The 277,542-nt window shown below is 42.3% G+C and overlaps 14 protein-coding genes, 1 long non-coding RNA gene and 2 pseudogenes across 20 annotated transcripts; 9 read left to right on the top strand and 8 right to left on the bottom strand.

Annotated features, from left to right (window-relative positions):
- The first annotated feature begins 15,764 nt into the window (after positions 1–15,764).
- On the top strand, positions 15,765–33,537 carry LOC309605064 (olfactory receptor OR51C1-like; annotated as a pseudogene). The gene has a single exon. The product of its transcript is annotated as an olfactory receptor OR51C1-like (transcript).
- Positions 33,538–39,993: 6,456 nt separating this feature from the next.
- LOC309605088 (hemoglobin subunit beta) lies at positions 39,994–41,382 on the bottom strand. The gene is made up of 3 exons (XM_082340426.1): positions 41,217–41,382; positions 40,865–41,087; positions 39,994–40,249 (listed from the first exon to the last, which is right to left on the bottom strand). The coding sequence occupies exons 1-3, from the start codon at positions 41,306–41,308 to the stop codon at positions 40,121–40,123; spliced, it is 444 nt and encodes a 147-aa protein (XP_082196552.1). The 5' UTR covers positions 41,309–41,382; the 3' UTR covers positions 39,994–40,120.
- Positions 41,383–47,948: 6,566 nt separating this feature from the next.
- LOC309605089 (hemoglobin subunit beta) lies at positions 47,949–49,337 on the bottom strand. The gene is made up of 3 exons (XM_082340427.1): positions 49,172–49,337; positions 48,820–49,042; positions 47,949–48,204 (listed from the first exon to the last, which is right to left on the bottom strand). Exons 1-3 carry the CDS (start codon positions 49,261–49,263, stop codon positions 48,076–48,078), a joined length of 444 nt encoding a protein of 147 aa, XP_082196553.1. The 5' UTR covers positions 49,264–49,337; the 3' UTR covers positions 47,949–48,075.
- A 2,984-nt stretch (positions 49,338–52,321) lies between these two features.
- LOC309605093 (hemoglobin subunit epsilon-2-like) lies at positions 52,322–54,606 on the bottom strand. Its single transcript, XM_082340430.1, is given in 5 exon segments — positions 52,322–53,186; positions 53,190–53,239; positions 53,242–53,263; positions 54,107–54,323; positions 54,448–54,606. Coding segments are annotated over 5 exon segments (432 nt in total). The 5' UTR covers positions 54,540–54,606; the 3' UTR covers positions 52,322–53,135.
- Positions 54,607–54,726: 120 nt separating this feature from the next.
- LOC309605090 (hemoglobin subunit epsilon-1) lies at positions 54,727–63,544 on the bottom strand. Its single transcript, XM_082340428.1, has 3 exons — positions 62,317–63,544; positions 61,978–62,200; positions 54,727–61,119 (listed from the first exon to the last, which is right to left on the bottom strand). The coding sequence occupies exons 1-3, from the start codon at positions 62,406–62,408 to the stop codon at positions 60,991–60,993; spliced, it is 444 nt and encodes a 147-aa protein (XP_082196554.1). The 5' UTR covers positions 62,409–63,544; the 3' UTR covers positions 54,727–60,990.
- A 35,534-nt stretch (positions 63,545–99,078) lies between these two features.
- On the bottom strand, positions 99,079–103,028 carry LOC309605087 (olfactory receptor 51I1-like). The gene has a single exon (XM_082340425.1). The coding sequence runs from the start codon at positions 100,674–100,676 to the stop codon at positions 100,212–100,214; it is 465 nt and encodes a 154-aa protein (XP_082196551.1). The 5' UTR covers positions 100,677–103,028; the 3' UTR covers positions 99,079–100,211.
- Positions 103,029–112,310: 9,282 nt separating this feature from the next.
- LOC309605047 (ubiquilin-1-like) lies at positions 112,311–123,342 on the bottom strand (annotated as a pseudogene). Its single transcript has one exon. The product of its transcript is annotated as a ubiquilin-1-like (transcript).
- On the bottom strand, positions 123,339–126,834 carry UBQLN3 (ubiquilin 3). The gene has a single exon (XM_082340330.1). It carries the CDS (start codon positions 126,766–126,768, stop codon positions 124,786–124,788), a length of 1,983 nt encoding a protein of 660 aa, XP_082196456.1. The 5' UTR covers positions 126,769–126,834; the 3' UTR covers positions 123,339–124,785.
- Positions 126,835–134,367: 7,533 nt separating this feature from the next.
- Positions 134,368–141,555, top strand: OR52B6 (olfactory receptor family 52 subfamily B member 6; the record flags this gene model as incomplete). Its single annotated transcript, XM_082340409.1, has 1 exon — positions 134,368–141,555. The coding sequence occupies one exon, from the start codon at positions 134,368–134,370 to the stop codon at positions 135,115–135,117; it is 750 nt and encodes a 249-aa protein (XP_082196535.1). The 3' UTR covers positions 135,118–141,555.
- Positions 141,556–146,317: 4,762 nt separating this feature from the next.
- Positions 146,318–165,053, top strand: LOC309605048 (tripartite motif-containing protein 6-like). 2 transcript variants are annotated; one of them, XM_082340339.1, is made up of 8 exons: positions 146,318–148,128; positions 156,039–156,528; positions 157,022–157,117; positions 157,787–158,017; positions 160,850–160,872; positions 162,579–162,679; positions 162,965–162,991; positions 163,205–165,053. In XM_082340339.1, the coding sequence occupies exons 2-8, from the start codon at positions 156,106–156,108 to the stop codon at positions 163,765–163,767; spliced, it is 1,464 nt and encodes a 487-aa protein (XP_082196465.1). In that variant the 5' UTR covers positions 146,318–148,128; positions 156,039–156,105; the 3' UTR covers positions 163,768–165,053. The 2 variants fall into 2 exon arrangements, with proteins under 2 accessions (XP_082196465.1, XP_082196466.1); XM_082340340.1 differs by having other exon boundaries at positions 147,890–148,054.
- A 679-nt stretch (positions 165,054–165,732) lies between these two features.
- Positions 165,733–176,167, top strand: OR52E5 (olfactory receptor family 52 subfamily E member 5; the record flags this gene model as incomplete). Its single annotated transcript, XM_082342182.1, is given in 4 exon segments — positions 165,733–165,745; positions 166,688–167,217; positions 167,221–167,254; positions 167,257–176,167. Coding segments are annotated over 4 exon segments (624 nt in total). The 3' UTR covers positions 167,304–176,167.
- Positions 176,168–179,907: 3,740 nt separating this feature from the next.
- LOC309605036 (FHF complex subunit HOOK-interacting protein 1B-like) lies at positions 179,908–229,505 on the bottom strand. The gene is given in 17 exon segments (XM_082340306.1): positions 179,908–186,765; positions 186,767–187,160; positions 187,163–187,223; positions 187,225–187,361; positions 207,843–207,929; positions 208,302–208,490; positions 211,017–211,179; positions 211,339–211,517; positions 213,992–214,771; positions 215,202–215,365; positions 215,576–215,655; positions 219,577–219,777; positions 219,984–220,070; positions 220,264–220,422; positions 220,791–221,429; positions 221,559–221,887; positions 229,371–229,505. Coding segments are annotated over 16 exon segments (3,843 nt in total). The 5' UTR covers positions 221,697–221,887; positions 229,371–229,505; the 3' UTR covers positions 179,908–186,380.
- OR52W1 (olfactory receptor family 52 subfamily W member 1) lies at positions 196,613–201,954 on the top strand. The gene is given in 2 exon segments (XM_082340373.1): positions 196,613–197,554; positions 197,556–201,954. Coding segments are annotated over 2 exon segments (963 nt in total). The 5' UTR covers positions 196,613–196,981; the 3' UTR covers positions 197,946–201,954.
- On the top strand, positions 202,026–207,766 carry LOC309605092 (uncharacterized protein C11orf42). The gene is made up of 3 exons (XM_082340429.1): positions 202,026–203,013; positions 206,450–207,248; positions 207,514–207,766. The coding sequence occupies exons 1-3, from the start codon at positions 202,942–202,944 to the stop codon at positions 207,642–207,644; spliced, it is 1,002 nt and encodes a 333-aa protein (XP_082196555.1). The 5' UTR covers positions 202,026–202,941; the 3' UTR covers positions 207,645–207,766.
- Positions 211,525–213,798, top strand: LOC309605096. The gene is made up of 2 exons (XR_014231226.1): positions 211,525–213,160; positions 213,195–213,798. It is a non-coding gene; the product is annotated as an uncharacterized lncRNA (long non-coding RNA).
- A 458-nt stretch (positions 229,506–229,963) lies between the features above and the next one.
- CNGA4 (cyclic nucleotide gated channel subunit alpha 4) lies at positions 229,964–247,244 on the top strand. Of its 2 annotated transcripts, none has more exons than XM_082340334.1 (6): positions 229,964–233,576; positions 233,712–233,813; positions 234,014–234,120; positions 234,422–235,067; positions 235,844–236,040; positions 238,295–247,244. In XM_082340334.1, exons 1-6 carry the CDS (start codon positions 233,515–233,517, stop codon positions 238,753–238,755), a joined length of 1,575 nt encoding a protein of 524 aa, XP_082196460.1. In that variant the 5' UTR covers positions 229,964–233,514; the 3' UTR covers positions 238,756–247,244. The 2 variants fall into 2 exon arrangements, with proteins under 2 accessions (XP_082196460.1, XP_082196459.1); XM_082340333.1 differs by having other exon boundaries at positions 229,969–233,576; positions 235,844–236,193.
- A 5,613-nt stretch (positions 247,245–252,857) lies between these two features.
- Positions 252,858–263,907, top strand: CCKBR (cholecystokinin B receptor). Of its 2 annotated transcripts, none has more exons than XM_082340346.1 (5): positions 252,858–253,077; positions 261,506–261,757; positions 261,912–262,161; positions 262,469–262,641; positions 263,062–263,907. In XM_082340346.1, the coding sequence occupies exons 1-5, from the start codon at positions 252,927–252,929 to the stop codon at positions 263,358–263,360; spliced, it is 1,125 nt and encodes a 374-aa protein (XP_082196472.1). In that variant the 5' UTR covers positions 252,858–252,926; the 3' UTR covers positions 263,361–263,907. The 2 variants fall into 2 exon arrangements, with proteins under 2 accessions (XP_082196472.1, XP_082196471.1); XM_082340345.1 differs by having other exon boundaries at positions 262,822–263,907.
- The last annotated feature ends 13,635 nt before the right edge of the window (positions 263,908–277,542 follow it).

Raw genomic sequence — 277,542 nt, 5'->3', positions numbered from 1 at the left:
AAATTCCTTTCCTTTGTTAGCATCTTATTTAGTACCACTGACTCCTTTTCTGCAGTCTACAATACTCAAGTTTTACCCCAGTCTATCAATGAAAGCTTCCCACACATTTATATCAATGTTGTCAACACATTCGATGCAACCAAGACATATTGAACATCTTTCATAATTGGCCACTGTGCTTAGCTAGTGAGAGAAATAAGACATAAACCCTGTTTCTCTCTCAATTTCCTGCCATATCTTTTATAATAACAAAATTGTTCTTTGAAGGACAGTCTGCTTTTGTTTATTATTTCTTCACCTTCAGTAACAATCTGGATTCTTTCCCTAATGACTCTCAGAAATTTCTCCAACTGATGTCACCAATGACATTCTAAATACCAAGTGCAAAGGTTTATTTTCACATTTGTTTTCCTCTCCTTTATCTCAAATTGTCTCCGTGTTGACTACCTCCACTTTGAAACTTTCTCCTTTGTTAGCTTCGATGGTAGTGATTCTGTGAGATTTCCCCCCCTGTTTATCAAATAATATTTTTGTTCTCTGTCTTGTAATTCTGCTGTTCTTTAGGAGTCTGTTTTTCTTCCAAGGAGTTCCTTTTCTTTCTTGCTCTCCATGTATTCTCCTTGGGATATAGTAGTTATTCCCATGGCTTTAAATAGCACTTATATCCAGATGACTTGCAAACCTTAAATCTAATTATGGCCTCTCCTGAGTTCTGTATTTCAAAAGTTAATAGAATCTTTGAAGCTGTGGCAAGATTTCTAGGCTTAAACTTGAAGGCAGTAATGAATCATGGAACTAGAGTGAGGAGATCAAATTGATGATTTAGAAAAAGAACTGGCAGCAGTTTGGAGAACAAATCAAAGCTCACTGCTTAGTGCCAGTGGATAAAATGTGAATAAACTATTTTATCTATACATGAGGGATATCTCTACTCATACATCCTCAGACACCTCAACCTCAGTAAGAGCCACAAAGACCTCACTCCCCGTCCCATTCCAAACATGGCTCTCTCTCCAATACTTCATTTATCAGTAAAAGACATCAAATTCTAGCAAGTCATCTGCTTAGAATTGTCTCCCTCATGCACACACACCACACACTCTTCTCCCTCTCTCTCTCATCCTCAACGTACAAATTGACGTTAAATTTGTATTGATTCTACTTCGGAAATGTCAAAAACTGGAGCCTCAGGAGGTCTATATATGAAGGCTAAGTAATACCAGTCTGGTTGGTAGTGGGACCTCGAAGCTGTATTTCATTGCAATTGTCTTAAATTGAGAACACAAAACTGTTCATATCAACAAATAAAGGAGGACTAATGGATATTATTAGGAGGAAGCACAAAAGTTCCCCCAAGTTACTCTTTTTTGCAGCCATCACAATCGAATCTGTTCAATCCCTGCACATCATCCCCATGCATTCTCTCCAATCGCTGCACAGCCTTCATTTTCTCTTGTGAGAAATGAGCTATAGTCTCTCCACTAATTTTCCTGTCCACTTAGATCACAATGATGCTCTTTCATTGCACTGTCATGAGCTGTAGCTTGTGGCTACTTCTTTAACTGCTGAATTAGACCATTATCAGTATTGTCCAAGTCATTGCCAATGGCATGGCTATTGTGTGACTGATCTGAGTTTAGATCCTTGCTCAAACACCAACTAGTTTTGAGATCTTGTATGGCGGCAATAACAAAAAATATTATAACAACAGCTACCATTTAGTAACTTGTTCTGTGAATGTTACTTTGCCAAGCACTCTATAACATTTTATCTTTTCATTCTTACTACAACACCATGTGGCAAGTATTATTAAATTCACTTTTCTGATAACGAAACTAAGTATCAGAGAAGTTATGAAACATATACAGGATCACATACAACTAGTGAATAGCAGAGCTGGGATTCTAGACCTATTTCTTTTTCATTCCAATGCTCATGCACTGAAACCTACAAGTAATGTAAACTTTCTTTGATTCAGTTTCCTTATCTATGAGATAAAATAGGCACTGTGTCTAGTACAGTACCTGGCATGCAGTAGATGTTCAAAATGGGTATTTTTCCATTTTTAATAAGAATCACTGGGCTTAGAAATGAGGTTTTCAGCCCCTGAAGACCTCTTCGGTTTTCTTGAGCACCAAACCACTGACCGGGATAAATATATTAGCAACTGATTAAGTCATTTGACTAATGAGCAACAGGGTATCCCACCCACACCTGGCAGAACAAAATGCCCCTTCTCTATAGATTCCCTGAAAATAAATAATTCTACAAATTCTACCATCTGCCTCAGCCCACCATCCCATTATCTAATCTAATTCTGCACAGGGTGAGGAAACTCTTCTCTGTGGGTAAGAAAGTTTGGTTTGTCTAGAGTTGAGCTTTTTCATTGAACAAAACGATTTTACTTACAGGACCTGTGCAGCAATTTTTCTGTCCCTCTCAGGCTGACCCAGAACGCTGAGGAGGCTTTCGATCCAGGGGAGGGCCAAGTTTATGTGAAAACTTCTCGCCCGCCTGATTGGAGACAGTCACAGAGCTGAGAGGCCAGTTTCCGGCAGTGGTGTCATTCACTGTGTCTCCAGGGTACAGAGGTTCCCACAAGACTTATTTTGCCTCATACAGTATTTTTGTATCTTCCATTATGCAATTGCTTTCTGTGGCTGTGTGCTTTATAAGCTGATGTAATTTTTTGTCCTGAGCCCTTTCATTGAAAGATTTTTTATAAGAACAGTTTGGAGATAGAAGACACACACCATAAATTCCCCCATTTAAACTGTACTTTTTTTTTTTTTAAGATTCCATATTTATGTATTAGCATACAGTATTTATTTTTCTCTTTCTGACTCACTTCACTCTGTATGACAGTCTCTAGGTCCACCCACCTCACTACAAATAACTCAATTTCCTTTCTTTTTATGGCTGAGTAATATTCCATTGTATATATGTGCTTGAGGACACTGGGAGGGGGAAGGGTAAGCTGGGACGAAGTGAGAGAGTGGCATGGACTTATATATACTACCAAATGTAAAATAGATAGCTAGTGGGAAGCAGCTGCATAGCACAGGGAGATCAGCTCTGTGCTTTGTGACCACCTAGAGGGGTGGGAGGGAGATGCAAGAGGGAGGAGATATGGGGATATATGTATATGTATAGCTGATTCACTTTGTTATAAAGCAGAAACTAACACACCATTGTAAGGCAATTATACTCCAATAAAGATGTTAAAAAAAAATAAAGTGTACTATTTAATAGGTTCTAGTAAATTCACAGAGTTGTGCAACAACAATAATCACAGTCTAATTTTAGAAAATTTCATCACCCCAGAAAGAAACCCCATGCCCATTTGCAATCACCATGAAGAGGATTTTTTAAAATGAAATTTTATAGCTGATTGCTAAAAGGCCTCTGCTATTGGGAGTGTAAATCATACTCCACCCCATAACCCTAGTATCTATCATTAACAGCAGTCCTGTTTCATTAACCTATCTGTGTTTTTAGCAGCCTCTTCTTTCAACTAAGAAAAAATTATTTATTTATCTATACATTTCATAAAAGTGTCCTGTATTCCAAACATCATGCAAAGTGCTGGAGGTAAAAAAAAAATAATACAACAATAGTTCTTACTGTCCAGCATCTCCTAGTTTACTGTAGAAAACAGACAGGTTAACCAATAATTACCAATACCAATAACAAATGATAAGTTTTTCTCAGAGACTGAACCAAGTGTTGGTAAATGTAGTAGATAATCTCAGTTCATCACTTAAGTGTGCAGAAAATAAAGTTTATTTACCTTTTCATAATTCAGCCTGTATTCTGTTTTGAAGTCCCAGTCCACTAGATGGAAGAAAAGTAATCACAATAATTTGGAGTTCTCCCTACTTGTGTTCAAATTTGGAGGATTTTTTTTATTGGAGTATAGTTGCTTTACAATGTTGTGCTAGTTTCTGCTGTACAACGAAGTGAATCAGCTATATGTATACATATATCCCTTCCCTCTTGGACCTCCCTCCCACCCCCACCCATCCCACCCATCCCACCCATCTAGGTCATCACAGAGCACCAAGCTGAGCTCCCTGTGCTATATAGCAGGTTCCCACTAGCTATCTATTTTACACATGGTAGTGTATATATGTCAATTCTTATCTCCCAATTCGTCCCTCCCTCCCTTTTCCCACCATGTCCACATGTCCATTCTCTACATCTGTGTCTCTATTCCGGCCCTGCAAATAGGTTCATCTGTACCATTTTTACACATCTGAGTACATCTGATGTGAGGTGAATACTGTCTTCTTTAGTCTTTAGTAAATAGTACCCACAGATTTCTATGGGCTATCCATCTTGTCTACTTATGGTACCTTTAGATCTTCAGATATTTCCACCATTTCTGGACCACTGTTGGGTAGAAGGGTCTTAGAGTCATCCTTGATTTCTACCTCTTACACTCTGTATACAAACCATTGGCAAATCATGCCAATAACTTTGAAAATATAACCAGAATTTAATCACTCTCCATCACCTCCAAAAATGTCTTCCTTATCCAGGTCACAATTATCTCTCACTTGGATAATTTCAGTAGTTTCCTAACCATTCTCCCTGCTTCCATCCCCACCACCAAGTCTGTTTCACCACAGAAAATGTCTTGTCCTGAAGTATTTTATTTTTTATAATGTAGCAAAACAAAAACAGCAATATTTGATTATGCATTCTTTGTCCAAGATATAATGCCAAATGTTTGTGGTAGGCAAAATAAGGCCCCCAAAGATGACTGTGTCCTAATGCCTGGAACTTGTGAATATGTTACCTTTACATGACAGAAGGGACTTTGCAGATGTGATGAAAGCTGAATCCCTGGAGATGGGAGATTATCCTGGGTTATCTGGGTAGGTCCAGTCTAATCATATGAGTCCTGAAAAGTGGAGATAGAGAGATGGCAGCATGAGAAGGACTTGACCCACTGTTGCTGGCTTTGAAGGTGGCAGAGGGATACAGTAAGCTAACGAAGGTGGGCAGCTTCTAGAAGGAGAAAAGGCAAGGGTATTGATTCTCCCCTAGACCTCTCTTAGACCCTCTAGAAAAGAATACAGCCTTGATGATGCCTTGATTTTATCTCAGTGAGACATGTCAGACTTTTGACCTACACAACTATAAGATAATAAATTTGGTAGAAGGATCCATTATTACTTTGATTTATGCAGTTAGTAAGGATTATAGGGTTTAAGTAACATACTTAGGTCTCTCAGTTAATAAGTGGCACAACCAGTATTCAAAGCCTGGGCTATTGGAGACCCTTTCAGGTTTCAAACACATTCCCTAGAGAATTTTCACATGACCATTCATTCACCACTGATTCCAATTCAAGATGTTCTAAACCCACAGCAGGCATGAATGCTTGTGTGCCAGGCTGGATGTTAACACGTCACTTGTGTAAGCTTATATTATGCATATGAAGTTTTGTTGTGTTGTGTCGCCTCACAGTGAACTCCTTGGGACCTTTGAAAACATTTTCTCTACCAGGCTGGGCAAATTCTAGGGCAGTGACTGCTTTCCCACTGGTCTCAGGAACTACCTGACAATGAACACAGTTACTTTTCCCCTGGACAAAAGAATGTTACTTTTCTCTCAAGGTAGTAGAGTTACCATAGTAGTATCATGTGCATTCTGTGCCAGAGTTTGGCACATGCGCATGGAATTGGTGTGTGTACTGGTGAAGCATTGATCCACATACAGGTGCACATACTTTCAAAATATGGCCCTTCTCACTGCCCTGCTCTCACACCAGCCTAGCAGAAGAGCAGCTGGTAATTGTATCCAACCTGAAAAACCTGAGCAAAATGTCTCTCAAGAAAATCAATTGCAACAGGAATATTCTGTTATTGATACATCAATATCAATAACATTGGACCTGAGAAACATACCACAGTCTGTGATGTCATTGGATTCCACACTAATGTTCCTCAAACTTGTTAATCCAAACAGAAAAAGTAGAATTAAAAACAAGAAAACTATGCCTTAGGTACTTGCAATAAATATTACTTTTGAGTATCAACATTTTACTACAGTAAACAGTAAAATATTCTTACCTATCAAATCAGCAAATTTTTTTAAACATAATACACAGTGTTGTGTTGCTGTGTTAGGGCATACTAAGCACTATTTTACAATATTTGTATAAACTTTATGGAAGTGAATCTTCCAGCACATCATTGTTTTAAAATGTCAAAAAAAAAATGTTCATAATATTCCATCTCTGGAAATTTATTCAAAGGAAAAGTATCAGATGCCAGCCACATTATATGTAGGGGAACATTTATTGCAGCATTATTCACTAGTAAAAAATGTAGGCAATTCTCAATGCTGCAGAAATAAAGTATTTATATCCAGTCATAGGATGTTATAGAACCTTTAAAATTCATGCATGTAGCAGCTGTTGTGGATGGTCATCCTGAATCAGGAAATGGAAAAGCAGGAATCAGGGCTGTGGGTTTTATAAGTCGGTAAACAGTACAGGTTCTGAAAGAAACAGAAAGTCTGAGACAGAAGCAAGAGGCCAGAGGCAAACCAGGTAATCTAGAGTTAATGTATCCAAATTGTAGAAATAAACTTAAAAACAAGCAAACAATAATAACAGCAGCAAAACCTGGTTGCTACCTCAATGATTGTTCTGTTTGGGCCACTGTTCACAAAAAATATTAAGGTCCTACAATGCCTACTGGCCCTACATGGTCTGGTGAAAATCCGATTCTCCTCTTCCCCTCGATTCAAGCCTGTCGAATTAGTAGCAGTTCTCCTCCCTTGATGACTTGGCCAACATTAACCATTCGATTTTAGTGGATAAAGAAATGTATCAATAGCTCTTCCTAGTTTCTCTTTTTTAAAATTAATTTTTATTGGAGTATAGTTGCTTTACAATGTTGTGTTAGCTTCTACTGAACAGCAAAATGAATCAGCCAGACATATACATATATCCCCTCCATTTAGGACACTACTATTCCTGTTATTCCTATTTATTTCATTCCTCTCTGCTCCCACCATGCCTTGTACGTGTTTCCTTCAACATTCTTTATTCATTCATCTTTAGAAAAATATTGTATGCACAATATGTCTGTTATTGAACAAGATCTGATTGTTAACATTGTCCCAGATATTATAGACTCTAGTGGAAGATATAATTTAAGAATGTGGGAAATTACGATATCATGTTATAATTACTCTAAAAGGGGAAATAATAGAGATCTTTGCTACTAAAAAACTAACAGTGAGACAGGCTGGGATCTGGGACTTGGGACCCTTTGCTGCAGAGCTTTCACCTGGACAAATTTCTCCTCAAGCAACAGAACACAAAGAAACTATAAGGGACTAAAAATAACTGCATGCACAGGCGGGGTCAATTATGAACAATAAGATACAAAAAGGCCACAAACCAACTGTCACTTTCTGAGGTGCCAGGAGTAAAAGCACGGCACTGCCCATGATCCCTGCACACAGTACCACCATGGGGGTGGGCAAACCACCTAAGCACCCCCTCTGGCCCAACTCACTCATCCACCCCTACCCTCGCCCCATTTAAGCAACCAGCTCACTGCTCCCTCCTCGGGGAGTGAGCAAAGGAACCTGTTACTTGTTTTTGCTCCCTCCTGCTGCAGCATGAGTCCCAGTAAAGCCTTGCCTGAATTTCCCATCTGGCCTCTTATCAGTTTCTATTGATTAAGGAGTCCAAGAACCCTGGCTGGTAACAATAGTATTGGCATCACCTGGAAGCTTGTTAGAAATGCAGAGTATCAGCTGAATCAAAATCTGCATTTTTGCAAGATACTTAAGAGAGTCATGTGACACTCACATTTAAGAAGCACTGATGTAGATCACATAGGTGTTGGCACAACCTAGCCCCATGTGATCAAGGGAGGCTAACCAAATATAATTGTTAAAACAAGATTTTAGGAAATGAGGATTTTCCCCAAGGGAGTTAGGGGTGAGAGCAGGAGAGTAGGGGGTAGAGAGAGGTGAGGAGAGGAGATGATAGAAGGTTGAAGAAATGTTGCAGACATAGGCAACAGCTGTGGTGTTTTATCCCATAGGCAGGCTGAGCACAATATTAGGGCACCGCGAAGCAGGAGAGCTAAGAAACAAACCCCAAACAAAACCAAATCAAAGCAAAATTTTTTAAAAACCCACAATATTCAGCCTCCATTAATTTATCTTCAAGTTTGAAATCAGAGCATCTAGGAAAAAAAGCTATTTTAACACAAATGTAAATTTTATGTTGGCGAGTCGAGGTCAAGATGGCAGAATAGAAGGACCTGGGGTTCACCTCTCCCCACAAGTACCTCAAGAATACATCTACAAGTGGATCAATTCGCACAGAGCACCTGCTGAGCACTAGCAGAGGACCTCGGACACCTAAAAGGACAAGAAAAGATCTCAGTGTAACCAGGTAGGATGAAGGAGAGAAAGGGAAGAAAAAGAAAAGAGGAAATAGGATGGGACCCACACCCCTGGCGAGGAGCTGAAGGAGAGGAGAGCTTACCGCACCTGGGAAGGCCCCCTCACTGGTGGTGAGATATGCTGAAATAGAAGGCGGGGGCTTCAGGGACTAGTGGAAGAAAATGAAGCAGCTGGCTGTGGCAGGCAGGACAGAGCTAGATTTGCACGAACGGTCTGTGCCACAGCCCTGGGTGCCCCAGCCTGAGATGGGTGTTCACCAATGCTGGTGTGCGCTGGGTGCTGAAGTGTGGGGTTAGGAGAGCGGACCCGGGGAAAGGACTGATGTTGACTGCATGGAGAGGACTGAAGGGATGGGAGTGAGGAGCTCAACTGTGCAGAGACAGCCTGAGGGGGTGGGAGTGAGGAGCTCCACAGCTGGTAATGCTCCTGGAAGAGGGGCAGTTTGCCTTGGAAGTGAGGCACCATTGTTGAGTGGTGCACAAGGAGCAGGGCCACCATTGCGGACTCTCTGCCACACGCCAGCCCCTGCCTCCATGGGCATTGGGAGGGGCTCCCACCAGAGCGAGCACACCCGTCTGTCGCAGCCTCCTGCCAGCCCCTGCCTCTGCAGGCACTAGAGGGGGATCCCATCGGGGCAAGCGCATATACCTCAGTCATGGCCCCCTTATCCCTCTCCCGCCTGACCAAGCACACACATCCCATTCGGTTGCTGCCTCTTGCTGCTCCCACCTAAGTGAGCAAATGTGCCCCAGTCAGTCGATGCCTTCATCCCATCTTGCCTGGGCAGGGAACAGAAGCCTGAGGGTGGCCCACATGCACTGATGAGGCCAAAAAAAGCTGACCCCCAAGGGCTGTGCGACTAAGGAAAAGGAACTGAAATCTCTCTGTGCAGCTGCACAAGCCGTGGACTAATCCCCTGTGATCGGCTTGGTAAACCCAGCTTCTGTGGAATATCTGAATGCACAAGAAGTGCTTCAACTGAGACCAGTCTAGCTTTAACAGCTATGGACTTTGGGGGCACGTACACGTGGGAGTTGGGCCAGGTCAGAGTCTGAGCTGCCCCCACAGTGGGTCCAGAGACCTACCTAGAGGTCTTGGAGGGCTTCCTGGGGAGGCGGAGTTTGGCTGTGCCTCACCATGGGGGCAAGGACACTTGGAACATGATAAAGAAAAAAGAAGGAAGAGAAATGGGGACAGTCTCAGAGACCTCTGGGACAACATTAAACTTACCAACATTCAAATTATAGGGGTCCCAGAAGAAGAAGAGAAAGAGAAAGAGTCAGAAAATATTTGAAGAGATTATAGTTGAAAACTTCCCTAACATGGGACAGGAAGTCACCCAAGCCCAGGAAGCGTGGAGAGTCCCATACAGGATAAACTCAAGGAGAAATGCACCGAGACTCATATTAATCAAACTAACAAAAATTAAATAGAAAGAAAAAATATTAAAAGCAGCAAGGGAAAAACAACAAATAACATACAAGGGAATCCCCATAACGTTATCGGCTGATTTTTCAGCAGAAACTCAGCAGGCCAGAAGGGAGTGGCATGATATATTTAAAAGAATGAAAGGGAAAAACCTACAACCAAGATTACCCAGCAAGGATCTCATTCAGATTTGACAGAGAAATCAAAAGCTTTACAGACAAGCAAAAGCTAAGAGAATAAAGCACCACCAAACCAGCTTTACAACAAATGCTGAAGGAACTTCTCTAGGCAGGAAACACAAGACAAGAAAAAGACCTACAAAAGCAAGCCCCAAACAATTAAGAAAATGGCAATAGGAACATACATATTGATAATTACCTTAAATGTAAATGGATTAAATGCTCCAACCAAAAGACACAGGCTGGTTGAATGGATACAAAAACAAGACCCGTATATATGCTGTCTACAGGAGACCGACTTCAGACCTAGGGATTCATACAGACTGAAAGTGACAGGATGGAAAAAGATATTCCATGCAAATGGAAATCAAAAGAAAGCTAGAGTAGCAATACTCATATCAGACAAAAGAGACTTTAAAATAAAGACTATTACAAGAGACAAGGAAAGACACTACATAATGATCAAGGGATCAATCCAAGAAGAAGACATAACAATTGTAAATATATATGCATCCAACATAGGAGCACCTGAATACATAAGGCAAATGCTAACAGCCATAAAAGGGGAAATCAAGAGTAACACAATAATAGTGGGGGACTTTAACACCCCACTTACGTCAGTGGATAGATATCCAGACAGAAAATTAATAAGGAAACACAAGCCTTAAATGACACATTAGATCAGATAGACTTAATTGATATTTATAGGACATTCCATTTGAAAGCATCAGAATACACTTTCTTCTCAAGTATATATGGAACATTCTCCAGGATAGATCACATCTTTGGTCACAAATCAAGCCTCGGTAAATTTAAGAAAACTGAAATCATATCAAGCATCATTTCTGACCACCATGCTATGAGATTAGAAATCAATTACAGGAAAAAAATTGTAAAAAACACAAACACATGGAAGCTAAACAATATGTTACTAAATAAACAATGTATCACTGAAGAAACAAAAGAGGAAATAAAAAAAACCTAGAGACAAATGACAATGAAAACTGTAAAATCCAAAAGCTATGGGATGCGGCAAAAGCAGTTCTAAAAGAGAAGTTTATACAATCCTACCTTAAGAAACAAGAAAAATCTCAAATAAACAACCTATCCTTACACCTAAAGCAACTAGAGAAAGAAGAACAAGCAAAACTGTTAGATTTTAGTTTTTGGCTATTGTTTCCTTTTCTAAAAATAGAGCTACTGTATGACCCAGCAATTCCACTCCTAGGCATATATCCAGAGAAAACCATAATTCGAAAGGATGCATGCACCCCGATGTTCACTGCAACACTATTTACAATAGCCAGGACATGGAAGCAACCTAAATGTCCATCAACAGAGGAGTGGATAAAAAGATGTGGTACATATATATAATGGAATATTACTTAGCTATAAAAAGGAACAAATTAGTGCCATTTACAGAGACATGGATAGACCTAGACCTTGTCATACAGACTGAAGTAAGTCAGAAAGAGAAAAACAAATATTGTATAATATTGCTTATATGTGGAATCTAGAAAAATGGTACAGATGAACTTATTTGCAAAGCAAAGGTAGAGTCACAGATATAGAGAACAAACTTATGGTTACCAAGGCAGAAGGGGAGGTGGGATGAATTGGGAGATTGGGATTGACATATATACACTACTATGTATAAAATAGATAACTAATGAGAACTGACTGTATAGCACAGGGAACTCCACTCAGTGCTCTGTGGTCACCTAAATGGAAAGGATATCTAAAAAAGAGTGGATATATGTATATGTATAACTGATTTGCTTTGCTGTAGAGCAGAAAGTAACACAATATTGTAAAGCAACCATACTCCAATAAAAATAAATTAAAAAAAGAAAAAAATAGTAACTTCAGAAAGTGCTTCTTTTAATATTCAATAATACCTTTTTCATGTGACTAAACTTACAGTTAATTTTCAAATTAAAAGGAAATCTGAATATCAAGTAAATAAATAAGTAAATAAATAAATTTTGTGTCAATACAAAATAAAATCTCTTTTGAGTTGCATTTGAGGCAGAATTTTGGTACAAGTAAACGCCTTAATACTGCCTTGCAGGACAGAATGAGACAAGGCTCAGAGGAGAACGAGAAAAGCATGTCATATTCAGGGAATTGAAGATGTGTTCAGTAGAGTTGAAGCAGAAAGAGTAGAAAGACAGTGCTTTCAGGATAGAACTCTAAATGGGTAGGTGAGTGCAGAGAAGTTATTCAAAGTATTCAAGCCCTGGGACAGGTCAATTAGAAAAGACACTCTCCCCGTCAGAAGGGACACTGGTCATTTTACCCTTTGTGTATCCACTGATTATTAGACCTGGGCTGATGAATAATTTAAATCCCTTGGGTTTGTGCTCAAGAAGAGCCTGAGGTTCTGCTAACTGTGTACCATCTCCTGCAGCCCTGCTCATGGACCAGCACTCTTCAGATTGGAATCCTTAGCATGGCCAGCAGGATTTTCCCATTTATATCCCTATAACAGCCTGGCCATCTCCTTTTGCTTCTATACCTTGGAAGCTTCTCAAACATTTCCTGGCAAACTTATCCAGGGCTGTGAAAATGTCTCCCCCATCTGCTGAAGCGCTTTCTGGAGGAAAACAATGCTTCTATTAGTCCAGAAGATATCCAAAATAACAGCATATTTTATCAGGTTCTTGATGAATTCCTGAAAAGAAACGTGTCTTTCCAGACTTTCCTGGGGATCTAGAATCTTGTGACAAAGGGAAAAACATTAAACAGTATAAGTAAGGTCTCTGCTCTGCAGTAACTCTAATGGAAATAGTTACCTCATCCTCTTCTTCCATATAGCAGACGTCTTTGCAAGGTAATGTCCACTTGGCATACCCTTTTATGCCAAGAAGCGTGTTTGATTAATTAGTGTTCTTAAAACTTACCAACCCTCTCAGTTCATCACAAATTGTCGAAAACTGTATTAAGTGGACAAAGGCTGAAAGCCACTTATGTGTTTTCACAGTTTTGATAGAGGCTGTCTGTCAAACATGGTTAATATCTCCACCACAAAGATAACTACACTGGTGTCAGTTTCAGGCCAGTTATCAGAACAGCCTAGTGCCTTTGTAAGCTAGCAAGGGACACACAAGGGACTCAAAGTTTTGTAGTCCTCTTTAGTTTTCTTCTTTAAAAAAATAGGCTTTATTCTTTAGAAAATTTTAGGTTCACAGCAAATTGAGAGGAAGGTACAGAGATTTCCCATATATTTCTTGCCCCTACACATGTGTATCCTCTTCATTATCACCCACCCCCCAACAGAGTCCTTCATTTGTTCCAACTGATGAATCTACATTGATACATCATTATCACCCGAAGTCCATAGTTTACATTGGGGTTCACTCGGTGTTTTGTAGTCTATGGTTATGGACAAATGTATAATGACATGTATCCAACATTATAGTATCATACAGAGTATTTTCACTGTCCTAAAAATCCTCAATGCTCCACCTATTAATTCCTTTCTATCCCCAAACCCTGGTAATCACTGATCTTTTTATTATCTCCAATAGTTCAGCTTTTCCAGAATGTCATATAGTTGGAATCATACAGTTAGAGTAATTTATCCTCCCCTCCCCTCTCCCCTCTGACTGACTTCTTTCACTAAGTAAATATGCATTTAGGTTTTCTTCATGTTTTTTCATGGCTTAGCAGCTAATTTCTTTTTAGCACTGAAAATATTCCATTGTTTCCATATATCAGTTTATTTATCCATTCACCTACTGAAGGGCCTCTTGGTTGTTTCCAAGTTTTGGCAATTATGAATAAAGCTGCTTTAAACATCCATGTGTAATCTTTGTGTAGACATAGGTTTTCAACTCTTTTGGGTTCCTACTAAGGAGTACAACTGCTGGATTGTGTGGTATGAGTATGTTTACTTTTGTAAGAAACCACCAAACTGTCTTCTAAAGTGGCTGTACCAATTTGCATTCCCACCAACAATGAATGGGAGTTCCTGTTGCTCCAAATCCTCACCAGGATTTGATGTCAGTGTCAAGGATTTTGGTGTTTCTGACAGGTGTGTAGTGATATCTCATTGTCTTAATTTCATTTCCCTGATGACATATGATATGGAGCACGTTTTCATATGCTTTTTTTGCTGAGTTGCTGTCTTGTAAGTTGTACAGGGGTAAAATTGCTCTTAAATGAGAACTATAATCATAATCAATCTCCAGGATTCTCTTTTGGGGAAAGAAGAGAAGTTAGACTGAAAAGAAATTGCCCTCCATAATCAGTGGTCTGGAGCATAAATGGTTAGCAGGACACGGCTGTATGGAGTTCTCTCCTAGGAATTGGTTGTTTTTCTGCTGGGTAAATGGCTCTCACCAGGCAGCTCCTGGGCTCCTTATAAAGTCTTTCTTTCTCAAATCTGAGTGTTCTCTCATTCCTGAAAACTGCCAGTGACTTCTCCTGACAAATGAGAACTGCTTTGGAGATGGTTTAAAGGGGCAAGACTGATCAGGGACTGTTTCCCCAGTCTTAGAACAGAAGACATTTCTGCCTGTAATTTTATGAGATTGAGATAATTCTCTCTCTCTATCTCTTTAAAAGACTCTCTGCTGCTGCCTGGGATGACTTTCAAAGGGTCAAATGACCTCCCTTTCCAGACTCAAGAAGTCTTCTTTGCATGAGGTCAGTGTTTTAGTGCATTGAAGTATTTTCTGAATACATCAGGGACTGTATAATCTTCAGATAGTTTATAAAACTAACAGTTCAGAGGAAATTTGTGAACTTAGTAGTACATATTCAAGAGATTTGTATATTATAGATATACATGAGTATATCTATATATTCATGAATATGTGTTCATTCCACATTTTTCTTTAAAATTAAGTTCTTTTAAGAATAAGAAGTGAAGAGAGCAGGGGGAAGTCAGAGAGAACAAAATTCAATTATTAGATTTGCCATGTGGATAAATGTGAGAAAGTAACATGATTCTTCTGAGCCTTGGTTTTCTAATCTTAGCCTCAAAGTTCTCATCTGTAAAAAGGAGCTAATAATACCCAATGCATGTTGTGATAGTGATGCATGTGAACCTTTGTAATGGGGGCAATATTTACATGTTCTTGGTGGCCTGGTTACAAGGATGTTTTAAGTCATAGCCCTCGTCTTAAAGAATTCTCCATGGGGAAGAGATATTTAAATATATCTTTCCAAGAATAGTTATTTACTATTAGCTCATTAGATTTAGTGCAAGAATGCCCAAGGGTAGTTTAAGAATCACAGAATTTAAAAAAAGGAAAACTATTCCTGCCCACAAGTTTTACTAATAGAGTTCCATGAATTAGAATAGCCCTACTATGTTTCCCTTTGATTATATCAGTTGAAAAAAGATACCATAAGAAGCTTGCAGAACAGTGGAAAGAATGATTAGGAAAAAGAGATAAAATGGCGTAAATTGTTTGGCCCACAGGAGACACTGAAATATTATCACTCTCATTAAGGAGAAGGTTAGTTTGGACACTTGGATAATCCATTGAGGTCTCTTAATTTATTTACTATAATAAAAAGAGCATTAACTTGAGAGCCTGCTTCTGCTGCGGAACCAAACTTGGGTCTGCTTGCCCATGTGCAGTAAAGCCCATCTACTGACATTGTGAAGGAAAATGCAGCATTTAGTGCAGGGCACCAAGCAAAAAGTTCAGGACAGCTAGTGCTCAAAACACACGAACTCCCAGGTCTGATGGGTTTCAGGAAAGCATTTTTAAAAGCAAGGTGAGGGATGGGCATCCCAGGGTCTGTGATCAGCTTGGGCACAATTCTCTGATTGGTTGATGGTGAGGGACCAGGGCAGTGTCACAGGTGTTAACATTATCAATCCTCAGGCTCCAGTAGGTCCGGGGGCTATGCGCTCATGGTCATCAAGTAGTTAAGTTCTTCCATTTGGTGGGGGTTTTAGCATCTGTAAAAAAACAAAAAACAAAAAAACTCAGGACATGTGCATTCGATACTGTTATCTGGGTATTTCAGAGAGGAGCTAAAGCAGAGGATATGCGGGAGTGGTCTGTCCTGGGAAGGCCCCATATGATCCTGCTCGGTTCCACTTCCTCAACTTAAAAATAAAGAGGATATGATTTAAGGGTCCTTACAACTTCATCCAGAAAAATTTGTTTTTATCACCAGATCTAAATTTGAGCAAAGTCCTAGTACCCAAGATAAACACCAGATTAACAAGAAAATTGTCAGCTTATCTCCTATATTAATATATACCAGTATGTTTACATGAACTTTACTTCTAATTCGAAGGGGCTATATATCAGGAACCACAATATAGGCCTGATATTGTGTCTAGGGTCTGTCACTATTATCAGATGCAATTCAGTTCATTTATTCAACAGATACTCTTAAACACTATTGTGCCAGGCATTTTTCCTGGCTCTGAGATCAAATGTCTGAGAAAAACTGATGAGGTCCTTGCTTTTTCCTGGGGTTCATTTGCACCTCAGTGGCCGTGCCTCTGCAGTTTCACTAGTAGGTTCTACTCTGTCTTTTCCCTAAATACTGCTGTTCCCCAGGTCCTTTTTTTCAGGCCTCCTTCCCCTTAGATTTTATTACTCTAAGATATTTTTCACCACTCCTGTGACTTCAACCCAGGCATCAGTTTAACTCTCAAAGGGCAGGAGTCACTTTGTTGGGAATGCAGAGGTAAGTACATATTCTAATTCCTGTGAGTCAAAAGTGAAAAAAATGAGGCCTCTTTTCCGACTGAGGTCCAAGGGCCGAATCAAAACCCATGGAGTTTAGTTTTTTCTGCATTCCCTCTTAATTCAAATTTTCCAGCCATTATTTATTTATTTATTTTTAGTTAAGTCCTTAAGAGGCTGCCTATATTGAACGTTTTTCTCAAACACCCTCTTCATCACAAGTCCTGTAACCAGTTATTCCCACTCAAGTTGAAGCTACTCCCTGTTCATTCAGGGGCTGGAATGAAACTCATCAAATTAACTTACACTCAGAGTTTTTTTTCCCCAAGTCATGTATAGACCATCTTGGAGTACTAGGTCTAATTCTAATTCTGTTCATTGCACACTGGCATTTTGTCAGTTATTTACATATTTCTTGAAAGAATGCATGCATGAGTGAGAGAAAGAGGATACACACATACTATAAAAACCAAACATTCTTTCTACAGATAAAAATAGGGCATCAGAAAACTTAGGACAAGAACCAATATGGAGGAACTTTTTTGATCCTAGAGATTTCTTGATCTGGGTTGAGTGTATGCTCATATCCTCAAACAGAGAAGATGGTTCAGAAGATGGTCCCTTCACCATCTGAATGGAGATGCACCCAGCCTTAATGAGGCTTTCTGAGGGACTACACCCCCACCTCCAAACCCCTCATTTCATTTTCAATGTCCTTTTGTTATGATGGAATATTAAGAACCTTACTTAGATCATTCTGCTCCAATTATTATCTGCTAGTTTGCAATGAATTTTTGTTCTTATTAAGGTTAACTTGAGCCCTGTTTCTTCAAGGGGAATTTCCCTTAAACGATACCAGCTTCACAGGTATTACTTGAATAAACGCTTTACCAACCATCACACACTGTAGTCTCTTTGCACAGATTGAATTGCTTCTTTCCTGGAATTTCATTTTTATCAATAGTTCTTGCATATTTATTTAAACAGGAGTATCCTTCTGTAAAATATTAATAGTATCTTAACTATACTGTTTTCATTGGGTATGCAAAGACTTTTAACTCTTAATGGATCTCTTAAGGGTTTTTGCCTTGGAAAGTGAGAAGTGAAGAAGCAGGATGAATTGCCTTTTGTGTTGCCCTAGATATGTATAGAAATGCCCTATCTGCCCATGACCATAGAATCATAGAAGTGGAAAATATCTTACCATTATCTAATCTAATCTTTTTTATATGTGTATATGGATATATACTGAAGCCTAGAGATAACAAGTGGGCCCTGTTTTTGCAGGACATGTTCCTTTTCCCCAGGGAAATCTGCTTCCTTCACTCATCATGCCATCCTTCAACCAGAGCATTTTCCACTCTGCAGTCTTCTTCCTTACTGGCATCCCTGGTTTTGAAACTTACCATGCCTGGATCTCCATCCTATTCTGTTGTCTCTTTGCCATTGCCATCTCAGGGAATGGCATGATCTTGTTTGTCATCAGCACTGAGTTGAGCCTCCATGAACCCATGTACTATTTCCTCTCCATGCTGTCCTTCACGGACCTAGGGCTGTGCCTTTCCACGTTGGTCACCATGGTGGGTATTTTCTGGTTCAATGCTCGAGAAATCAGCTTTGATGTCTGCATTGGCCATATGTTTTTTATCCATGGTTTCACATTAATGGAGTCCTTGTTACTCCTGGCAATGGCCTTTGACCGTTACACTGCCATCTGTAACCCACTGAGATATGGCACAATCTTAACCAATTCAAGAATCATCAAAGTGGGCTTTGCAATTGTTATTAGGGTGACAACGGTTGTAGTGCCTTTACTCCTGCTCCTTAAGCGTCTGTCCTTTTGTGGAAGTCATGTTTTCACCATCCATATTGTTTCCACCCTGATGTGATGAAGCTTTCATGCACAGACACTGAGATCATCAGTGCATTTGGTCTGGCCATTGTCATCTCTACTGGTGCCTTGGACTCTGTCTTGATCCTTCTCTCCTATGTCCTGATCATCCATTCCATGCTCAGCATTGCCTCCCCAGAGGAGTGGAAAAAGGCCTTTGGTACCTGTGTATCACACATAAGTGCTGTTGCCATCTTCTACATCCCCATGATGAGCTTGTCACTGGTGCCTAGGTTTGGGAAGCATGCCCCTCCCCTTCTGCATACTCTCATTGCCAATATTTGTCTGATCATCCCTCCTGTAATGAATCCCATAATCTACAGTGTGAAGACAATGCAAATTTGCAAGGCCATGCTCAAACTATTTCTTTCTAAGCTAATTTAGGACATTTTTCAGTGTATTCTTTCTTTACATTGTCTTCTCTGGCAGATGTTTGATTGTTCACTAATGTGAGTTACCACCATATACTGATAAATGTTTACACATGCTTTCATTCTTCTGATAATCCAATAACTTACGATTTACAGAGTTCTAGATTGAATTCTTTGAGAACAGGGATTATGTCTTATGTATCTGTAACCCTATACTGCACCTGGCACAGAATAGGACCATGGTTAAAATATGTCTGCAAAATGGACAAATTAAGTCATAAATTGGAGTCCAAAAAGTCTCACCACCTCTAGGGTATGTAACTATCAAGGCATGTCTGATATAATTTAGATCAGTAGAAAAGTCTAGGTTTTAGTAATTCTTAGTTATTGGTAATGATTATTATTCTCCCAAATAGATTATTCATGGCTGAGGACCATGAATAAGTACAATAAACAGAAAGAAATATGAATTAAAAGGATACTTTCCTAATTCTTAAAAGAGTTCTTCAGAGCTTTTGGTAAATGTATTGATATTTTAAGTATCTAATGTCTGGTGATTCGTCTTCTAAATATGTGTCTAATGGGGGAAAATGGGTAAGAATGCAGTGATGTGTTGTGATATTCAACACATCATTATATATTGCAATGATAATTTAGAAACTACTTAAACATTTACTTCAGATTATTGGTAAAATAAAATGTGAACTGTCATGCAACAAGATAAATATTGATATAGATATAAAGTGATATATTAAGAGAAAAGATAGATTACTATACAGTGTACTTATTGTTGTGTGTATATTTCATGTGAATATACACACAAGTGTACACGTACATGCAAATAAAACATTTGTTATAAAGGTATGGAAAGACATCTTCCAAATGTCAAAATTACTTATGTTTTGATAGCTGAATATTGGTTTATGTATACTTTTTTTTTACTTTCCTGTACTTTAAAAATGCTCAATAATGAGGTTTTTGTTGTTGCTGTGTTTTAACTTCAGATAAGAGAATAATTTCTGCTTAACAACTACCTAAAAACACAACTTGTTTGTTCTTCATCTTCCATAGGCTCTTCATTCCCATGGGTCCTCACAATCTGTCTTCATACTACCCACTGGATACATTTATAATATGACTTCCACTTTCCTTTTGCATCCTTCACTGTTCTCGGTGTGGTCCAGCACCGGGGCATCAAAACCACTTGAAATTCTTTTATAAAGTGCAGATTCCTCAACTCCACCCAAGAACTACTTAGGCACTCTTCAGATGGAGCACAAGAATTTGCATTTTCACAAGCTACCTAGAGGTTATCATGCATATTAGAGTAACACTCTTATAAGACGTTTTCACTTCTGAATAACGCCATGAATAACCCTAACCCTTGTCCATAGTCTTCAATCATTTTTGCTCTCTCCTACTGAAATATCCACCTGCTTTCATTTATATTTGAACTTTTAAAAATATTTTTTTATTTTATTATTTTTTGCTGGTATTGCTTTTTTTTCCCTTCTTCCAGGTGCCATTAAGACTCCTTTTTGTTATAGGTAGTCAGGCCTTTCTTCCCTGACTGATTTGAAATTATTTTATTTTTCTCCCAGTTTTACTGGGAGATAGTTGACACACAGCACTGTGTAAGTTTAATGGTTACATCACAATAATCACACACATCATGAAAGGATGACCACAATAAGCTTAGTGAACAACATCATCTCATATAGATACAGCATTAAAGAAATAGAAAAAAAATGTTTCCCTTGTGATGAGAACTCAGAATTTACTCTTAACAACTTTCATAGATAACATATTTATCATGATGTATATTACAACCCTAGTACTTATTTATCTTATAACTAGAAGTTTATACTTTTGACTATCTTCATCCAATTCCCCCTCTCCCCATCCCCACATCTGGTAACCACAAATATGATTTCTTTTCCTATGAGAGTGTTTGTTTTTGAAGTAGAATTGACCTATAACACTATGTTAGTTCCTGTTACACAGCATAGTGATTTGATATTTCCATAGATTTCAAAGTAATCACTATGATAAGTCTAGTTACCATCTGTCACCATACTAAGATATTACATAATTATTGACTATATTCCTTGCACTATATATTTCACAGATGTGACTCATTTATTTTATACCTGAAATCTCCCTCATCTATTTCTCTCCTCCCCTCAGCCCTCAAACAGCTTTCCTCTGGCAACCACCTGTTTGTTCTGTATCTATGAGTCTGTTTCTGTTTCATTACGTTTGTTCATTTGCTTTGTTTCTTAGATCCACATGTAAATGAAATCATACTGTATTTGTCTTTCTCTATCTGACTTATTTTACTTAGCATAATATTCTCTGGGTCCATCCGTGTGTGGCAAATGGTAAGATTTTATTCTTTTTTATGGCTGAATAACATTCAATTATATATATTACATCTTTATCCCCTCAAACATTGATGGACATTTAAGTTGCTTCCACATCTTGGCTATTATTAATAATGCTGCAATGAATATAGGAGTGCATGTATCTTTTCAAATTAGTGTTTTGTTTTCTTTGTATAAATACCCAGGAGTGGAATTGCTAGATCATATGTTGGTTCTATTTTTAATTTTTAAAAATGAATCTCTATATGTTTTTCCATAGTGGCTGCACCGATTCACATTCCAACAACAAGGCATGAGGGTTCCTTTTTTCCACATCCTCTCCAACACTTGTTATTTGTTGTCTTTTTGATAATAGTCATTTTGACAAGTTTGAGGTGATATCTCACTGTGGTTTTTATTTGAATTTCCCTGATGATTAGACATGTTGAGCATCTTTTCATTTGACTGTTCGTCTGTATGTCTTCTTTGGAAAAATGTCTATACAGGACCTCAGCCCATTTTTTTAATTGGGTTGTTTGTTTTTTTGATGGTGAGTTGTATAAATTATATATTTTTTTGGATATTAAACCCTTGTTGAATATGTGTGCAAATATCTTCTACCATTCAGTAGGAGGTTTTTCTGTATTGGTAGTTTTTTTTTCACCGTGCAAAAACCTTTATTTTGATGTGGTACCAATTGTTTATTTTGTCCTTATATTTCTATTGCCTGAGGAGCCTTATCCAAAAGAATATTGCTAAGACCGACACCAAAGAGTATACTACCTATGATTTGTGTAGAAATTTAATGGCTTCAGGTCTTCCATTTAAGTCTTTAATTCATTGTGAATTTGTTTTTGTATAGGGTGTGAGAAAGTAGTCCAGTTTGTTTCTTTTGCATGTAGCTGTCCAGTTTTCTCAGCACCACTTATTGAAAATACTGTCTTTTCCCCATTGTGTATTCTTGCCTCCTTTGTCATAGATTAATTACCCACATAAGTGTGGGTTCATTTCTGAGCTCTCTATTCTGTTCCATTGATCTATGTGTCTGTTTTGTGCCACTACCATGCCATTTTGATTACTGTAGATTTGTAGTGTAGTTTGAAATCAGGGAGCATGATACTTCCAGTTTTGTCCTTCTTTCTCAAGCTGGAGTTGGTGTCCGTCATCTGGTGGGTGGGGCTGGGACTCAGGGCATCCTGGGGCTGGTGTCCACCGACTGGTGGATGATGCTGGGTCCTGGCGATAGTGTCAGCCTACTGGTGAGTGGAACCAGGTCCAGGGGTCTCAGGCTGTGGGGCTTAGGGTTCCTGGAGCTGGTGTCTTTCCACTGGTGAGTGGGCTGGATACACAGCTGGCTGCAGATCCTTGGTAATCTTGAGGTTGCTGTCTACCTGCTAGTGGGTGGGGCTGTGGACCAGGTGGTCCCAGGGCTGGTGTCTGCCTACTGGTGGGTGAGGCTGGGTCTCAGGGCTACTGCTGGCTCACTGCTGAGTGTAGCTGGGTCTCAGTGTCTTGGGAAGCAGGGCCCTGGAGGTCCTGGAGTTGGTGTTGGCCTGCAGTGGGCAGGGTAGAGGCCCAGATGGTCCTGGGGCTGGTGCCTGCATCCTGGTGGGTGAGGTGGGATCTGATGGCTGGCTATGGGGCCCAGGGATCCTGGGGCTAGTGCTGGCCCACTGGTCTGTGGGGCTGGGTCCTGTGGTGGCTGGGGGTTCTGGGGGCCTGCTGGTTGTTGAGGCTGTTTCCCTCCCAGCTAGCTGCTTGACCTGAGGTGTCCCAGGTCTAGTGGCCAGGGCTGGGTCCCAGTATTAACAAGCTAAGATGGAGGATTCCAAAATGGCTCTTGCCAAAACCAGTGTCCTCATGGTGGGATGAGCTCCCCAAAATGGCTGCTGCCAGGGTCTATGTCCCCAGGGTGAGTCCCAATTGCCTCCTGTCTCTCTGGGAGATTCTCCAAGAGGATCTGACTTAGGCTCCCTTCAAATCACTGCTTCTACCCTGGCCCTTGGAACTTGTGAGGTTTTGTGTGTGCCCTTTAAGAGTGGAGTCTCTATTTCCCACAGCCCTCTGGAACTCCAAGTAAGTCCCACTGGCCTTCAAAGCTAAACATTTTGGGGGCTCATCTTCCCAGTGTAAGACCCTTGGCCTGGGGAGCCTGATGTGGGGCTCAGACCCCTTGCTCCTTGGGGAGAATCTCTGCAATTGTAATTCTCCTCCTGTTTGTGGGTCACCTACCTAGGGGTATGGGTCCTGACTATACCACATCTCCACCCCTCCTATACTCCTATGGTTCCTTCTTTATATCTTTAGTTGTAGAAGATCTTTTCTGCTAGTCTTCGGGTAGTTCTCATTGATAATTACTTTGTAAATTTTTGTGATTTTGGCGTGGGTGGGAGGGGGTGTTGGGGGGATAGGAGGTGAGCTCAAGGTCTTCCTATTCCTCCATCTTGGCTATACCTGGTTTGAAACTTTTTGAAAACAGGCATTATACTTTATACTTTGGGGACTGATACATCTTGCACAGACCCAAACTCAATGCTTTATTAATAATAGCTAACTTAATATATGCTTATTAAATTTATTTTTGTATAACTTTGTATATATTCTTCTAACATATTTTGAACATCTTCATTTTGGCAAAACTGTGGGAAGCACTGGGGTGAAACAGTGAACAACAAAGACATTGTCTCCATTCTTAAGGAGTAACTATCTGACTATACATATCTAAATTGAAATGATATTTTAACTAGTTGTTTCTTATTCATGATACTGTGTATACATCATTGTACCAGATATTAAGAGGAGTCATAGTTGGTGGTCTCTTTCTATAGGAAGAGCATGAAATAAAGGGAATATCATCAACCCAGGAAACTCTTAGCCCAATGAGAAAAATTAGCTCCTAGAAATATACTGTTTAACAGAAGAGACAGAATGCACATTCAAATCTAAGCAATAAAAGCACAAATATCATGATTCAAATTTCATGGATGCTCAGTAAAAGTTTTGAAAATGGAGAATTTAAAGGTAGGACAACCATATCTCTTCTTGTGTTTTAAAATAAATGTGTTAGAGAATGTTCTCAAGAAAGCTACACCAGTAATGTACACTGTAATAACAAAGGTGACTGAAGAAGTGTGAGTTACATATAATTTTGTATAGTATAGTCATGCATACATTAGCACAATCCATTTTAAAGTATATTACTTTTCTTTCTCTATAATGTAATACAATTCACAGAAGACTACCTAAGTATACTCTCTTTTCTTTATTCTTACAGGCAATACTTTTCACTTTTCTATTAGCTATGTTTTCCTGTGAACTCACTGTCATCAAATAGAGAGAGGTCTACACTTTTTACAGCTTTTGTTTTTATTTATAGACCTTATGAAACAATGCTTGTTCAAGATTGTCTGAGTCATGCTGAAAATAATTGCCTGGTTAATCTGATGCAGAATTTGGAAGAGTAAGTGACGAAGTGTTCTGCTGAGACCCTATGAGTCACTGAGGTTCTGTTTGAGAATGTTTCCTAAACTGATATTTCTATATAACTGATAGATTGTGGCCTAGAGGAAAAACGTTATTTTCTTATCATTCAGGTTGATACTTCACCAAGCAGGGAACTGCTGTATATTATGGAGCCTCAAATAAGGTGCCTGAATTCTTCAGTTGCTTCGCAAGGATCTGTAGAAATGTGCTTTTCTAGGAAAGGAGAAAGATTCAATTTCATACTGAGCAGTTTCTGTTACATTATTTAAATTCAAATGCTTTAGAATGCCTGTAAGGTTTTTTGCAACATGCATCCTGCCTGCATGTTCAGTTTCAGTTGCCACTTGCTGTCCCACTTGCACCCAGAGCTCCAGGCATGCTGAATATGGTATTAGTCACTTCTGTTTTTCCCATACTCTGTTCTCCCTTGTCTCCTGACAAACTTGGTGCTGACCTTCCTGCAGGATAAATATATGCCCTTTGATGCTCTCATCATAAATATGTCCTGTTGTAATCATCAAGTTTTATGTCTGTTTCTTCAATGGGCTTTGAGCATTTAGAGGGACGTGACTCAGTTCTATTCTGTACATTACCAGTGCAAAACCCTGGAATGTGATAGATAAAGTGCTTTAAGAAAGAATTAATGACATTTTAAAAAAAGAAACGGAAACTTTTCTTAGAAATGTAAAAAATTCATGCAAGTGTTATTGGAGGCTGATATATTTGTCAGCTGGGTGTGGGGTAGTATGGGGATTAGGAGTGAGCCTGTGCATAGAGCAGGTGGTTTGTTTTGGGTTTTTTACTGACAAATTTACTTTTAACAAACTTTTACCTAGATACAAAGTCAAGGAAGTACCATTCCAATCCCTGCATAGAAATGACAAAAATAACTGTAATGAAGTACGAGGGGAAGGCGGCCCTGAGGTAGAACGAACCCTTGAGAAGCTTCATACTCTGGGGGCCACAGAAAGTCCACCAGGAGTTTTCTGATTAAGATATTTCACACAATCTGCATCATAACTCCTTATATATGCTGCCAATCCCTGAGTAGTAAACCTCCCCAGCTCCTGAGGCCCCTTTCTGGCAAATAGGGCAGGAACGAACACACCTCCATACTGTGTAATAAAACTGCTACATTCAGAGAAAAATATCAGATTTTACCCACACTGGTTTCTTTAAAAGTGAGGAAGATTTTTGTTAACTGCAAAAAGCTCTCATGGTGCCTAAGGAAATTTGTATTTCTGGGGACATAATATTCTAACTGGTGTGGTTCCATTGGTCTATGGGCCATATGTCATGCTGTTTAGAATGATTTGTAAGTATGTTCTTGCAATTGTGAGTTTTCTGGTTAGTTGTACCACATTTCAAAACCATCTCCGAGGCCAGCTGGTGCTACTACTACCACTCACCACCATCCTCATCCTCATCCTCATTTACCATTATTAAATGTCTCCCAAGTACTAGTTATCAGATTAAATGCTTTACAAATGTTATGTTATTTAATCCTTACAATTTAATGCTATTGATATGCTACCAATTTCACGGGAGAAGAATCTAATGTAAAATGCTCACTTGGGGCACCTCATCTAGTTGTTGCTAGTGCCAGCAATTGACCCTAGGTTTGCCTGACCCAACAACCGTATCAGTAACTTTCTGTAATTCGAGGAGAGAGAGGAGTCAAGGTATTCCAGCCCAGAACCTGCAGCATGCTCTTACAGTGAGGCTGGAATATTATCTTCATATAAGGCAAGAATTGCTATCAACAAATGGAAGGAGGTACATAAAAGTTTACTCTACAGTACTAGGAGAGAGTCTTCCATCAAAAAACCCAATGTGCACACACACACACACACATACACACACACACACAGAGACACTTGTTTTGTGGGAATGAAAGAGAGTTCAGTGAGATCCCTTTGTCAGTTTACAACTCTTGGATTTAATTTATATCAAGAAGCATATATTTTCTTCCTGCACTGCAAAATATGGTACAAAGTACTGGGAATATAATGATGAATAAGCAATAATCCACCTGCCAGTAGCTAATTTCTGTCAGAGAGACATTTTCAAATAAGTCACAATGGAATAACCACTGTTCTAGATGTTAAAATTAAAAAGGATGTGACTCTAGAGGAAGTACTTTCTTCTGACTTGACTTGGAGAAGGTGATGCCACCAAATGTTTTCTAATGTAACTATTTAACGTTTAAATGTAAATAAATGAGATGTTGAATTTATAAATGGTTCAATGGAGCAAATGATGAGTCTAAAGAATGTAAGCTAATTCAGAGAAGAGTGGGAGGTACATGAATTAAGCAAAGCATATCCATGTGAAAGAACTTGCTGTATTTGGTAGTTGGGTGAATTAGAAAAAGCCCAGGTTGACTATATCAAAAGGTTCCTGGGGTAGCGAAGAGGATTGGTGGCAGTTAAAGTAGGTTGAGGAGATCTCAGCTGCCGTAATAAAGAGATAGAGTTTTGACTTCATGCTGAAGGCAATGAAGAGCTCTGTATGAAGGGTCATGTGGAGATGTATTTTTGAGAGATCACTTTGGCATCAATATGGAGAAAGTTTGGAAACACTTGAAACTCAGGGCAGGGAAATTACTTATGAGAATATTGCTAAGTTCCTGCAAAACTAATGAGAGTGTTATGTAAAGTATTGGTGGTGGAACTGGAGGATAAGGATAGTCAATCAAAGAATAATGTGGAAGTTGCACCTATGAAAGTTTGGAAATTAGATGGCCTAGAGAGTTATGGAAGGCAGAATTCTAAAAGGACTCTCAAGATTCCTGCCTCTTATGCACTTGTTCAGTATAAAACCCATCCTTTGAGTCTGAGTGGAGCTATGAATGTGATGGGATATCACTTATTATACTACATTATATGGCAAAGGGAGTTTACAGAAATTAATAAGGTCCATGATTACTTTACTTTGAGTTAATCAAAAGCAAGATTAGGGACTTCCCTGGTGGCACAGTGGTTAAGAATCCACCTGCCAATGCAGGGGACATGGGTTTGAGCCCTGGTCCGGGAAGATCTCACATGTCACGGAGCAACTAAACCCGTGCACCACAACTACTGAGCCTGCACTCTAGAGCCCACGAGCCACAACTACTGAGCCCATATGCCACAACTACTGAAGTTCGTGTACATAGAGCCTGTGCTCTGCAACAAGAGAAGCCTGCACATCGCAACGAAGAGTAGCCGCTGCTCGCCACATCTAGAGAAAGCCCATGCGTAGCAACAAAGACCCAACGCAGCCAAATATTAATTAATCAATCAATCAATTAATTAATTTAAATAAATAAATAAATAAAGATTATGCTGGGTGGGCCTAACTTAATCATGTATGCCTTTAGAAGAGAATGCAGCAGAGATATTCTTCTGCTGGATTAGAAGAAGCAAGATGTGATGTTGTGAGAAGTCCACCTGGCTGAAACAGAGTAGTCTCTGGGAGTTAAGAGCAATCCCAGACCCCAGCCAGCAAGAAAATGGAGACCGGAACCCTACACCACAAGCAACTCACTTCTGCCAACAACCTGAATGAGTCTGGAAGAGGACCCTGAGCTCCAGATGAGAAGACAGGGCTGGCTGAAACCTCAAAAAGAAACCAGACTTCTGCTGTAAGTGTGAACCATTAAAGTGGTGTAAACCCTTAAAGAGAAATGTGAGGACAGACAAACATTCAATAAGTGGTTCGTGAGGAGAAGAAGCATGCAACAGGGAGGCAGAGTTAATAAGAAAAGGTTTCTTTTTCTTTCGTTTTTTCTTCTTTCCTTTCTTCCTTCCTTCATTCCTTCCTTCATTCCTCCCTCTTGTTTTTCAACAAATTGTTTAGGTTGAGGAAGAAACTGGAATATTTACAGACTGTGGTAATGTTACAAATGAAACAGAATACAAATTTCAAAAAGAAAGAAGGAAAATTATTGGGATTATTTCATAGTACAAAAAGAGTTCTATATATTCATTTCTTTTCTTAGTGTTTAGAAAAAAATCCACATTCCTTACCCCCTTGATGGTGATAAGATAATTCCATACTGGATCACTGTTATCTTTAAATACTACCCTTTCACATATTATAGCTCACAGTTCAGTGGCATTTTGAAAATATCTGAAACTACATACTTTGGGACATGCTTAGAATTTTTTTCATGTTGATTTTTACCTATTAACTCCTACACAAGTAATCTTCCTGTTCTCTAGGAATTTTTTTTTTTACCATTACCCACACAACTTTCTAATATATAGGTGAGACATAATACTTCTATCTCTTCTGTCAGGTATCAGATAATAAGATAAGTGTATATATATATATATATATATATATTGTTATTCAGATTCTTTTCCATTATACGTTATTACAAGATATTGAATACAGTTCCTTGTTCTACAAAGTAGGTCCTTGTTTTTTAGTTTTTTATTTTTTAATATCTTTATTGGAGTATAATTGCTTTACATTGCTGTGTTAGTTTCTGCTTTATAACAAAGTGAATCAAAAATACATATACATATATCCCCATATCCCCTCCCTCCTACATCTCCCTCCCACCCTCCCTATCCCACCCATCTAGGGGGTCACAGAGCACCGAGGTGATCTCCCTGTGCTATGTGGCTGCTTCCCGCTAGTTATCTATTTTACATTTGGTAGTGTATATATGTCCATGACACTCTCTCACTTCGTTCCAGCTTACACTTCCCCATCTCCATGTCCTCAAGTCCATTCTCTACGTCTGTGTCTTTATTCCTGTCCTGCCACTAGGTTCTTCAGAACCTTTTTTTTTTTTTTTAGGTACCATATATATGTGTTAGCATACGGTATTTGTTTTTCTCTTTCTGACTTACTTCACTCTAATTACCTCACTACAAATAACTCAGTTTTGTTTCTTTTTATGGCTGAGTAATATTCCATTTTATATATGTACCACATATTCTTTATACATTCATCTGGCGATGGACACTTAGGTTGCTTCCATGCCCTGGCTATTGTAAATAGTGCTGCAGTGAACATTGTGGTACATGACTCTTCTTGAATTATGGTTTTCTCAGGGTATGTGCCCAGTAGTGGGATTGCTGGGTCATATGGTAGTTCTAAAAAGTTTTTTAAGGAACCTCCATACAGTTCTCCATAGTGACTGTATCAATTTACATTCCCACCAACAGTGCAAGAGGGTTCCCTTTTCTCCACACCCTCTCCAGCATTTATTGTTTCTAGATTTTTTGATGATGGCCATTCTGACTGGTGTGAGGTGATACCTCATTGTGGTTTTGATTTTCATTTTTCTAATGATTAATGATGTTGAGCATCCTTTCATGTGTTTTTTGGCAATCTGTATATCTTCTTTGGAGAAATGTCTATCTCAGTCTTCTGCCCATTTTTGGATTGGGTTGTTTGTTTTTTTGATATTGAGCTGCATGAGCTGCTTATATATTTTGCAGATTAATCCTTCGTCAGTTGCTTCATTGGCAAATATTTTCTCCCATTCTGACAGTTGTCTTTTATTCTTGTTTATGGCTTCCTTTGCTGTGCAAAAGCTTTTAAATTTCATTAGGTCCCATTTGTTTATTTTTGTTTTATTTCCATTTCTCTAGGAGGTGGATCAAAAGGATCTTGCTGTGATTTATGTCATAGAGTGTTCTGCCTATGTTTTCCTCTAAGAGTTTGATAGTGTCTGGCCTTACATTTAGGTCTTTAATCCATTTTGAGTTTATTTTTGTGTATGGTGTTAGGGAGTGTTCTAATTTCATTCTTTTACATGTAGCTGTCCAGTTTTCCCAGCACCACTTATTGAAGAGGCTTTCTTTTCTCCATTGTATATTCTTGCCTCCTTTGTCAAAGATAAGGTGACCATAAGTGTGTGGGTTTATCTCTGGGCTTCCTATCCTGTTCCATTGATCTATAGTTCTGTTTTTGTGCCAGTACCATACTGTCTTGATGACTGTAGCTTTGTAGTATAGTCTGAAGTCCAGGAGCCTGATTCCTCCAGCTTTGTTTTTCTTTCTCAAGATTGCTTTGACTATTAGGGGTCTTTTGTGTTTCCATACAAATTGTGAAATTTTTTGTTCTAGTTCTGTGAAAAATGCCAGTGGTAGTTTGATAGGGATTGCACTGAATCTGTAGATTGCTTTGGGTAGTATAATCATTTTCACAATGTTGATTCTTCCAATCCAAGAACATGGTATATCTCTCCATCTGTTTGTATCATCTTTAATTTCTTTCATTAGTGTCTTCTAGTTTTCTGCATACAGGTTTTTTGTCTCCTTAGGTAGGTTTATTCCTAGGTATTTTATTCTTTTTGTTGCAGTGGTAAATGGGAGTGTTTCCTTAATTTCACTTTCAGATTTTTTATCATTAGTGTTTAGGAATGCAAGAGATTTCTTTTTTTGGGGGGGGCTCAATATAAGAAAGGATATTTTTATTAAGAGTTATCCAATCAAAGCTAGTTGATTTGATTGATCCAATCAAAGCTAGTTGATGAAGTTCCTCATCCCTAAAGAATTTCACCACAATCTGGTGAATGTTTGTTAGGGATATTGTAGAAGGGCTATTAGTCTAAGTGGAAGATCAGATTAGGAGGAACTCAAGAGGCCTTCCAAGCCCATGTTCAGGTTCTAGTAATGATGATCACGTACTTTCTTTGCAATCGTGCCCAGAATTAATCAAATTTACAGAGTTAGAATTAAGCCAGCTCATCTATATCTGTTGTTTAAAGCTGATCTGTTATATTATGGGAAATGCCCAAACACTTTCACATTGTGGAGTCATCCTATACTTGTTTATGCATTATTATTTTCAAGAGGAATATCATTTTTAGAAAATAGTGCAATACTAGATGTATATATTTTCAATGTTTTGTCTAATGACACATACTTATTGAAGGTCAATATACCATCATTGTGATGTCAGATTACAAACACAATGTGAACCTTTATATAAAAAAATAATAGAACACTGGGTATAACACAAGATTATTTCCACTGTAACTTATTTTCCAATTAATTGCATAATTAAATTTCTAACCCTAAGAGAAAACATTCTGATTCAAGCTGCTTTTCGTTATATCAACTGACATGATGAGCAAAGTAGAAATTATCATTAAATAGGCCACAGAGTGTACATAAATATTTTCACAATGCATAGTCTTATCACTCATAAATCTATGTACCTAAATTAAAATCTTTAGTCAAATATCATAATATTAAAATAGTGTAGAAGTTCAGTGTATAATAGTTTAAAGAGACCCAGACAGAAGACAGATTTATTAATTACAAAAAGTTAATATCACTTCCTTAAGCAACTTACAAACATGCGGATACAGCCAACTGTTACAGTCACTATTGCTTATTTCTATATACTGAAATACATCCCTTGTATGTTTTTTTTTTCACACACACACACTGTATTTTATTTTTACAAGAGATAAATAGACTGACACCAAGCATTGTACATGGATGACCACAGCAAAAGCAACAATGATTGCAATTACCAAACATGAAACACACTCATACTATGTCATAATATTGACATTCAGTCCAGTAATCCTCCACTGTAACAGCTCCTTTACTTTGCAGTGAAAATTGATTTGTATATTCTTTGCCTCTGAGTCCTTGTTGGATTTTTTTTTTTTTAATTCAGACAGAAAGTCACAAAAATTATACTCATCCTCATCAGTTCACTCAGTCCCATGTAATTAATTTTTTCTTCATCTTGATCTTTTGTTAGCACTTTTATGAGTTCATCAGTTTTTCATTAGAGTGCTGAAAATGCTTATTCATTCAGTTCATCAGTACAGTCAGTTACCAGAAATCTGTACTTGTCAGAGTCTTTTCCATGAATTTCTTAAAGATGAAACCCTTTTATAGGAACATATTTGCAAAAGCATCAGAGTACACACAGAACTGTCTGTAAATGACAAAAGACTTAAAAATGACCACAGTTAAAAATTTGATGAAAGTTCATAATAATAGGAATGCAAGAGATTTCTGTGCATTAATTTTGTATCCTGCTACTTTACCAAATTCATTGATTAGTTCTAGTAGTTTTCTGGTAGCATCTTTAGGATTCTCTATGTATAGTATCATGTCATCTTCAAACAGTGACAGCTTTACTTCTTCTTTTCTGATTTGGATTCCTTTTATTTCTTTTTCTTGTCTGATTGCTGTGGCTAAAACTTCCAAAACAATTCAACTGAATTTTCATGTAATATATTGAGTGAAACAAGCAAAAATGTATTTTATAGGAAAATGCAATTTGTATAAATTACATAAAATCATTGTGCATTTTACAAGAATACACGAACAGTTTCTAATTACATTAGAAGTGATAACAGTGTAAGGATGAAGGATATATAGAAAAAATAAAATTAAACCTTTTACAGAGTGGTGTTGAAAACCTGCTATAAAGTAAGACTCTGCTTGAATTTCAAAATTATCATCTTTATGCTCGTCACTGAAACAAAAACAGAACAGTGGAAGTAATGTATACAATCTTTCTGTTGGATATGGGAGTACAGAATACATACTCCTTTTGTTTTCCCAGCATCTGAACAAGTTGAAAAATATATCAAATTTATACAGAGGAGAAATTGTTAATCCAAACAATGATAAAGTCTGCCCTACTTCTTTTACTAATTTCATAATCCTCTAAGCACTGCTTTATCATTTGCTAGTCCTAATTGCATTTTTCTCACATATTGCCCTATGTACTCTAAGTGACACAAGCACTCAGTGTAGGCCCGGGGTGGGGGTGGGGGGTCAGTTATCATTTGTGTCTTGATTCTTAATCCACTCTTAATTGCCCATTCTGTGATGATGGCTGTAGACTCTGATAGAAGCGCTCCTTTTCAAGTTGGCACACTGTTAAGTTTTGTCAGTAAGGTGTTCTGGAGAGGCACTGGAGGAGGAAGGGGACTCTCTTCCTAGTTCTGCTGTGATTCTCTAGGCAGGATCCTGCAACCATCTCTGTCTCTACAGCTCCAGGCTTCGGCAAGGTGCTCAGCTTCTCCAGGGCCAGCTTCCAGCAACACACATGGCATTGCAGCGGTGGACTGCCAAGGCAGGATCTCTGGTGAATGACTCCCTCTGACACCCCAGGAGTAACTTTGTAATCCAGTGTTGCTTTTCTGGAATTTTCTCATGAATCATTTCTCCCGTTATACCCCCAGGCAGTTTCATAGGAACATCTGAGGTGCAGTTCCTCCATATGGGTGGCCGCCCCGGCACCCCAGGGAATAGATTTTCAATAAATGCTGCTGACATGGCACTTCCCAATGGATGGATGCCTATGTACCTCACTTCAGGTAGCTTTGAAGCCTCAAATTTTTTTTCAACCATGCATTGAGCCTTGGGCATGCTCTCTCTCAAGAGGTCCGGGGAAAAGACCTCTCTCACATTGTTCCTTACTTGAATGCTCTATCTCAGCACTAGGAACAGTGCCTGCTTCCTATATCTTCTATTCTTAGCGATTTAGAGTCCTCTTTACTCCTCAGTAATCAGTCTTCCAGTTCTCCAATCTCTTGTTATAATTAACAATGTTGTTTCTTTCTCCCAGCTGGACCCCAACTGGTACATTCAGCTGTGGCTATTCAGGAATGAACAAATCACACACATCCCTGAATGTAAGAGGTTGGGGAGTGGGGCATAGCTTGTACCAGACAAGAAATAATATTTCTAGTCTTCCCTGGTGGTGCAGTGGTTAAGAATCCACCTGCCAGTGCAGGGGACACGGGCTCGAGCCCTGGTCCGGGAGGATCCCACATGCCCGGGAGCAACAAAGCCCGTGCGCCACAACTACTGAGCCTGCACTCTAGAGCCCACAAGCCACAACTACTGAAGCCCATGCACCTAGAGCCCGTGCTCCACAACAAGAGAAGCCACCAGAGTGAGAAGCCCGTGCACCACAATGAAGAGTAGCCCCCGCTCGCTGCAACTAGAGAAAGCCCGTGTGCAGCAACGAAGACCCAACGCAGCCAAAAATAAATAAACAAATATTAAAAAAAATAATATTTCTGGTTATGTTTTTTCTCTTTAATGAGACAATTCTTTCAGGCATCATCATTGATATCAATGATGCCACTTCTACCCATATTATTCATAATAATTATAACAAAAATACTATTTAGTTTACATTTGCTGAGCTGTGTGTCAGGCAATGTGAAGTGCCAGATGTTGCAATGAACATTTTTGTGCACTTTATCTCATTTAATCCTTACAATCACACCATAAGAATGATATCATTTTGAGTATTTTACAGGTAAGAAAAATGAAGTTCAGCAAAATTAGCTAATTTTTCACAAGGTCAGAGCTAACAAGTAGTAGAGATTTTTTTCAATCCAGGCTGTCTGATTTCAAAATTATGTTCTGAACTGTTATACTATCTTACTTTACTTGTCAATTAGCAGTGCAAGCATCTCATGAATAATGAGACTGTATCCTCTTGTTGGTGAATTTTTTTTTTAATTAATTAATTAATTTATTTATTTATGGCTGTGTTGGGTCTTCGTTTCTGTGCGAGGGCTTTCTCTAGTTGTGGCAAGCGGAGGCCACTCTTCATCGCGGTGCACGGGCCTCTCGCTATCACGGCCTCTCTTGTTGCGGAGCACAGGCTCCAGACGCGCAGGCTCAGTATCTGTGGCTCACGGGCCCAGTTGCTCCACGGCATGTGGGATCTTCCCAGACCAGGGCTCGAACCCGTGTCCCCTGCATTGGCAGGCGGATTCTCAACCACTGCGTCACCAGGGAAGCCCTTGTTGGTGAATTTTTAATTTTAAATATATCCCCCACAGCGTTCACCAAAATTCATATACTCTTATATTCAAATTCATATTCATAGTCTATTCTATTCTATTCTATTCTATTCTATTCTATTCCATTCCAGGCAGTTTTGCTTCAATTCTCTTTCCTATTTACTTGAAATTCTCAGAATACACAAACACATTATTCATCGATGATTTGGCATATGTTATCCTCCCTTTCTATTCTGATTTTTTTCCTCTTCTCCTTCGGACAAGTATCTACTTATCTTTATCACCCATTTCATACCAAGAGCTTCACCCTCTGATCTCATAAAGCCTTGTACACACTCATTTATAGTCACGTGTTAGATGCATTACCTTCAGAATCTTCCCAACTAGATTCAGAATTGGGATGCAGCAGGGGACAAGGATTACTTGAAATTCATATATTATTTCCAGAATCAAACATCCACATAAGTGGGTATTGAATAATAAAATTAAATTGGCATGTGTTGCTGCTGGTAACACTATGTTAATAACTACAAAGGCAGAGAAACCATCAGAGACAGGATAAGGAAGAGAGCAGACCTCCAATCACTTCCTGGATGTAGATGTTAAACCATCCTGAGGACAATGGAATTCCATTTGGTGTAAGCCCATGAAAGAATTACAAGACAGCAGTGAATATCAAGCCACAAAAGCCCCTTTTTACATTGTCTTCAGTCCTATATTTATCACAGTATTACAATACAAGGGAAGAGGTAGCAAATCTACCCCCCCCTGGTTTCTGTCCTTCATGCGGATCTTTATAAGACGACAGAGGAAACTAGGATAAGAGCGGTCAAAGGAGGAGGAGCAATAAGGGCAGTAAAATACATAAGGAAAATCTTAGAAGAACAGTGGTGTCTTTAGGCAGAAGAACTTAGTGGAATTATGGCTGTTAGGTTCTGGACAATTAAAGAGAGAGAAGACATTTACAAGGAAGGCTAAATAAAATAATTGATTTAAATAAAACATAGCAATGATCTAACTCCCAAATCAAACTGCAACTTGAATTCTTTAAGGGAAAGTAAGAACAAGCAGCAGAGTCTGTTTTCCACTTATATTAGCTGTTTACAACAACTCCAGTCATGGAGTCCAAGATACAGATATATTTTCCCGAGGTCTCAACTAGCCCCTTATTTCTTTATGACTTAAATGCCTGCCCTCCCATGTGAGAGACATCTGAGTGAGAGACGTGAAATAATTTAAATACACCAGTGCAATGAAAAGAAATGTTTTTATTAGGCAGAGGCCAGATGCTCAAAACTCTTCTTTATTTTTCTATATCCAGGTTTGGGGCTCTGAGGACAAAAAGGTCTTTCCTGGAAATCAGGAAAGGGGGCTCAGTGGTATTTGTGGGACAGGGCGTTGGCCACACCAGGCGCCACCTTCTGATAGGCAGCCTGCAACGCCGGGGTGAATTCATTTTTAAGGTTCTCAGCCAGCTCAACCACCAGTACATTGCCCAGGATCTGTGTGGAAGAGTCGAGAAACAAGGGCATGGTTATAGAGGCACCCAGCTTGGACTCAGCATATTTCACTCTCATCCCAAACTGTGCCCCTAGAATATAATATAATCATGACATTCATCCAGAGATGTGTGGTATTATCATCTGTTTCAAAAATTACTTTTCAGTTAGAACTCTTTTGTACATGCTCTAGTGTTCAATTTTAATTCCCCGAGTAGACCATTTCAGCAATCTAATCTATATTTTTCTGGGTAAAGCAGTTATTATTTACTCTTCTCTCCCAGATACACAATATCTTAGTTACCACAGTTTTGGCATTCTTCCAAAAATAATAAAGTAAAATAAAATATAACAAAATAAATTAAAACTAAATTAAATAAATACAATTAAATAAAGCAAAAATGCTCCATGAAGAGCAGAACTCCTAAAAACAGAGGTCATACACACAGAATAGTTTAAGAATAGTATGGTTTAACTCATTTAAAAAGAAAAAAAGTCATATTTCTGTCTATAAAACAATAAATTCAGTATAACCATAACTTTGATAAAGGAATTATATTCTAATTATTACAGAACAGGTAATGTCTCAGTTAATAACTTCCTTATTAATATTTCCTCTATTGGGCTCAGATTTTCATTCAGAATTAGCTTTGTTTACCTCATAAGTGGGCTATGGTACTGACATATCAAGAGCAAAGGGACACTTTCCCAAGTTAAATTTGGAACTGTACATCTTTAGAGGCAGAATCTTGGCTTCAGTCTGGAAACCGTTTACAAATATGTAAGGCATTAAATCCTAAAGCTAAACCTTCAGGGCCCTTCTCTGAGGCTCAAGAGATGGATAATCTAGAATATTATGCTGAATTCCCTTGACATTAAATTAGTTTATTTTAAAATGATTATGGAACATAATGCACAGTATTAGTTACTTCCCTTTCTCTCTCATCTCCTTTCTTCTCCCCTCCCTTTCCCTCTCTCCCTGACTCTCTGTCTCTGTCTCTCTCTCCTTGCCTCCTCTCTCTTTCCATCTCTCTTTCTTCCACACACATACCCCATCTTCATTAACACGTACTGAACATAGGCTATAAAGCAACATGGTAGCAGAAAATAGAAATAACCATTGGGTAAATTATCAAATAAAATTGAAATCAAATATTAAGGAACTAATTTTACTTTTAGACTTTTACGGAAGCTCCACTTTAACACGGAATGAAAGCATATAAGAAGCTGCCAAAGTCTCCTTCCATCCCTTGACCTCCTCACTCCCGATGTGGAGACACCAACACCTAGTATATAGTAATAGTTTGAGCTTGATCCAAGTCTTATCCCAGTGATGTTCTCTTGAATTCTCCAGTATTGGAGATTTTCAGGCCCAACTTCTTGTCTAGATTCATTGGCCAGTTTCAGAGGTGAAGGAACAAAAGGGAGTGTAGTAAGTCTTTATATATATATATATTTTTTATGACCATTTAGAGGGAAGAATGGTACTTTGTTTCCTCATTTCCAGATTGTGAAACCAACAGCCTCTCTTACCCTCTTTCTAATCCTGTGAAAATCTCTTTGTCTCCTAATGTCTGATTCTTATGATGACTTTTCTGTGCTCAGGAGTGTGAAAGGAAACTTCCTAAAATTTTCCTGAGGCTCCTCTGCTTCTGGGATGTGACCAGGTGGTTCTTAAACATACTGTTGGGATGTAAAGCGTTCTCAGTGCCTACTGTGTACAATGACCTGAGAAGGAACAAATAGTACTTAAAAAATCTTCTGCCTTCAGTTAATTCACAATATAGTGGTGAAACAGTAAACTGTAATGCATTGTCTATAAGCTGGTAGTAAAACAGAATTATTATAAAAACACTTTTTATAGACGGAAGCAACATGTTCTGTTTCAGGTAGTCAAGTAAACCTAAAATTAATCAACAGGAACATGATATAGATTTAAAGACATGCATATGAATTAGAAGGTTCTCGAAATCCTTCTAATGTTACATTTGACAAAAATAATGCTCAAAGATATTTTACTACCTATGATGACGCAGCAAATGTCTGATCAGTGGTTTATTTTCGTATATACTTCCTCAGTGGTTGACTTTCTTTGTGCATTAACACAAAGAAACTCTACGCAATGGTCTATTGTTTGGATTGTCCTCTACTCCCAGGAATTCTAAGACAAGAAATAATTATTCATTCATTGATTATTTCATTTAATAAATATACATTTGCTGTCTATGGAGGACCTACTATAAAAGGCACGGTAGTCACGTAGGATAGTACAAAATACGCAGAAACGCTTATACAGCATGCAGAGTGAGTGTGCTTGATAGGAAGAAATGTGAAAAGTGGGTGAAGGTGGGGGTTGTATGGAAAGATTTTCTTAGGCAATAGTGGAGAGTTCATTGAGACGACGGTCAAAAGATATGTGAGCAGGTGGTATGTGAGCACTGAACTTTACCTCAAAAGGGAGGGTAGGGTTAATTTTGAGGTCTTTTGGGGCAAGTGAGAGAGGGAGGTTAGGCCTTAGAATGGGAACATCTGATATAGTATAGCATTGCTGCCTACAGCATGCAAGCAACGGAAGTAGGAAAAAAGGAGACATAACAGTACTTTGAGCAATCATTATGTCTCTGACTGAGCACATTATTTTCTGAGTAATTACTGGAAATGGATCAGAGCATTAACCTGAAGTTTCTGTCTTAGGTTTGAGGTCTCCCATACAGCCCCTCTCATGCCGGTATCCTCTCTATATTTCAAACCTTCTTGACAGTTTTTACACTTTAAGATAGAAGTTTCGTCCATTGCTGACTGTGTATGGCCCCCTTCCTTTTCTCTTTTCTCTTGACCTCTTTGTATAAGACACAAAGGCATCCTTTCTGTAGACCCTCAGGGACTTTCCCATATCCTTAGGGGAAAAAATGAGTAAAAGGAATCAGGAAATTGTGCTGAAAGTTCTTTATTAGGCAGAAGCCATACCTTTGAGGGTAGACATTATTTCCCCAAGTTCAGAAAATAGAATCTAGGGAAATATGGTCTTCCAATGGTCACCAAGAAATAGGCCAGGATCTCAATGGTACTTGTGGGCCAAGGCATTAGCCACACCAGCCACGACCTTCTGGTAGGCAGCCTGAAGCTCCGGGGTGAACTCCTTGCCAAAGTGGCGAGCCAGCACAATCACCAGCACGTTGCCTAGGAGCTGTGTGGAAGAGATAAAAAGCAAGAGCATGGTTAGTAGAGGGACCCAGCTTAGAGAAAAGTCTCATCCCAAACTGTGCCCCTAGGGTATAAGCAGAAAGGTAGCTGAAGTGTAGGTGTTACTACTGATGTGAATCCATCCATATCAGCCTGAATTTATATTTAGAAATGTTTCTCTCTTTCTGCCTTAATCCAGAACGTGTTTTCATTTTTATTCTTTAGAACCATTTCAAGAAGCAATACAACATTTTATCCTCCCTGCTTCGAAAGGAAGAGATAAGGGGAAATTATTAGGTAACATTTTTTTAAGTGGATAAAAAAAGAAAGTTTGTTTTTAAATTAGACATTCAAAATAAAGTTTGATTAAAAACAGAGAGGGCATTGCAGAGAACAAACAGGAGAGAACAAGAATGAATAAGAGGAGATGGTGGCTGTGAGCAAACAGGGTAAAATAAACTAAAATAAACTAAATGGTCCCGAGGAGTCCATAGTGCTGTAACCAGAATACCTCTTCTCCATTCTAAACTGCATCCTGCCATTGAGCTCTCTCCCCATGACGCGAGCTTGACCATAGAAAAGAAGAAGAAGGAGAACATTGAGGGTCCCATAGACTCACCCTGAAGTTCTCAGGATCCACGTGCAGCTTGTCACAGTGCAGCTCGCTCAGCGTAGCAAACGTGCCCTTGAGGTCGTCGAGATGCTTCAGGCCGTCACTAAAGGAGGCTAGCACCTTCTTGCCATGGGCCTTCACCTTAGGGTTTTTCATAACAGCATCAGCGGTGGACAGGTCCCCAAAGGCCTCAAAGAACCTCTGAGTCCAGGGGTAGACAACCAGCAGCCTAAGGGGTGAAAACAGCAAAAGGACAGAGGGAGTCAGCACCTGTCAGAATCTCAGGGGATTGCTCTGTCCCCACGTGCCCAGCTGCCATTCACTCTCCTTAAGTCTGCCTTGTAAGCTGGATACCTACCTGCCCAGGGCCTCACCACCAACTTCCTCCACGTTCACCTTGGCCCATAGGGCAGTGACGGCAGACTTCTCCTCAGCAGTCAGATGCACCATGGTGTCTGTTCGTGTAGTTGCTAGTGAACACGGTTGTGTCAGAAGCAAGTGTAAGCAGCCACTGGCCTTGCTCTTCCTTTTATGCCCAACCCTGCCTCCTGCCCTCCCTGCTTCTGTGACCAGATTGGCCCAGGCTGGGGTGTGGTTCCACAGGGTGAGGCTTGAATGATGACAGCCATACCTCTCCTTGGCATTCCTGGCACTGACTCCAGGCCTTCAGTCCTCTCTCTGGGTATCTCCAGGTCCCACTCATTCCAGCAATACAAATTGCTACTAAAATCATCATCCTTGGCAAGTTTACTTGTACAATTTTTAGAATCACAATGTAGTAATCTCTTAGAGACTGCCTCCTCTATTTTCTTAGTACACAAATGAAGAATCTGAGGTCCAGAATGTGGAAGGGATTTGCCCACTGTGATTCAACTTAAGACTCTATGGATGGATCATATCCTGTGCCTTCAGAATATGCAAAATTATTACAAGGACAGCATGGATAAAACCTCTGCCCTAGTTCTAAGTATGTATCTCTTTTCTTCTCTTGATTGGGATTAAATCCTTCTGGTAAGAAAACAAATATTCATTCATTCATTCATCTACTCATTCATTTTTTTCTTATTTATGACCAAATAAATAATGATAGAAAAATAGAAATATGAATCGAGAGGTCCTGTGAGATAGTTCCTCTATTAGGGTTTGGGAATCCATAGATGAAAACAGAGATCACTCAGTGTAGTAAGAAACACAAATAAGTAAAAAATTGATCACAACTCCAAGGTTTTAGTAACCCTGAGGGAAGCAATGTTTTCAAAGACTAAAGAGAGGCATATAACTTGTTTCTTCCTGGACTGACGTGGGAAAGGGTTTGGGAGAACAGAGAAGCTTCTCCGTGATTTAAAAGGAGGGGTAAAAATGTGGAAAGGCATTCTAACCTTGGCTCAGATTATTTGTTTTCCTCCCCTAGGCCACTAAGAATGCTGTGTTTATAAAAATTTCTCTTATTTAAATTCATCACCCATTATTCTATTTTCTCTATATATTTTTGTTTGTTTGCTCCTTCTTTTACTAAAATTTATTCCTCTATATGTACAGCTCTTCCAATATTCCTTCTTCCTCTTTTTTCTCCATGTAATAAATCCTGTTAACTTCTTAGGCAGGAAAAACTTCTCTATAAGTATAGAGTTTTGCTTCTTACTATTAAAAAATTCAATGAAAAAAGCAAAAGCAGCAAGCATTTCTGAGCTCAGCATATGATCTCAAGTGCCTATTAGTTATTTTCCCTACTTTTCCTCATCTCTACCTTCTGCATCTTACCCGCTTCCTGAATTCTCATTTCCTTTCAGTAAGGAAAGGGCCATACAATTTTTACTCACCATGTTTCTCCTACCTTAGAATCTCCTGATTCGGGTACCTTGATGTCTACAATCACCTTTCTCTCTCCTTTGTCATCATTGGCAACACATATTTAACAAAAATCTCTCATCCTTTCAGCTCTAAGGCTCTGAAACTCCAACTAAAATAATTTTAAGTGAACTAGAAGAAAAGGACGTCTCTATTTCTAATTGTTCCAAAGAAATACATAAAATTCCCACTTTCATTGCTCCATTTTCCAAAATATTTTCTCCATCATTTCTAGATAAATAAAGATTCCTCAACCCTTCGACCTGTCCCAAGACCCATCAAGCACTTGTGAACAAATTCACTCTGATTATTCTCAGACATGTAAGAAAATCTTGGTTCTTGTTTTGCTATCTGGAGGTTAGGGCAGAATTATATGCCCAAAAAAAAAGATTATAGGGGTAAAAAAGATAGAATTTCAACATTTTCAATTTATATTCATTCTTTTCTAAAACCTTGAAGCAAAGAGGATCTTACTATTGTTCTATCCTTGGAAAAAAAATTTTACATGTTGACTTCTGGGGAAAGATGTCTTTCAAATGTCTTAAATGTTAAAAAAAAAAACAACCATAAAAACCAACCCCACATTTGGTTTGACCTTTAGGTTTTGAGTTTCATTTTATTCAACTGAAACCTCTGTTAGCTTTATCATTGTTTTACATTTGTACTCTTTTCAAGACCCTATTTCAGACTTCTGATATCAGAGGTCAGGCATATGTACGTGAAAGGACCACTTCTGGGGAAGTTTGGACATATCTTTTCAGGAAACCTGTGTCATGGAAAACTCATGGAACTTACTAAATAAGAGTATAGAATATGCCTATATTTTCCTGTAAAGAGCCAAATTGTCAAGGCTACAATTTTGCCATCTTGACTGACAGAAATAGCACCTACTTAAAGACTTCCCCTACCATTTCCTGTTCTCAGAGGTGGTTTCCTTAAATTCTTTTGATTCTAATTTTAACTTAATTAATTAATTTTAATTGAAGTATAGTTGATCTACACTATTATATTAGTTTCAGGTGTACAGCATAGTGATTTATTTAGTGCTTTTATAGATTATACTCCATTAAAAGCTATTACAAGATAATGGCTATAATTCCAGTGCTATACAATATATCATTGTTGCTTATCTATTTTATACATGGTAGTTTGTACCTCTTAATTCCCTACCCCTTTCCTGACCCTCCCCTCTCCTCTCTTCCCACTGCTAACCAATAGTTTGCTCTTTATATCTGTGAGTCTCTTTTTCTTTTTTTATATTAATTTGTTTGTTTTGTTTTTCAGATTCCACATAAAAGTGACAACATACAGTATTTGCCTCTCTCTGTCTGACTTATTTAACCAAACATAATACCCTCCAAGTCAATCCATGTTGTTCTTATGGCTGGGTAATATTCCATTGTATTCATATACACCTAAATTCTTCAATTGTGTCTTCTTTTTCTTTTTTTTTTTAACATCTTTATTGGAGTCGTGTCTTCTTTCTTACACCGTCCTCTGCCATGGATGGCCTATGAGCCACTCTTTTGTATGGACAGCTGTGGCATCCACCACCATCCAAGTCTCAGGGCAAGAGTTGCTGCTTTGTTTCACCGTTGCTGCTTGGTATGATTAAAGAGTGAAACAGGTTTCTCCTTCTATTACCATAACCCTGCAGGGATAAGGCTTCAAGTTGTAATAAGGCTTCAAAAGCTCAGACATACCAGGCAAATATAAGGAAGAGTGAATAGTGTGATAAATGGTGTATGTGCAGAGCCTCAAGCTCAAATCCAGGTCAGCACTCAAAGGTTCTGGAACACTTCTTAGGCCCACTGACGCCTTCATCACTGTGAGCTAATTTGTACTCTGTGAAGGGATCCACAGCATGTTTTCTCTACTTTGATTCCAGCCGCAGTGAGCACTAAACACACACATGCATGCCCCTCCACACACACACACACACATGCTACAAGTCCCCAAGAGAGAGTTTTTTTTTTCTTTTTCCTTTACTCCAGTCGATCAAGTTTAACTAATTCCAAATGTTCTATACCAGGATGGGCCTAGTCTGAATACAATTAAGAGGATGATTATTAACTTTCTTCAAGAGGATCATGACATTCATCCAGAGATATGTGGTTTTATCATTTGTTTCAAAAAATACTTTTCAGTTAGAACTCTTTTGTACATGCTCTAGTGTTCAATTTTAATTCCCCGAGTAGACCATTTCAGCAATCTAATCTATATTTTTCTGGGTAAAGCAGTTATTATTTACTCTTCTCTCCCAGATACACAATATCTTAGTTACCACAGTTTTGGCATTCTTCCAAAAATAATAAAGTAAAATAAAATATAACAAAATAAATTAAAACTAAATTAAATAAATACAATTAAATAAAACAAAAATGCTCCATGAAGAGCAGAACTCATAGAAACAGAGGTCATACACACAGAATAGTTTAAGAATAGTATGGTTTAACTCATTTAAAAAGAAAAAAAAGTCATATTTCTTTCTATAAAACAATAAATTCAGTATAACCATAACTTTGATAAAGGAATTATACTCTAACTATTACAGAACAGGTAATGTCTCAGTTAATAACTTCCTTATTAATATTTCCTCTATTGGGCTCAGATTTTCATTCAGAATTAGCTTTGTTTACCTCATAAGTGGGCTATGGTACTGACATATCAAGAGCAAAGGGACACTTTCCCAAGTTAAATTTGGAACTGTACATCTTTAGAGGCAGAATCTTGGCTTCAGTCTGGAAACCGCTTACAAATATGTAAGGCATTAAATCCTAAAGCTAAACCTTCAGGGCCCTTCTCTGAGGCTCAAGAGATGGATAATCTAGAATATTATGCTGAATTCCCTTGACATTAAATTAGTTTATTTTAAAATGATTATGGAACATAATGCACAGTATTAGTTACTTCCCTTTCTCTCTCATCTCCTTTCTTCTCCCCTCCTTTTCCCTCTCTCCCTGACTCTCTGTCTCTGTCTCTCTCTCCTTGCCTCCTCTCTCTTTCCATCTCTCTTTCTTCCACACACATACCCCATCTTCATTAACACGTACTGAACGTAGGCTATAAAACAACATGGTAGCAGAAAATAGAAATAACCGTTGGGTAAATTATCAAATAAAATTGAAATCAAATATTAAGGAACTAATTTTACTCCTAGACTTTTACGGAAGCTCCACTTTAACAAGGAATGAAAGCATATAAGAAGCTGCCAAAGTCTCCTTCCATCCCTTGACCTCCTCACTCCCGATGTGGAGACACCAACACCTAGTATATAGTAATAGTTTGAGCTTGATCCAAGTCTTATCCCAGTGATGTTCTCTTGAATTCTCCAGTATTGGAGATTTTCAGGCCCAACTTCTTGTCTAGATTCATTGGCCAGTTTCACAGGTGAAGGAACAAAAGAGAGTAGTAAGTTTTTATATATTTTTTATTTTTTATGACCATTTAGAGGGAAGAAAGGTACTTTGTTTCCTCATTTCCAGATTGTGAAACCCACAGCCTCTCTTACCCTCTTTCTTTTCTTTTTTATTTATTTATTTATTTATTTATTTATTTATTTATTTTTGGCTGTGTTGGGTCTTCGTTTCTGTGCGAGGGCTTTCTCCAGCTGCGGCTGTGCGCGGGCCTATCACTGTCGCAGCCTCTCCCTCTGCGGAGCACAGGCTCCAGACGCGCAGGCTCAGTAGTTGTGGCTCGCGGGCCCTAGAGCGCAGGCTCAGTAGTTGCGGCGCACGGGCTTAGTTGCTCCGCGGCATGTGGGATCTTCCCAGACCAGGGCTCGAACTCGTGTCCCCTGCATTGGCAGGCGGATTCTTAACCACTGCGCCACCAGGGAAGCCCACCCTCTTTCTAATCCTTTGAAAATCTCTTTGTCTCCTAATGTCTGATTCTTATGATGACTTTTCTGTGCTCAGGAGTGTGAAAGGAAACTTCCTAAAATTTTCCTGAGGCTCCTCTGCTTCTGGGATGTGACCAGGTGGTTCTTAAATATACTGTTGGGATGTAAAGCGTTCTCAGTGCCTACTGTGTACAATGACCTGAGAAGGAATAAATAGTACTTAAAAAATCTTCTGCCTTCAGTTAATTCACAATATAGTGGTGAAACAGTAAACTGTAATGCATTGTCTATAACCTGGTAGTAAAACAGAATTATTATAAAAACACTTTTTATAGACGAAAGCAACATATTCTGTTTCAGGTAGTCAAGTAAGCCTAAAATTAATCAACAGGAAATGATATAGATTTAAAGAAATACATATGAATTAGAAGGTTCTCGAAATCCTTCTAATGTTACATTTGACAAAAATAATGCTCAAAGATATTTCACTACCTATGATGACACAGCAAATGTCTGATCAGTGGTTTATTTTCCTATATGCTTCCTCAGTGGTTGACTTTCTTTGTGCATTAACACAAAGAAACTCTACGCAATGGTCTATTGTTTGGATTGTCCTCTACTCCCAGGAATTCTAAGACAAGAAATAATTATTCATTCATTGATTATTTCATTTAATAAATATACATTTGCTGTCTATGGAGGACCTACTATAAAAGGCACAGTAGTCACGTAGGATAGTACAAAACACGCAGAAATGCTTACACAGCATGGAGGGTGGATGTGCTTGATAGGAAGAAATGTGAAAAGTGGGTGAAGGTGGGGGTTGTATGGAAAGATTTTCTTAGGCAATACTGGAGAGTTCATTGAGACTACGGTCAAAAGATATATGAGCAGGTGGTATGTGAGCACTGAACTTTACCTCAAAAGGGAGGGTAGGGTTAATTTTGAGGTCTTTTGGGGCAAGTGAGAGAGGGAGGTTATGCCTTAGAACGGGAACATCTGATATAGTATAGCATTGCTGCCTACAGCATGCAAGCAACGGAAGTAGGAAAAAAGGAGACATAACAGTACTTTGAGCAATCATTATGTCTCTGACTGAGCACATTATTTTCTGAGTAATTACTGGAAATGGATCAGAGCATTAACCTGAAGTTTCTGTCTTAGGTTTGAGGTCTCCCATACAGCCCCTGTCGTGCCGGTACCCTCTCTATATTTCAAACCTTCTTGACAGTTTTTACACTTTAAGATAGAAGTTTCATCCATTACTGACTGTGTACGGCCCCCTTTTTTTTCTCATTTCCCTTGACCTCTTTGTATAAGACACAAAGGTACCCTCTCTGTAGACCCTCAGGGACTTTCCCATATCCTTAGGGAAAAAAATGAGTAAAAGGAATCAGGAAATTGTGCTGAAAGTTCTTTATTAGGCAGAAGCCATACCTTTGAGGGTAGACATTATTTCCCCAAGTTCAGAAAATAGAATCTAGGGAAATATGGTCTTCCAATGGTCACCAAGAAATAGGCCAGGATCTCAATGGTACTTGTGGGCCAAGGCATTAGCCACACCAGCCACGACCTTCTGGTAGGCAGCCTGAAGCTCCGGGGTGAACTCCTTGCCAAAGTGGCGAGCCAGCACAATCACCAGCACGTTGCCTAGGAGCTGTGTGGAAGAGATAAAAAGCAAGAGCATGGTTAGTAGAGGGACCCAGCTTAGAGAAAAGTCTCATCCCAAACTGTGCCCCTAGGGTATAAGCAGAAAGGTAGCTGAAGTGTAGGTGTTACTACTGATGTGAATCCATCCATATCAGCCTGAATTTATATTTAGAAATGTTTCTCTCTTTCTGCCTTAATCCAGAACGTGTTTTCATTTTTATTCTTTAGAACCATTTCAAGAAGCAATACAACATTTTATCCTCCTTGCTTCGAAAGGAAGAGATAACGGGAAAATATTAGGTAACATTTTTTTAAGTGGATAAAAAAAGAAAGTTTATTTTTAAATTAGACACTCAAAATAAAGTTTGATTAAAAAAGGAGAAGGCATTGCAGAGAACAAACAGGAGAGAACAAGAATGAATAAGAGGAGATGATGGCTGTGAGCAAACAGGGTAAAATAAACTAAAATAAACTAAATGGTCCCGAGGAGTCCATAGTGCTGTAACCAGAATACCTCTTCTCCATTCTAAACTGCATCCTGCCATTGAGCTCTCTCCCCATGACGCGAGCTTGACCATAGAAAAGAAGAAGAAGGAGAACATTGAGGGTCCCATAGACTCACCCTGAAGTTCTCAGGATCCACGTGCAGCTTGTCACAGTGCAGCTCGCTCAGCGTAGCAAACGTGCCCTTGAGGTCGTCGAGATGCTTCAGGCCGTCACTAAAGGAGGCTAGCACCTTCTTGCCATGGGCCTTCACCTTAGGGTTTTTCATAACAGCATCAGCGGTGGACAGGTCCCCAAAGGCCTCAAAGAACCTCTGAGTCCAGGGGTAGACAACCAGCAGCCTAAGGGGTGAAAACAGCAAAAGGACAGAGGGAGTCAGCACCTGTCAGAATCTCAGGGGATTGCTCTGTCCCCACGTGCCCAGCTGCCATTCACTCTCCTTAAGCCTGCCTTGTCAGCTGGATACCTACCTGCCCAGGGCCTCACCACCAACTTCCTCCACGTTCACCTTGGCCCATAGGGCAGTGACGGCAGACTTCTCCTCAGCAGTCAGATGCACCATGGTGTCTGTTCGTGTAGTTGCTAGTGAACACGGTTGTGTCAGAAGCAAGTGTAAGCAGCAGCTAGCCCTGCTCTTCCTTGTAAGCCCCACCCAGCTTCCTGCCCTCCTTGCTTCTGAGAGCAGATTGGCCCAGGGCACAACACAAGTTCATTGGTTTGGGGGAAAGTGAGATGCACTCTTGTTCCTCAGTTCCCTTCATCTGTGATTGGCTGATCCAGTGTGTCAGGACTCAGAAACCCTGCTCTCCCTGTACTTACCTCCCAGCTTCATTTTCTTCATCAGTAGCTTCTACAAATATACTGCCAGTCTCATTTATGATAAATGTTTTAGTCAACATTGTGGAATGTATCTTACAGTTTAACCCATCCAACTCTTTCAATTCATACATAAGAAAACTAAGACCTAGAAAGCAAAAATTTTATCAAGTTGACTCTATATGGAGCTTCACTTTGTTTCTAGATATGTTTATAAGTGGTTGGAATGGATAAATATTTTGCCATAGATTTAACTTTCTTTCTCCTTTGTATAATACTTTGGGTCACAAAATTCTTTTTTTTCCCATCCCTTCATTGAAATAAATGTCCATTAAGTGAAAGAAAAATAATAAATATTGTCTCTCTACCACCTACTGAAATAGGTTTGGCGAGCATGGATTATAATGGGAACAATTTAATGAGAAATAAAGAAAAATATCTGATACCTATTGCATAAGTATTTAAATGTATGATGTGACTAAAGAGAGAATGCAAAGGAATTACAAACAAGATTTATCTTATTCAGCCTGCTAAAGTCTGAGAGGGTTTCTGGGAAAACGCCAAGTGCAGAAATTTCCACAGCTGGGTCCTCAAGAAAAAAAGTGGAGTTGGACCCAGGAATGAAGATTCAAAGCGAATTTCACTCTTTTCTCAATTCAAAATAATACTACAATGATATACAAATATATACCCACGAGCATAGCTGGAAGGAAGGAAGGAAGGAAGGGAAGGAAGAAGGAAGGAAGGAAGGAAGGAAGGAGGGAGGGAGGGAGGGAGGCAAAAAGGAAGGAGGGAAGAAGGGAGGGAATGGAAGGGAAGGAGGAGGGAAAAGAATATAAAGAAGAGGAGAGATTGACAATTCCAAAATTTCACAAGGCTCTAGATAAAGAAAATTTTTATACTTTGCTAACGATAGTGTAAAAACAGTATAATTGCTTTTGAAAATATTTGGTGGTGTCTACTGAAGCAGAATATATGCAGCACCTATGACCTGGCAATTATACTTTTAGATATACAGAAATGCTTGTTTGTGTGCATCCAAAGACATGTATAGGAATGCTTGTAACATCAATATGCCTCAGAATCTCAATTCAGTAGCAACTTAATTGTTCCTCATTTAGTGGAATAGATAAATTATGATATGGTAAAAGAATGAAATATCATACAACAATGAAAAGAATCTGTATCACATGCTGTAATACAGATTAATTGCACAACATAATGTTGATTAAAAATTACCAGGGACAATAATTCAAATTATATGATTTATATATAGAAAGATGGACAGTGTGACTGTGATTCAGATGACAAGGGGGGAATGTTATATGATAGGAAGTTGCTATGAACGATCTTTACCCTATGTGACAGTTTCTTTTTCTTTAACCTGAAAGTCAAATAAAACTATTGAAAAATTCAAGGACTGGCGTGGCATGATTTGATTTGTATTATTTTGGCTTCAGTGGACATGGGGGTAAAATAAATGAGAGACAAATAGGATGATATTGTATTAGGGAGGGAAGTAAAAGCATCTCTATTTTCAGGCTTGAGCAATTGATGATGTGATAGTCATTAAGAAGGGGAACACAAAAAGAAGCCTCAGTTAGCAGGAGTAAATTCAGAAAAGATCAGGAGTTCAGTCTTGGACATACTGTATTTGTTGTAGTTTTGAGCAATCCAAAATGAGATATTAAGCAAATAGTTAGATATCTAGTTCTGAAGCTCAGAAATAATGCAATCAGTTCAAGAATATACAATGAAACAGGGCACAGAGGAACAGATCATAATGCATCATGTAAACCACTACCACTACCTTTTCAAAAATGACAGACAATGCACTTTACAAATATCTCCTTGAAACCTTGGAATGTATTTGTGGGGTAGGGATAATTATCCCATTTACAAACAAGGAAATTAATTCTGAAAAATGTTAACTAAATGTTTCAAGCCATTGGGGCAATAATTTGACCTTGTCTGTTAATCCCAAAGCCCTGGCTTTTCACCTTATGCCAGGGACTTCAGTACAGAAATTTGAAGTGATTTTTACAAAGGTGGCTATGCCCGTTGCCAGCTCTAAGTAAGAGACATCTAGGTTTTTTCTTCTTCTGTCAATAGATTTCCTCTTTTCATTCACTAGACAGGGAACCTGGCTATCATCCATGACTTCTCCACTCTCTATTTCACTATGTTTCAAGTCCTGCAGCATCTTGGCCACAGTGGTCCTTTATTTGATTTTTTTCTTAGTTCCACTGCTCCTGTCAAGTTTAGTCTTTTACCTATCACTTCATTACACTCACAGCAAATTCCTATGCCCAGATTCAGGGTAGATTCTGCCTTGTCAAGTCTATGCCCACACATGGATCAATTTCCCTAAAATACCCTATTCATTATTTCACTCTGCTGTGCAAGAAACCTCACTGGTAATTTTGTTTGCAACAATAGCTTCTTTTCTTGCTTTTTCTGGTCTCTCTAGCAGATTCTCTAATTTTATACCACCCCACTGCTTTTTTTTTTTTTTAATTTTTTATTTATTTATTTATGGCTGTGTTGGGTCTTCGTTTCTGTGCGAGGGCTTTCTGTAGTTGTGGCAAGCGGGGGCCACTCTTCATCGCGGTGTGCAGGCCTCTCACTATCGCGGCCTCTCTTGTTGCAGAGCACAGGCTCCAGACGCACAGGCTCAGTAATTGTGGCTCACGGGCCCAGTTGCTCCGCGGCATGTGGGATCTTCCCAGACCAGGGCTCGAACCCGTGTTCCCTGCATTGGCAGGCAGATTCTCAACCACTGCGCCACCAGGGAAGCCCCACCCCACTGCTTTTAATGGGCCAGTTTCTCCTCTGTCAATTAGACCTGGCATGCTTATTCTTGAATTTGTTATTTTCCCTCATAAATGGTCTTTATCTCTACCAAAGGCTTAATAGAATTAGAAATGTGTTTCAGGTCACAGAGCTACCAGGTGATGACAGATTCAAACCAAAGCTGTCAGTTCATATGCTTTAGGGATGTTGCCTTCATTAGTACCATTGAAGATGCTAGGAAAAAGTTGAGAGCAGAGTCCTTAACTGGGTCTCTAAAAAGTACCATTTTCACTGTATTATAGCTGCTAAAAATATGTTTCTTATATTAAATAGAAGTGAGCTATAGTCCAAAAAGAACTCTATCTTGAGTTTATACAAATAACAGCCTATACAGGTCCCCTACTTTGTGTCCTAACAACTCACCATCAATAATCATTTTGCATCTCTCAAGAGTAGTTCCATTTCCTTCCTTTTTCTAAAGACCTTGTCCAACTCAAGAGTCTAGTTTCCCATCCTAAGAGTAATTACCCATTGAAGCCACTCTTATCCTGTAGAATCTTATAAGGGTCCCTTCTCTTTCATCCCCAAACTCTCAATCTCCAATATTCTCATTCCAATAGGAGTGCTTTCTTTTAGCCGAATCAACTTATAAAAGATAAAGACAGAGAGAAAATACAAGGATATTCCTTATAGAGCATGACTTTTATTTTATTTGTATTATATAGGAGTTAAGTCTGGAGGCAGGGATCTCTCCCTCCACCTTCAGGAGATGGACTGTTGGGACCCAGGGCCCTCAGGTAGGAACCAACATGGCTGGCCAGGCAACTACTGGTACTTTTTGGCCACAGCATTAGCCACAGCTTCTGCCAGCTTCTGTCAGGCAGCCTGCATCTTTCGGGTAAATTCCTCGCTGAAGTGGGTTGCAAGACAATCAATATCATGTTGCCTAGGAGGTGGGGATAAAAAGAAGATAGTGCATAGTGAACAGAATGTCTCAAGCTGCCCTTACAGCAAATAGATACAACATCCATTTCCTTCTTGATAAGAGGTTGAGCAACTTTCATTGTCATGCTCCCACAAAAGTGCATCATTATATGCTTGACATTGGCTTCAGTGACTCCCAGCCCTGAACCCCCATTGTGTTCTATCCTTCTCTCATTTTCCCTGCCAACTTCCGACCCCAGAGCATTGCTATGGATTGCTTCTCTACTTTTTTCGAAGTAGGATTATAGTGCTGGGGCTTGATACGCATAGTCTAAGTCTTCAGATATTGCATACATTCAAATTGTTTGGACACCCATTTGACAAAGAATCCAGTGCTTTGTATACAAGAGCATTTCATCATTGCTGGAGTTGAGAGGAGAAGGGGCAAACCGTGAAAATGTCGCTCTTACTTTGCCCTGCTTACTCCTGGTTCAAAGCTCAAGAACCACGCAGGAATGTGTTCATCGATTTTTATAGAAAATTTCAGTTATCAAAGGCAAGGTGTTCTTCTCCCTGGCTCAATTTGTATTCTCCAGGCCAAACTATTTAGCTCACTTTTGGCCAGTATTCTTCACGATATTTTTTTTTAAGAAATATCAGATGGCCAGTGGCCTCCACTGGTCATAGCGTAATTAATTACTCTACTTGGTCTTACCTTTGACCTTAGGAACAACCTAACTACCAAAATCAAGCTTTTTCCTGAAATATTACCTCCCAAAAATACCTCTATAGGATAAGACTGTGTTCCCTACTGTAACCACAGCACAGATACCTGGATGAAAGAACAAAGCACAAGCATGCCCAGAACTCACCCTGAAGTTCTCAGAATCCACATGCAGCTTGTCAAAGTGCAGCTCACTTAAATGTGCAAAGGTGCCCTTGAGGTCGTCCATGTGTTTAATGGCATTTCCAAAGGAGGTCAGCACCTTCCTGCCATGGGCCTTGACCTTAGGGTTGCCCATTATCGCAGACTCAAAGTTAGCAAAATTGTAAAAGAACCTCTGGGTCCATGGGTAGACAACTGGGAACCTATGGGATGATCATAGTCACAGAGCAGATGGGAAGTCAGAGTATGTAAGAAACCTGACCAATCCGTCTTTCTGGAACAATTTCTGCCTTTCTGCCCCCTGTCCTACCTGTGTCCAGCGCTTACCTTCCCAAGCTCTCACCTCCAGCCACCTCTACATTCATCTTGGCCCACAGGCTAGCAACCACCTCCTTCTCCTCAGCAGTAAAATGCACCATGGTATCTGGGAGCTTACTGGTGATCACTAACGGGCCAGAAGCAAGTCTGTGCTGCTGCTTCTCTGCATGGCCTTTTATTCCTCATCTCTTGTCCCCAGGCCCTTACTTCTCCCAATAAAATGAGACTATTGTTCAAAGGTGGGTTGTCACCACCAGGGATGGGACTTGGGCAAGGGAAGGTCAGCTAGATGGACATTTGTGTCTCTGATAGTGTTGGGTGGCTCTATCAGGGGGATTCTGCTGTCCTCTCTCCTACCATGTACCGTGCAATTCATATCTCAAGCTCCCTGCTACCCTCCCTGCATTGACCATAAGGCATAAATAGAATTAGGAAGAGTAACAGTTAGAACTCTGTTGAGCATTGCATCAGGTGTTTACAAGACATTGTTCTTCTCTTCAGCCAGGGTATAGAAGAAGTCACAGCTCTTCTTGGTTACCAGTGCTTCTAAAGCTTATATGGGGCTCATAATTTTATAGGTCTTGTAACCAAGAAAAAAGACCCCAATCCAGAATCTGTTTAGAAAAAAGATAGGTAAGAACCGGGTAATTTAGAGAAAAATTGAGCATCACCCCATTGTTATTGAGTCCTACCAATAATATATGCACTTGCCTGAATAATTTTTTTTCACTCTGATTATATGGACAAGTGTCTCTGGCCAATGCATGTATCTATGTATTTGTATCAGAGAATACACAATTGGCTGTTGGGGAAACAGGTGTTCCTGAGTTCAGTGAAGAGAGTATTAGAATTCTCCTTGGCAATGGCTATGGAAGAATGGAGTTGTCTCTTGTGTGCTGAATCCACACTCTCTGGCTGTGTGTAACTTTTCTTCATATCTAATCAGGCAGAGGCAATCTTCACTGACAGTACTCCACATGCCACTGCCACTGTGATCTAAGGTACTTTGGTCTCATGCATCCAAATAAGCATTTACAGGACTAGAAAAGGCACACTTGTAGTGGGAGAGGGAATGGTTCATTTTGTTTCTTTATTTCAAAATTTGTTTTCCTACATTTTGACCTCCAGAAAGCTGGTTTGTTTGTTTCTCCCTGAGATCAATCTTACAAATATATATACATATAATAATAATAATAAATAATCTCCATGTGTATTTACAGAGGTACTCTAAAATTTAAAGAGTTCAACCCAATATATTCAGTATATTATAGGTGAATTTCTACTACTAGAAAATAAATCCTTTCTGTCTATTTGATATAGCAAGAGGCTTTTATCTTTTCAGCTTGGAAAACACTTAAATGTAAAATGTGGATAAGAATTACTAAGTTTCTGGAAGCTGGTTTACCATGACAGACATGATTATCTGTGAGCTCTCCATCCCAAGCTGTGTTAATGTGAGCACTTTGCTACAGAGATATGAAGAAAAGAGTTTGAATTAATGCTGAAAGAATTTGCTTCAAAATAAGAGGTCAATGAAATAAAATGAAGAAGAGGAACCTATGACTACAGCTAGGAATCCCAGCCACACTCAGGTGTGGGTTTGGCCTGCCGGGGTGGATCCAGGTACTTGCTGTTTGGTGGCCCTGACCCCCGTCTTCAGCAGAGTACGTGCACCCTGCAAGCCCCCAGACGCAGGGGCATCTGCAGCTCTGAATGTCACGGAATAACCACCCATCTTTCCAGCAAACCAGGCAACAATTCTGGAAGTTACCTCTAACTCCTGTTTTTCTCTCACCCTTTTGAGACAATCGCTGTCTCTGAGCAGTTTACAATGATCTCTCTTCATAAATGCTGTAGCCAATCTGCACACGTTCCTCTCCTGATAACAGCAATCAATTTAACATTCTTAGGCAGCTTTCATCACTTTAACCAGACAGTTCTTCAGTAAATCCCACAACCAGTTCTTTGGAGTTGACTTTAAAAAGAGTTATCCCTTGCTCTGACGTCCAACCCCTCCCATCCCTAGTCTATCCTCACGAGGTCTGTGACAAACCAGCTGCTTTTAGAAGATGTGTTCTTATCATTAGAATGGAATGACAATCCTTGCCTGGACTTTGCCATCTTAAGACCTGGCTTAATTTTCCTCTAAAGAATCTCCACTTTGGTACTCTACCTCCATCCAGATCCTTTTCCTTCACAGAAGTCTTCTCTCAGACCCACTTAATCATCTGGTCCTGAGGAGTTCTTGTCTCATGACACACTTCCCCTCTCACCAGAACTCTCCCATATCTTTAACTTTAACTGGAAAAACTCACAAGTGTATGATTCTGCCAAGTGTATATCCCAAGCATATCCTTTTATTGCTCTGTTTTTTATTTTCTTGTTAAAATCTCTACTTCATACAAAAATTTCATGGGGAGCTCACACACATACACACACACACACACACACCCACACACCTCAACATATAATCCCTAAGGTTTTCACATATTTAAAAGCACATGCGAAAAGCAGAACTGAAGACAATTACAGAAGAAATCTTAGCAGAGCATTGCTACTACTACTACTACTACTGTTATTATTATTATTTGAAAAATAAAGCTATTACTTGGTGATGCTACACTATTGGGCGGGGCCCTCCGTGATACATGTGGGCCAGAGAGTTCGCCAGTCCAGTCACCGTCTTCCTCCAGGCGGCCTGCACCTGGGGGGTGAATCCCATGTAAAAATGGTTTGCCAAGCCGATCACTAGCATGCGTTCCAGGAGCTGAGGAAGTGGAGAGAGACAACAGGTGCGCACAGTGAGCGGAGAGCTCCAGGCTGGCGTCTCAACTTCCACTTAGAACCCAGTGATGTCAACTTTTCGCAAAGCCTGGGGCCTTGCCTAGTCACTAAACACAGCTAGTTTGTTCTCCTTGATAGACTAGTACTTGACCATGATTTCACTCTTTCTACATTCTTAGCACCACCAACTTCATATTTAGTGGGCTTAAAAATAAAAACTCCTAGCTTTCTACTCCAGCCCACATGTACCAGCTGTATCCCTCCCTCAGAGACACTTCGCCCCACTTCTGGATTTATAGGACATAAGTTTGAAATGGGTCTCTAGAAGCAATTCTGTACAAATGTCCAGCCAATGTATGAATAGCCTTAGCAATGTATTTGTGAACCGTAGGTTCCTCCCTTATACAGAGCCAGCATATGCTTGCATAGACATTTCTCCTTGGCTATTTTTTTCTGCCTCCAGGAGGGGAAAAAGTGAAAAATAACAAGTAAAGGCAAAGTTCCTTTCATACAATTATGCTTTCCAATAGACACTTTCCTCATCTCTATACAAGCCTCTTCTAAAAGCCAATAGAGTCCAAACAGGTCCCTCTAGACTTCTAAGAGCACTCTTTAGGCCCAAATACATTACCTCTTTGTCTTAGTCCGGTCCTCTGGAGTTTCTTTCCTTTCAGCATCAATATTTCCAAGTGTTTCACCTCCCATAGCTATCCTTGATTGCTTTCCAAATTTGATTATATCACCCCTCTGTTTTCAAAAGACTCATCTATTCTCTTTCATGCAGACCTGTCATGCTGATTCCCCAAATTCAGGCTTTGAATTTGCCATTTTCTCACAAACTAACCTTTTATTTCCACCAAAGGTCAATCGGTTTCAATAATGATAACTATCTTTATAGCTAAATTTTAAAAAAGCATTATCATTCAGAACAAAAGATCACATGTATTTATGAATACATATACGTATATAATGTAGATAGGTAGAGTTTATAGAGGACATAAATGCTACCACTAAAAGATAGAAATTATACGGGAAGTTAATTATCTTTTTTTAGAGAAAGAGATAAAGAGAGCTTATGTTCCAAGTAGTGAACTAAAGATGTGAGATCTATTAATTTATTTAATTCTCATAAAACAGTCTTCGATAAACACGATCAGCGAATGAGGGTTTAATGTATTTAGTAATGTATCTCAGGTCATAGAGTTAGCAGGATGCTCAGATTTAAACCAAGGCAGTGAGTTCTTAGGTCTTAGGCATGGCTCTCCATTAGTATAATTGACAATACTGGGGAAAGGCCAGGCAAGGGTCCTTGACTTGTGCTCTGAGAAACACATTTCATCTCAGTACAGCTGACCAAAAACTATGTTTCTTACATTAAATAAAATTAACTATAATGTTTTGTCAAACATTCATTCCCATGGGTTCTCAAATGTTCATTCAGTAACTATTTGTTGAATGACTGTGATCATAATTGTTCTATGTACTGGAGATTTAAGATAGACAAAGAAGAAGAAAACTTTCCTCTTAAGATTTATAATTTGGGGGTGGAAGATACAGAAAATGAATAAGGAAACCAGTCAACAAAATAATTCCCCTTATTATCATTTGCTATGAAGAAAATTAATATCTGGAATTAATGAGAGAGGAACACAATTACGTCAGGGATAGTCTCTCTAAGGAGGTAGTAGTTGAGCTGGGGTCAGAATGGAAAGAAGGAATTTGCCATGGGAAAGTATTGGGTTAGAGATTCTGAAAGATGGAATAGTGAATCCAAATCTCTGAGGAAGCAAACCTTTGGTATGCTAGAGATAGGAAAAATGGGCTAGTGTGGCTCTTATGTAAATAGTAAAAATGAGAATGGTAAAAAATATTGTTGCAGAGAAAGCATAAACCTAATAACTTAGAACTTCTCTTCAGTGGTAGAGAGTAAGAAGACACTGTGGGATTTTAATCCTGGTAATGACATACTCTGTAAACCCTATGACTCTTAGCTAAATTAACATTCCAAGCATATTCTGTTTATCACATTGTTTTGCTCAGGTGGCTTTTATTGCCTAACAACAATAATTAGACATCCTTTCTGAACATCTACTGTATGCATATGTGTACGCATGTGTGTGTGTTAATTATGAATTTGTTTTCCATTAAGCTGTCTTGAACTGACAAAATCTAGATCTAAATTTATATCCCTAAGGGATAAAGAATGAATCTTCTGCTCACCATTACGTCATCACCATCCCTGACCCTTTGACATTCATAGTCAGAATAATAGTTGAGGGGCAAGAAAGACGGAAAGAAACTGATTGATTAAAAATGTATATCGCTCTCATTTGTTGACTGACTGACTGGTTGGGTTAAATGGTTTAGTGCCATGAAGAGCCTCTGTTTACTCTGTTTAGGGGAAAAATGAGAGTCTATGGGACCCAGAGAGACCAGTGCTATTGACAACCTGCAACAATATAATCACTGGTCTCTCATCCCCATTGTGGAGACAAAAGGCCAAATTAGAAGGTAATTCACAGAACATGTTGTGATCAATGTGTGGGAGCAATGAAATGCCTAATAGAGTTAAATTTGCCAAGAAATGATACTCTAACTTGTAAAGTGTGAAGATCTTAACCTTCGATAGGACAGTTTGACTCAAAGCCTGAAGGTCATGATTCCCTGACCAACCTGGCAATAACTCCCTCAAGAATGATTCAGTTAATGCCATTCTTACATGAAAGTCCCCAAGTCATTGCAGGCCTTTTCTCGATAGATCCAGGCTGAGAGCTTTCAATCATCTCCCATCACTTCCTTCCTCCTCATCCACCCCAGCCAATCAGAAAACATGTCCTCCTCACTCTCCCCTTGTTCATCTTTCACTTTTTGCGGACCTCCCTGCTGTTCTTGGGTGGAGGTCATTAAGTCTGTTCTCCTCAATTAACATCCATGTCTAGTCTCTGCAATTCTTAATTCATTTTGTGTGCATTAAGCAGATTACTCTCCCCCTAAATCCTATCCCTTGGGTCATTTAAAGTTCTAAGAATATTTATTGTTTACTCTTGCCACTATCATAGTAATAGCTTTTATTTTAATATTCAAGGCCTTGCATTATCTAGTCTTTCCTAACCCTCTACCTACATCTTCCTCTCTCCTTTACTTCCAGAGAGTCACTTTGATGCATGTTGCCAAGCCCAGGCTTGCTAGTCTTAGACTATGCACCTTTGTTAGTATCTTATCTTATCTCCTACACTAAGTCTTGGTCATCACCCGCCCCCCATTCACATACTATCCTAATTCTAGCTTTATTTTAGTGCATGTTACATTCAATCAGAATATGATGCACAATGACTTCAAGTGTCTTAGCCTTGGCTTTTCTCAGGCACTGCTTACTACCTCCTTTCTTCCCCCTACAATAAGTTTTGCCACACTGCCCTGTAAGTCCCTGCCCACTTAACTAACCATTTCCCACCCCAGAAAACTCCTTTCTGCATCTTGGCATCCTCTCAATCATCCTGAATCCTCCCAGGACATCTATCTTCTGTTGATGAGTCCACACACACTTCTCAAAGGGCTCTTCTTCCTATGTCTCCCCCCACCCCTCAGCCAATGAACCTTTTCTCCTTTAACACAAGAGTAAATGATGGAGAAGATACAATATTAATTTTTGATCACTGAATAGAATGTACTTTATTAAACAGAAGCTGGGCTCTCAAGGCCAAACCCCAGTCCCCATGTGCAGAAGGAAGGCATTGGGGACAAAAAATGGTGAACTGAAAAGAGAATTCAGTGGTACTTGTGGGCCAGAGCAGTGGCAACCCCAGCCACCAGCTTCTGCCAAGCAGCCTGCAACTCAGGGGTGAATTCTCTGCCAAAGTGAGAAGCCAGAATAATCACCATCACATTGCCCAGGAGCTGTTAGGTGAGAGACAAAATGACAATTAGATATGTTGAGAAGAATTTTCCTAAAAGAGTTGCAGAAAATAATGGCTTAATACCTACACCCACTCCCAACTCCACATCATAAACTGCTCCATGGTTTGTATCTGTGCAATAAACTCTGATAAGCTAGTTCTTAAAATTTTATTTAAATTCTATGAGCCCTCCATTCAACATTCTGTCTACCTATATCCCCTCACTCTCTCCCATTTCACCATTTTTATTTGCCTCTCTCCCTCCCTCTCACATTTACCTATTGTCTAATCCTTGTCATCATAGGATTTCAGGGCTGCATAAGTTCTTAGAGTGAGTTTAGTAAAGTCTCCAATCAAGGCAGGAATAAGCCTCCACTTAGTCCCAATACTGATGGGTAATTTAATATATTTAGAGAATTGATTGATATTTCTTTGAGACAATCTGCCTAAAAATTATTCTCCCAAATATCTTCCTAAACTTCAATCATCAGGAGCCACATAAAACAAGACATTTCTCTTTCCTTGAGACAGGTTTTCATCTACCAGAAACCAGATTCCATTCCTCCTTGAACAAGTCTGTTATTCTTTGATATTCTCTAGGGTAAACAAATCCAGTTCTAACAAAAGTCCCTGAAAAGTTTTAAGCAAACTCAGGCTTAAAAGGGCTAGTAGCCCTTTACTGTCACGAGTCCTGAATCAAGGTGCTCTTGGTATGTCCACTGGAATTCTGCCCTCTTAACACCAACTTTGATCTATGATTTCTGAGATCTTTGCTAGTCTTTGCAACCAAAGACTCAACTTCCATTATTATTCCAAAGTAAAAAGCATAAAAAGAACACGTGAACATTTCTGAACTCACCCTGAAGTTCTCAGGATCCACGTGCAGTTTGTCACAGTGCAGCTCACTCAGCTTAGCAAAGGCGCCCTTGAGGTTGTCCATGTTCTTAACAGCATCTCCGAAGGATGTCAGCACCTTCTTGCCATGGGCCTTGACCTTGGGGTTCCCCATTATGGCAGAGGGAGAGGACAGGTTGCCAAAGCTGTCAAAGAACCTCTGGGTCCAGGGGTAGACAACCAGGAGCCTATGAGATGAGACCATAGCAGATGGAAAATCAGTGACTCGAAAAGTTTGAAGAATTTCCTGGTCAATTTGCCAGGCTCATATTCACCATCCTCCCCCATGAAGTCCAGTTGCTACCTGCCCAGAGCCTCGCCTCCAGCCTCTTCCACATTCACTTTGCCCCACAGGCTAGTGATAGCAGCCTTCTCCTCAGCAGTAAAATGCACCATGATGTCAGGTCTTGGAGCTTACTGGTGATCACAGAAGTGTCAGAAGCAAGTCTGTGCTGCTGTTGGAAGGTGTGGCCTTTTATTCTTTACTGCTGAACTTCTGGCCCTTTGTTCCCCCTAATCCTTTAAAGTCATTGGTCAAGGCTGAGCTGTGTCCCTCAGGGGTGGAGTCAGGTCAGGAAATGGTCAGCAAGGAAGATGTATGTTGAGTCTGTGATAATGTGTTGGTTCCTGAAACATCCTTCTTTTGTTGGCTCCTCCTCCATCCTCAACACAATTTTTCATTCATTCTCTCTTCACCCTCTTCCCTCCCCATGTCATCCTCCACGATGACATCCATCTCTCCCATTCTCCTTATCCCAGAAACACCCATAGAGTGCAGCTAAGCCCAAGATAAAGAAAGAGTTCCAGTCAAACCAGGTTTAATATTTGGGATAAGGATGGTGAGATGGTGACAGGGACAAAAACACAGTCAAGAAAAAAAAAATACAATTGTTGACACAGAACCTCAGCCAGTTCTAACTCTCTTGAGGAGTGGATTATAGCCAAGCTCTGGATTTTAGTTTTCTAAGGGAGACAAAATACATACATGGTTACTTCAGAAAGCTGAACGGAGATGCAAGGGATCTACAATAGAACTAAGACCTCAATCCCAAAGTAAAATAACCAAAGATTATTTCATAGAGAGAACAGGTAGAATAAGCTTACATCCTGTGCTTCCAGGGAACTCTCTCTCTGTCCATTTCTCTATGACAACAAGGGAAACTGTCTACTCTGGAGACATTGCCCTGAGTGCTCTTCTTGATTTTCTGTACTTATTTATAGCAGTGAGGCTGCTAAGGAGTCTGAAATTATTTAAAACCAGGACTTGTGATCAAACTGAGGAATAGATGAATTGAAATGATAGGCTAGCAGTTGGAGTATGTTTAATGTTTGTTGAAGCCATCAGTGCAGGAGACTTTAAGTTTCTCTAGTGTCCTTATTTTTGGTTTTCTTTTGTGTTTTGATGTCCCTGTTGGCTCTGGGCTTCCCTAAGAACACATCATCATGAAATAGATTATGTACCTTGCAACTTTTCCAGCTGCAATCCTCTGTTATTATACTGGAGTCCTGTTGATATAGTGGTAAGGAATGGTGGAGGAGAAGCCATCTATAATTGTATAATTAAAAACCAGCCTTGGGGCTTCCCTGGTGGCGCAGTGGTTAGGAATCTGCCTGCTAATGCAGGGGACATGGGTTCGAGCCCTGGTTCAGGAAGATCCCACATGCTGCAGACCAGCTAGGCCCGTGAGCCACAACTACTGAGCCTGCACTCTAGAGCCCGCACACCTAGAGCCGGTGCTCCAAGACGAGAGAGGCCACCACAATGAGAGGCCCACGCTCGGCAATGAAGAGTAGCCCCTGCTCACCGCAACTAAAAATAAAGCCCACACACAGCAAAGAAGACCCAATGCAGCCAAAAATAAATAAATTAAAACAAAAATCAGCCTTCAGTGGACCAGTTTTCCTGGGTTGTGACCTTCACAAGGGTTTCTTAGCTTATTCCCCCCTTAAGAAAGATAGGAAAGACTCCCTGGGCTAGACTATATAACCTAGGATGACAGAATTCTAGGATGAGAGAGAAGACATTTGATCACTGAAGTAGAGGACCAATGAAAGGACAAGAAGTATCTGGCTACTCAGTGAAGAATAGCCCTTGTATGAATAAGAGTTTTATTTATTTATTTATTTATTTATTTATTTATTTTTAAGTATAGTTGATTTACAATGTTGTGTTAGTTTCAGGTGTACAGCAGAGTGATTCAGTTTTATATATATATATTTTTTCAGATTCTTTTCCCTTATAGGCTATTATAAAATATTGAGTATTGTTCCCTGTGCTATATGGTAGGTCCTTGTTGTTTATCTATTTGACATATAGTAGTGTGTTTATGTTAATCCCAAACTCTTGTAACCATAAGTTTGTTTTCCATGTCTGTAGGTCTATTTCTGTTTTGTATATAAGTTCATTTGTATCATTTTTTTTTAGATTCCACATATAAGCGATGTCATATGATATTTGTCTTTCTCTGTCTGGCTTACTTCACTTAATATGATAATCTTTAAGTGCATCCACGTTGCTGCAAATGGCATTATTTCATTCTATTTTATGGCTGAGTAATATTCCATTGTATGTAAGTACCACATCTCTTTATCCATTCATCTGTCAATGGGCATGAAGGTTGCTTCCATGTCTTGGCTGTTGTACATAGTGCTGCTACAAACATAGGGGTGCATGTGTCTTTTTAAATTATGGATGATTTTTTAATCAGTAGAGATAGGGCTCTAGGTTTCCAAGGCAAATTTCTATGGATCCTCAGTGTGAGTACAGTGAGCCTTCCCTTAGACCTTGGGTATGAGGATCAGACATTGTCAAAGCCCAGGGAATAAGGACCAGGCTGCACAAGACCAAGAGTTTGGGAAACAAGCCTCACCTGAAGCAGACAGTATGAGCATGTTCCATTCTCCTTCCAATTCAGAGTGTGGACACCAGGCTTCTCTTAAATTCAGAGTGTGGGGTTGATCTCCCTTCTCCTCCCTTATACCCATTTCAGGGCTCATATATATCCTTCTCTAGTAACAGCCTTTGGGAAAAGAACTGGCTTGCCTCCAAGGATCTGGCCCATTCCTTGCTTTCTTATTACTAAAGGTTGTGGAAAAAGGTTTCAAGAAATGTTACAGGGTTGAAAGGCAGCATGTCTGTAGCTCAGTTCAAGGCTTATGGATTCTGATTCTGAAGTCACTTAAGCTGAATATAGTTTCATTTTTGCTTAGGTGCTTGTTGATTCAAGCTCAATTATCTCAGCTGCTCATTTTGAAGTATTTTATTTATTTCTCCTGTGCAATAACATGATTATTGTCTCTTTTTCCTAGATGAAAAACCCAAAGTTTAGAGAGATAAATGACATGATTATCCATGATACATCAGAAAGATTAAATGGTCAGAAAAAAAAAAAAACTAAGACCATTTATTGCCTATAAATTAAAATTAATAAAATAAAAATGTTATATCTTAAGGTATTTAATTGAAAAGTTTTAAAAGAAACTTAAAAATTTGTTAAAGATTAACTCCTACCTCTTAGGGTATCCTGTGGCATTTGTACTTTGGTAAACTCTGCACAGGATTTTAAGAAAGATGTAAGATGCCTCTTTTTAGCAAGGAAAAATAAAATAGTTTCTTAAATCTTGCTAGCTAATTTATGACATATATACTAATCCTGTGAGTCAAATACTGTATTATCTTTAGGTGCTATTAGTATGGAGGATTGTATAAATTACATTGTTAATAGATAAAATAGGTCTTTGATCCCACTACATTTTTTCATAATATTAGCTGAGAAAAAATACTTCAAAAGTTATTCTTTACCACAAATGAGTTTTTTTCTATTTTTAATTTTAAAATTGGAAAATTATGCACTGGGTTTATAAACCACTGAAGGTACAAAATAAGCTGCTTAGGATTCTTGATTAGTGAAGCTATAAGTTAGTCTGCTTTCATTATGCATCTCAATTTATCTTCTTTTTTATTTATTTATTTATTTAATTTTTGGCTGTGTTGGGTCTTCGTTTCTGTGCGAGGGCTTTCTCTAGTTGCAGCGAGCGGGGGCCACTCTTCATCGCAGTGCGCGGGCCTCTCACTATCGCGGCCTCTCTTGTTGCGGAGCACAGGCTCCAGACGCGCAGGCTCAGTAGTTGTGGTTCACGGGCCCAGCTGCTCCGCGGCATGTGGGATCTTCCCAGACCAGGGCTCGAACCCGTGTCCCCTGAATTGGCAGGCAGATTCTCAACCACTGCGCCACCAGGGAAGCCTCAATTTATCTTCTTATAGCAGAAATAGATGGGATAAAAGTCCTATTAAGTGTTGCATTAGTCTAGAATAAATTGGGTACCACGAGTAGCAGGAAATTCTAATGGCTGTCATGCAGGGAGCCAATGAATATCTTCTGTTATGATTGCAAAGAATGTGAGAATAGACCACGACCACTGGTCAAGCAACACTACTGCTTTGTAATCACTGGGCCTCTGCATCATGTCTCACAAAGGTTGCAGGTGACTGTGAACCCAAGCTGGGTCTCATTCTCAGAGGGATTTCTTTTGTTGGAGGCTTATAGCACAGACATCGATGGTTTGACTGACCTCTGGGACCACTGTGACTAAGGCATAGCCAGAGGTGCATGTGAGTGTTAATTAAGCAAGAGGAATCTTCACTGGGAAGAGGGAATGGAAAGGCAGAACCAGCCAGTTATTGTACACTAGTCTACACGATGAACCTTGAAGGTTAAAGCTGGAATCTGGCAACTTAGAAAAGTCAGAAACTTCCCATATTCCCATTTTATAACTTCACTTTCTTGGCTTCCTTGATGCTTTTTGACCTTAAGCAAAGTTGTCTTCATTTATTTTTATGATTAAATTTTTGAGAAACTCCTGGTTTTTTAGGTTCAGTTTAAATAGTATTGCCTAGTGTATTCTATGAACTAAGACAGCTCTGAATAGTTAGAAGGAATGACACTATCATTAGAGCCAGTGCTTGCTAATCTTCCTTCCCTCTACCGCACTACTATAGCTCATTGGTCCATATCTCATGGATCTTACTCAAGACTTTAGTCAAGTAGTAATTTACAAACTTTGTTCATATGTAGTAGCTCTGAAGCACACATAAACTCAATATTTAAATTTCTACCTACGATTGATTCAAATGAGATTCTTCTAGGTATAGGGCTTAGAATTCTCTGTCCCAAGATTGGGAAGTCCTTGACTTGATGACTTTGAATTTCAAAAGTTAATGACTATTTTTTTTTTTTTTTTTTTTGCCTAGTCACGTTATCTTCAGTACTTTGGATACTCAATACTGAAGCTATAGCATAGCATGTTTCTTGAATAAAAAATCTGCATCTATCAAACAGTATAAATTTGAGGTTTGGTAACTATGCAGGCCTTAAATGGAAGCAGTATGGTTAGATCCCACCCATTAACAAGATCATCTACCATGAGGAATTATGAGAAACTAGGATCCTTTGACCTAGTGAGGGCAGTTAATGATCACTCCTCTCCCAAACCCCTTTCAGCCTTTGCTAATTCTAGCCCCAGAAGGGCTCCATCTGAAACCAAATTTTCACAACCCCTATCTTACTGAGTCTGAGGCATCTCTGAGGGAAAGGAAAACCTCTTAGATTACTAGACCAACAAGCTACTGTAGCCCTTCTCTCGACTGCAGCCCCATTTAGGCATTAATGTCACCAGTTATTTCCTGCACCTGTTTTGTTTTTTGTTTGTTTGTTTGTTTTTCTTTCCCTTCCCTTTCCCCTTCCTCTTCTTCTTCTTCCTCCTCCTGTTCTCCTTCTCCTTCTCCTCCTTCTTCTTCTCCTTCTCCTCCTCCTCTTCCTTCCCCTCCCTCTCCCTTCCCCCCCTCCCCCTCCTCCTCTTCCCTCTTCTTCTTCTTCTTCTGTGTATTCATCTGTTTTCTGGGGGTTGGGGGGGCATTTATTTTATTTTGGTTTCTCTTTAATTAACAGAGGTAGACAGATCCAGTGTTTTTCTCCTTCTGGGGACTTGGGCTGGTGATAGCTGGGTGGGGTCAGAAACTGTGAGCTTAGATAGGGGCTCAGGACTACACAGAGCTGTGGCAAAGAAGAGGACTAGCTAAAGAAGTGAAAGCCAAAGTGCTTCTCTTACTGGCTTCAAAGACTCTGTTCTTGGTTTTTATACAAGTAGACAAGTGAAAGAGATTTTGGGTTAGTGTTTGGGGGTCTTGCATGGTTAACTGTTTAGAAACGCCTGATAAATATCTCTGTGTAAAATATATTTGAGTGCGTGTGTGTGCGTGTTTACAAATATGTGAGTATTATCAAAATATGAAGGCAACAGTGACTAGATAATATGCAAGACCTCAAAAGACAGGGGATCAAATCTCACCCTAATTTCAATTGCGATTAAAAATAAATTTAGTGATAAAAAAGAGAGACTCAAAGTCACCTGAAAGAAACAGAATGACTCCCAGGCCAGAAGCTCTTAACTATAATCTATGGAATGTTCTGATGTATAAAGAGAAGTGTATTAATCAATAGAGAGTTGGCCAACAAGGAAAGTATAGGAAAAGGAATGTTGCTCTGTTGGCTCAGAATCTAGAGATGTTTTGAACCTCACATAACATTTATGTCCAGGCCAAACTTATCCTTCCCATGAAGATGGATGAACAAGCCATGTCTGACCCTAGTGGCAAGATGCTTACTTAGCATGATTGCATCCAGCTGCTTGCTTTGGAACAGTTTGTTTCCTCTACTTTTACTTGATTGATATAAGGAAAGAATGTATTGCTCACAAAGACATGAGTATTCAAGTTATAAATCTCAATGTAAATGGATAAATAAGTACACAGGTTTCTATTTTTAGGTGCCTTTCATTTTAACAAGAATAAGACTTCAAGAGTCAATCTCAGCCCACAGAATAAATGGGCCACATCCTGGAACTAAGTAATTTGATCAAGGTCCTGGTTGCTGAGGTCTAAATAGATCTAGTTGGCATTACCTCTTTTGGCATTACTACACTGTATATCTTGGTATGTGTGTAGCGGTGGGTGTATGTGTATATGTCTTTGTAATGATAGATGTATGTGTTTGGCTCTTCAGTTGTTCATTCAATACTGCAAAAGTTCTAAGAATACAGAAGCAAAACAAAACAAAGCATTTTCATGGAGTTGATAGTAAGAGAAGTGAAACAATAAGTAAATAAACAAATAAAATATATGGTATATGCCAAATGATGTTAAGTGCTATGGAGGAAAAGAACACTGGAATGGAGGATAGAGTTTGATGGGGACAAGGGTGGAAGGGTATTACTACTTTAAAATGTGTGGTAGGGATTTCTTCACTATAAGGGGACACTTGAGAAGACACCGACAGGTGATAAATAGCCACTGCATATGGATTAAATGTTTAAGACATAGGGAATTACAAATATAAGTATCTAAAGTGGGAGGATGCTTAGAATTTTCAGGGATTGAAAATAAGGCCAATATAGGAGCAGACTGAGAGGGAGAGTAGAAGTGCTGGTTGTGGAGGTGCTAATCTATAAAATTTGTGACAATAATAATACCTGTATCATAGAGTTGTAAGAAAAAGCATATATATATATATTTATAAACATATGTATATGTATTATATCTGCACATATGTTATATATATATATACACACATATACACCTATATTTACAGATACACATATATACATGCACATATATACACACACATACATGTGTGTATGTGCCAACAAACATTGGCAACGGTTGTTATTGTACAAAATTGTTATGGTAGGAAATTTGGCTTTATTATGATTGATGCAGGAAACTATCAGAGACCTTTGGACAAAGAGGTTACCATACATGATTTACACTTTTACAAGTGCGCTTTGGCTTCAGTGTTGGGAAGACACTGTCCGGTGGCAGTTGTAGAAGTAAACAGATCAATTAGGAGCCTGCAGTAAGAGTTCAGGTAGAGATTATAGTGCCTTACACCAGGGTGGTAGCAATGCAGGTGGTAGCAAGGGGTCAGCCTGTAAATAAATGTTTAAAGTAACACCAAATGGATTTTCTAACAGGATGTGGAATTTGGGAGGTGCTTTTGTGTGTGTGTGCACACGTGTATGCCCATGCTCTTGTACATGCTAATTTCTGAATGTGAGTATATGTCAGTGTGAGGATTTGGAAGCTGAACAAGGAGAGTCTTTATGTTGAGTTTTGTCAGTTCCTTTGTTCAGCACACTAACTGCCTCAGAATTCTTGCTTTAAAATGAAGATGGTGGAAGGGTAAGTAGGAAAAGCAGAAAATATCTCACACATCAGAACTTTACCCAAAGTGCCGTGAAGACTGCGAGCATCTCTTGGGTGCTGAGCAGAGGCTTATGAGGTAAGACATTTTCCCATGACCGTGGTAGCACCAAGACTGGCCTGAGATGCTTCCTTAGGTTGAGGGTTCTCAAGTGGCATCCCTAGTCATGACCAGCATGTGAGCGTGGGCTAAGAGCACAGAGCCTTTGTCAGCAGATGCCTGGGGGTGCCCCAAAATGCTGAACAATGTTTTCCTTTTCCTCTGTTTCATGCCTCCCTCTTTCATCCTCATATCTCAGTCCTTACCTACAGGACACTGCAAAGTAGGTGTGCAGTATCTGGAATCTTAAAAAGGTGAGACCTGGAAAAATTATTTAGTCATCCAGCTCTGCCGCATCTTTATATACACGAGGAAACTGTATATAAAGGTTCTGTCCTGAGTTATACGGTGCATAAGAAAGGGTCAGCGATCTCACAAGCAAAGGTCTTATGCTTCTAATTACTCTGATCGCATTTGATTAATGACTCTATGTTTTGTGAATTAAAAATCCATACACATGTACTTATAAGGGTTTTTTTTTTTTCCTGCTTCTTGGTGTGAGAGACTACCTGCAAGATGATTATTAGATGAACAACAACTGATCATTCTATGGCATTTATGGGACGGCCAGAAATACACTTTTAAATCCAAAAGGAATATATTCCAGGACGTGTCACATTCTGCCTCGGCATCCCTCTCTCTTCATTATGCTAGTTGGAGTTAAAGTCAGGCAGTCAACTTCTCCTTTCTTGTCATCTGTCCTGTAAGCCTCCTGCTGGGGACCCAGATAGCAGTCATCACGCAGGGCTGAGAACATCTGGCCATACACCCTAAGCCTCAGCATGACTCGGCATGACTCAGCATGGTTGTGTTGGGGCCAGATCCTGGCCTATAAGGCTATGCAGACCAAGAAGATAGGGAGCAGGGCATTGACTCAGAACGGGGCCCGGGCATAAATGTCTATGCTTAGACTATGGGAAGGCAGCAGCGGAGGCTTAGACAAAAATGAAATATGAATTAAGGGGAAATTGGAGCTTATTTAATTGGAGATAATGTGGCTGAAGGGGATAGAGGGGCCTGGGCTTGTAGGCAAGACAGTCATCTAGTAAATGTTTTTGGAGTTGCTGCTATGTGCTAGACACTGATTTAAGTGTTTGAATCATAAATAAGAATAAGACATGTATCTCGCCTTCCAGGAGTCCTAATCAAAAACAATAGTTAATTATATACAATATTACAATATTTTCTATACTTAATAGAGATATATGCGGGAGGGGAAACTTATGACTCTCTTAAGTCTGGGATCTTTTTAGGGAGTAAATAATGTACCAAAAGGTCTTACAGGATTAAAGAAATGTAAGCTGGGTCTTGAGAGATGAATGGATTTTTCATAATGGAGACTACCTGTTCTCCAATGCTCTTTAGACAAGGTGTATAGAACTAGCTAGAATACAGTGAGACAAAGTGATTTAGCCTCAGAGAGGAGCCCCCCTTGTGCATGGTCACAGAAAGAGACTTCATCACTCACCACAATAAACTCTCCCTTCCTCCTCTCTTCTACATCAGAGGTTTCATAAGTCTATTGATGTCAGGAAAATCACAGAAAGGAATAGGGTGTCAGGGTCTTCAATGAATACAAGCCCATTCCTGATCAAATAGGGCTGACAATGCTTTAGCCAATTGTTGCCATGAGGAATTGGGAGAGGCTCAGTGATCCCAACACCACCTACTTCTTATGTAACTTTGGGCAAGTTTCTTAATGTCTCCATGTCTCTGAAATATATGATGGTAACATGACTTAGCTCATAGGATAAATCATGACAATTAATTTAGTTTATTGCATAAAGAGATAGAGATACAATATATGCTCACTATGTATTATCTGTTGTTATAGTATTATAATAAGTATTTACATACAACTATTAGAGTCACATCGTATGTCCAAAGGATGATTGGAAATACAGATATTTTGAATCATTTCTTTTTTATTTTTTTCTTTTTTAAATAAAAGTCATACATGTGTAAAGTGTATAACATGATGATTTGAAATACATATACATAGCAAAGTGATTACGATAACCAAGTTAATTATCTGTCTTCTATTCTCCTTGTAGAGGAGAAAGACAGCATGAAACCCAAACTGATCTTGGAGAAGTTAACTTATAAAGCAGGGTCCTGCACTGGTAACATTTGCGAGGACTCTCATTGTCAAGCTCTGCAAAGGGAGGTGCAGGGAACTTGCAGACCTTCTTCTCATTTTTTATATTCTTAACTCATCACCACAGCACTGCCTGTGGCATGGTTTAGTGTCCTCAGTGCTTGGCACTAATTAAGATGTCACACAGACCTAAATAAACAGATACGCATATGTTTTAGGTGCAGTGAGTTTCTAAACCAGTGCAGGGTAAAGAGAGAAGCAGGGGGTTAGGTCTGAAGAATAACTAAAGAATATAATACTCTCTCTTCCTTAACCAAACTTGCGGCTTGGCCAAGGGTCAAGAGGTCATTTGGGCCCCTATAGACCTCCAGTGTTCTCGGGGACCTATACATAACCTACAATCCAACAATCTCTGTAGTCCAAGCCAGAGCCTCTTTTTATTCTGAACTTGTTTCCAATTTTTTTCTTTAATTCATTCTCTTTCAAACTTTCTTATGGAGACACACCCATGTTGAGGATGTATGGTCTGCAATTACGACTTGAACCCTAATCTCCAATATCCAAGGTATAAAAGTGGGGAATAGGGGCAGTTTAATCTGCTTCTATTTCTTGGGTCCACAGTAGATGTCCGCGTTGGTGTTTTGTTGTAGGAAGAGCACAGTCTTTAGCAGCAGCAGAACTGGGCCTACATCTTAACCTCACTACTTACTAGCTCTATGAGCTTGGACAGGTTATTTCATCTCTTTGACCCTCAAGTCCCCCACACTTAAAAAGACAGTGTAATGTAGACAATAGGAGAACCTGGACCACCTGGGTTTAGATTACAAATTGGCTACTTATTCAAGAAATTGTCTTACATTTTCTGCACCTTGGTTTCCTCATCATTTGAGAAACATTAATGGACTTCTGAATATTGGTATGAGGATAAACTAATTCATATAATGAACTTAAATTATATCTTAGTATATACTAAATACTCAAGAAACATCACTTATCATTAGCATGAATTACAACATGTTTCATGACATATACTTCATAGAATTACCATATTAAATGAGACTATTTAAATACCCTAGAATGGTACCTGACATATAGAAAGATTTCAGTAAGTATTAATTCCCATCCTCTTTTAATTTTTCTCTAGTCTAAATCTCCTCTGTTTTTTCAAATATTTTTCTTGTAGTCTCTAGTCCCTTAATCATCTTGTTTCCTGTTCAATTTCTGGTCAGGTTCTTAATGGATCTCTTACGCTTCAGAATCTAGGGTTGTACGTGCTCTATGTGAAGTGAGGTTTTCTTAAAGTGCAAACTTGCTGTCAGCTGCCTTCATCTGCACCTGTGGCTTCAGGTGTTTCAGCCTTAAAGCTAAGCTCTGGACTTTGACCACAGTACCTGGGAAGATAGCCCTCCTGAGGGAGGGGAAGGCTCCTCTCACATGACGTCTCAGGCCATTGTTAAATGATATATTGGGCTTTGAGAGTCTCTACATATTTAAGAGTGATTGGTGTTATTTTCTAGAACTTACCTGCTGCTTTGAGACATCTGGTCCCTAGGGAACCCATAGCTCTGGCCTGAATTGCTGTTACTGGTCCAGACAGTGTGTATCTCTTTTGATCCTTCATAACCCCATAAGATAGATGAAATTATTACTCTTATTTTACAGATGTCAGGACTAAGTTCTTTGCCCCTAGTTGAGGGGATGGGGAGTCTCACTTGGTGGTAAAATGTAAATTGCTGCTATGCTGTGCCTCCCTCCACTTTCCCGTGCTCGCTTCTGTACTCAGTCTATCTGCCCCGAGACTCAGGACTCCACCCGGAGCCGCCAACCTGCCCTAACCACCTATCTGAGCCCACAGACCTGTAGCCCTTCTGGACTCTGATAGCTGACAGCTAGCCTTGGCCCTGCCCTCTCTGTGACCTCTGATAGACACATCTTGCACCCCAGCTCCCAGTGTCCCCATGAGGACCTCGGGTTTGCTGAGTCAAAGTTCGCTGAAGTTCAAGGCCTAAGAAACTCCTGCTCCCAAAGTTATAGTCACGGACTTCTCCATGCCTGCTTCCTTCAACCAGAGCCCTGTTCCCTGCTTTCCTAGGCCTATCCATCTAATGCTCCTCAACAGTGCAGCAAAGGGCTTGTGAGCAGTAGATCCAGTGTCTGACTTTGGGTCCAAGAACTAGCATTGTCTCTTACATGTCTGACCTTAGGCAAATTCTTTGATTCCTCTGAGCTTAGTCTTGTCATCTAAAACCAGGGATAATAATTGTATCCATCTTATGGAGTTAGTATGAGGTTGGAAAGAAATACGACACACTGTCTGTGAAGCAGTAGCTTATTTAATTAGACTTCAGAAAAGTTCTTAATAAATAGTAGTAGATTTTATCATCCATTAATCCTGTCCAGCTTCTCCCACACTCTCCTATTCACTCTCTCTCTCCTTATTCCCCCATATTCCTCTTCATTCTCTCTTACTTATAATGATGTTGGATATTTAGAATGGGATTTGGGGATAAGCCGTTAACAAGTGAAATATTTCTTGAAGGAGCCGTACTCATCCAATGGATCATCTCAGCAGGGTTCAGGGGGAGGAGGGAGGATCAAGGTCAACAGCAGGAGCCAAGGAAGGAACCCTGGGCAACTGGATTCGGGAAACTGAGAGTAAGAAGCTGAGGACCAGTCTCTGGATGCTGGGAGGGTCTCCTCATGGGAAACTCCTTCAACTAAGAGGGGCACAGACTGGGAAAAACAGTTTCTGGATGGAGGTGAGGACATTCTGATAGGACAGATTGAAGAGAAGGGGTCTGGAGGTTTGGAGCAGGGGGCTCCCTGTCACATGAAGGAAACCAGCTCCATGTGGGCACTGGGTCTCTTTCCTATGCATGTCCTATGGGGTTCCTGATTTTCAGCCAGGCTTCACAAAGCCCTAATTTCCCATCTGCTGGAGCCCTGAAGGGGGAGAGAATGTTGTGGTTTTCACTTCACTTGGAACTCTTTCTAACTCTGGTTCCCAATTTGCCTCAAGACATCCCCTTGATAGTTTGATTCATCCAATCAAGAAGTGTGGGGAGGACTTCCCTGGTGACTCAGTGGTTAAGAATCCGCCTGCCAATACAGGGGACACAGGTTCCAGCCCTGGTCCGGGAAGATCCCACATGCTGCGGAGCAACTAAGCCCATGTGCCACAACTACTAAGCCTGTGCTCTGGAGCCCACGAGCCACAGCTACTGAAGCCTGTGTGCCACAACTACTGAAGCTCGTGCACCTAGAGCCTGTGCTCCGCAACAAGAGAAGCCACCGCAATGAGAAGCCCGCGCACCGCCAAAAAGAGTAACCCCTGCTCTCAGCAACTAAAGAAAACCCATGTGCAGCAGCAAAGACCCAATGCAGCCAAAAATTAAATAAATGAATAAATAAATAAATTTATGAAAAAAAAAAGAAGTGTGGGGAGAGCCTTTTCTCATGTGCATCCATCATCGTGTATATGATGGGGAAACAGAGAATAAAATGTAATGGCATAGGCCTTCACAGAGCTATGTGGGTCTAGGCATTCATCAAGAACTACCTTCTGCTTAGGGCAGGAATCCCCTCTGAAACAACCCTGTTTCATACTATCATGGGTGAAGCACTTTCTAACACAAGGAGGCACTCATGGCTTTTCCACTGAGCCCCTGTTTTTGTTAGACATCATAATATTTACAAAGTTCTTATGCAAATGAAAATCCTTTAACCCTTTGTCACATAGTATAACTCAAATCCCTGTTTCAGAAGATAACCTTTCCATATTGGAGTATTCATACATTTGTTAAACCCAAATTGCACGCTTTACAACATGTGCTGGTGACATAACAGTGAACCAGAGAGTCACGTCCTTGACTTCACAAAGCCAACTACTTAAACGAAGACAATAATCATAATCACCACCCTTTCTCTACTTGGTATACTCTTCCCTGACCTCAGAGAAATATGTTAAATGATATAAGTTATGCAAAGTCCTTACTGCAATGTCTGGCACATTAGTAAGCCTTCAATGAATGTCAGTTATTTTACTATTACTGTTATAAATGAACTGATGTAAAGTGCAGAATAAAATAGTGGTCTGCGGTAGCACGTTTGACACAATAAAAATAGCAAAGGTCTCTAAGAGTACTTAGCATATATAAGCCACAACTTTGCATATATTAACTCTCTCAATGTCAGAACAATCTTATGAGGATGTTAAAACCCCATTTTACAGGTGAGAGAACTGAGTCATATAGATACAAAGAGCTGCTGAGTTCAGCCACTCAGGCCGTCTGGCTCCACAGTCTGTTCTCTTAACCACTGCTCTCTACCGCCTAAGACTTCCCTCCAGTAAAAGGTTGAATCTCTGAAATGAGAGTGGTGATGGTTAAGTGGGAATGGTGTCAAGTTCTTTCCTAAAGGTATGAGAAGAGAGGGAAGAAGGGCATTCTCTCTTCTCCACATGCACAAGTGAGCCAGCACACACACAGCTAGTACCCAGTGGGCCTGGTTAAAGAAGAATGAGAGGACCTGAGGATGTCTTGCTAGTATTGGGTTCAAAGAAGTCCTGGTTTAAGAGTTGAGGGAACTTCTGAATTTAATCAACAGAAATTCTCTCCTGGCAGAAGGACCATTTACTCTAGCCTGTCGTTTATAAAAGAGAAATTTGAAGCACAGAGAAGGATGGGGACTTTCTCAGTATGATATAATTTGTCATAGAAATGCCCAGGCTAGGACTCGAAGCCCCTGACTTGCTCTCCAATGCACTTTCCCTGAGCCCCTTTGCCTTGAACTGTGGTCTTTCTGAGAGAAGGAACAGATGGAATCTAAAATATCTTAGGTAGTTTCCATGCCACAGCCAGGTTGGGTGGGCTCCTGGTTAGCTCCTTAAAATTAAATACGGCATTTGAATACAGAAATAAGCAAACCCTGCTCAGGGGCTGGGAGGGAGAAGCTGCCCTGTCCTGGGTCCTGGCCCTACAGATAGTGTTATCGGAGACCTCATAGAGCCCCTCCTGTGCCTGGGCCTTGAAGTGAGTCAGCCTAGCACAGGGGCAGGACAAGCCGTATCATTCTGACCTGGATGCTAAGTGGGAGAGAGGAGAAAGGGCTCATAGTCCACAAACTCAGGCTATGACTCTTCTCCCCTAAGAAAAGGAATGACACTCAGAGGTCTGTATATACCTTGCATCCCTTTTTGTGTGCATTAGCCCTTCAAGAGCTCTCTGCTCTCAAAGTGATGGTGAGGTTTTTGCACTATATGCCATACCATACAAACCCTTGTCTCACCCCACACCCGACATGGACCATACCTTTCCTCCCAGGTCCACATGCTTGTCTTTACATGATAGTAAAGGAATCACTGAAAAATTTACTATTTCAATTTTTTCTTGTTTCTCTTGCTTCAGTGACTTAGTGGGGAAAGTGCATAATTTTTTCCCCATAAATTGACAATAGATTTAATTTCACAACAACTTTGTTGTGTTTGTGTAAATTCACAATAGCTTTTAATTGTTAGTGTCTGGGAAAGTTACATTATGGTGAATAAAAGAGAAAGCCGTACAAGTTCAGAAAATAAAAGCTATCATCACTAGGCCTTAGTTTTTTTATCAATAATATAAATATTATAAAATGAACACAGTTATGTGATAATGTATATATAGCACCTAATCCAGTGCCTGGCACATGGTAAAAAATCAAGGAAAGACATTGCAGAGTTTTCCAGTGACAATCTCTTGACCCTGACTATAGGATAGTAAACAGTAGACAATACATAGTTAATGTTCCAAAAAAAGTGACTAGAGCAGGGTCGGGATGGAGGTCAGAATTTAATTGTTAATAATCAAAAAGAGCTTAAATCAAAAACAGGAGCTTGGGTCTTTCTAACAGTGAGGACTGGATGGAATGAGTAGTCTGAGGTCCTGTAGTTCCTGTTTAGCCATCCTCAGGTAGGAATCTCTGTAAAGAATTAGTGGTCCCCAAAAAACCACTGCCTGGAGGTAATATTTTTTCTCATACAAAAAGTGCAAACAAGTCCTTTTCCTGTCCTTTAAAGTCAGCAGAGAGTGACCCTGGCCCACCTTCAGGGTGAGGAAAGACTTGAAGAGTTTAGGACTATGACTTTGGGGGTTGACATACTGTTCTTTGTCTACCAGGTTCAACTCTCCTGTCTACTTCCGCGGCTGACACAGTAGGAGAGAGACTGAAAGTGTTGAGAACCTGGGATCTCAGATTCAGGGAAAGAAGAGTCGTTAGAATTCATGCCCTATTTTTTTCTTTTTTTTTTTTTATTGAACCGTAGTTGATTTCTAAGATTATATTAGTTTCAGATGTACAGCATAGTGATTCAGTATTTTTGTGGATTATACTACATTCAAAGTTATTACAAGATAATGGGTGTAATTCCCTCTGCTGTTCTGTATGTCCTTGTTGCTTATCTATTTCATACATAGTAGTTTGTATCTCTTAATCCTGTATTCCTAATTTGTGCCCCCTTCCCTCTTCCCTTTGGTAACCTCTGGTTTGTTTTCTATATCTGTGAGTCTCTTTTTGTTTTGCATATACACTCATTTGAATTATTTTTTTAGATTCCACATACAAGTGATCTCATACCATTCGTTACCTATTAAATGCTCCTGAAACTTTTTAGTTCAATCATCTATGAAGCATGAGTTGTCGGTCAGAAATTGTTTTTTTTTTCCAAATCTTTTGATTTTCTTTGACATCAGAATTTAACCTAGGCACTGATGAATTAAATAAGGCCGGTATCTCAGATCTGAGACCTGGGGCTTTCCTCCTGTCCTGCCCCCATTAGCACAAATTATGCAGTCGAGTTTCCCACATTTGGGGAAATTGCAGGGGTCAGCACATCCAGAGTGCAATGGATAAGACTTGCCCTCGGAAAACCACCTTTGTGATCATGGTATCTCCCTTGCCAGGTAAGTGTGAGACCTGGGCTTTTTAAACAGGGTAAGGAGACAATCAGGAAGGGAAGCATTTACTTCATCTACCCATTCATCTATTCATCTATCTATCATCTATCATATTCATTCATTCATAAATGTAAGCAAAAAGCTTAGCATGTAGAACAGTATGTAAGTGCTCAGGTCTCTGTGTGTGTGTGTGTGTGTTTGTGTGTTGATATGTGTGTTCAGGGTTGAACTAAAGTGGAAGTACAACTCTGTTGCCCCCCTGTGGTCCCCAGACTACCTTGCAAATCTCTGTTAATGGCTTAGCTTAATTTTGAGATGCTTTGGGGGGAGTAAACCCTGCCTTCTTTGTGTTTTAATATCCTCATAATAACCACAGAATAATAATTTTCAAAATATCAGAAGAGTGTAATGTGTAGGAGGGCATTATCCAAAATTAGACAAACTGCAGTTTGAGTTCAGTCTTTGAAACATACATATGACATTGAGAAATTTAATTAACTTGTATGAGTCCAGAGATCTTCAGCATGAAACTGGTATAATAGTGTCTCCCATCTAGTGTTTAAATTAGACCTTAATTATCTAATGCATCGACATACTTATTATAGTGACTAGCATAAAGTAAGAACCTTATAAATATTACCTTTTAATATATATATTTTAAGCACCTTCAGCATATCATTTACTGATCTGAACTTTACATGCAATATCTCACTGAGTCATTAATAAACTATGCAGCAAGCATTTATCCCCCTTTTCCAAGTGAGTAAAGTATAACTCAGAATATGCAATAAAATATTTAAGCATTGTATAGCTAGAAAATAATTTCATTTATAGAATACTCTAGCAATACAAATGCATAAAAATTAAAAATTGAAAGTTCTTATGCAACCCTACCTTGCTAATCTCATTCCTCTCCCTAAAGGAAACCAGCCTTAGCAGTCTGGTGTGAATCTTTGCAGAATATACTTCTGATATATGGGGTGAGGGAAGCTTTGGTGGAGAGGGAGAGAGGGAAAGAGGAACAGAGGGGTGAGGAAAGAGATTCAATATTTGTGTACCTCTTGAAAAAGCTCTTTCCATTACGTTAAACTGAAGGTAATATTGTCCTTTCTGAAATCCTGGAATAAATAAAGACAGATTAATATCTAAAATCATTTTGAAGGTCTGTGACATTTTGAAAATGCAAGGTGATGTTTTACTATCCCTTGCTTTACTATTAGCCATTATCTCAGGGGACATTACCGGGGAAAAGGGAAGCTGGGAGAGGTACCCAGATACCTTCTCTCTGCAAGGTGGGGGCACCCACCTTCAATCAAGAGACCCCCTTCAACACTCCCCCCATATGGAGGCTCCACCCATCTTAGTCTAGTAACTCCATCGGTATTTCCTTCCTTCCTTCCTACTGCCCAGCTGGGGAATTTGGGGAGGAGGCAAGTTGAGGGGGGGGGTGAGGGAGGGGGAGGGCACCTGGCTAGCCAGCTGCCAAAAATAAACAATCTGGAAGTAATAGTATGCCTATAACAGAGAAATCGATTTTTAAATGTAATATGTACATACAACAGAATATTATTCAGCCGTAAAAGGAATGAAGTTATGATACATGCTTCAACACGGAGGAAACTTGGAAAGGTCATGCTAAGCGAAGTAAGTCAGACACAAGAGAATATTGTATGATCCCATTCATATGAAATATATAGAATAGGCCAATTCATAGAGACACAAAACAGATTAGAGGTAACCAGGGCTTGGGAGGAGGGTAGAATGGGGAGTTGTGGATTAATGGATACAGAGTTTCTGCTTGGGATAATGAAAACGTTTTGGAAATAGGAGCAATGGTTGAACAGCATCGTGAATGTAATTAGGTTCATGGAATTGTACACTCAAAAACTGTTAAAATGGCAAATTTTATATAATCTGCATATATATCATAATATATAAACTACATATAAATCAAACTAAAAAAAAACCACAATAAAAATAATTCAGTACATTCATTCTACTTCATTAAATTTATTGTGAAACTTAAGAAAGTTTTGAGATCAGAAATTATTCATAGGAGAAAACATTGATAGATTTATCATTGTTTCATATGTGTGCACACACACACACACACACACACAAATACACATGAGCAGAGCAGTATAAAGTCTCTTAGATCTTAGAGATGATTTGTTGATTTTGTTTTTATAAATTGAAAAGGGTAATTCATTCAACAATTTCACTTGAGGGAGAGAATCAAATATAGGCTTTTTTTTTCAGTTCTATGTGTTTCTTCTCAGAGATCTATGTCTGAGTATCTATGAAGATATGCCTTAAATCCATATAGTAATTTAAGTAAGCCATTATGAAAGAATTTCATTTTCCAATATATTATTGTTATTTGCTCAGAGAGTAACGCAGGTTTTAGTTCCCCATTGCATCCTCATTTGTGTATTTGTATTAGATCCTCTGTCTCTAACCCATTGCATCATATCATAATTTATGTATTACTTCATATCTGGCAGTATTTTTTAGACTGCTGATTTAGAACTGGCTCCACTCGGGTGAAAGTTAACCAAGAAAAACCTTGATCTATCACGCTTTCTCCCTGGTTAAGAACCCAAACACACTTTTGTTCTATGAGCTTCTTTTGGTGTCATCAGCTTCAGTTTGTTTCTATTATCCTGCACTGCTAAAGTTTCAGCATATTCTGAAACATGCCTTGCTTTTACTATGATTCTTACAATCAGGCAAAATGAACTGAATACTGCAATATTGCACATAGTTTCAGTGAATGACTATTTAATTAATACACTAATGTTTTGTTTTTAAAAGCCCAGTCTTACAGCCTGGAATAGTTCCTTTGGTCACTTTATTAAATCACAACTTTATCATTTAGACTCAAAGTCCCAGAATTTAAATATATATATATATTTTTTTTCTTCTTATTTATAAATTAATACATAACCAATAATTGCTTTTCAGTTGGTACTGTCATTCTTCAAATATTGTAAAACAGAAACTTAGGGTTATCTTTGCTTCCTTTCCAACCTTTCACCCCTCTGTTTTTCTAAAAATAAACCTGTAAATCTTATTAAATTTAGACCCAAAATATGTCTCATATCAGTCCATTACCTCCCGTCTCCACTTTCTTAAACTGGGCTACTATTATCTCTTTTTCAAACTACTTCAACATCTTCTGACTGTTTCTTCTGTTTGTCTCCAGCTCTGTCAAATTTATTTTATCAATAATGCTGAAACGATGATTTTAAAACCTCAGTGAAGTCATATTACTTTCTTCAATAGCTTTCCATGAATCTTTGGGTATTCAACCCTTTACCGTGGCCAGCAGGGTGCTTTGTGATCTGACCTCCTCTTCTGTCTTCAGCTTCTCCTCAAAGTAATGCCTCTCCCCAAGCAGCCATTCTGTATACATGGGTGGTTCCACAATCCATTGCAATGGAGGTCTACACATATACTAATCATCTTCTTAGAATATCCTTACTCCTATTTCCACCAGTTAGTTTGTAATCTTTTTTTTCAGATCTCAGCTAATGGGATACTTTCTTAGGGAAACTTACCTTTACCTCAAGCCAGAATGTGGTCTCTTTTGAGACCAGCAATCTCAAAGCAGTTTCTTCTTCCTGTTTTATTATTAATCACAGGATTGAACTTAAATTTGAATTGATTTAAACTTTTGAGTCTCCAATTATTTAAAAATTCCAGGAGGGAATGGTTTTTGCCTGTTTGTTGCTATCACATCATTTTTTGCTTAGCGAAGTGCCTGCCCCATACTGCTCCTTAATAATTGATTGACTCTTACTGTTACTTCCTTGAAAACAGGCACATGAGGGCTGATTTAAATCCCTTATCCTCCTCCAAACACAAATCTATTATAAAACAGGATATATGAAAATAGATTATGCAAGAGTATAAGAAAATATACAAATAAATCTGAAAACAGAAAGGCCTTTGTCAGTGTGGCCCCAATATTTCAATAGATAAAGTAAATAATAAAATTATTTGTACACCAACTTTTAAAGTACATATATAGAAAGGCAAACAGACCTTTAGTCATGTGTCTCAATCAGAGACACATGACTAAATTGCCTGTGACATCATCTACATCCAGTAGTAGATACTGGGGACTATGACATTGATTCTATGGTTTAATCACTTGGATATTTACATGCCATTAAAAAATGGAGTCTTGGGCTTCCCTGGTGGCGCAGTGGTTGAGAATCTGCCTGCCAATGCAGGGGACACGGGTTCGAGCCCTGGTCTGGGAAGATCCCACATGCCGCGGAGCAACTACGTCCGTGAGCCACAATTACTGAGCCTGCGCGTCTGGAGCCTGTGCTCTGCAACAAGAGAGGCCGCGATAGTGAGAGGCCCGCGCATCGCGATGAAGATTGGCCCCCGCTTGCCGCAACTAGAGAAAGCCCTCGCACAGAAACGAAGACCCAACACAGCCAAAAATAAATAAATAAATAAATGATTAAAAACTTAAAAAAAAAAAAAAAGATCGAGTCTATTTCTCAAACAGTTCACTGTTCAATAGGGAAAGATGGTCCAAAATACAAATAATTAAAGTAAGTGTGATTGATTATGGCAGAGGTAATAATAGCTGACATTGATTAACTCCTTATTACATATTGAGTACCTTGCTAAGTGATTTGTATCTAAACCTCACAACAACTTTATGCAATGGTAATTATCATTACATGTATTCCAGCGATAAGGAAGGCAAGGTACAATGAGGTTAAATAACTTGTCCAAAGGGCACAACAAAAGCCACAGTCATAATGTAAACAAGGTACTCAAGTTCCAACATTAATGCTCTTAGTCACATGTATACTGTGTTTCCATTTCTCTGTGGGAAGATAGTAAGACCCCTAGCATCCAGACAATTAGCATTATGATTTCTGTCCTCCATATCTTACTTATGACTTGTCTGAAAATGACATCCATCCTTCCCTGTCTCCTTATAGAGAACATGGGTATGAAGGACATAGTCAGAGGGATACGAGAAACTAGAGACTGGAAAGGGGAGCTCCCTTCCATGAGACAGGACTCTGGTTTCCCATTGGCTGCAGCCAGACATCAAAACTAAGGGAGAGAGGATGGGATGGGGGAACTCTTTTACTTCACCAAAACAAATATACTGCTCTCCTGTAATTTGTATGCATTCCTCACTTTAAGGGCAGGGTATGGGAATTCTCACAGACAGCTGGGGGAACGTGCTCCCTTAAGAACTCTGTTTCATTCCAGATCCATAACTGGTCTACTTCCCCGCCTCCCATATTATAATAGATATAAATAACTAATCACCCTCCTAGCAACAGGACTTAAGTAAAAGCTAAGACAGAGACCTTGGGGACTGCTGTTCAAAGCCCCAGATCTCCAAAGTTGAGTGTGCAAATAAGGATGAAGAAGATGGAAGGAGAGAAACATAAAAGGGAAGGAGGGAGAGAAGGGGGACAGAGAGGGAGGGACAATGAGTGGCCTAAATCAGGAATGCACCCTGGAGAGGAGCTTCTAAAATAAATGTTCCCACCAGCCAGGGTTTTGTGAAGATGATGAAAAGAATGGTGTTTTGACTAAATCCTTGATTTCGGGGTGAATGAATAATACAGATGTATACCCACCAGACAGAGACCAAGGAGTCTCTTCTCAGTAATAATAATAAAACTTCAAAAGTGAAGAATAACTTAACCCTTGCAAAACACATTCCTCACAGCCTGTGTAAAAAGCATGGCTGGGCAATGCAAAAATTACTCACACCATTTAAATATAATGAAACCAAAGCCCAAGATCAAGTAACTTCCCCAATATTATTGTTGCAAAGTAGCAGAGCTGGCATTTCAACCGAATTCTTCTGAAGATGAAAGCCCAGTAATCTTGCAGACATTTTTGTCATGGGCAAAACTAGTCCTGACAATCAGGCATTAAATTCATACCAAGATGTAATTTTCAAAGCATGTGAGATGTACAGTCCACGCCAACCATAATAGAAAGTGGCCTCATCTTTCTCTGGCTGATGCCACCAATTCACAGTTTTTATACTCCCAGAGATTGGTTGCCTGTACCAGATGATACCTTAAAAATTTGAATGTTACAGAGCGTTCTCACTTTTGTTAAATTTCATCATACTCCACAGCTTTTAAAAAATATTCTCCTGAACTTACCTAAATAACTAATTTTTATCTTTGTGTCTCCAAATAGGTGATATGCCAATAATAATGTCTCATTCTGTTAACAACTAGTGCTCTTAAATGCTTATCATAAAATCCACGTTTTATAGCTAGTTTTTGTATCATATGATAAAATTTTGGATTCTTTGAGACACAGCACATCAGTAACTAAGGCATTATGATGCTAGGCAACATGGGTTTTGACATCTATGTGTTTTGGAGATAAATGCATACAATTAACTCATCATTTTTGCAGCTTCCCCAAAGTCTCTAGTGCTTCATCAACTGAATTTTCCCTCCAGATATATTATTAGTCATTCCCTCAAATCAGCTAAGTCTATTTTATTCTATTTAATTGCTTGTTTATTTATTTATATTTGTTGGCTTGTTTTGCCATAGGATGTTCACACTTGATCTCCCAACAGTGCTTAGAACCAATTTTCTACTGATCTCTTAGATTTCATACATTCTGGGAAACCTTTATATCTACCCTCAATATCACCAATCAAGATAAGGAGCACCATGAAAAACACCCTGGAAGTTCCAATGCTGTCATGGCACTATTCAGATATATTAATATCTTTGTTGATTTTGTTCACAGTCTAGGCATAAGGAAAGGGGGTTCACAGTTCTATGACCAGCTGAAGAGCCAGGACCTATGACTCAGATGACAGGTTTTAAAGTGAACCAAAAATATAATCTTACGAACGGAAGATAGAGGATGAAACGATAGAATTACGCAAGGGCACTGGAGGAGTGGAAGTGACCACCAGTTACTGGCGAGCTGGAGCTGGGCAATCAGAGGCCCCTCACCCTCTTCCCTGTGTGTGGAATGTGCATTCCACCTGCCTTCCCTGCGCTAGAAGCTGCCTCAGGGACACAGCCTTGAGATAATGATGTGTTCTTGAGACCATCTAGACAGTATATGTGGCTGAACCCAGTTAAGACCTCTATATAAACTCTTAAGGTTCTGGCAAATGGGTGCAGAGATCTACCCATCTTGCAGTCACGCAAGAGAAGCCTCCTATGGAAGTTCCCTTGTTTATTAAACCGCCACCTACCAATCTGTAGTGGTTTGCCTTGTCTTCTGTCTCTCCATGTGTGAGGGCCAGTCTTAGAGTTTACCTGGGAAGCTCCTGAGGTTGTGAACCAACAATGGGGCCACCCGGTGACTAGCCACTTCATTCTCATAGATGGACCCTGTCTCTGGGTTTTGTTATACTGGCATTCAAAGTGGTCTCTGACTCCTTCACCTACTCTTGGTCACAGAAAGATATTTCCCAGAACTTCTGGGATTTATGAGTAACATGGAGAAAACAAACATGAAACAAAATCTTTAGCAGCTTCCAGGCTAGTAAATGATCTTAATCAGATCAGTTCAAGGGACTATTTGTTTGTTTGTTCACTTATTCATTTATTTATTTACCTTTACTCAACTCAGCTGTATGTCTGTCTGTAATTATGTGTGACATTTGTGTTTCTTCTTTCATAGCTGTGGACTGTGTACTTCAGGAGAATAATGATAATATAGGTCTTATTCCCTACTGTATTATGGAAACTACCACATGGATAATCTTTAATAAAATATAGTTTTGATTAAAATGAATGAAACTTAAAGTGACCCATGTCTGTCTTGTGTGTCTGATGGTTTTTCTGTCTCTTTATGTGTCTGAATATACATGACTCCTGAATGTCTTCTTATTATGCCCTACAATGCCTTCAAATATTTAGACATCCTAAGTTGTATTCTCATCTAATGCCCTTGAAAATATAAGATCACAAATCTTTAAGTATGAGTTCATTCCTTCCTCATGTTCTTGGGAATGAATTCAGGGAGATGTAAGCTAAATAAAAGGAACTCTTCCTTGATTTTATCTCTATGTAATGTGTCATGTTCTGTCAGGCCCATGAGATTGGCATGTCTTTCTGTTTAGACATACCTGTCACACTTGAAATTCCCCCCTCCATATTTATCAGTTCCCTTCCCCTGCTGGACTAGAAAACCCACTCTAAGCACAATGCTTTGAATAGAGTAGGAGCTTAATAAAATGTTCTTTATTAAATAAAATAATAAACTAAGAGTGATTTTGTTCCTGTGTCTTTCTATCCGTCTTGTTTCTGCATCTCCATGTACATCTCTGGATGCCCCTGTCACTCTGGGAGGTCCCTTTAAGCTGCTTGCCCATTCATTATGTGACAGGAGACGCCCCAGAGTGAATAACCAAAGCCCCTTGTGTATGGGGTCTGCCAGTTCTTTCCTGAGCGTGTCTTCTGAGTATACTGAAGCCAAGCTCATAGGACAAATTTTTCAGCTTTCTTAAGTTTCCACTGGTGAATTTTCATTTTAATGTGGTTGTATGAAAGGTTGATTTTTAGTGAACGATTTTCAATCATTGTAGTCTCCACATTTTCCCAAGAGCTGCTGGATACCCACGGAGAGAAAAAAAGAAAAACAAAAAAGAGATACAGAACAGTAGACTACAGGGGATAGCTCATGCTACTACCGCTACTTCTCCTCTTTGCCACTTGTTTGACTCAGCAGGGGGCAAATAAGAGATCCCCCGTAAAACCAAGAATGTCTTTAATAATGCTGGCAATAACCTTGAACCCAAGTGATGGTTTATTGCAGCTGCCAAAGAACAGTTCTTTTTTTGTCTGGTGAGGTATTCTATAGACATTTAGACCACTACGCCATGAACTGGGCCAGATCTTATAATAAGGTCTTTATTACATCATGAGTCTATGAAAGTATTTGGTGAGCCTGAGGGACCAGAGGTCACTCAGTAACAGGTTCAGGGCCTTGAGAGCAGTGTGATTAGAATATCATTACTGTTTGCCAGCTATGGAAACCACGGGATTAGAGCATACAGTGATGGCAAAGACAAAACAATGCTAGGCTAGTTCCAGCCTGGCAATGAGTCATCAAAGTTACTTATCCCTCCTCCCCTGGGGTAAACATGTGCTAGAAAATACTGTGAAGAGATGCATTTAGATAGAGTAGAATAACAGCCAGTCAGCAACCATCTTTTCCTCTAATCACAGGAGTGGATATTGTTTTACTACCCTAAAGCAGTCCTTCCATAAAGCATATTCATGAATTAACACATTAGTGAGATACACATGTCATCTTGTTGCCCTGACAGGGCTCTGGGTGTGACTCTGACTACTAGCTTCACATAATTCCAGGTGCACTGAGGCCCTGGTGAGACTTAACATTGCAATAAAGCACACCTGATTTTATTTAGTACAAACTGATACATTTAAATTATACGGCATTTTAAAAAATTCTTTACCAATAACCTTTGAGGGCAGGGGCTATGGTCCAGGCATCACCTCCACTTAAATCAACATTCTCTAGCACAACATAGATGCTCGATATATGCTGGCTTGAAGACAGGATGAAGTTTATGTCCCTGACCATTCACAGAGGACCTCTGCCTGCCTTTCTGGGGGATCTGAGGTGTCTGATTGTGGCCACAGAGGCATGAATGCAGGCTGGAGAGGGGAGGCCCAGCACCATCACCTGCTCTGGGAAACATACAAGTTGAAGCACTGCTAGGAGATAGTTAGAGGGGGGCTTAGAATCAGTCAACCACCCTGTGAAGCATGTTTGTGGGCCAGTTGATAACACGAGAGCTCCTAAGGGGCATGCGTTGCTTGTCCAGCTTTTGTGCTGGTGCTAAAGATTAGGTGCCTTAGAGATGAGCCCAAGTGGGCAAGATAAACAGTTGAGTGAAGAGGACAGAGCAAGCCTTAGGTGGGCAGTGAAAGGTCAGTGGAATAAAGGGAAAGGAAAATGAGTGAAAAGATTATAGAAGACAAAGGAGAAAGGGCCAGAAAATTGAAGTGAGGATCAGAAAAGGGAAGGTCTTTCTGTGGGTAGGATGTTAAAAGAAGACAGGAAATCAGGGTGTTCCTCTGGGTCCCAAAAAAATTCAGGAAAATAATTCTTCACCAAGAACTAACCCCTATCCAGGCCCAAGCAGGAGTTCCTGTGCATGCAGGTTTGGGAGGGTTAAGGTGGGGCTGTTATCTGAGCCCAGAGACACAGGCCCAAACTTTTAGCCCCTTCTAGGACTTGGAGGCTTATCGCTCAGCCACAGACCTTATGGTCTCTAACCACTCCCCTCCCAAGCTTTGCAAATACAGCCCCCCCCCCCCCCCGCAACAGTGGATGAACTAGAAGAAAGGCTCTAGGAAAGGGGCAGAAAACAGTCTCTAATGTCTCAATGTGGTTCAGATGGAAAAGAACTGAACACAGGCACGTGAACTTGCAAAGCCCTTTAACCACTGGGTTTTAGTCATTTTTTTGTTAACTGGAATAAAGCCATTTTTAACAGAGGTTTTTGAAGTTAAGAAGAAAAATGATGTTTCTGATGTGCTGACTTGTCACAACAGAGACACTGGCACAATGTATGCATTCAAATGTATCTTCTTCCTTAAGCATTCCCCCTGTATCTATTCTCATTATCTCATGCCTCACAACCAAATCTTGACCAAGATGAAACATTTCCCGGTCCTTACTCAGCAGTGAGTAAGGACTCAGACAGTCTTCAAAGTTTTACTTCTACCAAGCAAAACTACCCCTCTTACAATTGCACCTCACAAGTAACCCCAGCTTCACTTGGCTCTTTGCTTCTGTGGAGCTGCCAGCTCACTCAGATTTGTTGCACCTTCAACCACTTAATTATGGCTCAGCAGGGGTAGTCCAGTTACGACCTCTCTGGATTTCTAAAAACTCACTGTTTCATGCTTCTCTATACATAAACTAGTGCAGTAGTTTTGGAATCAAACGGTCTGGTTTAGAATGTCAGTTTCCGCCTACTGGCTGTATACTCTGGCAAATCTTTCTGTGCTTTGGTCTGTTTGGTGTGTTGGATTGTTCTTTTGTTGTTTTTTTTTTTAATTTTTTTTAAAGCTTTTAAGTTTTTATTTATTTATTTATTTATTTATTTATTTATGGCTGCGTTGGGTCTTCATTGCTGTGCGTGGGCTTTCTCTAGTTGTGGTGAGCAGGGGCTACTCTTTCGTTGCGGTGCACAGGCTTCTCATTGCAGTGGTTTCTCTTGTTGTGGAGCACGTTCTCTAGGCGCACAGGCTCAGTAGTTGTGGCGCATGGGCTTAGTTGCTCCACGGCATGTGGGATCTTCCCAGACCAGGGCTCGAACCTGTGTCCCCTGCATTGGCAGGCGGATTCTTAACCACTGTGCCGCCAGGGAAGCCCTGTTGGATTGTTTTAATGATGAAATGCATTAATACATGTAATGCACCTAATCGTTCCTGGCCCATAGTAAATATTATAGATGTTTTAGTTGTTATTATTACTATTATTGTTATTATTAGGCATTTTGTGAAAATGGGATTATTGGATATTCAGGATGAGTAGAGACCTGGTCTGACCTGCCACAGAAAGCAAGGACTTTGTAAAACTTTGCTTACAAGCACAGTGCTCGATAGTATGTAAGATATTCTAATGGAAAGACTTGTATTCTATTCTTACAAGGACCCTGTGAGAAAAACAGGACCTGGTGGACGTTTTAGTCCTATTTATCACAAGATTTTTGAGGTTCCCAGAGACTGAGTGACTTAAGGTGTTATGCTTAGAAACAGGAAGAACCAAACTTACAGAGCTAGTGGCGGTTTTCCTCTGTAGGTCAAAGTGTTCTTGGGAGTAGCATGTTGAATTTGCACATTCTCATGAGGATTCAGGGGAACTCTTTTCTGAGGATGTTAGAAGCATCTACTCAGAAACTTTTGCCTTCCTTGTGGCCCTCACAAATCTAGTATAGACCTGTAAGAAGCCTACATCATGGGTCAGTCATGTGAACCAGATTAGACAGACGTTCATTTACCAACATTTGTTAAGTGCCTTTGAAGTAGAATCTGTGCTAGAGTGCTTGGGATATCAAAATATATATGGCTATATGACCAGGATCTAGGATTAGACATTTAGGGAGGATGAAGTTTTTAAAGGTAGGTATTCATTCATTCACAAATATAAGCTAAGCACGTGCTTTTTATCTAGCACTGCATGAGGCCAACATGATAGAAGATGATACGTATGTGCATGCATGTGGGGTGGTAGGCACAAAATGATAATTAATAGTTAGTAGAAATCCATTAGCAGTGGTATTTTAGCAGCCACTGTGAGCCTCATGCAACACTATTAGGAGATTTACATTCATTATTCCTCAATAAAACTCTATGAAACAGATTTTTTACATCTTATTTTTACTAATAAAAAAATAAAATATGATAATTTGAGAAAATCTTTTAAGATCATGTAACCAGTAAATAATTGAGTCTTTTAAAATTTCCATGAAGACTTTAAATAGTTTCATGATACAAATATAACATAATAGATATACTTCATACATATTAAATACAAAGTGAAAGACCCCTCACCATTACCTTCGTACCTTCCTTAGAGAGAATCCCTATTTATAATCCCTCTGCCCTTTTTTCAACACACTTACATACACATGTATGAAAATACTCAAGCATACAGTCTTGTTTTTGGAGCCAGGAGCTGTGTGGGGCTGTTTCCATCATCCTACACTAAGAGCATTGTTGGCTTGTGTGCATTCTTGGGTTAACGTGAATACAGACTAAGACTCCAAAGAAGCCAATGTTTTTTTAAGAGTGATGACCTTGTTGTCTTTGCTGTCAACAATGGAAAGAAAAGGGACTTTTTTTTAGCATTTCCCCTCGGGAAAAAGAAGTGGGGAAAGACACCTTGGTTTCCCGTCTCCAACCCTCCTTGTAAGGGGTCTACAAGTTCTTCCCTCAGAGTGCCCCCTGGATGGCCCCAGCTGAGTCAGCAGTTCCATAAACCACTCCTGCCATCTTGTGGCTTGTACAGCATCTACAGGCGGCTCCTGGAGAAAAATGGAGAAAATAAGAAGAAAATGCTACAGGCTACTAATAGTGACTTAAAAGCAATCATGACAATAATCATGAAGATAGTTATTATGTATTATTCCTATCATTGACAGTCTCAGTGTTTTATAGTGAACCCTAAATTTCAGAGTTTGGATTATTAATGCTATGAGACATCAGATAGGTGAAGAACATACCTACCTCTTATACTGACTGGCCAAGACTGGAACTGCTACAGAAAAGTGAGACAGAAATACATATATTATCTATGTAGACTACACTAAAGTGGCCAGATCATCAGGTCAGAGTCATTTATAGAAAAAATTAAACTCAAATCCCTAGAGGAGCACTTTTCTTGATATGTTACTGTTCTATCACCGGACATTGAGTTTTAATGATAGAAAACATCTATTCTGCTTTATTTAGTTAGTTAATGAAAATTATTTATTTAATCATTCATTTATTTAACGGAAAGTCCCTAAATTTTAGTGAGTACTAGTTACCAAGGATCTACCACTGCATATATTCTTTGCCTCTATGATCCTTCTATTTTAAGAGGGAAGACAAATAAAGAAATTTTAAATGCAACAATGAATAATTACAACTTTATGTAACTGCTATGAAAGAAATGAAAGGTTGATGCAATAGAGAATAACAAAGAAAGAAGTACATCGCTGATACAACAACTGAGGGCTCTCAGAGGAGGTACTAGAGTGTGATGGGAGAGACATGGGGGTGGAGAAAGCTTTGCCTTACCACCATTGGTCCTGGAGCTCCAGCCAATGACCACGGAGCAGGAAAAGAGCCAAATGACCAAAAGTGGCTACCCAGGGGGCTGCCTTTTTCAGAGGCACTTAGTGATCAGAATAATGATTGAACCCTCCCTTTTGCTGGCCCTAGCTATAGACCACCATGGATATTGAAGTAAGAACCTTGTTCTGGATTTATTTCCCCACATTTCTAGTATATACAGGGCACTAGCACATGACTGTGACATGCACACCACATTCTGATGTTCTGATGTTTATTCCTCAGTTCTCATAGGCTTTTCCCAGGAACCAGGGTCTTTTATATTCATGGGTTTTTTTTAAATAAAATACAAACATTCAAAAGAAAATGTGAATATAGGATTTTAATATTTTAGTAGGGAAACTGACCAAACTGTAAAAACCTGAGTTATAGCCTAGAGGTATAAAATTCCATCGTAAAGAATTAACAGAGTGACCAGAGGCAGAGGTACCTCAGTAGGTAGTAATAACAGTACCTAAAGATGCTGACGTTATAAATTGAGGGAAAAATAATAACTCACTATTTCCAACGGGTGACTTTAGTGTTAATAACGGAAATACCACAGGAGATCATGAACAATTAGAGAATCCAAATTTAATTTGTTTTAGATAAAAACCTTAAAGTTCATGAATCAGTCAACTTGTTCAGAAGATAACGTGTTCAGGAATCTATTAAATGTTTTTATTTTCATTTTTCTTTACAATTCATGCAGGATTGAAGCCACATTAGCCATACCCTTTAGGTCACTGTGATATTGTGATTTATAATCAGAAATATATATTTGGTCTTTATTTCCATTTCTGGCACAGGGCTAAAACCCTGGGAATTTGCTAAGAGAGCATATGGTGTCTTTTGTTGATAATGAGATGACTTTTGGACCCCATCTAAGGATGGAGGGCTGGTTGCCAGAAGAATCAAGCATGTGGTTAGAGGGTTGGAATTTTCAGTGTCATCCCCCTGACCTCCAAGGAACGGACAGGGGCTGGAGGTTGAATTAATCACAAATAGCCAATGATTTGATCGGTCATGCCTGTGTAATGAAGACGTCATAAAAAAAACACAAAGGGAGGGAGTTCAGAGAGCTTCCAGGTTGGTGAACACGTGGAGGTGCTGAGAGAGTGGCGAGCGAGCTCAGGGAGAGCATGGAAGCTCCACTTCCTGTCCTCACACCACGCTCTATATTTCTTTCATCTGGCTGTTCCTGAATTATATTATTGTATAATAAATGGGTGATATAGTAAGTAAAATGTTTCTCTGAGTTCTCATCTGGCAAATGGATTGAACCCAAAGAGGGGGTTGAGGGAACCTCTGATTTGTAGCCAGTCAGTCAGAAGTACAAGTAACCACCTGGACTTTTAATTGGCATCCTGAGATGAAGGGGTTGTTGGAACCTCCAATCTGTAGCCGGTTGGTTAGAAGCATGGGTGGTAACCTGGGCTTGCAGTTGGAAGTGGAGGGTGGTCTCATGGGACTGAGACTTAAAACTGTGGGATCTGACGCTATCTCCAGGAGGATTGTGTCAGAATCGAGTTGAATTCTAGGACACTCAGCTGGTGTCCAAGAATTTCTCCCCACAAAGTGGAATTGGGTCCCAGAACCCAAAATAAGTCTGAATGCTTTAGAACAAAACTTGAGAAAAAGCCTACAATAATGCTTTATTGGAGGACATAATCTGAAGGTAATGAAAATGAAGGATAGGAAAGAAAAAACATGGAAAAAGGGAAGGCAAACACAAGGAGGTATATTACCAGGCTAGCAACAACTTTGCATAAAAATAAAACTTGTTGCTTGGTAATGAGGGATTTAATTGTTATTAAATAATTCATTCAGTATAATGCAAAATCATTTAGGCCAACTACAGAACTGAACGATTTTTTTACACTGTTTGGTCCCTTCTTAGCTAGTTCTTTTTCATGTTAGATCTGTGTTTCTAACATGTTAAGATCTGTACGATATATGGTTAAGCCTTGAACAATGTGGGATTTAAGGGCATCAACCACCATGCAGTTGAAAATCCATGTACAACTTTCCAGTCAGCTCTACATATCCTTGGTTCCCCATCCATGGATTCAACCGCCCTGGATTGTGTAGTACTATTGTATGTATTTATTGAAAAGCATTCATGTATAAGTAGATCCATGCAATTCAAACCTGAGATGTTCAAGGGTCAACTGCATATATTGTACAGGAGCAGAATTTGCCACCTCATAATACTTCTCTTTGGCGTACTATTTTCTAAGGCATAGCAGACATGGGAGAAATTCTGAAAACCAAGTAGGAGTTACCCTTTTGTAAGAAACATTTACATTTATAAGGGAAATCTCCATTTGTAACAGTGTCTCCCTAGCTGTACCAGGAAGAGGGGGATGACCAAATCTCTAGAAACTATTATCAATGCAGAGGCAATGACTTAAATCCCCATAGCAACTACAACCACACCCTTGTTAACTGTGTTTTTCCTGGTAACCTCCCATATTTGACTCTCCCAACCCTCAAAGTCCTCTTTTGTCTTTAGCGGAGGATGGTATTTAAGGTGAGGGTTTTGGCCACTTCAAAGGGTAGCTTAGTTTTCCTGGTCTCTCCCATACATGTTATTAAATTTTCAGGGGATTTTTTTTTTTTTCCTGTTAATCTGTCTCATATCAATTTAATTTTTAGACCAACCAGAAGAACCTAGAAGGGTAGAGGAAAATTTCTTCCTCCTTGATAATTGTAATGAGTCTTTCTACCCAGAGAGAGCAGAAGATGATGAAGCCAAAGCTAAATGGTGCATATTTCTTTGTTCAGTTCACAGAAATAACTCTTCCTGTTTAGCCTCACTTCCTATCTCATCTATTCTGTATTCTATGACCATGTACCTCACCTGTCTCTGCTTGCCAGTGCCTTCAGCTTTCTGTAGAACTTCTCACCCTGCTGAGTAGAAGGATTCGTATAGGCTCCTACAGGTCCTCAGGGAAGGATGTATCGTCTTTGTTTACAGGATCCCAAGGGACAGAAGCAAGGAAGATTTGTGTGGCATGTACTGCTCTGGACCACATGTAGATAAGGGACAAAAAGAAGTGCACAGAGATTCCAAGCTGACTTTCCAAAGAAAACCTGAGCAAAATCAAACCAAAAACAAAACAAAACCAACGAACTTAACAAACAAAAAGCTTTGTGCAAATGGTTTCTCTAGAGATGCTTTTGACAGAGAATTTCTGGAATTCTTTTGAAAGGGAAAAATTATTGGGAGCAAATTCTCTTTATGAAGTATTCATCATATAAAACACTGAACCAGGAACTTTCCAGCAATATTCTCTATCATATACTGAGTCTTTTTTTTTTTTTTTTTTTTTTTTACCACTAATTGTAACTTCAAATAAACTTAGAGTTAGGGAAGTATAATGACAAAAGGTAACTCAGTTTACTTACTCTATAATAAAACAATACTAGTGTTTTTCTTTACAGAAGAGTTTAAAAAAAATTTTATATCCTTCTCCCCAGTATAATCAGCAATCCTTTTTTTTAAGAAAGCACAAATATTGCATTTTTCTCCCTCAGGGGTTGTGAGTTAGGCAAATTTGGATTCAAAATATAATTTGAAAATTTACTAACTGTGTGATTTGGGACAGGTCACTTAAACTTTCTTTGCCTTAATTTTATTTTCAGTATGTCAACGACAATTATTATGCTTAGAAAGTGCTTAGGACACTTCCTGAGACATATCATGGCTTAAGTATTCATTAGCTGCTCTTATACTAATTGTTGCTATATTATTATAATTATCCAAATTTTCAAACATTCAGTTACTTTATTTATAAACATTCAGTTTATTCTTTTTTCCAAATCTTTAGGTAATGTGTCAGGATCCTTAATAACTCTGCTCAATATTCTGTAATAACCTGAATGGGAAAAAAATTTGAAAAAGAATAGATACACATATAGGTATAACTGAATCACTTTGCTGTACACCTGAAACTAACACAACACTGTTAATCAACTATACTCCAATATAAAATAAAAACTTAAAAAATTTAGAGACTTAGAAATAGTTTGGAGGCTCTCATGTTTGTTCTCAGAAATTTCAGCAAGCATATATCACTTAGTCATTTAATTCCAGGGGTAATGTTATATCTTAAGAATACATAAGCCAAAATGACACATCCTTGCCTTCAATCTAAAAAGGTCAGGCAAATAACATAAGGCATAAGGGGGAACAAAAAGAAATGTGTCATCAATATACATAGGCAGAGGGAACAGAGTTAGATGATATCTATATTTCTAATGACATTTCAAATTTATAGTATTTTTTGAAATATAGGCATATGTCAGAGAAATATTGGGGGTTTTGTTCCAGACCACTGCATAAAAGCAAATATCACAGTAAAGCTACCCACACAAATATTTTGGTTTCCCAGAGTATCTAAGTTATGTTAATAGACTATACTATAGTCTATTAAGTGTGTAATACCATTATGCCTTTTAAAATGTACATACTTTAATTAAAAAATACTTTATGCCAAAAAATGCTAAGGACTTTTTGAGCTGTCCATGAATCAATGTTTTTGCTGGTGTGGGTCTTTTTGTTTTTAATTTTTATTGGAGTACAATTGATTTACAATGTTGTGTTAGTTTCAGGTGTACAGCAAAGTGAATCAGTTATACATATACATATATCCACTCTTTTTTAGATTCTTTTCCCGTATAGGTCATTACAGAGTATTGAGTAGAGTTCCCTGTGCTATGCAGTAAGTCCTTATTAGTTATCTGTCTTATTGAATATATAGAGTAATGTGTATAAGTCAATCCCAATTTCCCAATTTATCCCTCTACCACCCCTGACGCCCAGGTAACTGTAAGTTTCTTTTCTACATCTGTGACTCTATTTCCATTGTGTAAGTAAGTTCATTTGTACCATTTTTAGATTCCACATATAAGTGATATATGATATTTGTCTTTCTCTGACTTATTTCACTTAGTATGACAATCTCTAGGTTCATTCACATTGCTACAAATGGCATTATTTCATTCTTTTTGATGGCTGAGTAATATTCCATTGTATATATGTACCACATCTTCTTTACCCAGTCCTCTGTTGATGGACATTTAAGTTGCTTCCATGTCCTGGCTATGGTAAATAGTGCTGCAATGAACATTGGGGTACATTTATCTTTTCGAATTATGGTTTTCTCTGGATATATGCTCAGGAGTGGGATTGCTGGGTCATATGGTAGCTCTATTTTCAGTTTTTTAAGGAACCTCCATATTGTTCTCCATAGTGGCTCTACCAGTTTACATGCCCACCTACAGTGTAGGATGGTTCCCTTTTTTCCACACCCTCTCCAGCGTTTATTTTTTCTAGATTTTTTGATGATGACCATTCTGACCAGTGTGAGGTGATACCTCATTGTGGTTTTGATTTGATTTTAATCACAGTTTCAATTTCATTGCTTGTGATTGGTCTGCTCATATTTTCTATTTCTTCCTGGTTCAGTCTTAGAAGGTTGTACCTTTCCAAGAATTTGTCCATGTCTTCTAAGTTGTCCGTTTTATTGGCTTATAGTTGCTTGTAGTACTCTTTTATGATCCTTTGTATTTCTGTGGTGTTCGTTGTAACATCTCCTTTTTCATTTCTAATTTTATTGATTTCAGTCCTCTCCCTGTTTTTCTTGATGAGTGTGGCTAAAGGTTTATCAATTTTGTTTATCTTCCCAAAGAACCAGCCTTTAGCTTCATTGATCTTTGCTATTGTTTTCTTTGTCTCATTTATTTCTGCTCTGATATTTATGATTTCTTTCCTTCTACTAACTTTGGGTTTTGTTTGTTTTCTTTCTCTAGTTGCTTTAGGGTAAGGTTAGGTTGTTTATTTGAGATTTTTCTTGTTTCCTGAGGTAAGATTGTATTGCTATAAACTTCCCTCTTAGAACTCCTTTTTCTGTATCCCTTAGATTTTGGGTCATTGTGTTTCATTGTCATTTGTCTCTAGATATTTTTTGATTTCCTCTCTGATTTCTTAGTTATTTAGTAGCATATTGTTTAGTCTCCATGTGCTTGTGTTTTTTACAGTATTTTTTTTCCTGTAATTGATTTCTGATCTCATAACAATGTGGTTGGAAAAGATGCTTGATACGATTTCAATTTTCTTAAATATACCAAGGCTTGATTTCTGACCCAAGATGTGATCTATCCTGGAGAATGTTCCATATATACTTGAGAAGAAAGTATATTCTGATGCTTTCAAATGGAATGTCCTATAAATATCAATTAAGTCTATCTGATCTAATGTGTCATTTAAGGCTTGTGTTTCCTTATTAATTTTCTGTCTGGATGATCTATCCATTGGCATAAGTGGAGTGTTAAAGTCCCCCACTATCGATTAAAGTCGATTTCCCCTTTTATGGCTGCTAGCATTTGCCTTATGAGATGCTCCTATGTTGGATGCGTATATATTTATAATTGTTATATCTTCTTCTTGGATTGATCCTTTGATCATTATATAGTGCCCTTCCTTATCTCTTGCAACAATTTTTATTTTAAAGTCCATTTGGTCTGATATGAGAATTGCTACTCCAGCTTTCTTTTGATTTCCATTTGCATGGAATATCTTTTTCCATCCCCTCACTTTCAGTCTGTATGTGTCTCTAGGTCTGAAGTGGGTCTCTTGTAGACAGCATATATATGGGTCTTTTTTTTGTATCCATTCAGCCAGTCTATGTCTTTTGTTTGGAGCATTTAATCCATTTACATTTAAGGTAATTATTTATATATATGTTCCTATTGCCATTTTCTTAATTGTTTTGGGTTTGTTTTTGTAAGTCTTTTTTCTTCCCTTCCTCTTTTGTTCTCTTCTCTTGTGGTTTGATGACCAGCTTTTGTGTTTGGGTTGCTTTTTCCTTTTTGTGTGTGTATCTGTTGTAAGTTTTTGGTTTGCATTTCCCATGAGGTTTTGATAAAGCAGTCTCTATATATACAAGGTGTTTTAAGTTGCTGGTCTCTTAGAAGATGAGCACAGCACACATGTGTGACACACACATGCTGAGTGTCTTTAACCATTCCTGCCGGGATACAATGGTGAGTACAGAGCACAGTATGAGCACATAGGAGAGGAGAATGAGTGCAGAGTCCAGGCCAAAGGTAGAAATGACAATGAAGAGACCAAAAATATTATTGAGGGTAATGTCACTACAGGGAAGGAGGATCAGATCTGGATGCAGACAGTAGGCATGGGACAGTACATTGGCCTTGCAGAAGGGCAACCTCTTTAGAAGGAAAGGCAGTGGGAAAACCATGCAGAAGCTGCGGATGATGACAGGCAAGCCCATGCATACAACACGGGTATCTGTGAGCATGATGGCATAGCATGGTGGGTTACAGATGGCCACATAGCAGTCAAAGCTCATAATCAGCAGGACCCCAGACTCCATGAAAGAGAAGACGTGGATAAAAAACATTTGAGCCATGCAAGAACCAAAGCTGATCTTCCTTAAGTGAAAGCAAAATGTGGCTAACACAGTGGGCAGTGTGGAGAAAGACACACCTAGATCATTAACTGAGACAGGGACAGGAAGTAGTACATAGGCTAATGCAAGCTATGCTCTTCCTTGACAATGAAAAGGATAAGGGCATTGACCACAATGGAAACAATGTAGAGGGTACCAAAGAGCAAAAACATCCAGTGTTGGAAGGTCTCCAGCCCTGGGAGCCCTGTCAGGGTGAAAGTTGGCAACTCTGAGCTGTTGTGGGGATTATGTCTCATGCTGGGACAAATGCTTAGATTGTAGGACCACTATCCTGTAGAGAAGACAGACAGAGAGTTAATTCATGACATAGGCCTAATATTTTAAGACTCTCCTATGCCATCCAGCCCTTCACTTTATAGCATTAATCAATTTGGCTCACCAAATCACCCATCCTTGCCTCTTATTGTCCCCATGATTTCTGGAATTGTCTGAGATTTTTCAGTTTATCCAGCTGGCTAAACAGGTCACACTGCCTTCCTCTGTACCTGTGCCTGTCGCCATGGTGCTCTTTCTCACATTCACAGCTATGAACTTGTTATCAATCTACAGGCATCACTTTGTTCAAGATCTAAGACAAAATTCTATTGATGACCACTTCCTTGACTATTCTGCCCTCTTCCTGAGCATTCCACTTGTTTGTCAAGCCATAAAATTTTCCTCTTTCCACTCTCTTGCTCTACTGAACATTGACTACCTTATCATGACTCCCTGGCTTTCTTACTCCTATATAGTCTCCCAGTTCTTCCTCCCATTCATCCAGACAGAAAGATATCCATCCACAGAGATAACCTTCCAGTCATTCACCAAGATGCACTAGACCCCCATATTTCCACCCATCTTTTCATTCTTCTATCCATTTATCTTGTGGCATTACTTTTCTCCATGAATAACTTAATTTACTGAAAGTCTTTTCTAAATAATTTCCTTCAGAACTGAATAGCACCTAGCTCCTGAAAGCCACAGGATTAATAATCAGTTCTCTATACCGTGGAATTGGCTCTTATCTGTGTTCTCCATGTCTTTGAATAATACTATCATTATGCCTGAGATTGAGACTCAAAATCCAAACATCGCATTGACTCTTTCTTTCCTTTTCCTACTACATTAACGGGGCAACAACCAGTGTAAATACTGACTCCTAAGTGACTCTGCCTGCAGCTTTTTCCATTTCCTTCCACTTACAGTCTCACATTCAGATCCAAGAAGTCTCAGTTTTATACCATAATAATGCCCTCCTCATGAATCCTATACCTCTATTTCATTTTCTAACCTGGAATAGGACTGATATTTTCAAAGGGCAAATCTGAAAATGGCACTGTTCTGATTAGAAACCTTGAATGCCCCCTCATTACCAAAGCGTCAAATCCAAACTCATGAGCCTAGAGTTAAAGGCCCTCTGTGGTCAGTACTAAATTGATATTTCTGGTCTCAATTCTCAAAATTTCCTTACTTGTACCTCACATACCCAGATTGGTTTATTTGCTGTTATTCAAACATGAACTACAGCTCCCCAGCTCCCAGAGTTGCCCAGAACATGTGAACACATCCATTCAGTCCATCTTCCGGGGCCCAGGATCAATGATGCCCTCTCTCCTCCATGAAAATTTGGTCATTGCCAGTGGAGGTAACTTCTCTTCTCCCCCACCACTCTCATAGCTATAGGTTCGCATCTCCTTTCGTGCCCGTTTCTCTTCCTGTTCTGCATTATAGCTTCCTATTATGCAGCTATAATAATTCCTACTAAATCATGAATCTTATCTTCCCTCCTGACTCACCAGCTCCAAGAACTCAGCTCTGACTCTTATTCGTTGTTTTAGTCCCTTCTGTGCTCAGTGCAAGGCCTAGCACAGGAGATGCACTCAATAAGTCACTGATCCCCTTCTGGGTTTTGATTCTCTCTGTTGTAAATTGGAGAGGCTAAGGAACTTTGCTAATGAGGTTGTAAAGATACAAATGTAAGTTCTTATGAAAACTCTTAGGACCAAATACTTTGCAACTCTGAGTTCTAAACCTGCTTTAAACCCTCACCTCCGGCCTTTCATCTGCCTTTGTTCCTCCATCTGCATTAGGACTCCTCTATCTTTTCTTCTCAGGATGCATTTTTTTCTCCATTCCAGATTCATACAATCTCTTTGTTTTCCCTATCTGCAAGCTGTTTCTAAATGTTTCTGTTTGCCTCTGTATGCAATATACAAACACCGTTGATTTGGAGGGGTTTTTTGGTAAAACTTGGGTCTTTCCAAGTGGCTTCCAAAGCAGCCAGTGTTTTTTTACAGACCACTTCCATACCAGTTTATTCTGAGAAAAGTTGGGGGGGGGGGTGCTTATTTATACCAAGATATCTACAGTCAGACTGAAGCCTGATGAGTATCCCTGCTGAGAAAGTAATGTCTGAAGCAGAAAACATGGTAGCATTTCAGAGAATAAGAGCAACAAATAGAAAATATAGAACCAGGCAGGTGATAAATGTGAAAACACGTAGGGAAAAAAAAAACTGACTCCAATTAGGGACAGCCTTTCCTTCTTCAGTTTGTCATATTATAACACTCAGGATTTCTAAGCTGGGTCAGAGTGCCTTGGGGTCGGAGTTTGGAGTGTCTGATACTCCACTCTACCCACCTGAGAGAGCTCTGTGCAAGGAAGGTGTAGAGAGAGCAAGAGCAGTATGGGGGCCCCAGCATGCCCTGCCCATAGCCCCCAGTTACCTCTGCCAACTCCCTAGGCTTAGCAATATAAGGTTGCATCCGGGAAGCCCCTTGAGTATTTATCAGCTCAGGAGCTCACGGAGTGCTGGGAATATGGGGGCATTTACAGTGTTCTGCCCTCTCTGACCTAGTAGTTCATTGCCCATGGAGATATGTAGGAGTAGAAATGATCAGAACTGGAAGGGACATGCGAGGATATTGTATCTAGCCCCTCGTTTTATAGAAGAGGTCATTAGAGCCTGGAAAGGAAAAGAGACATCTCAATTTTATACAGCTTGTTAGTGGCAGAATATCTAAACCTAGGTCTTCTAGCTTAGTTTATGCCCTTTCCACTATATAACTATGATCAATATCGACAAGAAATGCTGTGTCCTATAAAGAGTGCTTATGACCCATATAAATTAAGCATTTGGATTTACTAGAACATGTGAGATTCTCACCTGGATTATCCTTGAAATTGATCCCAGCACGATAAGCACTGATACACTGTGGCTGACCACACACACAGCATAATTATAGGTCAAATTATAAAAGTATTTGCCCTGATTAAGAAAGTGTTAGTGTACACTGGTGCCTTCTTCACAAATGTTTATTGGACACCTACTAGGGAGACAACATAGGTAATAAGGATTAGCTGATAAGCTTTTGAGCTTGATGAACCTGAGCTTGAGTCCACTTGCCTTGAGAAAGTTTCTAACCCACATACAGCCTCATTTCTTTACCTTTAAAATAGGTTATAATTATACTTAAATCATAGAATGATTGGGATGACTAAGCAATAGAAGTCAGGCAAAGGCATTTAACCTGTTTGTTGCCATATAGCACTTAATTGATGGATATGTTTAAATCCCAAACATTAGGTCCTGAAAGTAAAACAATGGGGAGTGGATATTAACCTAAGTGTACAACACAATAAGAATAAATTCTTGAATAGCTTAAACAACTCAGTTCTAGGAAAATACTAGCAGATATAGCTGGAAGGAATAGTGATTAGTAGCAGGAGATACATACTTGAACCAGATCAGGGAGGGCAGTAAAGAAGTTGGGGTTAGAAAGAATCTCTCAGATACCTAATATTTGTCTGAGACTAACCCGGCTGAAAATGCAGTAGCTTTTCAAAAATCCCACTCATGCATAAATCAGACCAAAGGACTTAGTGCATCACCTAATATACTCCTAGATCTTCTCATAGTCACACTAATTGTCATGGGAAAAGGTCAGGAAGTCACCCAAGCCCTGATCAACAAGCATGGATTTATCTGAATTCTCTGTCTATTGTTCCTTTTTTATAAGTCTATTTTTTAAATTTTCTCAAATGAAAAAAGATACTATCTTTTCATTTATGACAAGGTCACAATCCCTACCTTAAACATCTATGGTGTAAGGTGTATGTTTACAAAAGTAACTATAAATCAAGTCATTTATTCAGCATTAAACACAAATGTATCCATGGGAATGTATAGATGAATAAGAATAACAATCCATCGTCTAGTTTGGGAGACTCCTAAGGAGACACTTATAATAGCTCAGTGAATGCAATGATAATAGATACAAGGAGGATTTAGGGCAGAACAAAGGAAGGGAATTTGCAACATTCTAGAGCAGTCAGAGGAGACGTTCTGGTGCATGTAATATCTCTCCTGATTCTCAAAGAATGAGCAAATATTATTAAAATGAACGCAGTAGGAAGAATGCTCCTCCCAAAGATGTCCATGTTTGGAACTTATGTACATGTGCATTTCATGGCAAGAGGGACTTTGAAGATTATTATTAGAATTATGAGCCTTAAAGATTTTTTTTTTTTCTTTTTGGATTATCCAGGTGGACTCAGTTTACTCACATGCGCCCTTAAAAGCACAGAACTTTCTCAGGCTGGAATCAGAAATATGCGGCAGAAGGAGAAGTCAGAGAGAGACTCAGAGCATGAGAAACACTCAACCCACAATTAGTGGAGGGAACTAAATGAAAATGATAGGAAATAATGTGGACAGCCTTTAGGAGCAAATACTAGTCCCCGGCTATTAGTCGGCAAGGAAAATGAAACTTCAGTCTTAAATTCACAAGGAACTGAATTCAACCAACAACTTAAATGAGCTTCGAAACAGATTCTTTCCCAGAGCCTTCAGTAAGAAACACAGCCTTGCAGTGACCTTGATTTCAGCTTTCAGAGACCTTAAACATTTAGGGTTTCAGGATTTCTGACCTACAGAAATATGAGATAAGAGATTTTTGTTGTTTTAAGCTGCTAAATTTGTGATAGTTTGTTAGAGGAGCAATAGAAAAGAATACAGTGAGCCTCAGGCAGAAGGGAGTGGACGGGGAGAGAACAAAGAAGGGTTATTTCTGGCAGATGTGAAAACATGAACACAGGTATGAGCGCTTAAAAGGAAACACTGAAGGAGGAGAATGGGTGCAGAACATGTGTAGAATTGTGTAGCTATGTATTCAAAAGGGCAAAATGTCAAATAACCCCACCCAGGACCCAGATCCAATCCAGTAATACCTCCTACGCCCTATACTCCAATCTTGTGGGTCCAGGAGGCTCTCCACATACTAGCACCGATGTGGAAAATGTCTTCTCTTTCTGTTGCATAAAGTAAATATTCTGGCATTTGCTTCCAGCAGCTCAGACAGACACACAGACTAGATGGACCCTGGACCCAATTCCAACTCATAAAAGATGGGTGACCCTAATCTTGCTTAACGAGACTAGGTGTAATTCATCTTATAGTTCTAAAAGAATGGAATATTAAACCAATAAGGCTACATGAACAGTGGAAGTTGAATCACAGGAAGATGTTAAAGAAGCCAAGAGCTCAGATCAGATGTATCTGATGACCTGGATAACCAGAGCCCTGTGATCGTGAGAGTATTGCTGTAATTACGGTTCTCGTCAGTGAACTAGGGACAGAGTCTGAGCTTTTTCTCCATATTGGCAAGTTACAGATCCAGGCAGAGCCATGAACTTCCTATTTAATGGGCTGAATAGAAGAAGACTGTTGCCAGCAATCATCTGCTGATCCTCTTTCAGACTGGGCAGATTTCTAAGGTCAAGGGAAGGATACGGAGTATCTTAATTTATAGAATGTGATGTGGAAAATATTAGCCCAGAATTTTCCAGACAGCTTTTCACAGGTACATAAATGAGCCAAATTGTTGCTTCCAAGTCCTTCAGATTTAAAGAAGCAAGAAAAAATACTGGCACTGAAAGCGTATTGTCCACTTATTATGGCAGTAACTTCACTGTAAGTCATATTTGTAACAGAGCCAAAATCATTAAACAGCAACATTCTTTCAAAAAATATTTATTTAAGCACCTATTAAAGGTCAGGCACAGTATGAGCACTCTATTTAAATTGATATGGGTATTTAAAGTCTGAGCAATATAAAAATGTAAGGTACATTTATAGCATGTTTGAAAATTTCAAGTACAATTTATTTTTTATTTACTCTGGTCAGATCTATAATGCATACTGTATTTAGATAATAAACAATATACAATCTTCATGCAAAATTATTCTTTAATAAAATTATGATCTATTTTAGAGTAAAACATTTTAGTATGTGTTAATTCACTGAAGTATAGAGATGGTTGAGATGCAAATATATGCAAATATAATCATTTATTAACTCATTCCTCAACTACTTTGCATGTCTTGTATATTTCAAGCCCTATGTTAGAGACTGAAGGATACAAAGATAAATAAGCCAGGGTCCCTGCTCATGAGTTGCTTACAATCTAGTTAAGGAGACAAACTCCCCAAACTAACTGATATGATTAAAGTACATTCCAAGTACAGTGGAGACAGAAAGCAGGCATGGAACAGTTCTACTCAGGGCTCAAGAAAATCTTAGACAAACTATTTCTATAGACTATGGCTGATGCACATGATTTTTTTATTATTATTTTGGCTGCTCTGGGTCTTCGTTGTGGTGTGCGGGTTTCTTTAGTTGCGGTGCATGGGCTCTCTAGTTGCAGCTACGTGGTATTTTGAAGCAAAACATTAAATTTTACGTTGGTTCTTGCTGAATAAAAATAGTAAGTAAATAAGCTGTGTGTATTATCATAAAATTTTTAGAACAGTTCATTTTATGTGCTCCTTAAAATAAACATATGAGGTAGATGAATGAGAGATGCCATTTTACAGATGAGGAAATTAAGACTGAGTTTAGTCCGCTTACTCAAGAAGTCACCTCTTTGGATGGGTTAAGTAACCTTACTGTGGTAAAGATTTCACAATATATATGTGTAGCAAATCATCACATTGTACACTTTGAACTTATACAATGTTATAAGTCAATTATATCTCAATAAACCTGGGAGAATAAAAGAATATGGGAAAAAATATGTCACCTTTAATTTGCATTTCTCTCTATAGAGGAAATTATGGAGCACAGAGGGGGAGGAAATGTTTCCTGATATGAGATTCTGATTTAAGGAAATTCATTATTAGTTCATATATTCATCTATTAATTTGTTCACTCATGATTGCCTTCTCTTATTCATTCATTATTATTTATTCATTCATTTTTTCATTTATTCTTTCATACTGCTCTCACATCATTAGACACTATCTGAATGAAGGGCCTATATTAGGTCCCAGATCCAGGGCTTGCTTTACCTGTAGTGTCATATAAATAAATAGGTCCCAGGCAGTTGAACTTTTAAATTTCAATGATTACACAAGTCTATGATTTATTTTTTAAATTTTGTTATTAATATATAATCCACATACCACAAAATTCAGTTTTAAGTGTTCAATTCAGTGCTTTTTAGTATATTTGAAAAGTTGTGCAACTGTCACCAATATCTAATTCCAGAACATTTTTATCACACTCAAATGAAATTCCATTACCATTAGCAGTCACTCTCCATTCTCATTTACCCCAGCCCCTGGCAAGAACTAATTTACTTTCTGTTTTTGTGGACTTGCCTATGCTAAAAATTTCATTTAAATGTAATAATAAAATATGTGGCTTTTTAGTGTCTGGCTTATTTCACTTAGCATAATGTTTTCAAAGTTCATTATATATCAGTACTTCTTTCCTGATACAATAGTCCATTGTATGTATATACCTTATTTTGTTTGTTTATTAACCAGTTGATGGCTATTTGTACTGTTCTCATTTTTTGACTATTAGAAATAATGCTTCTTTAAATATTTTTATACAAGCTTTTGTGTGAAAATTGGTTTTTAGTTCTTACAGTATATACCTACTAGTAAAATTTCTGAGTCGCTGGTAACTCTATGTATAACTGTTTGAAGAAAAGCCAAACTGTTGTCCAAAGTGGTTTTACCAGTTTACATTTCCACCAGCAATGTATGAAGAATCCAATTTCTCCACATCTTTGTTAACACTTGTTATTTTCTGTTTTTGTTTTTTACTGTGTTTTTGTTTATAGCCCTCCTAATGCGTGGAGTGATATCTCATAATGGTTTTGGTTTGTATTTCCCAAATGACTAATGAAGTTGAACACCTTTTTTTGTGCTTATTCGCTATTTGTATATCTCTTTTTGCAGAAATTTCTGTTCAAATCATTTATCCATTTTTAATTGATTTGTCTTTTTGTTGTTGAGTTGTAAGAGTTCTTCATATATTTTGCATATAAAATTCTTATCAGATACATGATTTGCAAAAATTTTCTCCCATTCTGTGGGTTGTCTTTTCACTTTCTTGACACTGCCCTTAGAAGTGCAAAAAGTTTATTTTTTGTAAAGTCCAATTTACCTATTTTCTTCCTTGGTCACTTGTGCTTTTGGTGTGTCATATCATAAAACCATTGTAATACAGGCACACAAAGATTTACACCTAAGTTTTTTTCTAAAGATGTTGTAGATTTGTCTTACATTTAGATGTTTGATCAATTTTGAGTTAATTTTTGTATATAGTTTGAGACAAGGGTCCAATTTCAGTCTTTTGCATGTGGGTATCCAATTATCCCTGCTTCTATCAAATCCCTAGGGCAAACCCCTTGGGTTTTCATACCTGAGAGTCACAGAGAGTTAACAAATAACTGCACTTACCAAGCCCATTGACCTAAGGAGGCTTGAACCCAGAGCTAAGATGAAGAGGCTCACTGAGCACATAAAATTGAGACCAGATCAGACATTTCAGATGATACACTCAGACCCCATCATCCTCTAAATCACACACACACACAATCTGCACGAAATAACAACTTTCATATCTCTAAAAAAAAAAAAACTTATATTCAGGTACAAGGCACCTGCACAAACCTCCACACACTCTCCCACGTAGCCTCACACTCATATAGGACACCCGTCACAGAGCTCCAGCCTCAGCGTGCTCCACTTGTGAATGCATGTCAATCGCACAGCTTTGTCCTCGAAATTGAAAATACTGTGTTCAGAGAAAGAACTCAGAGTTCAATGATTGAAGTCTAGGTCTTAGAGGGAGACCTCAAAAACTTAGCCACTGTAGTGATCCAGAAACAAACCTGAGTGAGACAAATTTGGGATTATTCCCCCATCCCACCCAGAGTGGTGCCCCAGCACAATGTCTCTTTTTCTATGACTTTACCTGGAAAGCAATCTTGCTTACACTTATCTTTGTGGTTCTCACATCCATAGATGCTCACAGAGTAGCAGCTTCCTTACAATAACCATTTGAAATCTTCCTTTGTGGGCAAGAATAGGCGGGGTAAAGAGAGGAAGAGAAGATGTAGTGACTCTAGCTCTCTTGTGTGGTACACAAGCTTCTTTCCTTTAGTGGCTGGGGCCATCTGTGAAAGTTTCCAAGCAAATAAGAGGGGCTTTCCACTTTTATCTGTCTCTTTGGCGTCCAAATAATGAGTAATTATTGCAGCAATAGATATTAGGGTGCCTTGAAAGAAAAAGATGGGAATTAAAGAATTGGCTATATAAATGGACAGTTCAGTGAGGGAAAAACACCAAACTTTGAATCAGGAGATCTGAGACCTAATTTCAGTTCTGACAGTAACATGCTTTGTGATCTGGGTTACATCAGTTCATTTCTCTGAACTTGGATTTCATTTTGCTAAGGCAGATGTACAACAATTACTGTACTCCACATCACTCCAATATATGGCTATGGGACCAAGAGCTTGTAAAAATGGGGAGAACATTATTTTTGATGTCCAAGCTTATTACTACCGTATACTTTACTCTTTCTCACCCACAAAATAGTAAGCCAGGTGTTTCCATTTCCAATTTATAAATAAGAAAATTGAGTCTCAAAAAGGTTGTGGGACTTACTCAATGCTAAATAGTGAATAGGTAGAAAAGCTGAAACAAGGATTCCAGAATTGCTGCTTTTTATAAATTGAGACTTGCCAGAGAAGGGAAAGGATTTTCTCAAGGTCATGTAACACTCTTGTGACAGACTCAGAACTAAAGTTCAAAATTCTAGGCATCCTACAAAGGATTATTTTAGGTATAAAATGTTACTGAGGGAAGATGTATATAATACTAGCATTCTACAACAGAAATGTATTCACTCTTCCAGGATGTCTACTGTTGGTGAACTCTAAGACTCTCTACTCCCTCCCTCAATCTGCCTCTATCAGCACTTGACATTCTGATCTGGCCATTCCGTGCAACCATTATACTGGTGGGAATGTAGGATTTTGAGCTGGCTTTGCCATAGTTAGGAGTGCTGTCTCCCCAGCTAGCATGTCTACTGCATCTCTTGCTTTCTTCCATTGTACCCACATGTGTACTCAAAATACTGGAGATATTCAGTTACGGGGTATTTGAGTATACTCAGACTACCTAGCCTCTTTATAGGCACTTCAGGTTAAACATAAAAATAAGCCATTTGGTGTATATTTGGGCAGTTACCGTACAAACACAGATTAAGTAAACAAAACATTATGGCATTAAAGCAAGAAGTCAATGCTACGTTACTAAGAGTTATCAGGATTGAGTCTTATGGTGAATATTGATCAAACTGTCTACTTACAGACACATGTTGTGTGGAGGTTGCAATTGGATAAAGACAGTCTCAGCTCAATAGGATTTTGGAAAATAGTGGATGAATGAAAAATAAAGATGACTAAAGAACTAGGTTAGAGAGGAAAGGCCTCTGGAAGGCAGAGACATTTGCCCAGATGTTTAGAAACTAGAGAGAAAGAAAATAAAGGGAAAAAAGCTCCTTCGGCAAAGGGAATACTATAAAATTTTAAAAAGAGGCACAAACTTTCCCTAGATGTACATGGACAAAAGACAAGTAAATGATGTGCAGAATGTGGTGGGAAAGAAGTCTAGAAGGGTTAGACAGGGCAAATGCTTAAATTCTGAGCTTGGTGTTTGGGATATGGAACTCAAAACATGATTGATGAGTATAGGAATTAGCTGATGGAAAATGGATTATATGTGATCGAACGTTTTAAGATTCTTAAACAAGTTAATAACACTAAATATTTTTCTTAGCCTAAAAAAGACGATTTGACAGAAAGGTCATCATTTTATGTGAATGAACCAGATCTCACATGTTACAGGACAGGTGTACCATCATCCCTTGGACAGAACCCTTTATTTGCCAAGCAGAATGCCAGCTTCCAACACCAATGATGACAGTCTCCCAGCCACTCTCTTCCTGACAGGGATCCCAGGGCTGTAGTGTGCCCACATCTGGATCGCCATCTCCTTTCATACCTTGTATCTGGTAGCACTGGCTAGGAATGTCGCCCTCATCCTAGTCATAGTGACAGACAGTGCCCTTCACGCACCCATGTAGCTCTTCCTTTGCCTCCTCTCACTCACTGACCTGGCTCTCAGCTCCACCACTGTGCCCAAGACGCTGGCCATTTTGTGGTTCTAAGCTGGTGAGATTTCCTTTGGTGGTTGCCTGGCCCAGATGTTTTGTGTCCATTCTATCTATACTGAGGCAGAGTTTCCTCTGGGACACCCGACCAAAAGTCTAGCAGATTATGGAAAGTACAAATAGACTCAGAGATTTAGGAACCACAAGCACAGAAGTAAGAGCCGGAGCCAAGAAAATGGCCAAACTCTTTGAAGGATGAATAGAGAAAGAATCGGCATAACATAGTCTTAGGAAGCACCACTTTATAAGAGAATGGATAAGAAAATATATTAAAAGAGGCAACTTAAAGAAGGTGAGTATATCAAATTCTGTAGAAAAATGTGGGAAGATTAGGAAGGAGCAGCAGTTCTGAGAAAGCCTCTGCTCTGTACTGGGGACAAGTCTCTGACTGCACAGGATTGTTAAACATGACCCCTGGAAAGGGAGACACTGAAGACATTCAGAGACAAAAGGAAAGATGAGATTCTGTACCTGATAAGGCAGCAGAATCAAACGTTTTGCAATATAAAGGAAAGAAGCCTGCATAGGCGGAGAGGATGGAGTTTCAGAAGCAGTGGAGGTTGACCTCCTAAGAGGAGGATCCTGGCATAGGCAGGTAGCAAAGGAGAAACCCTAACTGAAAGGGAAGTTAAACACCCTTTCTGCAACATCAAGAGATTGGACCTCAAGCCACAGAAACAGGGTCAAAAAGTGGGTGGCTTTCAGAGCCCATGAAGAAATTCATGCGTTCCCGGGGGAGCAAAAGCCAGGATCCCTTCAGTCACCCTGGAGTTGTAATAGGGTGGCTTGTGGTGATGTTAGTAATGTTGGTGGGGAACTGGGTTGTGCACTGAGCAGAAGTAGAGATAGTGAAAAAAATTCAGGATTTCCCCACCTCATGTTCAAATTTGGAAAACAGTCTGAGACTAGCGTTATGAGAACAGGTGAAGCCCAGACCCAAGACCATATAATATGATCAATCCCTCCCCCCAAACAACAATTTGGGCCCACCTGCCCCCAAATTGACAGCACACATAAGATCCAAGCAATCTTTTTAAATGTAAAACAGGTTTGGGCAGTGAGGGGAGGCTCTACAAGTGTGCGCGTGATCTGAACAGGAGGAATTCCCAAAATAAGCTCCTCCCCTCCCTCCCCTTCTCTTTCCTATGCCTCCCTCCTCTCCATGGGGTGGTGCATTGTGGGCATCTGCTGGAGGGACCTAGGCCTCCGGTACTCCCAGCAGCCTCTCCATGGCAGCATGGATATCTCCACCCATGGCCACGAGGGCCTGAAGATTGGCATCGTGATCAGCAAAACCCATGGCTTTCAGATGCTCCAGTTCCTGCTGGTAGCGGCCTTCAGTGAGGGGGCATGAGGACATTGAGGACTGGGTAGACCGGGCGCAGGCATTGGCCAGAGCGTGGAGGAGCTGAAGAATGGCCCAGGTGGGTTGCACAGGGTCTGCTCTGTGACCCTGTCCTCCAGCCCTAGTTTCAGAAGCTCCTTTAGCCTCATGTGGTCTGCCTGGATCCCATAAACAAGGTCCCAATGCAGGCACCTCCCTGGACAATATCTGCAGGCCCTTTTCTATCTGTATTAATGCCTGCAGTGCTCGTGGGTTGGCGAGTATGGGAAGGAGGGGCATATGATGTCGCAGGGGGCTGCCTGTTGCCAGCTGGTGGAGCAGAGCTGGATTCTGCTGCAGGACGTGTAAGGCTTTACGCAAGGCAGAGGGTGACGGTCTCAGCCGACCGACCGGCTGGAGCGGCTTTCCCTATGGGCTGCTGGCTCTCCTGAGAGGAAAGACCCTGGCCTGAGTGTAAGTCTGACAGTCCAGTCCTGCACCCTGAATTAGCCTGGTTTGAAACCATGCGCCGGGACTGGACAACTACGGCTGCACTGACTTCCTGTGCCAACGGCCTGGCAGGTGCAAAGGCTGCGGGGACTGTGGTGGTGGTGTTAGTACTGTGGTGGGGATTGGCGCCCCCTCTGCAAGGCTCTGAACCTGGGCTGTGGCCTTTGGAGGCAACCCAAGGGGCCAGAGTGGAGAGCCTGAGGTGCTGGATATCAGAGCAGACCGGACGTGTAGCATCGGCACCACCTGGCACTGCCTCAAGCCTTCCAGCTCCCGCTTGTCCGCGTGCAGTGGCTCCTGTTACTGGGCCGGGTTCTGCAAGTTTTCCAGAGCCTTAAGAGCTGGCTCGGGTTTCTGTACTGGTCTTGAGGATTCAGGAACATGGCTGGCATTGGCTGATTTCTCACTTGCCTTGAACCACAGGGTCTTCCAAGAACCGGCCCCTCCCCCCACCCCCCACGGACTCGGGGGCAGCCAACAGGAGTTGAGTCAGCTGGCCAAGGAAGTCAGCTAGTTCAGGAGAGCGCTGGGCCAGCCGGTCCAGCCTGGCTAGCATCCTAGCACTCTCCGAGGTGGATGGTTCCGAACGATGGGTGCAGTGGCCGGCAGGGCCTGGCAGAGCGCTGGGACCGGGCAGAGTTCCTTTCACACGGGTCCTCACCACCCGGTGGACCGTAGTGCCATCAAGGATGCCTCGCCGGCTCAGTATGTCTTGATCCCGAAGGATCTTTCTGGAGAAGATGAGCACCAGTCCGTCAGTGTCACAGTGAAGGCGTTTGGAGATCTGTTTCTTAAAGTGGCGGATGCTGCTATTTTCTGCCAGCATAAATTCCTGGCCGTCTTGTGGTGTCTTGACAGACACTCTGATGATGTGTGATTGTGGCTCCCGACCAGACACCAGCCAGCTGTCCCCTGCTTCTTCCCTAGCCCGTGCCATGTTTCCTCAAGAGCAGAATTCAGGGCCCCCTGAGGATCTGAAGAAGCCTAGATGTAGCACTGAGCACACCTGAGTGCAGGGACCAGTAGGTGTCCCGTGATGTCCTCTCACCCAAGTCCTGTGGAGCCCACCTCCCAGTGTAGCCCTGAAGCCACCTGTCTCCTGTGGGGTGGCAGCTGCCCTTCTCCAGAGCCAGCCTTCGGGGGATGTCAGTGATGAGGTCACAGTTGAGAGGTAGACATGAATGGGGGAAGGGCAGTGGTCTCTACCACCTGCCTTAAGTTGGCTTTCTTTACCATTTGATTTAAGTAACAGTAGAAAAAAAATTAAATGTTCCTGTCTAAAAACACGTTTCGCACCAACTTATTTCCCTGTTGAAAATCGTACCACTTGAGTTTGATAGGTGAATATAGCTCAGCAGAAAACGTACTAGCCTAAGAACTAGCTTAGGAAGTGCTAATTCTAGTCACCTATCTTCTACTAAATTACTGTGTACCATCCATGGCCCAGTCAGGCCTCAAGTTGCTATTTCTATATGAATGGAATCAAGACATGTATAATTAGTCCACCAGCCTCACTGGGGTCTTGAGGCAGCTTGCATCTCAGGCTCACCAGGCTGGGTAACCCAGCTACATGGTTCTAAGAAAGACAGCATCATGGTCTCTGAGAATTTGGAAACAAAGTTGCTCCTAGAGAGATAAACTATGATCTCAACTCCCAGAGGGTCAGACCTAAGACAAGAGAAATTAATGAGAAAGTAAGGTTTGACTTTAGGTCTTTTTGACTTAACAATTATTTGATTTGAGGTATATTTGAGGAGGAGAATTGTCACTTGGGAGGGGACACATTTCAGCTGTAAAAGCAGATAATAGTGACTCTCTAAGGCACTGTTTTGACTCCACCAAGCAAGTGAGCCCCAAGAGTAATGTCTAATCCCTGAAACAATTATATTTTTAACTGTGAAGATGGATACATCAGGCTGTCTTAGGCTTTTTCCATTATATACTTGACCATTTTTTCTGATTCTAGAATTTCAAAGGACTACAAAGGTAGGATTTGGTTGCTTAGAATGCCAGGAGATTCTGTTAGATGTGGGCAACGTGAACACCTAGATCCTTCTACAACTACATTGTTTATGATATATTAATATGTATTCTTAAACTTCAGTTAGTTTGAATGAGTGTTCTCCATGTCCAACCCATATCAAGACCCTGATAAGTTGTCATTTCTGAGTTCAAAAGACTTTTTCAGTCCCAGTAAATTTCACAGAGTGATCCTCACGGCTGGCTGGCAGCCAGCAGCCTAGTGGGCCTCTCCTGGTAAACTCCAGGCCTCAGGACAACTTCTGTTATACCAAACCCAATTCCCATTGGGGATTCCATTTGGATTGCCCTCAGCAGAATCAGATATTCAAATTAATGTTTCTGGCTTTTCCTTAGCTAGTATAGCTATTACATTAATGTGTAGCAGAGGTTGAAGAACATTCCAGGTAACAATTGTCTGGAATCACCTTTGCACATCTCATAGTTCCAGGAAGTTTTTTTCCCTCACAGTCTTTGAGGTGAACCATCCTTCATCTTCTCTCCTACAGGCTCTATTGTCAGTGTCTAAATGTCTCCTGCCCAAGTTGATGTCCTTTCCCAGTCCATTTACAGGCTTGTGTCTCAAGTAGGGGTCCTGGCCACACAGCCCATTGAGTTCTTCGTCATAAGAACCACACTTTATTCTTCCTGAGGAGCTGGCATCATTTGACTATTTTTATATGGTACATACATTTCTTTTTTTTTTTCATATTTTGTACTTTATTTTTTTAATTGGAGTATAGTTGCTTTACAATGTTGTGTTAGTTTCTGCTGTACAGCAAAGTGAATCAGATATACGTATACATCTATCCCCTCTTTTTTGGATTTCCTTCCCATTTAGGTCACCAGAGATCACTGAGAAGAGTTCCCTGTGCTATACAGCAGGTTCTCATTAGTTATCTATTTTATACATAGTACTGTATATATGTCAATCCCAATCTCCCAATTTGTCCCACCCCCTCCTTCCCCCCTTGGTAACCATAAGTTTGTTCTCTACATCTGTGACTCTATTTCTGCTTTGCAAAATAAGTTCATCTGTACCATTTTTCTAGATTCCATATATAAGTGATATTATACAATATTTGTTTTTCTCTTTCTGACTTACTTCACTCTGTGTGACACTCTCTAGGTCCATCCACATCTCTGCAAATGGCACTATTTCGTTCCTTTTATGGCTGAGTAATATTCCATAGCATATCTGTAGCACATCTTCTTTATCCATTCCTCTGTTGATGGTGTACATATATTTCTTTTAAATTTATAAAATAAAATAATACACTCAACTTACTATTTATTTAATCAATTTAAAATTTACTATTAAGAAAAAAAGGGAGCTTGGAGTCTCTAGGGCCAAATAGCCCTGGTTTAAATCCCACAGTCACAATTTCATGACCTTTGACAAGTCTTTTACCCTTTTTAAGCCTACTTTTTATCATATATAATATGGTCGTTTTCCACAGACTTGTTTTCAAGATTCAAGGAGATAATGTTTATAAAGTGCAACCCACAGTACTTGGCACAGAGCAGATACTTGTTAAATACTGAGTATTATGTCTTTTGGTTTGGGATTTCAAAGGGGAGGAAGGCAATTCACATGGAGATGGAAAGGCAAATGTTTGGTAAATAAATGTTTTCTTGGCAGTACTGAGACAATGGGACACAGGGTTTTGATCAAATAGGACTTGCTAAGCTTCCCCCAGTTTACCACACCTAGTTCATATTATAATTTAGTTATTTATGCTGATAGTTCTTCTTCCTGGAACTGGCCCTTTATCTAAATTATTTTGGGCAATTGAGGAGGAGATAACAAGAAAAACGTCCTGAGTCTTATGTCTCTTAAAAATAATCAGCCTAAATTAATCCTCATGTTAAAGAGACACATTTTAGGGTGGCAAATTTTGTTCTTTTATAGGACAAACCTGGAGCTGGCATATATTAGAACCCTTTGCTGCCATGATAAGGGGAATAATACATAGCAATGAACGGACTCTTGACTTTCCACAAACCTGATTCTCTCAGTCTCCCCCACATCAACTAACTTTACACCCAAGACAGTTAATGTCAGAACAGAATCTCAGACTTGCCATTTCCTCGAGTTCTCTGCTCTTCTAATAAAATGATCATTCATCCAAACACAGGAACCACCCTCAATTCCTCTCTTTTCACATCTAAGTTATCAGCAAGTACTAGGGGCTTTCTCTTCAAAGTATATCCTGAATCTGATCACCTCCATACTTTCAATACTGCAATTGCCTCCTCGCTGGTTTCCCCACTTCCTTTCTTGGTCCACTTTTGACTAATTTCCACAGTGTGTTTTGTGCTGGTCTCAGTCTATCCATCACCAACGTTGTGGATGGACCTGGCCTTGTGATTTTTATTATGATTGCAAGACGCCCTCAGTGATAACCATCAGGGAACTTTGAAAGAGACAAGGCTTCTTACTTACAGGTCCTGGAAGTTACATGGCACTCCCTCAGTGATAACTATCAGGGAACTTTGAAAGAGACAAGGTTTCTTTCTTACAGGTCCTGAAAGTTACATAGCACACTTGGGGCCACATGGCAATGTCGTGGGTAGAGGGAGAACAAAAGGGTCTGGGGTTCTTCTTTTATTAGGGTCAAGGGTGGGCACCTAGGATTTTATGGGTTCACTCTTTATTGGTGGATTTAAAACTTAAGAACAAGAATTTAAATTGTGGGAAGAGAAAAAAATAAGTGGCTCAAATAGTTATGGAAATCCATAACCTCTAAAGCAAAGGAAATATCAGAGGGGGGTGCACCCTGACTCTTTATGTAGTCCTGTGGCTAGCAATGTCTTTTTGGGGAGATAGCCATCTTTCAAGCGGATGTCTCTTTGATTTGGATGCCTGGGCAACCAAAGCCCCAGTTAGGCTCTTGCAGTACAAAAAAAGAAAAAGAAAAAACCTGTCCGGGCTGACACTACAAGTAGCCAATGTGATCTTTTAAAAATATATTATAGATCAATTAACCTCAACTCTTTACCCAAAACCACCAAAGATTTTCCTATTACATTTGAATTAAATCTAAATGCCTTCCCAAGACTAAAATGCCCTAATAATTTGGCCCGTGTCTGACTCCATGACCCCACCCCTTGAGCACCCTGCTTCAGTCACGACAGCCTTCTTGTATTCCTGCTTCCTGCCTGCTTTTTAATTGATGTCCCTATTGCCTGGGAACTCTTGCTTTGGCTAACTCACATCTCTGCTTAAATGCTCTCTTGAGTGATGGTCTCCCTGATAAGACTCCAAAACAGTTCACTGTCGATTTTCCTCTTTAGCCTGTGTTTTTTCTTAGCTTCTCCTATTGCTTGAAATTATATTGATTACTTGGTGACTGTCCCCTCTCTGTTGGCTTCGTGAAGGCAAGGCTTTGTGATCTAGAACACCTCCTATCTCTGGGACATAGGACAGGACCTGGCATAGAGAGGGTGTTCAATTAATATTAGCTGAATAAATAAATGGATCTCTCATTCCTCCCTTTTCTTAAGCTTGCACACCCCATCTTATCAGAAAGTTTTATCAATTCAGTCTCCAAAACATGTTTTCAGTTGTCCACTTCTTGTCATCTGCCCCAGTGGAGAAGCCTAGTCTAAGCCAACACAGTCTCTCACCTGAATGAGTGCAGGGGTCTTTGCCTGACTCAGCTGTCACCACAGCTACCCTCTCATTCACGCTCCACACAGATGAGACTAAAATCCACACTCACAGCGAAACCCTGTGCGATTTTGCACTCACGTCTCTTTCCCACCTCACCTTGAAGCACTCTCCTTCTCATTCTCTCTACTCTGGACACACTGACGTTCTTTCCTTTCCCTTCAAATGTATCGAGCTCTAACCAAACTCAGGGAACTCTTTTATACTTTCTCCTCTGCCTGAAACTTTCTTCCCCCAGCTCTCTGAATGTCTGGCTTCCTCTTATCCTTCGAGTCTCTGCATAAATACTCCCTTCAGAGAGATACGCTCTGACCCTTCTAAAATTATATCCCTCCTTCCCTTATATACACTAGCAAAATGCCTTGTTTATTCCCTGCATGAAGTTAATTTGAATTGTAGTTCAATAATTATTTATATAATAGAAAGTTATATAGAATAGAGATAAAAGGTGTTGTCTCTAGAAGCACTGGCCCAAATCCCAGCTCTTTCATTTTTTAGCTGTGCAACCTTGGACTAGACCCACATAGCTATTCCTTGCTTTACTCATCTGTTAAATAGGTTAATAATAATACCTACCTTATAGGGTTGTAAGAATTTAATGAGTTAATAGGCATAGAGTCTATAGAACAGGCCTAGTTCTCAGTGAGTGCTCTGTTTTAGCTACTCTTTTCTTTTTTTTTTGGAGGTCTGTTATCTCTACAATATTGTAAGCTTCTTCAAGCAGGAACCATATCTATCTTGTTCACCATTGTATTCCTACTACCAAGCACATTTTCTGGCATATAAGAAGGGTTTAGGAATTATTTATTAAACTAATGAGTTCCAAAAGGCTACTTAATAACTTGGAAAGTTTCATGGTGTATTGTCATGTTGAAAAGGCAGGTTGTAAAAGTCTATATACAATATAATCACAGTTTTGTAAAATATGTGGAAAGACAACCATCGTGTTATTAGCAGTGCTATCTGGGTAGTGGAATTATTGATGTTTTTTACATTCTTATTTTAATTATTTACATTATCTAATATATATATTATGCATAATATATATTATCATATATATATAGCTCAAACTGTGAAAATAAGTCAACTTACGTTTCTAGAAAGGAGGTCTAATTAACTATTAGAAGAGTGGAAGTTTTATTTTTCAAGGATGCACATGTTTGCTTGCATGAGAATCAAAAAAACTGTCTAAAATAATAATTCATAGTGTAACTGGTGACAGCATAGTTTCACCACAGCAATATCCATTCTGAAAATACAATGCAAAAATTTTCACTCAAAATAACCAAAAAAAAAATGTAGTGCTTAAACCCGAGTAAGACTTATGTGAAGAAACGACAGTTCTTTCTACAGACACAAGTGAAACTTGAATGGAAACATTCTCTGTTTTAAAAGGAAAGACTGTCTCTTGCAAATCCCTCAATTCTCCTCTAATTTATGAATGTAATAGAAAGCCATTCAAGATCTCCTTTGGTCTTTTATGAAATTTGACATCGACTATAAAGTATATTTAGAAAAATAACCAAAATTGGACAACGGCATTTGGCAAAGGAATAATGAGTCAAGCATTGAGGGTTTTGTCGTTAAAAATTTCAAAGTTAAAATTGAAGTAGTAGATTAAATTAAAAAACATCAAAAATACATACACATGTACACATATGCAGGATACGGTAAAGAAAATATTTCAATCCAGTGTAGATACTTGCAGCAGTCAGAGGTGCAAAAATTCTAATGAAATACCACAAATCGTACCCCTCTTCACTTTCTAGAGGTAAGGATTAAAGCATTAATTAACTTGATTCAGTGCAGCAATTAAGAGTGTAGACTCTGGAAGTACACTAATTTCAAATCCTGGCTCTATTATGCAGGAGCTGTAAAACTTTAAGCAAAGTACTTCCTCTCTCTTTATGCCTCAGTTTTCCTCATCTGAAGTTAGGAATAATAATACTTACTTGCATTAAAGGACAATTGCGTGGATTCAGATGTAAAGAGCTTGGAATAGGGCCTGGCTAGGGGAAAGCCTCAATAATGTTAACTGTTATTTAAAATTAAGTGTAAGTAGTGAAACCCTAAAATATCTAGAAAAAATGTACCCATGTATTTATGACAGAGATATTAGGGGAACATCCTTAAAAAATAAAGAACACAGTTGCATAAAAGCACTTTCTGGTTTTTGGATAATACCTTTCTCTTAAATTGCTATCCAACTACCGGGCTGGCTATTTGTGATGCAAATCAGCTTTGCAAGCTTCACTGCTCTTTGGCTTTCTAAAAAGTCTCTTGGTCTGAGGAAAGGGTACATTTTGTTTGGGAAGAGCAAGGTCACACTAGGCCCAATATGACCAAAACTATGACTCTCCTTCTCTTCCATCCACACAACCCCCTAGTGTGGGGTCCTTTCAAGGCCCAGATATGTGACTGAGACCACTGCTGATGTTGTGTGAGAGTCAGAGCAGGGTCTGTAAATGGGAGTCCTGCCACTTCAGTAACATCAGCCTGCAGGCATCTCCTCCCCAAACGCCAACAGTCTTTATTTTCCCAAGCAGAAACCCTGGTCCTCTGAGATTGTTTATTTGATTCATATCTACCTAACCTCTTCAACCACTTTCTCATTTGGTCACTCATTTCTTCATTCATCATTCAACATTCATTTATTCAATCATTTATTGAATGTTTCCCATGTGCCAGGTCCTACATCAGCTGCTAGGTGGGGGACAGTGACCTTCCCCACCCCAGCAACCTCCTTCCTTTGGACACCACCACAGAGCTGAACATGGAGCTGTTGGGTTCAGTCTCCAATGAGGCCAGAGCAAAGATTCCAAACACACAATCAACAGTTGAGGGCTCTCCATAGGAGAGGACCAGAAAACAATCCAATAAATGAGTGATCTCCTCTCTCCCCAGGACTTTTAGACCCAGATTCCCACCTACTGTCTGCCCTGGTGAGCTGGAATTTACGTCACATGAATCCTCAGGCTTTTCGTGGCCCATATGAAAGGGAAATAAAAGCAACATTTCTTTCCCTGAATTTTTTCTCAGACCTACCTGGCCTTTCCAAGGGTTGAAATTAGAGATTACAGTGTACAACTTCAGCGGTCAGAAGCAGTGCCAGAGACTTCTTAGTTGCAGGAAATGAAGAGGCAAGACTTTCGTCTGCCTTTCCCCTAGCCCCACCAGAAACAACAGTTCATTTGATCTGGACAAGCACTCCCTCACTAATGGGGAGTGAAGAAGGGATAGAAAGGAGGTTTGAAGCCTTGTGCTTTACCTAGAGATTAAAACAGAAAACAATGGGAGAAAGTTGCCCCCAAAGCTCATTTCATCTCTAAGCCATGTGCTGGTAGCTAAAAGGTAAAGACAGGTTGGTCCAAGCATCCTAGGTTCCAGGCAGAACCTGTTTCTCCCTAAAAGGACCCCCAACACTGAGTCTCTGACTTTTAAACACACACCATGGCCACTTTTACTATAGTGGTATCCTCTTTCAAAGACCCTTTTCGTTCCTTGACAAGAATATAGCACTAGATTTTTGCTTGTTTGTTTATACCCCCATCGGTGATAAAACTCTAACAGACTGTGTTTTGTGTGTATGCTCCTACGCGGGCACAAAAGTGTGCCCGTGTGAAGGTGTATTAAAGGGTGAATATGCATTTTGTGTCAGTGTATTACTCCATAGCGTGTTTACCTGTGTGAGCCCACTGGCACATTTATTTGCTGGAAGGCATGGTTCACTCACTTGACTCATCGATTGTAACACTTTTGCCCCAGAAGCGCATGGGTATTGGGAAGCATCCCTGAGGGCAAATGAGAATTGAGTCTGAGATGCTGAGAGCACTTCCTGTGTGCTATGCACACCCTGCCTCGGCGCCTTTGTACATAATGGTTCTTCTGCGGGAATACTTTTCCCTCCCCTCTCGAATCTTTACCTACTTCATTCTGACCACTTTTCAGATTTTAGATGGGAGTACCTGCTCACAGAACCCTTCCCTCTCTCCCTAGACTAGACCAAGTCTCTGTTACGCTATTTCACAGTTCCCCGTCTTTTATAGCACTTATCATCGTTTGTGGTTATATAAAATTAGTACTGTTTGAACAGTTCCAGCTACCGTCATACACTCATGAGGGCAGGACCATGCCTCTTTTACTCACGTTGAATTCCTAATCCCTAGCAGAATGCTGAGCACAGGGTAGGTCCTCAATTTCTGAGCTAGATATTGCAAGAAAGACAAAATCCAGAACAAGCTGGGTCCATGGCAGTGGAATCAACTATAAACCTGGCTACCAGGGACAGTGACTTTGTAAACTTGGTGCGATCAGGGAATCTTAGAACTCAGCCTGATTCCTGCTCTATTGCTATCCACTCAGAGATCAGAATCAAATCCCAAAAGTGAGAGCCGCCTGTAGGATAGTGTTCAGAGGCAATAAAAATAAGAAGCTGTGCCCACTTTTCAGTCTGGCTGATGGTAGAGAGCCCCAAAGAACACAGAGTGCATGGTGGCAGCTCCTACAGGACACCAAATCTGGGGGGGACCTTTGGAAGGACACCAGGAAAGCTGCAGTCTTCAGCTCACCCTCCTCTGTTCCCCGTGCCTCTGAATCTTCTAACTTGAAACCTTTTGGTTTCCCATCCAAGCCCTCCCATCCATGCAGAGACGGCTCTTAACCACCACCTCTTCTCCTATACACCCCCCCCTTTTCTCATAGCCCACAAAAAATCAGACTCAGGCAGCAGATGACACTGGAGATTGGATGTAATTGCATCTCAAGATAGGCATTAGCAGAGCTCAGACTGGGGTCCCACGATGGTACGGTGGCAGGGATGGCTGGGTCACTCACAGCACCCCTACCCCGTTCTGGCTCTCATTCTTCCCAGTGACTCTGGAACAACATTGTCTCCACAGTAAAGGGCATCATAGTAAATTTGGTTCACAGTGCAGCTGCATTCAAGAATGGGGCAGTTAGGGTAGGGCATATGGGGGAAAAGGCACAGAGGAAAAGATACGGTCTGAACCACTAGGGCTCCTTCAGCTGCCTCAGCTTCTTCACAGCAGCATCTACGTCACCTCCGGTGGCAATGAGGGCCTGCAGATTGGCTTCAGGATTCAGAAAGCCCATGGCCCGCAATTGCTCTAGCTGCACCCGGAAGTGAGTCTCGGGCTGCAGCTGCTGGGGATTGGCGCCAGCTAGGGCTTGCAACATCTGGAGGAAGGGCATGGAGCGGGGGCCCAGCTCCGCAGAGCCTCGTGCTGAGGGAACCTCAGGAGCTGGGGCTAGGGGAGCATCCGCAGGCATAAGGGCACCCTCTCGAGGCTCTGTGCTTCCTGCCATACTTCCCAGCCCTGCTAGGCAAGGCATGAACAAGAGGAGGAGGCGAGGGGCTTCAGTAGCCAGGATCTGCAGACCCTGCTCAATCTGCAGCAAGGCGTGCATGGCACGAGGGTTTGCCGCGGCTGCCTGAAGGTGCAGCAGCAGTGGCGGCGGCCAGCGCATCTCGTCCTGCAACTGTGGGGCCTGATTCATTCCGGCTGGCCTCAGAGATCTTGGATAAGCTGGTGGCGGCAGCCAGACATGCTCAGGGGTTCCAGCGGTAGCTGCCGTGGGTGAAGGTGGGGAAGGAACAAATGGGACCTTGTTGGCAGCACGCTCCAGCCTGGAGACAAGATCAGGCTTGTTGGTGCTGTGGGCAGTGGAGCCATTCCCTGCACCATCTTGGCTTCCATCTCTTCTAGCACTGCTCTCCGTGGGATATCTCAGGAATGAGGGGCAGGAGGGCTTCCCCTTGATTGCTACTGACTCCCTGGGGAGAGGCTGGCCTGACTCAAGTTCCTGGGATGAGGGTGAAGTTGGGGGAACTTGGCTTCCTGGTGGTGGTGGTGGTGGTTCTTGGCTTGGGCTGAGGGTAGATGCAATCCCCTGCAGATAGGTTCCCAGGGACAGGGGGCTCTCATGTAATTGCTGGAGATAGTCATAGAGCCTTATATTACCTAGAATATTGGAAACCCTGTTTCTAAGTTCGGATACATCCTGGTGCCCAGGCCTCCTGCCTCTCCTACCAGCTGAGCCTGCAAATGTGGAAGCCCAGGGGTTGGGGAGAGGGTCACAGTTCTCCATCCTTGAAGGTTTGCTGCTGCTGGTGGTAGCATTAGCAGTAGTGGTGGTAGCAAAGGGATTGCCAGCAAACTGCTCCTGCACTGCATTAAGCATTGGGTGCATGATATCTGTATACATGGTACGGAGCACATTGTAGCCACCAGGGATGCTCTCCAGGTTGCTGAGGGCCCGGTCCTGGCTACGCATCATCTCTTGCATCATGGCAGGGTTGCATAGAAACTCCATCGTCTGCCGCATGATTTCAGGGTTGTTGAGAATGTGCCCAATCTCAGGGTTGTGCTGGATCAGCTGCTGCATGTGGGGGTTGTCAAGAACCAGCTGGCGCACCAGGCCTGTGTTGGACAGCAGACCCTGGATGAAGGGGTCATCAATGATCTGAGACACAAACTCAGGCACAGACACATGCTGCCACATCAGTGAGCTTGGCTGGTCGGGGAAACTACCAGAGGTCAGGCCTAGCCCATTGAGGCCTGTGAGGACACCTAAGCTAGAGGTGGGTAGCCTGTCTGCTGGGCAAATGGAGCTTGGCTGAGGGAGCGATCCAGGGCTTGGGGCTGCGGTAGGGACTGAAGCAGCTGGGCACGCAGTGCCCACAGGACGGCGCTGCATCTTGATGACCAGGTGGACAGAGAGGCCGTCTCGGAGCCCACACTGTGCCAGTGAGTCAGGGTCCTTGAGGATTTTGCCAGCAAAGATGAGGATCAGCTGATCAGGGTGGGCCTTAAAGCGCTGGGATATCTGTTCCTTCAGCTGCTGGATGGTGCAAGTGTCTGTAACTGAGAAATCCTCCTTGTCCTTGGGCGTCTTCACGGTCACCTTGATGAGGGGAGGACCCTGGACCAGCACTGGGCTGCCCTGTGGCAGGGCCTCTCCACTTTTGGCCATGGTGGGCAGCAGGAGGCCCAGGTCTGTGGGAACACGGCTAGGGGGATGGGGATGGGAGACAGAGATCAGCCTTTTGGGCAGTGGTGAAAGTAGGAAAGGTGAGCAGGAAGAGGATCTGGGATCTCAGGGTGGGGAAACGGGAAGGTCCACATGGAAGGGGTTATGAGGTCCCTGGGATAGGATGCTTTGGGAAGATGTTGGGTTTGAGAGATGTCGGGGACCATGGGAGGGAAACCTGAGGCCCTGGGAAAGAGGTCTATAGTTGATGAGTGAAGGGGCAAGGGCAGCATGAAGGGCCCAGTTTGGGGAAACATACCAGTCAGCTGTGGCCCCGTCCTTCCTCTTATACAAGGCTCGAAACTGCCCTCATCTTGCTGAACAGCCACCACTGAAGCCTTCTAAGCCAGAACTCACTCCATCAGGTCTCCTCTGTGACCTCAGCACCGACATCACCGCCTCATACAATGGATTTTTGAGACTTCTCCAAGGTGCTCTGAATCCCTGTGGGCTTCATCTCCCCCCACCCTTCAACTCTTCTATTTCCTTTGTCTCAATTGCCTTCTTCATAGTGAGGGGCCTGGGCTGACACTTCCTTCTCAAGCCAAGAGTTCAGCTTTCACACAGCTCGTATGTGGTATGTGGAGACTCAGACTGGGATTGGACAATTAAGGAAAGGTCCTTAATCCCTTGTGTGCCCATGAAAACCCAAATTCAGCTACTTGCCAGTTGAGCCTCTTCCTGGCATCATATGTTCCTGTTTCCTCTCTGATTCAACATTAGCCATGAATTCTTTTTTTATATTTCAACATATTGACTTTCTAATGGGTAGGATCTGGAGTATGAAAGAGAGGTTCAGGATGAAATAAACTTTTTATTTTTTTTCCCATTATTATTATCCCCCAGAAAAATTCAAAGAATGGATTGGCTATTTGTTGAGGTAAAAAAGACCAGGAAATAAGGTTGTTAAATGGAAAATTGAGTTCAGTTTTACATATATTTAAGATGTCTATTTCACATCCAAATGAAAGTGTAGGAAGGTAGTTCAACATTGTGAGTCTAGAGTTCATCAGCAACAACAGAGCATTTAGAATTGTGCAATTAGTGAGCATAGTAAAAGGATAGAGGTGAGAAAAAACTGAGTCATGGATAGTACAATATTTAGAAGTCTGGAAGGTTAGATGAATTCAACAAAGGAAATTGAGAAGAAATAAAACATTAAGTCAGAAAAAGAAGTTAGAGAGAGAAAGAAGCCAAATGAAGAAGGAGAAGAGTTTCAAAAAAAGGAGAGAGTAACCAACTGTGTCAAATGATCCTGGTACGTCAAAAAGATGAGGACGGAGAATTGATCACTGGATTTGAACAAGAGAGACAGGTTAGATTGGGGGCCACGATGAGGCCAATTTGGAAGAGTGGTGGGGACAGAAAACCTGATTGGTGTGGGTTTAAATGTAAATGCATAGGAAAGAAAGTGAATCCAATAAGAGTACTGTAAATGAGAAAAGACAGACGGCTGCATAGAAATGGGGAAATAAAGGCTTTGTTGTTGTTGTTGTTTTTTCTTAAGATGAGATGATTACAACATGCTTTTTTTAAAAATTAATTAATTAATTAATTTTTGGCTGCGTTGGGTCTTCGTTACTGCACGCGGGCTTTCTTTAGTTGCGGCGAGTGGGGGCTACTCTTCATTGTGGTGTGTAGGCTTCTCATTGTGGTGGCTTCTTTTGTTGTGGAGCACGGGCTCTAGGAGAGTGGGCTTCAGTAGTTGTGGTGCGCGGGCTTCAGTAGTTGTGGCTCCCAAGCTCTAGAGCACAGGCTCAGTAGTTGTGGTGCACAGGTTTATTTGCTCTGTGGCATGTGGGATCTTCCCAGACCAGGGCTTGAACCCATGTCCCCTGCATTGGCAGGCGGATTCTCAATCACTGCACCACCAGGGAAGCCCAAGGTGAAAAATAAACAAGGATTTGAAAACAGACACTAGGAAGGTTATGAATGAAAGAAGCCTAAGAGGAAATGCTTTAGGAAGGACAATGAGAAGAGAGAAAGAGAGGAGGAGTAGCACTGAAAGCGTGAAAGGGATCTAGTATTGGAATGGGAAATGCAAAAGCAAGTTCAGTGAAACATTCAGGCTAAGAGACTCAGAGTTGGTGCTGACCACCCCCACTTAGATGCTCAGAGTGTCTAACAATAGCTCTCTTCTATCTGGCTCTGTGCCAAACAATATCCCTATGTGCCTTAGATCCTTGTGTTGAACAGAGGCATATTGGCCTGAATGGTAGAGGATGAAGTTGGAGCTGAGGAAGGGAAGGACACAAAGGGAGGAGAATCTCTGCTCCCGAAGGAGAGGAGGGAATAAACACCATATGAGGCAAGGTGTGAGATTCAATTCTATATATCAAGGAAGCCTAAGCTGTGTATGAAATACTGAATTGAGAAACTGTAAGTCTGAGAAGGTTGCAATGGAGAGGTAAGTCTGGGTCAGATATTTCTGGAAGGAGAGAAGGTTATTAATATGGCCAGATGGATGGAGAATAGGAACCAGGTAATAGGAAAGTTCTGTGGCAATGTTCAAGGAGGAATGGAAGGCTGTTGGAAAAAATTGTCTAGGGTAGCTGGAATGAATTGTGTTTTCCTGGGAAGTCAGATGGGAGAAGGGCAGTTTGGAGGGTCACTTTCCAAGTGAGGATGAGGAGATTGATGAGTAAGTGATCCTTGGCTCCTAAGGAGGATGCAGGGATCATAAGTGATACAGAGGTTCTGTCCTCAAACATTGACAAACAGTTAGTAGTTATTCTACTGCATTTGGGGGACCACTTAAAAAGAACAATGTTCCTAGACAGAGCAGTCAGGTAAAGGATTCAAAAACAAGTGGAAAAAGGAATTCATTGAAATATAAGGGATACTTTTTCTGGTAATTTTTCCAAAGAGGACAGAAGCAGGAATCAGTGGGCAAGGAAACTGGCCATTTAAAAAGTGGAAGTTCTGGACTTCCCTGGTGGCTCAGTGGTTAAGAAGCCATCTGCCAATGCAGGGGACGTGGGTTCGATCCCCGGTTTGGGAACATCCCACATGCCGTGGAGCAACTAAGCCCGTGCAGCACAACTACTGAGCCTGCGCTCTAGAGCCTGTGTGCTACAACTACTGAGCCTTTGTGCCACACCTACTGAAGCCCACATGCCTAGAGCCCATGGTCTGCAACAAGAGAAGCCACCACAATGAGAAGCACGTGCAATGCAATGAAGAGTAGCCCCCGCTCGCCGCAACTAGAGAAAGCCCATGTGCAGCAACAAAGCCCCAATGCAGCCAAAAAAATAAATAAATAAAATAAATAAATTTATTTTAAAAATTTAAAAAATAAAAAGTGGAAGTTCTGAAAAAAGAGGCTGCCAGAGAGACAAACTTTAAGCAGAGTGCCTGAGGTTGCTCCCTGGTTTGAGGGTGTGGCAACATCAATGGGTACATGAATTGGAGGAAAACAGAAGTCACATAAATGAATGATGGAGAGATAATGTAAACAGAGTCTGTCTGGGAAGCTGATAATTTAGAAAAAGAACTGAAATCAGAGAAGAAAAGTTTATGCAGGTGCTGATGTGACTGACAAAGGTGGGAGCATGCAGTAGAGGATGAACACGTTGAACAATGCTGCAGAAAGAATGAGCACAATGAATGACAGACTACAGACAAGAGAAGAATGTGAGGACAGAATATCTATGATTATAAATCCATGATTTTTATGATATTTGTATGTGTCCTTCACAGTGTGAACTCACATGGCTGAATGGGTGGGAACTTACCTATTTTGATCATTTTTTTTAACATACACTACATGTCAACTCTATCCCAGACACCAGTGAATAAGACACAGCCTGACCTTTAGGGAGCTCATAATATATTGGGGCTGAAAATATTTCAGTGTGATAAATCCTAGAGAGAGAAGTAGATAACTGCAGGGGAATATAGGAGTACAGAGGAAGTACATAACCCAGCCTTGGGAAATGAGGAAAGTCTTCCTGAATGAGAAATATGAACTGGCTAGATTAAAGGGGAGGTTGGGGATAGAGGAAGTGGAATTTATAAAAGAGCCAGTTCAGAGACATGCATCTGAACCAGTATCAGTGGAGAAAGCATAGTATGTGTGTATGAATCTATTAGGCAATGGGAAATTATTATCTGTGATCGAGTAAGTAGTGTGCTCAAAATTACCTTTTGGAAACGCAATTTATATATGGAGGCTGGTTTAGAGACTGGAAGGACTACAGGCTAGAAGACCAGTTGGGAGGTCTTTGGATAAGTAGATCTGGAGCCTGAAAAGCATTATAAATGGCAACTATAGATTTGGAATGTCTCAGCACAAGCATGCTAAATGAAACCAAAGCAGGTGACAAGATGGGCCGGGTAGAGTGAAGAGTGAGGGGAGCATAGAGACCCCAATAGAAAATACCAAAAGTAAACCTTCTTTCAGGGACAGATGAACCCTTTATGAGGCCTAAAAAGGAAGGTCAGGGACAAGAGAAGAACCAGTGGATGGTAAAGAAATCAAAGCCAAAAGAAGTATCTAATGAAAGGTGTGATTTTGAAGGAAGAAGTGAGACAGGCTAGGTGAATAGGATATTTGTATTGTAGTTGTTAATTTTTTTGTTTGTTTTTTATTTTATTTATTTTTTTTATTTTTGGCTGTGTTCGGTCTTCGCTGCTGTGCGCGGGCTTTTCTCTAGTTGTGGCGAGAGGGGGCTACTCTTTGTTGCGGTGTGCAGGCTTCTCATTGCAGTGGCTTCTCCTGTTGCAGAGCGCGGGCTCAGTAGTTGTGGCACACGGGCTCAGTAGTTGTGGCGCATGGGCTTAGTTCCTCCACGACACGTGGGATCTTCCTGGACCAGGGTTTGAACCCGTGTGCCTGCACTGGCAGGCAGATTCTTAACCACTGCGCCACCAGGGAAGCCCTTTGATTGCTTTTAAGATTAAAAATATTTGAATTTTCATAAGTAAAGATTCAGGAAATTAGGAGTAACTGCTGGTAAATAAGAGGGGGGATAATTGATGGAACAAAGTCCCTGATGAGGTAGGAAAGAAAGTAAATTCAGAGAATAAGTGGTAAAATTATTCTTGAAAATATACATACATACGTATGTATATACATGTGCATGTTCATAAACATATGCATGCATGCAAGTATCTATATATGTACATTTGTGGAGTTTTTGTGTTTTTTTGTGCATGTGTGTCTGTATATCCAGGTTGTTTTAAAAATAATTTAAGTCCACAAAAATAAAATGACAACTGTGTGAGGTAAAGGAAGTGTTAATTAACCTGATTGTGGTAATCATTTCACAATGTATACATGTATTATCATGTTGTGCACTTAATTATATACAGTTTTTATTTGTCAATTATACCTCAATAAAGCTGGAAAAATTAAACTTTAAAACTACATATTTATTTTGAGAAAATTGATATTTTAACAATCCATCAGGACTTCTGATCTGTGTACATGGTGTACTTCTCCATTTATTTACATTAAAAAAAAATCTCTTCTGGCAATATTTTGTAATTCTTTGTGTAGAGGCTTTGACAATTTGAGTTAAATATAAAAAGAAAATGTTCAATTTAATTTTATGGTTGTTTGCTGCTAGCATAAAAAATATAATTGATTTATATTGTCTTTGTACTCTCTAAATAAATAAACAAATAAACAAATACATAAACTACTTTAGGGGGCTTTCTCGTGCCTAGGTAAAGTAAAATATATTACAGCCCTAAGGTAGGAAACATCGAAATGCAGGAGAGACATCAACACTACTTCCTCTGAGAGTGAAGGACAAGAGAAGAGGTTGCTTTCAGAGATAAGATCAATTTACAGGAGTGGAATAAAAAGACGAGGCGTTGCCTCCTGACAGTCTCGAAATCTCAGGTAAGTAGGAGGGAACGTAGGGAGGAACAAGAACCTGGGCAGTGGTAAAAGCTGTATGGTCGTTGTGAGAATAATTTAATAGGACTGAGGAGGGGTAAAGTAGCCTAACATGTAATAAAGGCTATTGGTATGATTATGTCATTTTCTTCACATCCTGACTATGCGAGCTGAGGAAAGCACTGGTTAGATTTAGCTGAAACCTGAGCATTTTCACAGAGAATGCAGCAGAAACTAATTGGGACTGAGAAGTTATCGGTCCTGTGAGATAGACATCTAGACCAGATAGGGAAGAAAGTAAAGACGTTCTTACATCAGTGGTTCACAAACTTTCACATGAATCAGAATCACCTGGTGATCTCGCTTAACTAGAGATTTTTGCTCTGACCTCAGAGTTTCTGTTTCATTAGGCGTGTGGTAGCGTCCCAGAACTTGCAAGTTCCCTGGTGACGCTGTTGATGGTGGTCTGGGGACCGCACTTTGAAAAGCATTGTTCCACACCTTGCTTCGTGTTCTGGGTGATAGCATCACACTTCAGCGCCACATAGGTGACTCAGGAAGCACCACACAATTTAATAAGGCTTCCACAGACAAAATTTAATTTAACACACCGATAGAAAAACAATTATGTTATTTTCAAGATCAGAAAATTGCTTCTCAGAAGAGAAAGACAAATACCATATGATATCACTTACATGTGAAATCTAAAATATGACACAAATGAACTTCTCTACAAAACAGAAACAGATTCACAAACATAGAGAACAGACTTGTGGTTGCCAAGGGGGAGGGGGGTGGACAGGGAGTTTGGTGTTAGGAGATGCAAATTATTACATATAGAATGGATAAACAACAAGGTCCTACTGTATAGCACAGGGAGCTATATTCAATATCCTGAGATAAACCATAATGGAAAAGAATATGAAAAATAACTTACATATATGTATAACTGAATCACTTTGCTGTACAGCAGAAATTAACACAACATTGTAAATCAACTATACTTCAATTAAAAAATAAATTTTAAAAATCTTTTTAAAAATCAAAAAAAAGAAAATTGTATCTCAGAAAAGACAGCGACTTGTCCAAAATCACAGAGTCTAATTGACAGAGATCTCTGAACTAGAGTTATTCACACCCTGTCCAGTGTTCTTTGTAAATGCCAGAGCAGCCTTCACTGCTTTGGTAGTTGTCAGAGCGTCTGTGACTGGGGGAAAAGAGACATAGGGTCTGCAGTGCCCACTGCCCTCAACCCTACTTTTCCACATAGTCCACCAGGCAGAGGCAATTGCTCTTTGGTGTGAGACTGTGGCCCTTTGTGGGAGAACCTGAGGCTTTTGCAGAGCTCAGTACAGTTCACATACCCATAGAGACTGTTTGATTTTCTAGCTATTCCTGCTCTTTTCCAAACTGGTGGTACTCTACAGAGTCTGGCAATGTTTTTGAGACCTGCAGGTGCCTGAAAGTCTTATAACTGTATGGGGGGGCCTCTGAATAAGGACACAGAGCCTGTCTGTGGGGGTCTAGAGCTCTGTACTTTGTGCAGATGTTGGGTGTGATTCCCTATAGAGAATATGCCTGTGTGCAGAGCCCAACATGGTTGTAGGATCTGTGAGTGAGTGCAGACCTTGTGGCTGATGGCAAGCCTTTATGTGCACTCTGCTAATATATACGAAGTCTGAAGCTATTTTTCCCTTATGGCACAGGTGAGGTTTCTGCAGAAAATCATGGCCGTTCTATCTGCTAACAACACAGCTGCTGTGAACAACTCTGATACTTGCCTGGTGGGCTGCTTCCTTATTGGCATCCCTGGGCTGGAGCACCTACACATCTGGCTCTCCATCCTCTTCCGCACCATGTATGTAGATGCTCTGGCAGGCAATGGCATTTTAATTTGTGTCATCCTCTCCCAGCCAAGCCTGCAGGAGCCCAGGTACATATTCCTGTCCATGTTGGTCAGTGCTGATATCTTGCTCTCCACTTCCACCATGCCCAAAGCACTGGCTAACTTCTGGCTAGGGAGCCACATTTCCTTTGATGGCTGCCTCACCCAGTTGTTCTTCATCCACTTCCTTTTCGTGGCTGACTCTGCAGTCCTCCTGGCCATGGCCTTTGACCGCTACATGGCCATCTCTTCCCCTTTGAGATACGCCACAATCTTCACCAGCACAGTCATTGGGAAGATCGTCGCTGCCACGCTGGCCCACAGCTTCATCATCATGTTTCCACCCATCTTTCTCCTCAAGCGCCTGCACAACTGCCAGATCAACATCATTACACATACATTTTGTGAGCACGTGGGCATCGCCCGTATGTCCTATTCTGAGATCTCCATCAACGTCTGGTTTGGGTTGGCAGCTGCTCTACTCTCCACAGACCTGGACATCATCCTTATCACTGTTTCCTGCATTTACATCCTCCGAGCTGTCTTCCACCTCCTTTCTTGAGATGCCCGTTCCAAAGCCCTGATTACTTGTAGCTCCCACGTCTGTGTCATCCTACTCTTCTACATCCCTGCCCTCTTTTCTGTCTTTGCCTATAGGTTTGGTGGAAGCCGCATCCCACACTATGTCCATATCCTCCTGGCCAACCTCTATGTGGTCATCCCACCTATGCACAATCCCATTATTTATGGAGTGAGGACCAAGCAGATTTTGGAAGGGGCTAAATAGATGTTTTCAAATCTTGCCAAGAAATATAAATAAATGCTCCCAGCTTGACCTCAAATTAATCCCTTTCTATACCTATTAATTGTTCTATATTCACCCCTCCTCATCTCTACATCTTCCATTTATCCCTGTGTTATTCTCACCCATGTTCCAATTAATTAAATACATGTTCTACTCGAATCTACCTTTGATTAAGTTTCTTTAAAATGTATAGTAATACCCACCCCACTTTCTTCCATCTATTATTCAAATAACTTCTGATCCCCCCACTATCTCAAGAAAAACTAACTAGGGGAAATGTGATAACTTATCTGGCATCTATTACCTAAATAGTACTTTTCTCAGCATCCACTTTCGTTTTCTCCTAAATGTGATACCTGATCACTCATATAATTTTGACATTTAGATTTGCCAGTTCAATATCTTCCTCACAATGGAAACCCCTGAGAACTGTCATGTCTAGAAACTCATAGTTCCCTGGGATGACACTTATTTTTATTACCAGCTACACGTGTCCATAATTACACATATTTAAATACCCAAGTTCAGAGACACTAACACACAGTAGCATACACAGTAGGTGGACACATCCATTTATCACCAGCTAAATGTGAACATACCATTTCAAAAACTTTTATCAAATAAGCCTGGGCCACTGTTACCTGTTCCAGACAGAGCTTTCCTCAAAATAAAGATAATAGTATAGAGATAGAGTACTCTTTTCTAACCAAATATGTTTTGTATTTAAAAATTGTAGTCATCACTAAAATGAAAAGTCAAATACCTACTCTTATCTAATAGACATAGACTTACATATTCTTTAATAACTTGTTAAAGAAATATAAACATTTACATGTAACTTAGTTGCTTGCCCACTAATCATTACTTATTGACACAAGAGATTAGTCTAGCCTTATGTCCTCGAAGATTGAGAAGAGCAATTCAGCCTGAAATTTATCCCAAGTCCAATTCATCCTCAAAAACCTAGCTCACATCTCAACGCTGCCCACTTCCATACTCAGCCCACAGTGAAAGAGCCATCTTTCAAGATTCTCCACCTCTTTTCATCTAAATCACTATTTTGTTGGGTCCTGAGACTATTTCTTCTTGTTTTATTAAAGATCTTTTTCATGTGGGTACCTTTTTGCCCTGTCTAGAATGTATTCCTTGAGGAAAGAGGTTATTTTGAAAGGCTTTTTATTTCTATTGCTCCAAAGCATAAGAACCTGCTCATAGCAAATATGCAATATGTGTGTATGTGCATAAAATTCTTATTTTAAAGATTTTTTAATATCACTTTTATGCTCACATTTATTCTTCTTTGAGTGAGCTCTTCTCAGCCCTGGGATTCAGTGTCAAGTAGAGGAGAGAACTGTGTTAGGTGTGAGGCCAGGCTTTGACTTAAAGCCTGGATCTACTACTTACTTATTCGATGAGTTTAGAGGTTGCATAATCCCAATGAACTTCCTTTTCTACTCATCCGTAAATAAGATGAGAATGATGTAACATCATTTATCTATTACATATTAAGCATTCAATGATTGTTCAGTTCATTTTGCTCTTTCTTCTTTCCACATAGCTTTCTGCATAACTTTCTTTATCCTAGAGATAGTATAATGAGAATTAGAGAGAAGTTATTAACATTTATTATGTGGAGGAGAAAACAGGAGTAGCGGTTAAGTTTTGGGGTTCTGGATTTTTGTTGGAATTCTGACTCTTCTGTATACTATGTGACTTTGGGCAAGTTACTTCACCTCTCTAGGTTTCAACTTTCTCACAGTTAAAAGGGAAATACTAATAGTACCTTTCTCTTAATGATTTGATGAGAAATATACATATATAAGATATGCATATATATGTATATATTCACATATATATCATATAATAGTGCTTGGCATATAATAAATGCTTTACAAATAATAGCTTTACTTGTATTGTTGTTTTAATTATTAATAGCTCATCCAACTCAATAGCTCATCACCTCATAATTAATAAAAAGTTGTCTTGAGACCTAAGCCTATTGCATGGATTATACTCCAATTTTGTTTCTCTATCAAGAAATAGGAAGAAAACAGGAATCAAAAGAAAAGTATTTTAATCCAGTGTTTACAGTAACTGAATTGAACCAAATATAATTTTGAAATATCAAAATTAAATGCATTTACAAATCTTTGTAGACATTGCTTTAAATACAATTATGCCACTCAAGTCACACAGGCCTTCTGGTTGTTTTGCAGATACAGCAAGTTCATTTCCTCTTCAGGGCTTGGTACTTGTTAATCTTATTCTCTGAAATGCTCACTTCCTATATCTTTAAATGACACACTCCCTCCTTTTACTCAGTGTTCTGTTTATATGTCTCTTTCACTGAGACATCTCTATAATTATAATCTTGAAGTAAAACAAACAAACAAACAAAAACCATGCCTTCCTTTTTTTCCACAGGAAAAAAACCCCACCATAAACAAAGTCAAAAGTCAATGGCAAACTGGGGAGAAATATTTTCAAATTATATTATAGATAGAAGGTTAATTTTTTCTTAAAATGTAGGGAAAAAATTATCAAAAGTTTGATGAAAAAGAGGACAAAACATAATTAGAGTAAGCTTAGCTGTTAACAAGAGAAAATATAATGAAGACTACACCAAAACACCATTTCTTGTCAGATTGGCAAAAATTAAAAGGATTGGTAGCAATGTGAGAAAACAGGCCCTTTCATACATTGCTCCTGAATAAACAATGTGATAGAGTTTCTGTGGAATTAGGAAATATCTTAACAAAATTCTTATGCATTTTTCTTTTGAATCACAATTATAGGAAATTACCTTTCAAATGTACCTTCATAGGTATAAAACAACATACACACAAGGTTAGTCATTATGGCAAAGTTTTTGTAGTACTAAAATATTCGAAACAACTTCACTGGAGTCTGAATTCCTGGATTCCAAATCCACACCCTTATGTTTACTGGTAGTGTAACTGTCCCCAAGCTACACAAAGGCTTTAGAGTCACTCAGACTTGGGTCAGAATTGCACTCACCATATTCAGTACATACTAGCTATTTGTCACTGGGAAATATATTTAACCTCTTAAAGCCTTGGCTTCCTTCCCTTTAATAAAAAAGATAATAACACCTACTTCAGAGTAGTTTTGATTATTAGTGAGATTACCTACATATAACAAAATAAATAACTGGAGTTTTAATGGACATTTTGTTGCTCTCACTGTTTCACTATTATAAAAGAGGTGGAATATATTCACGTGCACCTCTGGGAGGACTGTATTTCTATAGGTTAAATGTCTAAAAGTGGAACATTTAGGTCATAGATAATGCATTCTTGAAATTTTGATAAATTATTATTTTTTTCTTTTTTTTGAGACAATTTTCTTCTATATCTTCTTTATATTTTTATTATTTTTATTTATATTTATTTATTTATTCTTGGTGGCACAGCTTGTGGGATCTTAGTTCCCGGACCAGGGATCGAACCCGGGCCCTCAGCAGTGAAAGCGCTGAGTTCTAACCACTGGACCACCAGAGAATTCCCTATATTTTTAATTACAAAATTAACATGTGCTATTAGTAAAGAATTAAATTTGAAAAGCGGAACACAAAGCTTCCCTAATGTTAGTTCCACAAAAGTAACATGTTCTTGTCCAGAATCAAAGGGAGAATCTTCCCTTTTTCATGTAAGGAACACCACAAGGGAGCCTTTCCTTGTGGATTGAGGGTTAAGAATCTGAGAGGGAGATTGAATGAAGGAGGTGTAATCGAGCAGGTATGACATAGTTTATATAAAAAAGTATCCAGGGGTTTGAGATATTTCTTCTCATGGAGTCCCTATCACTCTTTCAAGTCTCCATCTCAACCCTCCCATATCATTATCTAAAGAGTTATTCTCAAGTATCTCTGAGAATGCCCAAATGAAGGATGGCTTTACCTTTCAATTTGACAGATTTCCAAAGAACTGAAATTGAAAGAACAGTAAGAAGAAAAAGCTAGAACAGTTCCTTCCCCATCCCACTTGCACTTTTCAAAGCCTCACAGCCCTCAATCTCATTAATTGAAACTTTAGCCCTAGAACAAACATCAAAAGACTTCAGATAATACTTTTCTGTGTGTGAGTTTCCAGGTGTCACAGCCTACTGATGGTCACCATCCTTTATTTATGCTAGTTTTATTAATAAGAACGTTTATTAAAAAATGTATTTGCCTATCTATGTCCATATCAATTAGGATTTGAATTAAACAAACCTAAGGTGTCTGTTCCATTTTAGCAAATTTTAGTAACTGCTTCTACCTCACCTCATATTCTTCCCTTTGGTCCTTAACCCTTCGGTCTGAATAGCCTTGAATAAGTTGAGAGACTTAAAGGGAAGCAAGTCCATGGGAGTGAGAGACTGGGGAAGGATGACAATGAAAGACACGCTCATTTTTGGAGAAGTCGTGAATAGAACTGAAGTTCAGAATAAGCAAGGATCATCTACATCAGTATTGAAGTCATCAAGGATTGTGATAAGAGAATAATTATGGAGAGGAGAGGAAAGGAGAGGAGAGAAGAGGAGGGGAGGGGAGAGAGAAGAGAGATAAAGACAAAGATTCAGAAGCAGAAGCAGATGCCACCTGGGAAAGAAGGAAAAAACAGGAATTAGTAGGTAACAGGAATATGGACAATTAGTGAGAAGTGTAGTATGATAAAGTGACATAAAGATGCTAGGGTTTTATATTTTAATAGAAGGGAGGGAATTAGTGATAAGGTGCAGGGATGACCTCCAGGCCAGGAGATCTGAGAAGTGTGGGAGAGAATGAACAAGTGTACTATGGAGAGACAGGTTTAGGTTAGCCAAGAAAGTAAAGAGAACGTTCCAAGGAGAAGTTGATAATACAGGGAATTTTGCTGATGGCTGACTATGAGTCACAGGTTACTCAGTAAAGGATTTCAAAAGTTGGAGACGGATGATATATGGAATCAAAACTAGGGATATCCGGAGCCTTATGGAGATGAGGATCTGAGTGATGACCTTGAATCATGAGCTTCTTGCATCTGACAAAACAGGGATAAGATACATAATAGCATAGTTCCCAGTGGTCTCAAAGCAGTGAGTGGTGGGGAGTATTATGAGGAGGGACGTGTGAGAATGGAGATGTGGAGGCTGGGGGAGGGGCTGGTCTTCTCTGGAGCAGGGGAGCACTCTCTTGATTCCTGGGGCATCACCCCAACATTCCATTCCCCTTTTGGACAAGATGGACTTTACCTATTCTCCACAAGGCAGTCAAGTTTTCCCAGGCTCTTTTATGCCTTCAGTACACAATGTTAGACTCCATAACTTTTAAAGTGCTTATAAACATATTTGGATCCTAAAAACAATATGGACCTAATAACTCCTTAATATAGGGGGGAGAGTAAGCTACAAAACCAAAATTATCAATGCTTAACTCACTATTAACCACACTTCAATAATGCTTCAATTCAACTCTCCTAATTACTTTTAATAGGTGGGATGTAGGCATGTTTTCTTTGTTTTAAATTGTGATGGAAAAGCAAAGATCACTGAGGCTGAGACCTCTATACCGCTATCTATTGGCCTCTGGTATTATTAAAGCCTGTTGTACCTGCTGTTCTTTAAAATCCTGACACAGTTCTTTCTTGCTTAGGGCACACATTTCTTCCTCTTCCCACTTTCTGATTGGTGCTGCAGAGTTCTAGACTTGGAATGACTGAATGTATTTGAATTGGCTCTATAGGAGGCTTTTCTGGCTGCTCCTGTTGCTTCAAGACACTTCCCCACCCCCAGAAGCTTTCCTTACTTTCTGTCCTCTTCTGCACGTGCAAGTATAGGTGAGTGAAGTCAGGCAGCCTTCATCTTCCCTTCAGAGGGTTTCACCTCACCCACCAGACTTCAGCAGTTGGCTGGGGTTGGGTAGAGAAATGTAGGGAATTTTGCAGGTTTAAAGTGTAATCCAAGCTTGGGGAGAAACATAGAAAAGCTGATTTCGGGCCATGAAGTGGCTGTGTAAAGGCCATTGTCCAGCAGACCCTGACCCAGAAAGCTGAATGAGATGGGAGGGGTAGCCCTGAAGCCTTGGATAAAGGGATTAATCCCTTGGATAAAGGAATTCAGCCATGAGATAAGAGGAGATTGAGAGGCCAGCAGCCCACATTTCTTTCTGCTACAGGAAGTAAGTCCAGTTTCTTTTCTTCCTTTTTTTAATTTTAATTAGAAAAATTTAATTAATTAATTAGAAAATTTTTTAAATTTAATTGTACTCTATTGAAATACAATTTATATACCATATAATTCACCTATTTCAAGTGTATGGTTCAATATTTTTGTTATTATATTCATAGATCTGTGCCACTATCACCCCAATTCATTTTAGAACATTACCATTACTCCCCTGCCCCCAACAAAGTGTATCCCCTTAGCAATCATTCACATTTTTCTCCCATCCCACCCCCAGCCCTAGGCAACCACTAATCTACTTTCTCTCTTTATAGATTTACCAGTTCTGGACATTTGAAATAAATGGAATCATACAGTGTGTGATTTTTGTGACTGATTTCTTTCATTTTTCATGTTTTCAAGGTTCATGCATGTTGCTGCATGTATCAGTACTTCATTCATTTTGATAGCTGAATAATATGCCACTGTAAGGATATACCACATCTTGTTTATCCATTAATAAGTAGAAGGCCATTTGAATTATTTCTACTTTGCGGCTGTTATAAATAATGTTGCTATGAACGTTCATGTGCAAGTATTTGTAGAATTATGTTTTAATTTCTCTTGGGTTTATACCTAGGAGTAGAAATGCTGAGTCATATGGTAACTACGTTTACCTGTCTGAGGAACATGCCAGGCTGTTTTCCAAAGTGACTATACCAAATTACATTTCTACTTGCATGCATGAAACTCCCAATTTCTTCATATACTCTATAACATTTGTTGTTATTAATATTTTTTTTTAATTCTAGCCCTCTTAGTGGGTGTGAAATGGCATCTTATTGTGGTTTTGATTTGTATTTCCCTATGGCTAATGATGGTAAGTACAGTTTCCTGCCATGTCCCAATTAGCCCTCATTTATACCCCTGGGAATGGGACTAGAAATCTAATGTTAGAAAGATTAATTAATGAATAAAAATATGTTAAAGTAAATCCAATTCATTTAGAATGGTGGATGCCTCATATCTAGACTTCTGTTTTATTTTTCTTGGAGCTCATGCTTCAGCTATCATCTCTTAAAGAAGATGATAATCTCTGCCCATTTTATTTTCCTGGGTTGTCATGAAAATTGAATAATGGCTTGAAAGTCTTTGGTGAAATTAAATATACTATACAAGCATGAAGAAAGAAAAATGGTAGAGAGTTTGTTCACAGAAATGGGCTTTCCAGCTACCTACCAAACTGGGCATTTGCACAGCAAAAAGCAGTGTCTCTGGGCTTGTTCAATGAAGTGCAGACCTGAAATTGCCATTTCCCTGTGCTTGTTCCAAGTACGTTTCCTGGCTTTTACTGGAGATATTGGGGGACTACAAGAGAGAATGTGGTTGACTGCCTAAGAGAGAAGGTAGCTCCTGATCCCAGCCTCTTTCCTACCTAAAAAGAGATATCCCTTTGTCCACTATCTTGTAGGTCTGACTCAGGAGATAATTGATATATTATAAAAACACACTATTATATCAGATGTCAGTCTGTCCTAGCTTTACTTCTTGAAGTCTTTGGATATAATAAGTGCAGAACATCTTGCTGAAGTGTAGTACAACTCTCAGTACCTAGAGTTCAATTTGTCTTGAGTCTTTCCTACAGTTCAAAGGAACAGACTCTTTGCCTCCTCAACTAAAGCCAAGGCTTCATAGAGGACATGAAGGTGAGTATAGAAAGAACTAAAAGAAGTCAGAAAAAAAAAAAAAAAAAACAAAACAAACAAACAAAAAAAGAAGTCAGAGAAGGACAATCTAACCTGACATCAACCCCACAGGAGAGGCTTTTGAGTGACTAAGTATGGAAAAACTCTAGAAATTCCATGATCTAGGGTATGGGTATTATATGGCCTGAGGGCAAGACTTGAGTTCTTCATTCTACAGTGATGGAAAGCATGCGTCATAATGCTACAACTCCCAGAATTGATTCAGAATTTGAAGAGGCAAGTGAGTCAAAACACTCTCAGTGATGAGATCGACAGGCAGAATATGGCTCAGACTGAAATTTCTGTAGCACAATAAACAAGTTTTCAGTAATAAAAGTAATGTGAGGACACAGGAAGAGAATCACCAACCCTGAGACTCTTTTTACTCCACATCCCCCACTGACTTTGAGAACTTGCCAAACTCTCTTACCGTAGACACTTGCCCATTCCTGCTGGTCACGAATCCTTAATACCCAGATCAGTGACCCATATCTGCTAACTGCTCAATATCCCATCTTCCCTACCCTATGATTCCCACAAGGGCTCATACCACAGTTCACAAGACAAAGTGACTGACACTCCCCACCCCACTCCCATCCATATATTCTTTTCTGGGACACTTTTCCCCTCCTGTGGGAGAAAAGAAAAACAGGTTCAGTCCAGAAGTCATAAAACACTGCCCCCTTTCAGAAAGGCTTAGTACTGCCATCATAAAAACAAGATCAGGGTCCAGGCAGATTATTCTAGTGAACTAACTGGGGGTCATGAGAAGATACAAAAATAAGAACTCCAGGGTCTACAGCCAGAGAGACTTGCTGGATATAAAGAGGAGTCTATAGTACTTTCTTTTGGTGATCTGATCCCTGAAAAGGAAGTCATGTACTTTCTTCCTTTCTTCCTTCCACAAGCCAATTCTGAATAATTAGTACATTCTGTGTATTGTTCTACACTCTAGATATACACATATGAATACAGAAATGATCCCTGGTCTTAAAGAGTTCAGAGTGTTATTCTCCAGCCTCTTGTTTCCTATCATTCCATATATACTCCTTAGGGTTATAATTGTATCCCGTGGCTTTAACCCTCACATAGTGTGTTGACTCACAAATCTAGAGTAAAATATAGTGGCTACAGCTTACTTGGAATCCAGAATTTATTAATCTCATATGAATGATATCCAGAAAATTCTAACTTGGTTTAAAAAACAACAACAACAAATGTGCATTTTTTTCCCCCCCAGCAAATTGCTTTATCTCCATAATTCCCCACCTTGGTGAAGAGCCTCACCATCTTTCCAATAGCTTAACGCAAAAATCAATCTTAGAAGTTTGGGATTAAAATATACACACTACTCTATATAAAGTAGATAACCAACAAGAATTTACTGTATAGCACAGGGAACTATACTCAATATCTTGTAATAATGTATAATGGAATAGAATATAAAAAAAGAATATATATATGTATTATATATAATATATATATTATATATAATACACATATATATATGGTTGAATCGGTTTACTGTACACCTGAAACTAACACATTGTAAATCAACTATATTTCAATAAAAATTTTTTAAAAAGAAAAAGAATCAATCTTAGATTCCTCCTTCTTCCTTCCTCCAATATGCTGCTGTCACAGCCTAATCATTCCGTCTTAGCAACTTGTTTCATCAGTTCCTTCATATTCTCACTCTACTGCCTTAGTTTATTTAGTTTCATCTGGACTGTTTCAATAGTCATTGAATGGATCTCCCTGATTTCAGCATTGTGCACTTCCAAGCCTCCAACTACCCAGTCACCCAACAGATCTACCCAAAATACAAATTACTGCATTTTCCATTGCCTGTAAAAGAATAAAATCGAACGTCATGGAATAGCTGTTGATTGATGGAAAGTAGATGAGCAGATACATTACAGAACAACAGCTATTCAGTACCTGATCTGCCAGTTAATTTTAGGCAAACAAATGTAAATTGAGTTTCTCAGAGTTTCTTTGTAAAGACCATGTTCCATCTTTCACAAACTTCTCTGTGATAAGCTGAATTTTAAGTGCAAAAATTGAATCTGTAAAAGCAAATGAAGATACCTTTAAGGGGTGAGGGAGGGTGGATCGGGCTTGAATAAAGTAGGGGTTCAAAAGTGTGTGGTGGGGTGAAGGAAATAAGAAAGATCAAGGAAAACTTGTTAGGAGAACTTGAAAGATAAAAAGATATTCTAAAAACAGCAGTGTAACTTTTGACTTGGAATTTTGGAGTAGCTGGTCTCTTAAGAGAAATACAAATCAGAAAAGAAATGCAAGTTGTATTGAATGGAATTGATTACCAACTCTTTGATTATTCATCCTCATGTTTAAAAAACCTTTTGATGAAATGAATTTTGAGCTAATTCTTGTGCTAGATACCAACCTTCTTTTGAATCTTTTCCTTCCCAGACCTAGATACTGGTCTTCTTTAATACCAAGGCTCCCTTGAGCTTTTGCCTTGGCTTTTTGCTCTGTTCCTTCAAGGAACTTTCCCTAGAGATAAGTTTCTTCAGTGTGCTCCCTTGAACATCAGCTCACATTTCTTTTTATTTATTTTTTTTTGTATTTATTTTTTATTTTTATTTTTTTAAGATTATTTTATTAATTTTTATTGGAGTACAGTTGCTTTGCTCAGCTCATTTCTCTTCTTACTTGTATTCTTCATCTCTTAACTTACATACGTTTTCTTCTTAATGTCCTTCATTGAGATGTGAGAGTAAGAGACCTGGTTGTGCATCTAGAGTTACTTATCCTTAATCCCCACCTACACATTGTCACCAATCTCATGAAGAGAAAACCAATTATTAACAAATTAATTCTCTTCTATCTATATTCAGTAGCATCTAGTTAAGCAACTTTGCCTCCATACTAAAAGCAATAACTAGCCATTTACTCGTCCTGGATTTAGGCATTTTTTGTCAGCTCCAGACCTCTTCAACTTGCTCAGGGCTGCCAGGTGACCTTTTCTCACTTAACATTTAGACATTCAAAACATGTCATTCCTCATCTGCCCCCTACCATCTCTCTCTCTGTTTCACACACACACACACACAATTCCTTAATGATGGTTTCCTGACAATGTCAAGACAATTCAATGAGGAAAGAATATGGTCCTGAGACAAAAGAATATCCACATGCAAAAGAATAAAATTGAAAGAATAAAATTGAACCTCTATCTCACACAGTAAAAATGAACTTAAAATAGATCCTAGATCTAAGTGTAAGAGCTAAATTATAAAACTTTTAGAAAAAAATATAGGAGTAAATCCTTATGACTTTGGATCAGGCAAGGCCTTCATAGATATGACATCAAAAGTACAAGTGACAAAAAGATTGGATTTCATCACAATTAAAAACTTGTTCCTCAAAGGATGCAATCAAGAAAATGAAAAGACAACCCTTAGAATGGGAGAAGATATTTTCAAATCACAGAATTCATAAAGGACTTGTATCTAGAATATAGAAAGATCTCAGAAAAAGACAAATAACGCAATTAAAAAATGGATAAAGGATCCAAATAGACCTTTCTCAAAAAAGATATGCAAATGGATAGTAAAGTGTATGAAAAGATGATAAACACCATTGGTCCTTAGGCAAATGCAAATTAAAATAACGATGAGCTATCACTTCACAACCAGTAAGATGACTATAATAGAAAACACATATAATAACAAGTATTGGCAAAGATATGGAGACATTGGAACCCTTCTTATACTGCTGGTGGGAATGCAAAACAGTACAATCACTTTGGAAAATAGTCTGGAAGATCCTCAAAAAAGTAAATACATGATCCAGCAATTCTATGCTTAGGTATACACCCAAGAGAAATAAAAAGCCTATGTTTAGAAAAAAACTTGTACAAGAAAATTCATAGCCACATTATTCACAATAGCCAAAAAGTAAAAACAATCCAAATGTCTAAAATACTGATGAATGGATAAACAAAATGTGGAAAATCCATGCAATGGAGTATTATCAGCCATCAAAGGAACAAAGTACTCATACAAGATACAACATAGATGAACTCTGAAAATATTACGTTAGGTCCCCCAGCCCTCTGTCCTGACTTTTATCTGGACACCCTTGGAGGTCCAGGCCCTCCTCCCACAGCTCACCTTCCCAGACCAGGTCAATTTCCTTGAGGCAGGAAATTTAGCCTTCCTTTTCTTCTCAGAGTTGCTGTGCTATTGAAACCCTATAGTTATAGTTCCCAGGGCTTTATAAGCTTTGCCTGTATGCATAAGGACCTAAGGACAAACATGTACAGTCTCTCAGTTATATAGATTAAAATCACAGATATAAACTTATATCTATAATGTAATTTTAAATTATATTCGTAATTTTAAATTGATAACTTTTAATGATCTTTTTGCAAAACATGCCATTATAATGCCAAGTGGTTATTTTTCCTTACTCATATAACTTTAGATGTTTTTTATTCAGACATTTTCATTGATATTTTAATATGGGGTACAGGTGTATTCTCAGTGTTATTAACACTGACATGAGGTCGGAAAGCTAAAGTGAAGACAATTTACAATGCCACCCCTGGCCTTCAGGTGTTCTCCAAGGCCTCAGAATTTTCAGCTCATCAGGTAAGCGGCACAGCTCTCTTGCCCCTGGACGGGGCCCTGGAGTGCAGGTCCTAACGCCGCGCTGGACAAATCAGCAGCATCTCCTCCCCCCTCGCCCCGCCCCTTTCCCCCTGCGCCTTTCTGCTTTGGTGGAAGCTGCGGCAGCTGTAAATCCTCGGCTCTGATCCAAGATACAGATTCCAGGTTGGTGAGCAAATCCGTTTTCTGGCCAGCCACCGCTGTCCCCACTAGTACTCAGAGGTTGACGCGCCCTACAGGTTGGTTGGGAGGTTCGCGGGTGGAGGCAGGGTGAGGGAGACCTCTGCAGTTTTGAGTTGACTCAAGTTCAGGAAGAGAGTACGGAAGAGGCACCTTTGGAGCTGGGAGTAGCCTGTGTAAAGATAGTGATAATGAAACCCAGATTCTGGAAGCTGAAGGATGTAGGGGAGGCAGCTCTGAAAGTTTTGATAGGGAATGATGGCAGACCCGGCGGCTGGTGTGGATCCAGAGGTCAGCAACCCTTCCCCCCATCTCCAGCCTTTCTGCTCCAGGAAGTGAGCACCGCTTATCCTACCGCCCCCCCCCCATCCCCACCCCGCCCCAGGAGGCCCTGACTCCTCCCAGAGGGAGCTGGGAGATGAGCCTTCCGCATTCAGTCTGTGCAAAGGCCGGGCTGGCCCGAGAGCCCTGCGTTTCACCTTAGGTAGCAGGGCCGTGCGCGGTTGAGTTCAAGAAAAAAGACCAAAGGAGTGAGCGCTCTCAGTTGCTCAGAATCTATGTGAAACTCCTTGGTTTGCTCAGAGGAGCTTTGACCACATGATGGAGCCTTACATCTGGAGCCTCCATGTGCCGGTCACCTGGAGATGTATGCCATCTGTGGCTGGGCCACTTACTGTCACTTGAAGTGACAGGGCGGTAAAAGAAATGGGGTCCCTTCCCTTTAGGAGCTCATGATACAGATAATTTCTCTTTTCATCCTCACTGCGAATGAGCTCAGCGAGATCAGGAACAACATTTAATCTGTCAATCAATGAAGACAGAGATGTGTGGTTAGGAGCGTGGGTGCTGCGAACAGAGTGCCTGGGTTCCAACTCTGCCTCTGACACTTAGACGCTGGCTGCGTAGCCCGCACCTGTTGTTTGAGCTCTTTGAGCTTCAGTTTCTTCCATCTATAAAATGGACAGAGTGATATTTATATTATAGAGTTTTGGTGAGGCTTAAGTAAGGCAGAAGTTTAAACACACAGGAGAGTGCCTGAAAAAATAGTAAATACTCAAATTATTAAGTCATTATTATGGACAAACTCAATGCCTACCTTAAAAAATGCAAAATCAAAACAATTTTTGAAACAATAGAGTAGGGAATAAAATACATAAAAATGCACTATGATAAAGGAGACTATGACTCCTTCTGACATCTCAACAAGTTAAAATACAGCAGGGTTTAAACGATTAGGAATTACAAGTGGAATATCACAAATGCAGAAAAAAATGATTAGAATTTTATTATCTAACCTAAAAAAAGACACTCGGTTAATGGATTATCTAACACTCAGGGAGAAGAAAACCTGTGCAGGACAATATTTTAAGAATTTGGAAAGTTATTAAATCATTATAAGTTTTGAATGCATGAGGTAGTGATTTTTTGAAGTTTAAAAAAAATGTAAATTATGTTCCAAATCAAATATTTATCGAGTGCTTCCTGCAAAAGGGTAAAAAAAAATTATTTCCTCAGCACAATCTCAACTCATTTATGAGTGTAGTTGCCACGTGCTTAGATTTTTACCCTGTTTTCACTAGAACTCCCAGCTCGGGGGCAGTCCCACCCATTTTATTTCTAACTTTCAGTCTGAGCCCCAGCCTGGACTAGTGTTATTCTGAAAGCCCTTTCAATATCTAATTGTGAGCTTTCATTCTAAAAGATGCTTCAGATCTACATATCAGTCCATTCTTTGGCCTTCCCCACCCACCCTCCCCCTTTTCTATTTTGCACCCTAAATTGCATTTACGTGGGAAGAAGGCTCCTGTATTTAAGGCAATGCTTCTGAGGCCTTAATGTGCATACGAATTACCTGAGATCTTATTAAAGCGCAGATACTGAATTGGTCTCGGTGAGGCCTAGAGATTCTGCATAAAGAGCTCCACTGGATGCCATTGAGGCTAGTTAGCAGACCACACGGCCTTTTTCTGGCATCTGCTTCTGATTTAACTGGCACTAGTGGTGAATCTGGCCTCTTTCATTTGCTAATTTGATCTTCAAGCTTCTTCCCCTTAAGGTCTGGTATCTGCACTCCTCACACAGCCAGACTTATCTTTCTGCCACCCACACTGCTCTTGAGATGTGGCCTTAGTCAGGGACTCTGTTGGCTTTTCTTGTGTCCTCTAGGCTGCGATCAGGAGTAGCTAGTGGTCAAGCCCCTGCTGGCATGTGGGCAGGGCTACGCAAACCCTCTCTAACTGAATGTTAACTGACTCTGTTCCCCGCCTTCCTTTTCCCAGCCTTAACTTTATACTCTTTAACAAGAGACATCAACTCTTACATAATCTTTTCTGTTCAAGATTCTTTCTCTGCCTTGAATATCTCAAGCAGAGCATTAGATGGAAAAGTAATAGAGAAATATAATAGAGCCACATATATAATTTAAATTTTTCTATTGGCCTTATTAAAATGTTAGAAGAAACAGATGAAATTGATTTTAATATATTTAACTCCATGCTTCCAAAATATATTTAGAACATGTAATCAATGTAAAAAATCCATTAATGAAATGTTTTAGATTATTTTTTCTTACCAAATCTTTGAAATCCAGTGTGTGTTTTATACTTAAAACATCTCATTTCCAACTAGCCACATTTCAAGTGCTCAGTAGCCACCTGTGGCTACCATATTTGACAACACAGTTATTACTTGTGCTTAGAAGATCAAAAAACCAAGCCTCAGTTATTCTCATTGCATTTCTTCTATTTTGTTTTTGTTAGCTCTAATGAGTTATCATTTACATTTAATAAGTTAGCAATTTTAAGCATGCAATTCCGTGAGTTTTGACTTGTATATAGTTGTCCAAACAGCACTATCATGATATATATAGGGGATTTCTGTCACCCCCCAAATTTTTTTGTGTCCCTTTGCAATTCATCCCCTTCTCTCCCTGGGCCCTGGTATCCACTAATCTGATCTCAAATAGTAGTGTTTTGTCTTTTTTAGTATTTCGTATAAATGGAATCATACAGCAACTTATCCTTGCTGTCTAGCTTCTTTCACTTTGCATAGTGCTTTTGAAATTTATTTTGTTGTATATATCAGTACATCCATTTTCTTGATTGGTAATATTCATTGAGATCATGTTTTCAGCTCACTCGATCCCCAGCAATGCCCTGTACTCACCCTGCTCATCTATGCTGTATCTCACAGACTGTTTTCTTAGTCTGGGACACTTTCTCAGGCCCTTTCTCCTGTAAGGGCTTCTTGTTACTGGGAGGCAATTTGATATTTTTTATCCTACCACGCACTCAGGAGGGGAAAATTGGTGACAGTTACAGGACCTGTTACTAGACTCAATGGTCCGTCACTCGGGGTGCATAGCCAATGGACACACCAAGTACTTTTGATTAAAGTAGAAGCATTTCTTACTTGTGACCAGTAAGGAGACAGGGAGATAGCTCTCAAAGTACTGTTTTTCTGAACAGCTGGATCAGGGAAGTTTTATGTCTGGGGTACATGCGTGTTCATTCAGGGGCAGGCATGATCTTCCATGTAGTACGGGTTTCTCTAGGTTGCCAAAAACTGCAAGCAAGCAGGTGCTTGGTTGTTTGCTTATACTGTGATAGCTTGTTGATTGGAATGCACTGTAACCTTTTTGAAACATCTGGTGTTTGGAACTTTATGCAACTTAATGGTTAGTTTCTGCAAAACAAAGCACACCTTCGTTTAACCCCATCCCTTCCCTACTGCTGCCTAGCTGACAGACCTTGTGTTCTTTAATTATGCCCACACTGACCAAGCTGTACATCAGTGTACATCTGCCTTTGCAAGGGGGCCAAAGAAACACTATGGAATTATATCTGCTCTCAGTCACCCTGTGGCCCATCCTGTACACAAGGGTCACAGCTGGGATCAGGGGTAGTGAGCCTCCAACTAGGCAGTGCATTTGTCAACTGGCTCTTCTTTGGTGGCCCAAACTAGACTCCAGCTAGGCAAACGGAGCATATGGCTTCCAATGAGTAATTCAATTCTGGAATAGTAAAAATAAATAAATAAGTAATCTTAAATGTCTTTACAAAATTATGTGATTTAAGATTGACATATATACACTAATATGTATAAAATAGATAACTAATAAGAACCTGCTGTATAAAAAGTAAATAAATAAAATAAAATTCAGAAAAAAAATTATGTGATTTAAGACAACAGTAATATAATTTAATGACTGAAAACTTTCAAGAATGAGAATAAGATGTTTTTCAGTGGGGACATACATATTAATTCAGCCCAGACAAAAAATAAAGTTAGGGTTAGTTCCAGCATCTTTAGTTGTCTTGTCAGAGAAGCTACTAGCTTTCTTAACTGACCCTTATTTATGCCAGGCACACAGAAACTACTGGGTGAGGTCCAGCGTTCTCACATTGTCCTTAAATGCCATCTTATTAAATCTTGTGACGAATTGAGGTAGTGGATTTTTCTCCTAGGTCCAAAACAAGGAAGAAGATATGAAAGGGGGTGAGAAAGTGATGCCTTCATTCTTATACAGATATTTATATAGAGCTATTCATCCCCCAGACTCTGCTGTATCCCTATTTCTGGTAAAAAATACTGAAGAGGCTCTTCTCCTCATGGTAAGAGGGCAGAGCACTGAAGGACTGAAGCACAATGACAGTATAAATGTAGTGACAACTAGTTTTTATTGAGACTTTTCTACACATTGGCTCAGATAATTTATCACAAGCGTGCTATAAGGGAGGACTTGTTATCGGCAATACACAAAACATTAAACCACATCTCAGATCAGGAATTACCCCAGTGTTCCAGAACTAGAGACAGATAAATTCAGGATTCAGACCTGTGTCTGTGTTACGCCAGTGTCAGTGCCTTCTCTTCTCACCTCACCCTGCCAGGGCAAGGGAAGCAGCCTGAGTCCTGGGGATGTGCCACCAGGAATGAAGCAGAACAGGGCTGGAGAAGGAGCCTACACATAGCTTAGGAAGAGCTGTAGGATGCCTTCAAATGCTAGGAAGAAGGGGACGATCATGCTGAATCAGTGCAGCCCAAAAAATGAGACGAGCACCAGTCAGGAGGTGGGTAGAAAGAAGCTGAGCCACTCTGTGACCTGAGCACCCTTGCAGGTGGTGTGGGGGGCATAAAGGAAACATTCTCTTCCTTTAAGGACCAGACAACAACCTGAGGTTTGGATTTGCATAAAACTAGATTATAACCTTTACTTTGTCACTTATTCATTCTGAGACCTTTGGTAATTGAATACCTTTTTAAGAAGTTCACTTTTCACATTTGTAAAATAGGTGTTATTAAACGTATCTGATAGAGTTATTGTGGGATTGGATTATATCAATATACTACCTGTAAAGAGTTCAGCCATTACCTCACATAAAAAGCGATCAGAAGATGGTCTCTGATTATTTTCTACCTTCCACTGTTCCTTGAAACAAATACCTGCATGCATATATACTTGCTTGCATTAATGATGATTGTCTTTGCTATGTGTTCAAAAATGGATGTGTTTCTTGCTCAAAGTCTGAATGGTACACCTCCTCGTAGAGTATATATTTCATTCACCGTTATCTCCCCATACCAGCTATACACTGTGCTTGACTCTTAGATCCTCTCCCACAGCATGCCTTGTGTAAAAGCTGTGGAGTTGGGACAGCTCTGAACCAGAAGTCACAAGATAGCCTCTCCCTCTTATTTTCCTCTCATAAATTTTTTTTTAATTGAGATATAGTTCACAGACCATAAAATTCATCCTTTAAAGGTATACAATTCGTTTTTTTGGAAAAATCCAAAGTTTTTCAACTAGCACCACTATCTAATTCCAGAATATTTTCATCACCCCCAAAGGAGACCCCAGACTCATTAGCAGTTATTTCCCATTCCCTCTCCCACCAACTCTTGACAACCTACTTTCCATGTCTATAGGTTTGCCTACTCTAGATATTTCCTGTAAATGGAGTTATACAGTGTATAATCTTTTGTATCTGACTTCACTCACTTAGCATAATGTTTTCAAGGCTCACTCTTGTTATAACATGCATTGATACTTCATTCCTCTTTTTCCTCCATTTTTATACTTTTCTCCTATTAGCGATTCTGAAATACTTTCCCCAAATGCTATAAGACCTCTTTGTCCCAACCATTCCACCTGCATACCCCTGCCTCAGGTCTTTTTTCTGTGAACTCTCGCTAGAACATATGTGGCCTTGACTCTCCCACCTGTCCCCTCTCTCCCCCACACACGGGCACCTTAAGACTCCTGTCAGGGTTTTGGACAGGCCTGGTGAAATCTCTTCTCCCAAAGCACCAGGTCTGTGCCTGACTTTGACCACCTTCACCACTGTCTTTGGTTAAAGTTATGAGGCTTGAGGACAGAGCTTTGAACTAGGACTCTGGACATGATAGGTTTTGCCAACTCTACGTTTATTTATTTATTTTTTTCTGGTTTAAACTAGTTTAATGAAACAATAATGTCAATAAACATTTATTGAGCATATACTACATTCGGAGGATTGTCCTGCGTCCTCCAGGAGATACAGTGATAACAAATACATAGTCCAGATACATAGTTCTCAGGGGCTCTCAATCCGAGGGTAGATACACATGAAAACATCTAACCATAATACCAGACAGAATGAATCAGGTGCGGGAGCTGAGGGACAACTAGTAGACATAGTAAACATCCATTGTTTCACCTGCCCCACTGTCCCTTCTCTTCTCACAAGTCTCTTGGTTTTCTTTGGGCCACCCCTTTCACTCTCAGTTCACAGGAGAGCTGATTCAACCTCCATGTCCAGGTTTCTTTACCTGTAAAATGGGTATACTGACCCTACCTCGAAGCATAATTTTTTTTGAATTTTATTTTATTTATTTTTTTATACAGCAAGTTCTTATTAGAACACATCTACGATTTTATAAGATGTGTGATTTTATAAAGTCACTTACTGTCTCTCTTTATCAAGAGGCTAAAAATACTCTTATTTATTCAGAGTTTTCCTATGAGAGATAAAGAAAACAGGGGAATATGATTTCTAAATCACAACTGGTTACACAAGTGTTAATTGTAAAGATATAACATCACCTTATTGTGGTCATTTTTGTGTCTTTGGGTCTTTCTGGGAAGGTGACCATGAGAGATGAAAGGGCTCTGTAAAGAGCTGTTAGAAGGTAGTCGTGTCGTCACAATAAATGATACTTTTGATCTTGGAGATTAGATCCTGGAGAGCAATGCCAGCACCATGTGAAAGAGAGGCGAAGGAGCTCATGAGAAAGGTCTTATCATCTATGGAGGGATGAGGAGGTTCTAGAGTTTTCTTCATCAAAAGTTGAGGACCTGTGTGTTGGACACTGAGCTAGTTCAATAATGAACAAAAGCAGTCTCTGATCTCATGGAGCTTATATTCCAGTGGGAGGATTCAGGCAATTAAAGATCCATATTAGGTGGTGATTGATAAGAAGGAAAATCAAGCAGGTAAGTATATTGAGAGTGATGGTGTGGGTGGCCATGCCTTAGCTAGGCTTGACAGAGCAAACTCTTCTGATAAAACATGTAAGGAGAGAGTTGAAGTCAGAGAGTCATGCAGATACCAGGGTGAAGGGGCTTCCTTGCAGCAGGAACAGCAAGTGCAAGAATCCTGAGGCAGCAGCATGTTCTGGTGCTTTGAACATTGAGGTTGTGTTTTGGTGGGCTGAGAAAAGGTTAAACAGACAGTGGCCTATCCAAGGCCACTTCTCTCCAGCACATCATTATCCCTTCATCCAGTAGGAGTAAAAGGAAACTGTGAGCATTGCTCTAATGAGAGTGCAAATTGCTGTCTAATGTGAGCAGGGGCAAAGAACATGTTTGAAGTTAGAATGAGAAGCTCTTGTTACCCCAGGTGCCTGACCTGTTTATCCAGAACAGTCAGCCTGCCTTTGTCTGCCTCATTTCTTACCCTGAACCCTTTCTTTTTGGCCATCTACCCAGGATTCTATACACAAGAAACACCTTAGAAGCCAGGACTGGGCAGGCAGGAGCCAGGAGAGTGGCTACAATGACTTCAGCAGTCCTGGTGGACATCCAGGATGAAGTGACCTGCCCCATCTGCCTGGAGCTCCTGACAGAACCCCTGAGCATAGACTGTGGACACAGCTTCTGCCAAGCCTGCATCACGGGGAATAGCAAGGAGTTGGGTATTGGCCAAGAAGAAGAGAGCAGCTGTCCTGTGTGCCAGACCAGCTACCAGCCTGGGAACCTGCGGCCCAATCGGCACCTGGCCAACATAGCGGAGAGGCTCAGGGAGGTGGTGTTGGGCTTGGGGAAGCAGCTGAAGGTGATTCTTTGTGTGCACCATGGAGAGAAACTCCAGCTCTTCTGTAAGGAGGATGGGAAGCTCATTTGCTGGCTGTGCGAGAGGTCCCAGGAGCACCGTGGTCACCACACGTTCCTCATGGAGGAGGTTGCCAAGGAGTACCAGGTGGGAGCCCAGATGGAGGGAAGGCAGGTGGGAACAGACTCCTTGGTAGATTATTAACTTTTCTTTGTGCTCTAATCTAATTTCTTTGTAGTCCGCCTATTTATGTAGAGGATGAACCTAGAAAAAGCCCCTCTGGCCAAGAGCAGAGACTTTAGCTCTTTCTCGCTGCTCATGATTGGCTCTGCATGAGTAGAGGACGCTGCTCGGGGCCAGTAGGGGGCGGAGCAGATTGAGTTCAGGGGATATGTTGGCAGTGAGAGTGAAGGACTTAAAGTGGTTCATGGTCAGGTTCTCTCTGGAGAAAAGAGAATCAGCCTATTCCCAGTGGTTTCTATCCCCTGTTCATAAAAGATAACTTTGACCTTCTCAGTGTTTCATTCCAGGACAGGCATCTCCTGAGGTCAGCGTAATAATCTCTCCCCCGTTCATTCCATGTCTCCGCACTGAAACGATTTGACACTTGATCCTGCTTGACTTGATGTGTTTCTTCCAGGAGAAGTTCCAGGAGTCTCTGAAGAAGCTGAGGCAAGAGCAGCAGGAAGCTGAGAAACTAACAGCTGTTATCAGAGAGAAGAGGGCATCCTGGAAGGTAAGAGAGATTCCTCTGAAGGTGTCCTGGGACGGCGATCAGGGCAGGGCATGGGAGCCGAGGGCAAAGGGGACCTAGTTCTGTCTGTTCCCTGATGTAGCTAGAAGCTTCCCTTTGCCTCGTCCTTCACTGCAACCCTTCCAAACAAGGGCATTGTTCTTGGTGCAGAGCCAGGGAGAGAGAAGGGGAAGTTAGAAAATGAACATATCAAAGGGAATCTAGGTTTTTGAAGACAATCATGGGAGAGGAACCATGGCCATTGGCAGCCCTTAATTCCTGATTCTGGACCTTGTTCTATAGTTTCGAGCTCTGAAAGTTGGAAAAATAGGTCAGGCACAGGCCGATCTCAATATTGAAAACTGGAAGGGGAGGCTGATGGTGAGTCCTGAGAGGCCAGAGAGGCTGCTTGGAATCTAAATCTCACCTAGGAGTCAAAGTCTCTATCTCAGAAGCCTAGATAAGACAGCCTGGGGCCAATGGTCTGGGAAGAGCTGAAGGGAGAATAGGAGAAAAGGGCAGGTTCTGCAGGACTTACTCCCCCATTTGCTCATCCCCCCCCCCACTGAGACCCACCAGGAAAGCAGTGCAGAGCCTGCCTCCCCAACCCCTTATACAGGAGACCCTCAGCTCTGCAGACTAGCAGCCTCTTTCTCTTCCATGTTCCTGAAGAGTCAGATGGAACCTGAGAGACACAAGATCCAGAAGCAGTTTGATCAGTTGAGGAGCATCCTGGACAGAGAGGAGAAGCGGCAGCTGAAGAAGCTGGAGGAGGAGGAGAGGAAGGGGCTGAACATCATAGCAGAAGCCGAGGGCGAGCTGATGCAGCAGAGCCAGTCCCTGAGAGAGCTCATCTCAGACCTGGAGCACCGGTGTCAGGGGTCAACAACGGAGCTGCTGCAGGTAGGAATCGCAAAGGAGCCCGAGGTCTGACAGTCAAGGCAAAGAGAGACTAACTTTCCTTCCCTTCTGAGGTGGGACTCCTTATCTTGGTGGGGGAAAGAAAAAAATTTCCTTTGACCCTGTAGTGCCTCTTCCCTATTAAACAGTTCAAAGTTCATGGATAAAGCGTAGGATAATTAAAAGTACAAATGCTAAAGGAATGTCTCATTTTTATTTCTTATGTATAAAGGATAGTCCAAAAGTTCATTTGATACAATGTAAAAGATCGAGTGATGTTTTACTGCAGCATTTCTCAATCTTGGTACTATTGACCTTTTGGGCTAGAAAATTCTTTGCTGTGAGGGGCTGCCCGGTGCATTGTAGGATGTTTAGCAGCACCCCTGGCCTCTACCCTCTAGATGCCAGTAGCCTCCCACTAGCTGTGACAACAGAAAAACCCTCCAGGCATTGCCAAGTGACCCTGGGGAGAACTTATCCTCCCGCCCCCTGTTGAGAATCACTGGCCATTAGGTACCTGTTGTCTCTGATGCCGTGTTGGGATTGGTCAGGTTCTTTTCACTCAGCTTAGTCACAGGCAAACACATACCAAACTCAAGTACTTAGAGATTTTTTATGTAATTACCAGCCCTTCTTTGCTTCACTTTCTCCTCTAGAAATCAGAGGATTTCTAGAGGATCAGAATCATTGAACATGTTGTAATAGAAGTTTGAACAGGACTTTTTTTTTTTTTTTTTTTTTTAATTTTTATTTATTTATGGCTGTGTTGGGTCTTAGTTTCTGTGCGAGGGCTCTCTCCAGCTGCGGCAAGTGGGGGCCACTCTTCATCGCGATGCGCGGGCCTCTCACTGTCGCGGCCTCTCCTGTTGCGGAGCACAGGCTCCAGACGCGCAGGCTCAGCAGTTGTGGCTCACGGGCCCAGTTGCTCCGCGGCATGTGGGATCCTCCCAGACCAGGGCTCAAACCCGTGTCCCCTGCACTGGCAGGCAGATTCTCAACCACTGCGCCACCAGGGAAGCCCCTGAACAGGACTTTTGAGGCACAAACAATGAGCTCTGGTCTGTGTGTGTATGTGGATTGGGAGGGTGCAAGCTGTCAAATCCAAAGAGATTTGATGGAGAGATTTGAACTGAGGTTGAAATCTGAGCAGCTGTTGGCTTCATAGAGTGAATAGTGTGACTATTAAGTTGAAGCAGGATGTACCTTGTGACATTCTGGAACCTTCAGGCTCTCCCTTATTTTCTGTTTGCTTTCTTGCTTTCCTCTTGCTCCCTTTCCTGGTGGAATAATAATTTCTTTACTTATACTTGGGCCCTAGTACTGGGGTCATGGGGTAGTTATTTTCCACCTGTTGGAGCTTTTCCTCATTCACTACTTCTGGTTTCACGTCTTCAGTTTATTCTTCTTGCTTTTTTCTTCATCTTTGATGTTGGGTTGCCCTAATGCTTGCTCCTTCCCCCACTTGTTCTAGCCCCTTTACAAGTCTCTTCAAACTGGAAAAATTGCTTCATAGGTGCAAATAGATCATCAATTTATATAATACCTAGTCCAGGCACCTGTCTAGACTCTTCTACCCACTAGTTAGTATGACTGCCCAATGGTCATTTTAACTAGAGTGTTACCTCACAGTCAATTTTTCCAGAACTTGCCCATCACAGACACTTCCTCCTTCTCTTTTCCATATCTGTTTGACATTGTTACCCATTAAGATTTGACAGCTGGATACAAGCCTGCAGCTTTCAAGTTTCAAAATGTGAACCCTGAAAATAAAGCTAAGAGGAAGAGGCATGAAGTGTCACCCTGATTTGATCATTTGAGTTCCTTATTACAAGTAGGCCTTAAGATTGCTACAATCCTGGATCCACCTCTACCACTTTACATATGCAAGCCAGTTTGAGTTGTGTTTTTGTCAAATACAACCAAAAATAGCTCCAATACCATGAAAATAGTTATTCCTGTGTTACATAGATCAAACCATTGGCCTTTTCTTCTGCTGCATTGAGGTGTATAGAGCAGAAGTTAGGAAGACCAATTCGGAGGCCATGAGATAATTCTACTCAACTGAGGCGGGCAGTGGCAGTGATGATGGTAAAGAACAGTAAGGGTGTGAAATGCACTGGCTTGGTCTAAGATGGGATGGCAGGTAGTTCTTAGGACAGTACTTTGTCTACATTTGGTGACTGGATGGTGGGATCATTGAGGAAGATGGAAGATAACAGAAGAGACCTCATGGTTGCAGGAAAGGGAAGTTTTCTTTCAGATATCTTGAATTTGTGGTGCCCGTGGCTTATGTGCTGGGGTATATAAAAGAGATGTAAGCAGAAGTACAGATTTAGGAATCATCAACACATGTGTGTGTTGAAATCAAGAAAAATACGCAAAGTCAGCAAAGGTAGCATAGAGGGTTAGGGGAGGTGGAATTTGAGAAACAACCACATTTATGGCCCTTGTGTCCTCAGCAACCAGAATGTGAGCATCTCGAGGACAGAAATTAGGACTTAGTCATATGAGAGCATCTAGAAGCAGGCACAGTGCCTGGCAAATAAAAGATGAGGTACATATATAACACCACACACACACACACACACACGCACACACACTCTGTTGTAAAAATAAAGGTACTAATGAATGAAGTGAATCATTTCCTGACATCCCTACATAGGGTCTCAGGGAGAGTCTGCTTTGAGTTCTTATCTCTACTTTGTGGCCTCCATATTGGATCATCTCTAGCTCTATCATCATGGGGTGGTGGGAATGGGATGAGGGACATGGATGAGGCTGTAGTAGAGGACAAGGCCTATTACCCTTGACTTAACCTGTCTCTTTCTTTCCTAGGATGTGAGTGATGTCGCAAAAAGGTATGTGTAGAACATGACGTGGTTCCCTTGGGTTGACAAAAGATTCCTGTACCCATAGAGTTATCTTGTGGTCAGTGGGAAAGGAAAACAAAAATCACAAAGCAGGGAAGATTTAGGACTGTGGTGTCTTGAGTTGCTTTTCATGAGAATTTGGGGTCCCCCAAAGTAAAGGGAATGACTTGGTTTCTATGGTAGGAGAATTTGAGCGGCAGAAGGTCACAAATTGGGACAGTAGTGTTCTTAAGAATCAAGGATTACCATATCACTGACTCCCCACGTACCTCGTGAGGGAACTCCTTTTCCACAAACCTCTGTACCTGCTTTCCAGTCTTGATTCTAGTAGTTCATAGCTACCTCAAAATACACAGGGATTTTCTTTGCCCACATACTTTATCAGAGGGAAATTTCCCATTTGCTTTTTTTTCCAAGGTCCAGAAATCAGCTCTTGGGACAGCTGCTTAAATTTCCCTTTCCCCCTTGGCTTTGGAACAGACCATGCCTTGCTACCTAGTTCTCCTCAGACTTCCATTTTTCTTAATTCCAGTAAAAACATAGACCTGAGGTCTTGAAAAGAGTGGCTTTGGCCCTGGAACAAAAACATGTTCTCTTCTCTATCACCTACTCTAGAATTTCATTCATCAAGGTGACCCCTAAAGTAGACCACGTATCTGGTACCTTGAAGCGCCTCACGAACACATGACCTATGGAGCCTCTTGTCCCTTTGGAAGTCTTTATTCTCAGTTTGGAGGTGAGGACGTTTCCTTTCTCCAACTGGTGTAACATTCCCAGAGACCGAGAATCCTAAGAGGCTGTTCTGAAGGTCTTTCTCCCTAGGCCTCTGCAAGACCTTGAGACCTAAATCACAGACTCTTCTAAGGGAGCCCTTCACCTGATACTCTGAAAGCCCTAGCAGCAGGTCCTGATGTCCTGCCTGTCAACACAGATACCTGTAGACCCTCTAAGAGGGCGCTGACATTTTAAGTATTTTGTATCTTTTTTAGAGGTAGCAAAGGATTTCCCAGCCATTATTTTATTTAATATTATACAGTCTCTAGGATGCAGAGAAAGAAGGGAAAATTATTGTATTTTACAAAACAACAACAAACCAAACAAAGAAACAAAAATGAGGCTTTGAGAGATAAATCCTATTAACTTTTTTTTAAATTGATGTATATATAGTTGATTTGCAAGAGTATATTAGTTTCAGGTGTACAACATAGTGATTCAATACTTTTATAGATTATACTCCATTTAAAGTTATTATAAAATATTGGCTATATTCCCTGTTCTGTACAAAAGATATATTCACCCCAGTATTCATCGCAGCACTATTTATGATAGCCAAGATGTGGAAGTGACCTAAGTGTCCCTCAACAGATGAACAGATAAAGAAGATGTGGCATATATATATATATATATATATATATATATATATATATATATATATATATACAGAGAGAGAGAGAGATACTACACGGCCAATAAAAATAGAATGAAAATCTTATCAGTGTGTACACAGATGGTGAGAAGCTAGTTTTTAGTCCAGTTCTTCTGGCTCCTATGCCAGAGGTCTTTGCAGAATGATGCTAATTTTCTTCAAGAAAGAGTGTTGAAGTTCACCAGTGGGCCTGGGAGATGAAGGAGACAGGTGCTAGAGACACCCAAGGTTAGCAGTGTTGAAGATTCATAGTGTCTGTTCTCTCTAGGAGTGAGTTCTGGACCCTGAAGAAGCCAGAAGCTCTCCCCACCAAGCTGCAGAGTATGTTTCGAGCCCCAGATCTGAAAAAGATGCTGCGAGTGTTTAGAGGTGAGGAGTTTCAGGGAACAGCGTTTGGATGAGGGATCATGGTAGTATAGGAAATAAAAAGAATGAAGGGTATGGTTGGTATTTGGGAATAGTGTCAGAGAGAGAGATCAGAGAGGGAGGGACACAATGTGCTGAAGAAGATGCAGGTCATACTGAAGGGGGAATGAAATGGCCAGTTCACATCCTTATAGAATACCCTGCCACACCTCTCAGCCAGGTAAGGGAGAGACAGCAGACCTGAGACTGATGGTTCTATATAATGTGATTGACTCTTTATCATTACAGAGCTGACAGATGTCCAGAGCTACTGGGGTGAGTAGAAACTGTGGCCTCTTTGAGCTGACATGTTCTTATCCTTGCCAGACATACCCACACACACTCTCAGGTATGAGGTATTGCTGTTTCCCCTCAGCCCCCCACCACCTGCTCCAATTCCTCCCACCCATATCCTGCGCTTCCTCTTCTCAGAGCCATAAGACCCACATACCCATTCTCATCTGCTGATGCTGTACCTTTCTCCCACAGTGGACGTGACTCTGAATCCACACACAGCTAATTTAAATCTTGTCCTGTCCAAGAACCGGAGGCAGGTGAGATTTGTGGGCACTCAGCTGTCTGGGTCTCATCTGGAAGAGCATTATGGCTGTGGTGTCCTGGGCTCTCGGCACTTCTCCTCAGGAAAGCATTACTGGGAGGTGGACGTGGCCAAGAAGACTGACTGGATCCTGGGGGTGTGCAGTGATTCAATGGGACCTACGTTATCTTTCAACCAGTTTGCGAACAATCGGAACGTTTACTCCCGATACCAGCCTCAAAGTGGATACTGGGTGATTGGGTTACATCATAAGCACGAATACAGAGCCTACGAGGAATCGTCCACCTCCTTGCTCCTCTCCATGATGGTGCCCCCTCGCCGAATTGGGGTGTTCTTAGACTATGAGGCCGGCACGGTCTCCTTTTACAATGTCACCAACCACGGCTTCCCCATCTACACCTTCTCTAAGTATTACTTTCCTACCACCCTTTGTCCGTATTTTAATCCTTGCAACTGTGCAGTCCCGATGACCCTGCGTCGCCCAAGCTCTTGAACTTCCTGCTGTTCCCACCATCTGAGCCATACCCTCTACTCCAAGGCTCTTCTGCATCTCAGTTTCTCCTTTCTTACCTCCTATTTTCCTGTGTTCTCACTCCTTTCCTGTTGAACATTTACTCAGTGCTAGAGTTGAGTGACCCAGTGGTGACTGAACATCCTTGACAGATTAATTACAGATCTTGAGATGGGTGAGGGGTAGCTGTCAACATTTTTCCTTTTTTATTTTTTTTAAAGAAAGAATTGGAAAATTTTATTCGAGCCAAATTTGAGGATTATAACCTGGGAAGAGCATCTCAGAAAGCTCAGAACTGTTCCCTCAACATTTTACCATTAAGCATGGTATTTGGTGGAGATTTTTCTTTGTTGATATATGGAATCAAATTTAGGAAATTCTCTTTTATTAATTTGATGTCAGTTTTTGTACTGAGTGGAAAGTTGAATTTCAACATATATGATCGCTGTAATTATTAAGATAATCACACGTCATTTTTATTCTGTTCTTGGAATACATTGATTTATTTCCATTTTTAAATCTAACACAGATTTCTGGAATAAACCACTATTATTCTTCATATGCAATACTGGATTTGTTTTTGCTTATACGTTGTTTAGGTTTTGTTTTTATCTCTGTTTATGAAAGAAATTGACCTGTAATTTTACATTCTTGTAACATCGTTGTCAGGTTTTGTAAAATGCAATACGTGGGCAAAGAAATTGCTGTTTTTTTTGTGTAAGTATATATAGGATTGAGTGCTAAAATCCATTATAATGTTAATTTGGGTGGCTTTAAATTCAATTTTAAAAAAAGATTCTAACTTCAATTTTTACTACAAACTTCATGGATCTTAAAAATCTAAGGTAGTGATTGAAAAAAATTAAACACACTGAAGTAAAAACAGGGGAGAAGAGGAAAGTGCTCAACCCAATACAGATTTTTCTGTCAGAATGGGAGGAAAATGTAAAAAGAAAATAATCAATATGAAGCACTTTTAGGAAGAGAATGATTTCTTCTAGTTTCTCCATACCTCCTTCTCTTTATGATCAAACATGAACAGCTTGTGCGTGAGCGCTTTGCCTTTGGGAGAGGGATGCTATATGCTTTTTGAGCTAACTGTAAAAGAAATTATGATGAGGGGGCTGTAAGGATGGAATGAATATCAAGGAGTTGAATATCAAGATCTGGCTGTCCACTATGATAGCCAAGGGGTTCTGGTGGCTGTTGAACACTTCAGACATGCCTAGTCTGAATTGAGATGTGCCGTACATATAAAATACACACCAAATTTTGAAGAATTAGTTCAAAATATAATGTAAAATATCTTATTAATAATTTTCATATTATAGATTGCAGTGATGATACCTTGATATATTAGATTAACTAAAATATATATTTACCTGTTGCATTTGACTTTTTTGATGTAGATACTAGAAATTTAAAATTTAAATTTAAAATTACGTATGTGGCTCACATTACATTTCTATTGGACAGTTCTTCCTGTAATGCAGTTTTTATCCCCAAGGGGGCCCTAGTGTAAGGCAGATGTGTTTCTTCAGGGACTCGTGACCCCTCCGAGGCATATTTATAGCAGAAGGTAGTGGCAGAGAGAATTGGATCTCAACCTACCTAGAAATTTACAATTTGGAAGATTGTAGGAAGGGTTCATAGCCAGAGAATATGCCATACTGCCTAGTCTGGTCCCTGTTTTTGGCCCTCGGTCGGTTGGACACTTGACATTCATGGTTTGAGTTCATCCTTGGGGCTCAGCTCTGGTGTCTGTGGTGAGATTAAGTAAAGGATATAGTAAAAGCCCAGTACTGGTTTGGTCTAGGATAGGGTTTCATTTGGGAGATTAGAGGCCAGATGCATACTCTTCACCTTGATTTGCATTTCAATTGGGAGAAATATGAAAGGAGATAGAACAGGCAAACCCGGGTTCATGCAGCTGGTGGATTTGGGGGGATGAGAGATGATGGTAAAAGAGAATCTGTCTGAGTAATTGCTCCCTTCCCACTTATTTTCTCATATAATAAATCCCAGGCAAAAGCAGTTAGCCCAGCTGTCCCCTATCTGTGGAAGTGTCCAGTGAATGACCTTAGACAACAGGAAAGCCAAAGTACCTGCTAGTATTCTGTAGGTGGTATCTGGGGAAGGTTGTTCAATCGTAGATTTGACGAGAATTATTAGGATCCTTGGAATGAGTTTGCAGCCCTGACTGTCTCCTGAGGGATTAGGGGATCTGGGCAGAGGCCTATTGGCGTTGATACTTTTGGTATGATGCAGTAGGCTAAACTGCTATGAAAAAATAAATTCAAAAACATAATGCATCAAATATTAAAGAAATTTATTTTTTCATATAAAAATCTATGATGAGTGTAACTAGTGGGTGAGTGGCACTGTTCCATGTGAGATTCAGGGACCAAACTTTCTTCCATCTGTGGCTCTGCCATCCCCTAGGACAGTACTGTTCTCAGCATCAAGCCAGCAGAAGGGTAAAGAAAACTGGAGGCAATTTACTTCTTAAATCCTTAGTTCATATATGGGATTCACAATTTCTGCTCACTTTCTGTTGCTGAGAATAGCCATGAGGTCACATCTAACTGCAAGGAAGACTGTAAAAATGTCTGCCATACACAGTCATGTACAATCAAATTTCAAAGGAAGGAAAACGCAAATTTTGGTGGAGATCTAGTGTCTATTACATAGATTCCAGGAGTACCTAGAACCTTAAAGAACTCCTTTTTTCTTATCACAGAAGACCCACTTTTTTTTTTCTGGGGCTATGTTTATTCTATCCTGTAGCCTAAATTCATAAAGAGTAGTACTGTCACCAGGCAAGTGGTATAGTTATCCTAACATTTCCCAACAAGTCTGTGCTTGCTAGAGCTGGCATTTTACATTTGACTCTAACTTAAAGGGAATTTTGCCATCTGCGACCTCCTGAGATACAGCACGATCCTCACCAATAAGATGACAGCCGTCCCGGGCATAGTCATCATAGTCCGGACTTTGGTGTCTGTGACTCCTTTTAGAGCCCTTATCCTGAGCCTTCCTTTCTGTGATGTCCAGATCACCCCCCACACCTATGGTGAACCCCTGGGTTTGGCAAAGTTGGCTTGTGCCAGTATTAAGGTCAGTGTTATCTACGGCTTGATTGCTTTTTCCATGGGATATATTGACCTTTCTGTGACTGGATTTTCCTATGTCCAAATCCTCAGAGCAGTCTTCTACCTCCCGTCTTGGGATGCCCGCCTCAAGGCACTCAGGACATTTGGCTCCCATGTCTGCTTAATGTTGGCCTTCTACCTGCCAGCACTCTTCTCCTTCATGACACACTGCTTTGGCCACAACATCCCTCATTATATCCACATACTTCTGGCCAATCTATATGTGGTTTTTCCCCCTGCCCTTAACCCTGTAATCTATGGGGTCTGGACAAAGCAGATATGAAAGCGGGCACTTAGGATGCTTAACCCTAAAAGCTATTGATATTTAACCCCAAGAGGATCTTCCACGATCATTCAGTGGAATGATAAGATCAAAACAGAAGTAAACACTGGAATATTTTTGCTAAAATCCTCTACGTGTAATCCTCTACTACATTTTCCTCATTAGTCATAATGTACACCACATTAGAAGGCAGAGCTCAAAGATTCCAAAATAATCACTCTATTTTTTGCCACAGGAAAAGTACAACAAAAAATTCTCACATTTAAACCCCACTGATACTACAAAATTCCTAAGGTGAGAAAAAGGTTTGAAAAAGTGCCCCCAGTAACTAACTACCTTAAATACTTTTCTTTCTCATGGGGATTCTCTTCATTCACATGTCAGAAGCTGAAGTTCATGACTATAAAAATGACGAATTTCATGAAAACCAAGCAGGATATAGTGGGAAGAGAAATGCACAATGAGTCATGAGATACAGGTTTAAATTCAGGCTCTGGCCTTGACTGGAAGATGTACGTGAGAATGTCACTTAGAGCTCTTTGAGCTTCGGTATCCTTACCAATAAAATAACTTAAAAAAAAAAAAAACTGTTGTGAAAATCTTTGCACCTTCTGAAACGTAAAAAGGTTTGACAACAAATAAACACATGTATTTCTAGTGTGGTTGTTACTTCTGGTGCATGTAGATTTAACTTACTAAATCCAATCCTACTATACCGTCACTGGTATGAAGTGAGGTCTCCAGCTCCAGATGACCCCATTGCTTGGGGGTCTTTAGGGACTCAGCCCTTACCTTGGTCAGAGCATTTCATTTAGAAAACTATAAAGCCTGAAGAGTTAAGAGGGCTTTCTCTGGGCTTGAGGACTCAGTGAAACCTCATGCCCTGCGGTTCTGGTTAGGGTGAGCTTCAGGGCAGAATGAAATAGAATGACTGCTGACACAATATAAAGTCATTCTCATTTGAGTATGGAAGCTAGATAGGATAATTGATTTCTTTGGGTATTCTAGGAGCTGCAAAAACATGAAGTTGGCTTCTAATTGGAAATGGGACCCTGGCTGAAATTTAAGGTAGAATGAGGAAGGAATACACAGAGAATAAGGCTAAAGTAATAGTAATGTAAACTAAGAGAGGAAGTGAATTAAAAAAATGATACTTTGTATAAATTTATAAAGAAAAATGACCGAATCATCAGTTTCTAAATAGAAATTACAATATTGACACAAACAAGATTTAGAAAAAAACTAAACAGATCAAAATATGAAGGAAGATGACCAAAAAAGTCATTGCAGATTTTCTCCCAAGTAAGGTGGTAGACCATGATAACTTTTCATATGTTTCTTATACTATATTAACTGTTTTGCAATATTAAAAAATTTGCAAAGCTTTGAAAATTATTTAGAAAATTAACATTATCCTGATGACAAAATCAGAAAAGAGAGAAAATACAGATTCTCTAAATCAATGCAAATGGCAACACAATTATGAGAAGTTTGACTCAAAGTGGGTATACACAGGGATAGATACTACCAATTTGTTGTAGGGATTTGTAGAAGATGTAGGGACCGATACAGCAGTTGTCATTCCTCACAATAACTAGCACAATTTTGGCACATGAAGGGGCTCAGTAAACATTCCTTTACTTATGATATTGGAGTGCCTAAGTGCAGAGTTGACAAATAGTGTCTACAATGGATCTCTAGTTCCATAGAAGTCAAGCCCTAACTATAAGTAGCAGACAAGCTACATACTTAAGGGTGGCTCTCTGCTCTGGTTCTAAGGAGAGAGGTTAAAGAGGACCACAAGTTCTCACAGAATTGTCAAGCCCAGTGCAGGTGGTTCAAGGAACTGGACACAATAGACCTAAGACAGGCTTTGGGGTGAGTCTACATACAGATAAAGGAGGTGGGGGGCAGGATTACTCAAAGAGCCAGATCTTAAAGGGCAGATTCAACTCTGCCATGAAGTTCCAACAGTATTAAAAAATGTCCTATTAGCACAGTCTTGGTTGGCTAGATTTAGTATTAATTAATGCATTTTAAATTAGTAGACTGTAGATGTTTTGTCAATTTAACTGAGAAAATCTGTTAAGAGTCACTTTGCTATTATAGTCCGACTATGGTCCAATTGTACTGGAAGAAGGTGTATTAAGAACAAGAGAAGGGGAAGGTGGGACCTACCACCTCACTCCCTGGTTTGTAGGTTTGTTGTATTTGCATGAGAAATTTGCATGAGCAACACAGATTCTTTTGAGAAAAAAGATCTGAAACCATTGAACAGTATTCAGGAACAGAGCAAATTTAAATCAAGACCCAGTAGCAAGAGAGAGCAACAGGTTACCTGGGAATTAAATATCTAGAGGAAAAAGAAATCTATCCTGGTGACCAATGCTCAAAACAAAGACCTAAATATTGTTGAGGAAATAAAACTGTGTATTCCACATATCATAAAGTAGAGTTTGGGAGCCTCTTGGTACATAGTCATCTGATATGCTTCAGATATATTCTAAGCATATGGGTGTTAACGATGGGAGCTGCGACCTCAGAGGCCTAGTGTGGGACATCAAGACTGGCAGTCAGGGAGTCTAAACAGCAGGGCATTACTGCCAGGAGTAAATAAATGCTTCATTGTTGACAACTCAACAGTGCCTCCTCGTGGCTATTAACCAGAATAGCAATACTGAAGTGATTCCAGTTAACTTTTGCTTGGTGTTTGAAAGGAAACTGACAACTTTCAAATCAGAAAACTCCTGGGATCTCCAACGCTAGGGGAAGGTCAGGGGATAGCTTAAAGAAGAAAATAGTGTACTTCATGATCATAAGGCACGTGGGGATTTTAATGATTAATTTAAAAAATAAAAGGTATATAACAGTTTATACTCTGATTTTCTTTTCTCCATTGACATTGAAGAGTCAATATCAAATCAATAACATGAGTCAAGTATTCATAAGGATAGAGTATATCTCAGTATTTTATAAGATGTTACATTAGCAATGTTTGACTAAGGACTATATATAATAGTAACATTTCTTCATTTCTTCATTTTTCAACCAAAAATTAGTTATCGAGTGCTTTATGTGTGATTAGCATGGTAGTGGTTAGCATAGGTAGTTACCAAGAAGTAAACTACTTTCAGAGAGATTATGTTCAAAATAGCGCATGAATTATCATTATTCCCAATCTTGCAGATTAGGCAATTGAGCAAAAAGATAAATTACTAATGATCATTTAATTAATAGTGACCAGAGTCAAACATTAGGCACATTTGCTACATAAATCTATTTTTCCTATTACATAGGAGTGAGCTGCATAGTTAGACTTCAACTGGATGGTTTTGTCGTTTTCTGAAGTTTTTCAGGCTCCAGATTGTAAATAACAAAGGCAGAGCCCTACACAACCCAGCATGTGTTGAATTAGTCAATGCAAGTAAAGTTAGTTTCTACCACAAAGATATCACAGTAACAATGTAATAAAAGTTTACTTCTCATCCACATACCATTCCAATGAATGTGGGCTTTGTTTCACATCAGCATTTAGAGACCCATGTTTCTTTCATTAGTTGGATCCTTCATGTTCCTGTTCCTTACAGACTGCCACTGTTTCTTCTGAATCTGTCAGGCAGGTGAAGGGAGAGAACATGCAAGATTTTGTAGGAGGTTGTAGGGACTCAGTCTGGGAGAGATTTACATCATTTTCTCTATCATTCCATTGGCCAGAAACTTCACATAAATCTAGGTGGAGAGACCAGGTGACTAAATATTTATTTCTTAAGAGAAATTATATGAGAGAGCCTCACATGTAAAACATACGTAACCTCTTCCCAAATGAGACTAAGCGAACCCTCATCTAGTCACTATATGTAGCATAGAGTCCAAGATCTCCAGGAGTGTGTGGTCATCTCCATCAGGTCCTGATGTGCTTTCTCTTGGACCAGTCATCTTCCTCCTACTACCACACGTTTAATGGTGGAGCAGAAACTGAATACCAGTGAAAAAGATTCCCAGTTGAAGTGAAACATGGAATACATTTAGCAAGAACTTGTCAGTGGTAATTCTGGAATACTTTGGGGGCAGGCTTTGCAATACTTTTATCTCCTGACAGTAGAATACGTTTCCTGACTAGGTCCTGGATATGACTCTGGGAGAATCTCTCCTGGCCATTGTTTTCTATGTCCCTTTTTCTGCATATGTGGGATTGTGTTTTCTTCAATGTCCCCCGCTGCCTTATATGAAGCAGACATTGGAGAATGTGACTTCTTTTGCAGATACTACATATGGAGACTGCGTCATGTCTGTAAAATATTAAAAATTGTTTTAATTTTTAATCAAAAGCTTTTTTAAAAGCCTAGCTCATCTTTCTTTGGCAACGAACCCTCTCGAAACTTAACAAGGATTTTCTTAGGTAAAATTTAATTTTTTTTCCTTTTTTGAATGTCTTTTTGCTTTCCCCATGCTGCTGCTTTTCTACATAATTGTGTCTACCTAAGGCTATCAGACTTTAGTAGGACAGCTATCCACATAATGTAGTCTCTTCTCAGGGCTGCTTTCTATGAGTCTTTGTTACTTAAAGGCATTCTAAATCTTTCTCTAAACCTTTGATTTCCCAAGTACTAGGAAAATTCTTCAAGGCTTTATATTTATGACCTTTATGTATTATGATTCATTTCTGCTTGAAAACCAACTAACTTTCTGCTAACCTCATTTATTTCTCATAATAACTTGTCAAGTGAAATCAACAATCGCAAACACACACTATTACTTTGAATTCTTTCAACCTTTTCCCTAGAATTGCCATTTAGTAGACATGTCAACTTGTTAGGTGATCTTTCTAGCACCGGATGTCAATTTTCTCATTGTCTGCAGCCTTAGTTAGAATAACCTTCCAGCTATCAAAGAATCAATTCCAATTTTTCAGTGGTTTAACACAAAACAATTTTATACTTTTTCATAACATCCAGTCCAATGCAATGTGGAAGGGGAAAGCTCTCTTCCATGCAGTCATTCAGGGTCCTAGCCTCCTCCACTGTGTGGTTCCACCATTTTCCATGGGTTCATGTCTTCCAGTGGATTATCTGCAACTAGCCAGAGGAGGAGGAGAGAGCGCAGAGGGCATCAAGGAGGTTGTAAAAGCCATTCCTGGAAGAGGTGCATGCCATTCCCTTGGACAGGCTTAGTCTTATAGCCCCACACAACTCCAGGTATGTCTGAAAATGTAAATTTATTTGTGTTTACGAGGAAAAAGAATTCTGTTTGGAAAAATTAGCCTCGACTCTATCATATATATACATTGATTGTCAAGCTACAATCCAACTTGTGGAGTGAGAATGGTGAGAAGTGGTAGGAGAACTTCTGGAGGTTTCTGTGGTTCTCCTGGTCTCTCTGAGACACTGTCTGCCCTAGAGCCTGATCTACATCTTGTTTGCCTCTTACAGATGTTTTATTAAATAATTCACCGTCTTTTATTTTAGACTCATAAGAGAGAGAGGCAAAGGGACGCTTTTAGATCCCTTCCATGTTTTCCAGTCATCCCCCATCACCTGTGGTAGGAAGGAAGAGAAGGCAGTGGGTGGAACGTCGGTAAGCTGCATCTCAGGGATAGAAGTTCAATGGATGGGGTGCAGGGATTTGAATCCTTCCCCAGACCCAGTCCCCAGCCCAGGACCATCTAAATGTATTCCTGAGACCTGCCTTGCCATTCTGCCATGGTGACATCAGGAGTCCTGTGTATGATTCAAACAAGCAATGATTTTCTACTCAGCCTTTGAGTTTATGCAGTTTGTTGTCTGTCAGGAGACACTGTTGTTGGGACATAATTGGGAAGGGGGACTAGAGGAGTCAATATTCTAGGGACGAACAGACCTTGATGGATTTCCTCAACAAAGGCACTGAATCTATTACATTTACTTGGACATTTATAATAGAATTAAGAACTGTGTCCTGCTTGAGAAATAGGCTGAGAGTTTCCTAAGACCTATGCTTACTCCTGTAAAAGTAAATATTGATTTGTCTGTAGATTGAGCCGAAAGGGGGATATTTATGGGTCCATGTGTCTTGCTTCCTCACGGCTGAGGTGAGAGCAGTCTCCTTGACTCCCCAGGTACACTACTGACTTAAAAGGAGTCTGAGGAGTTCTGTACTACGTTTATCCAGCCAACTAGTATCAGCAAGAAGATATTTCTGAGATGTTTTTTTCCTGTTGTGGGAAAATACTACCTTGCTTAGTATCATCACTTCACTTTCCTTTTGCACCAAAGTCTTTTTTTCCTAGCCAGACGGATTGCTTAATTCACCAAATAGTAAACATGTGATAATGATCGCCATGCCTCATTCTTCCTACTCTCCACTGAGTGACAGATTGATCAATATGCCATATACTCTTCAGAGAGAGCCTCCTGCCACTCACTTTCAGTGTAAAGAGACTTGGATTTTAAGTGTGGAAGCCAGTTTCAGTGTCCTGGCTGAGTTATTGCCAGCTGTTATTGACCCACCTTATTGACCCACCTCCTAGAGAAATGGAAATAAAAACAAAAGTAAACAAATGGGACCTAATGAAACTTAAAAGATTTTGCACAGCAAAGGAAAACATAAAGAAGATGAAAAGACAACCCTCAGAATGGGCGAAAATATTTGCAAATGAAGCAACTGACAAAGGATTAATCTCCAAAATTTACAAGCAGCTCATGCAGCTCAATATCAAAAAAACAACCCAATCCAAAAATGGGCAGAAGACCTAAATAAACATTTCTCCAAGGAAGATATACAGATTGCCAACAAACACATGAAAGAATGCTCAACACCATTAATCATTAGAGAAATGCAAATCAAAACTACAATGAGGTATCACCTCACACCAGTCAGAATGGCCATCATCAAAAAATCTACAAACAATAAATGCTGGAGAGGGTGTGGAGAAAAGGGAACCCTCTTGCACTGTTGGTGGGAATGTAAATTGATACAGTCACTATGGAGAACAGTATGGAGGGTCCTTAAAAAACTAAAAATAGAACTACCATACAACCCAGCAATCCCACTACTGGGCATATACCCTGAGAAAGCCATAATTCAAGAAGAGTCATGTATCAAAATGTTCATTGCAGTTCTATTTACAATAGCCAGGACATGGAAGCAACGTAAGTGTCCACTGACAGATTAATGGATAAAGGAGATGTGGCACATATATACAATGGAATATTTTACTCAGCCATCAAAAGAAACGAAACTGAGTTATTTGTAGTGAGGTGGATGGACCTAGAGTCTGTCACACAGAGTGAAGTAAGTCAGAAAGAGAAAAACAAATACTGTATGCTACCACATATATATGGAATCTAAAGAAAAGAAGAGGGGAAGGTTACCCTTGTAGGCGATGCTAAGAGAAGAAAGATCTGCCTAGGTGGATGTTCAGTAATGATTAATGATGTGGTTTTAGGGACTGGTAGACCCTAAGCTCTTTGGGGGAAGGAGGTAGGAGAGCAGAGTATCAGGAGACAAGGTTTAAAGGCATACAGGAGCATATGCGGCCATAAAAGGTCCACCTGGCAGTAAGCACTGCCATGTGCACTGCTGTGAGGAATCACAAAAATCTGACACAGGGAAATGATGTGCTATGGATGGGACAAAGGAGAATCACACAGCAGCCTTTTAGAGAGTTCTGAATAGGCCAAAGGAAAAGTGATCAAGATCTGAACATAGGCATGCAGGTGGAGAAGGATGTATATGAGGGGTGGGGAGGACACCTGGATTTAGCGTAAGAAAGGCAGCAGACACAGAGAGACTGGAGTCAAGAATATCACCAAGAGTCTTTTAAATGACACAGGGAAGAAATGTCCCTTTCAGACCTCCTATAACACTGATATATTGTAGCAGTATACTTTCAACTCTGTCTTATAGTCCCTTTTAAGTTCCTTATAGCTGGGACCATTTTTTCTCTATATACATACTCTCCTCAATGAAATCATTGGCCATCTGGGGCATTGCTTTGATCTTCAATACCGCAATTCCATTAGTTTATACTCACAGACTGATATTTACAAAGGGATGGTTGCAGTAGTTCTTTGTTCCAAGCGCTAATGAACAAAACATGATCTCTGACCATGAGATACTGAGAATCTGGAAAGGTCAGACAAGTCTTAAATTACCAAAATTATAACAGAAGATCTAAGCCTAGCTATGATTGCCTAGAAACAGGAGTGATCATCTTGGCTCATAGATGGATTTAGACAAGAGCAGAAAGGAAGATCCTGACCCAGCCAGACACACAGTCTTGGCCTCCTAGCCATGATATGGGTGGGGGGCTTTGAACCTGCAGTTGCTCAGGGCCCACAAAACTTGTATGGCCCCAGGATCTAAGCATCTTGGCAGGTCGACATCTACACCAGGCCCTATGGAAAGAGTTCCATCTCCTTTCCATTCCAGGCTCCTGGATTCACCTCCTCTCCTCATTGTCTCCTTCCTCACAATTTTCCTGGTCCCAACTTGAGACTTACAAGCTTCAGAAGTTCGCACTGCTGCTGTTTTTGGCTGTTGAAAAAAAACACCATAACTGGCCCCTCCAAAGGCTCTAAAGGCTGATTTTATAGACTCTGGCTCCACTATGCCCCTCCATCTCCATTGCTCACAGAGATTGGTGCCCTTGTTAGACACCTGGACCCTGAGGCCCTATGGTCTATTTCCCAGGAGAGAATATTATAAAAGGCTTAATTCAGCATTGTGAACAGAGTGAAGACAGAGAGATCAAAGGCTCTTGGGGAGTCTAAATAAAGAAAAAGAAACCCCGAGAAAAGAAGGGTAAGAAAACTGAGTGATGAGAATCTTCTCAGGAAAAACTTCTATGGATGTACCTGTGGAGAAGGAAATGAATAAATTATCCTAAGAACTATAAGTCTGAGGAGGGAAGTGACCAGAGGAACATCCCCAGCAATCAAAGGATCAGGGACCTCAAAGGAGCATGGACCACAGACAACTGTGGGGGCCAGGAAGCACTTTCCATGTGGTCCCATCTCATGCAATGGGAGGATCGGTGGTCTGGACCCAAGCAAATACCTGGTAGTGACCCTGTTTACACAGTGGTCTCCTGTCCAGGGTTTTACCTTCATGGCTGTTCTTTGTCTAAACTGTCACCTAAGCATGGTTGTAGGAAATTCTACTGTTAACAATACATGTCTTATACAGAGCAACACTTAGCATTGCTTTCTTGGGAAAACAAATGGGATTGTCACTAGTATAGCCACCACTCTGAATTGAAGAAAATAGGACCTAAAAAATTAGCCTCTCCTGTGAAGGTCTTTAAATGCTTCTGAGGATAGGGACACTCAGGCTAAATGTAGACTCTTTGGAGCTTTGTGCACAGGAATCACGGAGAGGGGAGGGCAGGTGGAGTCGGGTTCTACAGCTCACACTTTCCTACCCACAACTGCTGGAGAAGGAGATATCGGGGCAGAAAAAAGGAGCAGAGAAAAAGAAGGAAGGAAGGAAGAAAAAAGGGAAGGGAGAGAGGGAAAGAAGAAGACTGGAGATAAATAAGGAAAAAGAACAAATCTATTGAATGATTGTAGTTAATGTTGTGTACAAATGAATTTAAAAATCACACAGTTAAAAAATTGCTCTTGTCCATGTTTGTGAGAAATTGAAACTAAAATATAGAGGGTTTAAATAATCTGCCTAATTCATATAGCTAACAACAGCCTAGCCATGATACTAAATGTGACTTCCAAATATTAAAATCCAAGTCTCTTTAGCAAAAAGTGAGTGTCAGGAGGCTCTTTCTGAAGAGTATATGGCATATTGATCAATCCGTCACTCAGTGGAGAGTAGGAAGAATGAGGCATGGCGATCATTATCACATGTTTACTATTTGGTGAACTAAGCAATCCGTCTGGCTAGGAAAAAAAGACTTTGGTGCAAAAGGAAAGTGAAGTGATGATACTAAGCAAGGTAGTATTTTCCCACAACAGGAAAAAAACATCTCAGAAATATCTTCTTGCTGATACTAGTTGGCTGGATAAACGTAGTACAGAACTCCTCAGACTCCTTTTAAGTCAGTAGTGTACCTGGGGAGTCAAGGAGACTGCTCTCACCTCAGCCGTGAGGAAGCAAGACACATGGACCCATAAATATCCCCCTTTCGGCTCAATCTACAGACAAATCAATATTTACTTTTACAGGAGTAAGCATAGGTCTTAGGAAACTCTCAGCCTATTTCTCAAGCAGGACACTGTTCTTAATTCTATTATAAATGTCCAAGTAAATGTAATAGATTCAGTGCCTTTGTTGAGGAAATCCACCAAGGTCTGTTCGTCCCTAGAATATTGACTCCTCTAGTCCCCCTTCCCAATTATGTCGCAACAACAGTGTCTCCTGACAGACAACAAACTGCATAAACTCAAAGGCTGAGTAGAAAATCATTGCTTGTTTGAATCATACACGGGACTCCTGATGTCACCATGGCAGAATGGCAAGGCAGGTCTCAGGAATACATTTAGATGGTCCTGGGCTGGGGACTGGGTCTGGGGAAGGATTCAAATCCCTGCACCCCATCCATTGAACTTCTATCCCTGAGATGCAGCTTACCGACGTTCCACCCACTGCCTTCTCTTCCTTCCTACCACAGGTGATGGGGGATGACTGGAAAACATGGAAGGGATCTAAAAGCGTCCCTTTGCCTCTCTCTCTTATGAGTCTAAAATAAAAGACGGTGAATTATTTAATAAAACATCTGTAAGAGGCAAACAAGATGTAGATCAGGCTCTAGGGCAGACAGTGTCTCAGAGAGACCAGGAGAACCACAGAAACCTCCAGAGGTTCTCCTACCACTTCTTACCATTCTCACTCCACAAATTGGATTTTAGCTTGGTAATCAATGTATATAAATGACAGAGACAAGTCTAGTTTTTCCAAACAGAGTTTGGAAAAACTCTAACACAATAAATTAACACAAGTAAATTTTCCTCCTCCTAAACACAGAGAAATTTACATTTTCCAGGCAAACCTGCAGTTGTGTGGGGCTATAAGACTGAGCCCGTCCAAGGGAATGGCATGTACCTCTTCCAGGAATGGCTTTACAACCTCCTTGATGCCCTCTGCGCTCTATCCTCCTCCTCTGGTTAGTTGCAGATAATCCACTGGAAGACATGAACCCATGGAAAATGGTGGAACCACACAGTGGAGGAGGCTAGGACCCTGAATGACTGCATGGAAGAGAGCTTTCCCTTTCTATGTGCATTGGGTTGGATGTCATCAAAAAATAAAATTGTATTGTGTTAAACCACTGACAATTTGGAATTGTTTGCTTTGACAGCTGCCAAGTTATCCTGAATAAGGCTGAAGACAATGAGAGAATTGGCATCCAATGCTAGAAAGATCACATAACAAGGAAAGCTGACATGTCTACGAAATGGTAATTCTAGGGGAAATGGTTGGAAGAATTCAGAATAACAGTGTGTGTTTGCAGTTGTTGATTTCATTTGACAAGTTATTATGAGAAATAGATGAGCTTAGCAGAAAGTTAAGCTGGTTTTCAAGCAGAAATTAATCATAATAGAGAAAGTCCATAAATATACAGTCTTGCTTGGGATGTCAAAGGTTAAGAGAAAGATTTAGAATGTCTTTAAGTAGCAAAGACTCATGGTAACCAGCCCTGAGAAGAGACTAGATTATACGGATAGCTATCCTACTCAAGACTGATAGCCTTAAATAGACACCATTATGTAGAAAAGGAGTGGCACGGGGAAAGGGGATGCCTAAATTATGCCTAAGAACATTCCTCGGGTGTGTGTTTTGTGTGGGTGTCGGTCTATGGATAGTGATGCTATTGGCTAGAAACGCCTGGGGGCACTCACCTGGGCTCCTCCTCCTTGCAGGGAGCTCCCACAGACATTTTCCCACCCAGAGCAATGCTGGACCAGCCCTTAGAGTTCTTATTATGATTACAAGACACACCTCAGCCACAACCATTAGGAAACTTTGGAAAAACAAGGTTTGTTATTCACAAGTCCTGTGGGGTAAACAGCATACCTGAGCCACACAACAAGGTCAGGGGTACAGAAGAGGGAGGGAGAATGGACCTGAGGTTCTGCCTTTACTGGGGTCAAGGGTGAGGTCCCCAGATTTTCACAGTTTCACTCTTTATTGGTGAATTTAAAACATAAGAGCAGGAATTAAAGTTCAAGAAGGGAAAACCAGGGGCATTCAAAAGGTCATTCATCTAGTGAACCAGAGCTTTCTAAAAAGGGGAAGTTCACGGACCAGGTATCCTGATTCTTTACCTAGTTGTGTCATTGGTAATGTGTTTATTTGAGATGAATGTCTTTATTTTTTAATTAATTTTTATTGGAATATAGTTGATTTACAATGTTGTGTTAGCTTCTGCTGTACAGCAAAGTGACTCAGTTATCCACATACATATATCCACTTTTTTTTCAGATTCGTTTCCCATGTAGGTCATTACAGAGTATTGAGAAAAGTTCCCTGTGGTATACAGTAGGTCCTTATTTGTTATCTATTTTATATATAGTAGTGTGCACATGTCAATCGCAATCTCCCAATTTATTCCTCCCCCTCTTTCCCCCTTGGTAACCATAAGTTTGTTTTCTAAATCTGTGACTCTATTTCTGTTTTGAAAATAAGCTCATTTGTACCATTTTTTGATTCCACATATAAGCAATATCATATGATATTTGTCTTTCTCTGTCTGACTTACTTCACTCAATATGACAATCTCTAGGTCCATACGTGTGGCTGCAAATGGCATTATTTTGTTCTTTTTTATGGCTGAGTAATATTCCATTGTATATATGTACCACATTTCTTTATCCATTCACCCATCGATGGACATTTAGGTGGCTTCCATGTCCTGGCTATTGTAAATAGTGCTGCAATGAACACTGGGGTGCATGTACCTTTTCAAATTATGGTTTTCTCCAGATATATGCCCAGGAGTGGGATTACTGGGTCATATGGTAGTTCTATATTTAGTTTTTTAAGGAACCTCCTTCCTGTTCTCCACAGTGGCTGTATCAATTTACATTCCCACCAACAATGTAGGAGGGTCCCCTTTTCTCCACACCCTCTCCAGCATTTATTGTTTGTAAATTTTTTGATGATGGCCATTCTGACGACTGTGAGGTGATACTTCATTGTAGGTTTGATTTGCAGGAGATGAATGTCTTTAAAATGGATGCCTCAGCAATCCAAAGCTTAACATTAGGCACTTACATTACAATCAAAAAAGCTAATTGTTGGGTGCTTACACTACACTGTGATTCTAGCACATGGAATTGACCTAATACTAATATATCAGAAACCTGTTAGGTATTTGAGGGGGTTCATTGCCAAAGAAACATGAGCTTGGCTGTTAAAGAAAGCTTTTGGTAAAGAATTAAAATAGTTACTGATTCTAATATTTTATAAGCAGGAAACAGGCTGCAAATATGGTACCTGCAAAAAAAGAAGTCACATGCTCCAATGCCTGCTTCATTTAATGTCATTGGGGACATTGAAGAAGGCACAACCGCCTAAAAGCAGAACAAGGGGATATAGAAAACAATGGCCAGGAGACATTGTCCCAGAGAACATAACCAGTGTCTAGTCAGGGATCTTCCCCAACTGTCAGGCGATTAAAATGTTGCGATGCCTGCCCCCAAAGTATTCCAGCATTACTATTGAAAATTTCCTGCTAAATGTATTCCATGCCTCACTTTCAACTGGGAATCTTAATGGCTGGTACCCAGTTTCTGCTCCACCATTAAATATGTAGTGGGAGAAGGAGGATGATTGGTCCAAGAGGAACCACATCAGGATGGAGATGACCACACACTCCTGGAGATCTTGGACTCTGTGCTGTATACAGTGACTAGATGAGAGTTTGGGTAGTCTCACTTGGGAAGAGGTTACAAACGTTTTACATGTGAGAGTCTCTCTTACGTCATTTCTCTTAAGAAATAAATATTTAGTCACCTGGCCTCTCCTCTAGGCAGCTAGATTTATGTGAGGATTCTGGTCAATGGAATGATAGAGAAAATGATGTAAATCTCTCCCAGGTTGGCCCCAGAAACATCCCGCAAGATCCTGCACTTTCTCTCCCTTCGCTGTGTGACAGCCAGATTCAAAAGGACCTGTGGAGGTCTCGAAGGGTAATGTGGAATACCCACATGTGATAGAAGCATGGGTCCCTAAATGTTGACATGAAGCAAAGCTCCCATGCATTGAAATCAGGATGTGGATGAGAAGTAAACTTATACTGTGCTAAGTTCCTGTGGTATCTTTATTGTAGTAACTAACTTTACGTGTATGTACTAATTCAATATATGACGGGTTTTGATGTGCACTGCCTTTGCTATTTATAATCTGGAACATGAAAAAGTTCAGAAAACTACAAATCTATCTAATTGAAGTCAAAAAGTGTAGCTCAATCCCTAGACAATATAATAGGAAAAGTAGATTTAGTAGCAAATATGCCTAATTTATCTCTCTTCATCCTTTTTCCTGTTAGTTGAATGACCATTAGAATTTTATCTTTTTACTCAGTTGCCTAGCCTGCAAAATTGGGAATAATGATAATTCATGGGCTATTTTGACCATAATCTCTCTGAAAGTAGTTTACCTCTTGGTAACATCTATGCTAATCACTACTGTGCTAATCACACTTAAAGCACTCAATAACTAAATTTTGGTTGCACAGATGAAGAAATAAATAAATGTTGTTATTACCTACAGTCCTTAGCAAAATACTGCTAATATAACATCTTATTAAATATAATTATACAATATACCCTTATGAATACCTGATTCACGCTATTGATTTGACATTGTTTATAAATGTCACTGAAAAAAAGGAAACCAGAAAAAATAAGAAAAAAGGAAACCAGAGAATAAATTATATCCCTTTTATTTTTAAAATTAATCATTCAGCTCCCCACATTCTTATGAGCAGGAAGTACAGTATTTTCTTCTTGAAGCTACTCACTACCACTCCCCCTGAGTGTTGGAACGCCAGTTTTTCAGAGTTGTCAGTCCCCTTTCAGAAACAAGCAGAGGTTGAGAACTAAAGTATTGCTATTCCTACTTATAGCCACAGGGCGGCACTATTGACATGTCAGCAACGAAGCGTTTCTCTACTCCTTGCAGTAATGCCATCCTATTTAGGCTCCCTGGCTGCACAGCCTTGACGTTCCACAGTCCGCCTCTGAGGTCACAGCTCTCATCCTTAACACCCGTATGCTTAGAATATATCCCGAAGCACAGTAGAGTATCAGATGACTATGTACTAAGAGGCCCCCAAACTCCACTGTGGAAAACGTAGTTTTGTTCCCTCAGCAATATTTCGGTCTTTGTTATGGGCATTGGTCACCAGCATAGACTCCCTTTTTCCTCCAGATAATTTAATTCCAGGGAACTTGTTGCTCTCTCTTACCACTGCGTCTTGATTTAAATCTGCTCTGATCCTGAATAGCAGTGTTCAGTGGTATCAGATCTTCTTTCTCAAAAGGCTCTGTGTTCCTCATGCAAATGTGACTAACCTGCAAACCGGGGAGTAAAGTAAGTGGCCTTGGTAGGTCACTTCTCCCCGCCTCTCATGTTCTTAGTACACCCCTTCCAGGACAGTTGGACCACAGTCAGCCTATTGTAGCACCGTGATTCTTCACAGATCTCAGTTAAACTGAAAAAACATCTGTATCCCACCATTTTATTTATTTTATTTTATTTTTCAGTTTTATTGAGATATGATTGACCTACAGCACTTAAAAGTTTAAGTTATACATATGTTGTGAAATGACTGCCACAAGAGTTTCGTTAATATCCAACATCTTATATAGGTACCAAAAAGAAGAAAAAGAAAAATGCTTTTTTCCTGTGATGAGAACTTTTAGGATCTACTCTCTTAGCAACTTTCAAATATATCTTACAGCAGCGTTAACTATAGTCATCATGCTGGACATTGCATCTTTGATACTTATTTATAACTGGAAGTTTGTATATTTATACCCCACCAACTTAAAATGCCTTCAGTTTATGCTACTTCATTCTATCCACTCAAGACAGTGTTCAAAGATCTCTACTAAGTACATTTTTTAATGCTATGGGAACTTCACAGCAGAGTTGTGTCTGACCTTCAAGGCTGGGCTCTTTGAGTTATCCTGTTCCTCCATCCTCTTTATCTACATGCAGAGTCACTCCAAAGCCTATCTTAGGACCACTGTGTCCCGTTCCTTGAACCACCTGCCCTGGGCTTGACAATTCTGTGAGAACCTGTGGTCCTCTTAACTTCTCTCCTTAGAACCAGAGCAGAGAGCCACCCTTATGTACATGGCATATCTGTTTGTGCCCTGCTTCAATGAAACTAGATATGCACTGTAGACACTGTCAACTCTTGACTTAGTCACTTCAGTCTCGTAAGTAAGGGAATGTTCACTGAGCCCCTGGATGTGCAAGAATTGTGCTAGTTACTGTGAGGAATGACAACTGGCGTGTTGGTCCCTACATCCTTACAAATCCCTACAACAAGTTGGTAGTATCTATCCCCGTGTGCTCCCAGTTTGAGTCAAGCTTCTCATAATTATGTCAGCTGTTTGCATTGATCTAGAGAAGCCTAGCTGAGGAATTAAGACCTGAATTTCGTCCAACTAACAGACTCTTATTTGAGTTCCTTCTGGGTTTGCAGCTGGGAAAGCATAACAAAGGTAGAGAAAGCACTCCTACAGACCAATAGAGTAGACCAGATGTTTGAAAATATTCCTTGACAATACATACCGTATTCCTATGAATTATATTCTTTCTGTTAGATCTTTTTTTAAAACTCATTTTTATAATCATCCACAGAAGGCTTTTATGAAAATTAAATGTTATCATGCACAAACACTGGTATATTGCAAGTGTTCAAAATATTTGAGCTTTTAATTTCATGACTATTACTATAATTATTATCAATATATAAGGACATTGAGATTATTAGCATCATTAGGCAAGTGGTGTTAAAGTTGGCCCTTCTGTCCTCTGAGGGACAGTAGGAGATGGTGGTGCATAAATTTCTTCTGGCAACCATGAGATGGAGAGAATTGCTATTAAAGAATTCCTTTTTAAAAAAATGATAAATACTGAATCATACCTGTGGCTCTGCCTTGAGTAAATGAGAAGCGTGTCTGAGGGCATTAAGAGCCCCTTCTTGTAGGGAAATGGATGTCATTTTTCTTTCCCACTGTTATTGAGTGTGGCTTTAGGAGAATCTGCCCCTGGAACCCACATCAGCGTTGAGTTGCAGTTACTTTAATCCCCACAGGGTGGGGCAGTTGATCTCCATTCCTGTTGCCGGCTTAATGCCAAATTCCTTCCTAACTATGAAAGCTGCCCCTATAGCATTATGTCACATCTCTTTTTTTGTCTGCACCGGAGGACTTGATTCTGTCTCTGTCTCACTGGGAGGCATGCTGTACTGCAGGGTTCTGCTATAGCTGTCCTTCATGTGGTACTAAGTTTTCAGACTCAAGCAATTGGAGCTGTGCCAATAATTAACTCTTGTCTCTCAGCCCTAGACCCTCCCATCCAAACATCTTGTGATGCTGGGGCTTAGACTATAGGACCCTTGGTCAGCCGGCTCCCTCTTAGTTTCCACCTACAGAGAGCAACAGAGAAAGACTGGAAGGTTGAAGCAGGGGCGGGGATATTTGGTCCCTCCTGTCTCTTCCTCTCGTCGGATTCCCTCAGCAATGACTCTTCCTCCTGGCAGTGGAATTGGTTTTAGCCTCCAGGATTGGTTGGTTGGTTGGTTGGTTGGGTTTTGGATTTTGTTTGGGTTTGCTTTTTGTTTGGGTTTTAGAACTCCCAGGATCAAATCAGCCTCACTGAACTCCCTAAGAGATACCAGCAGCAGGATAGAGTCCTTCCTCAGGGGTCTCAGTCCAGGCTGTAAGGGCACATTCTTGGATTTCCTGTGACGCTAGTAGCATTCAGAGGCAGCCCCCCTCCTCAGAGTTGTGAAAGTAGTTCAACGAGCCCACCGCCAACCTGCTGTCTCCTAATGACCCAATGCTTCCCAAGTATAAGGTTCTTTTTTTTTTAAATGACCAGTGTTTTTTGTTTTTTGTTTTTGGCCACACCACGCAGCATGCGGGATCTTAGTTCCCCGACCAGGGATCAAACCTGTGACCCCTGCAGTGGAAGTTCGGAGTCCTAACCACTGGACCACCAAGGAATTCCAAGTATAAGGTTCTTCCTGCAGATACTATCTCTGTGTTACCTCAGCATCCCCCCCCCCCTTTTTTTTTTTTTTTGGTTTTCAAGTTTCCAATACTTATTTAATCAAGTGCTTACCTTAAATTCTCTAAAAATACCAGCGGGATTTATTTTCTCCTGACTGGACCCACTGTTACCCAGAAACCTGACACTGTGCTGTGTCTTCCCATCTTCAACTAGAGCTCTTGGGAAGAGTCAACAAATAAGACTTGACTTTCAGTTCACTGCATGTGCAGCTTAAACACGTGGAGAAGTGGTCAACACACTGACCTGATTTCCCAATTTTTACCCCGTTGGTATCCCCCCTCCATACCCCTCTCTCAACCTGTATCCTCATTCTCTAGACTCCCTGAAGGTTGTGAGGCTGTGTGTAGGACATAGTAGGAGGCTGGCATTGCTTTATATTATTATGAGTGCTCTTTCCCTGTGGTCCTGCAGATGCTTTGTCAGATAGGACTCTGCCTTCTCTGAGAACCCCCTGGCTCTCAAAATAGTAGGTACAGGCAGGAAATACCTATGGACATCCAGAAGGACAAAACACAGGCGAAGGAGAGTAGGGTAGAGGCCTGGTCTCCAGCTTCAATTGCACAAGAAGGGGCATTCCTCTAGAAAGACACCAGGCTGTAGAGCCTAGATTTTAATCTCTGCTCTATCACTTCCCAGATATATGATCTCCAGCAGTTTGTTCTCTTAAAATTATATTTTTTCTGCTATGTAAAATGGAAGTAATAGTACCTACAAGAATGTTGTGAAGATTAACGTACTTCACTATAATTGCCCAGGCTCAAAGCAATTACTCAAGAAAAATGAGTTTCTTCCTCTTGCCTACCCCATGCTGAACCAGGCAAGAATAAAGGAAGAAACCTGGGTCAGGCTTTTCTCTAGCTCATGTCTGGGCAAAATCACTGAGAAGGAAGGGGAGAGAGAATTAGAAATCTATTTTACATATTCACATCCCTCTCTGCAGCAATTCCTTGTTTTATCTCTTTGGTTTGAACCCCATATACAATAGGGTTCAAGGCAAGGGATATGAGGTGGTGAAGAACATTGAGCAGGATCAGGATGTCCATGGGGACGCTCTTTCTGGCCACATTTGTCAACATCACAACCAGCAGGATGGTGCTGAAGAAGAGGATGAGGATGAAGTGGGAGCCACACGCGCTCAGAGCCTTGACTGCAGCCCCCTCAGCCTTGAACTTGAGCACAGCTCTTAGGATGAAGATGTAGGAGATGAAGATGAGGATGAAATCTGAGCCTAGTAAGGTCCAACCAGCAACAGATTGGTAGATTCTGTTCAGGGTGAAATTGTCACAGGAGAGCTGGACACAGGTTGGCACAGATGCAGTTCTCAATGACATTTTTCCCACAGTAGAGGAGCTGAGCAGAGAGAATGGGAATGGGTACAGTGAGAAAGGCATTTCGTATGACAACGAAGACACTAGCCTTGGCCACAAAGTGGTTAGTGATGATGGATGGGCACCTCAGTGGATGGCAGATGGCCATGTAGCAGTCATAGGCTATGACCATGAATGTGCAGGACTCCATGGCGAGGAAACTATTCATGATGAACATCTGGAGGAAACAGGCAGAGAAGCTGATGGACCTGAGGTCAAACCAGAAGATGGCCAGGACCTTGGGGATGACAATGAGACAGAACACCATATCCAGGGGGGAGAGGAGGCTGAGCAGGTAGTACATGGGCTCCTGCAGAGAGGCCTCAGCTGGATGGTGATCAGGAGGGTGGCACTGGCCCCCATGGCCAGAAGGAAGAGGAGGCTGAGGGGGTAGGGACAGCCAGTGCTGCCAACTCTGATAGTTAGGGAAGCAGATGAGGAGGAATTCAGAGACTGGAGCAGTGGAGTAGTTGCTGGGTGATGCCATCCAATGAATCTTGAGCTGAGAATTCTTTTCTTGACTATTTTCTTGGGCAGATACAAGAGGTAATTTTGTTTAATTGACTTCAAGAATAACAATAGGTAGTAACATTACAATATTAAAAATGTGCAACAAATTAATTCAGTATGGTACCAGTGTAAGAAAAGCAAAACAATAGCATAACATAGAAGTTGCTTTCTCAATGAAAATTTTAAGGAGCACAGGACCAACTTGTCAGCTAAGCAGAAGTTTAATAACATGAGAATATGAATGGCCATTAAATTTTTTTTAAAGGGTATCGTTAGTGATCTGAACATGACTAATTCATTGGACTAGAAACCAGAATGAAAGGAGTTGAAGATTTTGTAAGTGAGGAAGTGTAAATAGGGAGGGCTGACTATGTAGCTAAAAGGTTCGTTTCAAGCTTGTCAGTAAAGAAAAGAGCAAGACAGAAATGAAACATACTGTAGCATACCTATTTGTCTGGGGAAAGATTATGAATTCAGAAGGAAAGTAAGATAAATGAAGTAGTTAGTTCATTGAGAATGCAACTTCTATTATTATAGTTTCTTTGTAGTCCTTTACACATAGATTTTGTCCCCCTCTGTCTCCCTCCACCCCACTCAAATATCTGAGGACAAATAACATGCACTTTTCATTTATGCACACCAACATTCTCTAACACCTCATAGATTCTTAGCAAAAGCCTGTTGAAAAAGGTTTTTTAGTTCCTGGACCTTGGTGTTTACACTGATGGAAAATTTCAAGGAAGGAAAGTGAAAGTAGAGAATTAACCAGAGTTGCAGTGCCGAAGGGAACCCTGAGGAAGGGAAAGGAGAAGCTCTGATCAATACTACGAATGGTGGCTATATTTAAAATGGATAACCAACAAGGATCTACTGTATAGCACAGGGAACTCTGCTCAATATTATGTAACAACCTGAATGGGAAAAGAATTTGAAAAAGAATAGATACATGTATATGCATTACTGAATCACTTTGTTGTACACCTGAAACTATCACAACATTGTTAATCAACTATACTCCAATATAAAATAAAAACTTTTTTTAATTTAAAATTTTTTAAACAAATATTTTTTAAAAATACTACAAATAGTGGTCACTGAGGGTCTGTGTGGTGGACTTCAGAGGATGGACTGAGCATGACACAAAATGCATGTTGGAACTTGGAGGCTTATTCATGCCACTGTCTGCAGATGCTCCTCGAGAGCCTGCCCCTTGGTAAGTGGTAAAACCCTGGGCTAGGTCTCTGACTTAATAAATCTTTTGCCCTTGCCCTAAAACAAACACAGAACCACTCTATTGCTCCTAATATGTTAGTAAGAATTTTCTTGAATTTCCTTCTGTTTAAATTATTACCAACTTTATCCATACAAAATCTCATCTCCCTGCACCGATCTTTCCTCTCCTTCTTGACTTTATTCTCCCCATATTCTATTTTCTCATCCCTGATGAGTGCCCTTCTTAGCGCTGTGTCCTTTTCTAGCATTGTTTGACATAATATTCACACCTGTTCATGCTTCTCCTCAAAGACCACTCACTGATCAGTTCTCCTATTTATCTGTTTCCGTTCATCACATGTTCGCCACTTACTTGTGGAAAGACTCTATTGCCCAAAACTCATCAAGCCCAAGGTACTTTCCTTTAGCCACCCCGTGTTATCACTTAAACTCTAAGTCTATTAAAGTCTAATTTCCTCACTATTTAACATTGGATAACAGGTGAGTGAAGGGGGGAGAAAATCTGGAATGGGAAAGAAGGAAAAGGCAACAGATTCCTAGATGTTCTAACAGGTGGAAGTGCATATGTGAACATAGTCAATAATGTGGTACACAGTGTAAAACTTAATTTAAGGGCTCTAAAGCTGGACTGACAATGTTAGCTGGTATACATCAAGCATCCAGTATGTACCAGGCATTCTTCTAAGAGTATTATATGAATTTATTTCATAGAAGCACAGTGTCAAGAACAAAGTGGTTGAGAATCTTTCTCAACTCTGTTCTGATTACCCCACCTGGAGTACCCTATCCAGTTCAGGGCACTATGTATTAAGAAATTCCTTGTCAAACTGAGACAAAGTCACAGAGAGTTAAAAGATGGTAAAAGGCATCTTTTGTGGGGAGGGGAAGTCATTGTTACAAAATAACAATGTTACATTTGTAACATTGTTACAAAATATAGATGTGTGGTCTGAAAAAAAACAAGGACGTCAGTGATAACTTCAAAGTATATGAATGGCTATCTTGGGGGAAAAGGCAAAACAAGGACCATCAGATAAAAATCACAGAGAAACTGAGTTTGGTTAAATATGAAAGATTTCTGTCAGTCGAAAGAAAGTAATCTATAGCCAGTTTAAACTACTCTACTGGGACAGAGTTGGGGGGAAGCTTCTTCATCAGTATTTTTCCTGAATCCCTATGCCAGGTGTCCAGTGATGTACTAACTCAGCATCCCTATAGCCTTTTTATCACATTGTATGATTTATAGACCTCCTTTCTCTTCTAGTCAGGCAAGATGAAGCCCAATTCTGCACTAAGTCTCCTAACCAAGAAAGGAAAAGTGACCCTCTTCTAGGAAGGCAGAGGGAAGAAAGAAAACTAGGAGACTCCTTACAGATGTGCTTAGGGTTTCTAGATGCTAATGCAGCCAGAGTTGCCATACCTCCCACCTCCTTATTGCCTTTTTCTTCCTACTTATTGGAGGCTGCCTATTAGAAAATGATCCTTGCCTGCCTTGTCATTCTTCCTATCTAGATCCAATACAGCCTGTGCTATCCGCCCTTGGCTCTGGGACTTACAGAAGATGTAAAGGGATGAGTCCTTCATGATGTATCATCTGTAGTAGTCACCATGCAGGAAATTTGCTAAATAAATCTTGAGCGTTTTATGAGCCCCTATTCCTCTCCTACCCTCCTTCTTAGACCCAGATGGGAAAAGGTAGCTTGGGAAACAGAGACTCTATGGATAAAAAGCTGAGTCCTTTGGGAACTGTGTTGTATCATGTTCCTGCAGGTAGGGAGTGAGGATATGAAAGATGGAGTGGTTGAAACTGAGGTAGGAACTTGCCGAGGAGCCAGAAGCCTGGGATCTGGTGCATAAGCCTGACTCACAGACATGGTTGAAGATGTAGGAAAGAGACAATAGAGTCTTTATTACAATAAGAACTCCAATGTTCTGAGTGCTTTCTGAGCAACCTAAACTGCTTAAGTTCTTTATCTAATTTTTCTCATTGAATCGTCTCTCTTAGATATGAAAGAGCAACTCTTTGGAGTAGAAACTATTAACCCTACTGTGTGTAGGGGATAGATAGAGAGATGGGGCCTTGCCCAAAGTCACACAGTTAGTCTCTATTCATAGCCACATCGATCTGACTCCAATGTCTGTGTTCTAAATGACTCATCCCCACTGTCGCCACTATTCTGATGACTGTGACTATAGCTATTGAAATCCTAAACAAAATCCTAGCGCACAGAGTTCAGAAAACTGTTAAGATTTGTTTAATTGATAAATATATTTATCCCCTAAAAAATGCAGAGAGAGTTCAACATAAGGAAATCTGACAATCTAACTTAACACATCAAGGTTGTAGATAAGATATGGGAACAAAATCATTCAAATCACAAGCAGATTTGAATCCTAGCTCTGACATTTGCTATTTGTGTGACCCATCCATCAAACAAATACTAACTACCTACTACGCTCCACAAACTGTATTAGACACTGTATACAATGGTAAATAAGGCAAACATGGTCCCTGCCTTCACCAAGAGTTCATTCCAATTATGTGGTTGTTAAAAGAAAATAGGCATCTCTAAATGTACTTCTTTGAATAATTTCTGAGATATGTTGTTTAGCAAAGAAGCAAGTGACAAAAACAGTACATAGAATGCTACACAAAATAACTTTGTAATGCTATACCAAGAATGCAATATGAAAAAGTGTATGTATATATACACTTCCTTATATGTTCTTAGATATAATCAAATTACCTCTGGAAGGATACACAAGAAACCTGTAAGAGTAATTACTTCTGAGAAAGACAAATGTGTCAAACTTGGCAGACAGGAGTAAAAATGGTATGTTAGAGATCGCTGGTTGTTTCCCCAATGCCCCAATTCTTCCTTAGTAACAAAAAACATTATTTTATTTGGGTACTCATGTATACTGACAAAGTACTATACCTCTCAGATTCCAAATGTTAGTAGATGTCATTTGACAAAGTTTCCAAGAAAACTCTTTAATATGAACTAACTCAGCTGAGACATGAAGGTCATTTACCCTCCCTCCTTCCACATGGAACAGGCACAGGATTGATGCCTGAATTTCTAGCAGCCATCTTAAACTATTATATGCAGTCAGAAATAATACTGATATAGAGAAAGAATTACTTTTACTGAATACCTTTTTTAATTTTTAAAACTTTGAACTACATGAATATAGTTTCTATTTCTTAATTAAATACGTTTTAATTTTATTCTTTTGATCATACAAGTTAAAATGCAGAAAGCTTTGGTAATTTTACAAAAGAAAATATACAAAATCCTGTCATATGCCATCATAGAGCATTATTGTGGAAGCATTACTTTAGATAAGTGGGATCAAAAAGGCCTTAAGGAATAGAGATATGAATGGGAAGAAAAACAAGAGTAGAGGCAGAGAAGCCAGTCAGAAGACTATTACTTGGTCCAGGCAAGAGGTGGTGGCCTGGACCAGATTGGTGGCAGAGGAAATAAATTTGAGTGGAAAAATTTTGGAAGAATAGTCAGGTAAATATACAGATGAATTAGAAATGAGGTATTCAATGTAGAAATCAAATATAATTCTTAGGATTCTCTGATAACCTGATGGATATGGACCCATTTACTGTAATGGCATCACATAGTAAGATTTCTGGGTATTGTTGAGTTTACATTTGAAGTTTGTGATGATAAATTTAATGTGAAGTCAACAAGTTTATTTATGGGATTTTTTTCTAGAAAGCTTCAACCTTCCACAGAGGAGACATATATTTAGATTTAATCAGTTTCTGTTATTTCAAGCAACTACAATGGAGGGAGAGAACAAAGGAGGTTAGATTATTTCCAAGAGCGTAATTGAATGATGGGCCATAGAATCTAAGCTTGACAGGAGTAAAGTCAAGAAAAGAGAGTGATATATAATAGAATGAAGGGGATTCTTTCAGTGGCTTGGTAATCTTTAGGTCCAACAATTGTGACTGTACTAAGGATAGTTAAAATTTTTAGCCTGCAATTAGAAGGTGACAGTCAGGTAGTAGGATGTTTTGAATCTAAGTTTTAGAGGTGGGTCAACCACGAAAATGAGGTAAGTCAAAAACTGGGAGTTTAAACAAGAAAGGTTAAGTTTTGAGTAAAAGCTGAACTGAGTATTCAAGCATTTCCAGTTTTCCCAGCCATGGGATGCCCACTGCATGCAAATGACATTCTCATGAAAAATAAATGCATATAAGTGAAGTAATTAATAATTATAGGAGGGATACATATAGTATAATTTCTTAAATTAAGGATAAATCTGAGAAAAGTTTGGGAGAAGTTTAGACTTCAGACAAAGAATATGTTCAACAGAGAAATGATTTGAGATATGAATTTTTAGTCTGTAGCCTCCCACTGACTTTAGACAAATAATTTAATTAGGCAATAAGTAATTCATTTCCTTCTTGTCTCATCTGATGCACCTATAGACACAACTGCCTGGGAGGTACCTTGCATTAGAAAATGGACAGAAACTTATTCTGGTGCCCTTTATAAATTTGTCTGGGATTGGTGTAATTGTAGCAGTCTGCTGCTTGTATGGCACTTCCTGATGGTTTATATAGCACCGGAGGATTGAGTTCATCGGTAATAGATAGAAATGAGGAGAACAAATAGATAACAACTCTGGGCAAGCAGGGCAGGAGCTGTTTCTGCTGGGAACTTAGCACAGCTCTATTGTCTTGTGCTGGGAGGTGTGTACCTGGAACACAATAGGGCTGTGCAGAGATAGCACCAGAACAGACTAATGGCCAAACTAAAATTTCAAAAGGGATGCTACAATCAAGCCCATAAAAAGTGAAACGACTGCTTTGTAGTTCCCTCTCCTCCCATCCTTATTTTTACTGTTTCCCATGAGTTCCTAACTGATGACCTTTAAATGTGTCCCTCAGGTGGGGGGTGGGGGTGGCTGGGGGGGGGAGGTGGTGGTGGGATGAATTGGGAGATTGGGATTGACATGTATACACTGATGTGTATAAAATGAATAACTAATAAGAACCTGCTGTATAAAAGATAAAAAAATAAAATTTTAAAAAGAAAAAATATAAGGGAAAAATTTTTTAAGTTTTAAAAATAAACGTAGAACTGCAAACTAATGTAAGTGCAATGAAGGAAAGAAATTCAGTCTTTACAGAATAAAGGTAGCTAACTTTGGAACTTATTTATCAGATACATTATCATTTTAAAAAATGTGCATTTTTTTTTTAAATGAGGATTTTTGCACTTATGTTCATCAGGGATATTGACCTGTAATTCTTTTTTTTTTTTTTAATATCTTTGTCTGGTTTTGATATCAGGGTGATGCTGGCTTCATAGAATGAGTTCAGAAGCATTCATTACCTTGCAATATTTTGGAATAGTTTGAGAATAGTTTGAATTTGATTTGCCGTATTTCACTGAGAATTTTTGCATCTATATTTATCAGAGATATTGGCCTGTAGTTTTCTTTTTTAGCAGTGTCCTTTTCTGGTTTTGTTATCAGGAGAATACTGGCCTTGTAAAATGAGTTTGGGAGTGTTCCCTCCTCTTCAATTTTTTTCAAAGAAACTCAAACTCTTTGAGTTTCAAAGAAACTCAAATTCAAGCTCTTTTTTCAAAGAGCTTGAGAAGGCTGGGGGTTAACTCTTTAAATGTTTGGTAAAATTTTACCAGTGAAGCCATCTGGTACTGGACTTTTCTTCATTGGGAGAATTTGATTACTGATTCAATCTCCTTACTAGTCATTGGTCTATTCAGATTTTCTACTTTTTTCTGATTCAGTCTTGAACTGCAAATTGTATGTTTCTAAGAATTTTTCCATTTCTTCTAGGTTGTACAGTTAGTTGGTGTATAGTTATTCACAGTAGCACCTTATGATCCTTCGAATTTCTGTGATATCCATTCTAATGTCTCCTTTTTATTTATAATTTTGTTGATTTGGTCTCTTTCTCTTTTTTCCTTGGTTAGTCTAGCTAAGGATTTATTAATTTTGTTTATCTTTTTAAAGAATCAACTCTTAGTTTGGTTAATATTTTCTATCATTTTCCTGTTCTCTATTTCATTTATTTCTGCTCTAATCTTTATTATTTCCTTTCTTCTGCTAATTTTGGGCTCAGTTTCTTCTTCTTTTTCTACATTCCTTAAGGCGTAGAGTGAGGTTGTTTATTTGGGAATCTTTCTTGCTTCTTAATGTAGGCATTTATTGCTATAACATTCCCCCTTAGAACTGCTTTTACTCATCCCACAGGTTATATTCTAACCACTTAACATGTGTAAAATGGTACTACCATTTTTATTAGGTTCCCATCCTTTTTTAAATGTGTCACTGATGGGGCTTCCCTGGTGGCGCAGTGGTTGAGAATCTGCCTGCCAATGCAGGGGACACGGGTTCGAGCCCTGGTCTGGGAAGATCCCACATGCCGCGGAGCAACTGGGCCCGTGAGCCACAACTACTGAGCCTGCGCGTCTGGAGCCTGTGCTCCGCAACAAGAGAGGCCACGACAGTGAGAGGCCCGCACACCACGATGAAGAGTGGCCCCCGCTCGCCGCAACTAGAGAATGCCCTCGCACAGAAACGAAGACCCAACACACCCAAAAATCAATCAATCAATAAATAAATCTATAAAAAAAAAAATGTGTCACTGATGAAGTTGTTAATGTTGTGCCCCTACTCCCATTTTTCCCATAGGCCCTGTGGTTTCATTATATTATCTTACATAGTGCAGTGATTTTTAGAATATGTCTCATTATAGCAGAAAGAATTTTACTCAGTGGACGTGTGGAAGATGGTGAATAACTCTTTCATTTCCATGGATACTGAAGGCTTCTGAAACCGTAGGAGCCCCTGTTAGCAAATGCTGTTTGCGTGGCTGTTTGGGCCAGCAATTTTGTCCCACAATTAAGAGCAATAAATATTTATTTATAGACAACAAACTACCAGGCATTGTGATAAGCAGTGGTAATATTGAGGCTAATAAGCACTGCCTGTAACTCTTTCAGTCTAGTGGGGGAGAGAGACACAAGTAATTACAACAGAGGGGAACTGATGCTATTAAAGAATAAAGAAAGCAAGGTCTTCTCTCCAGACTTCAGGAAGTCAGCAAAGACCTCCCAGAGGAAGTGTTCCTCTAACCCAGATCTTTCCACTGCCAAAAGTCAGTCTCTTTCCTTGTTGCCCCCATCTCTGCCTCCTTACTCTACTTCCTGAGTTACCCAGGCTAGCAGAGGCAGAACAGGGAAGAGTTAATGTGGCCCAGGTGGGAGGGGTAAGGGTCCTGAGGGAAGTGGGTAGAAAGGGCCCCACAGGCATTGGTCAAGGTGAAGAGAAGCTGCAAACACACGGTGCTTAGGCTCTTTCCCCAGTCAAGTCTTCTGCTGGTGCTTTCTTCCTCCTTCATTTATCCATCCAACCTTTATTAAGTTTCTGCCATGGGCTAGATTCTGGGAGGAATCGGTTCTACTCATCTTGCCTCCTCCAACGCCAGAGATGCTTCTTCCTCTTCTGGCTGCTACTCTGGGTTGAGTGCCATTTCCTCCCCTTCTGTCACCTGTTCTGCCTCTGGCGCCCCAGGAATGAAACTCGAGGGTAACCCCCTTCTGGTTTGTGAAGAAAGAAAGAAGACAGAGAAGTTCCTTTTTCTGCTGCCATCTCTTTCTCCATTGCTTCCCAGGCCCAGCATCAATTCTCCAGCCCATGTTCAAGTTCACTACTTCAGCATCAAGTTAAGAATAAAATAAGCATCCCACACCCCAAAAACCCACCAGGTTTTCTCCTGTCACATCAGCCTTCACTCCAGGTCCCATCTGCCTCCTCCTCCTGTTTCTGCCTTTCTCTCTACTCTCCTTCTTTCTTCTTGTGGGGTTGGTGCCCAGAATGTTAAAGCTGGGCAACACTTAAGATCATTGTGCTCACTCCCACTGGAGAGCTGAGGAAGCTGAGGCCCAGGAGTTCTGCTTAAGGATACACAGTCAGGGACAAAACCAGCCTGAGGCCTGATCCCCACCCAGCACTGGCTTTCTCCCCACCTACTTGGACCCTTAGGAAGACAAACATTCATCTCCAATCCACGCTCAGCTGAGCTCCAAATGGAGGGCTCCAGTTATACTAGCCACTGCAGCAGTGACACCACTGTCACTACCACTGTCTCCCATTACTCCCCCTGCAATACTCATGGACTTTCAGGCACAAGGATTCTCCCATCCTAGCTAGGGTTGTGACCTGGATTATCCATCCAAAACCCCAATCAAAGGTTGTAACACTGCAATCCTCCCAGCCCTGCACCACTCCTACACATATCTGGATGGATCTGTGCCACTGCGACACCCCCCCAAATCTCTCCCTTTGTCCTTCCCCTATCAGGAGTGATGCCCCCATGAGCCCTAAAGCTTTGACCCCACAGGATGGCAGAAGCTCCACAGTCCAACTCCACCTTCTCACGCCCAACCTTCTTCATACTGACTGGCATTCCAGAGTTAGGGGTTGCCCAGGCCTGGCTGACACTGGTCTTTGGGCCCATGTATCTGCTTTCCCTGCTGGGCAACGGAGCACTGCTGGCAGTGGTGGAGATAGACTCCACACTGCACAAGCCCATGTTTCTGCTCCTGGCCACCCTGGCAGCCACAGACCTGGGTTTAGCCACATCTATTGCTCCAGGGCGGTTGGCTGTGCTGTGGCTTGGGCCCCAGCCTGTGCCATACGTTGCCTGCCTGGTCCAGATGTTCTTTGTTCATGCACTGATGGCCATGGAATCTGGTGTACTGTTGGCCATGGCCTGTGATCGTGCTGTGGCAGTAGGGCGTCCACTGCACTACCCCGTCCTAGTCACCAAAGCCCACGTGGGCTATGCAGCCCTGGCGCTGGCACTGAAAGCTGTGGCAGTTGTCGTGCCTTTCCCTCTGCTGGTTGCACGATTTGGGCACTTCCGAGCCAAGACCATAGACCACGCCTACTGTGCACACATGGCAGTGGTGGACACTGGTCGGGGGTAACACTCGGGCCAGCAACTCGTATGGGCTGGCGCTTTCATTGGCCGTGTCAGGTGTAGATATTCTAGGCATCTCGGGCTCTTATGGGCTCGTTGCCCACGCTGTGCTGCGGCTGCCTACCCAGGAAGCCCGTGCCAAGGCCTTTGGTACATGGAGTTCCCACATCTGTGTCATTCTGGCCTTCCACATGCCTGGTCTCTTCTCATACCTCACACGCCTCTTTGGTCGTCACACCATCCCAAAGCCCATGCACATCCTTCTTTCTAACAACTATTTGCTGCTACCATCTGCCCTCAACCCGCTCATCTACGGGACCCGCACCAAGCAGATCAGCGACCAGCTCCTAGAAACCTTCGCATTCAGAAAAAGCCAGTTCTAATAGGCAGTGAAAACAACGGAGGCTGGGGGTGGAAGTGGGGGGACATTCAGAGGAGTCTGGGGTCTGGAGGTATGGATTATGTCATCTTTGTCCCATGGTCTGCCTATGACTGTGATAATCACTCAACAGATACTTGCTGTGAAGGCTCTACTGTGTGCACCACTGGCATATGTAGATTGGCCTAGCCATGCATTCTGCTTGGGAGGAGGCAGGAGACAGGCTACCACATGTTACCATGCAGAGAAAATAAGAAGCGGGACCAGGGAATTATCATGGGATCACAGTACACACGATTTAACTTAAAGACTACCCTCCTCCTCCTCCGCCTACTCTGCCCCATCATTTTAACCTAAGTCTGCCCCTGTCCCCACACAAAAGCTCCTCTACAGATCCTGGACCCGGGAGCCTGGGAAGACTGACACTGCCTCTGGAGGCAAGTGCTTGGGTACCTGTCTGGGATCACAGCCCTCTATGCCTGGAGCCAGATGCTGTTTTCAGTCTGTCCTTAGGGAAGGAGCTAAACAGGCTTATTCCCCACCTTCTGAGAATCCGGATAATGTGCCCCGGAGTCCCAAATTTGTCTAAGACCCTGATCCTTAAGACATATTCAGTTCAGAGAATCTTCTTGGTCTCATGTGTAATCACTATTCCCCCTACCCTCACTGCGCTGCCAAAGTCTCGGGAGTTAATGGCTACAACGTCTCTCCCTGGGCCTGCAGCTTCAGGGGCCAGGGTTCCAACTGAAAGCAATTTTGATATCCCAGAAAATCGTTGTATTTAATATTTCACCTGATTGCCTGAGGTCGAGTCATTATGGTCTCTTACCAGTCTGCCCTTCTGTGCATCCTGAGCCAGAATGTAGAATTCTCAAATAAAATCCTCATCAAATAGAACCCCCATTTGTTCTGGCCAACATCACGAGTAGCACACGATGCTGGTGCAATATGATGAAACAGGAATATTTCACACTGCTGTGGCTTCCAGAGAACAGAGATATTAAACAGGAAGTGTCGTGGTATTGCCCAACATGGGATTCACTTTCTGCTAAAAGACTCCACACTGCAAGGACATTGCACAAAACAATCTTTCATGCCAGCATAAAATCCAGAATGAGAATATTCTCAGACAAAAGGCAGGGAGCCACTGTTATGAGGTCAGAGAAAGCTATGGGCTGCACAGGCAGACCCAAGCTCTCTGGGAAAACGATCATAACCGTGGGTATTAGAGTTAGCCATTAAGACCTGAAGCCCAGTACAATCTGGACCACTCAGACAGCTGGACCAAGCACCATGGGATATCACACAGGAGGGCTGCAGATCCAAAAAAGCAAGTGATGCCGTCTCCAGAGCCACATGGGGTCTCACCAGGTCCTCATTAACAAGGAACTAAAGAGATAGCCCAGGAGCTCAGTGTGATTTTCAGAGGTGTTAATGCTGAAGCCAAGTGGATGAGGAGGAAATCTACAGTTCTCCTCAACCCAAGTGTGGGCTCAGTCATTCTCAAGGCTAATCTTTTTCATGAAGTTCTAAGTTAAAAAGCCCTCCAGGCAATGATTTTACAGATAATTGTGACAAAATTCTAATCCTAATGGGTCATGAGTCTTTAAGATGTACACATCCTTCTCTTAGTGATTCCTCCTCAATAAATCTATCCTGACAAAATAATTAGAGATGTGAACAAAGATGTATGCAGTAAGATATTTATTACATTATTATAAAGAAATATAAAGAAATGCGTGACAGTCATGTGTCACACCTACACACACACACCATTTTTTGTCTTTCACCTCTGGTACGTGAAAAGGGAAATCATGTGCAGCTGATGTTCAAAAGCAGTGAGTTCTGTCTCCCTCCCACCACAGGAAGCCTCTCTGCTAAGGCACCTTCACTCCGTGGTTGTGCACAACTCCCAAGGCAGCTGAGTCCAAAGCAGTACATTGTTCACTGTTAAGCCAAAAGTCCACCCCCTCAGACATTTATATTTTGTTTTGGATTGAGATTGCATACATACCTAGCATGCGGTGTGTTTAGAAGGCTTTTCCGGCACTCCTACTCCTCTCAACAACCTGAGAACAATTATAAGCCCATAATCCCTTACCTATAATTACAAAATAAAACATCTCTGAAGAAACAATAGTTTTTTTCATAACTTTGACCCCAAATCTGGCCTGACCCATCATGATCATATTTATACTATTTATCTCACTTAGTGTGAATATTCATACATTTAGCTACAGAAATATTGATGGGTTTGATGACAGGGCACTGCCCTCAATCTCACTGGGGTATTCCTTTATATATCATAAAGGCACAATATTCCCTTTCTAAAACCTGAAAAATTCTGAATTCCAAAACACATCCGTCCCAAAAGGTTTCAAATAAGCGACTAGGGACCTGTAGGATTATCCCTGTAGCCTGAGAGAAGTGAAGAGACTTGTTAGGGCTCCTGATCCCTCTGAGGTCTTTGCTATCCAAACTATTCTATACTGCCCTGGAGGCTCTTGCAGAGCGCGGCATGTTCTCTGGATAACAGCCCCTACCTGTTTGTTTCCCTCGTGCTCTCCACTCTGGTCACTCCTCAGGTATGCTGATTAAGCTGTGCCTTTTTTCCCAGGGAGACCCCAGAACGTGCTACCGTGGTGGCAAAACCCATGAACAGGATACGGCCCAAAGAGCCCAGGCCTATGGGCTCATCAGCTCCACCCAGAACTCAGCTCTCATGGGTTTTCCTTCACCAACTTTCAGTCTCAGACTCTGTGAGCTGAAAGGAAAGGCAGACTTACTCAGAGTAGGGCAGGATGGAATTTAGGGAGCCTAGAGAATCATGGTACTCAGACCGCAAAAGACAGAAAACAGAGGTATGGGCTTCTGGTCGAGGAGTTCAACAGTACCCAATTTCCCCTCCGAGCTCCCTCTATGAACAAAAATCTGAAAGAGAGCCTCATCTGATTTCACCGACAGCTCACCATCCTTGCACCCCTACTTCAACCACCCCCTTCTCATTCTGGACCCCCTTCAGGATACAGATGTGCATCACTCTCTGCCTCTGTCTCTCAACAGCTCTCAACGTCTCCGTCCCTCTGCATCTGTCTCCTTGCACTGTTGGTCAGTTTTGCCCCACGTCTGTGTCTCTTGTCCTTGTCTCTGTCTACCTCACTCAGAATTCCTTTCTGAGGGAACAGAGGTGCCAGTTGTACTATACCAGGTGACCTCTCCTTGTCAACAATAATAAAAAAATGTGCTAAAGGGGCAGTAGGAGGAAGAGACTTGGTTTCACGGAACAAGAAGCTTGGGGTTTCCGGTTTGGTCTATTGCGGCTCTCCTCTCATCCTGCCCATTTCCTTGTCACCACATCACACTGTACTTCCACCTGGCACACACCCCTCCCACCACACTGAGGCAAGCAGAAGGGACGTGTTGATCTCTCCCTTCACCAAAAGGAACTACTGGTTAATGGTTAAAGCTGGAATCAGGCAGACACAGATTTGAATCCCAGATCCTCCATTAACTCACTGTATGCCTTGCACTAATTCATTTAACCTCTCTGAGCCTGTTAATTCACTTGTAAAATGGGGAAATGATAGTTCCTACTTCAAGAAGTTACTAAAAGGATTAACTAAGATAATGCATTCAAAGTGTTTGGAATATCCCCTAATACATTCAATTTCAACAAATATTTGAATATTAATTCCTCTCCTGGAGCACAGGCCCATGCTCACTTGCCAAACCTTTGCTCAAAGACCTGATACCCACACTCTCAGCTCTCTAGGAAGACCGGCCCTCTCCTGGGGCCAGTCACCTCACCTTTAAGAAACTTTTCTTGGTAACACTCTCTCCCACCACGGTAGGACCCTTCCCAGTGCTCCATACTCATGGCACCTCAGACAATGGCCCACTTTGTGGGATGACTCTACATGCTGGGCAAGGATAGGGGAGAATGCTCCCCACACACAAGGAGTCTTCGTGGGCACACAGGAGTGGAGTGGGAAAGCAGCTACTAGAAGGACTCTCTAGAGTGGTTCTTCTCCAAAGAAAAACCACTCTTCTTCTCCAGCAAAACACCAGGTTGAGATCTCTGGATGGAGACACAAGTGAAAACCACACATAGATTAGGGCCATAAAGGAAGAGTACCCACTAGATACAAAGCAGCCTTGGAAAGGAAGTAGAGGATAAAGAAAAATTTCCTTAAATTTAGCTGGGTAATTTTGGCTTCCTGAAAGTTCTCTCCAGTTACTAAGGCAACATTATCCCAATTCGATTCTTATCCTCCACATTGTCACCACTCAGCATGGCACCCTCCTACACACACCTGGTTCTCATTGCAATTGTAACCCACTCATTAATAATGAGTTTCAACCTAGGCTGCACATGAGAATTGCCTGGGGAGCTTTTAGAAATCCTGATGCCCAGGCATACTCCAGACCAATTAAACCAGAATTTCTGGGAGTATGATCCAAGTACCAGTAATTTTTAAAGCTTCCAGGTAATTCCAAAGTATGGCCGAGGTTGAGCGCCACTGCTTTGTTCTCAGTTTAAGTCCTGATCTATGCTTCTCCCATGTCCTTCAGGACCCCAATCCAACCTCACAAAGAAGTCATCTGCAACTGACAAGATAGCATAGCAAATTGCTTAAAGGAGGAAAGGCCTGATACTGTTTCCTTAAAGAATTCAGACCAAGAACTACACACACACACACACACACACACACATACACACACACAGAGACATATACAAACACACCCTAATGGATACCTCATCTACCTCCCCTAAAGCACGAGAATGAATAGGTGACTAAAGGGTATGGACTCAGGCTGTGGGTACAGTGAGGCTATGAAAGCGACTGCCCTCCCCCCACCCAAGGCCCCAACACCCGGCAGGACCTCTATGACCTCATGCTGTAGTAGGTCAGAGTCCAGGGCCTAGGGCCTCACCTCCATGGGCAGCTTGGGGTTTCTGCAGCAGCTACTGCCCTGCCTAACCCCTCCCACACCCCATCATGTTGGTTGGTACCCCTCACCTGCTGACACTGGATGAAGCTGATGCTACCTGGACCCTCATCAAAGATAAGGTAGGTAAAGAGGGCTAAAGAGGAAGTAACAAAGTGTGACCTAGATGGGTCTGAGCAGTTTATAAGTTGGAAGGAGTTGGAAGCCTAAAGACAATAATAACTAACATTTACTCAGTGCTGGCTTATATGTGAGGCACTGCACGAAGTTCTTTGCACAGAGTGTCCAATTTAATTACAATTGCAAAAACAGTAAGAAAGGTTCCTTGAAAGACAATGGATAGGGAGCTATGAGAGCAGAAAAGAGAAGTGCTAAGTCAGGGGTAGACTTAGGAGGTCAGGAAGGCTTCCTGGAGTGAGTACATTCTAGTTTGGCATATAGGAGTTATTCACATGGAGGGAAGAGGAATACCTGGCATATAAAGGGTGCTTAATAAACACCTAATGAGCAAGGGGCAGGGGGTGTGTGAGAGTGAACAGTGTACTAGTTAAAGGCAGAATATATGCAAAAGCCAAGAGAGAAAAAAAGAAAAATGTAAATTAGTGAACTACAAATAGTCCTCTAGAACAGGGTTCAAAGAGTTAGTGGTGAAAATGAGGAAGAAGAGGTATAGGGGCTGACGGTGAAAGGCCTTTTACATTTTCTAAAGAACCTGAACTTTACCTTTGACCTCTTCACAGACACTCCCTCCAGCTTAACTTCCACAGAATGAGAAATTTGGGTTTTGAGCCAAATAAACAGATTTCCAGGAGCAGGCAGATCTCAGCTCTGAGTTGCTGGTGTCCAGAAAATCCCACAAAATCTAGATGGCCACTAATTTTTGATATTAGAGAATTTAGGGATCAGGTTCTGGTCAGGCTATCTGAAGGAGAGTGAATTTAAAGCATTTGCAGAAAGCAGCCCACCAAGTTTAAAATAATCATCTTAAAGCAGTGCCTGTACCAAACTCAAAGCAGCCTTAATGGCACGTAGCTCCCATTTGCAATGGAGTAGCAGCTCGCCACAAAGGTCAGCTTCCCAAGGAAGCAGAAAGAGAAGAGCCAAGGTCCTCCCAAGAATGAGGGCAACTAGTTTCAGCAGCGTTAGAGGTTGGTCCTGGACTAGCTCAATCAGAATTAGGGTGAAGTAAATGAGGTCTTTAACTATTAAAAAGCTACACCATCTCTGAGTATCAGAAAAACTCCCTGTCCTATTTAAATGGAAAATTGCCAGGAAAAGTCAGGGTAGGGACATTCAGGATAAATCACTGGTAGTATGTGACAAGTTCAAGAAGTAGGACACCTTTGAGTAACCTGGTTTCCTCCTCCAGAACTGCTGATTTACTGGGCACTTTGTAGAAAAACAGAATGTGGCTCAAGGGCTCCCTATTCAGAATTCAAACCAGCCAAGGTACCTCCAGGAAGATAATCTTCCACCATCACTTTCCTGGGCTGCCCCGGGGAGAGCTGAATTTGCAGGCCTCTAAGTCCTCAGAACTTCTACCCAGAAGCGCAGTGGAAGCAGGCAGTGGTCTCAAATGGCGACTGCCAAGAACACGTTCACGCTAGCATAGAGTTGAGTGCTTTATTTTTCCTGCTTTAGGATAACCACTGGGGCCCTCAGGGTAAGAATAAGGGCCTAATAAACTTCCATGGCAAATTCATGTCTATATTCTGAAACAGAGTTTCCAGCTCAATCACCTTTTAGCAGAAATTTAGACCATAAGAAACATCACACTCCTGTTAGAGGGACCATTCCTGGAGACACTCCAATTCGTCTCATTTGTACAGAATCCTAGGCACCAAAGGAGCAGCTAGGCTGGGATTCTGAGGTTATATTTGATGATTATGCTTTCACTGTCATGAGGCAGAGCATTCTATACAAAAATGCTAACCCACCATTGCTCTGCTCTCACCCCTGGAAATCCAACTGTTCTTCTCAGGGTCCTGTTCTTCAGACCTATGCCCCCACCCAAAAGTTAAATGTCCCATATCTTAGTGAAACAAAGGAGAAGGAATGATAGGAAATTCTTCCATGCAGATCAACGAAGAGCACCAGTTATTTCCTTGGCTAGGTGACAAGACAGTAGTGACAAGCTATCTCAGCTTGTGTAAACTCCAGACACAACTAGCTACGCCCCTCTTACGCTGGGGGGCAGCACTTCCAAAACAGCTTTACGTAGCAAAAAGCAGATCAACCTTAAGGGACCATTGGTGAATTCTACAAGAAAGCCAGTAAAGTGGGCAATGCCATCAGCAGGGGCACAGACATATAGGATTGGGGGTCTGGCGGAGGGAAGTAGAGCACACAGCATTTTAAGAATAGGACTCTAACATGAAAGGGGCCCAAAGAGGGAACCGTGTATGCTCCTCAGCAGAACACAGAGCCAGAAGTCTCAGCCAACAATATCTTGAATGAGTCAAGATCATACCTCAGTACAATTACGAGAGAGGACCTTACAGGGCTTCCCAGTTGGTCATGAAATTAAATTTTCCAGAACTGGGTTACCAAGCACAAAAAGGCCAGAAGGACAAAACCAAGAGGAACTGTAATCTGTGAAAGCCTACTGGAACTAGCATTACAAAGATGAGGCCTCAAATCCCTAAAAGAACTATCCTCTGCAGCTCGGGCAGAAGGTGTATACTAAGATGTTATAGACACGGTGTGGACTTCCAAACCTATTTCTGTGTAACCACTCTTGGTTAATGACATCACCCATCTAACCCTAATCCTTGAGGATGCCTTTTCCCACACCCCTTAAGTGACCAAGTTCTACTAATTCTATAACCTAAATACCTTCCCCCATTATTTTAGTTCAGGGCCTCACCATGTCTTGCCTGGAATTTTACAATACTCTTAACTGACTTTTTCTACCCCTCTTTATTTTATGCCTTCCTATTCAAAATTAACTTTCTAAAATGCCTATCTGAATTGTGCCCCTCCTAACCAGAGCCCTTCAAGTGGCTTCCCACTGTCCTCAGGATAAAAGTCCCATCACTTAGCATACACACAAGGCCTTGAATAATCAAGCTCCTGTGTGCTTGTCCCTCTCCACACCCTACACTTAATATGAAATTATACTTTCCTGACTATGCCCCTCTTAGTTTGTAAGTTCAAGTTTTTTCACTGGCTGTTCCCTCTGCCTGGATTGACCATTCTCCTACCTGGCTAATTCCTTCAGAGTTAAAGCATTACCACCTAGACAGTATCCTTGATCCTCTTCTATCAAAGACAAAGGCTGTTAAATCACATCTCATCTGCTCCACAGCTTGCTCTCTGAGCTATATCAGGACAAGAACAAAGTCTCATTTTTTATTGCATTCCCAGTATCTAGCAGAGTCTGGCACATAGTAGACATTCAGGTTTTGCTAGAGGGGAGAACTGGGAGACAAGCAGGAAGCACAACAGTTTGAGCACATTGTGTAGTGACAGTGGGAGGGTCAAGCTAGAGTAGGCTACCAGGTAACTCCTAACTCTGACCCTAACTCAGTCCCTGACCTATAAACTGGCCACCTGCAGGTTATAGAGGAGCGCTTTGGGCCCAATGTAGTGGCAGTACCTTTCCTGTCGGATGCAGCCTGCTTTGACCTACTGGGTGTGCTAGTGAAACAGCCCCGCCCAGCCCACACCCGCCTGGCTCTGCCAGGATGGCAGGGCCGGCGGGCACTACAACCAGTGGGGCCACTACCGAACCTCCTGGAGCAGGCAGGCTCTGAAGGTGCCTTTGCCCACTGCACTAGAGAATACTCACCAAATGGCCGGGCAGAGACAGCCTATGAAGAAATGCGACTGTTGGATGGGCAGCCCTGCCGGATCCGCTTACGTATGGGTGGCCTGCACAAGAAGGTGGCCTTCCTGCTGCTGCCACCAGGGCAGGTGAGCCTACAGCAGACTCTTCCCTGGCTCCGAAACACCCACAGCATCTACATCATCTACCAGGTCTTCTCCTGTTCCTGGCTACAGCTGGGGCTGCTGCCTACAGCCCGTGAGCCCCAACTGCTCTGGTTACAGCGGTCACTGCCTATTGCCTTCTCCTGCCTCAAGTTTTCACTGCAGCCCAAGGGAGTGCTGGGACCACAGAAGCCCCTGATCAAAGACCCACTGCCCCATGGGGCCAGTTGGGTCAGACCCGACCTCAGCATCATGCCACCTCCGGCCCCCACGTCAGCCCCTGCTGATGTCCCCGAAGCTGCTGATGTGCCCTCACCTGGCCCAGCCCCACCTTCACCACCTCCCCAGGAAGGGCCAGAGGGCAGACCACCCAGATTCTCCTACAAGGGCCGAAACCCCTTCCGAAGGGGGCCCCAGATGCTGTCAGGTACTGCGAGGGGAAATAAAGATGAGAGGGATGGGATAAGGTGGAGGGAAAGGGCGTGGGGTGTAGAGCCCAGGAGTGTGTGGGGCACCCATAACTCCACACTGGACCCTGGTGAGGGGGATGGAGTGAGGGAGCCAGGGGAGGGCGAGATGGAAGCGTGGTCCTGGTGAGGGGGTGGGTACAGCACAGAAGACCAGAGGGAGGGACCAGGGCGGCAGAAAGACGAGGGCATGAGTCAAGCTGTGGCTATCCCCAACCCTGGCAGAGAACTGGCTCTTCAGCCCCCGAAGCCCCGCACCAGGAGCCCAGGGTGGGGGACCCGGGGACCCCGAGCAGCACTCCATGTCCCTGCCCCTGCTGCAGGGTCTGTCCTCGGAGTTCGACAGCGACGAATAAAGCTGAGGCGAGAGATGCAGGGGGCCAGGCCCCCAAGACCTGACATAGGGACACTGGTCCCCAATAAACATCAGCTGCTGCTCCCCCACACCATCCTGGGCCCGTCGTGCTTCTTCCTGTAGGAGTCTGGAGGAGGAAAGTCCCAACCTTTTTCCCCAGGCTTCATGTCCCCTCACCCTCTAAAGGCATAAGAAGTACCTCGAAACCTTGGCATCGTGTCCTCGCCAGAGAGAAAACACCCTGACCACTTCCCCATCCATGTACAACTTTCTTGGGGCCCCAGCCCTACAGAAAAAGGGTGGGAAAGAAGAATGAGCACAGAATAGAGATTTCCCTTTTATACATATTGCAACAAGTTCTCCAGAAAACATTCATCGGAAATAAATTAAAAAGTCCTCTTGCCACTGCCTCCAAACATAAAAAGGAGCCTACACCCTGGCCCCAGCACAGGCCACTCAAGGCCCTGATTGTCCATGGAAGAAAGTTAAGGATTGAGGGGCCCGAAGCCTGAGATGGGAGGGCCAGATCCCTCCTCTGAAGTATCCAACAAGAAAGGCGAGGTGACAGCGTGGGCCTGGGAGATGGCAGCCAACTCCTTGAGAAACTCAGGGAAAATGACTGCACAGTAGACAGCATTCTTGACTCGCAGAGCCTCACCTTGGCGGTCAGGGGCCCCACCCCGGGGGGGTAGGACCGGCGTTGATGCCCCAGGGGAGCCCCCACCTAGGCCAAGTCCTGCGCCGTCTCTCCCAGGCTGAAGAACCATTTGTGCTGCCTGCCGAGCCCTGGTTGGACTGTGTGCATGCCGCAGGAGCAACTCCCCCAAGGACGGCCTCCGGCTCTTCACTGGGAACAAACAGGAGTGTCGTGAAGCTGCTGGCGTCAGGCAAAGTCCCCTGGCCTGGGAGAGGAGACTCCCCTCCCCACGCACCCCCACTCCCCCAGGGGCACGGACCTCTCCACTAGAACTCTTAACACCAGAGTGCTGCCTGCCCAGCCTCCTTCCCTCTACCCAGCCTCCCCACCAGCCAACCACCATGCTGTCTTTAGGCAGTCAACCCTTCAGACACTTCGTTCCCAGACAAGACCCCTCCCTTCTCCAGGCCCCTTCACCGTGAGGGGTTCTCTTACTGCGCCTCCCTTCCCAATCACTCTTCTACCATCACCAAGCTCTTTCTCCTCAGTCTGTAACATGCCCTTATTCTTGCTGCCCAGCACCCTCCTGTACTAGAGTCGAACATTTCCTCCTTCCCCCTGCCTATCTATAACACGGCACCCACATCCCCTGCTCCTTCAATACCCACAGGTGCTATATATGCACTCATAGTTCAGTGGCTTTATCAGATCTGTCACACACCACTGTCCCTCCAAGATCTGCTCTCCTGTGCCACCACTTGGCCTTCCACCAATCCCTCTCCTACATCCACCAAAGCCATCCTCCCACTGGTTGTGGCCAGACAACTTTATGTCAGCTTAGACTCAAATGAACCATTTAAAATACTGCCTTCTCTTCTCTCATTTCCTTCCTCCTAGATTGCTGGCTCTGGATCTGTTCTTGGCCCTGTCCAAGACCTAAGGCCTAGACTCTAGGGATCTAGTCTCTAGATCATGATACCATTCCCATTCTCGACCTCTAATAATGGCTACAGAGATATGCTGAACAGATATATTAGATTTGGCGTTCAGATCCCTTTGCAACCAGGTTCACACACTTCCTCCCACCTCTTCTAGAAACTCTCTACACACTTCCTCACCTCTTCTAGAAACTCTACCTGCTTTGGCATCCACACCTATGTGCTCCTCCTGGAACCCTCCAGGCTCCTTTCATGCCTCTGTAGCCCCTTCTGCCTTAATTTTGCCTTCCTCAATGTTTTCATCCTTAGCCTAATTTCCCCATGCCTACCTCTCCTCTAATTTGCCCTCCACTAACTTCCCATTTTACTGCCCTATCACACTGCATTTTAATAACTTGTTCTCATGTCTTCTACCTCATACATTAATCTGTGAGTTCAAGGGCTTGGACTCTGTCTTATTTACCTCTATATCCCCGGGCCCTCCACAGTGAACACAGTACCAGGACTATGGAAGCAAGAAATAATTCCTGGTACTGGACCATGAGGAAATCATGCTAAGGAACTTCAGCTGGGCCTTCACAGCTATATAATAACCCTTCTGGTACCCTCTTCCCAACCTATACACTTTCCTCCTTAAGCCCCCATCTCACCTCTGCTCTCTTGCTCAGCATATTATTTTGCCTCCTACTTCAATTAGCAAATAAAGGATGACTTCAACTCCCTAAAATTTCCCTCCACACCTCAAAACTCCACTTGTACATAACACTTCCTCCTTTGATCTCTCCTCATTTGCCTCAAAGGGGGAAAAAGACTTTCCTGTGCTCTGGATCCCACTTACTTCCACCACCTTTGGGACCTTGCTCCCTCAGTTATGACAATCCTCTAGTCACTATCTAGACTATCAGCTTTTTGAAAGCAAAGATCACATCTTGTACCTCCCTGAGTCCCCTGTATCAAAGACAACACCTAGCACATACGGCAAGCGCTCAGATACTTGTTGATGAAAGATCTAAATTTAGAATATCATGGTCATATTTAACTCTTCCTTCTTCCTTATACCCCACAACCACTCACCAGACTCTACCAGTACTTCCTTCCCATTTCCACCTTTTCAAATTCTTCCTTTCTATTTCCACTATTCTAATTCAAGCCTCACAGGTCACATCTGCATTATGGCAGAAGCCTCCCAATTGCTCTTCTGACTTCATTTTCTCCGAGCTCCAGTGCAACTAGCACATGAACTAACACACTTATCTCTCCATTCCCAGATCTAAGAACCTCCAATGGTTTCTCACTGCCTAGAAGTTTACAACCTCTGCCTAGCCCAACCTCTACGCTGAGAACCTTCTGCTCTGACCAAATCTTTCCAACCTTACTACCAACTGCTCCACCACCTTCCAAATCCCCTGCTCCAACTAAACAGTTCATGCTGTCCCCTGAACAAAACAATAAAGCCATCCCACGCCTTTGCCTACCCAAGTCCTACCCATCTCTCAAGGCCCATGTCAAATGCCATGTCCTTTACCAAGCTTTAACAATATCTCAACCTAGAGACTATTCTGTCCCCTTGCCCGTCCCCAACTTCTAGAGTAGTTTTTGCTGCTACTGTTGGTTTGGCTCTCAGTGGACAGAACTATGTTTTTCCTCTGCCCAGAAACCTGAGGACAAAATCAAGACTCTACTCTCTGCAACTCCCTAGTTCCCGGCACAAGGCTTCAACCTTAATAAGAAACTCAGTTAACCTGAGCTAATTAGTTGCCTAGGGAGGACAGGGAGGTGGTGGCAGGGTAGGCCTCACCTAGGGAATCAGATCGGCGGGGGGCAGAGCCTGCCGCAGGGCCCTCAGTCCAGTCCAACTTGCCACGGGCAATGAGGTACTTCTTGGCTTTGGATAGCAGTGCAGGGAAGTCCTCCTGGGAGGCTGCAAAGCTCTCAATCTTATTCTTCACAGAGCCCAGCACCTATGAAGCACAACTTCATGACATTTCTGGGTGGCTCTAGACTGACATAGTCCTTTCTAGCCCCACTGGGCCTATTCCCAGCCCCCCCAGGGCCACTCCAGCTGCGGGCCTGGCCCACCATGGAGCCTGGACGCACCCATGCATGCATGCATCGCACACCTGCAGCAGGGACTTGACACTGGGCTGGAAGACCATGTTGGTGTTGAGCAGGAAAGAGCGGAGCAGGGGCTGGGGGTGACAGGCCAGCTGGGCCACCAGCCCCGTCAGCAGGAAGTTGACATAGACGGAGTTCTGCAGCATGTTCTCGAGTTTGGCAAAGAGCACAGCCATGAAGGGGCCTGGGGGGGTGGGCACAAGGATACAAGGCCTGAACACAATGCACATCACACGCATTCCTCCCCAAAATGAGACCCCCCCACCACCACTAGATGAAAATTATTTGTGTCAGAAAATGATTTGCATGTTTAAATATCCTGTGACCACCTATTCTGGAGGAGATAAAATGGCAGACACCACATGGACCCACAAGAGGTCCAGATGCCAGCTTTATACACATTCTAGCTGAAGGGCCAGACCACAGGCTCTGGAATCAGACAGACTTGGTTCAAATTTTAGCTTTACCGTTTACTAGTTAAGTTACTGGATGAATCAAAACTCTCCAGGCATAGTTTCCTACTTGGTAAAATAAGAAAATACACCCACCTCATAAGGTTATTAAGAGGATCAAAGAGATACTGATACACAACATTTAGGCCAAAATCTAGCAAATTATAAGTATTCAATAACAACCATAAGCTATATATTTCTCAGCTTTTTAAAAAGCTTCACCCAAGAGGACAACTGAAGAAAGAACAAGTGAGAAAGTGATTAGACCAAAAGAAGAAATCAGGTTACATAAAAGACAGAGGCTAACACTAGACCTGAGCCAGAAATAAAGCAAGAAGCAAGTATAGTGAAGGCAAAGACGGCGACTAGATTGGTCAACTTAAAGTTAGGGGAGAAATCTTTGGAGAACCAAAAAAGAAATCAGGTCTGTTCAGGAGCTGGGAACCAAGGTGGTGAAATAGAATCTGCAGGGAAAAAAGAGCTTAGTTCAGGGCCAGAGAAAACTGATTCAGGACAGACTCTTTGGTGGAAAAGAGAATGGCAGAAGGGATTAGAATGATCTTCTGGGAGAACTGGCCTCAACTGAGCCAGATCACCAACAATAGGACTGTAGAACCATCACAGTCTGTCTGGTCAGGGATTTGTCAGGGAGAGGGAGTGTGCTTAGGAACTGCACTAAGGCTTGAGGCAGGAGAACAATGAAGGGCAAGAGACACTGAATCCTGAAAAAGATCCTAGAACATTCTTACTCCACATGCACATGACTAGCCTTAGCTCTAAAACAACTCTAGCTTAGCAGGGTCCTAAGATATCCCATAACTTTGTCCTTCTCATCTCTGGGGACTTTTTTTGCAAGAGAAAAAGCTCAGATGAGTTTAGAAGAAGAAAAAGGACAGAGCTTCAATTAACGCTTCAAGAAAGTGGTAAAACCTGCACACCACCTTCTAGTGGTGTAGAGCAGAAAAGAGCAGAGCAAAGGCTAAATAAATGAAAAGATATATTTTCTGTAGTCTGCAAGAGAGAGCTGTCATTACTCCAGAGCAAAAGGCCTGATGCTGTGCAAGGCCCAGTTAGGACATGTACTGATCAATGCATGATAACTTGACTACAAACAACAGGAAGATATGTGGGTACCTTGGTCAACTTGTATCTGCCATGCACCCAAGAGATGATAATCCTAAACTACCACATGCTGAGTTCTCACAATGTACCAGCATCATTAGTAAGTGATTTACATGCATCAAAGACATAGATGGAATGCTAACTCAAGGTATGTCTAGTCCAAAGCACTATACAGCTTCCCAGAAGTGCCTCCCCACCAATCCCCAGCATGGGGTGTAGAACAGGAACAAGAGCCAGGTGAGGGTTGGGCTGGGTAAAGCTGGCTCTCAAACAAAAACAAAGAGGAGTTACCCAGCCACTCAGGCCAGATCTAGCTCCAAGGTCTTTTGGAGAGACCAAAAGAACTTAGCTGGGGGGCTCAGGGCCATGCTTTGTCATTTGCCCTGATAGAGGTATTTCACTGATCTAATTTACCCAGATAGAGGTATTTCACTCTATCTGCTTCAGTTCTTACCACTAACCATAAACCCTTAGAAAGTCTTACTGAGCAGTCAGGACAACCAACAAGGTGCAAGGATAGGGAACAGGAGAAACTTGAAACTGAGCCCTTCTCTAAAGAGGCTGGGAGAAAGGAGGCCAGGGCTGAAGAAGAGAAGTATACCAGAGAGCTGACCCTGGGCCACAGAAGAGCTGACAAGAGACCCAACACCCAGACAGATATACTGGTGGGAACAACATGGAACAGCATGATTTATAGGTGCCTCACATACAGGACAGCACGTATGTCTTCCACATGGTTCAGATGTATTACTTTGATTCACCAGGAAACACCAAACACAGAATATCCTGATCACACATCCCAGAAAATGGCCAGACTGAGGAAGAGGAGGAACATGCATAAAGGACAGACATACAAGGCTTAGACAGAAGTCAATACTCAAACCAGCACAAGCATGGAAGACTACAGACAGACACTGAGACACAAGTATGACATGATATGTATCTGGAGGGGACCCAAGCAAAATGGATGAAGAGCTAAGCAAGTACAAGAATGGCATGGGCAAGAAGTCTCAGAAACCAGCACAAACATGTCGAGAACATGCAAAGAGTACACAAAGGAGAAGACCTAGGCTAAGTAGCTTACCAGTGAAGGGCTGGCTTGGCAGCTGGTTGAGAGTCCGCAAAGGGCTGCTGAGGAAGGGGCCAGGGGGCTCAGGGGGACAGGTGAAGCTTTCGTAGGCCTCCTCCTCCTCAAGAGGTAGTGAAGGCTCTAGAGGGGGCTCGGAGCCGGCGCCCCCATTGCTCAATGCCACCTCCAGCTCCCGGAGCTCCTGCCCAAAGCTCTCTAGTCCTGCCACACCCTCGGAGGTGCCCTCTAGTAGTTCCCCAGCTCCCTCCTGTGGCACCCGACGAACCTTCTTGGCCCCCTCCGGCCATGGTCCTGGCACCCCATTGAGCTGGGGAGGGGGCAGGTGGCCAGGGCCCTCCCTTGCACCCAGAGCCTGCGCCCCCCTCCCCAGCTCTTCCGCCTCCCCCTCCCCTGCATTGTCCCTGTCCTCCTCAGGCAGCAGGCTGCGTTTCTTAGTCCGGGAGCCAACAGGACTGGGCTCAGGAGGGGGCCGCTCGCCATCATAGGGGGCAGACCAGGTGCGGCAGGCTTGGACACAGCGGTCCACACCAAGGCGCGCCTCACGCAGATACTCCAGGTAATTGTCTTCCAGCTCACCGGGCTCCTCCACAGGGCTGGGCCGTCGGCCAGGGCTGGAGGCTGGGGAGGCAGCAAGCCCTGGTGAGCGAGGGGCTGGGGCTGGGGACTCGGAGCCACCCAGGCTCTGCTGTCGCAGGAAGAGGGCCAGACGAGATGGTGTGGAGGCCCGGGGTACCGTCACCACAGAAGAGGAGTCAACACTTGGGCTTCCAGGGCCTGCAGAGGGGAAAAAACATAAGAGAGATCAAAGAGCCAGAGGTGCAGGAGGAGGGATGAGACACCTTGGGTAACTAAGAGAGAAGGCCATGAAGCAGAAGAAACACGGGACCGATTCAGACAGCTGACTCTCCACCCCTCAAATTAAGCTTTTCCTCATCCACCACCCCCTCCTCATTACCACCAACACCACAAAAACAATGGAAATAGAAGAGTACAACTGGAGTGAAGAAAAGGAACAGCTTTGCTCAGAAGCTAAATTTCTTTGGTGGAGTTAAGGATCCACCCTACAACACCCCTCATCAACCCCCCCAAAGACGGAATGCCACCCACGGCCACCTCCCTCCTCCCACCTTCTTGCTAGGCTCCCCCAGAAGCCAGGCCATACCCGTCGTGTCCTCCCTTCTCCCTGCCTCTCTGCTAGGCCCACCTCGTGCCCACGAGGCATGCTCTGGACGAGGTGGGCTGGAGGCACGGTGCCGACAACAGCGTGGGATTAAGGAGAGGAACTTGTCTGCTGCCCGTCCATATAGGTCCACGTCGCGCACAGCTGGCTTCTGGCTCAGCATCACATGGTTACACGGGACGAGATACCTGGGAAAGCAGCAGAAAAGGGACACAGGATAGATCAGGAAGGAAGGACAGGGCTTGAGGGAACATCAGTGGAACTATATGGCTAAGCCAGGCTTCGAGAGGACACACACAGGCAACCCCGATGCAACCCATCACCCCAGCCATGCACAAGGCCCGGAGGGCCCGGAGGGTTCAGGGTCAGCCATCCCTCAGCCCTGCCCCCGCAGGTACCTGAGAACCAGCTGCAGCAGGACATCCTCACAGCTGAGGTTCAGTAGGGTCCTGAAGAGACTCAGAGAGACCATGCAGAGCTGGGGGAGGGGGGGTGGGGAGTCACCATAAGAGCTCTCTACCCTCCAATATGTTTACCAAATAGAAACCTCCCCAACCCCAGGCCCAACCAAACTCTCCTGGAGCAACGATGGCACAGGGCCTGGCACAAAACAATCATTCAAATATTAAATAAATGATCACATGATCTTTGTGGTCAAGACCTCATTATTCACAGATAGGAACGAACCACATGTCAGATTTAATGTATTTCTATAGACCATACACATGTCAGCAAACTCTGGCTATTTATACCTGGCAGCAGAGATACCAGCAATACTTAAATGGAATGAATACCCATGAAGAGACCCCAGGAAATACTAGGACTGAGTGAATGACTAACAGGAGACAACAGCAACGTGATAACTAAGGGAATGCCTGTCAACGGACTATAGCAGCATAGTAACTGAATGCCTACCAACAAAAAACCAGAGGGAACCTGGAAGAGTCCCAGCTGGGAAGTGGGTGGGGCTGTGATCATGGAGTCTGAGTCACCTCTCCAACACCAGTGTCTCTCTCAGAAGGTAGGATAAAGAAAAGTTCAAGGGCAGCTGACAGGAAAAGGAAAAAATAGGTGGGTCCAGAACAAGGGAAACCTTTTGTTTTAGAAAAGTAAAAAGGGTGGCTCACCTCTGGCTAGATGAAGAGAACAGACACATGTAAGCACTCCCTCACTCCTATGAATCCCCGAAGCACCTTCTATATACTTCCCTTACGGCAAGTATACCTTGAGCACCCTGAAGACAACTACTGGGTCTTAGTCCAGGGCACTGCCTGCACAGTCTAGTTGCTCATCATTAACTAAATGACTGTGTGGGAGTTAAAAGCCAATCATGGGACTTCCCTGGTGGTGCAGTGGTTAAGAATCTGCCAGCCTGTGCAGGGGACACGGGTTCAATCCCTGGTCCGGGAAGATCCCACATGCCACGGAGCAACTAAGCCCACGCACCACAACTACTGAGCCTGCACTCTAGAGCCCGCGAGCCACAACTACTGAGCCCACGTGCCACAACTACCGAAACCTGCGTGCCTAGAGCCTGTGCTCCACAACAAAAGAAGCCACCGCAATGAGAAGCCCATGCACCGCAATGAAGGGGAGCCCTCGCTCGCCCCTAGAGAAAGCCCGCACACAGCAATGAAGACCCAACACAGCCATAAATAAATAAATAAATACATTCAAGAAAAAAACAAAACAAAACCAAAAACAAGCCAATCACGGTGGGAAAGAGATAAGATAGCAGTTCACATTTTAGACAGCATGGATGTGTATCCTAAATGACCATTTTAACTAGCAATGAAAACATTCAGACTCACTGAAAGATTGTGTGGTAGGTAGAAAAAATGGCCCCTCAAAGATGTCCAGGTCCTAATCTCCAGAACCTGTAAGTTACCTTACACGGCAGAAGGGACTTTGCAGGTATGATTAAGGTTATTAAAAAATTTAAGATGGGGAGAGTAGCCTGGATTATCCAAATAGACCCAATCAAATCACACGAGTCTTTAAAAGCCAAGAACCTTTTCTAGCTGGGTCAAAAAGAAGAGAGATTTGAAGCATGAGAGGGACTCGATCCACCACTGATGCCTTTGAAGATGGAAGAAGGGATCACAAGCCAAGGATTTAGTTGGTCTCTAGAAGATGGGAATGGTCCTTAGCTGACAGCCAGCAAGAAAACAGGAGTCTCAGTCCTATAACTACAATTAAGTAAATTCGACCAATGATCCTAGTGAGCAAGGAAACGGATTTTCTCCTAGGCCTCCAGAAAGGATGCAGCCCTGCTGACACTTTGATTTTAGTGGTGTGAGGTCCGTGTCAGATACATGACCTACAGAACTGTAAGATAATAAATTTGCGTTGCTTTAAGCCACTATGTTTGTGGTTAATTTTTTATGACAGCAATAGGAAACTAATACAGATACTCAGGCTAGCTAGCCAGCATGATTCACCTTAAGCCACAAAAGTCAGACTATAGCAGTTACAAAGTCAGGCCAACAGAATCAAGCTTAAAAGGGCCAACAGGGGAAAGGAAAGCACCTGCATGTTTAACATGGGCATCCTGAAATCAGAAGAGATTTGGTTCCTCCAAGAATTGAGAGCCAAGAATAAATACCCCAAAACCATGAAAGGCTCCTGAGACCAGGGGACCAAATGCAAGACTAACAGAAATATATGCTAAAGACTAAAGACACTGAGGGAGAATCAAAGAAGTTAGGATAAGATTAAGACAAAAACAAGATGGACAGAGCCCAATACAGGAAGAAAAATCAACCCTAGGAAGGAAATCAACATTCCCAAAACATCAACAGGACATTCCATGAGGCCAAACAGATTTAAGACCTTGGTCGAGCTTCAGCATAATGAGAAATAAAACTTTTTCAATACCTTTGTAAAATTAAAGCTTTGACATCTCTTCCCTATCGGTTTATGACAATAATTCTTAACCCAAGGCATGTATCATAATTACATTTTGGAATATTATAAAAGTACACATGCCTTGGGCCTACTCCCAAAGATTATAACTCAAGAAATCTAAGGCCGAGCCTAGAATCTGTTGTTATGGTTATTGTCATTTTCAAATTTTAAAGTGTACACTTGGTTCAGGAACACTGGTCAAATCAGAGTCAGTCTAGAATATCTCATACACACCCTAACATAGCTTCAGAAACCTCAACTATACAAAACATAGCTATCCAGGAACCTTACTTACCTGGAACCCTACTACCAGGTACCTCAGTTATCTAGAACAGTTTTCTAGAACCTTTAGTGATCCAAGAACTTCTATTTTTAACACAAGGACCCAGAGAACTTCAATTATTTATAATAAAAGAAGGAAACAAAAATGGCTGATGGAGCCAAAATAAATGCCATGAAGTCCATGGCTAAACTAATGCTTTACTCCCCCAGAAAGACTTCAGGTCTTTATGACTTAGAAACAATTTACTCCTATTTTATATACATTTCTATTGGTTAAAATCTAAACTTCTTACCATGGTCTACAAGGCCACACATGATCTGAACTCACCCACCTCTCCTTCCCTTCTCCCCTTTGCTCACTATACCTCCAGTCACGCTGATCTTTCATTTCCTCAAGTACATTTCATTTCCTCTTCCCCACTTACATACTTTGCATGCATTGCTCCCTCTGCCTAGACTGTTCTTCCACTTGCTCTTCAATAGGCTAACTCCCTCATGACCTTTAGGTCTCAACTCAATGTCATCTCCTCAGAAAGGTTTTTTTGACCACTCTACTGTTTTCTAAGCACCTTGTTGGGTTTTTTATAACAATGACCTCAATTTTCAATTATTTTGGTTATGTGTTTACCTGTCTACCTCTTCTATGAAGGAAGCTCCATGAAGTCAGCAATCACTGCTTACCATTATATCCTCAGTACCAGAGAACAGTATGACACATAGTGAACATTCAAACAAAATGTTCAGGAAGAAGGAACGTAAGGTAGGTAGGCGGGCAAATGGGTGCCCCAAGTTATAGCTATTCAAATACAGCAAATCCAGAGGGAAGAAAAGGTAAATATACTAGTAGCAGCTGGATCACCTATCAAAGCAGACACAAAGCCTGAAGAAGTGATCTCAAGTCACCCACAGCAAGTCACAAAGCGCTACACAGCTGAAGAGAACCTCAGGCCAATGCTACGTAACAAGTGTCGCACAATGGCAAAACCTACAGCCATGACGAGCAGCCGAAGTCATCCAGAAGAGGTAACTGTGTCCTAGGTTTGTATATTACAAAAGCAGGCGGCCACATTAAAATTGTACCCAAAACTGTTAAAAGTTTAATACTAGAAAGAAAATGCCACCTAACTTTGAAGTGATTGCTGGAGACAAAGGCCAAAGAAGGGCAGGAACACCCTCCCAGAACAAAGGTCGGAGAGAGAAGATGGCTCACCCAGGTAAGCCAGGACAGAGGTAGGGGCCATACCCGGGAGTTGCTGCCAATACGGGCAACAAGGGTGTCAAGGATGGTGTGGGTGTCATGCCGGTGTAATAGCAGGAATCGCAGGAAGGTACGGAGCAAGGCAGGCTCTGAAATACTCCGTAGGAAAAGTTCCAGATAAGCGGTACTGGCAATCATCTCCTCCACAGAGGTCTGGACAAAGGAAGGGAAAGTTTGGAAATTTAGGGCTTCCCCGCACATATGCTAAGCCATTTTCCCTAAGTTCTAAGGAGGTACCAGGAGCAGACAGGGAAAAAGGGAGGAGTACCCAGCCCACTGCCACCCACATTGGTCCTGGCATTGAGGTTACCACCCCTCAACCTAATCCCTTAATCTGCCTTGCCACCCATGACTCTCACCTTGTGCAGGGCAGGGCCCATGACAGGCACCAGGAACCCATTATGGATATAATCTACCAGCTGCTTTTGCACTAGAGGGTGAGCCACCTGTAGGGGTGCAAGAGAGAGGACAGAGGATTTTGAACGGGACCATTGTCAGGAAGGGAGCAGAATAGTAGAATACAAATAGGCACCCTACCCCCAAGCTGAAAGAAAACCAGAACTCCAGGGAATGCACCCCCTCCCACCCCATCTCCCCAGAATGACCAAAGGCCAGACCTCCTGGGAACCCCAGTCCCACCTGAATGACTGCATTGCAGAACTCTAGGGAACTCATGAAGAGGGCAAGGGCTGGCACCCCCAGCCAGTCCTCCCGTCGCAGGCAGTGCCAATCATCTCCTGGAACTTCAATCTTTCGGGGCAGTGAAGAGTACAGGGCACTCAGCCCTGTGGCCAGCACCTGGGGGCCATCCCCAAGGACAGGTTACCAAAGACTCAGACGATATAAAAAAGGGGAACAGGGAACTATTAACCCAGAGTTTTTATGCGAGTAGGGGGTAAGAGCTATTCTCAGAGCAGATATTTAGTCACCCAAGGTGCCAAGACATCACCTGGGAACACTGGCCCATGAAGAGCATTCAGACTTGCCTTATCCACCTAAGCCCATGTTTCATCCCCACCCCAACTCCAGGTGCTGCTCTCAAGCCCAGGGGGGCTACTTCCTGAAGGAGAGGGCCCTGGTACACAGTCCCTCCACATCTCCTGGACAGAAAGGTGCTCTCCAGTGCCTACACCATACCCTACCCCCCCATCCCAGGAGGTGCTGACCGGGCAGAAGTAAGAGTGATCTGCGATGTAGCGGCCCACAGTGGGACTTCCAGCTGACAGAGCCATGAGCAGGAGTAAGGCATCACGGGCCTGCTGGCCCAGGGTGCCCTCTCGATGCACAAAAGGTACAAGGCGAGAAAAGAGGAGAAGACGGGGAGCAGCTCCTGGCTCAGGAGGTGGCTGCAGGAAGAACTCGAGCAATGAAGGCTCCCGGGCCAGACACACGCACAGCTGGCTGAGAAGTAGCACCAGGCCTTCATCCAGTGCTGGGCTACTGGGCACAGGGCGGCCACAGGCATCCAGCAAGATCAGCAGAGCCTCACGAACTGGACTGTGCCGCAACAGGGGCTGGCGAGCTTCGCTCACTAGCATCTCAAATAGTTTCAGTTGCTCAGCCCGCCGTTCCTCAACCCCATCCCCAAGCTCATCCCACTGAAGCTGCCACGTCAACACACGGGTTAGCAGATCCTCGCGCAGAGCAAACTCCAGCAGGGGCCCAGGAGCTGTGGGAGCCGAGGGCACCGCACGATCCTCCGCCAGCAGTGTCAGCATCTGGTAAGTGTGGTTGCACACAGCACTGAGATCGTCGGCTCCCCCAGGAGCTGCCCTAGGGCCTTGCCGCTCCAGAATTCGCACCACCTGGGGAATGAGGACAGATAAGAGAAAAAATTTAAGATGATGAGGTGACTAGATGGCAAGGTGAGAGAACAAAGAATGTTAGGACTCGGGCAGCCAGTAGACTGGGACCTTCAGCATATAGTCTCCTACCTGGGACCAGTGATTCTTGAAGACCATGAGGCAGGTCTCAGGGTCAGCCATGACAGGGGTCTGCAGACTGGCCCCTTGTGGTACACGATGCCCAGGGCCCCGGGAGGCCAGTCTGCTCAGCCAGTTCATCCTCTCCATGAGGTAGGCCGGGCAGGGCCGGTGGCCAGAGGGCCACACTCTGAGAATTTGCCAGCCGGAGGCTTTCTCTACTTGTGTCTCTAGTCTGCTTCATCCGGTCTGTAGGAGCCAGTAACTGTCCATGGAGCCAGAAGATATACCAGGCTGGAGTAGTGAGCTCAGAGGTCACTGCCCGATCCAGACCTACAAATCTAATTCAAAGAGAAAGGATGGAAGAGGTTAACAGAAGTTTGCCTCTCTCTACCGCCCAGCAGGAAGAACTCAGAACCACCACTCCACTGAAAACTCCACACACACAGTCAGCACCTTAAATTCAACATGTCTAAAACAGAACTCATTCCAACACTAAACCTGTGTTACTCCCCCAGCCTTCTCCACCTTAGTAAATGATACCAATATTCACCTACTTGTTCAGGCCAAAAACCTAGGCATCATCCTTCTTTCTTCTTGTCCTACTTCTAATATCCAGTTCATCAGCCTATCATCTATACCCTCCAGACATGTCTCACTATTGCAATAGCTTCCAACCTGGTCTTCATACTTCCAGTCTTGCCCCTCTGAGAATCTATTCCCCACACGGCAACCAGAGTTTTAAAACATAAATTATACTACCTCTCTCCTCTGCTGAATACCCTCCAATGACTCCCTATCACACTGGTAATAATCCAAATCCTCTACCTTGGTCTCTAGGGCACTACATAATCCAACCTGTATAACCTCCTACCATACCCTTCCTCACTCATACTTTACTCATACAAGGCTTCTTGAATACTTACTCTTCCCTCTGTCTGGAGTGTACTTTTCCTGATCTTCACATTGCTCACATCACTCAGTTCTTTCCAAATGCCATCTCCTCGGAGAGGACTTACTTAACAATTCTATCTAAATAGCACATCTTCCCACCTTCACTCTCTAGCTTCCTAATCATACTTTCTTCTTAGCAGTTTTTTTACTTTCTAAAAATATTTATTTGCTTATTTATTTGTCTATCTTCCCCACTACGATGTAAGCTCATTGAGGGCAAGGGGTCTCTGTTGTATCCCCAGTACCTAGAGCAGTGCCTAGGGACTCAATAAATATTTGATGAATGTATATGCTTAAGTGAATGAGTGAATGAACAAAGAACAATCAGGAAATCCAGTCTTGATCTGACTCCGGCCCTCTGGGACTGCTGAGGAAGAAATTTTTTTCTAACTATTACAGGTCCCTCCCTAGAAGCCCACCCAGGAGGAAATACACTAACAGACCTTTAACTGGCTGAATAATCTTAAGAGGTAAAAATTCAGAGCCAACCAAAAGAGCAAAAGAATTTTCTTTCTAGCAAAGAACACAAGGATACACTCCCATAAACACACATATACCCACTCCTGTCAGATGCATCCAACACTCACTCCTGGGGACATGACGTGACACCCTCACTAGAGAATGGGGAAAAGTACCAAAACAGCTGTTGGCCTCGGCCATGGCTCACAGTTCCTTCTTCATCACATCTACCACCCCCTCAGCAATACTGTCTCTCAACAATATCTCACAAGCATAAAAACTTCAGAGGAAAAAAAAAAAAAACTTCAGAGGAAAGGTGTGGTTCAGTTGTCCTTCCTCTTCATACTCAATAAGGCTAAAGGAACCCAGAGACCTGGCAACAGGCCCACACTTGGCCTCCAGTTATATTAACCACCACGCCTTCTACCCAGATACACTCCCTCTCACCATTATCAGCTCACACTAAAGGAAGATAGCAACTATGCTTAAGAAAACCTTCTGGAGAACAAAAGACAGTCTTTCTTTTTTTTTCAAAAGACAGTCTTATAAAGGGTGGGAGCAGTCCTAAACAGCAGGCAGGGCTCACTCATTGACTAAGTCGGTGTACATCATACTGATAAGTACTGGGACACTGTGCTAATAATAGGTAAGCACTGGAAATACAAAAATGGATAAAAACTGTTGGGGGAGCATAAACCAAAACTCCAATAGATATTATAAACAGAGGTACGTACAAAAATGTCATGGGGGTGCTAAGGAAAGCAACTAAATCTTCCTGGGAAACTATAAGGGGATTCCAGAAAAGAGGTGATATCTGATTTAAATCTTTAACAACGAGATACTGGCCACAAAGAAAGCAGACGGAAAGGCCTTCTTCGTATTAAAAACAGTATATTCAAAAATACGGCACTGTGAAAGAACACAGCAAATTTGAAGAACAGTTGCAAGTTTGGTGTGGCTTAATCTCAGACTATTTAGAGAAGAGAGATACAATATTAAGTGGAAGGGTAAACATGGGTGAAGGTTATAAATATCACTGAATATCATGCTAAGGAGTTTGGGTTTTATCTATCAACACCCTGGAATAAAGGAGGTTTTTAAACAAGGAAATGACAAGATCAAATTTGCCTTTAAAAATATGTCAGGGGGGCTTCCCTGGTGGCGCAGTGGTTGAGAATCTGCCTGCCAGTGCAGGGGACACGGGTTCGAGCCCTGGTCTGGGAGGATCCCACATGCCGCGGAGCAACTGGGCCCGTGAGCCACAACTACTGAGCCTGCGCGTCTGGAGCCTGTGCTCCGCAACAAGAGAGGCTGCGACAGTGAGAAGCCCGCGCACCGCGATGAAGAGTGGCCCCCGCTTGCCGCAACTAGAGAAAGCCCTCGCACAGAAACGAAGACCCAACACGGCCAAAAATAAATAAATAAATTAATTAATTAATTTTTTTTAAAAAAGGCAGATGCTTGCTTTAAAAAAAAAAAAAAAATGTCAGATAGCAGCATAAGGTGGAGCAGAGAGACCTAGCGTCACACTCACACCCCAGGGGAGCTGAAGAAGGGCCAAGCATCCAGTCTCAGCAAAGTAAGGCCTTAACATGTCCAAAACTAAACTGCTTCCAGCTTCTAGAACTCAATTCCAAAGACTAACAAACAGCTTCTACCTTGTGATGTACCTGGGGCGCCCACTTCTGCTCTACTCCTTGACTAACATAGAGCACTGCTCACAGACCCAAGGGGAACTGGCCTCCAGGACTTTCCCTCCCCACCCCACCCCCATTTCTTTTCAAAGACCTCAAAGAGAAAAGCCACACTGAAATCACTGTCTCAGAACCCAAAAGCTAACACTTAACCTGGACCCTCTTCACATACTTCAGAAACCTAAAAGAAAGCCACAGCTTGGTGTTCCTGTCACCTACCTACGACTCCCTCACTCCCTGTTAATCTTGAAAAGTTCAGAACAAGACAGAAGAGAATGGGATCACCACCCTATTACTGTGCCCTTTCCTCCCACAGCAAAGTCTAGAGAAAAGTAGATCCCTCTTCCCAAATTTACCTACAGGCTCAGCCACAGGGAAAAAAGAAGGAGATGATCTTTCAGACCCCCCAAAATGGCCAAGGTCAAGCACTCACCGTAGGGCCCAAAATACAGCCTTATAGGAACACTCAGCAAGGGTGTCCACCAACCTCGGAATAGCAGGCACAAGGCAGGAAATGGCTCAGTCTCACTTATGAACCTTTGCCCTGGGAGAGGCAAAGAGGGAGGAAGGTGGGGGCAGGGATACACCTGCAACACCTACAGCAGACAGAGAGAGACCAAAACAACCTTCTAAGAACAGGTCAGTGAAGTTCTGCGGCTTCTCTCCCACTACAATGGCTCTTCCTAGGCTCTTCCTCTTATTGACATAAGAGGCAGCGATGGGCTCTTACCCTAGATGCTGAAAGTAGAAAGATCTGATTAAAACCTCATAGTAACACAAAAGGGAAAAACAAATAAACAAACCCCATCTCATAGGAGCCTACGATCTAGAGCTCAGCTCACACATATCCTCTCTGCCTGTCTATCCCTCAGCCTATATGTATGAGACAAATGGGATATCAGTGTATGGTCCTAACTCACTCCCTCCCCTCTCCCCAGTACCACCTCTGCTTCTTGCAGGGATCTCCCCACCTCACTCCAGCAGAGTCCTCATAACTCACAGCATGAACTCTATTGCACAGTGACTCCCCTTTACAACAGTAAATCCCCATGTCACACGTGGCTTTCTCCACCCCTTCTGCGGAAGGGCGACAAAGAAGTCAAAGAGGAGGTGAAACTGAACTAGATCCTAATGGATGAGGAAAGTTCACTGTGCAGAGAAGAAAAGGCATTCCTAGTAGAGGAAGCAGCTATTACAAAGATTTCAAGGCTCAAAAAAGTAACATGTTTGTCAGGGAACTATGAACAATTTACTCAAGCTAGAACACAGAGTAGAGAGAGAGTGGCCCGAGATGAGGCTGGAGAGGTGAGTTGAGGCCAAATGATGCCATATTAAGGAATTTGGATGTTATCCTACAGAACACAAAGAGTCAAAAGTTTTTAGCAGAGGAGCTCCATGATCAAATTTGCATTTTTAGAAAGACCATTCCAGGGACGGATTAGAAAAGAGCAAGTCTGAAGGCAGGAGACTGTCTGGGGAAAAAAATCCAGACGAGAGATGAGGAGGTAGTAAACTAAAGCCTTAACTGTGAAGATGTAGCTGTGGAGATGAAGAAAACAGATAATATAAAGGGAAATGTATTAAGATTTTAGTGACTGACTACATACAGGGGGTGAAGGAGCAGAAGGATGGAAGATGACACTGAAGTCCTCGCCTGGATTGCAATATGACACGTGGTGCAAAAGCAGACTTTCAAAGCAAAGACAATGAGTTCTGTTTTGGACACGTTAACTGCGATACCTGTGGAGATATACCATAGATCACTGAGTAAATATGACTGGAACATAGAGAGAGACTGAGACTAGATACAGACAAGTAATCACCTCGTTATGATATACTTTCATATTTCACATTCTCTCTCTCAACTGAAATTATCTTTCCATGTGTCCATCTCTCCCAACCAGATTGAAAATTCCTTGAGACTTCACAGGACCACATCTTATCTATCTTGTTATCTCATAAAATGTGAGCATCACAAGGGCAGACTATATGCTGAAGTATTTGCTGAATGAATAAATGAATTACTATATGAATGAATGAATTTGTCCTCCCAGCACTTAGCAGAGTGCCTGGCACATAGCAGATGTGGAATAAATGGTTACACAGAGCGCCCCAAGCATGTTTCTACCTCTACATCATCATCCTCATCTATGTTTCATCTCCTCAGATCTACCACTCAGCTATATATATCATAAAGCAAAATCCATTATACTTAATGCACTATTATTCAACAAAGAGTTCAGTATAGCAAATAGGAAGCTTACGAAACCCAGTGCTTTCTCCAGAACAACCAAGAACTTGGACAGTCCCTAAGAACCCTCGGACATGTGACTTGACTCACCTATCACTATCACAATGTGATCCAGGTATTATGTACACCTGTTCCTATGTTTTTGCCCCATTATTAAACAAAACCTTCAAACCCATGTCACCCTCAAAGTCTCTTTAACCTCTTTTGGAAACAGAGCAATTACAAATCATAGAAAAGACTTTTTTGCCAGGATAACGTCCTCCATGTCATCACAACCCTTCCTGTACATCACATGCTTTTTACTCCACATCACCTTCACTCTCTGTTACAAATTTTTTTTTTCCCAAGTCACTGTCACTCTCTTGAGACCAAATTTTGGGTCCAGCTTTGCCACTTTATCACTATGTGGTCTCTGGCTCTTCGATTTGATTCTCCATCTATAAAATCAGAATTCCTGCCCTTGCATTACTTCACAAGGAATCTATGTAATTCCAGTAAAATCTGACTTCGCTATGTAATGCATGAATGCAATTTAGATGTCAGACAGTAATTCTACTGTATAAATGCATGCTTCCTCAACATAATTCAGCAGCCACACTATCATCACCCTGAATTCCTGGATTTCATGAACCAGTAGAAATAGATTTTAAAACTTTTAAAATAGGATTGTTACTTTTTATTTTGGCAAATAGATCAGTTTTTTAAAACCCATCATCCGCTGCCACCATTACTTTACCAGTGAGAGAGCACTTTAATACCAAAAGAATAGGAAAGATAATTTAAGAATAAATTTATCTTTATGGAAAACTCATGTTCCATATGTTGTCTTTCTCTCCTTCCACCTTGAATAGATAAAAACTTTATCACGGACTGGCACTGTCCTTGGCCCAGTGTTCAGGAATCATTGTTCTGAACTCTTTCATTATACATGTAAGTTCTGTAGGGTTCTGACCATCTGGGCAGATTGCCGAGGGTTCCACCAGCATGAAAACCTGTTCAGCCTCCAGAGAGAAGCAATGAAAACATACCACAGGACAGAACAGTTGGTTCTGAGGCTCAGACTCTAGAACAGAATGGGGACTTGGGCTGCCCCTAATTCCCAAAGAATGGTCTGGATAGGGAAGGTCTACCTCTTCCTGAGGTGGGGGGAGGTATCTGCTCTGTGGCAGACTGTCACTAGAGAGGAAATTTTAGTGGTGTGAAAGGAGCCATTATCTGAGTGCCAACCCAGCTTTCTAGAACACTCAAAATTTCCATGTGCATATGGGTTGGCAGGGAAAAGGGGACCTGCAAAATGCTAATAAAGTGAACCCAATAACATGTCGTGGGGCGAGGAATGAACTGCAAAGGGACAGGAGAAAACTTTTGGGGGTGGGAGAAATGTTCAGTATCTTGAAAGTGGTGATGGTTTCACAGATGTAAACATATGTCAGAACTCATCAAACATGTACATTTTAAATATGAGTAGTTTATTGCACATAAATTCGCTTTTTTTTTTTTTTTTAATTTAACTGTAAGAAAATGAAAGCAAAGCCATCCTGTTTGGGAGTCTAAATACAGCGTTGTATGTAACAAACCATATGATTTCCATGAAAGTAGAATTAGCAGCTGTAAGTGGTTAGTCCAATACAGATGGCAACGGTCAAAGCCCCACAGCTCAGCACAGGTAAGGAGCAGCGGTGGAGTACGGTTGCCCAGAAGCAGGTGGAGAGACAACAAACATAGGCGGTCATAGCCAAAAAAATCTCCATGAGAGGGACCATCTTCAAGTCTGCAGTCCCAAGGAGGAACTTGAGGGAACGAGGGATTCCAATGATGACTCTGTTGAAGAGTAAGCCTAAAAAATGATTTCCATTATCATTGTTACTACTGCCCACGACGCTTTCATCTTTTGATCCTCCAAAATATGTAGAGCCCATGAAGCAGAAGAGCCAAGAGCACAACACTTCCGCCCAAGCTGTCCTACTCAGTCTAAAACTACTGCTCTCACTGGGCAGGACACTCCATTCAGAACCGACCTCTCACCTTTATCCAAGTCTCACAACCCTCATTCCTTCCCCCATGCCCTGCGCTCAACTCCCTCCCGATTCACCACCAGCCCGCATGCTCCCGCCTTCGCCCTGTCCATTCCCGCTCCCCGCACAGGCCTCAGCCCCTCACTCTGGTCCCAGGGTTGTCCCTCACGCCTGCCCACAGGAGCCCCAGCTGCTCAGTAAATCGTGTTCACAAGTCCCTTCCACTTGGCCCCTCAGAAGGCATCCCGGCCCCTCATACAACCCAGCTCCTTACTTGCCCACTCACCCCGAGGCTCTCGCCCTGCTCCCCTACCTTAGACACTCACACCTGGCCCCTCACCACATGCCAGCCCCTCACCCTGTCCCCTCACAACCAGGACAGTCACCAAACCCAGTGCCGTCATTCCCCAGCCCCTCAGCCCCTCTCACATGCCCTCCGGCCCTCACTTACTGTTCAGTCACAGAACTCCGACCCTGACCAGGCCCGATCGCCACCGCGGTGCTAGGTGAGTTCAGGCCGCCATCGCTCCTCAGGCGCACCAGCCGCGCCCCGCCCCGCGCCACACGCAACCCGCGCCCCCGCGCACCACACGTAACCGCCCAGCGACGCACCGCTGGGCAGCGGCGTGCCAGCTCATTGGCTGGGCCCGGCCAGAGCCAGAGCGTCGATGCTTGTTTCCTGGCAACGGCAGAGCGCAGGGGCGGGGTCGCCTACGGCATTCCAAGCAAGGAGTACCGCCTCTTCCCCCAGGTTCCGCCCCCTCGCATTGCAAACCCCGCCCTTCTGAAGGACTCTGGCGTGTCATAGGGGAAGACCTCTGGGGAGGCGGAGGCCCGCGGGGCGGGGGCGGAGCCTGAGGAAGAAAGGTCGAACCGGAGGGCAGAAGGAGGGACCTAAAGAGCGACGCGACTTAAAGAGGCAGGGAAAGACCGGTGGGCGGGGCTTAGGACAGAGATCCGGCTGAAAGAGAGACTAACGTGATAGGGGCGGGGTCACGGATCTTGGCGGTGCTGACAGTGGAAGAGGGGGCGTGGAAAGGGCGGAGATAACAAGAGGGTAGGCCTGAGGGGAGGAGTCGGTAGGTGGGCGGGGCCTGTGGAAAAGCAGAGCCCTAGAGAGGGTTGACCGCGAGAAGTCTAGTTCCTTTCTTGCACCATCTGCACGAACGGCTTGGATAGTACCCGGGCGATGACCGCCCCTCGTTGGCTCGCCAACACCTGCTGCCGCGTGATCCCTTGGGCACTATCGTTTTCAGTCAACCCAAGGAACATGGAGTAAGGTCCTCTTTGTCAGGCAGGATTCCAGATCAATTAAAACCAGTCTCAGCCCTCCAGGACCTCAGCTCTTATTGGTAGACAATTGCAACGTAGTGTAATTGCCATCGAGGAGCAGCACTTAGCGTGTTATGTGTGTTTAGAAGATGAGGGGAAAGAAGAGCGAAGGGGCCTAGGGAAGCCGTCCAGGAGGAGATGATGTCTGAGCAGTCTTGAGAAACAAGCAAGAGTAAGATTGAGAAATGGAAGTTTCAGATAAGGTCTGCAATTTAGTTGCAAGTATTGTATCGATGTTAATTCCCCGGTTTTTATCACTGTGCTCTAGTTATATAGATGATAACAAGGGAACATGGGTAAGGAGTTTACAAGGACTTTTATACTATTTCTGCAACTTTTCTGTAGGCCTAAAATTAGTTCAAGAGGAAAAGTATTTAAAAAGAAAAAGAAATGGAAGTTTCAGCCCAAAGGATCAGCACATAACAAGGTGAGAAAGAATGGACATGTGGGAGGTACTCTGGAAACTATAATCAGTACAGCTTGTCTGGAGCCTAGGGAACATGCAGAGGAAACACTGTGAGATGAGGCTGAAGACACAAACAGAGGTCAGGTACCAGAGAGCTTTGCAGGCCGTGTTAAGGAGTTTAGATTTTTATCCTTGGGATAATAGAGAACTATAAAGAATTTTATGATCAAATTGATAAGGCCCAAATTAGAATAGGAAGGATGTAGAGAAATGGATATGTGGTTATTAGGTCACCAGGGCTTGATGACTGGATGAATATGAAAGGAAAATAAGAGGAAGGATTAAAAACTGATGCTTAGTTTATAGAAGTCAAACACAGGCAAAACTAAACTACAGGATTGAGAGCCAGGATAGTGATTACCCTTGGAAAAGCGTTGACTGGAAGAGGACAGAGTGGGGCTCTTGAAGTGAGTGCTGGTTCATGACTGTGTTCACTTTGTGAAATTCATCAAGCTGTGTACTTAGGAAATATGTACGTTTCTATATGTATGTTCTGGTTACTATGCTGTGTAACAAATCATCCCAAACTTAATAGTGTAAAAAAAACAGCCATTTTTTTATGCTCACAGATTCTGGGAATTTGAACAAGACGTGGCAGGAATAGGGCTTTTCTCTGTTCCCTGATGTCTGGGACCTCATCTAGAAAGTTCAAACGTGTGGGGGGTGACTTGAGGCTGGTGGCTGGAATCATCTGGAGGCTTCTTCACTCACATGTCTGATGCTTGAGTTGGGACTGTCAAACAAAGTACAGACACCTGACTGCTTCTGCAGCTTGGGCTTCTCACAACGTGGCAGCTAGGTTCCAAGAGGGAGCATCCTGAGAGGGAGCTTCCAGACAGTGAGTGTTCAAAGAAAACCAGAAGGAAGCTGCATGGACTTTTATGAGCTGGTCTCAGAAGTCACACAACATCATTCCTGCTATACTCTATTCACTGAACAGCCACAAGGAAGGAGCATCAAAGAATTTGTGACTATTTTTTAAAACTGCCACAATGTTATACAATAGTAATAATAATAAATACTGGGGCTAGGTATTTTGGCTGATAGGCCAGAGATAGGGATTATAAGAGAAAGAGCAGGTGGGGGAAGAAAATGAGCTCAATTATGGAGCCAATGGGCTGAAGGTGACTGTGGAATATCTGATTGGGGACATCCAGACAGCAATTAGTGGTATAGATAGGTCTGGAGCTCAAAGAGAGTTCTTGAGAGACATTAGATGCAAAAGGAGATCCTGTGGGTGACCAAGATTGACCAGAGAGAGTTGGGAGAATGGAAAGAGAGGAAGGCCTAGGACAGAGTCCGAAAAAACACCAGAACAGGAGGGGTGGACACAGGGGCTTATGAAAGAGACTAAGAAGAAATAAGCAGAAAACCAAGACATTATGGTATCAATAGAAGCCATGGGAAAAGAGGATTTCAAAAAAATAAAATAAAATGTTGGAAACTATAGATGTTCCTTCCAAGAAACTCTCTGAAAACACAAATCTAGCCATATCACTTAACTGTGCAAAACATTTCATGAGTTCTTCATTGCATTTAGATAAAATCCTAGCTGTATAACATGACTGACAAAGCTCTCCCTGAGCTGTCCTCTGTCCACCATTCAGCCTCATCTTTTACCACTAGTCTCTCAGGTTCACTACAAAAACCAAGTGATGTTCCCCCAGTCACCCATGCTTTTTGAAATCTCTATGCCTTTGCATACTCTATACACTTTGCCTGAGTGATCTTCACTCTTCCACCTTATACTTGACTAACTCCTATTCATCCTACAGAACCCAGTCTCAATTAGGACCCTTTCTATGTACTGTAACAACCCTCTGTGTACCCACCTAACAGAGTACCCATCAGACTGATGTGTAATTGCCTATCTACGTGATTCTTCCCCTCTACCAGACTGTGAGTTTCTGGAGGGCAAGGAATGTGTTTCATTCATCTTTTATCCCCAATACTTAGCACAATATTGGCCTGGCACATAGCAGGTGTTCTGGTTATGACTTGTTGACTGAGAAAGATGATAGTAGTGAAAGGGACATCAAGTTGAGGGAGAATTTTTAGGATTTTTTTGTTTGTTCTGGTATGGGAGGTTTAAGCATGTTCACAGAAAGGAAAAACTGAAAGAGGTTGAGGATCTAGAAAACACATGAAATAACGGGTGAGATCAGGCATGAGAGGTAACAAGAAGGGAATGAGGGCAAATATGCCACAGGATGGCCCCCATCACACTCATCCAGCAGGAAGGAAGTAGATAGGGTGCAGGTAATGGAAACAGAGCTCTTATGTGATGTGACAGGCATTCTTTGTCCCTGGAGACTAGTTCAGCACCTGACACAAATGAGCCATTCAGTGAATAGTTGTTCAATGAATAAAAAATGAGGTGCGAGCAGGGAACTTGCACAGGGTAAAACAGAATGAATTTCTGAGCCTACACTGGCACGCAGGTCTCCTGAGTAGAGGGCCCCTGTGTAGTTCAACCTTGAGGAAGGCGGAGGGAGACGAGGCGTAGCCTTAACGTCTGAGGCATGCACCTCCACCATCTCCAGGGACCCCATTAGAGATGTTTAGTCGGGCAGGTGTAAGCCCAGGCGCTAGGAGACGGGGCGGAGCGCTGGAGCCACACTGCCTCCACCCCTTCAGTAGCAGCTGGCCCTGGTTGTGTTGCTAAGAGCTTCAGAAGCCAAAGACGGAGGAATCGCAGCTGGAGACCAAAGGCAGCTTGGCACTACCCCCACCTCCTGAAGCCACCTGCAGACAGAGGCCCTGGATATCTTACACCCAGGCACCAGGCCACAGAACCATGAGCCAGGACAGCAAAGTGAAGATGACAGAGTCCAGCGGTTCTGCCCCACCCGAGGCCAGGTGAGAGATCCTGGTCCCCTGTGTAAGATCTGTCTGCCTCACTAGATGCAGCCTGGTCCTTCTTTGCTGCTCCCAGTCACAACCGCAGCACTGAACGGTGAATAAGTGAAGCACAACTTCCCCTCTTGCCCACAGGAAGTGGCTGCCGGTCCTGGACCCATCTGGGGATTACTACTACTGGTGGCTGAACACTATGGCCTTCCCAGTAATGTATAACCTCATCATCATCGTGTGCAGGTTTGGCGCTATGGGAAGGGCCTTAAGCAGAGACCAGGGCTAAAGAGTGAGGCCCAGGAGAGGGACGGGTCCCTTGCACGGGGCTGGTGTAGGGGCGGCGTCCATACGAGAGCCCAGCGCTTAATGCTCAGCGGCTGCGGGAGAACACCTAGCACACAGAGGGCGCCCTGAAGCCACTCCTTTCTGTCCCTGCCACGCAGAGCCTGCTTCCCCGACTTGCAGCGCTATTATCTGGCAGCCTGGTTAGTACTGGACTGCACGAGTGACCTGCTCTACCTACTGGACATCGTGGTGCGCTTTCACACGGGTCAGTGAGTCTCAGGACTGACGTTTTTTTCCATGTTCCCTTCCTAAAGAGAGCCTCTTAGTAACAAGAAAGTGAGTCCCTCCCTGACAGCCCTTTCACATGCCTCTATGTTTACGGTATCCCTGTGCTCACCCCAGAAACCCTGGAGCAGGGTTAAGCCGGGCCCCACCCTGTCCCCGGTAACTGTCTCCCTGGCCTGCCCTGGCCTGCCCACCCTCAACCTCATTTCTGGAGCAGGCGGGTGCCCTGACTCCACCCCATATCTGACACCACCCACGGCGGCCCCCACTCCCCCCACCAGGATTCTTGGAACAGGGCATACTGGTGGTGGACAAGGGTAGGATCTCGAGTCGCTACGTTCGCACCTGGAGCTTCTTCTTGGACCTGGTTTCCCTGTTACCCACGGAAGTGGCCTACGTGAGTCTGGGTCCGCACACACCCACGCTGAGGCTGAACCGCTTTCTGCGGGTGCCCCGCCTCTTTGAGGCCTTTGACCGCATGGAGACCCGCACAGTTTACCCGAATGCCTTCCGCATCGCCAAGCTGCTGCTTTACGTTTTTGTTGTCATCCACTGGAACAGCTGCCTATACTTTGCCCTGTCCCGGTACCTGGGCTTCGGGCGTGACGCCTGGGTGTACCCCGACCCCGCGCAGCCTGGCTTTGAGCAGCTGCGGCGCCAGTACCTCTATAGCTTTTACTTCTCCACGCTGATCCTGACCACCGTGGGCGATACGCCGCTGCCAGACCGTGAGGAGGAGTACCTCTTCATGGTAGGAGACTTCCTACTGGCCGTCATGGGTTTCGCCACCATCATGGGTAGCATGAGCTCTGTCATCTACAACATGAACACTGCAGATGCAGCCTTCTACCCAGACCACGCCCTGGTGAAGAAATACATGAAGCTGCATCACGTCAACCGCAGGCTGGAGCGGCGAGTCATTGACTGGTGAGGATGCTGGGGTTCCAGACCAGGACAGCGAGAGGTGTACTGGATAGAATCTGAGGAGGGTGGCTGGGTTCTTATCGCCTGGTGGGTCAGGCAGGGCATTCAGGATGTGGCTCATTGGAGGGTTCACTGCGTGGGACTTGGAAAAGAATTTCCTCCACTAATTGGATATGGACTTAGAGCGAGGTGTTGGGTAAAAGATTGACAGGGAGAGGAATTCATACACAAGGAAGGATAACCCAGAACCCAGAGAATGGGAACTGCCATCACCTGGTAGGACTCAGAAGGTCCTGGAAGAGGTAAGAGGGAAAAGCAATACTCCTCAGGGGATGGCCACCAACAAGATGGTTGACTATGTCGTGGAGTCCATACTGTAGGCTGAACAAAGGGAAGTGTCACCAAGTTGGGGACCTAGAGCAGAGGATCGCTAAAGAAGATGGGGCTTGGTGACTGAAGTAGATATCGGTGATACGGTACAAGACATCACTGAATGGTGGGTGAGTAGAGCCTGACAAGAGCTAAAGGGTATCCTAGTCACTCTTCACTGGTGGAGGCTTCCAGGCCCTGGGTGAGGGAGAAGCTGTCAAAACATATCTCTGACCAGCAGATAGTGCATTAAAGATGTTTATCAACCAACTGTCAAGTATTCCCATGACCCCTGTGAGAACTCAGTGTGGTTGGGTTCTGGGCTGAGGCTGAGCTGAGAGCCCTGATGGAAGACGTAGAGGGAGGCATGTAGCGGGCTGGTGAGGACTGATGATGTACCTTGCCCCCAGGTACCAGCACCTGCAGATCAATAAGAAGATGACCAATGAGGTAGCCATCTTACAACACTTGCCCGAGCAGTTGCGGGCAGAAGTGGCCGTGTCTGTACACCTGCCTACTCTGAGCCGGGTGCAGATCTTCCAGAACTGTGAGGCCAGCCTGCTGGAGGAGCTGGTGCTGAAGCTGCAGCCCCAGACCTACTCACCAGGTGAATATGTCTGCCGCAAGGGGGACATCGGCCGAGAGATGTACATCATCCGAGAGGGTCAGCTGGCTGTGGTAGCCGATGACGGTGTCACTCAGTATGCTGTGCTTGGTGCAGGGCTCTACTTTGGGGAGATCAGCATCATCAACATCAAAGGTGGGTACGCCATCATTCGTTCCGGAGACAGGGCTAGGGGAGGGAAATGGGGACAGCAGAACCCCGTGCTGAGACCAGGTGGTACTTCAGAGCCTACAGATTAAGGACAGCTGGCCCTTGCCTGAGTCACTAGAGGGCTCAAGAGAGAAGCAGGACAAGGAGGGTCTGTTCCCTGAGAAGAGGCTGAACCAAGGTCAATGAGCAGGGTGGGTCCTTGGAAGACAGAGTAGACCTGCTCTGTGGATAGCCACCCAAGGCACCAACAGATCAGTGGAAAGTGCAGAGATAATAACAATCAATAATAATAATAATAATGGCTAATATTTATTGCATGCTTACTACATGCCTTGTTCAAAGTTCTCCACATGTACCAACTCATCAAATTCTCACAGCAGCTCTATAAAGTAGGTACTATTATCCCCATTTTAAAGGTAAGGAAATTAGAGCACAGAGAGTTTGGGGAACTTGTCCAAGGTCACACAGGTAATAAGTATACACTCCTGGGATCAGTACAAGAAACAAATTTCTCATAGCCAAGTGGAAAGGAAGGTAGAAGGAAGGAATTCCTATTTACTGCATCAACTCCAGTCCAGGCCAGGTACTGCACACTGGCTCATTTGTTCCTCTTATCAGCCTGTGCAGTAGGAGTTGTTATACCTAATCACAGATAAAGACACTGAGGCCACAGGAGATGGGAAAGACTAAAAAGGGGGTGAGAGCACTGGATGTGCTCTCAGTCTGGGGATCCCACTCTCCAGTTGTCCTAAATGCCTCACATCTTCCTCCAAGGACCCCCTCAAGACCCACATCTTGTATGTAGTTGGCCACTGTTTACATGACTTTGGACAAGTCACTTCCCTCTTTTAGGCCTCAGTCTCCTCACCTACACGAGAGGGATGATATTAAAAACCCAGAGAGTTGGGCTTCCCTGGTGGCGCAGTGGTTGAGAATCTGCCTGCCAATGCAGGGGACACGGGTTCGAGCCCTGGTCTGGGAAGATCCCACATGCCGCGGAGCAACTGGGCCCGTGAGCCATAATTACTGAGCCTGCGCGTCTGGAGCCTGTGCTCCGCAACAAGAGAGGCCGCGATAGTGAGAGGCCCGCGCACCGCGATGAAGAGCGGCCCCCACTTGCTGCAACTAGAGAAAGCCCTCGCACAGAAACGAAGACCCAACACAGCCAAAAATAAAATAAATAAATAAAAATTAAGTGAAACTCTTTATTAAAAAAAAAAAAAAGGAAGGCATTTCTTTAAAAAAAAAAAACCAAAAAAAACAACCCAGAGAGTTATTTGGGAGGATTAAATGAGCTATGAGTGGGGCACTCAGTGCAATGCCTGGCGCATAGCAAGAGTTCAACAAACGGTAGTTCCCTTGCCCCTAATAAGGTCCTTCTACCTCTGAGACGTTGCAGCATTCAGACGAACCTACCTTCCCACCCACCACCCACCAATATCTTTCTAAAATGCAGATGACACCATACAGTTCTCCTGCTTAAAATATTTCAATAGTTTCTCACTGTCCTCAACATAAGGTCTGGACTCCTTGCCAGGGCTACGAGACCAGCATGACCTGGCTCTCTCCATCTCTCCTACTCTCCTCACACCCTGACCTTCAGCCTCCCTGGACGGCTTACTGTATTCTGTAACCACCTAACCCTTTCCTAAGTCCATCCCTCCGCTCACGTTCCTCCCTCTGCCTAGCTGCCCTCCCCACCCGCTCCCCTAGTTACCTCCTACTCAGTCCAGGCATCAGTTCCTCCGGGCTTCCCTAAATTCTCTGCCTTACAGCTTGTCAGGGGCTCTTTGCCTGTCTTCCCACAGTACCAGATGCACATCTACGCTGCATTGGCTGTACTGTTACATAACTATCCCCTTAAATGTCTAAGTCCTCTAGACTGTGAACTCTTGGAGGCAGGTCACTGATACCCACCCAGCACAGGGCCCAGTCCCTACCCACTACTTTACTGGATGAAAGAATTAATGAGGCAGGAAGAGAGGCTCAGAAGCACAAACGTGGAGGTGGGGGTCCTGGTTCAGGAGGGAAATGCCCCCTCACGTCCACCCTGACTATCCTCCCACATGTCTGCCCGTGGCCACAGGGAACATGTCTGGGAACCGCCGTACAGCCAACATCAAGAGTCTAGGTTATTCGGATCTGTTCTGCCTGAGCAAGGAGGACCTGCAGGATGTGTTGAGCGAGTATCCACAGGCCCAGGCCGTCATGGAGGAAAAGGGCCGTGAGATCCTTCTCAAAATGAACAAGTTGGACGTAAATGCCGAGGCAGCTGAGATCGCCCTACAGGAGGCCACGGAGGCCCGGCTGCGAGGCCTCGACCAGCAACTCGATGATCTGCAGACCAAGTTCGCGCGACTCCTGGCTGAGCTGGAGTCCAGTGCACTCAAGATCGCCTATCGCGTCGAGCGGCTGGAGTGGCAGACTCGGGAGTGGCCAATGCCTGAGGAACTGGCCGAGGCCGACGATGAGGGCGAACCTGGGGAGGGAACATCCAAGGATGCAGAGGGCAGAGCTGGCCAGGAGGGACCCCCAAGCCCAGAGTGACCCCGTGGCTATTCCCCAGACCCCCACCACCAAGTGCATCCAGAGTTGCAGGAAAGCCTGCCTGCAGAAACTCTGCCATCCTGTCTGCTAGGTTACAGAGATGGGAGTGAATTGGGTACGTAGATGCACCACCTAGAGATGCAGGAGTATAGCACACATTTATCCCCTGCTCACCCAGCACACACACACACATGCACACACACACACCTATTTGCATATATCTACACTGGCCGTGAGACTGTGAAATCCATATAAAATGCTCTGGAGTTCCCCTTCTCAGAGCACACGTGCTTTCTCACATACATATGTCTTATACCCACATCATATATGCACATTCAGTCACGCACCTCATAAACACACATATACTGAGAATCACACATCAGTACACACAGATGCCTTCCACAGGTTTGCACACACTTGTAAACACACAAAAGTACTCCCATAACCCTCTTGTTCCAAGATATCTTTTAAATGCCCCTCCATATGGGAGGTTCACAAGTGTACCCTGCAAGTAGCACTTCAATAAATATTTGCTTCCTCACTAAGCATTTATGGGGCTGATGGGAAAAAGCAAAGCCAATATGGTCCAGGATGAATTCTGTCTGAATTCTCGGTTACAGGGGCAAGGGGCACAGGCTGTGTAGAGTTGGTGGGTTGGATTCAAAGAGGCAGGAGTACCTGAAGAATCAAGAAGCACTGAGCCAAGGCAAAGCAGGCTTATGTGTCACACTGCTGTAAGTGTGCACATGTTCTCATAGACACATTCACATATACACACTGACCATTGCATCTCACAGCAGAGTTTGTGTCCTCAACCTCGTGAGCTCTGAAGGGTTTGATCTAGCTTAGTAAGCCAGAGGAAATACCTCTGCTCCTTTTTCCTTCCTTTGGTTCAGCCCTGGAACCTGAGGCCAGGGCTACCTTGCTCTCGGGACTGATTCCAAGGGGAGAATAGTTCCCAGGACTACTCAGCTGGCCCTGTCCTACCATGCTGGTTCTCAGAGCTGGCCTTTGTCCTGTCAGAAACCCAGCCCTCCTTCTCTATACATTCCAAGATATAGGGTGGAGAATAGAGACTAGGTGGGGTGGAATATCATGACTGGGGACAACTGGAGATGAGTGTTTGGGGAGTTTTGGAGAAACTTTTACATACTTAGAAGAAGGTCTGCACGTTTGGGGCAGAAGAGGTGTTATAGGGTCTGTGGGGCAGAGTCAGGTGTCATCTCTGAATCAGATTCACCCTTGCCACAACTCTAGCTCCTCCAAGGCCTGGCAAGTCTTTGGGTGTGGGCTGTGCCAGGTGGTATTTTAAAATGTGCCTGGAATTTAATTTATCAACATCAAACTGATAAATTTATATTACACTGACTGAGTGATGACACACTCAGAGATCAATGCCATTGAAAGAAGAATTTATCACTTACAGTCCTCAACAGGAGGTGGCACACTGTGTCATGCAGGGCCACATGGGGAAGCACCAGCGTTGGTCAGGAGGCAGAAGGAACAAGAAGAAAACATGGGTAAAAGAGCCTTTATTTCTATAGTGGTAGCAAGTTTTTAGGTGGGGACATCGCCTATTAGGTAGGAAGCAAAACACAGTTTGGGGTCTTGTGGTTGAAGTGTTTGTAATATGATTTTCAAGCATCCATGAAAGTCAGATCACAGGGGAGACGTAAACAACTTTGGTCATTAATTTTCTCGTGATTTCAAGATGTTGAATCATCAGTTACAGAATATCAAGAATGATTATTACAGGTAGTACAAAAGAATGTAGGGTAGGGCCCCCAGTGCTGTGAGGGCAGGATGTGTAGGGAGCATCTGCTAATGTGTTGTCATGGAGACATTCCCCAGAGCTGTTGGGGTCCTCTAAGCTGATCAACCTTTTAGATATGATGCAGGACTCAGACATGAAGGACTTGAAACAAAACTTTTTCAAATAGCCATAGAAACTGAGGCTGTGGCTGGAGCCAGGGTGTCAAGAGAGATTATGAGGGCCATTGCACATTAAAATGTGTGGTTTTTAAAATGTGTGGTTATTTTTTGATAGCCTCCTCACAAATTATGAGATCCATTGGATTGTCACTGTCTGTCTTGATTATCACTGTATCCTCAGAGCCAAAACTGTGCCTGGCATATGGTAGGTACCTAAATATATATTTGGCAACCAAAGAGATGGGAGTCGAAGCAGGTAAAGGCCCAACATTGGAGGAAGACGTGTGCCAATTTCTCAAGAGGTTTTCCTACCATCTCTACCTTCAAATCATGTTGAGCTAGAATGGGTGGGTATGTAATGAAGGCCTTTTTAGTGGTTCCTGATGGATTTGGGGTGCTGAGAATAAGCTTTTCATTGATAAGGTGCACACCTGTCCCAAGAGAAGACTCTCTTAGAACAGGTGGCCCTGCCACCCCGTAGAATCCTGGTCTACAGCACCAAGAGGGTAATAACTGGCCATCTTGCCTATCTTGGATGCAGAAACAAAATTCTTCTGGAGTCAGCTGTGCATCTTGCTCTGCCTCTGCTTTTCCAGGATGAGGAGATCAAATTCCTCCTGGTAGAGCCACCACACCACAAGACATCTTGAATATCAGCAATACCATGCTGGGGTCCTCTAGTTGTGGAGTGACTTCTGTGTGGAAGACAATGTTTTGACAACTTGGGATCAAGCTGCATAGAGTTGAGTCAGGATGGGCAGAAGAGAACACAATTTTAAGTTCCTGGAATCACAACAACAAAACAACAACAAAAATAATGTTTTAGCCCAAAGAATATTATTTACTGTGTGTCAATTGCTAGGCTAAGTACTTATATATGTGGCAAGAAACTTCACTGAGATATTCATTTGGGTTTTGTTCATTTTATCCCTCCTCTCATCATAAGAAAGTACCTAAATCTTTGTATCCCCTTGACTTAAAGCTTTTTGAATTGCAGCATCAAAACTAGAAATTTCCAAAATGGGAAAAGAATTTGAAAAAGAATAGGTACATGAATATGTATAACTGAATCACTTTCCTGTACACCTGAAACTAATACAGCATTGTTAATCTACTATACTCCAATATAAAATAAAAAGTTAAAAGCATATATAAATTTTCAGAAACTCTCTGCCTTAGCTTTTGTTTGTGAAAATCAGAGCTCCGAGGTTTTCACAAAAAATTAACCTAGGGGTGAATTGTGCCCGATTGTCTGCGAGGACTGAGAATTGAGGAAGCCAAAGCTTATGGACTTCTGAGGAAGGAGATTCCCCAAGACTAAGAAAAGGAATGGGATTCTTCAGCACTTTATTAGTTTTCTTATGCTGCTGTAACATATTGCCCCAAATTTAGCAGCTTTAAACAGCACCCATTTATTATCTCACAGTTCTGGAGAAGTAACACCAGAGGGCAAAGACAATGGAAGTCAAAATTCTACCTATCACAGGGTTTCTGGGAAGGAAAGCAGCCTGGACCCCACTTTCACCCCAGGCCCAGAATAGGGAACACTAAGAATTGAGTCTTTGGAAACTGGAGAGTGATCACCTTGCCCCAGCTCACACTGGAGCCTCAGATCAGCACCCTTAGGGGGAGACAGGCTTGAGCGAGGTGCATACCTTCATAACCAACATGGTCTGACTGCCAGAGGCCCTCCCCCTCTCCAGCTATTCTGTCCAACATAAAACTCCCAGGGACTTTTATAAGACCCTAAATTTGGAGGAAGAGAGAATGGAAAGAAAGTCACAAAACACAAGTGAGATTAAATCTTCTGTAAGGTAGGTGGTTAAACACTTAGATGAGAATTGTCTGATTTAGAGAATCAAGGAAATGTCCAATTTTTTAACACACTGTTATGGAATCACTTATAACTGCTCTATATAAATTATCTCATTTGGAAATTTAAATTAGCAATATTAGGAAATTTAACTGATTTTATGCTCATTTTTCCCAATCAGGAAACAAGCCCATGGAGCAACTAAAAATATTACATATGATTTATTATAAAGCTATTTTATGCCAGGTCCTGGGCTAAGTGCATTGTCTCAATTAATCTTTACAACTATGAGAAAGATGCTCTTATTTCCCCGTTTTGAAATGAGGAAACCAAGGATCTGGGAGATTAGATAACTTGCCCAGTATCACAGGGCCCCTAAGTCACATGGAAAGAAACCGAGGTCTGTCTTACTGTTTCTTTTAGGGAGATAAGAAAAGGGACTACCTTAGCTTGAGGTCAAGGCCAGGCAAGCTCCTTCTTTTCTTGAGAATGACTGTTGCAAGCTGTAATGGTGGTAACAAGTAGTAACCAGAGGAGAAGGAGCCAGTGGTGCAGAGCAAAACCTGTGAATCACCAGTAAGCCTGCCCAGTGTGCTGAAGTGTGATCTCAGGGCTACTGCCAAAGACAACGGACCACCCACTGCTCTGGAGAAGAGCTGCCAAGTCCAGCTCTCTGCCCTCACACATGCAGCTGTGGGAGGAGGGCAGGTGTGGGGGAGTCACCGCCAGATTTCTACAGGGGTGTCAAAACTGTTCAAGGCCCCTCCTGCTGAGAGCCCAGCTGCTTCTGGCTTACCTCTTCTCCCTCCCGCAGGATCTAGGGCCTCACCCACTTCCCTCCTTGGGTCACTAACCTCAGGACACCTTGGCCTGGCTAAGATTTGAGATATACACTCCTCCTCAGTGTTCCCAGTTAGCTATTCCCCCCACAGAAGCTTCTTTGGCCCATCGTACTTCACCTTTTCCTTTCTGACAGTTTGGTTGCTAGCCCCAAAGAGAGATAGAAATAAAGTATCAAGCTTGGGAGGAAATCCCATTCATAGCGAGACAGGCCATCCAGCCCAGGGAAGATCTGGTGCAGACACTAGGAGCCAGGAGCAGGAGGCAAGGTCGGTGGATTCTAGCTTGGGGCTGAAGCAAGGGTTTGGCTTGACGCTTGGATCAGAAATGGATGGGCAAGCTGGACTGGAGATGGGGTCAGGGCATGGCCCAAGTCAGGGCAGGTATTAGGCTGGCCTAAAAGCACAACAGATAAGAAAGAGTTTGGAGCCAATCATGTGCTTGTAGGCCAGTCAGAGTCAGATTTTAGTTCTGAAACATTGCTTACTGGCTGGGGGACTCTTCACCTCCTACAAAATCGTTCAAGGTTGTTGAAAGCAGTGCTTGGGGAATTAAAATATAAATGAGATAAGAAATGTAAACTGTCTACCAGTGCCTGACAGATAGCAAATGCTTAATAATGAATAATAGCTATGACCATTACTCCTATCCCTCTAGCAGCTTATGCCTTTGAGGACCCTGAGGAGCACGGGTTGTGCAGCCCTGCTTGGCCCTGGGCCTTGGGGCTGTGCTGGCAATGCCAGGTCTGGCCAGCAGAGGGCGCAGGGCTCTCCTTTCCTCCCTTCCTTCCAGCTCCCTCCCAGGCCTTCGGATTGCATTGCCTTGCAAAGCTGGGAGAATTCCCCAGGGAGAAATGGAATCTTAGAGGCAGAATCGGGGTCTCGACTGGTTTATGAAAAAACTTATTCAGATGTTTTAACAAACACTAAAATGCAGCAGTGGTGATGCTGAGAGACATTAGCTGTGCCAAATCAGAGCCCAAGGCACCTGGTGGGGTCTACACTATGGAATGGCTGGGATCATTCAAGACTCCCCTACCCGAGAGCTTGAAAACTCCTGTGCTTTTTATGCAGAATGCATGGGCCCTCTCTGTGTCTGGCATTGCCTTTCTGGTTTCGGTACCTTGGCCTGTTGCCCTCAGCCTTGTCCTTCACCAGTAGGTTTCACAGGGCCCCAGAGGCTCAAATGTATTCCTGGAAGCCCTCTATCCATTTGACTTCCTGGGTGAGCCTTCCTATGGCCATTTTAGCCCTCAAGTGAGGCCCTGACCTGGGGGATCCAGGCCTGTCTTGGCCTACCTGTGAGAGCCACATCTGAAGCCAAATGTAACCCTCCAGCGGGAGCCAGCCCCCAGTGCTCTCCCCAGCATAAGGCCAGCCTCTGGAGGGCTGCCCCTGGCCCTGGTTTCTTTCCTCTGGCCAACATCCCTGCCTGCTCTGGCTCCAGGCGTGTGTCTTCTCAGCCTATTCCCTCTGTGTTGAATTATGCCAAGAGAAGGGGCTTCTGTGTGGGCAGGGAGTGCGTGGGCAGGAGCTCAGCACAGAAGAATAGTGGCAAGACGGGAATAAAGACACAGACCTACTAGAGAATGGACTTGAGGATATGGGGAGGGGGAAGGGTAAGATGTGACAAAGTGAGTGAGTGGCATGGACATATATACACTACCAAACGTAAAATAGATAGCTAGTGGGAAGCAGCCGCATAGCACAGGGAGATCAGCTCGGTGCTTTGTGACCACCTGGGGGGGGGATAGGGAGGGCAGGAGGGAGGGAGATGCAAGAGGGAAGAGATATGGGAACATATGTATATGTATAACTGATTCACTTTGTTATAAAGCAGAAACTAACACACCATTGTAAAGCAATTATACTCCAATAAAGATGTTAAAAAAAAAAAAAGAATTTCTGCACATCACAGAAATGCCAAGAAAAGAAGGCCTTGAACGGGGAGGGGAAGAGGCAACCTGATCAGCCACAGGGGGAGGGGCTGAGCCCGTGGGCAAGCTGGCACCCCAAGGACTAAATGACTGGTTCCCCTCCTAGCCCTGGATCCCAGCTGCATGTGTGTCAGGGCCAGGGGTGTGGAGGCAGAGCGTGTTCATGACCCTCACACCACCGTGTGTGAGTACTGGGCTTCCCAAGGAAAGTGCTGATGTTTTGTGGACCTGCAAGCTAGTTGGAAACCGGTCCTACCTTATAAAGCGGGTTATGTGGCTGTGCATTCGGCACTGTGTGCGCCTCTCTTTCGTTCTTTCCCTTGCACGTTTACTGACATGTTGTTTAAACATTCCCCTCTTATCTCAATTGTGATATGGAATATTGAAAGAAGGATCATGTGCCCACCTCGGGCAGTAGCGTGGGTGACTGAGACTTCCCCGAGGCAAAGGGAGATTGTTCTAAGCCACAAGAGTCAAGCGAGGTGGGCCAGCACCCCCTGCAAGACACACACCACACACACACAGAGGCACCAAACACCAAAAAACTGACCGCATTGACAGGTCAAGGCCTGAGTCAGAAAGGCAGCTTCCCTGAGGACTGAACCTGGCCCTACTTCAGGACCTCATGCACTTGCTTCCTTGACCTCTTAGGTTTCTGACTTGTTCTGGAACAAGGGTCCAAGTCTCTGTCCTCTGGCATTGACTTTGCATTTCCCTCCTTGCTCTCATCTAAAATTCCCCTGTTTCCTGGCCCTAAGCAATCCCATTCTCTCCAAATGTTGGCTTAACTCTGGCATGGATGGAATTTCCTGATTTTGAGAAACGAGCTTTGACCCTCTTAGCAGTGCGTTTTCATCCCTCCTCCTCCGTCCTCTGATCATGGTATGTCCCCTTTCCCCACTGTATCTATGACTTGGTTTTTTTTCCTCTTTACAAACCATCTTCTTGAAACAGTTTATACCCACCGTCTCCTGGTCCTCACCTCCCATCACCCAACTGCACTTAGTTAGAGGGGAGAATATGAGCAAGGTACACGGATGATGAACAATATGGAAAGCACCATGAAATAATAAACAACTCAAGGTTCCTTGAGCATAAAGAAAAGATAGAAATGAGAGTAGTGTGGGGAGTGGTTTGAGAAAATGTTGGAGAAAAGGACAGACACCAGACCCTTGAAATATAGACAAGCAAAATGGCAATTACAAGACACGTAATTGTAAGAATTACTGTAATGAGAGATACAGGTGTTACAGAAGTACATGGGTTAAGAGGAACCTAACCCAGATGTGTGGGGCTAAGGAAAGCTTCTCAGAGGAGTTTCGTCCTCTGTAACTCCTTTCCCAACATCAGCAAACTGCTATATCCTCAAATTTGAACACCCTCTCAACTCCCATGTTAACTAAAACCAGCCATCCCCTAAAGATAGCATATCCTTCACAGAAAGGGGTGGCTTCTCATCCTCTCATAATCCATGTACACAGATTTGGGAATCCTCTGCCCTCACCAATGCTGCTTCTTTACTCTCAATAGACCTCTGCTCTTTGACACTTGTATGTTCATTGTGCTACCCTCTTCCCTTCCTTATTGCTGATGACCCCCAACCTTCTAAAGCCTACTTATTACTCATTTAAACTTTGTCACCTACCTCATAGTTCTGTCTTCTCCATGTCCAGCTGAGATTTTGTGGCCCATCATTTCACGCTTGTCCCTTTGTTGTCCATCCCACCCATCTGGTAAAATCTCAACTTAGGAGGAACTGAACCATCAACATTCTCCATGCTTGCATCCAACTGTCTGGGCTCTGCCGGAGAAACTGATACCACTAGAAATTCACAGTCACCAACTCTTAAGTGGGTCCTCAAAACTTTCCTGATTATCTTACTACATTCCTCAGATGTCCACTTTCCCTTTCCCATTATATACAGTTTTCTTAAACCATCTTGACTCCTAAAATTTCAGTCCTATACACACACACACATACATATACACACCACTCACTGTAAACAGACCTCCAATTTCATAGAGAAACCAGAAACTATCAGAAAACAGCTCTCCACCAAATCTAACACCTACTGTCTTAAGCTACAGATCAAGGTGCTATGATAAAAGAGAGAAAAAATTGTAGAGCCTTAAGATTGTAGTTTCTTTCTTTTTCATACAAGAGAACCAGAGGTGGCAAAATGACTTGAGCATGTAGGAGACCCAGGCCCCTTCCATCTTGTCACTCTGCCATCCCTAATGTGTGAGGGATGCACACTTCACTGCATTACTGAAAGTGGCTTATCCACATCCACAGTCAACCTGCAAGAAAAGTCAACGAGGAAGAGAGAGTTCACTCTTTTCCTTTAAGGACTTGATCTGGAAGCTGCACTTATGACTTCCATCCACAGCCACTGTCTAGAATGTAGTCATTAAGCCACACTTAGCTGCAAAAAAAAAGTCTAGGAAATATACTTGTTATCTGGTTGCCATGACATTTTCATCTATATATTTGTTATCTGGTTGCCATGACATTTTCATCTATAATTATTCTCTTCTACTAACTTCTTACAATTGAATCTGTACTCCCATCAAAAGCTAGAACCCTCCACACATGCACTGGGTTCCATACTTCCCTACCTTTTCTCAGGAACCTTGCATTAGTGTCTCCGTCTCTGTCTCTGTCTCTCTCTTGTATCTTCAGTCTTTTCTACACATTGCAGTAATTCCATCTGCCCCTAAAAATGTTCTAGTTCTTCCATCTTAAAATCTTTCATTCCACATCCCCCTCTAGTTACTACCCTCTTTCCTTTCCTTAATAACTATTCTTTAAAAAGACTTGTCTAACCAAGGGGGGAAAGTGGGGGGGGGGGGGGGGTTGCTGTGATGAACTGGGAGATTGTGATTGACATGTATACACTAATATGTATAAAATGGATAACTAATAAGAACCTGCTGTATAAAAAAATAAATAAAACAAAATTCAAAAAAAAACCCTTGTCTAAAGTCACTTGCTCCACTTTCTCCCGTGACATTCAGTGTTCAGTACATCTGATCTGTCTTCTGTCTCTAGGACCTCACCAAAATGGCTCTTTCTGTGGCCAAGGACCTCCAGGTCCCTGAATTCAGAGAACATTTCTCATCCTTGTTTTCTTGGTCCAGGAGCAGTATTCGATTCCATTCAGCATGTCTCTTTTTGCTTTCATGATGCCTTGCTCCCCTTGTTCTCCTTTCACCCCTCTATATGCTCCTTCTTGGTCTCTTTTGCAGACTGGTCTTTCTCTATCCAGCCTTTAAATAATGGTCTTTTCCAGACTTCTGACCTGGTTCCTCATTTCTCCTTATTCAACATACTCTCATTAATTCTATGGTTTATTTTACTTCCTATACAACCTGCTTATTCAGCTTCCTACTGGAATTCCTGCTTAGATGCCTAATAGGCATCTGAAACTTTACTTATCCAAAATGGACCAGATTCCCTGGTGGGAGCTGCTGTCTGATAGCTACTATTTTCTCTATGAAGTGGGAGGCCGTGTTAACTTGTTGTGACTGAAGGATGGTATGTGTGTGTGTGTGTGTGTGTGTGCTTGTACATATGGGCTGTCATCAGGGTAAGAGATGAAATAAGAGATTTTGTAAGTCAAGAAAATTTGAAAAAAATATTTTGTAAAATGAGAAAAAGAAGGTGACCAGAGAAACAATAAAACTTATACTGGGAAGCAGCGTACTAGGAGCACCTGAATTCTGACTTCCCAAATCCCTGGCTTTGAATTGTGGCTTTTTTCAACTAGTAGCTTTGTGGCTTTGGGCAAGTTACTAATACTCTCTCTGAGCCAGTTTGTTTATTTAAAATAGTGATCAATAATATTGTGCCCAAATTTGTAGTTCTTTGTGAGGATTAAAGATAATATGCTAGGAACCTAGTAGGTGATTATCAAACAGTTCCTATGCAGTTCCCAGTTGGTCCCGTTCCTTAAGTTGCTCTCCACACCAGCTGCCACTACAATATTTCCAAGTCTTTCTAAATTTTAACAAATTTCCAATGCCCTCACTTCTTCCTTGCACGGCTTGCAAGGGTCTGCATTTGCTACCTCCTGAGATGAGAGGTGTGTTATTTTCTATTGCTATGGTAACAAATTATCATGAATTTGGTAGCTTAAAAACATCCATTTATTAGCTCACAGGCAGTATGGCTGGGTTCTTTGCTCAGGGAGGATATCACCAAGCAGAAGTCAGGATGCCAGCCAGACTAAGTTCTCTTCTGGAAGCTCTGGGGGAAAATCTGCTTTCAGGCTCATTCTTGGCATTAGGAGGATCCAATTCCTGTGGTTGTAGGACTGTGGTCCCTAGTTTCTTGCTGGCTGTCAGCCAGAGATGGCTCTCAGCTAGAGGCCACTCTCAGGTACTTGTTCTATGCCCTCCTCCATCCTCAAGCCAACCACAGCCACCCCCATTCCTTGCCTCATGGCCCCCTCCATCTTCAAGCCAGCTACAGTGTATCAAATCTTGTTCCTCAAATCTCTTTGACTTCCCCTTCTGCTGCCAACCAGAGAAAATTCGTGGCTTTTAAAGGATTCATATTATTTAGTTAGGACTAGATGGATAATCTCTCTATCTTGAGGTCAACTGATTAGCATCATTAATTACATCCACAAAATCCCTTTTGCCATGTACCATAATCTTAGGAGTAGAGTCTCATCACATTCACAGGTTCCACCCACACCTGAGGGAAGGAGATCATACAAGAGTGAGAATCATTAGGGATTATCTTGTGATTCTGCCTACCCAGGAGGGAAAGCCAGGAGAAACACCCCTGAGAAATGCTGAGACCTTGAGCTGAGATCAGAAGGATGAGTAGGAGTTAATTAAATAAGGAAGGAAAACTTCCAGAGAGAATGCACAGAAACCATGTAACTAGAGGACATACATCCAAAAACTGGACTAAAGGAAGGCCAGTGTCTTCAGTGGAGAGAACAAGAACAACAGTGACTCAAAACAAGGTGGTTAGAGAGATCAGTAGGAGTCAGGACATGCAGGCTTCATAGACTCTGTTACAAAGCTTTCTCTATCCCCAAAGCAAAGGTCAAAAGAGTGGCATAATCAGATTTGTTTTCTAAACATATCACTCTGGCTATAAGGTGGAGGGTGGATGTAAGGAGGCATCAGTAAAACGTGGACCACTTAGGAGGCTGGGAGAGGAGTACAAGAAACAGTGGGGCAACGTCAGTGGAGATACAAGCAGGCTGATTCAAGGAACACTCAGTAGCTAAAATCAACAGCACTTCATGATGGATTGAACATGGGAGGGAGGCTGTTATGTTCCCCAGGAAGCAGACTCTAAGACAGAGATTACTGTGGAGGATGTTTACTAAGGAGTGCTCTCAGAGTCAACACCTGTGTAAGAGAGAGGATGAAAGTGGGATGGGGCAAAGGGAGAAGCTGAGCAGCCCAACAACGACCTCAGTCAACCCCACAAGGAGCTGTGAACACGTTTCAGAGTTGTCCTCTGTCGGGGTGAGGGAGCTGAACCTTTATACCTCTCTGCTGATCAGTCATTGTATGCAGGATGTCCCAGAAAGGGAACATGACCTTAAATGAGCCAGCTTTCTTCAGCTTAGGCAACTCCCAAAGGGGCTGACAGTTGTGGGCTATCTTCCAGCAGCATTCTCAGTGAAGAAAGAGAGTAAATCCTTCATTTTTCGGCAGGAGTCTGGGCTTTTCGTCACAGCCTCCACCACAGGGGTGCAGGAGCATAAGGGAGTAAGGCATTCAGGATGATTTGTAAATTTCCGATTTGTGCATCTTGATGGATGCACTTATGACCGTATGTTGTCATCATTGGCTTACCTGTCATTTTCCCCCACTCGCTTGGGAGCTACTCAGGCACAGACTGTATCGGACAGCTAGTGTACAGCCCTATACCTGGCACATACTTTGCTGAATAAGTGAATGCCCGTCTACTTCTCCTATTTCCACTCCCCTTTTCCCTACATTTCCTTTGCTTCCCTGCTCCCACACCTTACCCTCATCCAGTGTGGGAAAAGTCCAGCAGGTTATCTGAGGCCTCACCTGTGCTGGAGCTGAACAAACAGCAAATCAGGCTGCTATGGTGGGGAAGGCAGGTAGTGCCAGGAGAAGGGGGGAGGGGGGCGGTTGACAACATTCCCACTGACCTCAGGCTTAAATCCTCCTTCAATGTCTCATCCCTTATAAACTCAGTGCTAGCTGGACCAGGTTCTCTCCAAAAGACCGATCGGCTAAGAGTCTCTGAATTCCCCATAAACTCAGACCTCATCCCCAGTCTAATGTTCTCTTTGACCGATAACTCCCACCTCTGACAGCTACTGCTGGAGGCCAGAGAATGGAATTCCAGGTCATATCAGAGTTTCTTTGGAATGGAGAAGAATGACATCAAGCAGGGCTGAACCATTAGAGGAGGCAAGTCCTGCCCAAGGAACCCAGCGCAGGCCTGCGCATGCCCCCTTCAGTTTTGTTCCCGCTGCACGCGGGTGCTCCAGCCCCCTTCCAGCCCCCTCCCGTGGGAACCTGACGCCCTACACAGGCTGCTCCACCTGCGCTGAGAACAAACAGGGAGCGTCAGTGTGTCGAGTGATGGTGGGCGCTGCCTGGAGACCGCAGAGAAAGCCAGCCGCCTCCTCCCGGGTTATGCCGTGCTGGTCTGGGAACAGAACCATACCCACTCCTGTTTATCCCAGGCAGTTCTCACCGCTACCCCGGCCGCCCCTCAACCCCCAAGTCACTCTTCGTCCAGGCAGCCCTTTTCCCCTGCCAGGGTTCCCCGGGGGGAAACGCTGCCCCTTCCCCATCCTTGCCCGCTGAGGAGGGTTCCTTGAGCGCTTCGGGTGGAAGCGTGGGTGCTGGGCCTGAGGTAAGAGGCGAGGATGCGGGAACTACCCCAGCCCCGAGGCGAGGAGCTGCAGGGAACTACCAGCGATGGTGTCGCGGTCACTGAGGCCACTGCGGCAAAGTAGGGAACCCGTGGCGCTCCGCGCGGGCTACGGCATCTGCGCTGCAGCGACGGATCCCAGCATGCGGCCCCGTCTCGGCTGCCACCTCCACGTTCCCCGACCCACCAGGGGAAGACGCTAGACCCCGCGGCAGCCGGGCTCTACCCCGTCCCTCTTACGCTCCCTCCTTGCCCAACCTCCCTCCTCACAACCTCTCCATCCACTCCTAACCTCTCCCCAACCCTCGCCAACACACACACACACACACACACACACACACACACACACACACACACACACGCTCCCGAGAATTCTCCGGAACCGGGACGCTGGCGAAGGGGAGTGGGCGGGAAGGAAATCTCTAAGAGAAGACCAGAGAGATCTAGGGAGGGGGCGAGGACAGTCACGGGGGTCGGGGGTGGGAGGACGAGTAAGTCCGGAGCAGGAGAGGGGGGCGGAGAGTCACCTGGCAGGACAGAGGCGGACCCGAGCCTGGGAGGGAGGCGAGCCGAGGCGGGGCGAGGAGAGGAGGAGAGGAGGAGAGGAGGGGCGGAGGGGCGGAGGGGCGGAGGGGCGGGGGCCGGGGGTGGGGGCGGGAACCAGGCGGGGCGGGAGCCTCAGCCGGAATCTCCGCTGGAGCAGGTGGAGCCGCTGCGGGAGCCGGCCCGGCTGAGCGCAGGGAGGCGGCGGATGGGCCGGGGCCATGGAGCTGCTGAAGCCGAACCGGAGCGTGCCGGGATACGGACCCGGGCCGGCGGCTTCCCTGTGCCGCCCGGGGGGCCCCCTCCTCAACGGCAGCGGCACTGGCAACCTCAGCTGTGAGCCCCCGCGCATCCGCGGAGCCGGGACACGAGGTGGGTGCCTCCCTGAGCCCCGTCCACGAGCTCCTTCTCACTGCACCCCGCAACACTCAGAGGCCCCCCACTGCTTCCCCAAACGCCCACGCTGTCCCTTCATAGTACTCCGTCTGTCCCCAAACAGCTCCCCTGACACGTTTGTCCCCCACAGCCCATAAAACTCCATTGCAGCTTCACACTACCTGGTCAGAGCCCCTTCACACCCTGGTCCCCTGACCACCCCCAGAGCTCCTGGTCACCCCCAACACACAGCCCCCTCCTAGACAGAGACGGTGGGAAGACAAGGCCCTCCTCTGGCCAACCCTCCCAGGTCTCTCCTTTCCTTTTGCAGCCAGTTCACGGAGCCACAATGGGGAAGGAAAGCAAGATTGGGGGAAAGAAGGGGGCTGGTTGGGGGAGGGGCACTCTGGAAGACCTGAATGGGAAGTTAGCGTTATAATCTCCTGTGTCCCCCACCCAACCCCCTGCCTTCCCAAAAGAGATCCTCTAACCTGAATTAGGCTGGACATTGGACTGAGCGGCTGCTCTCTAGAGCTGCCTGTGTCCATTTCCTCAGATCCCCTTGCCTCCCAAGTTGGAGTTTTTCTCAAGGGTCTATACCCTCTCTCTTTCGCTGTCTCCAAGTAATGTCTCCAGGTCCCTTCCAAGCCCCTTCTCCAACCTGCCTCTCCTTAGGTTTCAGCCTCCTAGAGCCTGGCTGCCCAACTCATCATCCCATCCCTTTGTGCCACCTTTCCCCCCTCACCACCAGGCTGCTTCCACTCACCCAGTCCCCAAAGTGACTTTCATTCCTCCCATCAGCCAACATCCACATTTTCTCAATGACCCAGCTCAAGTCTTATTTTTCCCCTTCCTATACCTTTTCTTTCCTTAGATGGTTACTGGACACCTGCTATTATATAGTCTCTGGGCTAGGTGCCGGGTATACAGGGCTGAACTAGACCCAGTCTGCACTGTCATCTCCAGTGCAAGCGGGAGACAAAAACCAATGGGAAAATCACAGTCAGCATTGGAATTCCCACAAGAGGGACCAAACTCTGGGCACCCAAAGGAGATAGGGTCTGAAAACTTCACAGAGGGAACCTTGAAGTTGGAGTTCATTAGGCAGAAAAGGAAGAAGAGGGATTCCAGGAGAGGGAACAGTGTTAAGCAGAAGGAAATTATTCCAAGCTCTAGAAGGGAAAATGGGAATAAATTGCAATTCAAGTATTTATTTACCCCCATAAAATATTACATGCATTCTCGGACCAGTTGTCACGCACTCTTTCGTTGTTACACCCAGATTCTTTCACTCAACAAATATTTATGGAGCCAGAGATTGTGCTAAGCACTAAGGACAGGAGTAGCACAAAACTGACACAGCTCCTACTTCATGGAGCTCACAGTTCAGTGGGGGAGAAGGACAAGTAAGCAGAGAATTGCCGTACAGAGTGGGAAGTGCCTTGAGAGGGATGTGGGAACACAGAAGCGGAGCACCTCTATCTAGCCTAGCCTAGGCTTGGGAATCAGAGTTGGCCTCCTGAGGAGGTGAAGGCTAAATTGAAATAAAAATTAAAAAGCTGAGGGAAAGCCAGCCAAGTGAAGGGGCAGAAAAAGCAAAAAGCATCTCAAGCAGAGGAACAGTATGTGTAAACAGCCAGAGTTTAAGTCCATGGCCCTTTCGTTCAGTGTGTCATAGTTTCTGTGTGCCTGAGATGTGTACCATAAGAGAGGAATAATGAACACTCAAGATGAAGACCAGCCTAAAGGGTTTCCAGAGAGCCTTATGGACCTTGTCTAAGGAGTATGGATTTTATCCTGCGGGTAATGGGAACTACTGAAAGTTTCAGTAGTACTGCCAGGATTAGCTCTGTATTAAAGAGGATGGATTGGAGGACAATCCAATGGAGAGAGGAGCGTCCTTTAGAAGGCTATTATATTACATTGGTCCTGATGAAAGATGATGCTGGCGTAGACTAAGCTACTGGCAATGGGGATGGAGAGAACTGGGTGGATTTGACAGGCACTTCTGAAAGTGAAATCAACAGAACTTGATGATTTATTGGAAACAGAGAGGGAGGAAGAGGTCAAGGGATGACACCTAGGTTTCTGGCTTAGACAATTGGATGGATGTTGGTGCTGTATAATGAGAAGGATAACAAAGGAACAGAAACAGGTTTGAAGGAGATTATACATTCAATTTGGAGCCCACTGAGTTTAAATGCTGGTAAAATATCCAGGTGGAGTTACCCAGTAAGCTGTTGAATCCAAGGGTCTGGAACATAGGGGAGAGGTATGAGTTAGAAATACAAATTTGAAAGGTGTTTGTCTAAAGGTGGTAACGGAAGCCATGAGAATAGATGAAATCATACAGAGATTGTGTCAGATGGAGAAAAAAAAAAGAAAGAGGTCCTGAGACAGGACCCTGAGGAAGGCCAATTTTTAAAAAAATTTTATTTATCTATTTATTTTTATACAGCAGGTTCTTATTAGTTATCTATTTTATACATATTAGCATATATATGTCAATCCCAATCTCCCAGTTCATCCCACCACCACCCGCCCCGCTTTCCCCCTTTCGTGTCCATACATTTGTTCTCTACATCTGTGTCTCTATTTCTGCCTTGCAAACTGGTTCATCTGTACCATTTTTCTAGATTCCACGTTGATATATGATACTTGTTTTTCTCTTTCTGACTTACTTCACTCTGTATGACAGTCTCTATGTCCATCCACGTCTCTACAAATGACCTAATTTTGTTCCTTTTTATGGTTGAGTAATATTCCATTATATATATATACCACATGTTCTTTATCCATTTGTCTGTCGATGGGCATTTAGGTTGCTTCCATGTCCTGACTATTGTAAATAGTGCTGCAATGAACATTGAGGTGCTTGTGTCTTTTTGAATTATGGTTTTCTCTGGGTATATGCCCAGGAGTGGGATTGCTGGGTCATATGGTTAGTTCTATTTTTAGTTTTTTAAGGAACCTCTATACTGTTCTCCATAGTGGCTGTATCAATTTACATTCCCACCAACAGTGCAAGAGGGTTCCCTTTTCTCCACACCCTCTCCAGAATTTGTTGTTTGTAGATTCTCTGATGATGCCCATTCTAATCGGTGTGAGGTGATACCTCATTGTAGTTTTGATTTGCATTTCTCTGATAATTAGTGATGTTGAGCATATTTTCATGTGTCTCTTGGCCATCTGTATGGGAAGACCAATTTTTAAAAGCCAAGCAGAGGAAGGAGAGTCCATGAAGTAGATCTAGATGAGACCATCAGAGAGACAAGAAGGCAAGGAAAAAAGAAAGTTTCAAGCAGCGTGGGAGAAGTGATGTCAAATACTGCCCATATAAGTCAGATAAGGTCATAGCAGCATCCTTCCGATTCAATAACAAGGAAGTCTTAGGAGAAGCTGTGGGTGTTAGGGGGTGGCCACAGTTGGTAGAAGTTTGGGCCACGGGGGAGGGGTTATAAGAAGTGAACCAAGGTGTGCAGATAAAACTTGCCAGAAGTTTGGTAGGGAGAGAGAGAGAGACAAAGAGAAAACAGGATAGTGCTAGAAATAACATGGGGCTGAGGAGGATAACATGGGATTGAGGAAGGGTGTGTGTGTGTGTGTGAGCGCACTCTCATGCATGGTTTGTCTTTTGAGTGTGTATGTGTTGTAGAGATAAGGCCATTTTAAAAATGTTGATGGGGATTGGGCCAAGAGAGGAAGGTTGAAGTGCAGAAGATAGCAGGGCTAGCTAATAGAGTAAGGGACCTTGAGAAAGCAGAATGTGAAGTGATTCAGAGCACAAGTCATCTAGACGTCGCTGCCCACACACATTTGGATGTGACAGCTGGCAGTCAGAAGCTACCCACAGAGACTCTGTTAGCCACACTCGCTCAGCTGTTACCCCGAAAGACGCATCTTACCCAGGCTCACTCCAGTGTTACTGATAGACATATGGATGTTACTCACATTATTCTGATATAATCCACATAGACTTGAATGTTACCCATGTTCACTCAGACGCTACCCACAGAAAAGCAGATGTCACCCACACTCACTTTAATATTGCCCGCTGTCATTCAGATATTACTCATCCATTAAACACACTCGCTTTTGTTTTATTATTATCCACGTACAATCAAATATTACCCATGCTCACTTAAGTAACCCTCCTCCAGATATTACCCATAAAGTCATAGATATTACTCTTACATATTCAGATATTACCCGCAAAGACTCAAATACTACCTATGTTCCCTCAGGCGCTCAGTTATTTTACTCAATAAGATTAACATCTTAATCTGTTAATATCTCATATTCACACTCACTTAAGTATTGCCCACATATACTTGCATATTACTTCTGCTCAGTCAGCTATGATCACCATCAGCTGGATACTCCCCCATTCACATACAGACCTCTGAATGTAACCCATGCTTCCTGGAGATGTTACTTACAAAATGAGATGTTATCTGCAGACCCTGGCTCATTCAAATGTTACAACACTTACTCAGATATTACCTAAATTTACAGGCAACACACACTCAATCAGATATTACCTATAGACACGTAGCTGTTACCCTTCTCCAGATATTGCCTACAGGAATATGTGTTACTCTCACCCACCCAGATATCAGCTCCAAGACTAAAGTATTACCCAATGCTCACTCTGATCTTACCTACATACACACCCTGCATATTATTTCTGCCCCCTCAGTTAGAATCCATTAACATGTGGATGTCCCCATCACCCAGCTGTTACCTACAATCAGCTCGATGCTATCCATGCTCACCACAGAGGCATGAGTACTACTTTGATGCCTGAGTGATGGGTGACCAGATCCAACACACCGTGAATGGCAGGATTTAAAGCATCAGCAGCTTCAGTGTTCTGTGGAATCCTTTCTTAGAAAAGCCTGTTTTTGTTTCATGTCACGTCATCTGGATTTTTCTACCCACACCTCTCTGCCATCATCTGGACAGAAGAAATGCAGATCCTCTAGACCCCAGAAGCAGAACTGAACTGTCCCAGTCTTCTGAGTCCCCTGGTCTGATTTCTGCTCTCCTCTCATCCCCAGCAGAATGAAGCCCACAGATAGACTGTCAAGGCACTAGTGGCTGTACCCCAGGAGGTGCATCTCCCATTCTGCCACCCCTGAAGCCACTGTGGTCATTCATATGCCACCACACAAACATACATGGATGCATACACACACACACACACACACAGAGTTTCCCCTGTTCTTAACATCCTGCATTAGTGTAGTACATTTGTTATAATTGATGAGCCAACACTGATACATTATTAACTAAGTTCCATAGTTTACATTAGGGTTCACTCTTTGTGTTGTATGTTCTATGGGTTTTCAGAAATGTATAATGACAGTTATGCACCATTACAGTACCATATAGAATAGTCTCACTGCCCTAAAGGTCCCCTGTGCTCCACCTATTTATCCTTCCCTGCCTTTCCCAAGATCCCTAGCTCTAAGATTGCTTTTACTTAGCCTTTTCACATCTCCTAACTGTTCAACAGCAAAGACTTAGAGAGATGGTGATGGCTGGAAATAAAGTAACAGCTGGAAGTGCCCAGTTAAACAGCAAAGCATTGTACAGTTGTTGGTCATTTTTACTGGGACTTTGTCCTCTAGTTTTCAGAGGTCCCCACACAGATTGGGAACTTCATAATAGAGGGCCTAGCCCCATCTTTCACCTGCACCACAATTAGCCAAGTTCAGGGATACACACGGGATCCATTAGCCAGATGAATGAATGAGAAATGTGCTTTTCACAGTTTAGAATGCCATACAAACTTGAGGTGTGTTTGTTGAATCAAGAACTAGTTGAAGAGAGGGACTTCCTGGTGGTCCAATGGTTAGGACTCAGTGCCATCACTGCCAGGGCCCGGGTTTGATCCCTGGTCGGGAACTAAGATCCTTCAAGCCCCGCGGCACGGCCAAAAAAAAAAAAAAACACACACAAACTAGTTGAAGAGAAACATTCAGCGGACAGAGGAGGAAGTGATAGAGAAGATAGAACTAGAGACATTAAGGGGTAGGGGGAGAGAGGCGGAGAGGGGCAACGGACTGGGAGGAGACATAGAGTGCAAGATAGACCACCTGCTCTATTTTTCTGGGTCCAAGGACCTCTCTGACAGAGATCCCCCCCCAAAGTTCTTTATTTCCCCCTACACACACACACGCACACACACACACACACATACACCTCAAATTGTCACACATAAACCTGCCATAAGCCTTCCCTGCAGAGAGGGGCCCAGCTTCTACATGAGACACAGGTGGTTTGTATATAATAGTAAAAGTAACACATCCAAAATCACAGCCTGTCATTTGCCCCCTCCCTTCCACCAACAAAATCCTCCAACATGGGTCTCTAAAGAGACAGAGGCAGCAAGGAGAGTGCATGCTGGAGCTTTAGAAGCACAGAGGTGAAAGATGGATGAGGAGGGACAGAGCAGGTGCATTTATGTGGAGAGTGACCAAGATCCATTTAAGATTCATCAGCAAGCAGGTGTTAACAGCTCCTGTGCAGGGGACATTATGCCAAATGCTAGGGACATGCTGGAGAACGTGATGGGCATTGCCCTTGTGCTCAAGAGATCATAGTCTAGTGGTGGAGATAGAAAATGAACAGAATAATACAGTGAGAAATGCCATGGTAGAGTATAGAGGGGGACAGCATCATGAATGACAGAGAAGGGAGGAAGCGGTAGAAGGCAAAGCATTTTAGAGATCTAGAGACTGGCTTCTATTCTGAATCGGCTCCTAACTTACTGGGTGCTCTGAACAAGTAATATCACTGCTGAGTTCAGTTAGGGGATCTCTTGTAAGTAGCACTTACTCGAAGTCTACAACAACTTCTGAATAAGTACAAACTATTGTTATGAGAAAACAGTTTAATTTGGGAGCTCAGGCCGAAGTCAGCCAATGTATGGGGCTATGAAAAAGGGCCCTGCAGCTCTGGGCCCTTCCCTCCCCCCAACTTGGCAGGCTCTGTCCCTGCCCTCTCTCCCTCCAAGCTCCAGTCTCCCTCATGCTGAGGCCATGGGTATGGGTGACTGGGTCCAGTTTAATTTAATTCAATTCAATTTTGTCTGGGTTTGCTTGGCTGTGATATGGAAGCCCAATGATGAATCCTTCTCCCAATAGGCAATGACAAAAATGAATGGGGTCAGCCCTTTGTCTAGCCCAGCAACACTACATGTCCCTCCTGTGAGCTCCCAGAGCACTCTGTGTATTCCTCAACCTCACTCCTTATCACACCATGTGACAATTATCTGTTTATACATCTGAGTTTCCCTCTAGACTGTGAGCTCTCAGATGAGAGCTCACAGGGCATTTGCCATGTCCTCTTTGTCCCCAGGGCCTGGTATAAAGGGAGTCCTCTGTAAATGCTTGTGGAGTGAGAATGAATGTTTGTAGATAATTAAAATATAAGGCAGAAAGTAAACGGTTCTAACAGATGTGTAGGGAACATGCATGGTCAGAGGAAGGGGAGATTAGCTCCAAATAAGGTGTCCAGAAAGGCCTAACAGAGGAGGGGGCAGTCTGTCTGAGTCTTGAAAGACAATGGTGAATAGAAATTTACCAGATAACAGAAAACAAGTTTGTTATTGAAAGTCATTAATGGGGGGGAGGTAATAATAGTCGGGGGGCGGGGGCAGCGAAAGCATTTTAGGCTGAGAAACTGACATGAGCAAAGGAGAGAATCATGAATGCACATGATGCCTTCTAGAAACTGAGTCATCCGGTGACTTAAGTTGGGTGCATTGCAGGGAGGAAGTGGGGGGAGGAAGAGGGCAGTTCTGGGAGAATCTGGATGACAAGCTAAAGGGTTGCAGACAGGTGAGAGTAGGTGAAGGGTCTTTTTGTTTGTTTGTTTTGTTGTCATTGTTGTTTTTTAAGACAATAAAGACATGTTCGGACCTGCGTTTCAAAAGATAGTGGGTGGTCAACTGGGTCAAATGCTGCCGGGAGGTCAAGTAGAATAAGCTGAGAAGAGACCTGTGGATTTAGCAGTTAAAGCTCAGTTACCTCGAGAAGTGTCCAAACAGTAATGGGGGAACAGGTCACTGGATTGTAACAGTTTGAGGGGTGAATGAAAAGATGGAAATAATCTTTTCAAGAAGTTTGGCTGCAAAGAGAAGGAAGGATTTGGAACAAAGCTTGAGAAGTGACAGGCTTTCTTAAGGAAGGGTAGAGTTAGGCCACTTTAACTAGGCCTCCAGGGGTTAGAAAGGTAAAGGATTCAAGTTCACCATTTACTGAGTGGGTCCTAGGGGTTGGGGGCGGGGGCGGGGATTTGGAAAGCAGGGGATCTGGCTGGGTAGTGGGGGTTGGAGGACTGGGGATAAGTGAAATTGGAGAGCTGGGCTGAGTGGGGGCCAGGACCCCTACTGCGACCTCCCCTTTTTCCTACCCAGAATTGGAGCTGGCCATTAGGGTCACCCTCTACGCTGTGATCTTTCTGATGAGTGTCGGAGGAAATGTGCTCATCATCGTGGTCCTGGGACTCAGCCGCCGTCTGAGGACCGTCACCAACGCCTTCCTGCTCTCACTGGCAGTCAGCGACCTCCTGCTGGCCGTGGCTTGCATGCCCTTCACCCTCCTGCCCAATCTCATGGGCACATTTATCTTTGGCACAGTCGTCTGCAAGGCGGTTTCCTACTTCATGGGTAGGTGAACAACCGACCTGCCTCCCTCGCCCCTCTCCCCTTCTAAAGTCCTTGCCGGATGTAGGGGGTCTTTCTCCGTCAGCGGGTATGGAAGTCACACTGGTGAGTGTGTCGTACAGGTTTCCTAGGTGACCCCTTCCTCTTCCCTTGCTAGGCGTGTCTGTGAGCGTGTCCACGCTAAGCCTCGTGGCCATCGCCCTGGAGCGGTACAGCGCCATCTGCCGACCACTGCAGGCGCGTGTGTGGCAGACGCGCTCACACGCGGCTCGAGTGATCGTAGCCACGTGGATGCTGTCCGGGCTGCTCATGGTGCCCTACCCGGTGTACACTGCCGTGCAGCCAGCGGGACCGCGTGTGCTGCAATGCGTGCATCGGTGGCCCAGTGCGCGAGTTCGCCAAACCTGGTGAGGGTCCCTAGAACCCAGTCCCGGGAATTCCCTTCTCCATCTCCATCAGATACTCACGAGCATTACCCGGAATCTCCCTCCAGCTGCTCTAACAATTACCACTACAATTCCCTTTCCCACCACCCTGGGATTCCCATTCGGGGCTTCTCCCCAGGCCTCTAACCCTTCCCGGCCGCATACCCAAATCCTACTTCCACCTCTGGGGCCTGGTCACAGCCCTAGAAACATCAACCCTTGGGTCTTCCTGCATCTGTGATTAGAGCTGGACGGAGACCCGCGTGATTGGTCTGTGCTCTGTCTCTAGGTCGGTACTGCTGCTCCTGCTGCTGTTTTTCGTGCCCGGGGTGGTTATGGCGGTGGCCTACGGGCTTATCTCCCGCGAGCTCTACTTAGGGCTTCGCTTTGACGGTGACAGTGACAGCGAGAGCCAGAGCCGGGTCGGAAGTCAAGGAGGACTGCCTGGTGGGACCGGACGAGGTGGGTGAAATCCAGGAGGGGCGGGACTTTGGGAAGAGGCGGGACATAAAGTGGGTGGGGCGGAAAGGTGTGTGAGTAGGAAGAGAGACTGGAAATGGGGGGGGGGGCGGGTTGGGGGGAGACCGCTGGAGATTTGGAGAGCTCAGCCTTCTGTTCTGACCGTCCACTGCCTGTGCTCAGGTCCTGCCCACCCGAACGGGCGTTGCGGATCGGAGACCCGGCTGGCTGGTGAGGACGGCGATGGCTGTTATGTGCAGCTTCCGCGCTCCCGGCCTGTACTGGAGCTGTCCGCGCTGACCGGACCCACGCCTGGGCCAGGATCCGGCACCCGGCCGGCCCAAGCCAAGCTGTTAGCTAAGAAGCGCGTGGTGCGGATGTTACTGGTGATCGTTGTGCTTTTTTTCCTGTGTTGGTTGCCAGTGTACAGCGCCAACACGTGGCGCGCCTTCGACGGCCCCGGTGCACATCGCGCCCTTTCGGGTGCGCCCATCTCCTTCATCCACTTGCTAAGCTACGCCTCTGCCTGTGTCAACCCCCTGGTCTACTGCTTCATGCACCGTCGCTTTCGCCAGGCCTGCCTTGACACCTGCGCCCGCTGCTGTCCTCGGCCTCCGCGAGCTCGCCCCAGACCTCTACCGGACGAGGATCCTCCCACCCCCTCCATCGCCTCACTCTCCAGGCTGAGCTACACCACCATCAGCACGCTGGGACCTGGCTGAGGGGTGGAGCGGGAGTGGGAGCCGAGGCAGGACAGACGGACTGGCCCCATCCAGACGCACAAGAGACACAGACCAACTGACACAAGAGACTGACTAACCCCAACGCACAGGAAAAGGTGGCTTACCCCACACAGGAAAGAAGGTACTTGATGTGAGACTGAGCCTGGTACACAGAGACATGGCACTGACCTTGGACATACAGACACAGCGTCCCTAGCTGTGGACTATCTCTACACTGTGGAAACTCTGACAGGGGCTGACTTGCCTCTCACACATATAGTAATGGCATTGAATCTTTTAGGGCTCTGGAGCCTGGCACAGGAATGACTCCTGAGATGCTCCAGGCTGCCCCCAGTTTGACCTCACCGTGCCCTTCCCCAATCAGCGCTGCAAACACCAACCTGCCTAATCTCACACTTCCCAGACCAGCAAGCTGTTTTGCACTGAAAAGTCCTTTCATTCCTTTCCAGTTAAATACTATAGGCCTGCCCCTCCTCCCTTACCCAACTTTTTCAAGAAATAATAAATGACTTGGCTTCCCCCTTAATTTCCTTTTTGGACTTTTTTGGGGCACGCGTGGAGGCGCAGGACTTTGTAGAGTCCTCTCCGTCAGGTCCCCCCGCCCCTGCTGCTCACTCTTGTGCGTGACCCCCTGCCAAAAAGCCCATGGTCTGAGTCCAGATGAGGCTGTGTGAATTCTCTCCGAGCGGTCACCCTGGACCCACCTCACACCACAGTCGTATGCAGTAGCTGGGAATGGGGGTGGGGCTGGGAAGTGGGACATCCATGACCCATAATGATTCCTGAGCACATTGTCCTAAAGTGGTACCATTGTTAAGGTACTGTATTAATAGATGCTTATTAAAATTTTAATGAAAAGAGGAAGCAGTGTATGACAAGACTCAGTTTATTCCATGTGTATTTGAAACACCATGGGTCAGAACATGACAGGCATACAGAATTAATTAAAGAGTAGGGCCTTTTTAATGCACTCTTCCCCATGGAAACACCCTTACTGGCCAGCAGCAAGGAGGAGAGGTAGCGTGGGGAGACAGGGACGTGGACCTGAATAGGAGTCCCAGAGCCCAGCCTCCCTCTTGACTATAAGACTGATCCAGCCCCAGAGAGGGGCAGAGACAGCAACATCAGCCCTCCACACACATAATGACAAACAGGAAGAACAGATGACCTGACCAAGGGGACATACATAAATAAACAGAGGCATGGTATGCTGGGAGAGGGCTCCTTGACACTTCATCTTGTAATAGATGGGGAAACTGAGACCCAGAGCAAGACAGAAAGCTGCTCAAGGTAATACAATAAATTGGACCAAGGCAGAAATAATCCTATTGAAGTAGGCACTGAGCTGGAGGTTGGAGAGACGCCATACCCATCAAGGGGCAGACCCAAGTTCTGTGGGGCCTGGAGCTTATAAAACTGGGTGCCCTTTTTTAAGAAAAAATTAAAAAATGAAATTACAGATACAAAATTGCTAGGACACTGACCAGGGCCTTTGGAAGAGACCTGTGCAATGAGGAGCCCTGAAATTTAAGCCTCATTAGCTTCTCAGCCAATAATATCTCTAAAATCCCCCCACTATGCTGGACAAAGGCTGGATGGAGTGAAGGGCAGTGAGAAATTAGAGTGGTCTTCTCTTTAGCAATGCTAAGCTGCCCCCATCCATCCTTTCTACAGGGCTCTGGGCTGCAAGAGGCAGGAGGAAGGAAGAAGAGGGTGGCGAAGGCGTTCCAAGCTGTCCACTAAGACAGCACTGGTTAAAAATAGAATCCCAGCTGGTCGGAGTTGTGGAAAGTAAGATATTGGACATTTTTCTCTCATGCCAGCTTTCCAGGGGGTGGAAATAAGGTTGCCCATTGCCCTTGCAGCATTCCCCAGCCCCCATCCCCACTATCCCTTCTGAAGGAGAGACCGCCTTGTTGAGGCTGCCCCACTGTCAGCCCCTCCAGCTGGGGCCTGGGCTCCTGCTGACCATCAGATGGAGGTGGGGAGCTCAGTGGGGGAGCGATCAGTCCAGCCTCTCAGCCTGGAGTATGAGCTCAAGTACAGTGGCCCAGGGCTAGCCTAGAACCTAGTGCATAGGCACGGCCTAAATAACGCCATTTCACACACTGTGCAGCCCTTTCATCTACAGAATACTTACACATCCATCACTCCACTCCCTATCTAGTTACCAGATGTGGAATCTTGGGATCCTCCCATCTTTTTACCATCTCTTGAAATCTGACAAAACATTTCAGGTCCAGATGTAATACCACTGTCTCCATGAAGTCCTGCTTGGTCATCCTCGCAAAGCTTGTCTGCTTGTAGAGTACTTACTGCTTTCTCTCTTCTGTCATACTTATTTGTATTCCTGCCTGATTTCCCATCCTGGGCAGGGAACAGCATGATGTCATGGGAAGATGACTGAGCCTGGGCCTAGAAGGTGGGGTGATGGAGGGGGTGGGGGTGAAATCTAATGCTTCTTGGTGCTGTGTGACAGGAGTTTGTATATACCAGTTCATTTCATTCTCAAAACTCTTCTCCAGAACAATTTCATTTGACAGAAGAGGAAAGTGAAGCTGAGAAAGCTTAGGGAAGTTACACAAGCACTACAGCTAGAACGGAGGCAGGAACTGAGCTCAGGTATCTGCCTCCAAAGCTTTATTTCTTTCCATTATGCTGTTTTGCCTTCCTTCAAGCCTTGAAGATCTGGGTACCAGTGGTCTTGCCTTTTAAAAGTTGTGTGATTCTGCACAAGTTATCTTAGTGAGTTCTCAGTCTCACCTGTAAAATGGGAATAATTACGTTAACTTCTGTGATGTTGTGATTCATAATAAGCAAAATCAGTCTTGAGGGAAAAAATGGAGCTGGAGGAATCAGACTCCTTGACTTCAGACTATACTACAGGGCTACAGTAATCAAGACAATATGGTACTGGCACAAAAACAGAGATATAGATCAATGGAACAGGATTGAAAGTCCAGAGATAAACCCATGCACCTATGGTCACCTAATCTATGACAAAGGAGGCCAGAATATACAATGGAGCAAAGACAGCCTCTTCTATAAGTGGTACTGGGAAAACTGGACAGCTACATGTAAAAGAATGAAATTAGAACACTCCCTAACACCATACACAAAAATAAACTCACAAAGGATTAAAGGCCTAAAAAGGCCAGACACTATAAAACTTTTAGAGGAAAACATAGGCAGAACATTCTTTGACATAAATTGCAGGAAGATCTGTTTTGACCCACCTCCTAGAGTAATGAGAATAAAACAAAAATAACCAAATGGGACCTAGTTAAACTTAAAAGTGTTTGCACAGCAAAGGAAACCATAAATAAGATGAAAAACAACCCTCAAAAGGGGAGAAAATATTTGCAAAAAAAGCAACTGACAAAGGATTAATCTCCAAAATATACAAACAGCTCATGCAGCTTAATATCAAAAAAACAAACAACCCAATCAAAAAATAGGTGCAAGACCTAAACAGACATTTCTCCAAAGAGGACATACAGATGGCCAACAAACACATGAAAAGATGCTCAGCATCACTAATTATCAGAGAAATGCAAATCAAAACTACAATGAGATATCACCTCACACCAGTCAGAATGGCCATCACCACAAAAATCTACAAACAATAAATGCTGGAGAGGGTGTGGAGAAAAGGGAACCCTCCTGCACTGTTGGTGGGAATGTAAATTGATACAGCCGCTATGGAGAACAGGAAGGAGGTTCCTTAAAAAACTAAAAATAGAACTACCATGTGACCCAGCAATCCCACTACTGGGTATGTACCCAGAGAAAACCATAATTCAAAAAGACACATGCACCCCATTGTTCATTGCAGCACTATTTACAATAGCCAGGATATGGAAGCAACCTAAATGTCTATCAACAGAGGAATGGATAAAGAAGATGTGGCACATATATACAATGGAATATTACTCAGCCATAAAAAGGAATGGAATAGTGCCATTTGTAGAGATGTGGATGGACCAAGAGACTGTCATACAGAGTGAAGTAAGTCAAAAAGAGAAAAACAAGTATCATATATCAACGCATATATGTGGAACCTGAAAAAAACTGGTATAGACAATCTTATTTACAAAGCAGAAATAGAGACACAGACTTAGAGAACAAATGTATGGATACCAAAGGGGAAGGGGGTGTGGGTAGTGGGATGAATTGGGAGATTAGGATTGACATATATACACTATTGATACCATGTATAAAATGGATAATTTATGAGAACCTACTGTATAGCACAGGGAACTCTCCTCAATGCTGGTGACTAAATGAGAAGGAAATCCAAAAAAGAGGAGACATATGTATATGTATAGCTAATTCACTTTGCCGTACAGTAGAAAGTAACACAACATTGTAAAGCAACTCTACTCCAATAAAGATTTAAAAACAAAAAAGAAAGAAATATACATTCAGTCTTTGTCCTGTTCCTGGCACAGAGCTCTTTGGAATTTCCTAAGTGATGAGAGCCATAAAGGTATCTTTTGTTATATTAATGAGGTGACCTTTGGACCACCGCTAGGTCACCTAAGGATGGGGGAGCTGGTTTGTCAGAGGAACCAACCAAGTGATTAGAGGGTTGTCAATTTCAGCCCCACTCCCTGACCTCCAAGGAGGGGAGGAGGGGAGAGGGCCTGGAGATTGAGATCAATCACTAACGGCCAATGATTTAATCAATTGTGCCTATGTAATGAAGCCTCCATAAAACCTCAGAAGGACAGGGGCTGACAGGTTGGTTAATGCATGAAGATTTGGGGAGAGTGTCTCGCTTGGAGAGGACATGGAAGCTCTGCGCCCCTATGCACATATCTTGCCCTCTGCATCTCTTCCATCTGGCTGTTCCTGAGTTATATCTTTTTATAATAAACCAGCAACTAGTAAGTAAAATGTTTCTCTGAGTTCTGGGAACTGTTCAGCAAATGAATCAAACCAAAGGCAGGGATTGTGGGAACCTTCAATTTATAACTGGCTGGTGAGAAGCACAAGTGACAACCTGGACTCCCAACAGCATCTGGGGCAGGGGCGCGGGGAGGGGGGATCAGTCTTGTAGGACTGAGCTCTTAATCTGTGGGATCCGACACTATCTCCAGGTAGATAATGTCTGAACTGGGTTGAATTATAAGACACCCAGTTGGTGTCAGCGCACTGCTTGGTGGTGTAGGAAAAAACATTGTAATTGGTATCAGAATCATAATTCACACTGCCATTTTGAGAATTAGGTAAAACAATGCTCAAAAGTGCTTATTTGGGAATTCCCTGCTGGTCCAGTGTTTAGGACTCTGTGCTTTCACTGCCGAGGGCCCAGGTTCAATCCCCCTGGTCGGGGAACTAAGATCCTACAAGCCGCGCAGCACGGCCAAAAAAAAAAAGTGCTTATCATTGTACCATTGTACAAGCACATATCATAAGAAGGGTTAGATTTGAGATTGCTTTAAGACCAGGATGAAGGAACAGCACCAGGAAACAAAGCCCTCTGCAGAGAGAAGGCCACCCCTAACTGAGGGGGACAGAACCCTGAGTCCAAGGGGAGGCTCAGAGTCTGCTAGGAGATGATGTTAGAAAGTGGTGGAGTCAGAATTTGAACCCAGGTCTACCTGACTCCAAAGCCCATGCTCTTTTCACTATACATCTTGACTTTGACCTCCAAGAGGGGACATTCAGGGCTGGGGAGTTGGGAGCAACTGGAACCACTCAGGACACTTCTCAGGGCTCAAAGTAGAAGCACAGGTAAGTCTATCTCTACAGACCTGGATCCTTCAGCAAGCCCCAGTTCTAGTATCTCCATGCCTGGAGGGAAGCCCCTGGAGAAAGGGAAGCCAGGTCCGCAAAAAATGAGGATGGCAGTTGTCCTGGAAATCTAACCCCCCTCAAACCTTCCAAGAAAGCAGGTTTCTAGCTAAGTCTCAGATATGGGGACAAACCAGAGAAGGGGCGGTATCACAGTGAACATGCATGGGGGTATGGGGGCCCTTCTGCCAGAAGCTGGCCCCTCTCCTAGACAACTCAATCCAGACCTTTGGAGGACTATACACTCTGATTACTCAGGTATGACTAGTGGGGAGCAAGGGGTGTTTTATGGACAGACTTTGTTCCTTCAGGTTATCTCTGGGAAGAAAAGCAAATGGAAAGGGTGGGGAAGAAAGCAGGCCCCATCTGAGGTAAAAGCTTTGTTGCTGGGATATAATGCCTGGAGGTGGGGCCATCCTGGAAGTGACAGTCCTTGTCACAGATTCTAACCATGGTTCACTGGTTGCTTCCTATTCTCTGAGCCTCATTAACTGTCCTCCAACTTTAGGGGCCACTTGGTCAGCCAGATGCTTAGTCCATCACAAAGATTAGCCCCTCCCTTTTGGTAGGGCCCAGCCTTTTCAAAACAGAATTCTAACCCAGCCATGTATCCACATCTTGAGAAAGGAAATAGTTAAGCAATTAGGCTCATTGTCTTAGGCGCTTTTTCTTAATCAAACAGGCACATTGTCTTAATCAAATTAGGCACTTTGTCTTAATCAAACAGTCTGGGGCTCCAGAATACTAACCTGGCATGTAAGTAGTGAGAGATAAGACATGAAAGGGCTCTTGAGGAATGTATATTTATTTGAACGATAAGGCTGGTTTGAGTGAATTTCCCAGGGTGAAACAAATGGGCTTTGAGCAACAAGGGAAAGGCAGAACACAAGACATTCCCAGCCAAGATACAAGATCCCATCTATGTGTCAAGAAACAGAGCTACCACACTGCACGTGGACAAGGAAAGGCAGGTGCAAAGGCCCCACCTGGACAGGGGCAGAGCCTTCCAGGTAGAACGCAGTTTGTGGGCAGGGGAAAAAAATCCCTTTTTTGCCTCAAATCAGACAATCCCTTGATCCTTCTAAATTTAGCTGTATTAGCCCTCCACGAAGTAATGGGCAGCACTTCAGGGAACTTAAAGGGCAGCCCCCAGGCTGCCTAGATGTGGGGATCTGTAGTTCAGCCCAGAAAAGGCAAGAGCAAGAGCGTAGCGTAGTTGAGGCAGGAAGTCTGGCTTTAAGTGCAGCCAGAGAGGTGGAAGACCCTCACATTGTCAGGGAGCAGCTGCCTCCACGAGCTTGGAACGGTGACGCAAATCAAACCAGAACTAGGCAGCAAAAGTGGGGATCTGGCCAGAGGAGACCAATATGCAGCTACAGGGTAAAGAGCTAACACCAGTTTCCTGGTCAGGGACCTCCCCTGGAGGTCCAGTGGTTAAGACCCTGTGCTCCCAATGGCCAAAGGAAAAAAAAAAAACTGTTCTCACTGAAAAGATCTGGTACCCAGTCTACCCAAATGCCATTAACTATGGAGTGATCAGCTCTGACTGGTTACTTTCTCTTTCTGAGCCTCAGTTCCCCTCATCCATCAGTATCCCTCACCTGGGGATATTGTATGTCTTGCTATGTAGTTGTGAGGGTTACATGAGATAGAGCAGCTATCTCCCCTGTGAAATACAAGCTAAGGGAAATTATTAGACGCCCTAGCATTGAGACAACGCTGGCCGCCACCTCTATATGTAATCCAAAGTAAAACTAATACTGAATCATGACATCATGTAATGAAGTCCAATAGACTTCTGCCTTTCCCATGATGAGCACTTTATTTTTTTTAATTTATTTATTTCTGGCTGCATTGGGTCTTCATTGCTGCACATGGGCTTTCTCTAGTTGCAGTGAGCGGGGGCTACTCTTCATTGCAGTGCGTGGGCTTCTCATTGCGGTGGCTTCTCTTGTGGAGCACGGGCTCTAGGCACGTGGGCTTCAGTAGTTGCGGTGCATGGGCTCAGCAGTTGTGGCTCACGGGATCTAGAGCGCAGGCTCAGTAGTTGTGGCGCCTGGGCTTAGTTGCTCCGTGGCATGTGGGATCTTCCCAGACCAGGGCTCGAACCCATGTCCCCTGCATTAGCAGGCAGATTCTTAACCACTGTGCCACCAGGGAAGTCCCCCATGATGAGTACTGTGGAGTCTATTTTTTTTGAAATCTCGAACACTGATTTACTTATTTTAATATTTTTATTAGTCATATATGCACATAAAGAGTCAACTATTCTACAACATTAAGACAAATAGCAGTCCCCGGGCCCCTCCCTGCCTTGCTCATTTCCCCTTCCCCAGAGGGAATGATTTTCAAATCTTTTAACCATTTTCTCCAGTATTTAACACCATGTCTTTTAATAACATGCTAATATTACTTCTGGGTTCTTCTGTTTGGCAGTATTACCTGTTGACTACCCTCCAAGGAAGATGAGGGTTTAACTCTCATTTCCACCAACCAGACACACACAATCCTATACCCCCTTTTCACCTAATAAAATAATAGCATAATTCTTGTTATTGTGATATCCAGGCTCCAAGGTGATCCCCAATGATATTCACCTCCTTGTATTCATGACCCTATGTAGTCCTGTCCCACTTTAAGTAGGGCTGATGTATATAACCAACGAAATATCAAAATGTTTAATGAAGATGGGCTCCCATCCTGCACTTGCATGACTTGGCCTCACTCACCTCACCTTAATCCCAGCCCTGCTGGATTTTGTCTTTATTCAACATTTTGATGTTTTTGTTCATCATGGATTTTTTTTTGCATTAATTTTATTTTTTTTAATATTGCACTAAAATATTTTTTATCTTGATGACTAAATTTTTTGATGCTCTTTTAAATTTTGCAACCAAAGCAAGAAAGCACCTCACTTTACCTTAGTCTTGGCCCTAACATATCCCAATAGCTTCTTGAGAAAGGATGAATGGAAAGTAAACTTTTGATATCTTTATGTCTATATATGTGTAATTCTGCCCTCACACTGGATTCCTAGTTTGGCCAGATATAGAATTCTAGGTTGGGAATTTTTTAATCAATATTTTGAAGATGTTCTTTTGAAGACCAAAGTCATTTGACTTCTGATCCTTTACTTTATGTAGTGGCTGTTGATTTTGGAATTTGGTTGGTTGTACAGGTCAGTCCTATTCACAGTAGGACAGGACTTAGTTTAACAGTGGAGGACTGACAGCTGATCAGAAGTTCTGAGCAGTGGATAGAGCTTGGCAGCTGGGAGCTTCATTGTGGGTTGATCTCGTTAGGCTGTTTGTTGGGAACTCCAGATGTCAAGACCTTCAGTTCTTTCCTTATTGGCTGGTGAGATGTCCTAGAGAACTTCTCCAATTCCCTGGAGAGAATAAAGGCCGGGGTTGCAGCATTTGGGGAGCCAGTGGGAGAAGACCTTGGGGTGGGGGTAGGCTGACCAGGCATTTACTGTGCATATGAGCACTTAAGCTTCTGGTTGTTTTATGGTATGCCTGCTTTCAAGTGTGCCTGAAGAACCCTCAATTTTCCTTCACCAGACAAATCTCTTGTCTTCTGCCCAGTGAGAAGAGCAGTAGAGAGTTAGGGAAGGGATCTAGAAATCTTTTTCTCAACAGCTGTCAACCAATCTTCTTTTATTTTTCCCTCCCCCTCCCACTTCCAGAGATATCTTGAACCACCAATTCCTAGGCCTTTTAAGGGTTCTGCCATTTAGTCATGGCAGTTCTTTGTTTACCCTGAAGGGTTAGGTTTCTGCTTACTTAGGTCTCCTAAGTCATAAAACACCTGTCCATCTATTTTTTAGTTTCCAAAATTTTGTCATCACCTCTTTTTTCTCACCATCTCTGAGGATTTATACCTTAAAAAAAATCCCTTGAAACTCAGTTAAGGGATCAGGAAATCTTCAGCATGGTGCCAGAGGGGCAACAGAGCATAAGAGATGGGGGCACATTATACATTTTGGCCCAGGATAGATGAGGAAATCCTATTTCCTAACTTTCTCTCACTTTCACCCATATTGCAAATAGTACCTTAGGGGGGAAAATCCCTTTCCTGTACTTTTAGTGGGGTTTTAAAAGAGAGCAAAATTTTATGACTGTGTTCAAAGTGTAATCTTTCCTGGGAAGTGCCCTAGGCCTCTGCTGAGTTTTCTCTTGAATTATCCAGCACCTGATGGGCTGCTTTAGGAGATAAATTTTGGCCTTTAAGAGAGCAAATTCTGCTGGTGCTTGTGGAAATACAATTCCACTATCAGCATATTCAGTGCATTCCTTAAATAATCACTTTAATTGTAACAAGTATAATTTAACAATTATAAAAACAATTATAAAATTAGTTATTTTATGGAGAGAGCATGAACAAGGAGGACGTTCCCATGAATGGGCACTGGGTCCGGCTTGCGTGGTCTTTGCCTTGTCACACTGCCTTCCAGTAAATCCTCTCAAGGGCAGGTTCTGAAGGAGAGACTGACCCAGGCCAGTTCTGGAGGAGATGTAGACATGTGAGGTGTGCCCAAGGGAGGGGTGGTTCAGCGCCAGGCCCTGCCACACGCAACACGCAAAACTTCGGGCTCCAGCTGGTACCGACTGATAGGTCACCTTGCTTGGCTGAGCCCCAGGGAAATCGGATCTGTCTGTTTCTCAGGGGCTGCGGCGCCGCCCTCCCGACGCCCCGCCCCTTGGGCCCCCACCCGTGGGCGCACATGAAACCCGTGCGCTCCTGCCAGCTTTGAACTTGCAACGTCTGCTGTTGGGAACCTGAGCAATGCACCGGAAACGGCTGTCAGGAACGGCTGGGATGAGAGGAGGGAGAGAGGCTGGTGCACAGAGGGTGCCGCTGGGTGAAATGGGCTTTCTGGACAGGGACGCGACAGAAAAGACGTGCAAAGAAAAGTGGCTGGGTCGGGAGGAGGGTGAGCGGCTGGGGAGACTAACGAGAGGAGGAGGTAATGAACGGAAGGGATCAGGATGATGGGCGGGGCTGCTTGAGTGAGTGATCAATAGGGAAGGGAAACAGATGGGCAAGAAGAAGAAAGGAAAGTGAAATAGAGGATGGAAAGTTATTTGGGGAAAGGCAGGACTTAGGAGGAGAGCCAGTGTACTCACTTACTCCAGCAAGGACGGGCCCTCACCAAGTACAGGAAAAACACGTGCTGTTATGGAGCCCAGAAGTAGCTGCCTGGGTAAGCCTTGATTCTAATATGTTTTGATGACTGGCAGGCCTCCCACTCAGCGGGACTTGGAAGACACTGCTGTTAACTATTGGGTTGGGTTGTAATTGTTGTGATCTGACAAAATGCAAGTAATTAATAATCCTACCTCCTAGTCATGTAATGCTTAATTAACCCTTTCAAAGTACTTCCTCTTGTTCGAACCTGGTCACTGCAGCAACACCAGTAATGTCTTGAGATGGTTACATTATCCCCATCTTTACAGGCAAAGAAGTTAAAACAGAAATGACTTGCTCAGAGTCACAGATCAGGTAAATGACTCAGTAGAAACAACAGATTGGTTGCGATATTATTGAAGCCAATATCGGCCAGTCTGGAATAAAGATAACTCTAGTAGGATGTGACTCAGTGACAAGAGGTAACACAGAACTGATGACTTGCTGAGACCACAAAAAAATGTCTCCAGACTCAAAAATCATCCTCTCCAGAAAGGCAGATGCTCCTCACCCTGGACCTCAGGTCTCCTGGTCCCATTACAGCATCTCTGAGAGTCCTCAGTGTGGAGCCCTCTCTCTATCAGGCATGCCTTTACTCAGAGTAATAGTTTAGAAATTGGGAGCCTTTCTTAGTCTGTTTGGGCTGCTCTAAGAGAATGTCATAGACTGGGTGGCTTATGAACCAGAAATTTATTTTTCTGGAGGCTGGGAAGTCCAAGACCAAGGTGCTGTCAGGTTTGGTGTCTGGTGAGAGCCTGCTTCCTAGATGGCCATTTTTTTGCTGTAACCTCACATGGTATAAGGGACAAGGGAGCTTCCTTGGGCTTCTTTTATAAGGGCACTAATCCCATTTATGAGGGCTCTGCTCAGATGATCTAATCACCCCCAAAGGCCTCATCACCTAATACCATCACCTTGGGGGTTAGGTTTCAGCATATGAATTTTGGAGGAACACAAACATTCAGACCATAACAGAGCCATAAAGGACTCACAGCTTAGGAGGTATCAAATATGCTCAGGTGAAACTATTGCTCCTTTGTTCTTCAGGAGTGAGAAGGTGCTACAGACTTCTCTCTTGTCTTTTAGGCTGGCTTGCCTGCCCTCCCTTATTGTTTTAGAAGGAGTTTAGCCTTTCTTCTGATTGGTGTGCAGGACCCATATAACTTAGATGTTCATTTAATTTATTGATGCTGAACCCAAGGGAAGATTCAGGGACTTTGGAATGGTGAGTAGGAGCCAGCTACCAGAAGGTCTAGAGGAAGAGCTTTCCAGGCAGATGGAATAGGGAAGGAAAGACTCTAGGGCAGGAATAACCTTGGTGAGTTCGGGAAACAGAGGTCCCACGAGGCTGGGGAAAGTGGCATGAAATGAAGTTAAAGAGAAAGGCAGCGGTCCAACCACAATCATAGGAGTGGTTGGAGGGACTTGCAGGCTAGGGATAAAATCTGGGCAGGGCTGGGCTGCCCGAAGAGATAGAAATGTTCCCTTAGAGGCCCCAATTTAATACTGTAGAACAGCAGAGGAGGTGCAGCAAGGCAACCCAGGCCAACCTGGCTGAGCCTCCTACATGAAGATGGCATGAACGGGAGGAAACACAAAGACCAATAGTTTGCAACACAGAATGCCAGTGACCTAAAGACCCTCACCAAGAGCCACACCAACCACGCAAACCCAGAAAATCAGGAAAATTTGAGAGGATATTTAGACCACAAGCCCAATTCAAAGCTGCAGAGTCTCCTCTGCAGGATATAACAATTATAAATATATATGCACGCAACATAGGAGCACCTCAATACATAAGGCAACTGCTAACAGCTATAAAAGAGGAAATCGACAGTAACACAATAATAGAGGGGGACTTTAACACCTCACTTACACCAATGGACAGATCATCCAGACAGAAAATTAATAAGGAAACACAAGCTTTAAATGACACAATAGACCAGATAGATTTAATTGATATTTATAGGACATTCCATCCAAAAACAGCAGATTACACTTTCTTCTCAAGTGCACATGGAACATTCTCCAGGATAGATAACATCTTGGGTCACAAATCAAACCTCAGGAAATTTAAGAAAACTGAAATCATATCAAGCGTCTTTTCTGACCACAATGCTATGAGATTAGAAATCAATTACAGGGAATTGATAAAGCAGTCAAAAACGCAAACACATGGAAGCTAAACAATAACAAAGAGATCACAGAAGAAATCAAAGAGGCAATCAAAAATACCTAGAGGCAAATTGCAACGAAAACACGACGATCCAAAACCTATGGGATGCAGCAAAAGCAGTTCTAAGAGGGAAGTTTATAGCAATACAAGCCTACCTCAAGAAACAACAAAAATCTCAAATAAACAATCTAACCTTACACCTAAAGGAACTACAGAAAGAAGAAAAAACAAAACCCAAAGTTAGTAGAAGGAAAGAAATCATAAATATCAGAGCAAAAATAAATGAAATAGAAACAAAGAAAACAATAGAAAAGATCAATAAAACTAAAAGCTGGTTCTTTGAGAAGATAAACAAAATTGATAAACCTTTAGCCAGACTCATCAAAAAAAAGAGGGAGAGGACTAAAATCAATAAAATTAGAAATGAAAAAGAAGTCACAGCAGACACTGCAGAAATACAAAGCATTCTAAGAGACTACTACAAGCGACTCTATGCCAATAAAATGGACAACCTGGAAGAAATAGACAAATTCTTAGAAAGGTATAACCTTCCAAGACTGAACCAGGAAGAAATAGAAAATATGAACAGACCAATCACAAGCAATGAAATTGAAACTGTGATTAAAAATCTTCCAATAAACAAAAGTCCAGGACCAGATGGCTTCACAGGTGAATTCTATCAAACATTTAGAGAAGAGCTAACACCCATCCTTCTCAAACTCTTCCAAAAAATTGCAGAGGAAAGAACACTCCCAAACTCATTCAATGAGGCCACCATCACCCTGATACCACAACCAGACAAAGATACTATAAAAAAAGAAAATTACAGACCAATATCATGGATGAATATGATGCAAAAATCCTCAACAAAATACTAGCAAACAGAATCCAACAACACATTAAAAGGATCATACACCATGATCAAGTGGGATTTATCCCAGGGATGCAAGGATTCTTCATATGCAAATCAATCAATGTGATACACCATGTTAACAA

Source organism: Balaenoptera borealis (assembly GCF_965194805.1).
Source record: "Balaenoptera borealis genome assembly, chromosome: 11".
In the NCBI taxonomy this organism is placed as follows: Eukaryota; Metazoa; Chordata; class Mammalia; order Artiodactyla; family Balaenopteridae; genus Balaenoptera; species Balaenoptera borealis.
The sequence above is the reverse complement of the archived record's forward strand: the minus strand, read 5'-3'. Positions and strand labels throughout refer to the sequence as shown.

Coding starts and splice junctions, on each gene's coding strand:
- LOC309605088 (XM_082340426.1), bottom strand. CDS start 41,308: ATGGTGCATCTGACTGCTGAGGAGAAGTCTGCCGTCACTGCCCTATGG. Junction 41,088..41,216: donor GGTGGTGAGGCCCTGGGCAG/GTAGGTATCCAG, acceptor TTCACCCCTTAG/GCTGCTGGTTGTCTACCCCT. Junction 40,250..40,864: donor TGGATCCTGAGAACTTCAGG/GTGAGTCTATGG, acceptor TCTTCCACACAG/CTCCTAGGCAACGTGCTGGT.
- LOC309605089 (XM_082340427.1), bottom strand. CDS start 49,263: ATGGTGCATCTGACTGCTGAGGAGAAGTCTGCCGTCACTGCCCTATGG. Junction 49,043..49,171: donor GGTGGTGAGGCCCTGGGCAG/GTAGGTATCCAG, acceptor TTCACCCCTTAG/GCTGCTGGTTGTCTACCCCT. Junction 48,205..48,819: donor TGGATCCTGAGAACTTCAGG/GTGAGTCTATGG, acceptor TCTTCCACACAG/CTCCTAGGCAACGTGCTGGT.
- LOC309605090 (XM_082340428.1), bottom strand. CDS start 62,408: ATGGTGCATTTTACTGCTGAGGAGAAGGCTGCTATCACTAGCCTGTGG. Junction 62,201..62,316: donor GGAGGCGAGGCTCTGGGCAG/GTAGCAACTGGA, acceptor CTCATCTCATAG/GCTCCTGGTTGTCTACCCCT. Junction 61,120..61,977: donor TGGATCCTGAGAACTTCAGG/GTGAGTTCAGAA, acceptor CTCACCTAACAG/CTCCTGGGCAATGTGATGGT.
- LOC309605087 (XM_082340425.1), bottom strand. CDS start 100,676: ATGGCTCAAATGTTTTTTATCCACGTCTTCTCTTTCATGGAGTCTGGG.
- UBQLN3 (XM_082340330.1), bottom strand. CDS start 126,768: ATGGCCAAAAGTGGAGAGGCCCTGCCACAGGGCAGCCCAGTGCTGGTC.
- LOC309605048 (XM_082340339.1), top strand. CDS start 156,106: ATGACTTCAGCAGTCCTGGTGGACATCCAGGATGAAGTGACCTGCCCC. Junction 156,529..157,021: donor AGGTTGCCAAGGAGTACCAG/GTGGGAGCCCAG, acceptor TGTTTCTTCCAG/GAGAAGTTCCAGGAGTCTCT. Junction 162,992..163,204: donor AGATGTCCAGAGCTACTGGG/GTGAGTAGAAAC, acceptor TTTCTCCCACAG/TGGACGTGACTCTGAATCCA.
- LOC309605092 (XM_082340429.1), top strand. CDS start 202,942: ATGTTGGTTGGTACCCCTCACCTGCTGACACTGGATGAAGCTGATGCT. Junction 203,014..206,449: donor GGACCCTCATCAAAGATAAG/GTAGGTAAAGAG, acceptor GGCCACCTGCAG/GTTATAGAGGAGCGCTTTGG. Junction 207,249..207,513: donor GGGGCCCCAGATGCTGTCAG/GTACTGCGAGGG, acceptor CAACCCTGGCAG/AGAACTGGCTCTTCAGCCCC.
- CNGA4 (XM_082340333.1), top strand. CDS start 233,515: ATGAGCCAGGACAGCAAAGTGAAGATGACAGAGTCCAGCGGTTCTGCC. Junction 234,121..234,421: donor CGTGGTGCGCTTTCACACGG/GTCAGTGAGTCT, acceptor TCCCCCCACCAG/GATTCTTGGAACAGGGCATA. Junction 236,194..238,294: donor CAGCATCATCAACATCAAAG/GTGGGTACGCCA, acceptor CCGTGGCCACAG/GGAACATGTCTGGGAACCGC.
- CCKBR (XM_082340345.1), top strand. CDS start 252,927: ATGGAGCTGCTGAAGCCGAACCGGAGCGTGCCGGGATACGGACCCGGG. Junction 261,758..261,911: donor GGCGGTTTCCTACTTCATGG/GTAGGTGAACAA, acceptor TTCCCTTGCTAG/GCGTGTCTGTGAGCGTGTCC. Junction 262,642..262,821: donor GCCTGGTGGGACCGGACGAG/GTGGGTGAAATC, acceptor GCCTGTGCTCAG/GTCCTGCCCACCCGAACGGG.